The 268972-nt window shown below is 45.3% G+C and overlaps 2 protein-coding genes and 2 pseudogenes across 3 annotated transcripts; 2 read left to right on the top strand and 2 right to left on the bottom strand.

Annotated features, from left to right (window-relative positions):
- The first annotated feature begins 90597 nt into the window (after positions 1–90597).
- On the top strand, positions 90598–90741 carry LOC129710003 (U1 spliceosomal RNA; annotated as a pseudogene).
- Positions 90742–103303: 12562 nt separating this feature from the next.
- Positions 103304–218829, top strand: gnl2 (guanine nucleotide binding protein-like 2 (nucleolar)). Of its 2 annotated transcripts, none has more exons than XM_055656044.1 (16): positions 103304–103443; positions 165988–166069; positions 167858–167952; positions 172308–172447; positions 181667–181851; positions 182358–182424; positions 184677–184835; positions 194558–194671; positions 197058–197186; positions 200780–200884; positions 204276–204434; positions 207184–207291; positions 211203–211651; positions 212785–212867; positions 213899–213975; positions 218660–218829. In XM_055656044.1, the coding sequence occupies exons 2-16, from the start codon at positions 166047–166049 to the stop codon at positions 218792–218794; spliced, it is 2028 nt and encodes a 675-aa protein (XP_055512019.1). In that variant the 5' UTR covers positions 103304–103443; positions 165988–166046; the 3' UTR covers positions 218795–218829. The 2 variants fall into 2 exon arrangements, with proteins under 2 accessions (XP_055512019.1, XP_055512018.1); XM_055656043.1 differs by lacking the exon at positions 103304–103443 and adding an exon at positions 161229–161385.
- Positions 133914–134051, bottom strand: LOC129709996 (U1 spliceosomal RNA; annotated as a pseudogene).
- An 8750-nt stretch (positions 218830–227579) lies between the features above and the next one.
- Positions 227580–251595, bottom strand: dnali1 (dynein, axonemal, light intermediate chain 1). The gene is made up of 6 exons (XM_055656045.1): positions 250492–251595; positions 243268–243401; positions 235689–235858; positions 234568–234746; positions 231279–231443; positions 227580–228963 (listed from the first exon to the last, which is right to left on the bottom strand). The coding sequence occupies exons 1-6, from the start codon at positions 250570–250572 to the stop codon at positions 228928–228930; spliced, it is 765 nt and encodes a 254-aa protein (XP_055512020.1). The 5' UTR covers positions 250573–251595; the 3' UTR covers positions 227580–228927.
- Between the last annotated feature and the right edge of the window lie 17377 nt (positions 251596–268972).

Raw genomic sequence — 268972 nt, forward strand, 5'->3', positions numbered from 1 at the left:
TAGCATCTTGCATATTGCTTTTGAGGTGGTCTATAACCGGGCAGAAGGAACAACACATAGAACCTGACCCTGCTCCCAAACCTCAGATAGATGAATTTAAATTCGAATACATCATTCTTCCGATCATATCTCCTTGCCTTGGTCTTGTTTTTCCATTCAAACCTTGAGTTAGAGAAATATTTAAAGAAAGAAAAGTGATAGGGTTGGTTAGTGTAGGGTGAAGAAAAAAGAACTACATCTACAATTAGTGTAGTTAGTGATAGCCACACTAACGTGGCTAGAATTCTAAAGACTTCCGTAGCCTTTGTAAAATGAAAAAAATCCCAGCTCCGTGCCCGAGGAAGAGGAAAGAAAAAAAAAAAAAAAAAAAAAAGGAAATTATATTTAACATTCAATCAACTTCTTTGGGAGTATCAAACTTATTTACCTAGTCATACTTATACCCACACAATATATATGCACCTACCTACGTACACACATATATATATATATATGTATACATACCCACATGCATACTAGTATCAACACGTAACCCTGCAGAAAGGTTCAAGCCAGCAAAATGATTTTAAATTGAAAGATAGAGCGAAAAAAAGAAAAGGAAACCCGTCAATCTTAATTATGATATAGGTTAATTTACCTCTTACATATCTTTCTATATACTATATTATGTAATTCCTTTCTTCATTTATCAAAGACTATTAATTATTGATCATTGTTATCCATCTTATACCGTATTAACTTTTTATAAGAATTGATAATGTTAATAATTTTAGTGGAAATAAGGATATTTAATAAGTATTAGTTGTTACCTGTATAGTTAGATATGAATTTACATATAATAGTAATGATTAGTAACCTAAAAAGAGCCAAAACAAAAAAGAGAAAAAAGAGGGAAAAACCCTCGAAAAATCGCAGTTTTTATCCAATGTCCTCCATCATTTTCGGTTTCCAAGTGTCTATAAAGTTCTTGAACGAATTTTAAAGGTCCTTTTAGATCTGATGGTCATCTTAGTCCATGGCTCCTAAGGAGTGATGTAGATTCTTCAGTCTGTGGGCACGTTACCGACTTCCTTGGCGTATTCGAGTGCTTTTTCGTGGTCTGTAAAAAAGAACACATTGGAATTGTAGGTGACTCTTAGCCTTGCGGGATAGAGCAGGCTGTATTTCAAATCCGGTACACTCTTCAATATTCTTTTGGTCTCATTGAACAGCATTCTTTTCTTGAAGACCTCTGTCGAGTAATCTCGGTAAATGCTAAATCTCACGCCTTCAAAAAGAAGTTGACCGCTCCGAACACTTTTCTTCATTATCTCATCAAATTCATGATCCTGTAGGACTTTTACAATAATTTGTCTTGGATGGACATCATCTTGTGTACGACGTCGCTGCGCTCTATGGGCTCGGCCGAGTAGAGGTTTGTGATCCAATTTTAGGACTTTATGTAGTAGGTCTGCCACGAAATCCCGAGTGCCCATTTCCCTCTCGCTTCCTTCTTTCACCCCTACAATTCTTAGGTTCTTTCGTCTTTGACGCCCCTCCAGATCAATACATTTATCATTTAATTTGCTCACCATGTTTGTGAGGCGTTGGTTTTCAGTAAGGAGCTGATTTACTGTTTCTGCACTTGTCGTCGCCCATTTCTCAAGCTCGGTTATCGCTATTCTGTGTTGATCAAGTTCGTGGCGAATGGGGTCCACCTCTGTTTGAACCTTTGTTTCCACCGAAACGAGTCTGGCTTCCATCACTTCCATCTGGTCTTTGACCTCTTCCTCCCTCGTCCTCTTCCAGATTTCAAGCATTTGTTGAACTGTGGCGAGCATTTCTGCTCTAAAATCTACCTTGAAGGTGTCTAGTGCCTTTTGAAATTTCTCTCCAAAAGTCTTCATTTCAGCAGCCAGAAAGATTTTAAGATCATCCATTTCCGATTTTTTCCCTTTAATCTTCTTTGGAGGATCTTCCTGGGCCATCGCTGTAACTGAGGCCGAGGCTTCTGTAGGGCCTTCCTCTTCCATCTGGGGTCTTCCTTTACCCGATTTTTTTGTTGCTCCACGGGGGGGGGGGTGTGTTGTAGCGACATACCTTAAGTCGCAGGCCTGATGACGTCACGCAGGCTGCCGTTTCAGATTACGATCGCTGCAGGTAGGTCCCGATTTTCTCCCGTTTTTTGCTTCCTCGGTACGGAGCTGGTTGGCGCTGGACTTAAGTCTCCATAGCGCCACCGGAAGTCTCTGTCTGGATGATATTCTAACGCTGTATTTTTGTTAAAATCACCGGTTCAGCCTCAAACTATATTTGAGAAATTGGGCTCATCCATCCAGCTAACTTTAAGTTGTTACCAAATAGACTAGTTGGTCATTAGGATTTATCTTTAACTATTGATTAGTTATGACTCCGCCTTGTGGCATGAGATGGGAGTTAATAGAAACCCGTTAAAGCTCAATTCTATTCATCTAAATTATTGGCAATATAGTACCTGTGACTCAGCTGTGCAAGTCAGGAAAGTAGCAATCTCTCAGAATGACATGTGGGTGATTGTTACCAGCCTTATGCTGTGAACAGCTGAAGCTACCTAAGTCACAATGATGAACAAACAGTATTCAGCATTACTCCAGCTAAGTGCTCTGAGATGGAAAAAATTGTGAATGTTATCACTAGTTGGAGGTGCAGGAGATTTGCATAAGTTGCTATAGACGCTAGACGCATCCCATGGGTAAAGGGCTATTGAGCGAATACATAATCTACAAGCCCAACTTCAAGTTGATACCCTACAGTGGTGGCAGACGTTAGTCACATGGCAATCAAGTAAAGTATCCAGGAATATTTACCTAACTGTGCCACTGGTGTATCATCAAGTTCAGATTCAGGACAACACAGAATAAGTGTTGAATCACAAAGTATTTATGAAAATATGGTTCATGCTTTTTCAATGATTGCAAAAATATATGGTATAACAAGGGTGAGAGATACATTCTCGCCACAAGAAGGAGGAATGTTCTTTTATGCTTTTCTCCATTTTGCCTCATCAGTCGGGTCTTGAAATAAAGTCAGCAAGATCTCGCTTTAGTTTAGTTTTCGTACTGTCTGACTGGCTGTGCAGACATGCTTCCCGCTTTTATTGGGCATGATAATCCAACCGTATAAGGTTATTCTGAAAAAACGAAAACTTTGCTGGTTCAAACTTTGGTCCAGGAAACCAGCCTCTGCATAATAAAACAATGATTGATTTACATATTCTCAATGGACTGCCACATCGAGCCATTCATGTGCTCACTGCAGATTGCAGCGAGAGCACCAAAAAAGCAGTACTTTCCTATTCAGGAGATGGGAAGGAGGTTTTGTTAAATCTTAATGTTACATTTAATATGGTACAGATTACTGACGTCTTCCAGTCGGGTTTTTTCAACCCCGGATATCGAGTTTGTAAACGATGTCTTTAACACAAGTTCTCCCAGTACACATATACGCAGTATGGGATATTGACGTTGGGTTAACAATACTTCACCAAAGCCAGCTACATCCTTAGTCATGACACTAGGATCAGCACAACGAGGGCAGACATTGCAGAAGCTGCGGCTAGATAGGATGGAAATGGCTGCAGATGCCATTACGTTTTGCACTCTGATCTACACGAGCAGAGCAGACCAAGGGTGGCAGGATTTAAGATCGTATTTCGATATACCCCACAGACACATCTATGTGTGAGGGCAGGTTTGCTATATTATATCGAGCCCACCAGAACCCTATGAGGTGTGGAATCAGCATTGTTCTTTAGCCACAAACAATCACACAAGAAAAAGTCAGTTCAAACTATTTCAAGGTGACTGAAGCAGGTTCTGGTTTATGCAGATATTGACACTGATGATTTTACATTTCATTCCATCAGGGCGGAATGGACGTTCCAATCGACCATATCCTCGCGACTGCAGGATGGTCAAGTGAATGCATTTTCAAAACATTTTTACGATAGGCTGATTGACGACCCGGGCTGTTTTGCGTTCACTTTAGCCTCCCCTGACCTATTGATTGCTTTATTCACATAAGCCATTAATACATTTGAATCAGTGTTATGGTTAATGCATTGTTGATTATTCACTCATTCTGAGTCAATCGATGCAGTGAGACGCCGGGATTTGAATCTGCAGCATGAAATCAAAGAACTTTGAACTCTTCACGGAATCACTCACGCGACTGCGAAGTAAAATAGTAAGATTAAACGAGAATTTACCAGTTTGAAGTTTGATCTTTATTTTATGAGTTACGTTGGTGATTACGTGCCCACCAAGCCCAACCCTCTCTCTCATAAAGGTCATATGGTAGTTCTCATATTGCTGATCTCACTATGCTACTTCGAATATTCTGTTATCTGTGATTGCATACCGCTGCTTTGAAGATTGATGTGCATGCGCACTGGTGGTGCTTCTTCACGTAATCACCTGGCGTCGAACTGTAGAGGAGGAAATTAAAACAATGGACTTGATCTGGGGTAGTGTCCAGAAGCTAGCCCAGATAGGACAGCAGTGGAGGACCTTGTTTGCTGCCCTACAGGCCAGGAGGCATAATAGGCAGTAAGTAAGTAAGTATCACGGTGTGGATATAGAGATAATACATTAAATCTCTGAGGCAAATATTTTGGGGTGCCTCACTGACTTTTAAACAAAATAAAATATATTGAGAATATATATCGCATTTTTCCCTTGTCCCCTTTTTCAATCGCTTACATGTGTCCAGTGAGATTTCTCTTGTTGGGAATACACCTGCCGAATGTGTAGGAAGGAACTGCAGATGCTGGTTTATTCTGAAGATAGTCAAGCAACACATGTAGAGAAAAGGAATAGGTGACATTTTGCGTCAAAATCCTACCACAGACTGAAGAGTCTTGACCTGAAATGTCACCTATTCTTTTTCTCCAGAGATGCTGCGTGCATTACTCCAGCATTTTGTGTCCATCTGTAGAATTTGCTCTGACATGCAATTTAAAGCTGCAAATGTTTGTGAGGTTTGCGTTCACTGGGGAACACTCTTTTAACATTAATATATCGTGTTCAAAATGTTGTAATTTATTGGTTAGACAAGCCCTTAGCTGCAGAGTGGATGATTCTCTGGCCTAAGGGCAATGACCTCTATCATAGTTCAATCCCAATCAAATAACTATTCATTCAGTCTAGACTCAGAGCATATGTCTCTCAGTGTCATTGATTGACATGTTGACTCGAAGCAAAAGTAATCTCAAACAGGCCCACCACATGGGAATGTTGGCAGGGAAAGTTCTACTCTCAGGTTTTGATTAACATTCATTTTTATTCTGAGAGCTCATGCATTGATATCACCACGAGAAACAGAAGTGTTTTAGTTATGTGTTTGAACTTAAAAGACCAAGTCTGTTCACAGTTTTTTTAAGCCATTCAAACAAGCTTGACTAAACCTCACGCAAGACAATACAATACTATACAATAACATATAACCATATAACCATATAACAATTACAGCACGGAAACAGGCCATCTCGACCCTTCTAGTCCGTGCCGAACACATAATCTCCCCTAGTCCCATATACCTGCGCTCAGACCATAACCCTCCATTCCCTTCCCATCCATATAACTATCCAATTTATTTTTAAATGATAAAAACGAACCTGCCTCCACCACCTTCACTGGAAGCTCATTCCACACAGCTACCACTCTCTGAGTAAAGAAGTTCCCCCTCATGTTACCCCTAAACTTCAGTCCCTTAATTCTCATGTCATGTCCCCTTGTTTGAATCTTCCCTACTCTCAGTGGGAAAAGCTTTTCCACGTCAACTCTGTCTATCCCTCTCATCATTTTAAAAACCTCTATCAAGTCCCCCCTTAACCTTCTGCGCTCCAAAGAATAAAGCCTTAACTTGTTCAACCTTTCTCTGTAACTTAGTTGCTGAAACCCAGGCAACATTCTAGTAAACATAGACAATAAACAATTACCCTGTGCAAGTAACTGCAGTTACTGAACAATTGATCTAAGATAACTAATCGGACATGCAAACTGAAGTCACCAAAGAGTGGTATAAAACACTGGCCTGTTTCCTTTATCATCGTTACATTTTGCATATCTTTCATTCATTTGTTCTTTATCTTTCTACATCACCATCTCTATCTCTTGTCTCCCTTTCTCCTGACTCTCAGTCTGAAGAAGGGTCTCGACCTGAAACATCACCGATTCCTTTTCTCCAGAGATGCTGCCTGACCTCAGTTCAGTTCAGTTTTATTTGTCATATGTAGGTTAACACAGGGTCAACGGTACAATGAAATGTGTTTGACAAGACAACAGGTCACCTCAGCAATGATATTACAAGGATAAAAATAAGATAAAAAAAGATAAGATAAAAGTGACATTGGTAGGTAAAAGACAATAATAAATAAAATAATCAACATAGATGTTGTGTTTATGAGTTCAGAAGCCTGATGGCCTGATGGTAAAAACTGTTCTTAAGTCTGGTTGTACGTGCAGCCATGCTCCTGTATCGTCTGCCTGATGGTAACAAGGAAAACAGTCTGTGAGCTGGGTGGCTGTGGTCCTCGATGATGCTGTGTGCCTTCCGCAGGCACTGCCTGTGGAAAATTTCCTGAATGGCCGGGAGACAGTTGCCAGTGATGTGCTGTGCCGCCTTCACCACTCTCTGTAGTGATTTTCGGCTGTGGGCAGAGCAGTTCCCATGCCAGACCGTAAGTAAGTTTTTGTAAGTAAGTAAGTTTATTGGCCAAGTATTCACATACAAGGAATTTGTCTTGGTGCTCAGCCCACAAGTAACAACATGACATACAGTGACAGTTACAAATGACGCAGAAGACACTAAACATTAATAATGATAAAACATTAATGATAAATCACCATTGATCAAGCATGTGAACCAACAAAATACCAGATCAAAGGTAGGCTACAGATTTTTGGCTGTTGAGTAGAGCAACTACTCGTGGATAAAAACTGTTTTTATATCTGGCTGTGGCAGCTTTGACAATCCGGATTCGCCTTCCAGAGGGAAGTGATTCAAAGAGTCTGTGGCCAGGGTGAGAGGGGTCAGAGATGATCTTGCCCACTCGCTTCCTGGCCCTTGCAGTGTACAGTTCATCAATGGAGGGAAGGCTGCAGCCAATAACCTTCTCTGCTGATTGGATGATTCGCTGCAGCCTCCAGTTGTTGTGCTTGGTGGGGTCATCCGCAAACTTGAGAAGCTTGACAGAGGTGTCTGTGGAGGTGCAGTCGATGGTGTAGAGAGAGTAGAGGTGAGGAGAGAGTACGCAGCCTTGTGCTGTTCGACTTCCTCTGATCCTCAACTTCCTCATTCACAGACCAGTCTATTTGTATTGGTAGAAATGTGTCAGCCTCGATAACAATCAGCATGGGGGCACCTCAAGGCTGTGTGCTAAGCCCCCTGCTGTACTCACTCTATACTCATGACTGCGTAGCCGGTCACAGTGCGAACTCCATCATCAAGTTCGCTGACGACACCACTGTTGTGGGACGTATCACTGATGGGGATGAGTCAGAGTACAGAAGAGAGATCGAGCAACTGTCCATATGGTGCCAGCGCAATAACCTGGCCCTCAACACCAGCACAACCAAGGAACTGATTGTGGACTTCGAAAGGAGTAGGATGGGGACCCACAGTCCCGTTTATATCAACGGGTCGATGGTTGAAAGGGTCAAGAGCTTCAAATTCCTGGGCGTGCACATCTCTGAAGATCTTTCCACTAGTGCAATTATCAAGAAAGCTCATCAGCGCCTCTACTTCCTGAGAAGATTACGGAGAGTCGGTTTGTCAAGGCAGACTCCCTCTAACTTCTACAGGTGCACAGTAGAGAGCATGCTGACCGGTTGCATCGTGGCTTGGTTCGGCAAATTGAGCGCCCTGGAGAGGAAAAGACTACAAAAAGTAGTAAACACTGCCCAGTCCATCATCGGCTCTGACCTTCCTTCCATTGAGGGGATTTATCGCAGTCGCTGCCTCAAAAAGGCTGACAGTATCATCAAAGACCCACACCATCCTGGCCACACACTCATCTCCCTGCTACCTTTAGGTACAAGGTACAGGAGCCTGAAGACTTCAACAACCAGGTTCAGGAATAGCTACTTCCCCACAGCCATTAGGCTGTTAAACCTGGCTCAGACAAAACTCTGCTATTGGTGGCCCATTATCTGCTATTTGCACTTTATCAGTTTATTTGTTTATGTGTTTATATATTTATATTGTGGTATATGTACACACTGATCTGTTTTGTAGTAAATGCCTACTATGATCTGTGTGCAAAGCAAAGCAAGAATTTCATTGTCCTATCAGGGACACATGACAATAAACTCACTTGACTCTTGACTTGACTTACTGAGCATTTGCGGGTCCGATATGTGCTTTCCCAGCCTCACATGCTGCTTCATGTCTGTCAGGGAGCTGGTGATGTCACCAACAAGAGAGCAGTCCTGAACTATCATCTACCTCATTGCAGACCCTCGGACTATCATTAATCGGACTTCCCTGGACTATCTTGCACTAAACATTATTCCCTTTAGAATATAGAATAGAATAGAATAGTTTATTTATTGTCATTGTAACATGAACCATGTACAACAAAATTAAAAAATGTCAGCCAGTCAGTGCACCATTCAAACATTTCTAAAAGCTAACGATACATACAAGATAAAATATTAAAAGATAAACAACTAAAATAAATATCATGAAAATACCACGCATAAACACCCAGCCCTACATCCTTCTGTCGATTTCACCGTTACCACAGTCCCTTAGTCTGTATCGCCCCTGCGTTCCTTGGCGGCTACATTTAGTGCTTTTATAGCAGTGGGGTAAAAACTGTTTTTTAGTCTGTTCGTCCTTGTCCTTGTAGATCTGTACCGTCTGCCTGACGGCAACAGTTCAAACAGGGAGTGTCCGGGGTGGGAAATGTCCTTTATAATTCTCTGGGATTTTTTGATGCAGCGGGAACTGTGTAAGTCCTCCAAGGTAAGGAGAGGGCAGCCGACAATCCTCTGGGCATTGTCAATGGCCCTCTGGAGCGCTTTCCTCTGAGCCGCTGTGCAGCTGGTGTTCCATACGCATACACAGTATGTTAGTATGCTCTCAATGGAGCACCGATAAAAGGACAGCAGCAGTCTCTGAGTGATGTTATTCTTCCTGAGCACCCTCAGGAAGTGCAGTCTCTGCTGGACCTTTTTCAGCAACGCAGAGGTGTTCACGCTCCACGTCAGGTCCTCCTCAATATGGATTCCCAGGATCCTGTATCTGTACATTGTGTGTGGTTTGATTGTAATCATGTATTGTCTCTCCACTGACTGGATAGCATGCAACGAAAAAGCTTTTCAATGAACCTCGGTACATGTGACAATAAACTAAACTGAACTGACTGAACTAAACCATAAGGCAGCAACTCTACCGCTGCGCCACTCTGAGACCCAATGTTGGATTTTTATTTATGTATGATTGTGCTTAAGTATAGTCTGATTTTTCTGGACTGTTTGCAAATCAAGAAGTTGGCACCAGTAACGTGGTAACAGTGAATTGCCTCAGAAGAAATCAATTATTTTTTACACTACGCAGTATCTAGTTACATGCGCTAATGAAGTCACTAGTGAACTTTTTGTTGCCATCCCTAATTACCCATTAACTGAGGATGTGAAAGTGGGATAATGTAGAACTTGTGTGAATGGTCGGCTGAAGAGCCTGTTTCCATACTATCCCCCTTCGCCCTGCCACGAGCCTTTGCATGGAAAGATAACACTACAATTGTGTTAAATGGGGCAAATTCAAAGTCAGACACTCAATGGTCATCATAGACCATCAGCAGCAGCTAACCTGAAATGCTAGCCCAAGGCTGACAGACTACTGACGAGTGCTGTAACCTTGCAGACTCTTCAGAAACATGTTATATACAAAGTGATTTGCCCAAACGAAAGCACGAGGCACTAGTTTGAGGTAACGGAGGATATTGGGTGATTTGAGAGGTTTTCCTCTACCTTCTGAAGTCTCCCATCCTTGCACAGCAGTTGTTTAAATGGTGAAAGGAGAGGTTTGCAGAGTACAGTCAATGTGATTTGGCCTAAACCTTCTCCCTCCATTCCATGCAGGGACCTCGACAGTCCTTTCAGGTGAGGCAGAGGTTCACTTGCACCTCCTCCAACCTCATCTACTGTATCCGGTACTCCCGATGTGGGCTCCTATATGTCAGCGAGACTAAACGTAGACTTGGCGATCATTTCGCTGAACACCTCCACTCAGTCCGCCTTGGCCTATGCCATCTCCGGTTGCTAATCATTTTAATTCCCCCTTCCCATTCCCACACTGACCTTTCAGTCCTGAGCCTCCTCCATTGTCAGAGTGAGCCCACATGCAAATTGGAGGAACAGCGCCTCATATTTTGCTTGGGCAGCTTACACCCCAGTGGTATGAACGTTGATTTTTCTAATTTCGTAACTCCTGCATTTCCTACCCTCCTCTCTCCTTCTCCTCCTCCACCCTAGTCACCCTACCAGTTCCACAGTTCATATCCTTGTATCCCTCTCATTGCCACAGCTTCCCCAGCCAACAATGGGCCATTATGGACACTACCCATCCTGAGGTCATCTGTTGCTGGCTCTGAATTGTTCAGGCCTTGTCTCCCTATCTTTCAGCCTAAAGAAGGATTCTGACCCAAAAGGTCACCTGTTCCCTGCACAGTTCCCTGAAATTGGAATCTCATATAGATAGGGTGGTAAAGAAAGCTTTTGGTGTGCTGGCCTTTATACATCAGAGCATTGATTATAGAAGTTGGGATGTAATGTTAAAATTGTACAAGGCATTGGTGAGGCCAATTCTGGAGTATGGTGTACAATTTTGGTCGCCTAATTATAGGAAGGATGTCAACAAAATAGATAGAGTACAGAGGAGATTTACTAGAATGTTGCCTGGGTTTCAGCAACTAAGTTACAGAGAAAGGTTGAACAAGTTAGGGCTTTATTCTTTGGAGCGCAGAAGGTTAAGGGGGGACTTGATAGAGGTTTTTAAAATGATGAGAGGGATAGACAGAGTTGACGTGGAAAAGCTTTTCCCACTGAGAGTAGGGAAGATTCAAACAATGACTTGAGAATTAAGGGACTGAAGTTTAGGGGTAACATGAGGGGGAACTTCTTTACTCAGAGAGTGGTGGCTGTGTGGAATGAGCTTCCAGTGGAAGTGGTGGAGGCAGGTTCATTTTTATCATTTAAAAATAAATTGGATAGTTATATGGATGGGAAGGGAATGGAGGGTTATGGTCTGAGTGCAGGTATATGGGACTAGGGGAGATTATGTGTTCGGCACGGACTAGAAGGGTCGAGATGGCCTGTTTCCGTGCTGTAATTGTTATATGGTTATATATGGTTATACCTATCTCAATGTTGAAAAATTAGCGGCGACCAGCATGAAGCCACCATGGAGAGTAGCGAGAATTCTTGTGCCGTGGGTGGGTTACCAGGAGGTCCTAATGGGTTGCCAGGAGGTTGAAGGTTCTCGTAGGTTGTCGCTGGTGCTGACCGGTAAATTTCATTGGTTCATTGGGGAAAAAATGCGTAAGCAGTAGGTTTCAGAACTAAGGATAACCAACCAGTAATGTTAATGTTCGCCGAGCTTCACTGCCGTGTATCTCTGGCTTCTTAAAATTTGTCTCCACTCCTTCTTCCTCCTTCTCCCACCTCTCCCCCCCCCCCTTTTTAAAGGACTTATCATACACTGTGCTTCAGCCATCTTAATTACAGCGCCAACCTTCCTGTTCATCGCGGTGTGTGTCTGTATCACCTTGGCTTTGCACCGTGTAAATTTCACTCAGACAGCGCTCCCCCCGCTTGTCCTGTCGCCCGCCTGCATAACTGGCTGGTGAAGGAAGCGACGTGTGTGTGTGTGTGTGTGTGTGTGTGTGTGTGTGTGTGTGTGTGTGTGTGTGTGTGTGTGTGTGTGTGTGTGTGTGTGTGTGTGTGTGTGTGTGTGTGTGTGTGTGTGTGTGTGTGTGTGTGTGTGTGTGTGTGTGTGTGTGTGTGTGTGTGCGTGTTTGTGTGCGTGTGTGTGTGTGCGCGTGTGTGTTCCAGTCTGACAGTCACCGACAGTCCCCTGCAAAATCGGCAAAGTGGGACAGGCCCAAGCATCAGGTGGCATCCTACCCTGTTGAATGTGCAGCCACTCCCAGGGCAGCCACTCGATCACCAGTCATTGTGAGAGGCCAATGCGAGGAAGCGTTCAGGGGGCAGGTTGCAGGCAGCAACTTGCCCAATCTCTATGGATAAAATCTTGAAGAGTAAGAGTACAGGAGTGTGAAATCTTAAACACGCAGCATTTATTTCTGAGCATTAAATGACCATAGGAACGTAAGTGGGACAGGGGGGGGCAATGTTGGGTCATGGACAATGGAGGGGTGAATTAGAGTAAGCTTGTAAACGTGTGAGACATCAGTCTGTCCATTCAACGTGTCCAGCGTTGGTAGCAGCAGATTGCTCCCTGCAGACACTGGACATGCACACGCTCCGTGCCCGCATCACACCATTTTCGGAGACATTTTCCTCCCATGCGGGTACACTCGTCTTGCCTCCCTGAAATGAGAAAGGTCAGAGTGTTTAGGTTTAGGCTTATATCCGCATGTGTACTGAGGTACAGGGAAAAGGTTTGTTCAGCATGCTCTTCAAACAGTTCAGATGTACCATACAATCAAGTCAAATTTTAGTACAACAGATGAATGGATGAAGGAATCATATGTTATTGTCACATGTACCGGGGATACAATGTACACACAAAGTAGGCAGTGTCACCATGTTTTTTGGCGCTGACAAAATTACAAAAGTACCAAACAGTCCAATCTACTCGAAGATAGAGCAAAGGGGCCAATACAGAGTGCAGAATATAGTTCTCCGTATTGTAACACGCCAGTGATTGAGTCTGGCCATGTGCAACATTAACAAGGCCAGAGTCACAGGAGAAGTCAGTAGGTACGTGTGGTGTTGCTTGCCGGACAAATCATGACAAGCAAAAGGATTTGAGTATAGGAGCAGGGAGGTTCTACTGCAGTTGTACAGGGTCTTGGTGAGACCACACCTGGAGTATTGCGTACAGCTTTGGTCTCCAAATCTGAGGAAAGACATTCTTGCCATAGAGGGAGTACAGAGAAGGTTCACCAGACTGATTCCTGAGATGTAAGGACTTTCATATGAAGAAAGACTGGATAGACTCGGCTTGTACTCGCTAGAATTTAGAAGATTGAGGAGGGATCTTATAGAAACATAAAATTCTTAAGGGGTTGGACAGACTAGATGCAGGAAGATTGTTCCAGATGTTGGAGAAGTCCAGAACAAGGGGTCACAGTTCAAGGATAAGGGGGAAATCGTTTAGGACCGAGATGAGAAAAAACATTTTTCACACAGAGAGTGGTGAATCTCTGGAATTCTCTGCCACAGTAGGTAGTTGATGCCAGTTCATTGACTATATTTACGAGGGAGTTATTATTATTATTATTAAAGCTTTATTTCAGACACAGGTCCATATACACATCAAACAGTACAAAGAATTACAAAGATACATTAAGAAATTGCATATTAGCCTAAAATATAAATAAGCTATTGCACCAATGCCATCTTAGCCTAGAAGTGAATCTATAGCAGCTTTTCAGAGGGCTGACTAAGGCTTCAATTATGTGGTTCTCTGACTTGTCCAGGCGACACATAAAACTAAACATCAGCTGTCTTAAGAGTGCCTCACAGGTTGGCACTCTAGTGGACACAAACAATTGACTGGCACTATGCCACCTAGGGACACGAAGTAGCAACCTCATTGCATCATTGTATGCTACCTTAAGCCTCTGCATACTCTTTTTCTTATACTTAGACCACAATTGAGCAGTATATAACGGTGTGATGTAGGTTCTGAACAGGGAACACTTCACATGGTCAGAGCACATATAAAACTTCCTTATAAGCATGTTGGCTTGAAGATAAATTTTACAGCGCTGTCAGTAGAGGTCTTTGTCATCCTTCCAGTCATCAGATATGACATGACCTAAGTATTTAATTTCCTCACACACTGCAAGAGGACTGTCTGACAAATAAAAGGTCGGAAAAGTTGATTCCCTGTCCTCAGCGCTTCTAACTACCATTATGCGGCTTTTCTTAGCGTTATACTTTATGTCATAATCAAGGCCATACTGAGAGCACACCTTCAGCATCTGCTGCAGCCCAGCACTATATGGACAGAGCAGGACCAAGTCGTCTGCATACATAAGATGATTAACAATAGTGTTGCCCACAAGACAGCCAGTTTTTAACTTATTTAACTGATTTGACAATTCATCCATATAAACATTAAATAAAATAGGAGACAAAATTCCTCCTTGCCGCACTCCGTTACTAACACAGAATGGAGCAGATACAACATTGTCCCATTTAACCTGAAACGTTTGATGGGCATACCAAAACACTAAAATTCTCACTAAGAATTTAGGGGCACCTCTATTTAGCAATTTTACAAACAATTGTTCATGATTAATTCTATCAAATGCCTTGGACGCATCAATAAAACATAAAAATACAGATGAATTCAGGCTTGAGTACCTGAACACAATCTCTTTAAGAGCATACATACACAGGTCAGTTCCATGCTTTCTTTTGAACCCAAACTGATTGTCATTAGTAAGGACATACATTTCTAGCTTTGTCAACAGTATTCTCTCCAGTACTTTAGATAAGATACTGGCTAATGCAATAGGTAGGTAATTATCAATACTGTTGAGCCTACCAGCCTTATCTTTAATCACAGGCACTAACATTACAGACATAATATCATTTGGCAAGACACCATGAACCAAACAACCATTAAAGCACATGGAAAGCAAAGGGCAGAGCTTATAGCTGGCATATTTTAGATGTTCTGCAGTAATGCAGTCCATACCACAGGCTTTGTTGTTATCCAACATGTTAATGGCATCATAGACATCAACTGCCCTAACTACCATATCTACAGAGAGATCAATATGTTCATGATTGATTCTAACTAAGATACTAGCTAATGCAATAGGTCGGTAATTATCAATACTGTTGAGCCTACCAGCCTTATCTTTAATCACAGTTAGATGTGGCCCTTGTGGCTAAAGGGATCAGGAGGTATGGAGAGAAGGCAGGTACAGGATACTGAGTTCCTCCGCCCGCCACTGCCTCTTGAATGCGGCTCTGCTTTTTGACTCAAATACACCCTGGGGAAGTAATAGGCAACGTTTCGGGCCAAAACCCTTCTTCAGACTGATGGGGTCTGAAGAAGGGTTTCGGCCTGAAACGTCGCCTATTTCCCTCGCTCCATAGATGCTGCTGCACCTGCTGAGATTCTCCAGCATTTTTGTGTACCTTCGATTTTCCAGCATCTGCAGTTCCTTCTTAAACTTTAAATAAATTACTTTGGCAATGTGATTTTGTTACTTCATTATTCTAGATGGGAATGATTATCCAGGTATATTAAAGGACAGGTAGGCTGAAATACAATTCAATGCAGGGTCTTTTACCCAGAGCAGGGAATCAAGAATAGGAACCTGAGGGGGGTGGGTGCATGGAACGAACTACCAGATGAGGTAGTTAAAGCAGGTACTATAACAACATTTAAAATACATTAGGACAGGCACAAGGATAGAGAAGATTCAGAGGGATATGGGCCAAACTCAGGTAAGTGGGATTAGCGTTGATGGGGCAGTTGGGCTGAGGGGCTTGTTATTTGCTATATGACTCCTTAACCATGACTCTAAATGATTTTCTAGAAAATTGGATGTATTTGTACAGACCCTTTGGAAATTATTCTCATACACTCAAACTCCATATGTGATGATTTGTGCCATTTCAGAAGGGCATGTAATTTTGACAATCTATACATCGCCAAATAATCAAACACCCAACTTGAAGGTGGTGTTATGGACAAGATGTACACTTAACTTGTTATATTTTAGAAACATAGAATCATAGAAAAATAGGGGCAGGAGTAGGCCATTCGGCCCTTCGAGCCAGCACCACCATTTAATATAATAATGGCTGATCATCTAAAATCAGTACCCCGTTCCTGCTTTGTCCCCATATTCCTTGATGCCTTTAGCCCTACGTGCTAAATCTAACTCTCTCTTGAAAACATCCAGTGAATTGGCCTCCACTGTCTTCACTGGCAGAGAATTCCACAGATTCACAACTCTCAGGGTGAAAAAATGTTTCCTAATCTCAATCCTAAATGGTCTACTCCTTATTCTTAAACTGTGACTCCTGGTTATAGACTTCCCCTAACATCGGGAACATTTTTCCTGCATCTAGCCTGTCCAATCCCTTAAGAATTTTATATGTTTCTATAAGATCCCCTATCATCCTTCTAAATTCCAGTGAATAAAAGCCCAGTCTACCCATTGTTTAATCATATGTCAGTCCCGCAATCCTGAGAATTAACCTGGTGAACCTACGCTGCACTCCCTCAACAGCAATAATGTCCATCCTCAAATCAGGAGACCAAAATTGCACACAATACTCCAGGTGTGGTCTCCCTAGGGCCCTGTACAAATGCAGTAGGACCTCCTTGCTTCTAAACTCAAATCCATTTACAATGAAGGCCAACATGCCATTAGCTTTCTTCATTGCCTGCTGTACCTGCATGCTTACTTTCAATGATTGGTGTACAAGCACACCCAGGTCTCGTTGCACTTCCCCTTTTCCTAATCTGACACCATTCAGATAATAATCTGCCTTCCAGTTCTTGCCACCAAAGTGGATAACCTCACATTTATCCACATTATACTGCATCTGCCATGCATCTGCCCACTCACCCAACCTATCCAAGTCACCCTGCAACCACATAGCATCCTCATCGCAGCCCACACTGCCACCCAGCTTTGTGTCATCCACAAACATTTAAATCCCTTGTCTAATTCATGAATATATATGGTAAACAACTGGGGTCCAGCACCAAGCCTTGCGGCACCCCACCAGTCTCTGCCTCAAATTATGAAAATAATCCGTAAACTCCTACTCTTTGCTTCCTGTCTGCCAACCAGTTCTCTATCCATGTCAATACCTTACCCCCAATACCATGTGCTCTAATGTTGCACATTAATCTCTTGTGTGGGACCTTGTCAAAGGCTTTTCGAAAGTCCAGATACACCACATCCACTGGCTCTCCCTTGTCCATTCCACTTGTTGCATCTTCAAAAAATTCAAGAAGATTAGTAAAGCATGATTTCCCCTTCATAAATCCATGCTGACTTTGACCGATCCTGTCACTGTTTTCCAAATGCACTGCTATAACATCTTTAACAATCGACTCCAGTATCTTCACCACTACTGATGTAAGGCTAACTGGTCTAGAATTCCCCGGTTTCTCTCTCCCTCCTTTCTTTAAAAGTGGAGTTACATTGGCTACCCTCCAGTCTGCAGGAACTGATCCAGGGTCGAGAGAACATTGGACAGTTTTATACACCCATTGCTACATTTGTTTCTCTGCGTCCAGTGCAACTTAACCATATAACCATATAACAATTACAGCACGGAAACAGGCCATCTCGACCCTTCTAGTCCGTACCGAACACATAGTTCCCTTAGTCCCACCCCTGCGCTCGGCTAACCTCCATTCCCTTCCCTCCATATAACTATCCAATTTATTTTTAAATGATAAAAACGAACCTGGTTGAAGCTCATTCCACACAGCTACCACTCTCTGAGTAAAGAAGTTCCCCCTCATGTTACCCCTAAACTTCAGTCCCTTAATTCTCATGTCATGTCCCCGTGTTTGAATCTTCCCTACTCTCAGTGGGAAAAGCTTTTCCTTGTTGGATCTCACCCGCTCTGACCATTGTGTCGTTTTGTGGGAGAGAACGAGTCTCTGCATTCTTCATGGGCAATGGCATAACCACACAAGTGTGGACAATGACTGTATCTGAGGCCATAGATCAGCCATGATTGAATGGCGGAGTAGACTTGATGGGCCGATTGACCTCAGTCTGCTCCTATAACAAATGAACGTGAAATTCTGGTTAATTATTCAAGCAACATTGTTGCCTCACAAAAACCAAAGGATAGAAATAATCCTTAGACAGTGTCTGAAGAAGGGTCTCGACTGGAAACGTCACCCCTCCCTTCTCTCCCGAGATGCTGCCTGTCCTGCTGAGTTATTCCAGCATTTTGTGTCTATCTGCATGCTTGCACTAATTGAAAGAAGTTGGTTGTTTGTGGTCAAAGGGACATGTGGAAAGTGGGATGCTTATTGAAGTGTGATAGTGAGAGTTCAAGGATTGCGTGGTCATGTTGGAGTGACGAGGACAGGAACGCAGGAGAAAGGATCCCTGGATAATGAGAACACTTGAGGCTCTGGTCAGCAAGAAGGGCTCATGGATCAGGTATATATAAAATAAATTAAAGCACAAAGAGTGGTGGGTGCCTGGAGTTGCGTCGAGTAGCACTAGGTGTGGTGTCGGAAGCAGATATGATAGAGGCACTGAAGAAGCTTTCGGATGGGCACATGAATAGGCAGGAGGTATTGATTTGAATTGAATTGAATTGAATTGAATAAATGTTATTAGCCAAGTATGTATACATACAAGCAATTTCCCTTGTGTAAGAAAGAACTGGAGATGCTGATTAAAAGGTAGACACAAAGTGCTGGAGTAACTCAGCGGGTGAGGCAGCATCTCTGGAGAGGAGGAATAGGCGACGTTTCGGGTCGAGATCCTTCTTCAGACTGATTCATACAAGGAATTTGTCGGTGCTTTGCCCGCAAGTAACAACACGATATACAGTAAACAATTAAGAATAAAACATTATAATTTAAACATGTGAAGAATGAAATAGAATACCAGAGAAAAATGAGGCTACAGACTTTTGGTTGTTGAGTAGAGCTACTACTCGCGTTTTTATGTCTGGCTTTAGTGGCTTTGACAGTCCGGAATCGCCTTCCAGAGGGAAGTGCTGCAAAGAGATTGTGGTCAGGGTGGGAGGGGTCAGAGATGATCTTACCCGCTCGCTTCCTGGCCCTTGCAGTGTACAGTTCGTTGATGGGGGGCAGGTTGCAGCCAATAACCTTCTCAGCTGATTGATTGATGCGCTACAGGCTCCGAATGTCATGCTTGGTGGCTGAGCCAAACCAGACCAAGATGGAGAACATGAGGGCAGACTCTACGATGGCTGTATAAAACTGGACCAGCATTGCCTGTGGCAGATTGTGTTTTCTCAGCTACCACAGGAAGTACATCCTCTGATGAGCCTTTTTGACTGTGGAGTCGATGGTGGCCTCCAATTTAAGGTCCCTGGAGATGATGGTTCCAAGGAACTTAAATGACTCCACAGATGTGACTGTGGTGTTGTTGATGGTGAATGGAGGGAGGGGAGGGGAGGGGGGGGGGGGGCTCTCCTAAAGTCTACAATCAATTCCATTGTCTTAAGAGAATTGAGCTCCAGGTTGTTGCGATGGCACCAGGATGCCAGCTGTGCCACTTCCTGTCTGTAGGCAGATTCCTCCCCATCCTGGATCAGTCCAATCAGGGTTGTGTCATCTGTAAACTTGAGAAGCTTGGCAGAGGTGCCTGTGGAGGTGCAGTCATTGGTGTAGAGATAGTAGAGGAGAGGGGGAGAGTACGCAGCCTTGCGGTGCTCCTATGCTGAGCGTTTGCAGGTCCAAGATGTGCTTTCCCAGCCTCACATGCTGCTTCCTGTCTATCAGGAAGCTGGTGATCCACCAACAGTGGGGTTCAGGCACAGTCAACTGGGAGAGTTTGGAGTGTGGTAGCTCTGGCACAATGGTGTTGAATGCAGAGCTAAAATCAACAAACAGGATCCTCGCTACAGGTCTCCTAGTGGTCTACGTGCTGGAGGATGAAGTGAATTGTATTGAATTGATTAATAGTTATTAGCCAAGTATGTAAACATACAAGGAATTTACCTCGGTGCTTTGCTCGCAACAACATGACAAATAGAGGACAATTAAAATTAAAACATTATAATTAATATTTTAATTATAGTGAGAGGGTTATGCTTCTGTCTATCAAACCTGCAGTAGAACTCATTCAGGTCGTTGGTCAGCTGACGATTGTCCTCTTGTAACGGGTGATTTCTTGCAAGCTCTTCCACACTGAAGAAGAGTCATTAGCTGAGAACTTACTCCTCAACTTGTCAGAGTACCTTTGCTTGGCAGCTCTGATTCCTCTTCTCAGCTTGTACTTGTCCTGCCTGTGCAGGTCTGCATCCCCGCTCCTGTAGGCCTCACCTTTAGACTGTCGGAGCTGTCTGAGTTCTGCTGTAAACCAGGGCTTGCTGGTGTTGAACCAGGTCCGGGTCCTAGTGGGAATGCAACTGTCCTCTCAAAAGCTGACATATGATGTCACAGTGTTTGTATATCCATCGAGGCTTGTGGTTGCTTCCCTGAACACATTCCAATCCGTGCAGTCAAAGCAGGATTGTAGGTTCTCAATGGTCTCCGATGGATCATATGAGGGCAGAGGAGGACAGTTTAACAGCTGGGGTCATGTACCCCTGGAACAGTGAAAGCAATCGAAGAGTATACCTAAAGAAATCAGGTGGGGCAATGAGATCGCTCTGGCATGTGAGATCGAGAATCCACAGAGATTTTATGTATTTTGACAGGGTAACTCCAGAGAGGGAGCTGGGCATCAGTTGTCAAGTGGTCATGTCGTGACTCTTTGCCTACCTTAGGAATGCAAAGCAAAGACTTTCACGGTGGCTTATCAGGTGACAATCATTATTCATTCATTCATCAACGTTTGGAGCCGCCAGGTTCTCAATGAGGATTACATTCAGTTAAAAGCCTTAGCAACCGGGAGATTCAGTCGCCCTTGATGGACTGAAGGCAAGATGTACAGGTGGCCATATCGTGAACACAAACTGCAACAGATGAGGTTAGAGGAGGTGCACGTGAACCTCTGTCTCACCTGGAAGGACCGCTAGGGTCCTTGGACAGAGTCGAGGGAGGAGGCATAGGTGCAGATGTTGCATCTCCTGCAGTTGCACGGGAAAGTTCTTGGGATGGGGTGGTTTGGGTGGGAAGAGATGAGTAAACTAGGGAGTTGCCGAGGGAACGGTCTCTGCGGTAGGTGGAAAGGGATGGGGGTAGGAAGATGTGACCGGTGGTGGGATCCCGTTGGAGGTGCCAGAAATGTTGGAGAATGATGTGTTAATTGCAGAGGCTGGTGGGGTGAAAGATGAGGACCAGGGGAACTCAATCCTAGTTCCATCTGTGGGAGGGGGTGCAAGAGCAACCTATAGGACACAAAGTGGACACAGGTGAGGGATCCATCTATAATAGCAGGGGAGATGCCATTACTAAAGTAAGAAGTCATCTCAGATGATATCTCAGATGTCCTACAATGGAAAGCCTCATTTTGGGAGAAAATGCGGTGAAAACGAAGAAATTGCGATTAGAGCAAAGCAACTTTGCAAGAGACAGGGTGGGAGGAAGTGTAGTGCAGATGACTGTGGAGGTTGGTAGGTTTGTAGTTGACATCAGTTGACAGTCAGTCCCCTGTAACAACAACCCGTTTATGCTTGACTGTTGATGATAGGTAGAGTTGCTGCCCAACAACGCAACAACGCAAGAGACCTGGGTTTGATCCTGACTACCCGTGCTGTCCGTATGGAGTTTGTACGTTCTCCCTGTAACCATGTGGGTTTTCTTCGGATTCTCCGGTTTCCTCCCACATTCCAAAGTCGTGTAGGTTTGTAGGTTAATTGGATTCCATAAATTGTCCCTAGTGTGTGTAGGATAATGTTTGTGTATGGGGTGATTGCTGGTCGACGGGAACTTGGTGGGCCGAATGGTCTGTTTCTGCGCTGTATCTCTAAAGTCTAAAGTAAAGTCAGATAGGCGATTTTGAACAGAGTTCAGCGAAGACCAATCTATTGCTGTGCTTAGTTTAGTTTAGTTTAGAGATGCAGCATGGAAGCAGGCCCTTCAGCCCACCGAGTCCGCACCGACTAGCAATCGCTGCATATTAATATTATTCTACACAATAGCGACAATTCACATTTATATCCCGCCAATTAAGTTACAAACCTGTACGTCGTTGGAGTGTGGGAACAAACCGGAGATCACGGAGAAAAATCCACTCAGATCACGGGGAGAACGTACAAACTCCGTATAGAAAGCACCCATAGTCAAGGTCAAACCCGGGTCTCTGGTGCTGTAAGGCAGCAACGCTGTATTACTTTGCCGTGTTAGGAACCACTTTGCTGCAACCAGAACTGCTTTACAATGAGCCTAGTCCTGACTCCTCAATGACTGACAGGGACTTGCAACTGAGGGCCCACTGACACAAAGGGGGACAGTTTCAGGAGCAAGGAAAGGGTCTTCACTGAAAACTTTATCCACACAGACTTTACAGGCAGTCAGATTTTCCACTTCAATTTCATGGAAGGACCAAGCTTCCATATGGTACATTTCCACATAGTGGTTGCCAGTATGGTTTAGTTTAGAGATACAGGCCCTTCGGCCCACCGAGCCCGCACAGACAAATGATCTGTGCGCATTACACTACCCTACACACACTAGGGATAATTTACAATTATACCAAGCCAATATACAATGCATTCAGAAAGTATTCAGACCCCTTCACTTTATCCACATTTTGTCACGTTACAGCCTTATTTTAAAATGGATTAAATTCTTTTTTTTATCATCAATCTACACACAATACCCCAGAATGAAAAAGCAAAAACATGTGTTTAGAAATGTTTGCAAAGTAATTCAAAAGAAATAACTGAAATATCACATTTACATTAGTATTCACACCCTTTGCTACGACACTCAAAATTCATCCTGTTTCCATTGATTATCCTTGAGATGTTTCTACAACTTGATTGGAGTCCACCACTGGTAAATTAAATTGATTGGACGTGATTTGGAAAGGCACACACCTGTCTATATAAGGTCCCACAGTTGACAGTGCATGTCAGAGCAAAAACCAAGGCATGAAGACAAAGGAATTGTCCGTAGATCTCCAAGACAGGATTGTGTCGAGGCACAGATCTGGGGAAGGGTATAAAACAATTTCTGTAGCATTGCATGTCCCGAAGAGCATAGTGGCCTCCGTCATTCTTAAATGGAAGAACTTTAGAACCACCAGAACTCTTCACAGAGCTGGCCGCCCGGCCAAACTGAACAATCGGGGGAGAAGGGCCTTGATCAGAGAGGTGACCAAGACCTCGATGGTCACTCTGACTGAGCTCCTGAGTTCCTCTGTGGAGATGGGAGAACCTTCCAGAAGGACAACTACATCTGCAGCACTCCACCAATCAGGCCTTTATGGTAGAGTGGCCAGACAGAAGCCACTCCTCAGTAAAAGGCACATAACAGCCTGCTTGGAGTTTGCCAAAAGGCACATAAAGAACTCTCAGACCATGAGAAATAAGACTCTCTGGTCTGATGAATCAAAGATTGAACTCTTTGGCCTGAATGCCAAATGTCACATCTGGAGGAAACCTGGAACTGCTCATCACCTGGCCAATACCATACCTACGGTGAAGCATGATGGTGGCAGCATCATGCTGTGGGGATGTTTTTTCAGCGGCAGGAACTGGGTGACTAGGATCGAGGGAAAGATGAACGGGGCAAAGTACAGAGAGATCCTTGATGAAAACCTGCTCCAGAAGGTTCTGGACCTCAGACTGGGGTGGAGGTTCACCTTCCAACAGGACAACGACCCTAAGCACATAAGCTTTGTGACAAGTCTGTGAATGTCCTTGAGTGACCCAGCCAGAGCCCGGACTTGAACCCGATCGCACATCTCTGGCGGGACCTGGAAATAGCTGTGCATCGACACTCCCCATCCAACCTGACGGAGCTTGAGAGGATCTGCAGAGAAGAATGGGAGAAATTACCCAAATACAGGTGTGCCAAGCTTGTAGCATCATACCCAAGAAGACTTGAAGCTGTAATCGCTGCCAAAGGTGCCTCAACAAAGTACAACAAAGTACTGAGTATAGGGTCTGAATACTTACGTAAATTAGATATTTCAGTTTTTTTTTATTACTTTGCCAAAATTTCTATACACCTGTTTTCACTGTTTTATTATGGGTTATTGTGTGTAGATTGATGATTTAAAAAAACCCAGTGTAATCCATTATAGAATAAGGCTGTAACAACAAAATGTGGAAAAAATGAAGGGGTCTGAATACTTTCTGAATGCACTGTACGCATCCTACATACATGGTACACAAAAATGTTGGAGAAACTCAGCGGGTGCAGCAGCATCTATGGAGCGAAGGAAATAGGTGACGTTTCGGGCCGAAACCCTTCTTCAGACTGATGGGGGGTGGGGAGGAGAAGGAAGGAAAAAGGGAGGAGGAGGAGGAGACCGAGGGCGGGTGGATGGGAGGAGACAGCTCGAGGGTTAAGGAAGGGGAGGAGATGCAGATGCTCTAGATGTCAGCTGATTTACATCGGTGAGACTAAGCGGAGGTTGGGCGATCGTTTCGCCGAACACCTCCGTTCAGTCCGCAATAACCTACCTGAACTCTCGGTGGCTCAGCACTTCAACTCCCCCTCCCATTCCCAATCCAACCTCTCTGTCCTGGGTCTCCTCCATTGCCAGAGTGAGCAACACCGGAAATTGGAGGAACAGCACCTCATATTCAGATTCAGATTCAGATTCAGATTCAATTTTAATTGTCATTGTCAGTGTACAGTACAGAGACAACGAAATGCATTTTGCATCTCCCTGGAAGAGCGACATAGCAAATGATTTCAATAAATAATAATAAGTGGCCGAGGGGAGGTGGTGATTGGCAGTCACTGAGGTGACATTCCACCTGGGTAGCCTGCGTCCGGTTGGCTTGAACATTGAGTTCTCCCAATTTTGCTAGCCCATGCTGTCTCCTCCCCTTCCTTAACCCTTGAGCTGTCTCCTCCCATCCCCCCGCCCTCGGGCTCCTCCCCCTCCCTTTTTCCTTCCTTCTCCCCCCCACCCCCCATCAGTCTGAAGAAGCCCGAAATGTGACCTTTTTCCTTCGCTCCATAGATGCTGCTGCACTCGCTGAGTTTCTCCAGCATTTTTGTGTACCTTCGATCTTCCAGCATCTGCAGTTCCTCTTGAACACTCCTACATACATGTACGTCTTTGGAATGTGAGAGGAAACCGGTGAACCGGGAAATCCAAGTGGACACGGGGAGAACGTACAAAGTCCGTACAGACAGCACCCGTAGTCGGGATCGAAACCCAGAACCAGAATTGTCTGCAGTTAGCTCAAACCTGAAACACTGAGCCTGGACTGTTGTCACCGGCAATGTGAAGGCCGCTTAATGTTACAGTCTCTGTGTCATTCTAAGTTCCAGTTACTGAATCATGCCATGTTTCACAATGGACTACACTGCTGCACCAGTGTGTCTACCTTCGATTTTACCACCATCTGCGGTTCTTTCTTACACAATAATGCCATTCTCTGCTGCAAATGGGGATACAGGTTGAACTCTGATTTTCCAGCACTCTCCGTTCCAGAGCCTTTCTGGATTATCCATTGTTCTGGGCCAACAGAGATCAGGTGATAATGAAAGGACAACACGCCCTCTAATGACATCCCTCCCATGTGTTGAAAGCACCATGGAGTGCCAGAAACTTAATTAAAAAAAATACAAAATGTAAACTGAATATGAATGGAAGGACCTGCCCCTTCTTCCCCCCCCCCCCCCCCCCCCCCCCCCCCCCCCCCACCCCAAGACTCACAATGGTACCTGTGACCGCTCAGGGAATTTCAACTGAGCTCTCGTAATTTTGTCTGTGTTCTAGGTGTGGGCGGACCATCAGTTGCCGGAGGATTGGTATTCAACTTGTACTTCATTTTATTGCCAAGTCCAGAGAGGTTGATAGATGGGACAGAGACAATGGTTATATTATCAGACTTCTCCCATAGTGATACGTTGTACTGATGTGACCAGCATAGCTCCCACTGATACACCATAGACATTTTTTAACAGAAAGTGAGTGCATTTTCTCAATATCCAGCAGTAGCCCTGATTTGTGTTTTGATCAAGACATATACTCAATAGCCTTAGAACATAGAACATAGAACAGTACAGCACAAGAACAGGCCATTTGGCCCACAATGTCTGTGCCAAACATGATGCCAAGACTCATCTCTGAGTTGTGTGTAGATAATCCATATTACCCCATTCTCTCCATATCCGTGTGCCTATCCAAACGTCTCGTAAATGTCATCTGCATTGTGTTCCAGGCACTCGCTACCGTGTAAAAAACTTGCCCTACACATCTCCTTTAAACTTTGCCCCCTCTCACCAAGCTGTCTAGTTTTTGATGTTTCCATCCTGGGATAAAGGCTCTGACATTTCTGTTCAGGTCTCCCCACAAACTCCGTAGTTCGAGAACTCCAAGACCTCCAAGACTTCTAGTCCAAGACCATCCAAACTAACACACTCTAATCCAAGCATCACACTAGTAAATCTTCTCTGCGCCCTTTCCCAAATCCTCCACATCCTTCCTGTAATGCGGTGACCAAAACAGCACACAATATTCCAAATGCAACCCTAACTAAATTCCTATAAAGCTGCTTCTGGACTACCTGACTTTACACTCAATGCCCCAACCTATGAAAGCAAGCATACTGTAGTAAATGCCTTCTTAACCTCTCGATCCGCTTGTGTCATCACTTTCAGGGAAATATGGACCATCAATGATATTATGGGTCATGTCATTAATTGCCTTTTCCCCTTAAATTTGACCTCCCAATGTCCAACAGCTCACACTTGGAGTGTGGGAGGAAACTGGAACACCCAGAGAAAACCCACGCAGGTCACAGGAAGAACGTACATACTCCGTACAGACAGCACCCATAGTCAGCATTGAACCCGGGCCTCTGGCGCTGTAAGGCAGCAACTCTTCCACTGCGCCACCCTGCCATTCAAAGTGCTATCTCCAATACTACTGCCCATTTGGCATATCAATCTTTCCAGATACCAACTGATAATGGAAGTTTGAGACACACATCCTTGCCCTTGTGCTGTGTGACAGAAACGTAACATTTCAACTGTTTAATGGGATGCATTGAACAATTGATCTGCACCTACACTTGCCATTATCCACACAATGATTTTTAATCTTTGTTCTCAAACATGAAGGCACGAGGTGTACTTGACGTTCTACCTTTTGGCATCTCTCCGTGCAGTTGCTGCCTTGTGATCTCCCTCTTATTCCCGCTCACTGACGGACATTAAGCTAATTACCTACTCAAGAGAGATCCCATTCTTCATGGTCTCGCTCTGCACACTTTGTGAGAGGCCTCATTGAAGGAGTAGACTGTCTGTAAGAAAGTATAGACGGATGATAAAGAATTACTCAAACCTCTGAATAAAAAATAAATTCCCCCAAGAACGGTGGTGAGAGCTCAGGACACTTGTGGTTAGAATGCAGGCTCAAAGAGAAACAGCACACCATACGCACACACACACACACACACACACATACATGCACGCATACACGCATCCAGTAGGCGACACGACTCTCGTCAGCAGCAGCCTCTGCAGCCCGTCCGCGTTTTTATTATTTTTTGTCTATGTTTCTATGTAGTTTTTGTTATTTTTTGTTGGGGGGTGTGTGTGTGTGGGGGTGGGGTGGGAGGGAGGGGGTAACTTTTAAATCTCTCCCTGCACGGGAGACCCGACCTTTTCTTGTCGGGTCTCTGTTGTCGTTGGGGCTGCAACGAGGAGCGGCCTCCAACAGGAGAAGACCGGGGACTCTGGTGCCGACGACTCACCTCACCGTCGCGGAGCTGGCCGAGTCCAGAGCGGGTGGAGCGGTGGTGGAGCGCTGCTGCTGCTGCGGCCCGACCTCCGGAGATTCGGAGGCTGCAACTGTGGGTCTGGCGGACGGCGGCACCAGGAGCCCGCGGGTCCCTGGAGGGAGACCGCTTTTCAGGGCTCTCACAACGGCGACTTCTCCTGCCCGAGTTGCGGGGTCGAAGAGCTCCTGGAGCGGGGCCTGACATCACCGCCCCGCGCGGCTTGGAATGGCCGCGGGACTCTGCGAGCGCACGCCGGGGGCTGCAACATCAAGACCCGGTGTGCGACCTTGCATCACCCGGCGTGGCTTTAATGGCCGCGGGACAATCGCCATCGCCAGCCGGGGGCTTTGACTTTGACTCTGACATCGGGGGGGGGGGGGGGGAAGGGGTGCAGTGGAGAGATAAGTTTTTTTGGCCTTCCATCACAGTGATGTGATGGATGTTTATGTAAATTATGTTGTGTCTTGGGTCTATTTGTTTGTAATGTATGGCTGCAGAAACGGCATTTCGTTTGGACCTCAAGGGGTCCAAATGACAATTAAATTGAATCTTGAATCTTGAATCAAGAATCTTGAACACACACACACGCACACACATGCTTGCACACACACACACATACACTCATACGCACACACATGCACGCGCACACACATGCTCGTACACACACACATACACTCATATGCACACACATGCACGCACGCACGCACACACACATACGTGCACACACAGACAGGCACACACATGCACACACACGCATACACAAGCACACTCACGTGTACACATGTACACACACACATGCATTCACAAGCACACACACGCACACACACACACACACACATGCACACACACATACGCAAACACACACACGCACACACACATACACACACGCACACACATGCGTACACACGTGCACACATACGCACACACTTGCACACAAACGCACACACTTGCACACAAACGCACGCATATATACACATGCACATACATGTACACATATGCATGCATACGTACACACACGCACACACATAAATGCACACACATTCACACTCACTTACACATACTCACACACACGCACACACACAAGCAGACACACATGCACACGCACACACACACACACACACACACACACACGTGCGCACACACACATGCACATGCACACATATGCACACAAACATGTACGTAATGCATACATATGCACACATACGCACGCACACACACATGCATGCATCCACACACACACATGCACAAACACACGTAAGCATGCAGGTACAGCAGGCAGTGAAGAAGTTGGCCTTCATAACAAGAGTTGAGTATAGGAGCAAAGGGACCCTAGTGAGACCAGACCTGGACCATTGTGTGCAATTTTGCATACACACACATACATCTCTAAACCAAACTAAAAAAATACACACACAAGCACACACAAGCACACACGTACACACACACGTACACACACACACACATACACGCACACACGCACACACATATACACACACACATACACACGCACACATACGCACACACATGCATACATGTGCACACACACATGCACACATATGCACACACACACACATGCACAGATATGCACACGCACCCATTGCACACATGCACATTCACACATACACTCACACATACACGTACATACGCACACACACATGCACACATGCACGCACACATACACACACACACACATACACATGCGCGCACACACACACACACACCACACACACACACACACACGCAGCACATACACGGACACACACAGACACACTCTTGAGGTCTTGAGGAACCGATTGTGCCTATCAGAAGATAGACTCAAAGTGCTGGAGTAACTCAGTGGGCCAGGCAGCATCTCCAGAGAAAAATGATGTGTGATGTTTCGGGTCGGAACCATTCTTCAGACTGATGGTAGAGGGGATTGGGGGGGGGGGGGTGGCGTGACCGACGTCGCAGCGGCCTCTGCAGTCTGTTTTTGTCCCGTTGAGGGTATAGTTTGTAGTGGGTTTTTAAATGTGTATGTGTGGGGGGCGGGGGGAAACTTTTAGATCTCTTCCCTGTATGGGGACCCGACCTTTTCCCTGTCGGTTCACCGTTGCCGTTGGGGCCTAGCACCGTGGAGCGGCCTCCAACCGGAACGACCTGGGGGCTCAAGTCACGGAGCTGGTGGAGCTGCGGACCTACCATCGTGGTGCTGGCCGGCCGGCTTCGGAGCGTGGAGAGCTGTGATGGCGCGCTGCTGCGACCAGACTCCGGTGGATGGTGACACCGGGAGCTCGCGGGTCCCCGGTGGGAGACCGCTTTATGGAGCACCAGCAACGGCAACACCGCCCGCCCGAATTGCGGGGTTGAAAGTGACCTGGAGCGGGGCCTTACATCGCCCGGTGCGGCTTAAACAGCCGCGGGACTTGCTAGCGCCCGCCGGGGGCTTTGACTTTGACTTTGACATCAGGAGAAGAATGGAGAGCAGGGGAGAGACAAGACTTTGCCTTCCATCACCGTGAGGAGGAGATTCACTGTGATGGATGTTTGTGTAAACTGTGTTGGTGTGTGTATTGGTTCTTTTCTTGTATGACTGCAGAAAACTAATTTTGCTTGAACTTCATGTGAGGTTCAAATGACAAATAAATGGAATTGTAACTGGAGGCAGGAAAAGGCCAGAACAAATCAGAGCCGGCAAAACATGACCAAGGAAGGGTGGAGCTGATAATGGGTCAATGTTGACTGGGCGACGGAGATTAAAAAAGGGATACGGGGATACGAACTGTGAAACTACTAGGTCAACTAGGATGGGAGAGGGGGGAGAGAGTGAATGCAGTGGTTACTTGAAATGAGAGAAATCAACATTCATACCGTAAGCTGTTCCTCCAGCACTTTGTGTCCATCTTCGGTTATAAACCAGCACCTGCAGTTCCTTCCTACACAGATTGTGACTATCACCTTGGTTAAAATACTGGAGCTTTGAACGAAAATAAATTTACTGTTATGTTTTCACCAATAGGTAAAATTGTGCCCATAGTTGTAGTCACAAGCATATTGAATTGAATCTTGGAACGAAAACAAATCATCAGATTTATAGACAATAGATAATAGGTGCAAGTGCAGGAGTAGGCCATTTGGCCCTTCGAGCCAGCACCTCCATTCAATGTGATCATGGTTGATCATCCCCAATCAGTACCCCGTTCCTGCCTTCTCCCCATATCCCCTGACTCTGCTATTTGTAAGAGCCTTCTCTAGCTCTCTCTTGAAAGCATCCAGGGAACCTGCCTCCACTGCCCTCTGAGGCAGAGAATTCCACAGACTCACCACTCTCTGTGAGAAAAAGTGTTTTCTCGTCTCCGTTCTGAATGGCTTACTCCTTATTCTTAAACTGTGGCCCCTGGTTCTGGACTCCCCCAACATCGGGAACATGTTTCCAGCCTCTAGTGTTCCAACCCCTTAACAGTCTTATATGTTTCAATGAGGTACCCTCTCATCCTTCTAAACTCCAGAGTGTACAAGCCCAGCTGGTCCATTCTCTCAGCATATGACAGTCCCGCCATCCCAGGAATTAACCTTGTAAACCTACGCTGCACTCCCTCAATAGCAAGAATGTCCTTCCTCAAATTAGGGGACCAAAGCTGCACACAATATTCCAGGTGTGGTCTCACTAGGGCTCTGTACAACTGCAGAAGGACCTCTTTGTTCCTATATTTGATTCCTCTTGTTATAAAGGCCAACATGCCATTCGCTTTCTTCACTCTAAATCTTACTTGGAAAATAACAAAGTATAAAACACCACGGTCGCTGAGACAGTATCTCACTCCATAAATATTGTGTCCCCCACCAGGATACATATCCATTCTCCCTCCCGCCAACCTCGCGACCGTGAATTTAAGGTGTCATTTATACCCTCTCTGCAGTCCCTGCTCTTTTCCACATAGGCTGCAAGATCAGTACCTGACCAGTCTGAAGAAGGGTCTCGACCCGAAACATCACCCATTCCTTCTATCCAGAGATGCTGCCTGTCCCGCTGAGTTACTCCAGCATTTTGTGTCTATCTTTGGTGTAAACCAGCATCTGCAGTTCCTTCCTTCTCTGTACCTGAGTATTCAACCATTCAACATGGTTGGACACTCTCCTGATCTCCTCACCATGAATCAACTTCCACAAATAACAAAAGCAGAACCAGCCGTCTTTGACCTGAAGCCTTATCCCAATATTTCTTTCTCAGGTGCTGCCGGACCTGCTGTGGATTTTAAGGCTCGCACTTTTGTAAGTTTGCAATTTTCGCTATTAAATAAAACGTTATTTGCATCGTCCAGGTCTATAAAACTGCCAGGACTTGGTTTTCTTACAATTCTGACCTGTAGGTGTGCAGGTTCTGTGTCTCCACCATCAAGTCAAGTCAAGCCAAGTCAAGTCAAGTTTATTTGTCACATACACATACGAGATGTGCAGTGAAATGAAAGTGTCAATGCTCGCGGACATTTGTGCAAAAGACAAACACCAAAACAACCAAACAAATTATAAACACAATCATAACACACATATTCTTTTACATAATCTTTTACATAATTACATAACACATCATATTCAGTTTCATCCAGAGCAAAACTTGGCTAAAGAGGTAAAGCAAAACCAATTGCTCAGATTCGGCTTGATTCCCAGTTGCAGAAAACAAGGCCAAGTTTTTTCAATGAACGTGAGTTAATGGGCAGACGGAAACTATTTCACGTGGAATGGAAAACTAGATGATGATTCCCAACTGGAAGAGGGAGGCAGCCACGGGAATGGGAGGTGATGCAAGGTTGATGTAAAGAATGATAATAGATACAAAAATGCTGGAGTAACTCAGCGGGACAGGCAGCATCTCTGGAGAGAAGGAATGGGTGATGTTTTGAGTCAATACCCTTAATGATAAGATGGGGGACAGATTTTGTAGGAGAAGGATATTAATAGTTGCAGGACTGAAGCCACTGGAAAGTGTTTCTTGCAAGTAAGCTCCCACCTTACTAAATATTTTGTTTAGTTTTGTTTTGAGATGCAGCGTGGAAGCAGGGCTTTCTGCCCACCGAGTCCACACCGACTAACAATCACCCTGTACACTATTGTCGTCTTGTCATATAACCATATAACCATATAACCATATAACCATATAACAATTACAGCACGGAAACAGGCCATCTCGGCCCTACAAGTCCGTGCCGAACAACTTTTTACCTTTAGTCCCACCTGCCTGCCCTCAAACTTCCATTCCCTTCCATATGCCTATCCAATTTATTTTTAAATTATACCAACGAACCTGCCTCCACCACTTCCACTGGAAGCTCATTCCACACCGTTACCACTCTCTGAGTAAAGAAGTTCCCCCTCAAGTTACCCCTAAACTTCTGTCCCTTAATTCTGAAGTCATGTCCTCTTGTTTGAATCTTCCCTATTCTCAAAGGGAAAAGCTTGTCCACATCAACTCTGTCTATCCCTCTCATCATTTTAAAGACCTCTATCAAGTCCCCCCCTTAACCTTCTGCGCTCCAGAGAATAAAGACCTAACTTATTCAACCTTTCTCTGTAACTTAGTTGTTGAAACCCAGGCAACATTCTAGTAAATCTCCTCTGTACTCTCTTTATTTTGTTGACATCCTTCCTATAATTGGGCGACCAAAATTGTACACAATACTCCAGATTTGGTCTCACCAATGCCTTGTACAATTTGAACATTACATCCCAGCTTCTATACTCAATGTTCTGATTTATAAAGGCTAGCATACCAAAAGCTTTCTTTACCACCCTATCTATATGAGATTCCACCTTCAAGGAACTATGCACAGTTATTCCCAGATCCCTCTGTTCAACTGTATTCTTCAATTCCCTACCATTTACCAAGTACGTCCTATTTTGATTTGTCCTGCCAAGGTGTAGCACCTCACATTTATCAGCATTAAACTCCATCTGCCATCTTTCAGCCCATTTTTCCAAATGGCCTAAATCACTCTGTAGACTTTGGAAATCCTCTTCATTATCCACAACACCCCCTATCTTGGTATCATCTGCATACTTACTAATCCAATTTACCACACACCTTCATCCAGATCATTGATGTACATGACAAACAACAGAGGACCCAACACCGATCCCTGAGGCACCCCACTAGTCACCTGCCTCCAACCTGACAAACAACCATCCACCATTACCCTCTGGCTTCTCCCATTCAGCCACTGTTGAATCCATCTTGATACTCCTGCATTTATACCCAACAGTTGAATCTTTTTAACCAACCTTCCATGAGGAACCTTGTCAAAGGCCTTACTAAAGTCCATATAGACAACATCCACTGCTTTACCCTCGTCAATTTCCCTAGTAACCTCTTCAAAAAATTCAAGAAGATTAGTCAAACATGACCTTCCAGGCACAAATCCATGCTGACTGTTCCTAATCATACCCTGTTTATCCAGATGCTTATATATATTATCTCTAAGTATCTTTTCCATTAATTTGCCCACCACTGAAGTCAAACTAACAGGCTAGGTTGTTGCTAGGTTTACTCATAGAACCCTTTTTAAACAATGGAACAACATGCGCAGTACGCCAATCCTCGGGGACTATTCCCGTTTCTAATGACATTTGAAATATTTCTGTCATAGCCCCGGCTATTTCTACACTAACTTCCCTCAATGTCCTAGGGAATATCCTGTCTTTTCAAAAGTGTCAGTATTTCTTTTACTTTGAAACTCATAGTATCCATAGCTACTCTACTAGTTTCCCTTACCTCACATAATTCAATATTCTTCTCCTTGGTGAATACCGAAGAAAAGAAATAGTTCAATATCTCCCCCATCTCTTTTGGCTCTGCAGATAGCTGTCCACTCTTGATTTATATACTCACCGCCCTGACCCTCCTCCACTCTCTCCAACGGTCCCAGGCCTCTGTAAAAGCAAGCCCCGTGTTGGAGAAGCTTGTGTGGCTGTGAGATCCCGAGAGCGATGCCGTCTGGAACTATGCCCCTGGTAGGGCCACCCATGGCGGTAAGGTCGTGGGGGAGGCCCCTGACAAAGAGCAATCCAAATCTGGGGTGGAGGGTATTGCACCGAGGTGTTCCCTGCAAGCATGTTCACAGACTCGCGGTTCACAGACTCGCCAGCCGCCTGCCACTTTTGCGGGCTGGAAGAGTCTGTGTACCACGTGTACATGGAGTGCGTGAGGCTGCAGCCACTGTTTGAATATCTAAAGGGGCTGCTCCTTGCCTTCTGGCTGCATTTTTCACCCACCATCCTCATCTTTGGACACCCTGTGCGTAGGCGAGAGGGTAGGGCTGAAGATGTCCTGGTTGGGTTGCTCCTGGGCCTGGCCAAGCTGGCCATCCGCGAGTCACGGCGCCAGCTGCCTGCCCCTTTTCCGGGGTTACGTATTCCCTTACGGATTAGAAAGGAAATACTGTGGGCACCCTGAGGGAGTTCCGGGACCGCTGGGCTCCGCAGGGTGTTGAATGTATCCTCAATAAGGATTGTATCATAGTTGTATAATAGTTTATTATGGATATATGTTTGTATTGTATTTATAGTGGTGGGTTCTGGCTTGTTTCATTGTAGTGTAAATATTATTTTTAATAATTGAATACATTTTGTTGTAATAAAAACGTTTTTTTAAAAAGAGCAATCCAACCAAGATCTCAACGGTGGAACAGGCGGAGGACGATGGCTGACCTTAGTGGAGCGTCACAACGGCTGGGAAGGCGGATGAAGGCTGCAGCAGGAAAGGGTCCCCGGTCATCTTGAACTCCACGCCACTGGATCCTGACCCAGATCTGTCAAGGACCGTGTGGTGGCTGTCTGTGCACCAGTCTCCACACGTTAAACAAAGTCACGCACTGGCGTCCTCCATTGGAGGACAGTCATACTCGTTTCCAGTAACCGCCGATGAATGACCGTCGGGACAATTTACAGAAGCCAATTAACCTATAAACCTGCACGTTTTTGGAATGTGGGAGAAAACAAGAGCACCAGGAGAAAATCCACACGGTCACAGAGAGAACGTTCAAACTCCGTACAGACAGCACCTGTAGTCAGTATCGCATCCGGGTCTCTGGCGCTCTAAGGAAGGAACACTACCACTGCGCCACCGTGACGCCATGCTGGAATGAGAATCGTCTGGGTAGCTCGACACAACGGGTACCCACCTGAACGGACGAATCTTGTTCTCAGCACCCCTTCAGCACAGGTGGGCCAGGACAATATCAGGCCAAGCACCAAGAACAGGACGTTCATCATGTTTTCACAAGCTCCTCAGATGCAGAATGAGATGGATAATTCACTGGCTCCTTTTATAGATCTATTTGGACAGCTGTACATGAGACTCCTAGCGCTGGCCTGGACAGCTTAGGGAGTAACCAGTGACTGTATCAAAGCTCAGATGCATGTCCAAAGACGTTTTGTATTAATAAATGGAGAGGTCAGATGGAGTAATGATTGAACAGGAACCACAAGGAACTGCAGATTCTGGAACCATGTGCAACGCCCAAAATACTGGAGGAACTTAGCAGTTCAGGCAGCATCTATGTTTCGAGTCGGGATCCTTCTTCAGACTGACTGAACAGGTGAAGGTTAAAAGGAATAAATTGATGTAATCCGCGCATGAGCAACATTCGCCCAATATCCCGCGCAATATCTCCTTGTCTCCCATCTGTTTCTTTCCTCAAATTCCATATTCTGCATCAGTAAAACATAGAAACATAGAAAAATAGGTGCAGGAGTAGGGCATTCGGCCCTTCGAGCCAGCACCGCCATTCAATATGATCATGGCTGATCATTGATAATGGGAAGTTCCACAGTCCAGCTCACCATTAAAAGCTCAAGTCAGATCTCAAAAACTGATCAGAAAGATAACAGCATGAGTAGACCATTCACTCCCTTGAATCCTTTTTCAGCTTTTAGTGAGATGATAGTTTGGTTTTGCTTAGAGATGGTACCAGGGCCTTCCAGCCCAGTCCAATTATTGATCACCCGTTCACACTAGTTCCGTGTTGTTCCACTTACTCATTCTATTCCCTACACACTAGGGGCAATTTGCAGAGGCCAATTAACCTACAACCCTTTGTGTCTTTGGGGCATGAGAGGATATCGGAGCACCCGGAGGAAACCCATCTGTCACGGGAAGAAGGTGCAAACTCCACACGAGCAGCACCCGAGGTCAGGATCGAACCCGGGTCCCAGGCTCATGAGGCAGCTGCTCTACCGCTGTAATCTACTGCCTAGTTTAGTTTAGTTCAGAGATACAGTGCAGAAACAGACCCTTCGGCCCACTGATTCCGTACTGACCAACAGTCACCCTGCTTAAACAGCAACCTAAGTCCATGAACCAATCTGTTTCACATACCCTCTAAATCCTTCTAATATCAAGAATGTTTCAGACGCTGAGACCGTTAAGGGCCTGTCCCACGAGCATGCGATTCCATGCGGCAAGCGCGCCATACGGCCTCGCGGGGCCGGTCCCACTTCGATCGCCGGAGCCGTATGGAGTTGTGCGGAGCTGGTCCCGACATCGCGAGGGGCTCCGAAAAACAGACCGTGTTCAAAAATTCCGCGCGGCAACGGCCTGCCGGCCCGCAGTCGCCTCGTAAAAACTAAAGGAGTTGAAATGTAAACTGTGCATAAATCTGTAACATTGCTAACCACTTTGGCACAACCGTTAACTCCATGTTCTTTGCTAAAATGGCACTTGGACAACTTTTATTTTGGCCATCCTCTTGCTCCAGAATTGTGGATCAGACAGAACGGCAACATAGAAAATGTCTGTTCCTTCTCAGAGGCAAATATTTAACTGACCATTAGTTAAAATGAAGAAGCCGTAATCAAAACGATGAAGATACGGCAATACAGGAGGAATGAAAGATGGGAAGTATAGAGACATACAAACAATGCTTGTGTTGAGACAGTGTAACAGTGCAGCAAACCACACACAGATCCGTCACAGTTGGAGTGACATTAAAGTGGCACTTTAATGCCTCACGATCAACCCTGTGGATTTTAGACAGGTACGTGGATAGGACAGGTTTAGAGGAATATGGCTCAAAAGCAGGCAGGTGGGACTGGTGGAGATGGGGCGTGTTGGTCGGTGTGGATAAGTTGGGCTGAAGGGCCTGTTTCCATGCTGTATCACTCTGATTATGATTGGTGATGGTGTGGGGGGGGGGGGGAAAGGGGGTGGGGGGGGTGGGGGGGGAGGGAGGGGGGGAGTGTGGGGGAGGGGGATGATGGGGAGGGGGGGGGGAGGGGGATGATGGGGGGGGGTTGTGGGGGAGGGGGATGATGGGGAGGGGGGGGTGTGGGGGAGGGGGGAGTAGGGGAAGGGGTGTGTTGGGGAGGGTGTGTATGAGGGAGGGGGGGTGTGCGAGGGAGTGGGGGGTGTGAGGGAGGGGTGTGTGAGGGAAGGGGGAGGAGGGGTGTGGGGATGGGGGGTGTGGGGAGGGAGGGGTGTGGGGGGGAGGGGGGGTGGGGGAGGGGGGTGGGGGCAGTGGGGGGTGGGGAGGGGGGGGTGGGGATTATGTGGAGGGGGGGTGGGGAGGGGGGTTGTGTGGGAGGGGGTGTGTGAGAAGGGGGGGGTAGGGATGGAGGTGGGGAAGGGGGTGGGGAAGGGGGTTGGGGAAGGGGGTTGGGGGTGGGGAGGGGGGTGTGGGGAGGGGGGGGGGTGGGGGGACGGGGGAGGTGGGGGAAGGAGGGGGTGTGGGGAAGGGGGTGTGGAGGAGGGGGGTGTGGGGGAAGGGGATGTGGGGGGGGGGGGGGGTGGAGAAAGTGGTGGTGGAAAGGGGGGAGCTGTGGGGGTGGGGGGTGTTAGGGAAGGGGGGGGGGGAAGGAGGGTGGGGGTGAATGGGGTGGGGGGGGGTGATGGGTGTGTGGGAGGGGGGGGGAGTGATGGGGGGGTGGGTGAGGGAAGGGGGGGTGTGGGGGAATGGGGTGGATGGGTGGGTAGGGGGATGGTCGCGGCAGATGCAGCTTGCACTCTGCTTACTCCGCACCTTCAGCTTTCGGCCTCTCGCAGCAGCTCTTGGTTCCATTCCGATTTCACTCAGGGGCTTCCGGTTCAAGTTAACAGCTCATGCTGCTCACGGACTCAGCCCCGCCTCCGGGGTTTTATTCTCTGTGGGTGCCGGAAAGGAAGTTATCTTCACGGTGACTGACAGGTGAGAAGACAAATCTGCTGATCTCATGATTTGTTAAACCTTCATAACTTTTCTAATTTTTTACCGATCGGAACAAAAGTTGGTGCGCTTGGAGCAGTGGAGAATGGTGTGTAAGGCAGTGAAAATATCCTAGCAATATACATCACCATTTTTGCGCAAATTAAAAAAAACGCAAAACTGAAGTTGTCAAAATGTGTTTTAGAGATAGATAGATAGATAGATAGATAGATAGATAGATAGATAGATAGATAGATAGATAGATAGATAGATAGATAGATAGATAGATAGATAGATAGATAGATAGATAGATAGATAGATAGATAGATAGATAGATAGATAGATAGATAGATAGATAGATAGATGTTAACCTTGAGAATCTCCTTTGGACTGCCTCTAATGCTACTACATCCTTTCACAGGTAAGGAGACCAAAGCTGTGTACTAGTCACTGCCTGCCATTCTGAAAGGGACCCGTTAATCCCTTTACTTTGTTTCCTGTCTGCCAACCAATTTTCCATCCATGTCAGCACTCTACTGCCAATACCATGTGCTCTAATTTTGTCATATAATTTTCTATGTGGGACCTTATCAAAGACTTTCCGAAAGTCCAGGTACACTGCATCCACTGGCTCTCCCTTATCCATTTTCCCAGTTACATCCTCAAAAAATTCCAGAAGATTAGTCAAGCATGATGTCCCCTTCGTAAATCCATGAGTTACTCCAGCTTTTTGTGTCTATCTGTAGGATGTGGACAAGCCCAGTCTAATGGGCGGCACAGTGGTGCAGCTGGTAGACCTGCTGCTTTACAGCCAAGGAGTCTTCCTTGGACTGTAGGAGTTGGGGGGTGGGGGGAGAAAGCTGGTAAAGAGAGGGGAAATGATGGGGCAAGAACTGGCAAGTGAATTGGCCTGCTTTATTCACTCTATACCCATGACTGCGTAGCCGGTCATAGTGCGAACTCCATCATCAAGTTCGCCGATGACACCACTGTGGTTGGACGAATCACAGATAAGGACGAGTCAGAGTATAGAAGTGAGATCGATCAACTGACCAAATGGTGCCAGTACAACAACCTGACCCTCAACATCAGTAAGACCAAGGAACTGATCGTGGACTTTAGTAGGGGAAGGATGAGGACCCACAATCCTGTTGGAGAGCGTCAATAACTTCAAATTCCTGGGCGTGCATATATCTGACGATCTTTCCTGGGCCCAGCACACTGCTGCAATTGTAAAGAAGGCACATTTGCGACTCTACTTCCTGAGAAGATTACGGAGATTCGGCATGTCGAAGAGGATTCTCCTAAAATTCTACAGGTGCACTGTAGAGAGTATTCTGACTGGTTGCATCGTAGCCTGGTTCAGCAACTTGAACGTCCAGGAGCGAAAAAGACTACAAAAAGGTGTGACCATTGCCCAGTCCATCACCGGCTTTGATCTCCCCACCGTCGAAGGGATCTATTGTCGTCGCTGCCTCAAAAAGGCAGCCAAAATCATCAAGGACCCACACCATCCTGGCCACACACTCATCTCACCCCTGCCATCAGGAAGAAGGTACAGGAGCCTGTAAACTGTAACGTCCAGGTTCAGGAACAGCTGTTTCCTCACAGCCATCAGGCTATTAAACACAACAATGAATAAGCTATGAGCTCTGAACTGCAAAAGACTATATTATTATTTGTTATTTGCACTATATTTGTTATTTATTGAACTTTTATCTTTTCTTCCTGTTATATACAATGTTTACATATTCACATATTCTGTTGTGCGGCAGCAAGTAAGAATTTCATTGTCCCGTCCGGGACATATGACAATAAAACACTCTTGACTTGATTCAGGTAAGATGGGGTGATTGGTAGTTGAGTCAGATAGGGGGGAGAAGAGTGGAAATGGTCTTTTATCTGTCCATTTCTCTCCACAGATGCTGCCTGACCTGTTGAAGTTATCTGGACTACGCTTCTTCCCACCCTGCTTCCTGTAAGGACTCCATCCCCTACTCCCAATTCCTCAGCCTACACCGCATCTGCTCCCAGGATGAGGCATTCCACACCAAGGCATCTGAAATATCCTCATACTTCAGGGAACGGGGGTTCCCCTCCTCCACCATAGATGAGGCTCGCACCAGGGTCTCTTCCATGCCCCGCAACACTGCTCTCTATCCCCATCTCCGCACTCGCAACAAGGGCAGAGTCCCCCTAGTCCTCACCTTTCACCCCACCAGCCGTCACATACAACAAATTTTCTCCGTCATTTTCGCCACCTCCAACGTGACCCCACCACTCGCCACATCTTCCCATCTCCCCCCATGTCTGCCTTCCGCAAAGACCACTCCCTCCGCAACTCCCTTGTCAATTCTTCCCTTCCCTCCCATACCACCCCCTCCCCGGGCACTTTCCGTTGCAACCGCAAGAAATGCAACACTTGTCCCTTTCCCTCCCCCCTCGACTCCATTCAAGGACCCAAGCAGTCATTCCAGGTGCGACAGAGGTTCACCTGTATCTCCTCCAACCTCATCTACTGCATCCGCTGCTCTAGATGTCAGCTGATCTACATCGGTGAGACTAAGCGGAGGTTGGGCGATCGTTTCGCCGAACACCTCCGCTCGGTCCGCAAAAACCTACCTGAACTCCCGGTGGCTCAGCACTTCAACTCCCCCTCCCATTCCCAATCCGACCTCTCTGTCCTGGGTCTCCTCCATTGCCAGAGTGAGAACACCGGAAATTGGAGGAACAGCACCTCATATTTCACCTGGGGAGTCTGCATCCTGCAGGCATGAACATCGAATTCTCCCAATTCTGTTAGCCCTTGCTGTCTCCTCCCCTTTCTCAGCCCTCGTGCTCCTCCTCCTCCTTTTTCCTTCCTTCTCCCCACCACCCCCTATCAGTCTGAAGAAGGGTTTCGGCCCGAAACGTTACCTATTTCCTTCGCTCCATAGATGCTGCCGCACCCGCTGAGTTTCTCCAGCATTTGTGAACCTTTGAGTTCTTCTAATAGTTTGTTTTTTGCTTAATACTCCAGCGTCTGCAGTCCCTTGTGTTTCCATTTTCTCTCCCACCGCCCTGGCAAACATTATTTCTCAACTACCATCGGCAACATAAACTGCCAGGTTGTTGGTGTGAGAGCAAGCAATGCATTGCCCGCATTACCAGGGTGCAAAAATACGTCACTGGTGGAGAGGACTTTGGAATGACCTGAGATTGTGAAGAAGGTCTGAAGAAGGGTCTCGACCCGAAACATCACCTATTCCTTCACTCCATAAGTGCTGCCTCACCCGCTGAGTTTCTTCAGCATTTTTGTCTACCTGAGATTGTGAATGGTGCTTTGTGAAGACGTGACTATTCTTTTGAGAAATGGGGAGAAGACGAATTGGCTTCTTTGATTAGCTTTGTTGGATCTATTAGATCCCTTGAAGTGAAGATTTGAATGTGTCCTTCTGGCCAAGAGGAGGAACTCTACCAGAGCACCAAGCAATGACAGTGGCAATTTAAATGGCCTTGCTCCTCTTGACAGGCCCTGATAATATTTTGAAGCATTTAGTTGTTCTCTTGTTTAGGCTTTTTCTAGTATTGTCTGTCATTATAGTGCCTCCCACTGGGGTCTAGGAGTAGTGTTTGTCTACCAGACTCCTTCCATTACCTCCTTTCATTCCCTCATATTTTCTTTCTCTTCTCATCTTCCTTTGTATCAATTTCTTTGGTGACAGGTGGTATCTTCATTTAAAATGTCAACACACGTCGCTCTGATCTCAGTGGTAACTATCTACTCTGCCTAAGCCATTACTGACATAAAACATGTGTGGGAACTGCAGTCCAGACCTCTCACATTACATTGTTTATGCAAGCCCACAAACTAAAGTCAACATCCAATGTTCCTCAGATCACGAGAGTGCATTACTGAAGCCTAACCAGGTTGTTTGATTGGATCCACTGTAAATTATTTTCATCTTTAATAGCAAAGTTAGGATTATTGTTCATTTTGTTTCTTTGATATTATGGTCACTTAATTTCACCACTTCCCCAGTATTACTTCACTCAAAACAGTTGTGGAATTAGCTTTAGTATGAACTTCCTGCTGTTAGTTCCAACATGCTTTACAATTCCTAACATGTACAAAGTTCACGACAGGTCTTTGATTATGAACATTAATCTCTGGAGGGTAAAATCAATGCCATCAATGCAGTTTCAAGTGCTGTCTGTGCGGAGTTTGTACGTTCTCCCCATGACCGCGTGGGTTTTCTCCGAGTACTCCGGTTTCCTAACATACTCCAAAAACGTGCAGGTTTGAAGGCTAATTGGCTTGGTAAAATTGTAAATTGTCCCTAGCGTGTGTAGGATAGTGTTAATGCGTGGGGATGGCTGGTCGACGCAAACTCAGTGGGCTGAAAGGCCTGTTTCTGCGCTGTATTTCTAAATGAAACTAATTTTGTAGAAGATCAAAACAATGAGAGGCATAAAACTGATCAAGGTGCACATTATCAGATGGCATGATCACAATATTATAGGGCCTGTCCCACTTACGCAACTTTTCAGCGGACTGTCTGCGACCTTCAAGCTCGTGGACACTCGCCTGGAAAACCGCGAGCTGGAACGACCGTCAGCACGGAACACATACAAACACATCGCAGAGGTGGGGGCCAGGGAAAGCGGGAGAGCACTGTCTGAAATTCACACGGTGCAAAACCAAGGTGATACCCGCGATGAACATGAAGGTTAAAGACGGCTAGCACAGTTAGTAGTTTAAAAGAGTGGGGTGGGGGGGGGGGCGGGGTAGGGGAGGGGGGAGAAGGGGGAAGGGGGGAGGAGGGGAGGAGAAGAAGTGGAGACACTTTTAAGAAGACAGACAACTTTTAATTCATTCTTGGTTCTGAAAACTCCTGCTTACGGTTTTTTTCCCCCAACCAGCCAATTAAAATGCTCGGTCAGCAAAGGAGATTAACTAAAACTACCTACAGCTACCTCGACTACGTACAACGACAAGGCACTACGATTCAAAAGAGAGAGGGGGGGGAGAGAGAGAGAAAAGAGAGGGGGGAGAGAGAGTGGGGAGAGAGCGAGAGAGGGGGAGAGAGAGGGAGAGTGGGGTGAGAGAGAGTGGGGAGAAAGAAAGAGAGGGGGAGAGAGAGAGGGGGGAGAGGAAGAGGGTGAGGGAGAGAGAGTGGGGAGAGAGTGGGGGAAGGGGGGGAGAAACGAAACCCGAGTCGAGGCGAGACCGTGCGTCGTCCAAAGCCCTCGGGAGTTCTCGGGTACAGGGCACGAGCCGAGCCAAGGCGCGAGCGGGCGAACGTCTTCAGTCGACAGGGCGACTTTTGAACAATGGGGGGTGGAGGGAGGTGTGGGAGGTGACGTCAGTCGCAGCGCGAGCAGACAGCAGGCAGATCCATTGTCGCATCATCTGCGAAAAGAAATAGGCGTTTTGAATTCAAAGTTGGATTGGATTTGTAAACATTTTAATCAATAACTCAAGAAATATAGCACAAAATTTTCAGGTAAGCCGATTTTTGACTCCAGGGGGTAAATCTCTAACGGAATATGTAAACATTTTCCCATTAGCTCGTCGTTTCTTCGATCACACACAAACAAATAAATAAATAAAATAAATAAATATACACACACGCACACACACATACACACGCACACAAGCACACGCACACAAGCACACGCACGCACGCACACACACACACACACACACACACACACACACACACACACATCACAGATCAGAGTTTTATAGTTATACTAGACCAAGTGCAGACCCGTTGGGTCTGTTTCCCCAACGGCATTTGCGAGTGGGGGGGGGGTTGCGGCATCACACTCACATTAACCACCCCCCAAACACACTGGTGGGGGGAGGGGGGGTGAGAAGAGGGGAGGAAGGGGAGAGGGGAGAGGAGGAGAAGGAAACGGGAAGGAAATGGGAGGGAAAGGAGAGCGAGGTAGGGGTGAGAGATGTGGGGGGGGGGATGGGGGATGGGGGAGGGATGGAAGGAGGGAGTGTGGGCGAGGGGGTGGGGGGGGGGAAGAGAGGGGAAAGAGTGGGGAGGGAGAGTGGAGGGGGAAAGAGGTGGAAGAGTGGGGAGGGAGGTGGAGAGGGGTAGGGGGAGTGATGGAAGAGGGACAGAGAGGTAGGAGGAAGGGTGGAGAGAGGGAAGGTGGTGGGGTAGAGAGGGAAAGGGGTGGGGGAGAGAGGGATGGGTGGGAGAGGGAGAGGGATGAGGAGAGTGAAACATAGAAACATAGAAATTAAGTGCGGGAGTATGCCATTTGTCCCTTCGAGCCTGCACCACTATTCAATATGATCATGGCTGATCATCCAACTCAGTATCATGTACCTGCCTTCTCTCCATACCCTCTGATCCCTTTAGCTATAGGGGCCACATCTAACTACCTCTTAAATATAGCCAATGAACAGGCCTCAACTACCTTCTGTGCCAGTGAATTCCAGAGATTCACCACTCTCTGTGTGAAAAATGTTTTTCTCATCTCGGTCCTAAAAGATTTACTCCTTATCCTTAAACTGTGACCCCTTGTTCTGGACTTCCCCAACATCTGGAACAATCTTCCTGCATCTAGCCTGTCCAACCACTTTAAGAATTTTGTAAGTTTCTATAAGATCCCCCCTCAATCTTCTAAATTCTAGCGAGTACAAGCCGAGTCTATCGAGTCTTTCTTCATATGAAAGTCCTGACATCCCAGGAATCAGTCTGGTGAACCTTCTCTGTACTCCCTCTATGGCAAGAATGTCTTTGAGCATTGGGCATTGTGACATCACATGATGGAACGTTCACCAAGTGCTTGTGCTCCTGCAAAGGCATATGTAAATGGATCCATTCCGATTGGACATCTGTGAGCATCGGGCATTGTGAAATCACGCGATGGAACGTTCACAAGGGGCTGGTGCTGCTTCTATGGGTGAGAAGCCAGTTTATTTTTTAAATATTGGGTGGGGGGGGAGAAGGATTTGATTAAAAATGTGTACTTAAACACGACGAAATGTAATGAGGAGCGGATTCTTAGAAAGAAAAGTGAAATCTCTACCGAAATTTTAAAAAAGATGTCGGTGATTCTGCGTCTGGTTTCGGAGTTGCAGGGAATCAACGGAGGAAAGGCGGCCGGCAGCTGTCCATGTAAATGGATCCATTCCGATTGGAAATCTGCGATTATTGGGCATTGTGACATCACACGATGGAAACAAATCAAAAGGAAGAAAGGCAGCCGGCAGCCGGACGGACGGACGGCAGGCGGCAGCCACAGACTTTTATATAATAACTAGACCAAGTGCAGACCGTTGGGTCCGTTTTTCCCAACAGCGTTGCGAGGGGGGGGGGGGGGCCTGCGGCATCACACTCACATTAACCACCCCCCAAACACACAGGTGGGGGGAGGGGGGTGAGAAGAGGGGAGGGAGGAGGAGGAGGATACGGGGCAGATTTGGGAGGGAAAGGAGAGTGGGGTAGGGGGTGAGAGAGGGGGATGGGGGAGAGAGATGTGGGGGAGGGGGGGATGGGGCGTGTGAGGGGAGGAGGGGAAGGAAGGGGAGGGGAGGGGGGGGGGGGAGAGAGGGGAAAGAGTGGGGAGGGAGAGTGGAGGGGGAAGGGGGGAGAGAAGTGGAAGAGTGGAGAGGGGGGAGGGGAGAGGGGTAGGGGGAGTGATGGGAAGAGCGACAGAGGGGTAGGGGGAAGGGGGCGGGGGGAGGGGGGAGAGGGAAGGGGGGGGTGCGGTTTAGAGAGGGAAGGGGGTTTGGGGGAGAGAGAGATGGGTGGTAGAGGGAGAGGGGTGAGGAGAGGGAAACATAGAAACATAGAAATTAAGTGCAGGAGTATGCCATTTGTCCCTTCGAGCATACACCACCATTCAATATGATCATGGCTGATCATCCAACTCAGTATCATGTACCTGCCTTCTCTCCATACCCCCTGATCCCTTTAGCCACAGGGGCCACATCTAACTCCCTCTTAAATACAGCCAATGAACAGGCCTCAACTACCTTCTGTGGCAGAGAATTCCAGAGATTCACCACTCTCTGTGTTAAAAATGTTTTCCTCATCTCGGTCCTAACAGATTTACCCCTTATCCTTAAACTGTGACCCCTTGTCCTGGACTTCCCCAACATCTGGAACAATCTTCCTGCATCTAGCCTGTCCAACCCCTTAAGAATTTTGTAAGTTTCTATAAGATACCCCCGACATCACACGATGGAACGTTCACCAAGTGCGTGTGCTCCAGCAAAGGCATATGTAAATGAATCCATTCCGATTGGACATATGTGAACATTGGGCATTGTGACATCACACGATGGAACGTTCACCATGGGCTGGGGCTCCAGCAAAGGCATATGTAAATGAATCCATTCTGATTGGACATATATGAGCATCAGGCATTGTGACATCACACGATGGAACGTTCACCATGGGCTGGGGTGCTGGTGCTGCTTCTATGGGTGAGATGCCAGTTTATTTTTGAAATATTGGGGGGGGGGGGGAGAAGGATTTGATTAAAAACGTGTACTTAAACACGACGAAATGTAATGAGGAGCAGACACTTAGAAAGAAAAGTGAAATCTCGATTTTCCAGCATCTGTAGTTCCTTCTTAAAGACAGAGACTGTGCACGGTAAGGGTATGAGGAGGGAGAGGGGGAAGAGTGTGGAGAGGGAGGGGGAGAGGGTGGGATGGGAGGGGCGAGAGGGGTGGGGGGGGGAGAGGGGGGAAATAGTGTGTGGGGGGGGAGGGGGGAGAGAAGTGGAAGAGTGGGGAGGGAGGGAGGGAGGGGGAGAGGGGTAGCAGGAGTGGTGGAAGAGGGACAGGGGGAGTGGTGGAAGAAGAGGGACAGAGGAGAAGGGGGCGGGGTGAGAGAGGGAAGGGGGGGGGGAGGGAGGGGTGGGGGAGGGGGAGGAGAGAGATGGGAGAGGAGAGGGGGAGGAGAGGGAGGAGAGGGGGAGAGAAGGGGGAGGGTGAGGAGAGGGAGAGAGGGGAGGAGAGAAGGGAGAGAGAAGTGGAAGAGGGTGGGGGAGGGAGGGGTAGCGGGAGTGGTGGAAGAGGGATGAGGGAGTGGTGGAAGAGGGACAGAGGGGTAGGGGAAGGGGTGTGACAGGGAGGGGAAGAATGAGGGGTGGGGGAGGGAGAGGGGGTGGGGTAAGGGGAGAGAAGTGGAAGAGTGAGGAAGGAGGGGTAGAGGGATGGTGGAAGAGGGACAGAGTGTTAGGGGAAGTGAGGCAGGGGAGAGAGGGAAGGGGGTGTGGTAGTGAGGGAAGGGGGGTGGGGGAGAGAGGGATGGGTGGGAGAGGGAGAGGGGTGAGGAGGGAAACATAGAAAACATAGAAATTAAGTGCAGGAGTAGGCCATTCGGCCCTTCTAGCCTGCACCGCCATTCAATATGATCATGGCTGATCATCCAACTCAGTATCCCGTACCTGCCTTCTCTCCATACCCCCTGATCCCTTTAGCCACAAGGGCCACATCTAACTCCCTCTTAAATATAGCCAATAAACTGACCTCAACTACCTTCTGTGGCAGAGAATTCCAGAGATTCACCACTCTCTGTGTGAAAAATGTTTTTCTCAGCTCTGTCCTAAAGGATTTCCCCCTTATCCTTAAACTGTGACCCCTTGTTCTGGACTTCCCTAACATCCGGAACAATCTTCCTGCATCTAGCCTGTCCAAACCCTTAAGAATTTTATACGTTTCTATAAGATACCCCCCCAATCTTCTAAAATCTAGCGAGTACAAGGCGAGTCTATCCAGTCTTTCTTCATTTGAAAGTCCTGACATTCCAGGAATCAGTCTGGTGAACCTTCTCTGTACTCCCTCTATTGAAACAATGTATTTGAGCATTGGGCATTGTGACATCACACAATGGAATGTTCACCTGGGGCTGGGGCTGATTCTATGGGTGAGATGCCAGTTTTTTTTTTTTATATTGGGGGGGGGGGGGGGGGGGGGGAGAAGGTTTTGATTAAAAATGTGTACATAAACACGACAAAATGTAATCAGGAGTTTCTATAAGATCCCCCCTCAATCTTCTAAATTCTAGCGAGTACAAGCCGAGTCTATCCGACCTTTCTTCATATGAAAGTCCTGACATCCCAGGAATCAGTCTGGTGAACCTTCTCTGTACTCCCTCTATGGCAACAATGCCTTTGAACGTTGGGCATTGTGACATCACACGATGGAACGTTCACCATGTGCTGGGGCTCCTGCAAAGGCATATGTAAATGATCCATTCCGATTGGACATCTGTGAGCATCAGGTATTGTGACATCACACGGAACGTTCACCAGGGGCTGGTGCTGCTTCTGTGGGTGAGAAGCCAGTTTATTTTTGAAATATTGGGAGGGGGGAAGAATTTGATTAGAAACGTGTACTTAAACACGACGAAATGTAATGAGGAGCGGATACTTAGAAAGAAAAGCGAAATCTCTACCGAAATGGAAAAGATGTCGGCGATTCTGCGTCTGGTTTCGGAATTGCAGGGAATCAAAGGAAGAAATGCGGCCGGAAGCCATACATGTAAATGGATCCATTCCGATTGGACGTCTGCGAGCGTCGGGCATCACGATTGGACGTCTGCGAGCATCGGGCATTGTGACATCGCACGGCGGGAACGAATCGAAAGGCAGGAAGGGTGCGCCGGACGGCAGGCGGTCGGATGGGACAAGAGAGATAGATAGATTGATAGATAGATAGATAGATAGATAGATAGATAGATAGATAGATAGATAGATAGATAGATAGATAGATAGATAGATAGATAGATAGATAGATAGATAGGTAGATGGATAAGGATGTGCAGGACAACCTTTTTTTAATTCAGTGTCTGGAATGTGCTGGTGGTTGAGAGAGATTAGTAGTGGCATTTAAGAGGCTTTTGGATATGCAGGGAACAGAGCGAAATGGATTATATACCACCAGGGGGCGCCGTACAATGGCTGCCTCGCCAATGGTCTGTCTTCGTCTTTTCCTTCTTTGTGATTTTAGTTTGTTGTAAAATGTATGTTTTAGTTTATCTTTAATTTTGCATTATGTGGGTGGTGGTGGGGGGTGGGGAGTGGGGTGGAGGAAACTTTTCTTATCTCTTACCTCGCTGGAGATGCGACTTTTTCCATGTCGTGTCTCTGCCTGCACTGCGGCCTAACATCATGGACTTGGCGACCTCTTGTTGGGGACTTCTAGAGCTCCAGAACCGTGAAGCGTGTGGACTTTAACTTCGTGGAGCAAGCTGGTTAACGGCCGCCTTCGGGGACTCCGCAGGTTTTTTCGACTGCCCCGATGCGGGAGCTTGGACCACCCCAACGTGGGAGCTTGATCGCCGGTTGCGGATGGTTCGACTCCCCCAACTGCAGGAGAATAAGGAGGAAAGAAGATAAGACTTTATTGCCTTCCATCACAGTGGGGAATGTGGAGGAGCCGCTGTGGGGGATGTTTATGTCAATTTTCATGTAGTTGTTTGTCTTGGTGCCTTTTTGTAACGACTGTATGGCAAACCAAATTCCTCGTACGTTGCAAAACATCCTTGGCGAATAAATTACGATTATGGTTTTGACGATGATTATGGCTGATCATGGATGTCTCCAGGGTTGGAGGACGCCTGTGCGTGACTTTGTTTAAAGTGAGTAGACTGGTGCACAGACAGCCACCACACAGTCCTTGACAGCTCTGAGTCAGGATCCAGTGGCATGGAGTCCAAATGACCGGAGACCCTTTGCTGCTGCAGCCTTCATCCGCCTTCCCAGCCGTTGTGACGCTCCACTAAGGTCAGCCATCATCCTCCGCCTGTTCCACAATTGAGGTCTTGGATGGATTGATCTTTATCAGAGTCCTCCCCCTCGACCTTACCACCATGGGTGACCCTACCAGGAGCATGGCTCCAGACGGCATTGCTCTCAGAATCTCAGGACCACACAAGCTTCTCCACCACGACAAGGTGACAATCCACGGAGATGATTTACACATACACCATTTTACAATTTACACATACACCAAGCCAATTAACCTACAAACCTGTACGTCTTTGGAGAAGATCTCGGGAAAAAACCCACGCAGGTCACGAGGAGAACGTATAAACTCGGTACAGACAGCACCCGTAGTCCGGATTGAACCCGGGTCTCCGGCGCAGCAAGCGCTATAAGGCAGCAACTCTACAGCTGCTCCACCATGGCCGCCCTGAGTGGACTGTCCATCACCAGAAGGAAAACATCAACTCAAGATGGCAGCTCTCCGCCACATTCTGAGGGCAGCTAAAGATGGGGGGAAATACTGGTCTTGCTCCTGAGTCCTATGTCCTATAAGATGAATCTGAGTGCACTTACCTGAATTCAATCATTTGGAAAAGCACGGGCAGTTTAGTTAAGTTTAGTTTAGAGCTACAACGCGGAAACAGGCCCTTCGGCCCACCGAGTCCATGCTGACCAGCGAACCCCGCACATTAACACCATCCTACACGCACGAGGGATCATTTATATTTATACCAAGACAATTAACCTACAAACCTGTACGTCTTTGGAGTGTGGGAGAAAACCCATGCAGGCCATGGGTAGAACGTACAAACTCCGTACTGACAGCACTCGTAGTCGGGATGGAACCCGGGTTTCGGGCGCTGCAAGCGCTATAAGGCAGCAACTCTACCGCTGCTCCACCGTGCCACCCCAGTGTCCCCACAGTGGTACGCCTCATAGATTGGACAATGAACCGTATTCCTCCTAGTACCACCACCTGCTCTTTCTGTGTCTACTATGCGGCTCATCACTTTTCAAAAATAAATCTTATTCAACCAACGCGCTAATGGAAGCAGAATGGTCTGAATTAGATTCAGAGAATTGCTGGTATGTGTAGACTTACAAGATGCATGTGTGAGTGTGAGTGATTTTCATTCGTAGCAAACCACCCTGCTGAAAAATGTTAGTTGGGTGTTTTGAGAAATGAATAACTCACAGCATGAAGTTAGAAACACATCCAGTTCACTTCTTTACATTATCAGTGTGTTCATGACATGCAATTGCGGTAGCCTGCAGTATTTATTTGATTCTTACAAGATGATGGATGGTGCCAGATTGCATTTCATGCATGTGTGGCTCTGTGGTTTTCAGTAAGAAGTTTTATTTTATCATAGATCAAGGTGTGTTGTTGATGAAGGGACCTCCACTTGAAATCTCTCCACAGACGCTGCCTGATCAGCTAAGTGTTTCCAGCAATTTCTGCTTTTAGTTTAGCAATACAGCACGGAAACTGGCCCTTCGGCTACCTAGTCAACGCTGACCATCGACCTGTTCACACAAGTTCCATGTAATCCCACTTTCTCATCCATTCCCCATCACTAGGGGGCAATTTACATAGACCAATTTCCCTACAAACGCGCATATATTTGGGATGTGGGAGGAAACCGGAGTTCCCGGAGGGTAGCCACGTGGGGAGAGTGTGCAAACTGCACACAGACGGCACCGGAGGTCAGGATCGGGCCCGTGTCTCTGGCGCCGTGAAGACGGGGCTCTACTCGCTGTGCCATGAGACCACCCATTTATTTTGGATTTCCGCCATATAGAGTTTGTTTGTCAGGCTCACCGTTTCAAATGCAATTGTAGTCAATGGGGTGTGTAGGAAGTAATTGCAGATGCTGCTTTAAACCGAAGATAGACACAAAAAGCTGGAGTAACTCATCGGAACAGGCAGCATCTCTGGAGAGAAGGAATGGGTGACATTTCGGGTCGAGACCCTACTTCAGACTAGTTAGGGATAAAGGAAACGAGAGATATAGACGATGATGTAGAGAGATAAAGACCAATGAATGAAAAATGTGCAAAAAAAGTAATGATGATAAAGGAAACAGGCCATTGTTAACTGTTTGTTGGGTGAAAACGAGAAGCTGGTGCAACTTGGATGGGGGAAGGATAGAGAGAGAGGGGGAATGCCGGGATATTTGTCATCAATGGGATGTCCAGTACTAAGATGCTGGGCCAAAAGCACCTTTCACAGTTACCCCAAATACAGCTTTATTTTCCAGCATGTGATTTTATGCACATTTTGTTGATGCCACAGCCTGCACGGTTTGGATATCTATCCATGGACATGGCCAGGCAAGTATGCTATGATTTGGTTGCATGTGTTGCTGCGTTAGACCACAAGCTGGTACTTCATGGCTGGGTTCAGAGCACCCTTGCCTCTTGGTCACGATTATAGGCTTCAGCTGCAGAGTCAGGACTGAGAGAGTCTGAGGCACTGATTCATGTGTTTACCTTCTAGGGCACATTAAACGTAACAACAAAACAACTAAATATATAATAAATGGTCGGTTATTCTAGGGAAACCAAACCATGAGAGTGCAAGTGATAGTACGTTGTGCAGTGTCCATAGTGGTCTGGTGCTGAGGTCAAGTTGTGCGGGGTGGTTCAAGAACCTGAAGTTGTCCTTGAACCTGGAGATAACCTTCTCAAGCTACTGTACCTTGCCGAACATTCAACATCGTTGAAAATCACTGCGAGTCACAGAGTGTGGAAACCTCCCAATGACCAACATGCCCATTCCTCACTAGTCTCACCTACCTGCGTTTGGCCCATATTCCTCTAAACCTACTTTATCCATGAACCTGTCCAAATGTTTTTTAAATGTTCCAAGAGGACATACCTTAACTACCTTCTCTGACAGCTCATTCCATATGCCTACCACTATTTGTGTTGAAAGCTGTCCCTCGGGTTCCTATTAAATCTTTTCCCCCCTCATCTTAAACCCATGACCTCTGGTTCATGGTTCCCGAAATCGGGGTGAAATATTCTGTGCTTTTATCCTATCTGTTCCTCTCATATACATATTCTTCTTCAGAAACACCTCTACAAGATCACCCCCTCAGCGCCCAGATGATCTATCGCTGATAAATTTTCCATTTGTGGTGAAATGAAAATTTAAAAAGAAGAGTAGATGCTGTGAATTGAAATATAAGCAGCTGCTGAAAACACTCAGCAGCTGAAGGTGCCAGCAAAGTGCTTTCAACTGCAACATAAACCAAATCTCTATCCAGCTTGCTGGCCTGATAAGTTATTGCAGCATTTTCTGTTTTGTTTAGTCAAGGTACTGATGAGAAAAGTGGCCGTTACATTTTCTACATTACATTTTTTTAATATTTCAGTGACTGTGGAAACTTTGGGACATCGTGCAGGTGCAAAAAGTGTAAAATTAGTACCCCGTTCCTGTTTTTCCCCCATATCCTTTCTCGATTCCTTTAGCCCCAAGAGCTAAATCTAACTCTTTCTTGAACACATCCAGTGAATTGCCCCCCACTGCATTCTGTTGCAGAGAACTCCAGATTAGTCTGGTGGTTAATGGCATGGGGAGAGAGGAAACGGGCGGAGAAGAGAGCGTGGAACCGGGGGGATAGGTGGGGAAAGATATGGGGTAAAAGATGCACAGGATCAGGCTGGATAGAGAGGCTGCAAGTGAGGGGGGGAGCATGGAAACGGTGCAGACTGCTGACTTAGGTCCTTGTGTGTTGGATGCCGCAGTGCGGGTGAGAGGGTACGGAATGCGACTTTTACTTGGACTAACATCAAGCAGTTCCAGAAATCGCTTGGCACCATCGCAATGTTTTTTGCAGGTACTATCGCAACGTTTAAGGAACACTTAGACAGGCACAAGAATAGGATAGGTTTAGAGAATATGGGCCAAACTCAGGCAGGTGGGACTAGTTTAGATGGGGCACGTTAGTTGATGGAGGCAAGTTGGGCCGAAGGTTCATAAGTTCATAAACTCCAGGAGCAGAATTAGGCCGTTTGGCCCATCAAGTCTACCCCGCCATTCAGTCATGGCCGATCTTTCTCTCCCTCCTAACCCCATTCTCCTGCCTTCTCCCACAAGCCCTTGACATTTGTACTCATCAACAATCTGTCAATCTCTGCCTTAAAGATATCCATTGACCTGGCCTCCACAGCCGCCTGAGGCAATTAATCACTCTGATTCCACGCTCTATGACTCTATGAGTATGGCTACTCCTCCTGCAGTCCGTCCTTTCACCCTTTTTTATTTTTATTTTTAGTCCTGTCCGTACAAAATGTTTCTTGGAGGTCTTCTTTTATGTGGTGGGTGGGGGGAGGGGAAGGGGGAAACTATTTTAACCCCAGTCCTACCTGGTCGGAGATGCGGTTTTTCTCCGAACCGCATCTTCGTCCTCTCTGTGCGGCCTACCATCGAGCTGGAGCAGCGCTGGAGCGGCGTTTCCTGCCGGGACTACAGCTTCGCCGGCGGTGCAGATGCTGGGACACCAACATGGAGCGGGCGATGCCTTACCGGGTCGCCTTGCGGTAAGCTCCGGGGCACTGTGACCGCCGACTGCGACATCGTTGAGCTGCGGCTACAGAGCGTCCAGCCGCAGGCGGGCGGCACTGGATTTACAGCACCGCGGAGCCTGGGATCCGAGATCGCCAGAGTCGGAGGTCCGGCCGGCGCGGCCTGTGAACTTTGGTCATTGCAGTCTTCGGGGAGGAAGCGGCCGCTTCAGTCCAAGCCGCTGAAGGATGTTCACCGACGCCGATGATCCAGCTTCGCGGCAAGAGGGCCTGAAAACACCGGGTTGGCTGAGGACCCCAGATATAGGCCCCGACCTCGGGTGGACTATGAGGGGGAGAACTGGATATTTTTAGTGCCTTCCCTCACAGTGAATTCAATTAATTTAATCAATCTCTGTAAAGCACTTTGGTTCAAATATTGGTTTTGTTGAAAAGTGCTATATAAATAAACATTATTATTATTATTATGACTCAAAACCATGGATTATAATCGCACTCTACCAGTCCAATGCAATTGGAAATACCAAAGCCAACTTTCTTTCTGAAGAAGGGTCTCGACTCGAAACGTCCTTCTCTCCAGAGATGCTGCCTGTCCCGTTGAGTTACTCCAGCTTTTTGTGTCTATCTTCTTTTCTTTAGAATATTCTCCTTTAGTGCAGCATTTTAATAAGATTCCAGTAAAGGTAGAACATTTTGTACCATGTTATTGTTGAATGGTTGTTTGAAAATCATTGGAACAATTTGAAGTCCAAGGTGGATTATCCAGGCAGTTTCCAAGAAGCCAGATCCATTATCAGCAGCTGTGTCTTATATATAAATTGTGGGCAGGCTGCACATCTGGAACCAACTTCTGGACGCAGACCGCACAAAAATCAGACCCTAGGTTTCAGACCGAAGGTTTCAGTTTTCACAGAATGCAACATCTTTCGCGCTGTGCAGGAACATATGGTTTGGGAGAAATATTTTCTTCACCGCTGTGAATTTGGATATTTTCTGTATAAAAAAAATAGCAAAACTTGGCATTGAAAACTTGTTATCAATATAGTACCAGCACATAAGTCCATAAGTTATAGCAGCAGATTTAGGCCATTTGGCCCATCATGTCTACTCCGCCATTCAATCATGGCTGATCAATCTTTCCCTCTCAACCCCATTCTCCTTTTTTCTCCCGAAACCCCTGAAAACCGTACTAATCAAGACTCTCTCAATCTCCACTTTAGAAATATCCATTCACTTGGCTTCCAAAGCCTTCAGCTGAATTTTTGGAGAGTTCAAAATGATGTCAGGAAGGCATGTATATTGAGGTCCTTCAGTGGATAGTACCTGGAATTGGAGGGGTCAGGTTATGCTAGAGTTGTAAATGACACTACTGTGTGCAATTTTACTTCGGAGTCACGTGAGTGACTACGTGAAGAACCTGCTCAGTGAGCAGGCGCGGCATTACGCCAGCAGTGCAACAGCGGCGGCAGCTGGAGTTAGGCTCTCCAGCTGCACTTTAAAAACGGACCGTCAGGTAAGTATACGGTGCGTGCAAAAACTAACGGAGGAGAGTTGGAGTTGTGTTTGCTTACAGAATGTCGACACAACATAGAAGACTCTCAAAGAGAACTGCCCCCGCTCTAACTCCACCAGAGGAGCGTTCCATTCCAGCGGGCAGCAACCGGCGGCAGCGTCGCTCTCAGAGCGTTTCGCTATCCCCGAGACCGAGCCAAGCCCAGCCTCGCCAGAGCCTGCACGGCTGACTGGGAAAGCAACCAGGAAGTCCAACCGGCTGGTCCTGTCCGATTCGTCGGAGGGGGACATGTCTCCACCAAAGCAGAGGAGAGACAGCCACCTGAGCTGCATTTACCAGCTCCTGGAGCAGATGCTCCACCGGGACATGCAGCAAGAGCGCTCCCGGGGAGGAAGGACAGGTACCTCCTCCACAGTGTCTTGTGCACTGCCCTCTGCTCCCTCATTACTGGAGGCTAGCATTGGTGACCAGGGCTGGGCTAGTCTGCAACAGGGGCAGGCGGACGAATTTGGGAGTATGCCAGGGGTGCAGGAGCAGGAAGAGCTGCTGGGTGTGGTGGACCGCTTTGTAGCAACCCCACGGGCTGGAGCACCGCTGGAACCAAGAATGGCGGCCAGCATCAACCATCTTTCGAACAAACCATTACTGGACAAGGTGCTCGCTGAGGTGCTAGAACAACACACAGCACCAGAAAACTGTGAGGCCCTCAAAGTCAAAAGTGTAAACAGCCAAATCTGGGGGCACGTGGGGTCACACATCCGTACCCAAGAATTAAAGCTACAGCGAATCCTAAGGCTCCTGACGTCGGCCATCACAGCCTTTGCTCGTTCTGTGGAGACCACGGAGATGGATACTTGCCAGCAGGATGTGCTGGCATTAATGTGCAACACGCAGTTTGAGATCAATAATCTCTGGAGGGAAATCATAAGACCTGCCCTCAATCCCAAATTTACTGGGTTGTGTAAAGCCCCAGCTGCGGAGACAGACACTCTGCTATTTGGGAAAGACCTCAATAAAAAACTGAAGGAGATGGAGGAAGCATCGAAAACTTTCGGCCTCATGAGGGCAGGCCCCGGGACGAGCAAACCAAGACCTCCGATACCCAAGCGGCAGCACCCCACGGCATCCACCAGTCGACGTCCTCAATATGGGACTGGTGAACGCTTGGGGTCCGCACATTATCCCCAAAGATCTTTTTTAGATCAGGGCCCGGAGCGGACCCCCTGGAAAATGCGGCTCCCCTCAACATCGCCAGCACGTCATCAAAACAGAACCTTCAAGAAAATGAGGAAACAGAATCGCCAATAACCATGGAGGTAGGTGGGTCTGGTTCCTACCACCATATAGAGAATAAGGGTGCTTTACTAACAGGGGGGAGATTACACTTGTTTAAAGAAGCATGGGGTATGGTCACGAGTGACAAGTATATACTCAACAGCATTAGTGGATATAAAATTCAGTTCATATCAGAAAAAACGCCACCAGTTCAACATTGGCCCCAAAGGGTATTTTCTCCCTCCGTCAAAGAGCAAACGGGAGGGACAAGCTGAACTGGTGAGACTTATCACAAAGGGGGTCATAGAAAAGATTTTTTTTTTGTTTTTTTTTTTTTTTGTTTTTTTTTGTTTTTTTCCAAACATGAACCCTTGGAATTTGTATCCAATATGTTTACTAAAACCAAAAAAGATGGTGGATGTCGCATCATCATTGACTTAACATCACTAAACAAGTTTGTTAAGTATATACATTTCAAAATGGAAACATTTGTTACTGCCAGACAACTGATTTCCAAAGGATACTTCATGGCGAGCATTGATCTCAAAGATGCTTACTATCTAATACCCATACAAAAGGATCATAGCAGATACCTAAAATTTATCTGGATGGGGCAGCAGTGGCAGTACAAAGCATTACTAAATGGGCTCACTTCAGCCCCCAGATTATTCACAAAAATACTGAAGCCAGCCATGGCAATACTAAGGAAACTAAAACATATTGTCATGGCATATTTGGATGATATCCTCATAGTGGGGAAAACAATGGAACTGGCTGTGGCAGCAGTCTCAGCTACAAAACAGCTCCTTGAAACTCTGGGGTTCGCCCTACATCCAGATAAATCTAAGTTAAATCCATCCACTATCATGGACTTCCTGGGTTTCACAATTAACTCAGTCCATATGACTGTTACCTTGCCAAGGAAAAAAATGGTTGGATTAGCACAATCATGCATTAATTTACTGGTCAACAAAAGACCAACTATTCGACAAGTAGCAACAGTGATTGGGAAAATGGTAGCAGCATTTCCGGCTACACAATTTGGACCTTTGCACTATCAAAATTTACAAAGAGCAAAGGTACAGGCACTAAAACGATATAGAGGTCACTATGATCGTGTCATGAAATTACCCACTGAAGCAATATCAGAGCTACAGTAGTGGACAAAAAATGTTTGGCATAGTTTCAGCCCTATTATCATCACTAACCCTACTTTAGTTCTTCAGACAGATGCCAGTGCTCAAGGCTGGGGAGCAACTAACTCCATATCCAGCACAGGTGGTAGATGGACTAACCCAGAGTCATCATTACTATCTACACTGGGTATTAACTATTTAGAAATGTTGGGCGCCTTTTATGGTTTAAAAGCATATGCATCCAATATGCAGCACTTGCATGTTTGGTTACAAATTGAAAATACTACGGTGGTGGCTTATATTAACCATATGGGCGGCATAAAATCTTTATCATGAGACAAATTGGTCAATATGATTTGGCAATGGTGTGTCGAAAGACATATTTGGCTTTCAGCTACCTATCTACCAGGTAAGCTAAACACAGTGGCAGACACCAGGTCACGCAAATTCAATGATAACATCGAATGGATGTTAAACCCTAAAGTATTTGCTAAAGTTATCAAGCAATATGGAACGCCAGATATCGATTTATTTGCATCAAGACTAAATCACCAGGTACCTATGTATGTCACTTGGGAACCAGACCCAGAGGCAGCAGCGGTAGGTGCCTTCACGCTGGATTGGGGAAATTTCTTTTTCTATGCCTTTCCCCCCTTCTGCCTCATCAGTCGGGTACTTCGCAAAATACAGATGGACTCTGCTTCTGGTATTTTGATGGTGCCCGACTGGCCTACACAGCCATGGTTCCCAGTACTACATGACATGGTGGTAGAATCACCAATGGTATTTCCCAGTGATCCAGGACTATTAACTCACCCAGTATCAGGCATAAGCCACCCATGCCATGAAGACATTAAACTCCTGGGTTGCAGGTTCTGAACAGACCTTACCTGGACCTGGGATTGTCCGAACAAACCATCACCACCATGTCGGCATCTCTTCGAACATCCACCAAGAGGCAGTACTTAACCAGCATCAAAAAATGGGAAATGTACTGCCAGGAAACAGGGACAACATATGAAACAGCCACAGTAACCAACGTATTGGAGTTCCAGGCCTATCTACACCATCATGAAGGGATCAGCTACAGGGCCATCAACACAGCACATAGTGCCCTTTCCGCTTACCTCAAACCAGCAGGACAACAGGCAATGGGATCCCATCCACTGGTGGTAAAACTGATGAGGGACATTTATAATATCAAGCCCCCCAAGCCCAGGTATACCCATATTTGGGACATCAGTGTGGTCCTGACATACCTCAGGAAATGGCCACCAGCCAGATCCCTCAGCCTCGAGCAATTTACACTGAAGACGCTCATGTTGGAGGTGAAGGGGGCGCTGTTCTGGCGGCAGCCATGGCAGCAGCGCGTCAGCCTTTCAATTTTATTTTTTATTTTTAGTATGTTTTAAAGTGTGTATTTAGTGGGTTTTTTTGTGTTTTGTGTGGGGGGTGGTGTGGGTGGTGTAAGGGGGAAACCGCTTCGGTCGCCTCCTCCATGGAGAGGCGACTTTTTCCAGGTCGCCTCCCCCGTGGCCTACCATCAAGGATCGGCGAGGTCTTTCCCGGAGACGTGCCCGGGGCTTCAGCGGCAGGCGCAGCGTGGACTCGGCGTGGAGCGGGTGAGCCCTCGCTGGGGCTCGCCGGAGGGGAGTGCTCCGTTTCACTGGCCCGGGGCAGCCGGCAGCCTGAAGTCGCGGTCTGCAGAGTTCCAGCTGCTGCGGCATCTACAGCCCGGGATCCCTCGTGGGGGACCCGGGGGAAGAAGAAGCCACCATTGCCGGCCCGCGGATAACTTCTACCGCGGGCCCGGCATGGACTTACCATCACCCCTGGAGGGGAGCTTCGACCGCCGGCCCTGCAGTCTACGGTGCTTCTGGCTGCGGCGGGGACTTTAAATCTCAACCGCCGGCCTGCGGCCTACACAATCTTGAAGCCGCGGTCTCCGGTGAGGAAAGACCGATCCTGGACTGAACTCTGGACTCTGGTCTTGGGGGGGGGGGGGGGGGGGGGGGGGGGGGGGGGGAATGGAGGAGGACGGCCAAAATGTTTTGTGCCTTCCACCACAGTGATGAATGCTGTGGTGGATGTTTATGTTACATGTTGTGTCCTGTTTATGCATTTTATTATTTTGTTAACTCATCTTTATGCTTTGTATGGAACTGATTTTTAAATTATGTAAAGCACTTTGGGGTCAATGAAAATTGACTATAAATGTGCTATATAAATAAACTTATTATTATTATTATTATTATTATTATTATTATTATTATTATTATTATTATTATTATTATGTTGATGGCACTCGTATCCGCTCAGAGGGTCCAGTCACTACACAAATTGAGGCTGGACAACATGGTGACAACCCCAGATCAGATCACATTCATTCTACAAGGTCTGGTGAAACAAAGCAGGCCAGGAACATCTAATCCACTAGTGGTATTCCGGGCCTACCCACCAGAGCCACGATTGTGTGTGGTGACCCATCTACTACAGTATATAGACACAACCCACAACATCAGAGGGAGTGAACAAGCCTTATGGGTCAGCCACAAAAAACCTCATGGCCGGGTAACAAGCCAAACCATCTCAAGATGGCTAAAACAGGTACTGAAAACTGCCGGGATAGATATTAATACCTTTAAATCTCATTCCACTAGGGCAGCATCCACATCAATGGCAGCAAGAATGGATGTACCTATTGACCTCATATAGCAGGATGGTTGAGGGAAACAACATTCAGAACATTTTACAATAAGCCATTGATGAAACCTGATTTATTTGCAGCAAAGATATTAGAAGCTGCAAATATATAATTTAAGCCCGGGGGAGCAATTTATTTTTTGTTATTGTTAATAAATACCTTTTTGTTTCTTGAAAAACAGATTCATTGGTTGATTACGATAACACTTCCTCCCACAAGAACTTCGGCAGTGAGTGAAATACAACTGTTACACGGTTTGAAATCACAGAGCTTTGAAATCTTCACGTAGTCACTCACGTGACTCTGAATTAAAATAGTAAGATTAAACGAGAACTTACCAGTTTGAAGTTTGATCTGTATTTTATGAGGAGTTACGATGAGGGATTACGTGCCCTCCGCTCCCACCCTCATTATATGGATCAAACTGATAAATTGATGTCTCTTTTTCTTTACTATGTTTACTTCAAATACTTGTGTCTATCTGTGATTCCACACCGCTGCTTGGAAGTATGTCGCGCCTGCGCACTGAGCGGGTTCTTCACGTAATCCCTCATCGTAACTCCTCATAAAATACAGATCAAACTTCAAACTGGTAAGTTCTCGTTTAATCTTACTGTTTTATTTTATTTTAGTTTAGTTTAGAGATAGAGCGGGAAACAGGACCGCATACTTACACTATCCCACGATAGGTTCAAGTTCAACCTTGGCGGCGGCGCGACTCACCTGTTGCAGCGCCCCCTACAGCCTGAGGTCAGCCTGTACAGCCCCCTACAGCCTGACCTTTTCCCTGTCGGGTCTCCGTTGTCGTAGGGGCCCAGCACCGTGGAGCGACCTCCAACCTGAACGACCCGGGGGCTCGGGAAACTGCGGAGCTGCGGACTACTCACCATCGTGGGGCTGGCCAACCTCGGAGCGTGGGGAGCGGTGGTGACTCGCTGCTGCGACTCGACTCCTGGGGCTCGGAGGCTCCAGCAACGCAGCGTCAGGTCCGGTGGACTGTCAGGACATCGGGAGCTCGCGGGTCCTGGGGGAGAGACCGCTTCCCGGAGCTCCCGCAACGCGACTTCTCCAGCCCATGTTGCGGGGTTGGAATGACCCGGAGCGGGGACGTACATCACCCGGCACAGCTTCATGGCCATGGGACATTACAGCGCCCGCCGGGGGCTCCAACATTGTGACTTTTAGACCGGGAGCGGGGCCGTAAATAGCCAGGCACGGCCTAAAATGGCTGTGAGACTTAGCATCGCCCGCCTAGAGCTTGGACATTGGGAGAGAAATGGAGAACAGGGGAGAGAAAATACTTTGCCTTCCATCACAGTGGGTTCACTGTGATGGATGTTTGTGTGAATTAAATTGTGTGTATGTCTGTAGGAAATTGTCTTTGTTTGTATGGCTGTGGAAACGGAATTTTGTTTGAGCCTCACTGAGGCTCAAATGACAATAAATGGTATTGTATTGTATTGTATTGTATTGAATACTAAGGACTATTTACAATTTCATCAAGTCAATTAATCTACAAACCTGTACGTCTTTGGAGTGTGGGAGGAAACCGGATCACCTGGAGAAAAACCACACAGGTCACTGCGAGAATGTACAAACTCCGTATAGAGAGCGCCCGTAGTCAGGATCGAAACTGTGTCTCTGGTGCTGTAAGACAGCAGTTCTGTCCGCCCCATTACAGAAGAACATGGAGGCTTTGGAGAGGGTGCAGAAGAGGTTTACCAGAATGTTGCATAGATTAGGGGATATTAGCCATGTTGGACAAACTGGGCTTGTTTTCTCAGAAGCATCAGAGGCTGAGGGGAGGCTTGATTAAAGTATGTAAAGTTAAGAGGCCTAGATAGGGTAGACAGCCCAACCCTTCCTGCCAAGGGGGAAATGTCAACGAGTAAAGGTCATAACTTTATGGTGGGAGGGGTTAAGTTCAAAGGAGACGAGACTAAGTGGGATCCGCTGGGTCCCAGTCACACGGGAGGCCTGGTCCCCCAACGCAACCCATTCCCCAATGTAATATTCCACCACTCACCCATAGCCCCTAACTGTGCAGGTGCGGCTGACGGTTAAATAGAAACTGAAACATAGAAATTTTGTGCAGGAGGAGGCCATTCGGCCCTTCAAGCCAGCACCACCATTCATTGTGATCATGGCTGATCGTCCCCAATTAATAACCCGTGCCTGCTTTCTCCCTGTATCCCTTGATTCCAATAGACCCGAGAGCTCCATCTAACTCTCTCTTAAATCCATCCAGTGATTTGGCCTCCACTGCCCTCTGTGGAAGGGAATTCCACAAATTCACAACTCTCTGGGTGAAAAAGTTTTTTCTCACCTCAGTCTTAAATGGCCTCCCCTTTATTTTAAGACTGTGGCCCCTGGTTCTGGACTCGCCCAACATTGGGAACATTTTTCCTGCATCTAGCTTGTCCAGTCCTTTTATAATTTTATATGTCTCTATAAGATTCCCCCTCATCCTTCTAAACTACAGTGAATACAAGACTAGTCTTTTCCCGTTGTGACGCCCCTACCGCTTCAAGCGGGGACTGATGGGCATCATCCTGCAGCTGGGGACGTGAACGGCTTCACGTGGGGGCCGGCGGGAACATCCTGTAGCCTGGGGAGGGGGACGGCCTGATGCGGGGACTGGTGGGGGGACGGCTTCAGGCGAGGACTGGTGGTACAGGTGGGTGGGGGTATGCGCGTCCTGCAGCCGGGCACGGCTTCAGCTTGGCATCCTGTAGCTGGGGGAGGGGAAGGCTTCAGGTGGTGGCCGGTGGGAGGGGGGCTTTCTGGAGGGCTAGTATGGATGTTATGGTCCAAATGGACTCGTTTCCAGAGGGCTAGTATGGATATTATGGGTCAAAGGGACTTTTCTTGGGCTAATACTGGTGTTGCAAGCCCGAAGGACTGGTTTTCGGTGGGGTAGTAGGATGTTGTGGGCCGAATGGACCTATATTGCGCTAGTACAGGTGTTGTAGGCTGAATGGACTGCAGCTGGGGATGTGGACGGCTTCAGGCGGGGGCTGGCGGGGAGCGTCCTGCAGCCGGGGGAGGGGACGGCTTCAGGCGGGGGGCTGTCAGGGCCAGTGGCTGGGGGCAGAGTCTTGCTGTAGTTGGAGGCGGTTGTTGGGGTCGGTAGTATGGGCGGGAGCATCCTGCAGCTGTGGGAGGGGACGGCTTCAGGCAGGGCCTGTCGGGGCCAGGGGGAACACTGCCGTGGGCTACCGCTGCCTGGTGCTGTCATGGCCTACCATTGCCGCTGCCCCCCAGCTTCAGGCGGGGTCCGATGGGGAGCATCCTGCAGCTGGGGATGGCTTCAGGCAGGGGCCGGTGGGTAGAACGTCCTGCAGCGGGGGAGGGGGACAGCTTCAGGCGGGGGCTGTCTGGTGACGATGGTGGAGGGGGAGGAGCATCCTGCAGCCGGGCGAGGGGGACGGCATCAGGCGGGGGTTGTCATTGGCCTTGGGGGGGGGAGTCTGGCAGCCTGCAGCTGGGGGAGGGGCACGGCTTCAGACGAGGCTGTCTGGGGCTGATGGGGGGAATGGCTTCAGGCAGGGGCTGTCGGGGAGCGGTGGGGGAGTGAGTGGCCTGCAGCCGTGTGAGGGTGCCCTGCCCCACCAGCGCCCACCCCGCCAGTGCCCGGCTCCCTCAACCCCCCCCCACTCACACTCCTCACTTCCCCAGGAACTCGAGGTTGCAGCAGTTGGCCTCGCAGTCGGCCAGGCTCTGGGACGCTCCGCAATCTGGGCCGCCTACAAGCTCACCGACTCGGGACGGCTTCAGGACCCAGCCCGGCCGGGGCTTTAGTCTCCTCATCCCGGTGATTGATAGCGGGTGCCGGAAGGGGCGTTGCCGTACCGGCAACCGACAGGAGAGAAGACCAATCTGCTGATCTTACGATTTTTATACCTTCATAACTTATATTCCACTGATCGGAACAAAACTGTATGCGCTTGTAGCACAGGAGAGCGGTGAGTAAGGTGGTGAAAAATCGTAGCACTATCTGGCATCGTTTTTGCGCAAATGTGAATACAATGCAAACCGGAAGAGGACAAGATGAGTTTTAGTTAGGACAGACAGACAGACAGACAGACAGACAGACAGACAGACAGACAGACAGACAGACAGACAGACAGACAGACAGACAGACAGAAAGACAGACAGACAGACAGAAAGACAGACAGACAGACAGATGTGTGGGACAGATGTTATACATGGAGGATGGTGAATGCCTGGAATACACTGCTGGTTATGGTGGTGGAGATGTTAATGCTGGTCAAATTGGGGAGGCCAGGACCCTAAAATTGAATAAAGGCTCCAGGGTTGCAAGGCCATTTGGTCAATTTAAAAGTGCTTTCTGTAGAAATGGGTCAAGCTGCAGAATGGTGCCAGTTTGTCTAGAGCCTAGATCAGAGCTGCAGGAAGAGAAGGGGAACATCTGCAGACCCTGACAATTAGGTGCAAAATGCATAAAATTGATTGGATGAATGCAAACCAGAAATACACTTTGTAAATAATTGTAAATAATGTTGCAAAGCTTTACTGTGCTGAATGTTGATTGGATTAAGTATTGAGCCTAGTCTGGTTTTCTCGCATATCAGGGCAAATGTTGCGATGTTCGTTTCCTCTGAGAAACACTGTTTGGATACAATATATTAGCCACTTTATTATTGGGTTAAAGAAATGTCTGTCATGTATGAGGTTAATCGATATCTGTAATTGGACTGTAAAGAGACCACCCCCATGTGGTTTGGCCCCTCAAGATCCGGGGACCTATAAAATGCCGCTACCACGAGGTCGTGCGTCGATCTTCTGGGAGAGCGCTTGGGACTGCGTGACCTTCTGGAGTGTTTCTGTTTGAGCGAGGTCTAGAGGGCTTGATCAGGCTGATGCTAGGATCGAACCCGTGGTGGTTGGGTACAGTAGTTGAATTGTAATTGTGTTTTGTCAAAATAAAGTTTAGATGCTCAAGTGCTTGACAGTGATTTTTGACTGAAGCTAGACTAAGCTTAGAACGAGCAATTTACAGAGGTAAGTACGGAAATGTCATTGAAGAGACTGTTAGATGAGTACTAGACCAAGTGGTGGAGAGGGGGGGGGGGGGGGGGGAGGAGGGGGGGGTGGGTTGGGGAGGTGGAGGGAGGAGGGGTGGGGGGAGGTGGAGGGGGGCTGGGGTGAAGGGTGTGGGGGGGTGGGAGGGGAGGAGGGTTGAGCACTGGGTGTTTCACAGAGACATGGCTCACCACCAGCTCCCCAGACTCACTAGGCCAGCCTGGAGATTTCTCCATCCATCGCATGGACCGTACCCTGGCATCTGGGAAAGGGAGAGGAGGGGGCGTCTGCCTCATGGTCAACTCTGCGTGGTGCTCAGACGTGGCAGTCCTGTCCAAATCCTGCTCTCCACACCTGGAACATCTGGCGGTGAAGTGCCGTCCCTTCTCCCTCCCAAGGGAATTCACCTCCATTATCCTGACCGTGGTCTACATCCCACCCCATGGCACTGGAGGAGCTGCACGCCGTGGTCAACAAACAGCAGACGTCTTACCCCGAGGCATTTACCACTATAGGTGGGGACTTCAATAAGGCAAGGCTGGTCAGGGGGGGGGGGGGGGGGGGGGGGGGGGGGTGCAGAGGAACAACTCCAGGACTGTTTGTAGTCTGTAGACTGGGCAATGTTCAAGGACTCGGCAGCGGACTTGAATGAATACGCCACAGTCGTTACAGACTTTTTAAAGAAATGTGTAGAGGACTGCATCCCCACAAAAACCTTCCGCGTGTTTCCCAATCAGAAACCTTGGATGAACTTTGAGATCCACACTCTTCTGAAGTCCAGACACAGGTCATTCACGTCCGATGATACAATGGTCTACAAGAAGTCCAGATACGACCTTGGTAAGGCCATCAAAAAGGCTAAAAGGGACTTCTGCTCCAAACTGGATGAGACAGATGTTCAGCAGCTGTGGCGGGGACTGAATGCAATCACCTCCTACAAGGTGAAACCAGGAAGCAGCTCGAATGTCGGCGAAACATCACTCCCTGATGAGCTCAATGTGTTTTACGCACGCTTTGATAGGGAGAATACTGATGTGCCTTCGCGAGCCCCCATTCGCTGTGATGGCATTTCAGTCTCAGTCACAGAGGCCGACGTCAGGAAATCCTTCAGAGGGGTGAACCCTCGATAAGCACCTGGACCTGATGGTATACCCGGTCGTGTTCTAAAAACCTGTGTGGACCAACTGGCAGGAGTTTTTACGGACATTTTTAACCTCTCACTTCTGAGATCTGAGGTCCCACCTGCTTTAAATGGGCATCAATTATACCAGTGCCCAAGAAAAGCAAGGTGACGTTCCTCAATGACTATCGACCAGTGGCACTAACGCCGGTGGTGATGAAGTGCTTTGAGAGGTTGATCATGGAGCAAATCAACTCCTACCTCGACAAAAACCTGGACCCACTGCAGTTCGCTTACCGCCACAACAGATCAACGGTGGATGTCATCTTGCTGGCCCTCCACTCCACTCTGGATCACTTGGACAACAAAAACTCATATGTCAGGCTGTTATTCATCGATTACAACTCGGCATTTAACACAATCATTTCCTCCAAGCTGGTTACCAAACTCGCAGAACTGGGTCTCTGCGCATCCCTCTGTAATTGGATCCTCGACTTCCTCATTCACAGACCACAGTCTGTTCATATTGGTGGAAATGTGTCAGCCTCGATAACAATCAGCACGGGAGCACCTCAAGGCTGCGTGCTCAGCCCCCTGTTGTACTCACTCTATACTCATGACTGCATACCTGGTCACAGTGCAAACTCCATCATCAAGTTAACTGATGACACCACTGCTGTGGGATGCATCACTGATGGGGATGAGTCAGAGTATAGAAGAGAGATCGAGCAACTATCCATATGGTGCCAGCACAATAACCTGGCCCTCAACACCAGCAAAACCAAGGAACTGATTGTGGACTTTGGAAGGAGTAGGAAGGGGACCCACAGTCCCATTTATATCAACATGGTTGAAAGGGTCAAGAGCTTCAAATTCCTCGGCGTGCACATCTCTGAAGATCTTTCCTGGTCCGAGAACGCTAATGCAATTATCAAGAAAGCTCATCAGCGCCTCTACTTCCTGAGAAGGGTACGGGGAGTCGGTTTGTCAAGGAGGACTCTTTCTAACTTTTACAGGTGCACAGTAGCATGCTGACCGGTTGCATCGTGGCTTGGTTCGGCAACTTGAGCGCCATGGAGAGGAAACGATTACAAAAAGTAGTAAACACTGCCCAGTCCATCATCGGCTCTAACCTTCCTTCCATTGAGGGGATTTATCACAGTCGCTGCCTCAAAAAGGCAGTATCATCAAAGACCCACACCATCCTGGCCACACACTCATCTCCCTGCTACCAGTATCAGTATCAGTATAGTATATCTTTATTGTTATTTCCTGAGTACTCACATACCCAGAGGGAACAAAAAAACGTTGCTCAACCAATGTCCATTCAGTGTGCAGTGCAAATAACAACAAGTAAATAGAAATAAAAATACATATATCATGAACAAATTAAATTAAACACTCTACTCTCTACTAAACATCAACAGGCGTTCCAATCGACAGCTGCTGCAGTGTGTCCAGGTTGGTGGTTGGTGCGCGATACTTTGGCAGGGGGCTAAGTCCGTTTATCAGTCTTATAGCCTGTGGGAAGAAGCTGAGGAGCATCCTGCTGGTTTTGCAGCTAATGCTCCTGTACCTCTTCCCAGATGGCAGGATGGAGAATATGTGATGCAATGGGTGGTAGGGGTCTTTGATGATGGAGATGGCTCTGTTGATACATCTCTTCCTGTATATGTCCAGCAAGAAAGGGAGTGGAGCACCAATAATCCTGCTGGCGGTCTTCACAATCCTGTCAAGTTGGTGCCGTTCGTACGCCTTGCAGCTCCCGAACCAGGAAGTGATGCCGTTGGTTAATGTGCTCTCGACTGTCCCCCTATAAAAAAGTTCGTAGATGTGTAGAGGGGAGACCTGCTTTACGTAGTCTTCGGAGAGGGTGTAGTCGCTGCTGGGCTCTCTTGACCAGTGCTGTGGTGTTGGTTGTGGACATCAGGTCATCTGACAGGTGGAGTCCTAGGAACTTCACGCTGCTGACCCTTTCCACATCAGCTCCATCGATGTGCGGAGGTGTATGGTGTTGTTTTCCCGCCCTCCTGAAGTCAACCACCATCTCCTTAGTTTTTCCCACGTTGAGAATGAGGTTGTGGGATTTGCACCATCCTGTGAGCAGCTCCACCTCCATCCTGTACGCCGATTCATCATTGTCACTGATGAGACCCACCACTGTTGTGTCATCAGCGAACTTGTTGATGAAGTTGTTATTGAGTCTAGCAGTACAGTCGTGTGTAAGCAGACTAAACAACAGGGGGCTTAGGACACAGCCTTGGGGCGAACCAGTGCTCACGGCTATGGTTTTTGATGTCCTACTACCCACCCTGACTGTCTGCTGCCGTTGTGATAGAAAGTTCAGGACCCAGTTACATGTGCCAGCATCAACCCCCAATAGCTCCAACTTCTCCACCAGCTGCTGCGGAATGATTGTGTTAAACGCAGAGCTGAAGTCTATGAAGAGGATCCTGGCATAAGTATTTTTCCGATCGAGGTGTGACAGTACGAGGTTCAGTGTTGTTGAGACTGCGTCCTCTGTGGATCGGTTGGCTCTGTAGGCGAACTGCAGTGGGTCTAGGTCGGCAGGTAGACTATTTTTGATGTGCTGCATAACCAGTTGCTCAAAACACTTCATTACAATGGGTGTTAGAGCCACTGGTCGAAAGTCATTATGGCAGGCTGGGTTTGGTTTCTTCGGGACAGATAGAAGGTACAGGTGCCTGAAGACTGCAACGACCAGGTACGGAAATAGCTACTTCCCCACAGCCATCAGGCTGTTAAACCTGGCTCGGACAAAACTTTGATTATTAATAACCAATTATCTGTTTATTTGCACTTTATCATGTGTGTATATATTTATATTACGGTATATGGACACATTGATTTGTTTTGTAGTAAATGCCTACTATGTTCTGTGTGCTGAAGCAAAGCAAGAATTTCATTGTCCTATCAGGGACACATGACAATAAACTCACTTGATCTTGAACTTTTCCAGTGTTCCACCGATCAGAACAATACTTGGTGCGCTTGGAGCAGAGGAGAACGGTGGGTAAGGTGGCAAATAAATCCCAGCTATATATGGTAGCATTTTTAAGCAAATTTAAAAACAACGCAGACTGGAAGTGGTCAAGATGAGAGTTTTAGTAATATTATAGATATCCTTGACATTAGTTTTACAATAGTTTGCGTACTGCATGTAGTTCTGGGTATCACATTGCAGGAAGACTGTCATTTTCTGGAGTCTGAGTGGGGGACTGGCTGGGACTATATTTTCCAGTGTTGTCAGGATGGAGAATCCTAACAGTAAAGGAGGATATAATATGCTGTTGGCTTCATTAGTGCAGAGGAAACCGAGGTTACAGTTGTTAATGTGTAGGTGTTGAGGCAAACATGGCTGTAGTGGATGGGAAGGATCTCTTCCACTTATCAGAATTGTCAAGGGTTGGGGAGCAGAGATTAAAAGCAACTGGTGGAAGGATGAGAAGGGGATGAATACATTTTCACCCAATGTATGCTTTGGATAGCACTTCATGGAGTATGGGTGGGTCAGAAACCTTTGTCATATTTATACACTACTTGATGCACTGTGGCCTTCAGGGTCAAGTACACACAGTGGTGCAGTGGTAGAGCTATTCTCTCATAGCGCCAGTGACACTGGTTCAATCCTAACCTTGGGTACTGTCTGTGTGCAGTTTACACATTGCTCTTTTTTTCCCCTCCAAGTGCTTTGGTTTCCTCCCACTTCCCAAAGATGTACAGGCAGATTGGTTAATATTGTAAGTGAGTAGTAGCATCTGAAAGGTTGATGAGAATGTGCAAAGAATAAAATATGGGATTAATGTAGAATGAATGGTTGATAAACAATGGACAGAAAGGCCTGTTTCCATGCTGTATAACTTGATGGCTCAAATATTTACAGAGCAAGTGGCAGGAGGTGAGATGAGTCTAGCAGCTCCTTTCTAATCAACACACACACAAATAATCACCTCCAGGCATTTACTTTGATCCTCTTACTGATGGTACATGTTTTAGTTTTGTTTAGATATACAGCGCAGAAACAGGTCCTTCGGCCCATGGCGTCCCCACTGTCCGGCACCGTACACTAACACGGTGCTACAAACTAGGGACGGGTTACAATTATACCAAGTCAACTCACCTACAAACGTGTACGTTTTTGGAATGTGCGTCACGGAGAGAACGTACAAATACCACACAATCAAACACCCGATGTCCCAGGTCTCTGGCGCTTGTAAGGCTGCAACTCTACTGCTGTGCCACCGTGTCACCCCACATGTTCTCGACCTGCTTTTAAAAAAAGACATTTGACTTGTCTCACATATCCTCCTGCCAGTGAGTGCAGGGCCAACAATCCAATCCAATCCATTCCATTTCAAATCAAGTCAAGCACAGTCAGTGCTGGACCAACCACACACACTCACACACACTCACACACACTCACACACGCTCCACGTCACAAACACACACTCACACACACTCACACACACACACACACACACACACACACACACACGCTCACACACACACACACACACACACACACACACACACACACACACACGCACACACACACAAACACACACACATGCACACACACACATACACACACACACACACTCATGCACACACACACACGCACACACACACGCACTCACAAAAACTCACACATGCTCCACGTCACAAACACACACACATGCACACACACACACACACTCACACACTCACACACACTCCATGTCACAAACACACACACATGCACACATACACACCCTACACACACTCTCATGCACACAGTCACACACACCATATTTGTGACAGTGAAACTACCTTGAATCTACTCACATGGCTGAGGGCAGCCTTGCCAGTGAGTGCGACTTCTGCAGTGAGCAGCACTTCCGCAATCAGTAAGACCTCTGCACTTAGCTGAAATTAAACAATCAATCAGCACGACCTCTTCATTAAGCGGAACTTACGCAATCAGTGCGACAACTTCACTAACCGGAACTTACAGAATGACCGGGACCTTTGGACTAAACACAGTGAGTGCTAACAAAGCATTTATTACTTCCAAACACAGTGGGGCTAACAAAGCATTTATTCCTTGCAAACACAGGGGGGACTAACAAAGCATTTCTTCCTCGCAAACACAGTGAAGGCTAACAAAACATTTATTGCAAGCACATTAAGGGCTAACCAATCATCATGTATTGCAACTACATTGCTGGGTAACAGAGCATTTATTGCAAGCACATTAATGGCTAAACAATCATAATTTATTGCAACCACATTGCAGAGTAGCAAATCCTTTATTCCAAGCACATTAAGGGTTAACAAATTATCATTCATTGCAAGCACATTGCGGGGTAACAAATCATTTATTGCAAGCACATTAAGGGTTAACAAATCATCGTATTGCAAGCACATTAAGGGTTAACAAATCATCATTCATTGCTAGCACATTGCTGGCTAACAAATCATTTATTGCAAGCACAATAAGGGTTAACTAATTATCATTCATTGCAAGCACAGCTTGGGCCAACAAATCATTTATTGCGAGCACATTAAGGGTCAACAAATCATCATTCTTTGCAAGCACATTGCGGGGCAACAAAGCATTTATTGCAAGTACATTGTAGACTCTCACTCACGATCTTCCAGAATGATTGACTTACGTCCAACATCCAGAGCTTTATACTCCTGCCCCCCCCCCCCGGAAGGGGCGTTACCTTCATCATGGTGATTGACAGGCGAGAAGGCCAATCAGCTGATCTCAAGACTAACCTACAAACCTGTACGTATTTGGAGTGCGGGAGATCCTGGAGAAAACCCACGTGGGTCACGGGGAGACCGTACAAACCCTGTACAGACAACAGCAAGAGTCAGGATTGAACCCAGATCTCTGGATCCGGTAGGTGGCGCGACTCTCGTCAGCAGCGGCCTCTGCAGCCCGTCTACGTTTTTATTATTTTTTGTCTATGTTTTTATGTAGTTTTTGTTATTTTTTTTTGGGGTGTGAGTGGTGGGGTGGGAGGGAAGGGGGTAACTTTTAATCTCTCCCTGCATGGGAGATCCGACCTTTTCTTTGTCGGGTCTCCGTTGTCATTGGGGCTGCAACGAGGAGCGGCCTCCAACAGGAAGACCGGGGGCTCTGGTGCCAACGACTCACCTCACCGTTGCGGAGCTGGCCGAGTCCGGAGCGGGTGGAGCGGTGGTGGAGCGCTGCTGCTGCTGCGGCCCGACCTCCGGAGATTCGGAGGCTGCAACTGCGGGTCTGGCGGACGGCGGCACCGGGAGCCCGCAGGTCCCTGGAGGGAGACCGCTTTTCAGGGCTCCCGCAACGGCGACTTCTCCCGCCCGAGTTGCGGGGTCGAAGAGCTTCTGGAGCGGGGCCTCACAGCACCGCCCCGCGCGGCTTGGAATGGCTGCGGGACTCTGCGAGCGCCCGCCGGGGGCTCCAACATCAAGAACCCGGTGTGCGACCTTGCACCACCCGGCGTGGCTTTAATGGCCGCGGGACAATCGCCATCACCAGCCGGGGGCTTTGACTTTGACTCTGACATCGGGGGGGGGGGGGGGGGGGGCAGAGAGGAGCGGAGAGATAAGTTTTTTTGGCCTTCCATCACAGCAACGTGATGGATGTTTATGTAAAGTATGTTGTGTCTTGGGTCTATTTGTTTGTAATGTATGGCTGCAGAAACGGCATTTCGTTTGGACCTCAAGGGGTCCAAATGACAATTAAATTGAATCTTGAATCTTGAATCTTGAATCTTGGTGTGTAAGGCATCAACTCTACTGCTGCACCACCGTGTTGACTTCAGGAAGAGAAATCTAAACATTCATCAATCTGTCTTCATCGGCAGGATGCTGGTGGAGAGAGTTAATCATTTTAAGTTCCTGGGCGTGAAGATCTGTCCCGGCCCCAGTACATTGATGCAATTAGAAATTGCAGCCTACCAACACCTCTAGTTCCTCAGGTGTTTGATGACATCTGGTATGTCTCTGAATAATCCAACATTTACACGTTACAGTAGAGAGCATGTTGACTGGTTGACTAGAACATCATGACCTAGTTTGGTAACTCATGCACCCAAGAATGAAGGAGACTGTGGAAGACCTAGATCCCTTTGATGGCAGTGAGGCCAATACTCAGTATGACCAATACCCAGTATTGACCTCACCACCACTGAAAGGTCAACAGGAACTGCTGCATCAAGGCAACTGCTATCGTCAGATACATAACATCCTGACACACCACCCTGACTCCACTCTTATCTTGCTGCTACCATCAGGAAGAAAGTCCAGGAACATTGATAACCCGTGACATCCAGACTCAGGAACAGCTTCTTCCCTCCAACCATCAGGCTCTTGAACCATCCTTAACCACAACCGACTCTATGTTCTTCTCATACTTCACTACCGTTGGAATTAAACACTGATCTACAACTACATATTTCAGCTTGCACTTGTGTGGCCTGGTTATAGACAATAGACAATAGACAATAGGTGCAGGAGCAGGCCATTTGGCCCTTCGAGCCAGCACCACCATTCATTGTGATCATGGCTGATCATCCCCAATCAGTACCCCGTTCCTGCCTTCTCCCCATATCCCCTGACTGCTATTTTTAAGAGCCCTATCTAGCTCTCTCTTGAAAGCATCCAGAGAACCTGCCTCCACCGCCTTCTGAGGCAGAGAATTGCACAGACTCACCACTCTCTGTGAGAAAAAGTGTTTCCTCGTCTCCGTTCTAAATGGCTTACTCCTTATTCTTAAACTCTGGCCCCTGGATCTGGACTCCCCCAACATAGGGAACACGTTTCTTGCCTCTAGCGTGTCCAAACCCTTAATAATCTTACATGTTTCAATGAGATGCCCTCTCATCCTTCTAAACTCCAGAGTACAAGCCCAGCTGCTCCATTCTCTCAGCATATGAAAAATATATGAGGATGTTGCCAGTACTAGCGGGTGTGAGCTATAGGGAGAGGTTGAGTAGGCTGGATCTCTATTCCATGGAGTTCAGGAGGATGAGGGGCGATCTTATATAGAGGTATACAAAATCATGAGAGGAATAGATCAGTTAGATGCGCAGAGTCTCTTGACCAGAGTAGGGAAATCAAGGATCAGAGGACATACAAGTTCAAGGAGAAGGGGAAAAGATTTAGTTTAGTTTAGAGTTAGGTAGTTTAACCCACCAGGTCCACACCGACCAGCGATCCCCGCATATTAACACTATCCTATGCGCACCAGAGCCAATTTTTACATTTACCAAGCCAATTATCCTACAAACCTGTACGTCTTTGGAGTGTGGGAGGAAACCGAAGATCTTGGAGAAAATCCACGCAGGTCACAGGGAGAACGTACAAACTCCGTACAGATAACACCCATAGTTGGGATCGAACCCAAGTCCCCGACACTGCAAGCACTGTAAGGCAGCAACTCTACCGCTGCGCCACCGTGCCGCCCATAAAGGCTCAGGGTTTGCTCAAGGTTTGTGGTCTAGAGTGAATCCAAGTGTAGTAACATGTTTGATTCAGCCCCACTCACCACCATCATAGTGCCCGCAACACCTCACCGCTCATTGCCCTGTTACCCATCACACCATTATGGTTTTGTCTAGTTTAAGCCCTCCCTCCCCAACTTGCCCTTTGTTGGGAACAGTTCATGGAGAGCTGAACACCAGGCCTTACACAATCTAAATGGTCAGTTGTGTTCTATAGCAAACACATTGAGCAAACGATAGATGCAAAACACAGGAGTAACTCAGCGGGTCAGGCAGCATCTCCAGAGAAAAGGAATGGGTGACGTTTTGGGTCGACACCCTTCTTCAGACTGAGAGTTAGGGGAGAGGGAAACGAGAGATATTAAAAGGTACATAGAACAAATCAGCGGAAAGACAATACATGATTACACTCAAGCCATTCATAGTGTGCATATACTTGATAAGGGAATAACGTCTAGTGCATGGTAAAGCCAGTAAAGTCCGATCAAAGGATAGTCTGTGGATCCCCAATGAGGTAGATAGCAGTGTAACACTGCTCTCTGGTTGCGGTAGGATGATTCATTTCATGACTCATGATAACAGCTGGGAAGAAACTGTCCCTGAACCTGAAGGTGCGTTCTCACACTTCTGTACCTTTTGGGAGAGAGGAGAAGAGGGAGTGACCAATGTATGACCTGTCCTTGATTATGCTGCTGGCCTTGCTGGGGCATTGACCATAAACATCATCTATTCCTTCTCTCTAGAGACGCTGCCAGACACACTGAGTTACTCCAGCATGTTGTGTCTATCTCCGATGTAAACCAGAATCTGCAGTTCCTCCTGACATATATGCACATTGGGCAGTACTTTTGCTGAATGGATCATATAGGAAACCATTTATTTCTGCTTTGTATTTTTGTTCAGTAAGCCACAGAACATCTGTATTAAGTCATACTTCATTCATCTAAATAAATCTGTTAAATTAAGCATAAATCAGATTAATCATCATTTTATGGAACAAAGTGACTGAATGTAAGCTTCATCTTTTCCACTCCGAAAAGCTTTCGTTTATGTGGCCTAGTTTACATCAACTGTGTAAACACCTTTGTTTTTAAAGTGGTTTGAGTTGTAGAGTTAAGTACTTTAATCCAAGTAAATTGGAATTTCCACTTAATGGCTGTGGTGTGTTCAAGGACTGATTGAACTGTGACCCTGGTGTCTCCAGATAGCATGCGTGAGTGAGACTGATGTCCTTAATGATACTTCATTTACAAATGGACAGGCCAGAGGGTCAAGTAGGCAAATGTAACAGACTATGAGGTGTGGGGTAAAATTGTGTAATTTGTATAAACAGTATTGAATGTATGTAAAGCCTCCGAGAATGTCGGATGGAGTTTTGTAAGGATCATGTATTATATATATTTATTTCGCGAATAAAGTCTATTTAAAATTTTATTTTTAATGTAAGAGACTACTCAGGGAGAGGCAAAGGCTCACAGCTGATAACTTCAAACAAACAGTGCCGTTCAATTAATAGCCTTTAAATTGGCTGACAATTTACAAGGGATCGGCTTTGCATTTGTTTTGGAAGTTAATCTGCACCCTGCCATTAAAATGGGAACTTGATATTTTACTTAAGCATTCCCTACTTAGACAAAACAAATACAGCCACCATTTCCCATTTTCTGAAAAAACCGAGAAGTGAAATAGCTGCTAATAGAACTGCAGGATCACACAGTCTGAGACGGGGAACTCAATCTCCTTGGCAACACCAAGCAATCCAGACAAGTCAAAAACATTGGCGATAAAAGTCCTTCGACAAAGGTACAAACACAGAAAGGTTGTTGTGTAGAAAGGAACTGCAAATGCTGGTTTAAACCGAAGATAGACACAAAATGCTGGAGTAACTCAACAAGTCGGACAGCATCTCTGGAGAGAAGGAATAGGTGAAAGGCTGTTATGGTGCGTGCATTTCTTTGTCAACCGATTAGATCCAACTGATAACAAACATTATTGTGTTTGAGATAACATGGATTGCTTGGTGTTGGCACAAAGATTAGAGTTCCGGTCTCAGATGTTTCCAAATTGTGGGATCTGTGGTAGAGTTGCTGCCTTGCAGCGCCAGAGACCTGGGTTCGATTCTGACTATGGGTGCTGTCTGTACGGAGTTTGTACGTTCTCCCCGTGACCTGCGTGGGTTTTCTCCAAGATATTCAGTTTCCTGCCACACTCAAGTCGTACATGTTTGTAGGTTAATTGGCATTGGTAAAATCCCTAGTTTGTTGTTTGGTGCTAGAGCAGGGATCGCTGGTCAGTGCGGACTCGGTGGGCTGAAGGGCCTGTTTCCACGCTGTATCTGTGACCTAATGTAAACTAATGTAAAGTTTACATAAAATCCTTAACAATGTGGAGAAGTTGGCATAAAGTTTAGAAATATTCACAGTTTAAAGTAGCAGCAGCATCCGTAGCTTTCTGAAGACAGTGGCTGCTGTGGCCCCACCCGGGAAGGTGGTGAGAGACGGCAGCCGTGGGTGGCAGTTTCGGGGTCCAGGCCTGGGTTCGGCCGGGAAGGCGGCAAGGGTCAGAGAAGCGGTGATGTTGTTGCTGCTCCACGTGGTGGCCATCTCGGCCTCGTGGTGGTCGGGCAGGCGGCGCTGCGGTCTAGCGGTGGAACTCCGGGCAGGCGGTCTAGTCGAGGAGGGTCAGTGGAGGGACCGCTCTGGAGTGTGGGTGGGTGTGTGTGTGTGTGTGTGGGTGGGTGTATGTGTGTGGGTGGGTGTAGGTTGTGGGTGTAGGTGGATGTGGGTGTGTGTGTATGGGTGGGTGTGTGTGGATGGGTGTGTGTGGGTGGGTGTGTGGGTGTAGGCTGTGGGTGTAGGTGGATGTGGGTGTGTGTGTGTGTGTGTGTGTGTGTGGGTGTGCGTGCGTGTGGGTGTGTGTGTGTGTGTGTGGGTGTGTGTGTGTGTGGGTGGTGTGTGGTGTGTGGATGGGTGGGTGTGTGTGGGTGTGTGTGGGTGTGTGTGGGCGTGTGTGGTTGAGTATGTGTGCGGGGGGCGTGGGTGGGGGTGGGGGTGTATGTGTGGGGGTGGGGTGTGTGTGTGAGTGGTTGTGTATGGTGTGTGTGTGTGGGGGGTGGGTGTGTGGGTGTGTATGGGTGTGTGTGGGGGGGTGGGTGTGTGTGGGTGCGTGTGTGGGTGGATCGGTGTGTGGATGAGATGTGTGCGTATATGTGTGGGTGCGGGTGGGTGTGAGTGGGTGTGTGTGGGTGTGTGTGTGTGGGGGTGTGTGGGTGTGTGTGTGTGTGTGGGTGTGGGTGTGGGTGGGTGTGAGTGGGTGTGGGTGGGTGTGTGGGTGTGGGTGTGGGTGTGTGTGTGTGTGTGGGTGTGTGTGTGTGGGGGTGTGTGGGTGTGGGTGGGTGTGGGTGGGTGTGGGTGGGTGTGGGTGGGTGTGTGTGTGTGTGTGTGGGTGGGTGTGTGTGTGTGTGAGGGTGTGTGGGTGGGTGTCTGTAGGTGAGTGAGTGACGGGATTAGTGTGTGGGTGACTGAGTGGGTGTGTGTGTGTGTGTGGGTGGGTGTGAGTGTGAAGGCCCGGAGCTGCGGGACAGTCAGGGTGAGTTGGTGCCGGGCCGGTACCTCTATCAAAATACATGATTACTGTATTTTTCTTTACTTCTTGATAATTATATTTCATGATAATTAGTGAGTGCAACCGTGCAATATTTTGTCATATTATTAAATTAAGTATATGTTTTGTTGGACTAGTTATACACTGGGATGTGGTGCTGGACTATCATCTTGTTTGACGCTCTTGGGAGACTAGCTTGCCCCCCCGCCGTAACAAAACCTGACATGACGCGCCTGTTTGACAGCTCCGGCAACTAAAAACTTAGCACTGCAACCCTGCCCCCACATCCCCCTGGTGAATGGCAGCAAAATTAGCGGCGAATCAATGAGCATTTGCTGGTTGTTGAAGTCTATGTAGACTGTCCACATAGGTGATGTCCATGGCCTTGCTTTTGTCAGCCTTCTTGGTTACTTGTTCAAAGAACACAATACACTATTCTCCCAGGTACAAAACCAGCACTTCTATACAAATACATATTATTCAATAGACAATAGGCAATAGGTGCAGGCGTAGGCCATTTGGCCCTTTGAGCCAGCACCACCAATCAATGTGATCATGGCTGATCATCCCCAAACAGTACCCCGTTTCTGCCTTCTCCCCATATCCCCTGACTGCTATTTTTAAGAGCCCTATCTAGCTCTCTCTTGAAAGCATCCAGAGAACCTGCCTCCACCGCCCTCTGAGGCAGAGAATTCCACACTCACCACTCTATAGTTCCCAGACTTGTCTTTGCAGCCCTTCTTAAATAGAGGCACAACATTAGCCATCCTCCAATCATCCAGTGTTTAAATGCTAAATATGAGTTTGCAACATGTGTGTGTGGTTCATGTTGACAATTTTGAGCATTACATCTGATAACAGTTGTAAAATGACTTACTGCACACACAAGTCTTTTACTGTAACTGATGGCTGAGGGGAAGTAGCTATTCTTGAACCTGGTTGTTGCAGTCTTCAGGCTTCTACCTGAAGGTAGCAGTGAGATGAGTGTGTGGCCAGGATGGTGTGGGTCTTTGATGATACTGCCAGCCTTTTTGAGGCAGCGACTGCGATGAATCCCCTCGATGGAAGGAAGGTCAGAGCCGATGATGGACTGGGCAGCGTTTATTACTTTTTGTAGTCTTTTCCTCTCCAGGGCGCTCAAATTGCCAAACCAAGCCACGATGCAACCGGTCAGCATGCTCTCGACTGTGCACCTGTAGAAGTTAGAGAGAGTCTTCCTTGACAATCCGACTCTCCGTAATCTTCTCAGGAAGTAGAGGCGCTGATGAGCTTTTTTGATAATTGCGTTAGTGTTCTCGGACCAGGAAAGATCTTCAGAGATGTGCACGCCCAGGAATTTGAAGTTCTTGACCCTTTCAACCATCGACCCGTTGATATAAACGGGGCTGTGGGTCCCCCTCCTACTCCTTCCAAAGTCCACAATCAGTTCCTTGGTTTTGCTGGTGTTGAGGGCCAGGTTATGCACCTCCCGCTGGCACCATATGGACAGTTGCTTGATCTCTCTTCTGTAATAGGTTGTTACAGGTGTCAGAGGCAGTAGATGAGGTTAGGGGAGGTGCATGTGAACCTCTGGCTACCTCCAGCCAAACCCTGCTCATTGTAGCTCTGGCCCAGCCCTTCCTTCCTCAGGAGCCAAGCATTCATTCTGGACTCCATCTTCTCCTCTGCTTCCCTGTGAAATAATCAGTACAGATCAGCTCTGCTCAAGACCACAAGAAATTGCAGAGTTATAGATGTAGCCCAGTCTATCACACAGACCAGGTTTCCACCATCGATTACATCTACACCTCACGCTGCTTCAAAAAAGCAGACAACATAATCAAAGGCTTGTCCCACTCTGTTTATTCCCTCTTCACCCTGCTCCTGTCCGGCATAAGGAACAGAAACTTGAAAGCACACACCACCAGACTCAGGAATATGATCCCCCCCTGTTATCAGGCTTTGAATGGGTCTTCCATAAGCTTGGATACTGCCCGATTTATTACTACCCAATTGTGGACATTGGATTTTGTTAATGGAACTGGTGGCAGGTGCCCCCTCCCATTGGTACGGAACATTTGCATTTTTCAGCTTGAAATTGTGCAATATGGTGCATACTGTAGCGAGTCTTATAACTTACACTTGAATGCAATATATATGCTTTAAATTGGATTGGAGCGTTTTTGAAAGGAAGGAGGCTGTGCGATCACTGATCACTGGCCTTGGGGGTACCCGATGAGGGAGTGGAGCAACTGAGTGGGGAGAGGGTGTGGAAGAAGGGTAGGAACATTTTGAAATTTGATGTATTAAAGTCATGTTTTTGTGCACTGTAGAAGTATGATTTCAATGTTTTTTGTATGAAGTATTTTTAAGGTAACTTTTTAAGGGGTAACTTTATCCACACAAAGGGTGATGGGTGTATGGAACAAGCTGCCAGAGGAGGTATTTGAGGCAGGGACCATCCCAACATTTAAGAAAAAGTTAGACTGATACAGGTTTGGAGGTATGGACCAAAAGCAGTTGGCGTAGCTGGGACATGTTGGCGGGTGTGGGCAAGTTGCGCCGAAGGGCCTGTTTTCACACTGTATCACTCTATGACTACATTATACCTCCACCATGCTTGAATGCTTCAAAATCAAGTGATCGATTTTTATTGCCATATACTCAAGCATAGAAACATAGAAAATAGGTGCAGGAATAGGCCATTCGGCCAGCACTGCCATTCAATATGATCATGGCTATTCATCTAAAATCAGTACCTCTTTCCTGTTTTTTCCCCATATCCCTTGATGCCGTTAGCCCCAAGAACTAAATATAACTCTCTCTTGAAAACATCCAGTGAATTGTCCTGCACTGCCTTCTGTGGCAGAGAATTCCACAGATCCACAACTCTCTGTGTGAAGAAAGTTTGGCCTCATCTCAGTCCTAACTGCCCCCCCCCCTTTTATTCTTGAACTGTGACCCATGGTTCTGAACGCCCCCAACATCGGGAACATTTTTCCTGCAGTTACAGTAAGTGAAAATCTAGCAGGCAAGCAGGATGCTTTCTCCAACCACCCCCATTTGAAGTCCACTACCTTCCACCGTTTCTACCCAGTGCTTGGTACTTACTTCCAGCAGCCACTGGTTGTCCTCCAGGAAGCACCAAGCCGCAGCTTGATCCATGCCGGTCACCGGGGCAAATTCGACACAAAGACTCTCTCTCTCTCTCCCCCCTCTCTTCTGCTCTCTCTCCTCTCGACCCCCCCCCCACCAACCTCTCTCTCTTTCCCCCTCTATCTCTCCCCTCCCCTCTCTTTCCCCTCTCTCTCTCTCCTCTCTCCCTCTCTCTCTCTCCTCTCACCCCCTCTCTCTCCCCTGTCTCCCCCTCTCACTCTCTCCCCTTCCCTCTCTTCTCTCTCTCCCCCCCTCTCTCTCTCTGCCCCATTCTCACTCCCCACTCCCTCTGCCCCTTCACTTTCCCCTCCTCTCTCTCTCCCCCCTCTCTCCCCTCATCCTCTCATCTCTCTCCCCCTCTCTCCCCTCTCTTTCCCCCCTCTCCCCTCCCACCTTACTCTCCCCCTCTCTCTTATCTTCTCTCTCCCCCCTCTCCCTCTCTCTCCCCTCTCTTTCCCCTAACTCCCTCTCCCCTTTCTTCTCTCTCTCCCCCTCTCTCTCTTTATCTCTCTCCTCCTCTCCTCTCTCTCCCCCCCTCTCTCCTCTCTCTCTCCCCCTCGCTTCCCCCCAACCTCTTTCTCCCTCCCTCTCTATCTCCCCCCACTCTCCCTCTCCACACGCGCTCCCCTCTCTCTTTCCTCTCTGTCTCTCTCTCCTCTCACCTCTCTGTCTCCCCCCCCCCCCTCCCTCCTCCTCTCTTCCCCATTTCTCCCCTCCTACCTCACTCTTCCCCTTGCCCTCTCTCCCCTCTCTTTCTCCTCTGTCTCTATCTCTTTTTCTTTGCTTCCGATCTCTCTCTTTCCCCGTTTCTCTCTTTCCCCCTCTCCCCCTCTCTCTTTTACCACCCCTCTCTCTTCCCTTCTCTCTCCCATTCTCTCCTACCCTCTCCTCCCTCTCCACCCCCTCTCTCTCTTCCCTCTTTCTTCCCTCTCACCCCTCTCTCACTTCCCCCCTCCTCTCCCACCTCACTCTCTCTCCCCTCTGCCCACTCTCCCTCTTCTCTCTCTCCATTCACTCCCCCTCTGTCTCTCCCCTCTCTCTCCTCTCCTTCCCCTCTCTCTCTCTCCACCTCTGTCTGTCGGCAGAGAGACTCTCGCGGCAGCAGCGCAACGTTTCCGACGCCTCCGACGCCCGGGACACTCACACTGTCCGGAGCGCTCCATGGCCAGAGCTGCAGCGAGCGACACGCCGGCCCCGGCAAACACTCGTCCTTCCCGACTCCCCGCATCTGTTCCAGCCGCTGGTTCCGCTCCCATCCCTCCCGCAGCCCCGGCTCTCCAACACCCGCGGACCAGGCAGTTTATCCGAGTTTTGAAATTTTCGTTGATCACAACATTTCTCACCACTGAGCGTGAGATATTTCTGATGAGCGTGAGGGCGTGAGAGTTTGCTTGAGGGCGTGAGTCTCACGCTCAAAACGTGAGAGTTGGCAGCCCTGTGGTGGGCTACAATGCCGAGGACAATATTTTGCACTCTGCATTTTCCCCTTTGCTCCACCTATTGTGCTTGCTATGGACTTGACTGAATTTATCTATGGTATGATCTGATACATGTAAAACAATGCTTTTCAGTGCACATGTGACAATAATACCCTAAACCATCCAACACTGTATCCTACTGCAGAATGCTCTTTGATGCTTGGGCCTCTGATGCCTGGGGCCTAGTGTGAGTTAGCACTAATCAGTGTTGACAGCTGAGAACTGATATGGGGCTGCACTGGCTAATGAATATCTAACTGCTCTATCACATGAGTTACATGTAAGACCGGGTTTAATAACTTGGTGGTCGGCCACGGTAATATGGTGGCCACAGTGGCGCAGCGGTAGAGTTGCAGCGCTGGAGACCCGGGTTCGATCCCGGCTGCGGGTGCTGTCTGTACGCGCTTTTTGTACGTTCTCCCTGTGACCTCGAGATCTTCAGTCTCCTCCCACACTCCAAAGACGTACTGGTTTGTAGATTAATTGGCTTGGTGTAAGTGTAAATTGTACCTCGTGTGTCTCAGATAGTGTTAATGTGTGGGATCGCTGGTCAGTGTGGACTTGGTGGGCCGGAGGGCCTGTTTCCACGTTGTATCTCTAGACTAAACTAAATAACATGATCAATAGTGGTTGTGTGTCAACTCTGCACTCCTGACTTGGCACTCTAAATCAGAATTGGTGGAATTTCCAGCAAAGGCTTTTTGAGTTAGAATCCTCAGGGTGGATTTTTTTTAACTCAGACAGTTTGTTTATGAGTTCTCCTGCCTGGCATGACATCACATTTATTTTTTACTAATATTTAATAAACACAGAAATGTCAGTTTACAAGTATGAAATTCTTTTTAAGGTTTCTGGAAACTTACCAGTGGCTCAATCCAACGTTTCATTATTTTTAATAAACTTGCTTTTTAAAAACTATTTAAAATAGGTCAACGTGGTATTGCCCAAGTTCCACAAGAAGTAAGATAACAATATAACAACGTACTGGAAAATCTTTAATATTTGGGAGAGATTGGATATCTTACTTTATCCCAGAGCAGGTTTCAAATGGAGGACTGTTTGGCAGTACCATAGTGACCTTAAGTTAGATGTTATAACATGCGGGACTTGGAAAGGATTTCGGCTGCTCCATATAACAAAGAACATGCTGGATAAATTACAAAATTCATGGTTCCATATCAAACAGATTATCCTTTTTTATAAAGTACTTAAACACAATTTCTGTTATAGTCGGAACATATCAAGTTCAATTTCAAGTTACATTTATTGTCACATGCACCAATTGGTACAGTGAGATTTGAATTACCATACAGCCACGAATAAAAAAAGAACACAACACACGATAGAATTTAACATAAACATCCCCACACAGCGGAATCAACGTTTTCCACTGTGAGGGGAAGGCAATAAAGTTCAGTCATGTTCCTCTTGTTCCTTTGAACCCTCCGCAGTCGCCGCTACGACAGCCCGATGTTCAGGCCCTCTCGCCAGGATGATCGGAGCTCCGGCGTTGGAACGGAACAACACACTCAGCGGTTTGAAGTTTCCGAATCAGCCACTTCCTACCGGAGACCGCGGCTCCCAAAGTCCACAGGTCGAGCTGGGCACAGATTCAACACTAGCGACCCTCAGCAAAAGATCCCAGGACTCTGCGATGTTAAAGTTGGTGCTGCCCGTGGCTAGAAGCACTGCATACCACAGCTCCACGGTGTTAATCAGCAGGCCCAACACCCGGAGCTCCAACATGGCAATCCCCGGTAAGGCATTGCCCTGCTCCACGATGGAATTCAATGCTGCACCGCTGCTGCTGAAGCTCTAGCCGAACTTCAGCAGGAAAGGCCGCGCCAATCCAGATGGTAGGCCCCGAGGAGGGGGGGGACGTAGATATGACTCGGAGAAAAGACACATCTCTGACCAGGAAGTGACTGGGAAATGGTTTCCCCCTCCCCCCTGCCTCCCCCACCTCCCCACATAAAAAGACTTTGAAACCTTTAAAAACATACATTTAGACACACTAAAAAATAACAAAAGGGTGAAATGACGGACAAACTGCTGGCGAGGCTTGTGAATGGGGTTTCAATGATGTCTTGTGAATGGGGTTTCAAGTGGGGAAAATTACATGTACATGGTTTAAAAGGCCACAACACCACTTGTAGGAACGAGCAAATAAAATGAAAGAAAGTAATTAAAGGAAGGCACTAAAATTTCCACTTTCCTCGTTTCTCATCACAGAGAAGATACAGAACCTAGAAAACGCACGTCACCAGATTCATGAACTGCTTCTTCCCTTCTGTTATCAGGTTTCTGAATGGTTCTTCCATTAGCTAGGGTACAGTTTAATTCTCCAACCTACCTCATTGTGGACATTGGACTTTGTTTCTGGGACTGTCACAATACACTGCTGAGAATTATATTCTTTTCCCCTTGCATCTTTCCCTTCACTTGATCTCGTCATAGAATCATGCAGCGTGGAAACAGGCCCTTCGGCCCAAAGAAAATGGCCTGAATTGGAGACGCAATCATTTATTTTCAAAAGGGGTGAAGAGGTTTCCAAAGGTGTGTTGATCATGTTAAGGGGCATCCAAAACAAAATTCAGGTTGATCGTTGTAATGTATTCATACAAATTCATGTGTATGTTAATGAGTTGGTGTTCAATATAAACAGGGAATGCTGTGTAATAAATCTCTCTCTCGTGATCCAGGCAACCGGTGTGTAAGTCTAGTTCTTCATTCTGCCGTCCGGAATGTAACAAAATTGGCGACGAGGATGGGATAGAGTTTGTGAACTCACCCTTTAAATACAGTGCAGGACTGTTTTGCAACACGCAGTATTGTTTAACATTTTACTGTGTCGCAGTTGTTTGCGAACTGGACACGATAGGCCGCAGATCCTTCTATAGATGCATGGGACTGTAGTTTAAAACAGCAGCTGTACAAATCGTCAAGAGTTTGTCAGGCTATCTCTATGTTGTGTCTACGTGGCAAGATGGCGTCTTTAGAATTGTATAGGATTTTAAACTGAGGCTTATTTGGTCGAGTTCCTCAAGCTGTATTGCCTCTGTACAGCTAAGTTTTAGGTGAATTGCTACACCAGAGCTAACATGTTTCTCGTGAGAAACAACATAATGGAGATTAGTGGTGAAGGAGAGATAGTGGCTGAAACAAATAAGGCTGTTTGTGACGCATGAAAGCGATTCTGCTCACGGAGATCGGTCCTGAAGTGTACGGCACACTCGTGAATCTCCTTGCACCCATAAAGGCAAAAGACGAGCCAATCAATGACATTATGAAGAAGTTGGAGGAGCACTTCAACCCAAACTGGAAATTGCAGAAAACGATAAATTTGGCACTAGAAACCAGAAGAAATGAGACAACCAATGAGTCAAAGTCAAAGTCAAAGTAAACTTTATTGTCAATTCAAATAAATTGGATTGAAATTGTGTTTCCCCATACTCCAAATGTGCAAGTAATATTTATAACACAGGCAGACAATCTACCAATAAGATGGACAATATACATTATTTAAAATATTCACAGTGTGCCAGAATGTAGTAACATTTTGAGGTATGTTATTAAGGTGCAATAATAAAAGGTGCAATATAGAAAAGTGCAAATAGCATACTGCAGACATTGTGTTAAAATTATTTTGACAGACAGTTGGTCTTTGTATGTTCATGGACTTTTCTTGAGTGTGTTGAGTAGTCTGATGGCCTGAGAGAAAAAGCTGTTTTTGAATCTGGTGGTTTTGCTCCGCATGCTGCGGTAGCGCTTGCCAGATGGTAGGAGAGTGAACAGTTTGTGTGCTGGGTGAGTGGTGTCTTTGATGATATTAGTTGCTCTCTTGCGACAGCGAGATGGGTATAAGTCCTGGATTGCTGGTTGTGGTGATCTGGTGATCTTCTCCGCTGTCCTCACCACTCTCTGTAGTGCCTTCTGGTCAGCAGCAGAGCAACTGCCATACAAGACTGAGAGACTGCTGGTACGAATGCTCTCATTGGCACCCCTGTAAAAAGTGGTGAGGGTAGAAGGGGGGAGGTTGGCTCTCCTCATCCGTCGAAGGAAGTGGAGGCGTTGCTGTGCTTTCTTGACTAGGGAGATGGTGTTGGTGGACCATGTCTGATCATCTGTGATGTGCACTCCCAGGACCTTGGTGCTTTTCACAGACTCCACTGCGCTGCCATTGATGGTGAGTGGGGTGTGTGCTACATTATTGCCTTGAAAAAATTAACTTTGCACTGTAACTTTGGAATGTTGGCCTTCATAACAAAAGGATTTCAGTATAGGAGTAAAAAGGTTCTTCTGCACTGTAACTTTGGAACCTTTCTCGGATTCGCACTAAGCGACAGATTTGTTTATGGTCTAGTGAATGAACGAATTCAGTCCAAACTCATGAACACTCCAAATCTTACATTCAAGAAAGCATGCAAGATTGCTACCACAATGGAGATGGCATCAAAGAATGCTTGCGAGTTTTGTATACCATGGACTGCAGTGGCCGTTTATAGTCACAAGGCAGTGCTATGGCCAAACCAAGAGGCGCTAAACCAAAACCTAAGATTGGCGGGGAGTCGAGTTCAGCCAGTTGTTATCATTGCAACAGTAATCACTCATCCCAATTCTGTCAGTTCAATATGGCCAAGTGCTATAACTGCCAGAAGAAAGGTCATATCTCCTCAGCAAGTCGGGCCAAGCTTCAAGCAGGAAACCAACAAACTGTGGTAAACAAGCGACAACACCAGAAAGGAGTTCACACCTTGGAGGTGAACCCAGATGGAAATGAACTAGGGTTGTACACCATTTATGCAACCAACATCGATAAGCCTACAACCAGCCAAAGCAAGAACTTTGAACTAAACTATTGATTTTACTTCGGAGTCACGTGAGTGATTCCGTGAAGAACCCGCCCAGTGCGCTGTTGCGGCATTATCGCACAGCTGTGCACACGCGGCCAGCGGGAGTCGGCGCTCCCGCAAACCAAGGAACGTGAGGTAAGTACCTACCTTAATCGGGCCTTGTGGTTTTTTGCTCCAGGGGGAGCAAAGCAGCAGAGGAAGCGGCCCCCGTTCGACTCCAGCGAAGGAGCCGACAGTGGAGGGGGATAGGCGCAACGGGACCGCACACGCTGCGGACCGCTGACAGGGAGCTGCGCTAATGCCGGTCCGCTGAACAGCTGTTTGGTTAACAGCAGCGGATCGGAGGGAAATTTAAAAACCCGACCGGCAGCCCTGCAGACTCCTGACAAGGAGAATCGCCGCCCGGGAACCGCTACAATGCCGCCTAAAAAACGGCAGGCAGCCTCTAACTACAGGTAAGACAAAACCTTACCAAAAATATAGGTTCTACAGGAACCAACTTCCTCCAATACTGGAACAGGCTGGAGACAGCAAAAACAAGTATGTCTGTCTCCCCAAGCCAGACGAGGTCATGGAGTTACAAAGCCTCCAGGAAAACAAGGGGTCACTGGCTGAATGCCAAGGGAGCTGACACTCCTACCCCAGTGCTATTGCACTAGCCATCTCCCTTGTCGAGGGATTGATGCGACAACGGAGTTTGAGCTATGCCTCCTCCAATTTATAGCACACCCTTTTGCTCCCTCTTTTGAGGCTAGCTAAGGAGGCCAAGGCTGGGCTGGCTTAAACGCTGAGCAGTCGGACGAGAACAGGAGTATGCCAGGGGAGCAGGATCAGGAAGAGCTGCTGGGTGTCGTGGGCCACTACATGGCTCCTCCACGCGACCATCTTCCCAAACAAAGCTCTGCAGGAGTAGGCCTTTCTAGAGGTAAATCTGCAGGCAGCTGGGTCAGCAGACTCGCAGACAAGAGCTAAAAGCAGCGAATTCTGAAGCTCCTAACAGAAGGGTCAAGATGTCACCGCCTTTGCTCGTTTCCACGGATTATACTCACCTGGCAGGCGAGACGCCATGATCACCAAGGTGGTTCTCCCAGGATGAGGCTATCCCGTTGCACTACGAGTCTGCTGACGCCTAAGATGTTCCCAAATTTGGGATACTCGACTGACATTTGTGCATATAAGACCTGCCCTCAACCCCAAATATACGGGGCTATGCAAACCGCTGCTGCGGGAAGAGAGGCAGCTAAACCTGTGCGCCTCATGAGGGCAGGCCATGGAACGAGCAGGACATCGCATCCAACACCCAGCTGGCAGCACCCTTCGGCATCCACCAGCAAATATCGAACAAGGACTGGTGAAAGCCTGGCGACCGCTTCACATTACCCCCAAAGTTCTTTTTAGACAGGGGCCCAGAGCGGAGCCGTGGGAAAATGCGCCGCCCCACCGACAGCACCAGCATACCAGCAAACTGAGCCTTCATGAAAAAACAATAAACATGGAGGTAGGTAGTCTGGTTCCTCCCAGTTTACACAAAATAAGGGTGCTCTACTAACTGCGGGGGGGCATTTACACTTGTTGATAAAAGCATGGGGTGCTGTCACAAATAACTAATAACTAATATATACTCAACAGTATTAGTGGATAAAACTTGAATTCAAATTGGGCATATTACCGCCAGTTCAGCAATACGCCCAAAGGGCATTTTCTCCCTCTAAGTAAGAGAAGCGAGAAGGTCAAGCTGAACTAGAAAGGCTCATTACTAAACGGATCATGGGAGTAAACATGAACCATTGGAATTTGTTCAAATATATTCACCAAAACTACAAAAGATGGTGAATGTAGCATCATCATTGACCTAATATCACTAAATAAATCTGTTGAGTATATACACTTTAAGATGGAGACGTTTTTTGTCACTGCCAGACATCTGATCTCCTAAGGATACCTTATGGCGAGCATTGATGTGGAAGATGCATACTATCTTATACCCATACACTAGGATCATTGTAGATACCTAAAAATTTACCTGGATAATGGACATCCCGGTTAGGGCAACTATGGGAGTATAGAGCATTCCCAATGGTCTAACCTCAGCCCTAAACTATTACAAAAATATTAAAAATCGCCATGAAAATATTAAGAAAACAAGCATAATCATGGCATATATTGGATGATATCCTCATATTAGGGGAAACAAAGGAATTAGCTGTGGCAGCAGTTCTAGCTACGAAACAGCTCCCTAAAGCACTGAGTTTCATCCCACGCCCAGATAAACCAGAATTGAAGCCGTTAACTACCATGGATTATCTGGGCTTCAATATCAATTCTATCCATATGACTGTTACTTTGCCAAGGTGCTTGGGTCACTATAATCAAATCATGAATGTACCCACTGAAGCTATATCACAACTACAGTGGTGGGCAGACAATGTTTGGCATAGTTTTCAGCCCTATTATTATCACCAATCCTAACTTGGTTATTAAAAACCGATGCCAGTACTTTTAGGCTGGGGAGCAACTAACTCCATATCCAGCACAGGTAACAGATGGACCAATTCAAAATCATCGTTACTACACACACCGGGCATCAACTATTTGGGATTGGTGATCGCCTATTGGGTTAAAAAGCATATGCATTTCAAATGCAGCACGTACATATGCGATTACGGATTGATAATACTATGGTGGTGGCTTATATCAACCATATGGGGAGCATAAAATCATTATTGTGCAACAAATTGGTCAAACAGATCTGGCAATGGTGTGTCAAAAGACATTTTAACTATCAGCTGTCTATTTCCTAGGAAGCTAGAACACAGTGGGAGACACCACGTCACGGGGAAAATTTATGATAACATTGAATAGATGTCAAACCCAAAATATCTGCTAAAGGTATTAAGCAGTTTCAAAGCCAGATATCAATTTGGTTGCACAAGACGGAATCACAAGTAACCTATGTATGTGACTTAGGAACCAGATCAGAGGCAGCAGCGATAGATGCCTACACGCTGGAAGGGGGAATTTCTGCTTTGCTTTCCTCCCTTCTGCCTCATCAGTCGGGCACTTCGCAATACAGATGGAATCTGTCTCCGGGATATTGAACGTGTCCGACCGGCCTACATAGCCATGGTTCCCAGTTCATCACGACATGGTGGGCGAGTCACCTATGGATTTCCCTAGTGGACCATGGTTGCTGACTCAACCCAGTATCAGGCATAAGCCACCCATGCCATAAAAACATCAAACTCCTGGGTGTAGGTTTTGAATAGACCTTACCAGGGACTGGGATTATCCAAATGAACCATTACCACCATGTCGGCATCCCTGCGAACAGTCACCAAGAGCATGGGAAAAATACTGCCACGACGCAGGGACAACATACCAAACTATTCAACCACTGACGTAGTGGAGTTCCTGGACCATCTACACCATGATTAAAAGGTGAGTTACAGTGCCGTAAATACAGCATGAAGCGCCTTGTCTGCTTATCTAAAAAACAGCATGTCAGCAGAGCATGGGATCCCATCCACTGAAGATAAACTTATGAAGGGCAACTATAATAATAAGCCCAAAAACCCAGGTATACCCATGTATGGGATATCGGTGTGATATTGACAAATCTCAGAGAATGGCACCAGCCAGATCCCTCAGTCTTGCTCAAATCGATGTTAAAAACGCTCATGCTTATGGCTCTCGTATACGCTCACAGAGTCCAGTCACTCCATAAAACTAGACTGGATAACATGGTGATTACCCCAGACGCATCACGTTCATCATTCTAGGTCTGGTAAAACCTAACTCGCAGGTATATGGGACTAGGCGAGATTATGTGTTTGGCACGGACTAGAAGGGTCGAGATGGCCTATTTCCGTGCTGTAATTGTTATATGGTTATATGGACCAGGAACGCCCAATTCACTGGTGGGATTCCGGGCCTACCCACCAGAGTCCAGGTTGAGTGTGGTGACCCATCTACAACAATATATAGACACAACCCACAATCTTAGAGGGAGAGGAAAAGCCTATGGGTCAACCACAGAAACCCCAAGACGGGGTAACGAGCCAAACCACTTCAAGGTGGTTCAAACAGGTACTGAAAGCTGCCGGAATAGATAATAATACATTTAAATCCCATTCCACCAGGGCAGCATTGATATCAGCGGCTGAACGAATGGACATCCCGGTTGACCACATTCTCAATACGGCAGGATGGTCAAGGGAAACGACGTTCAGAACATTTTTTATTGTAAACCGTTGATAAGCCTGATTTAATTGCAGGAAGAATATTACAAACTGCAAATATTTAATTTAAGCTCAGGGGAGCTATTTATGTTGTTATTGTTAACAAATACCTTTCTGTTTCTTGAGAAAGCAGATCCATTGGTTGATTACGATAACACTTCCTCCCTCAAAAACTTCGGCAGTGAGTGAAATAAAAACTTACACGGTTTGAAATCACAGACCTTTGAAATCTTCACGGAATCACTCACGTGACTCCGAAGTAAAATAGTAAGATTAAACGAGTACTTACCAGTATGAAGTTTGATCTGTATTTTATGAGGATTACGTGCCCTCCGCTCCCACCCTCAATATATAGATCAAACTAATAAACTGATGTCTCACTGATCTTTACTATGTTACTTCAAATATTGTGTCTATGCTGTGATTCCACACCGCTGCTTCGAAGTATGCCGCAACAGCGCACTGGGCGGGTTCTTCACGTAATCCCTCATCGTAACTCCTCATAAAATACAGATCAAACTTCATACTGGTAAGTACTCGTTTAATCTTACTATTAATGAAAAGTTAATCGATATGTGTATTGGCAGCAGATTGTTCGGTCATGAGCAAAGATCTGTACGAAACAAGTTCCAACAGACTCCATTGTTTGAGAGTAAGGTCAAGTGAAGGTCATGCTCAGAACCTACTTGGGCGAAGTTTTGGAGACATGCGGACAAATGAACTGTAAAGTTCAGCATAATGGTCAGTCAGTAACACTGCCCATCATAGTGGCCAGCTACAGAAATAAACCAATCCTCCTTGGAAAGGATTGGCTGAGTAGCGTAGAATTAAACTGGAAGAACATTTTCAGCATCGAATTGTCCAAATCACGTCTTGAAAACGTCATAAGCAAACATGCAGAAATATTTGCCGACAATTACACGGGAATAACTGGGTACTCTGCACACATTCGATTTAAGCAAGACCTGTGTATTGTTGACCAAGACCTGTACCATATGCACTAAAGCAACAAGTGGAGGAAGAACTCGACAGGTTGGAGCGGAATGGAGTACTCGTGAAGACAGACCAGAGTTACTGGGCAACGGCAATTGTGGCCGCACCCAAGGCTGATAAAACTGTTCGACTACAAAGTCACAATCAACCAAGCCATTGACAATGAACAATATCCTTTATCAACCTCGCAAGATCTGTAAGCAGAACTTTGCGGAGCAAGAGTCTTCACTAAACTGGATTGGTCTCACGCTTATGCCCAACTTAATGGTGACAAGGAAAGTCGGCAGTAGTTGACTATCAACACACATAAGGACTTGTATTCATGTACAAAGCTGCCCTATGGTGTGAAATCCTCCATGAAAATCTTCCAGTCTGTCATGGACAAAATGTTACTAGGCATTCCACACTGTGTGTGCAACCAGGATGACCTACTGATATTCACAGAGGGCAAGAGTCAAGAGTGTTTTATTGTCATATGTCCCGGATGGGACAAAGAAAATCTTACTTGCTGCAGCACAACAGAATATGTGAATATGTAAACGTTGTATATAACGGGAAAAAAAGAAAAAGTTCAATAAATAACAAATGTAGTGCAAATGACTAATAATAATATAGTCTTTTGCAGTTCAGAGCTCAGAGCTTATTCATTATGTTTAATAGCCTGATGGCTGTGGGGAAGTAGCTGTTCCTGAACCTGGATGTTACAGTCTTCAGGCTCCTGTACCTTCTTCCTGATGGCAATGGTGAGATGAGTGTGTGGCCAGGATGGTGTGGGTCCTTGATGCCTTTTGCTGCCTTTTTGAGGCTGCGACTATGATCCTTCGATGGTGGGGAGGTCAAAGCCGGTGATGGACTGGGCAGTGGTCACAACTTTTTGTAGTCTTTTTCGCTCCTGGACATTCAAGTTGCCGAACCAGGCCACGATGCAACCAGTCAGAATACTCTCTACAGTGCACCTGTAGAATTTTAGGAGAATCCTCTTCAATATGCCGAATCTCCGTAATCTTCTCAGGAAGTAGAGTTGGGTCCAGGAAAGATCTTCAGATACATGGACGCCCAGGAATTTGAAGTTATTGACGCTCTCCACCATATAACAGGATATAAACAGGATTATGGGTCCTCATCCTTCCCCTACCAAAATCCACAATCAGTTCCTTGGTCTTACTGATGTTGAGAGCCAGGTTGTTCTGCTGGCACCATTTGGTCAGATGGTCAATCTCACTTCTATACTCTGATTCGTCCCCATCTGTGATTCGTCCAACCACAGTGATGTTGTCGGTGAACTTGATGATGGAGTTTGCACTATGTCCGGCTACGCAGTCATGGGTATAGAGTGAGTAAAGCAGGGGGCTGAATACGCAGCCTTGAGGTGCTTCCGTACTAATTGTTACTGAGGATGAAGTGGTTCCTCCAATTCGAACAGACTATGGTCTGTGGATGAGGACGTCGATGATCCAATTGCAGAGGGATGCGCAGAGGCGCAGTTTCGTGAAGTTGGTAAGCAGCTTGGAAGGGAGGATGGTATTTAACGCCGAGCTGTAGTCTCTAAACAACATCTGACATAGCTGTTTGGTAGAACATCTAGAAATCCTCGAGCAAGTTCTCACTGCAACAGTGTCAAATGACATCAAACTAAATGTGCATTTGCACAGTCGAGGTGGTCTACCTTGGACTCAAAGTAGATGCCAACAGACTTCTCCCTGTGAAGGCTAAAGTGGAAAAATAGGGAATGCTCCAAAACCCAACAATGTCAGAGCTATGATCATTCCTTGGGATAGTGCAGTTCTACACATGATTCCTTCCAGATTTAGCAACTGTGCTAAAGCCACTATATCATCTGCTTCAAAAAGATGTGAAATGGACGTTGGGAGAGGAACAGCAACTTGGAAAACTTGACAAGTGACAAAATCCTTGTTCACTATGATACAACATGCACGATGAAACTTGCTTGTGACGCTTCAAGTTATGGTGTAGGTGCAGTGATCGCCCATGTAATGAATGACGGATAGGAAAAGCCTATTGCGTTTGCATCCCGCACCCTATCGCCGAGTGAGCGCAATTATGCACAGATATAGAAACATAGAAACATAGACATTAAGTGCAGGAGTAGGCCATTCGGCCCTTCGAGCCTGCACCGCCATTCAATATGATCATTGCTGATCATCCAACTCAGTATCCCGTACCTGCCTTCTCTCCATACCCTCTGATCCCCTTAGCCACAAGAGCCACATCTAACTCCCTCTTAAATATAGCCAATGAACGGGCCTCGACTACCCTCTGTGGCAGAGAGTTCTAGAGATTCACCACTCTCTGTGTGAAAAAAGTTCTTCTCATCTCGGTTTTAAAGGATTTCCCCCTTATCCTTAAGCTGTGACCCCTTGTCCTGGACTTCCCCAACATCGGGAGCAATCTTCCTGCATCTAGCCTGTCCAACCCCTTAAGAATTTTGTAAGTTTCTATAAGATCCCCTCTCAATCTCCTAAATTCTAGAGAGTATAAACCAAGTCTATCCAGTCTTTCTTCATAAGACAGTCCTGACATCCCAGGAATCAGTCTGGTGAACCTTCTCTGCACTCCCTCTATGGCAATAATGTCCTTCCTCAGATTTGGAGACCAAAACTGTACGCAATACTCCAGGTGTGGTCTCATCAAGACCCTGTACAACTGCAGTAGAACCTCCCTGCTCCTATACTCAAATCCTTTTGCTATGAAAGCTAACATACCACTCTCTTTCTTCATTGCCTGCTGCACCTGCATGCCTACTTTCAATGACTGGTGTAACATGACACCCAGGTCTCGCTGCATCTCCCCTTTTCTTAGTCGGCCACCATTTAGATAATAGTCTGCTTTCCTGTTTTTGCCACCAAAATGGATAACCTCACATTTATATGGATAACCTCACATATAAAAGGAAGTGTTTTGTGTTTGGAATCGTGTTCTGTGCATTGTGTTTGGAATCAAGAAATTCCATCAGTTTCTTCTCGGCAGACCATTCACCCTAGTGACTGATCACAAGCCACTACTAGTGATACTTGGTCCCAAGTCAGCTTTACCTTCCATGTTGGCATCAAGGATGCTGCGCTGGGCAATTTTGCTCTCCCAGTATGACTACAAGATTGAGTACAGAAGCTCCAAGTGCAACGCAGATGCGTTGTCCCGGTTGCCCCATGAGAATTCTGACATGGGAAGTGAGAACTCAATCTATACACTGCAAGTTGTAGATGAAGACTTTCCAGTGACTGCAACAGAAATTGCAGCAGAAACAGAGAAAGACACTGTGCTGAAGAGGGTCTATGAACAGACATTGAATGGTTGGACTGAAATCGATAGTGGATTGAACTCAGCTCTGAAATCAGAGCTGAAGCCTTTCCATAATCAACGCCATGAATTATCATGTGAGCAGGGGTGCAGTAAGTGGGGTTACAGAGTTGTTTTACCAGGGTCTTTGAGAAACAAAATTATGAATGAACTTCATGCCAAACATCCTGGCATAGTAAGCATGAAGTCAATTGCCAGACGTTTTGTGTATTGGCCTGGTATTGACAGTGACATCAAGCAATACATAGAGGTGCCTACTAGAGAAGGGGCAGTGCTGGACCTCCTGTTAGGAAATGAGACGGGACAGGTGGCGGAGGTATGCGTTGGGGAGCACTTCGGGTCCAGTGATCACAATACCATTAGTTTCAATATAATTATGGAGAGGGTCAGAACAGGACCTAGGGTTGAGATTTTTGATTGGAGAAAGGCTAACTTTGATGAGATGCGAGATGATTTAAAAGGAGTGAACTGGGACATTTTGTTTTATGGGAAAGATGTAGAAGAGAAATGGAGGACATTTAAAGGGGAAATTTTAAGAGTACAGAATCTTTATGTTCCTGTTCGGTTAAAAGGAAACAGTAAAAATTGGAAAGAGCCCTGGTTTTCAAGGGAAATTGGACATCTTGTTCAGAAAAAGAGGGAGATCTACAATAATTATAGGCAGCATGAAGTAAATGAGGTGCTTGAGGAGTATAAGGAATGTAAAAAGAATCTTAAGAAAGAAATTAGAAAAGCTAAAAGAAGATATGAGGTTGCTTTGGCAAGTAAGGTGAAAGTAAATCCAAAGGGTTTCTACAGCTATATTAATAGCAAAAGGATAACGAGGGATAAAATTGGTCCATTGGAGAGACAGAGTGGACAGCTATCTGCAGAGCCAAAAGAGATGGGGGAGATATTGAACAATTATTTTTCTTCGGTATTCACCAAGGAGAAGGATATTGAATTATGTGAGGTAAGGGAAACTAGTAGAGTAGCTATGGATACTATGAGGTTCAAAGTAAAAGAAGTACTGACACTTTTGAAAAATATAAAAGTGGATAAGGCTCCAGGTCCTGACAGGATATTCCCTAGGACATTGAGGGAAGTTAATGTAGAAATAGCCGGGGCTATGACAGAAATATTTCAAATGTCATTAGAAACGGGAATAGTCCCCGAGGATTGGCGTACTGCGCATGTTGTTCCATTGTTTAAAAAGGGTTCTAAGAGTAAACCTAGCAATTGTAGACCTGTTAGTTTGACTTCAGTGGTGGGCAAATTAATGGAAAAGATGCTTAGAGATAAATATATATAAGCATCTGGATAATCAGGGTCTGATTAGGAACAGTCAACATGGATTTGTGCCTGGAAGGTCATGTTTGACTAATCTTCTTGAATTTTTTGAAGAGGTTACTAGGGAAATTGACAAGGTTAAGCAGTGGATGGTGTCTATATGGACTTTAGTGAGGCCTTTGACAAGGTTCCTCATGGAAGGTTGGTTAAGAAGGTTCAACTGTTGGGTATAAATCCAGGAATAGCAAGATGGATTCAACAGTGGCTGAATGGGAGAAGCCAGAGGGTAATGGTGGATAGCTGTTTATTGGGTTGGAGGCAGGTGACTAGTGGGGTGCCTCAGGGATCTGTGTTGGGTCCTTTGTTGTTTGTCATGTACATCAATGATCTGGATGAAGGTGTGGTAAATTGGATTAGTAAGTATGCAGATGATACCAAGATAGGGGGTGTTGTGGAGAATGAAGAGGATTTCCAAAGTCTACAGAGTGATTTAGGCCATTTGGAAAAATGGGCTGAAAGATGGCAGATGGAGTTTAATGCTGATAAATGTGAGGTGCTACATCTTGGCAGGACAAATCAAAATAGGACGTACATGGTAAATGGTAGGGAATTGAAGAATACAGTTGAACAGAGGGATCTGGGAATAACCGTGCATAGTTCTTTGAAGGTGGAATCTCATATAGATAGGGTGGTAAAGAAAGCTTTTGGTATGCTAGCCTTTATAAATCAGAGCATTGAGTATAGAAGATGGGATGTAATGTTAAAATTGTACACGGCATTGGTGAGACCAAATCTGGAGTATGGTGTACAATTTTGGTCGCCCAATTATAGGAAGTATGTCAACAAAATAGAGAGAGTACAGAGGAGATTTACTAGATGTTGCCTGGGTTTCAACAACTAAGTTACAGAGATAGGTTGAATAAGTTAGGTCTTTATTCTCTGGAGCGCAGAAGGTTAAGGGGGGACCTGATAGAGGTATTTAAAATGATGAGAGGGATAGACAGAGTTGATGTGGACAAGCTTTTCCCTTTGAGAATAGGGAAGATTCAAACAAGAGGACATGACTTCTGAATTAAGGGACAGAGGTTTAGGGGTAACATGAGGGGGAACTTCTTTACTCAGAGAGTGGTAGCGGTGTGGAATGAGCTTCCAGTGGAAGTGGTGGCGGCAGGTTTGTTGTTATCATTTAAAAATAAATTGGATAGGCATATGGATGAGAAGGGAATGGAGGGTTATGGTATGAGTGCAGGCAGGTGGGACTAAGGGAAAAAAAGTTGTTCGGCACGGACTTGTAGGGCCGAGATGGCCTGTTTCCGTGCTGTAATTGTTATATGGTGTTATATGTTATATGGAGTCACTGGTGAGCAAATGTAGCGTCTGCCAAAATTGCTGGAGTAAACCACCAAAAACACCACTGCAACCCCGGTCATGGCCAAGTAGACCTTTTCAGAGAGTTCATGTAGATTTTTGTGAAAAGGGTAATGATCACTTTCTGGTGCTAGTAGATAGTCATTCCAAATGGATTGAGGTTAAGCATATGGAGTCAAGCACTACTACTGAGTGTACCATAGATGAGATCCATTTTTGCATGCCATGGTTTACTGGAATAACTTGTTTCCGCTAAAGGGCCTCAGTTTAGTTCAGAACGGTTCAAAGAGTTCATGCAGCGGAATGGTGTAAAACACACATTTGTTCCCCATACCATCCAGCCTCCAACAGGGCGGTGGAAAGGTCTGTTAGAGTTGTCAAAGATGCTCTCACGAAACAGGTTTTGCAGGGTGGTTCAAAGCCTAGCATGAAACATCGTCTGGCTAGTTTCTTGCTGAAGTACAGCACCACACATCACACAATGGGTTACTCACCCTGCAGAACTGCTGATGAAGAGAAGGCTAAGAATACGCCTAATTCTAGTTCAACCCAATTTGGCCTTGAGAGTTGAGCAAAAACAGTTGTCAAAAACGCCATTTTGAGTCCCACAAAAAGGAGAGGAACTTCAAGCCAGATGAGCAGGTTCATGTTCTCAGCCCTCCCAACAAGTCCAGTTGAGACAAATGGGATATTGGGAAAATAGTGGAAGTGTGTGGAACAAAAAGATACTTAGTTGAAGTTGGAGATCGGATCAAACGTGTTTGATCAAATGATTCCAGCCAAAGCTGAAACAAAAACTGAGCGTGTAATCCCTGAGGACAGAATGTGAATGTAAGTTGGAAGAGACCACTGTGATTGAAACACAAAGTTCAGTTTGTACAGACAACGAAACAAATAGCCGGGGGACTGGGACGGCTTCAGTCCGGGGCTGTCAGGGGCTGGTGGGGGAGGGGGAGCATCCTACAGCCGGGGGGAGGGGACGGCTTCAGGAGTGGCCTGTTGTGGTCTGGTGGGGAGGGGGGGGAGGAGGATTGCCAAGGCCTACCGCTGAAGGACGCTCCCCTCCCAGCATCCGACAGCCCCCTCCTGAAGCCATCCCCTCCCCTCTGCAGGATGCTCGCACCCCACCCCCACCGGCACCCGCCTGAAAATGGCCCCATCCCCAACTCAGGGACCTGCAACTGGGGCTGGGGACGGCTTCTGGCGGGGGCTACTGTGCTACTGCCTATCGCTGTTGTGGCCTGTCGCTGTTGTGGCCTGTCGCTGCCTTGGGCTACCACTGCCGCACCCCACCAGCTTCAGGCAGGGGCCGGTGGGGGCAGCATCCTGCAGCTGGGGAGGGGAGTGGCCTCAGGCGGGCGCTGTTGAGGGCCGATGGGGGTGGGAGCGTCCTACAGCCGGGGGAGGGGAACGGGGTCAGGCGAGGGCTGTTGGGGGCCGGTTGGGGTGGGGGGGGGGGGGGGGGAGCGTCCTGCACTCACTCCATCCCCCCACAAACCCCCAATCCACCTTCGCGGTCTCTGCCGACTCCTGCCCATTGGGTTTCCATTGTGACGTAGAACACGCAGGTATTACTGTGCAGGTGCAGCTGACAGCACAGCAAGTGGAAAAGGGATTTATTAAAGCTTAAAATGTTAATAACTCTTAAAATATAACAATAATTAAATGTTAAAGATGTGATTTATTCAGTCCATTCTTTCTTGTTGCGTCTCTTGTTGCGGCTGCAGCTGGGGTTGTTGGACGGCTTCATACGGGGGGTTGTTGGGGGGCGGTGGGGGGGGTTGTGGTGGAAGGTGTGGCTTGCAACCGGGTGGGGTGGGGGGGGGGGTTGTGGGGGTGGGGAGAGTGGGGGAAGGGGTGTGGGGGGGTGGGGAGAGATGGGGGAAGGGGGTTGGGGGTGGGGAGAGATGGGGGAAGGGGGGGTGTGTGTGTGAGGAGAGAGAGGGGGGTGTGCGCGGGGGCTGTGTGGGCGGGGAGGGTTATGGGGGGAGGGGGGCGTGTGGGTGCGTGAGGAGGGGGTTGTGGAGGAGGGGGGTGTGGGGGTGTGGGGGGGTGGGGTGTATGAGCGGGGTGGGGTTGTGGAGGGAGGGGGGGTGTGGGCTGTGGGGGGGGGGTGTTGGGGGGTGAGGGGTTGCAGGGGAGTTGGGTGTGGGTTGTGGGGGGGTGGGGTGTGAGGTGTGTGTGGGGCGGAGAGGGGGGTGTGTGCGGGGGGCGGGGTGCGTGGGCGGTGGGGAGAGAGCTAGGAGAAAAGACGGGGATTGTGGTGGCATCACAGGGGAATGACAGGTGAGGGGGGGGGCCAAGTGATGGGGACCATAGGGGAAGGGGCTGGAGCTGATGGTGTGATGGAGACTCGCAGCAGTCGCTGATCACTCTCCTCCGCTGGGATCAGATTCTCCGCTTTCCGTTTGGCGACATTTCCCATGCTGGGCTGGGCCATTTCCGGTCCCTCCGAAAATTGTGACCGGTTGGAAACCTCCGCCAGCCATCCTCAGCTCCAGTAAAGACGCAATGGCGAAGGAAGAGGCGGACCATCCCGTGGGGTGACAGGAGAAGAGACCAATCCACGTGGTGCTGAACGACAGGAGAGGAGATCGATCTGCATACTCTCGGTTTTATAGATTTTTTTTAAACCTCGCTAACTTTTACATTAGACGACCGATCGGAACAAAACTTGGTGCAATCACAGCACAGGAGAACGGTGAGTAAGCTAGTGAAAAATCGTACCGTTTTGCGCAAATAGAATGACCACGCAAACCGGAAGATAACAAGATCAGACCTTTAGTTATGTACTAGACCAAGTGCAGACCCGTTGGGTCTGTTCCCCCAACGTGCGGTTGTGAGGGGGGAGGCGGCATGCAGCGTCACACACACTAACTATCCACCATCCCCCCCCCCTCCCGCACTCACGGTAATTACCCCCCCTTGATATAATACTAATATTATTAATTTGCTCCTTTTGCCCCATAACCACCGTATCTACTGACGCATAGCCCCCAACTTGCAGTCACATCTAGAGGGGGGGGGGGGGGGGGGGGGGGGGGCGAGGATGAGAGTGAGGGCAGAGAGAGAGAAGGGGCAGAGACATAGAGAGAGACAGAAACACAGAGAGAGGGGCATGAGGGAGAGGAGGGTGGGGAGGAGGAGAAGAGGAAGGGTGGGTGAGTGGAGTGGGGGGGGGGGGGAGAGAGAGGGGGAGAGAGAGAGGGGGAGAGAGATGGGGGGTGCTGGGGAGGTGGGGAGCAGGGAGGGGGAGGGAGGGTGGAGGGAAGAGGGTAGGGGGGGTGGTGGGGGGGGGGGGTTTAGGGGTGGGAGGGTGAGGGAGGGGATGGAGGGGAGGAGGGAGGAGGGGAGAGAGGGGAGGGGGAGAGAGAGGGGGAGGGGGGGAGGGGGGGGAGAGGGGGGGGGGGAGAGAGGGGGGGAGAGAGGGGGGGGGAGAGGGGGGAGGGGAGAGGGGGAGGGGGGAGGGGGAGGGGGAGAGAGGGTGTGCTGGGAGGGGGGTGAGGTGAGAAAGAGGGGGGGGGGAGGGAGGGGCAGGGAGGAGAGGGGGGGGGGAGAGGGTGGGGGGGAGGGAGGGGGGGGGTGTGGAAGGGAGGGGGTTGAGGGGAGGGAGGGGAGGGGGGAGGGGGTTGAGTGGAGGGGGGAGGAGAGAGGGGAGAGGTGGGGGAGGGGAAGAGGAGGGAGGGGGGGAGGGTGGGTGGAGTGGGGGGGGGGTTTAGGGGAGGGACGGTGGGGGAGGGGGTGGAGTGGAGGAGGGGGGGGAGGGGAGGAGGGGAGAGGAGGGGAGGAGGAGAGGGGGGGGAGAGGAGGGGAGAGGGGGGGGGGGGGGGGGGGGGGGGGGGGGGGAGGGGGAGAGAGAGGGGGGGGGAGAGGAGAGGGAGGGGGGGGGAAGGGAGAGGGGAGGGGGGAGGGGGAGAGGGGGGGGGAGGGGAGAGAGAGAGGGGAGGGAGAGGGGGGGAGAGAGAGGGATAGAGAGGGAGAGAGAGAGAGGGAGAGGGGGAGAGAGAGGGAGTGCTGAGAGGGGGGTGAGGTGAGAGGGGAGGAGGGGGAGAGAGGTGGGGAGAGGGAGGGAGGGAGGGGAGGGGGGGAGGGGGTGTGGGGGGGGGGGAGAGGGTTTAGGGGTGGGAGGGGGGGGTGGGGGAGGGGGGGTGGGAGGGGGAGAGGGGGGGGGAGAGGAGAAAGGGGAGAGGAGAGGAGAGAGAGAGAGAGGGGGGGGAGGGGGGAGAGGGGGGAGGAGGAGGGGGGGGGGAGGAGAGGGGGGGAGAGGAGAGGGGAGAGGAGGAGAGAGGAGAGTCGACAATCTCTCACCTAGTCAATATTGCAATTATCTGGTGCTGGATTTGAGGGGGGAGAGAGGGAGAGGGGGGAAGAGGAGGGAGGGAGGAGGGGGGAGGAGGGAGAGAGAGGGGGAGGAGAGGGAGAGGAAGGGGAGGAGAGAGGGGAGTAGAGAGGGGGAGTAGAGAGGGGGGGAGAGGGGGAGAGAGAGGGGAGAGAGAGGGGGGGGGGAGGGGGGGGGAGGGGGAGGGGGGAGAGAGAGAGGGGGAGAGGGGTGGGGGAGAGGGGAGGAGGGAGAGAGGGGGGGAGAGAGAGAAAGAGAGGGTTTTGGGCCTGTTTAAAAAATGGCCGACTTTTGCGTCCTGTTCCCGCGCTGTATATCTAAACTCAGCTAAACACAGGTGAGGGGGAGGAGAGAGAGAGGAGAAAAAGAGGGGAGAGAGAGGGGGAGAGAGAGAGAGAGGGGGGAGGGGGGGGGAGAGGAGAGGGGGGGAGAGGAGAGGGGGGAGAGGAGGAGGGGGGGAGAGAGGAGAAGGGGGAGGAGAGGGGGGAGAGAGGAGAGGGGGGGGGAGAGAGGGCGTGTGCTGAGAGGGGGGGGTGAGGGGTGAGGGGAGAGGGGGAGGGGAGGGAGAGGAGGGGGGGAGGGGGGGGGGAGGAAGGGGGGGAGAGGGAGAGGGAGGAGGGGAGAGAGAGAGTGCCTTTTTATTTCAACCCAAACAACCATTTGCAGGCAGTGCTTTTTTACTTTAACCATATTTTCATTTTCAAACCACATTAAGGGTACTTACTCACAGTTGTGTGAACATGTGTTCAGTGTTATTCACAGCTCAGAGAAACGTGATCCTCTGCCTTCCTCCATCTTGAAGAGACTGAATGAGGCACACCACTTCCTGGTTTTATAGTCCCTCCCCCCTGCTGCCAGTGGGGGCAGCAGAGAGAATGGACAATTTTGTAAAATCATTAATATCTGTCATATTTCATCGACGGGAAAATTCCTCAGCACATATACGGCGGAGGGGGGCTCTGAACGAGGTGGCCAAAAATGACGGCCGTAGGTGACGGCGTTCTCTCGGAAATCGCAGCACAGATCGCCAAAACCGGTCAAGAACAGAGTTTTAGTAATATAGATAGATTGCACCCGTTTTTCTTGTAAATTCCCATGACCCCAATTATAATACTTATGGGCCTGTCCCACTTAGGCGATTATTCAACGGACTGCCGGCGACTGGAACGGCGATGGTCAGAATGGTACACACACAAACACATTGCTTCCTTCACCAGCCTGTTATGCAGGCGGGGGACAGGGCAAGCGGGGGGAGTGCTGTCTAAAAAATTCACACGGTGCAAAGGCAAGGTGAAACAGACACAGGAAGGTTGGCGCTGTAAAAAGAAGGCCAAAGCACGGTGTATGGTAAGTCCTTTAAGGGGGAGAAGGAGTGGAGACAACTTTAAAGTAGCCAGAGATACATGGGTGTGAAGCTCGGCGGACATTAACATTACCGGTCGGTTATCCTTGGTTCTGAAAACTACTGCTTACGTTTTTTTTCCCAATGAGCCAATGAAATTCACCGGTCAGCACCGTCTACAACCTATGAGAATCTACACGAACCTTTAACCCCCTGGCAACCCACTAGGACCTCCTGGCGACCCACATACGGCTCGAGAATTCTCGCTACTCTCCATGGCGACTTCATTCTAGTCGCCGCTAATTTTTCAACATGTTGAAAAATTCACGGCGACCATAATGAGGCTGCAACTAGTTCCCAGAATGCGGGAATTCCTCACGACCATGAAGGCAACTCCCCAGCAACCACCCGCAAACATGTGGTGACCATGTGGCGAATGCAGTCACCTAAAAAGTCGCCTAAGTGGGACAGGCCCATTATGGTCTGCATAAACCCAGGACTTTGTAATGACCTCTCCTGGAGTCACTGTGGGGCAACTGTGGAGTAACCTGACACCCTGCCTCTCAGCTTGGGCCACAGAAAAGCTCCACTACTTTTCATTTTGTGTGATTTTCAACAGTAAACCTGCGAGAAATGGCACACACTAAACAGTCAATTCTGCAAAGTTTCCAAGTGCAAATATGAGACTGAATTCATCTAAATTAATGGCAGTAAATTACCAGCATATTTTGTTTTCTTAAAACTAATGTTGAAGTTGTTCTAGACCCAATGTTAATGTAGACAAACCTTTTGTTTACAAAGTGTATTGCAAGTTTATTCTGCAGTAGTGCTTAGAAAACATTATTTATTATTTTCACTGCAGTCAGATCCCCTCCCTACACTTGTCCTGGACATTGAGACAAGAGACAAAAGACATTTATTGTCACATGTACCAATTGGTACAGTGAAATTTGTGGTCACCATACAGCCATACGAATAAAAAGAGCACAGACCATGATAGTCTTTAACATAAACATCCCCACACAGCGGAATCAAAGTTTCCCACTGTGAGGGAAGGCACCAAAGCTCAGTCATCCTCCTCTATTGTCCTCTGTTGTTCTCCCGTGGTCAAGGGGCTCCCGAACCCCTCACTGTAGCCATTACGGGCGGCCCGATGTTCAGGTAGCTCGCCGGATGATGGAACTCCGACGTCGGAACGGGAGACCATTCTCAGTGGCTTTCCGAATCGGCCACTTCCTACCGGAGACCGCGGCTCCCGAAGTCCACAGGCCAAGCTGCGGGGAGATTCACGTTGGCGGCCCTCGGCAAAGGGATCCCAGAACTCCGCGATGTTAAAGTTAGCGCCGCCCGCGCTGGAAGCTCTACAAACCACAGCTCCGCGATGTTGAAACAGCAGGCCCAACACTCCGGAGCTTCAAACTGCGAACCAGGTAAGGCATCGCCCGCTCTGTGGTGAATCCAGTGCTGCACCGCTGCTGAAGCTTGGTCCGGTCCCTGGCACGAAAGGCCGCACCAATCCAGGTTGGTAGGCCGCGAGCAGGGGGGCGAAGATGCTACTAGAAGAATAGTCACATCCTCGCCAGGAAGTGACTGAGAAACGGTTACCCCCTTACCCTACTCCCAACCCCACAAATACTAAAAAAATCCTCCAAAACGTACTTTTAAACAGACTAAAAATTTACAAAAGATAGACAAACAGACAGCCTAGTGGCCAACAAAATACTAACAAAATACTTTGCAGTTTGCGTGCCAACTTAAGTAGTGCTGGTTGGATCCCTGAGGTTTATAGATTTCAGCCACACTCAAGACACCCAAGTACGTAATTCATCTCCAGTCTGTCCACCCTCTGCCAATCACACCCCTCTCCAAGTATCACTTGGAACACAATCAGCATGTTCGGGGGTTAGGGAGCATCTCTGGATGCAATCTATAAAATAAAGTGCTGGTTAATTAATTGAAGACCAGCTTGTTAATGAATGTCTGGACCCATTGTTAATTGCTCTGTCTTGTACTTTTATATGTTTGGGTGACAGAAATTCTGAGACATTCAAAGTTTTGATGGATTTGACGGTAGTTAAGTGGTAAGTGGTAACCCTTCATGGAATGTGTACAGCAAAGTGACTATTATCAACCCAGTCATCATCAGAAACAGAGCATTTCCATTTGCGATGGAGCTTTCGCAAGGAAGCCCTCTTGACGGATTAATCTTGTCATTAATCCTCTGTTTAATAATTCTTAGCAAAATCAACATGTTTAGTATAGAAGCTGGGATGTAATGTTAAAATTGTACAAGGCATTGGTGAGACCAAATCTGGAGTATGGTGTACAATTTTGGTCGCCCAATTATAGGAAGGATGTCAACAAAATAGAGAGGAGTACAGAGGAGATTTACTAGAATGTTGCCTGGGTTTCAACAACTAAGTTACAGAGATAGGTTGAATAAGTTAGGTCTTTATTCTCTGGAGCGCAGAAGGTTAAGGGGGGACCTGATAGAGGTCTTTAAAATGATGAGAGGGATAGACATAGTTGATGTGGACAAGCTTTTCCCTTTGAGAATAGGGAAGATTCAAACAAGAGGACATGACTTCAGAATTAAGGGACAGAAGTTTAGGGATAATATGAGGGGGAACTTCTTTACGCAGAGAGTGGTAGCGGTGTGGAATGAGCTCCCAGTGGAAGTGGTGGAGGCAGGTTCATTGGTATCATTTAAAAATAAATTGGATAGGCATATGGATGAGAAGGGAATGGAGGGTTATGGTATGAGTGCAGGCAGGGGGGACTAAGGGAAAAAAAATTGTTCGGCATGGACTTGTAGAGCCGAGATGGCCTGTTTCCGTGCTGTAATTGTTATATGGTTATATGGTTATATGGTTTTCAAGCAAAAAATGAAATAATAATAATAAAAATAATAATAAATACTTTATTAATCCCCTTTTCTGGGGAAATTCAGATGTCCTTGCAGCACACTAATAAAAATACAACATAGCATTAAAGAAGAAGTATAACATTAAAACATAAAAACAACCCGCACAATGATTCCCACTGTGGGGGGAGGCACAAATTACTGCCAGGTGGGAGCTTCAGATTAATGGCTCAATCCTGTAAATTAGAGAAGTCAGGGACAAATTCAGCAAGGAATAGTTGGTGGAAATCAACAAATGTACCAACCGTGCTGTGGTCACTGGGAGCTAAGTAGGTTGTTTTATTTTGTAGAAGAGTTGATGGTAATAGCATTAGAAAAAGTTGGAGAGAGTGTAAGCCAGAGTGGCAAGGTGGCACAGCAGTAGAGTTGCTGCCTTACAGCGCCAGAGTTACGGGTTTGATCTTAACAATGGGTGCTGTCTGTACGGAGTTTGTAAGTTCTCCAAGTGACCTGCTTGGGTTTTCTCCGGGAGCTCCAATTTCCTCCCACACTCCAAAGATCGTGTTAGTGTGCAGGGATCGTTGGTCAGCACGGGCTCAGTGGGCCGAAGGGCTTGTTTCCGCACTGTATCTCTAAAGTAAACTAAACCATTTGGTATTTCATGTTTGCAATAATAATTACTGATTATAAATATAACCTTCCTCTCCTGTAGGCTAGTTATGAAGGGGAATGACAGGTTCAGAACATATGTAGCAGGTACGCTGAATCTCAGGAGGGTCCATAGGACTTCTGTAGAGCATCACCATTCACATTAAGATTACTTCCTGACCGCAGCTGTTATTTATTCATTCAATTATTCATTCCGACTGAACAGCAGAACAGCCATCATTCTACTTTTTACAATTTGCAGTAAAAGTCACCATTCACATCTTTGCACGTGATCTAATTTATTATATTTGCTTGCAATTTCCAACTGCCTCAAATATTCTTTCAAAAATTGTATTACATTTATCCTACAATTGCACAAAAAGGTAAAAGTAGACACACACGGAACTGCAGATGCTGGAATTGCTAAAACACAAATTGCTGGAGGAACTCAACGGATCAGGCAGCACCCATGGGGGGGAATGGTTAGGCAACGTTATGGGTCAGGACCCTTCCTCAGACTGGTTGTTGTGGGGGAGGGTGGAGAAAGCTTGAAAACAGGTAGGGGTCGGACAAAGCCTAGCAAGTGATAGGTAGATACACACAGGACAGCAAATGCTGCAAACTTGCATAGAACACAAAGTGCTGGAGTAACTCAGCAGCATCTTTTTGGGTCATCTATGCACGCCCTCCAGGGATGCTCCCTAACCCCCGAACCTGCTGATTTACTCCAGCACTTTGTGTTCTAAGTGATACATGGATACAGGTGGCGGGGGGTTGATTGGCAGATGGGTGGACAAAGGACAAAGGACAAAAGATATTTATTGTCACATACATCAATTGGTGCAGTGGAATTTGAGTTACCATGCAGCACACAAATAAGATAAACACACCACTATAGAATTTAACATTAAACATAAAAAACATCCCCCCATAGCGGGATCAACGTTTCCCACTGTGAGGGAAGGCAGCAAAGTTCAGTCCACTTCCTCCATGTTCACCTGTGGTCGGGGACCTGTTTGAGGCCTCCATAGTCGCCGCTATGGCAGCCCGATGTTTCAGGGCCTCTCACCGGAATGATGGAACTCCGTCGTCGGTAGAACACTCTCAGCGACTTGGAAACACTCGCTTGCTACCAGAGACCGCAGCTCCTGAAGTCCACAGGCCGCGCTGGTCGGAGCTCCAACACTGGCGATCTCGGCGAAAGATCCCAGGCTACGCGGTGTTTAAAGTCAACGCCGCCCGCAGCTGGACCACAGCTCCACGATGTTGAAGTCGGCAGTCCCAGCACTCCGGAGCTCCAACACGGTGACCCAGGTAAGGAATCACCTGCTCCGCGATGGTACCTCAGTACTGCGCCGCTGCTGAAGCTGCGGCTCGTAGCTCTGGTGGGTCTCCAGCAGGAAAGGTCGTGCCAATCCAGGTGGTAGATCGTGAGGAGGGGGCGAAGCCAATCCAGGTGGAAGGGAACATAAGGTGGGGCACAGAAATTTCTAACAGAAATTAAACAAATCCACATTCTTTGACTGAAGCAGTAATTATAATGTTTGAGTTGGATCTTGAGTTTGAGTAGTTTATTGTCACATATACCGAGTGCAAAGCTTTTGTTGCACGCTAGCCAGTCAGTGGAAAGACAATACATAATTACAATCGAGCCATTCATAGTTTACAGATACCCGATGAAGGGAATAATGCGAATACCGTCTAATGCAATATAAAGCCAGTAAAGTCCGATCAAAGATAGACCAAGGGTATCCAATGAGGTAGATGGTAGCTCGGAACTGTTCTCTAGTTGTTACAGTCAATTAAATCCAACACATAATTTATATAGGGTAACTGGTTCCTGATTCCAAGATGATCTTCATAACTTTCTGGAGAAATCAGATTACATTTTTATTTGTTTCATTTCGGAGCTACTGCAAGAATCCTTTAACACGTTAACAATTATTCCAGCCAAACCCAGAGCTAACTTTTGTCCATATTAGTGAAGATCTTTAAAGTTCTAATAGAATTTGCATCAATCAACTTGTTAAGGATCATCCCAACTTGTTTTATTGAGACAGTAAAGTCTAGTTTAATGACACATAATTCTTCAGAAAGATTGCAAAATTTTTAATTTCAACTTCCAGGAGATTTATAGAACACACATTGTTTTAAGACTTAGCTTCTCAAAGTCCAGCAACTGGACTGCATGTAGACCTTTTTTCATTCTGTCGTATTTCCAGTAGAAATACAAATTACGGCTCAGTACAACATTTATCATAACAGTGACAGTGGTCAAAGGCCTGGATATTATCTCATGTGTTATGATGTTGCTCATTCACAGTACATTCCTATACAACATTTAAAGCCAGCAGTCCTTGTGTGGTCTTGCTCATCCTGTTACATACCTATTTGGTCATCTCTGTCAAGTACTAAAAAGTGTTCTGTGAATCAATGCTGAGGTTATATTGACTTGCTTTGTATGTACCACTGAATTATTATTGAATTCATTAAACAAGTTTCTCTGTTAATGCAGTTGGCAGGTACTTATCTATGTAAAATTTTAAACAAGTGGATGTTTGTTAGTGTAATTCAACGGAAATCAGTTTTGAAGATCGTTTGGTGCATTTTAATATGATGTCGCACTCGGTATTTGAAAGCCACGAAGAACTATATTATGAGAGATGAGATTTATGGAAAGTTTACTTTATACAGTTGCAATGTGAGTCGGGTTCTCAGAGGATTATAATGACAGAAGAGTTATTCAAAGGATAACATCCTGCTGGATGAGCTGAATGAAGCAGTAGATTTCAGTACAGATGTGTTGGACTTTTTCTATCAGCGATGTGTGGGGCATTTATTAAACTCCTGCACTGGTAAAGAACAAAGGCCAGCACCAACAGTCAAGAAACAGTTTAAAGATTAGATTATATTACATTAGATTCCTTTATTGTCATTCAGACCTTTCGGTCTGAACGAAACTTCGTTTCCCTGCAGTCATACATATAATAAAAAATGACAAAAACACACAATCAACACAAATTTAACATCCACCACAGTGAGTTCACCAAACACCTCCTCACTGTGGTGGAAGGCAAAATCTTAAAGTCTCTGCCTCTTCCCTCGTTGTTCTCCCAACTCTGCCAGCTGGGAGGTGTAAAATCACAAACATAAATAATTAAAATTAAATAATCTAAAGTTAAATATTGTAAGCAAAGTTATTTACATGGAATTATTGAACTTTTGAGAACAATGTACCTAATTCCAGTATGGGTGTGTGCTATGCATACTCAAGCTGGCTATTATGTTACTTATTATCCACAACAATGTGCCTGGCTATTAAGTTGGCTTACAAAGGGCAGCAAATTGCTCTGGAAGGTTAGATCGCACGGGATCCAAGGAGAGATAGATGAATGGACAGCAAATTGGCACCATGGAAGGAAAACAGAGGGTGATGGTGGAAGGTTGCTTCTCAGACTGGAGGCCTGTGACTAGTGGTGTGCCTCAGGGTTCGGTGCTGGGCCCGTTACTGTTTGTCATCTACACCAATGATTTGGATGAGAACATACAGGGCAAGATTCACAAGTTTGCTGATGATACAAAAGTTAGTGGTTTTGCAGATATTGAAGATGGTTATGAACGATTGCAGCAGGGTCTGGATCGATTGGACAGGTGGGTGGAGGAATGGTTGATGGAATTTAATACAGAGGTGTTGCAATTTGGGACATTGAACAAGGGCAGGACCTACACTGTAAATGGTAGGCCTCTGGGTAGTGTTGTAAAGCAGAGGGATCTAGGAATACAGGTGCATGGTTCCTTGAAGGTTGATTTGCTGGTAGATAAGGTGGTCAAAAAGGCTTTTGGCACTTTGGCCTTTATCAATCAGAGCATTGAGTATCAAAATTGGGAGGTCATGTTGCAGCTGTATAAGCTGTTGGTGAGACCGCATTTAGAATATTGTGTTCAGTTCTGGGCACCGTGTTATAGGAAAGATATTGTCAAGCTTGTAAGGGTTCAGAAAAGATTTACAAGGATGTTTGCTAGGACTAGACGGTGTGAGCAAAGGTTCAGTAGGCTGGATCTCTGTTCCATGGAGCGCAGGAGGATGAGGGGGGTTCTTATAAAGTTATACAAAATCATGAGAGGAATAGATCGGATAGATGCACAGAGTCTTTTGCCAAGAGTAGGGGAATCGAGGACCAGAGGACATTGGTTCAAGGTGGAGAGGAAAAGATTTAATAGGAATTTGAGGGGTAACTGTTTCACACAAAGGGTGGTGGGTGTATGGACAAAGCTGCCAGAGGAGGTAGTTGAGGCTGGGACTATCCCATACTTTCAGAAACAGTTAGGCAGGTACATGGATAGGACATGTTTGGAGGGATGTGAACCAAACACGGGCAGGTGGGACTAGCGTAGCTGGGACATTGTTTGCCAGTGTGGGTGAGCTGGGCCGAAGGGCCTGTTTCCACACTGTATCACTCTATGACAATGACAAACCAATTAGACCTATTAAATTCCAAAAATCAAAATCAAAAAGCTTGATAGACTACTCAGCTTTAATTAAATGATCCTCCTGTTCCAGCACTGAGAGAAACCCTCCAATATTTTTGCACACCATGGATTTAAGAAATGTTTTTTAAAGTTCAAGAAATCCAAGGCCCCAAGAAATTGCTGAGAATTGTGGACGCTGCCCAAACTATCATACAAACCAACCTCCCTTCCATTGACTTCATCTGCAGCTCACGCTGCTTTGGCATGGCCACCAGCATAATCAAGGACCAATCTCACCTCGGTCACACCCTCCTCTCCCCTCTACCATCAGCCAAAGGTAACAGGAGTGTGAAAACACACACTTCCAGGTTAAGGGATAGTTTCTTCCCAGCTGTTATCAGACAACTGAACCATCCTATCAACAACTACAGAGCCTCAGACTATTTTTAATTGGACTTTACTGGACTTGCACTGAACATTATTCCCTTTGTCTTGCACCATAGTCATAGATTTATACAACGTGGAAAAAGCTCCTTCAGCCCAACTTGCCCACACCGATCAACGTCCCGGCTACACTAGTCCCACCTGCCTGCATTTGGTCCATATCCCTCCAAACCTGTCATATCCATGTACCTGTCTAATTGGTTCTTAAAGGTTCGGATAGTCCCTACCTCAACTACATCCTCTGGCAGCTTGTTCCATACACCCATCACCCTTTGTGTGAAAAAGTTCCCCCTCAGATTCCTATTAAATCATTTCCCCTTCACCTTAAGCCCACTGGTCCTTGATTCTCCTACTCTGGGCAAGAGACCTGATCTATTCCTCTCGTGATATTATACACGGTATGAATATTGATTTCTCTAACTTCAAGTAACCTTTATTTTCCCTCGCTCCCCGTCTCTCCGCCACCCTAGTTCTCCGACTAATTTCACTGTCCACCAGGTTGGTTTTACTGATAGTCACAAAATGCTGAAGTTACTCAGCGGGACAAGCAGCATCTCTGGAGAGAAGGAATGAGTGATGTTTCAGGTCGAGACTTCGTCAGACTAGAGTCAGGGGAAAGGGAAACAAGAGATAGAGACAGTGATGTATGAAGATATAGAATAAGATGATGGCGCTGCCTTAACAGCTGCGGCTCGCTTGCAGTCCGTCTGTTCTTTCTCTTTTTTTGTTGTTCTTTTGTCCTGTTTTAGTTAATTTTGTTTTATTAGGTTGTGTATGTGTGTGGGTGTGGGGGGAGAAACATGTTTTTGGTCTCTTCCATCGGGGGGATCCGACCTTTCTTGTCGTATTCCCTGTCTCCGTCTCCGTCTGCGCTGAGGCCTAATGGTGGAGCTGGTGGACTTGGAGCTGTGGCAGCGTTTCGGCGGCAGCGGCGACCCGGCCTCGGAGCTGTGGAGCTGTGGTGGCGTTCCTGCATGGCCCGACCTCGGAGGCTCGGCCGCGGGCCCGGTGGACTCGGCCGCGGGCCCGGTGGACTCGGCTGCGGGCCCAGTGGACGACATCGTCGGGAGCTCGCAGGTCACAGGTTGGTGACCTGTTTTTCCAGAGCTCCTGCAACAATAGCTTCGTCCGTGAGACTCGAGGGCGGCAGCTTAACCACCCCGGGCCGAGTTTGAACCGGCCCGTTCGCGGCGCTTGCAGTCAGCCACGGGACTGACATTACTTACCATCGCCCGGCGGGGTCACAACATCCGAAGCCTAGATCGCCTCGGCGCAGAGGGAGAACAAGGAAGGAAGAGACAAAGACTTTAAGATCTTTGCCTTCCATCACAGTGAGGAGATGCCTGGTGGAATCACTGTGGTGGATGTTAAATTTGTGTTTATTGTGTGTTTCTGTCATTTTTATTATATGTATGACTGCAAGGCAACAAAATCTCATTCAGACCGAAAGATCTGAATGACAAAAATAAAATTCAATTCAATTCAATTCAAATGAAAGAAAGATATGAAAAAAGTAACGATGATAAAGGAACCAGGCCATTGGTAGCTGTTTGCTAGGTAAGGATCTTTGGTAAGGACGAGAAGCTGGTGCGACTTTGGGGTGGGAGGGATGGAGAGAGTGGAGTGCAGAGGTTACTTGAAGTTAGATAAATCAAAATTCATACCACTGGGCTGTAAGCTGCTCAAGCGAAATATGAGATGCTGTTCCTCCAATTTGCATTTAGCCTCACTCTGACACTGGAGGAGACCTAGAACAGAAAGATCAATGTGGGCATGGGAAAGTCAATTACCTGATCTCCCAGTGTTTAGCAACTGGGAGATCAGGTAAGTCCAGGCAGACTGAGCGAAGGTGTTCAGCGAAAAGATCGCCCAGTTTACGTTTGTCTCGCCGATGCGGTTGCAGGGGAAGGTACCTGAGGAGAGGGTGGTTTGGGTGTGAAGAGATGAACCAGGGAGTTATGGAGAGAATGGTCTTTGCGGAACGTGGAAAGGGGTGGAGAAGGGAAAATGTGATTAGTGGTGGGATCCCATTGGAGGTGACAAAGACAACAATAATAATAATAATAATAATAATAATAATAATAATAAATACTTTATTAATCCCCTTATTCAGGGGAAATTCAGATGTTCTTGCAGCACATTAATAAAAATACAACATAGCATTAAAGAAGATGTTTTACATTAAAACATAAAAACATCCCCTCACAATGGTTGCCACTGTGTGGGAAGGCACAAAGTCCAGTCCCCATCCCCATGTCCACCCATAGTCGGGCCTATTGAGGCCTCCGCAGTCGCCGCTACGGAGGCCCGATGTTACAGGCCCTTCTTGCCGGGTGATGGTGCGCCGGCGTCGGGAGACCCTCTCAGCGGCTTGGGGTGCCAGGAACGGCCGCCTCCTTACAGTAGACCGCGGCTTACAAGCCAACAGGCCTGGACGCAGCTCCACACACTGGCGATCTCGGCGAGAGGTCCCAGGCTCCTGATGTAAAGTTCAGCGCTGCCGCCCGCAGTTGGCCGCTCCACAGACTCTCGGCTCCGCAATGTTTTTTATAGGCGGTCCCAGCATACCGGAGTTCCAGCGTGGCAACCCAGACAAGGCATCGCCCGCTCTGCGAAAGCGCTCCAGCGCTGTGCTGCCGCCGAAGCCAAGGTTCTGGCCAGATCCCCTCAGGAAATACCGCTCCAGGCCCCGCTGGTAGGCCGCGAGGAAAGGTCAAAGGTGCTGCTCAGAGGAAAACAGCCTCTCCGATCAGGTAGGGACTTGATAAAGCAGTCCCCCCCCCCCCCCCCCCCCCACACATAAAAAGGTTAGACCCTCCAACTACACACTTTAACATACTAATAATAATTTTTTTTAAAGTGAAAAAAACGAACAGCTGCAGGACTGACAGCCGTACAGGACAGCGCCCCCTCCAACGTATGTTGGATTATGTGTTGTATGCGATGGCTGATGAAAGATAAGGATTAGAGGGACTCTGTCTCTGTTGCGACTAGGGGGAACAAGTGCGGAGCTGCGGGGTACCTCAAGTATGGTGGAAGAGGGGAACCCCCGTTCCCTAAAGAATGAGGACATCTCGGATGTCCTGGTATGGAACAACTCATCTTGGGTTCGGATGCTAGGGGATAGAGCCTTTGCAGGAAGTAGGGTGGGAAGAAGTGTAGTAGAGATAGTTGTGGGAGTCTGTGGGCTTGTAATAGACGTCGGTTGATGGACTATAACCCGTGATGGAGATTTTACTGATTGGATGTTTTGTTGTCACCTTCCCCTCAACCAACAATGAACTATTATATATTTCCTTGATCTGTTGTTTTCACACCTTACCCTTTCATATCTCTAGTCTCCCTCTCCCCTGACTCTCAGTCTGAAGAAAGGTCGACCCGAGACTTCTCATTTCTTCTCTCCAGAGATGCTGCTTGGCTCGCTGAGTTACTCCAGCATTTTGTGCCTATCCTCCATCACTTGCTCTGCCCAGATTGTCCCAGTGATGTTGAGCCTCTTTTAGAAGGAAAAAGTGAGGAGATGCTGGGTGGACTCACTGTGGTGGATGTTAATATGTGTTTATTGTTGGTTTATTGTATTGTATTATATGTATGACTGCTGCAATTTCGTTCAGACTTCGGTCTGAATGACAATAAAAGGCTATCTATCTATAAATGCTTGGAAAGAATCAAGGCCTGGACCAGATGGGCTATACGCCAGGGTTCTGAAAGAGGTAGCTGAAGAGATTGTGGAGGAATATATAGCGATCTTTCAAGAATCACCAGAGTCAGGAATGGTTCCAGAGCACTGGAAAATCACAAGTGTAACTCCACTATTTAAGAAGAGAGCAAGGCAAAATAAATGAAATTATAGGCTGGTCAGCCTGACTTAAGTGTTGTGAGACTTTAGAATCCATTAAGGATGAGGTTTCAAGGCACTTGGAAACCTAACAAGTCTTTTGGAATTTTTGAGGAAGTAACAAGCAGGATCTATAAAGGAGAGTCAGTGGATGTTGTTTACTTGGATTTTCAGAAGGGCTTTGATAAAGTGTTGTATAAACCAGCTAGAACATATAATCTGTGGTATTAGAGGCAATGTACTAGCATAGACAGAAGATTATCTGACTGCCAGAGAGTTGGAATAGTGGGGGCCTTTTCTAGTTGACTGCCAGTGACTCATGATGTTCTGCAGGGGTCGGTGCTGGACCTGCTACTTTTCATCTTATATGTTAATGATCTGGATGATCGAATTGATGGCATCATATGGTTATATGGTTATATGGTTATCATGGCCAAGTTTGTGAATGATATGAAGATAGGTGGAAGGGCAGGGAGTGTTGAGGAAGCAGGGAGAGTGGGCAAAGAGTGTCAAAATGAATACAGCATAGCATTGTATATGGTCATGCACTTTGGTAGTAGGAATAAAGATATAGGATATTTTCCAATTGGAGAGAGGATTCAGAAATCGGAGTTGCAAAGGGTCTTTGGAGTGCAGTGCAGGTGCAGGATTCCCAAAAGGCTAATTTTCTGGTTGAGTTGATGGTAAGGAAGACAAATGCAATGTTAGCATTTATTTTGAGAGGACTAGAGTATAAAAGCAAGGATGTAATGCTGAGGCTTGATACGGTGCTGATCAGACCACATTTGGAATATTGCGTGCAGTTTGGCACCCCATATCTGAGGAACCATGTGCTGGTGTTGGGGAAGATCCAGAGGAGGTTTACCAGAATGATTCCGGGTTTGATTGTGTTAACTTATGAGGTGTGTTTGATGGCTTTGGGCCTGTACTTGCTGAAGTTTAAAAGGATGAGGGTGGCTCTAATTGAAACTACCGAAAGGCCTTGATGGTGTGGATGTGGAGAGGATGCCATGATGCCAAAGATCAGCCATGATCAAGGTGGAGCAGACTCGATGGGCCGAATGGCGTAAATTTGCTCCTCTGTCTTATGAATTTAAACAAAATCAATAAGACTGAGCGAAAGCACAAAATGATGGAGTAATCAGAATTTGCATATATTTTAATCAAAGTACCATATTTAAGTGGGTTTAATTGTATGAACATTAGATTCTCTAATTTCACATAATTCCCTCCTCAATTCCTCACTCTTTCCTATGTTCCCTCACCCCTATCCCGATATGCACACATTTCTCCCACCATCTCACAATCCCCCAGTCACCCTGTTCCTTTTTCCTCCTTCATGTGTTCATCTCCCATGCCAGTTTACCATTTCCCTTTTATCCTGTCCTCTCCCCCTGTCAATATCCCTTCCATCAATATCTCACCCTCCGGCTTTACATTTCACTCCTCTCTCCTCCTCTCCCCCCCCCCCCCCCTCCTTTCTCCTTTACATCTTTACATCTTTAGCCTTTGTCATCATTCTGCCAAACACCCCCACACCTGACACTTGCCAAGCTTTGTACTGCTCCCACCTTTTTCCTACTTTCTTTTCCCTCTACTCCAACCATTGTTAAGATGGGTCATCTGATCAGTTTCTTGACAGATGCTGCCTGATCCACTTTGTCTGAAAAATGACTTTTATTTCTCTTGAATTTCTTTTCTGTAATACTTCTGTTTTCTCTTCCTTCAAATCATGTTTCCAGTTAGGATTGATTTGATTATAATTTGATTGAAATTTGTTTAAGCCACGATCTTCATTAGATTTTGGAAGTCCTCCATTTGACAAACTTCCCTAGTTCATATATATTGCACTGAAAATGTTTGTCAATGAATATGTTGGATGAAGAAGCAAATACAAAACTCTTATATGTTAAATAGAAACTATAATCTTTACTGATGCATTGACTTGATGCTGGTTTAAAATAATTCCCAACACATTATGAACCCTGTCAGTAAGACTACAAGTCTTCTCTTTTTGATAATGACTACGGGTGCTGTCTGCACGGAGTTTGTACGTTCTCCCTGTGACCTGCATGGGTTTTTTCCGAGATCTTCGGTTTCCTCCCACACTCCAAAGATGTACAGGTTTGTAGGTTGATTGGCTTGGAATAAATGTAAATTGCCCCTAGTGTGTGTGGGATAGTGGTAGTGTATGGGGATCACTGGTCGGTGCGGACTTGGTGAGCCAAAGGGCCTGTTTCCGCGCTGTATCTCTAAATGAATCCATATTAAACATCATGTCTTTGAAGCACCCTGGTTCAGTTTGCTATGGTAATGGTACTGCATCAATGCACTTTCCTGGTGTTGATTGTTCTATGAGTTAACACGAATTACTAGATTTACTAGATTTACTAGAATGTTGCCTAGATTTACTAGAATGTTGCCTGGGTTTCAACAACTAAGTTACAGAGAAAGGTTGAATAAGTTAGGTCTTTATTCTCTGGAGCGCAGAAGGTTAAGGGGGGACTTGATAGAGGTCTTTAAAATGATGAGAGGGCTAGACAGAGTTGATGTGGGTCAGCTTTTCCCTTTGAGAATAGGGAAGATTCAAACAAGAGGACGTGACTTCAGAATTAAGGGACAGAAGTTTAGGGGTAACATGAGGGGGAACTTCTTTACTCAGAGAGTGGTAGCGGTGTGGAATGAGCTTCCAGTGGAAGTGGTGGAGGCAGGTTCGTTGGTATCATTTAAAAATAAATTGGATAGGCATATGGATGAGAAGGGAATGGAGGGTTATGGTATGAGTGCAGGCAGGTGGGACTAAGGGAAAAAAGTTGTTTGGCACGGACTTGTAGGGCCGAGATGGCCTGTTTCCGTGCTGTAATTGTTATATGTTATAATTGTTTTAGAACTAGGCTCCAGTGGTATATAAGTCTACAGTGGGAGATCTTCACCTGAAGCCCTCCTGAAAGCAACTTTGTTTTTACTTATGAGTTGTTCAGAAATACTTCATGGAAACAAGCCCTTCGCCCCATCAAGTCCACGCCAACCATTCACACTTGCTTTATATTATCCCACTTTCTCGTCTGCTCCCCACACATTATATAATTTGATATGGTCCAATTAACCTACAAACTCACACCTCTTTGGGATGTGGGAGGAAACCAGAACATCCAGAGTAAACCCATGTGGTCACAGGAAGAATGTGCAAACTCATCACACGCAGGATCAAACCCAGGGCTCTGCCGCTGTGTAGTTCTACCAGCTGCGCCTTTTCTTGTAGCATTCAACAAGAAGTTGTTATGAATTTCAAAATTGGAAGAGGGAGAGAGTGATATGGTGATTAAATTACTGGATAAGGACCCAGAAATCTGGACAAATGCCCAAAGCAGCCAGGCAATGTAGCTTTAAGTAACTGCACAATAGATTTGGGTTTATTATTGACCGTGGATTGTCATTACAAACTCATCCAACTCACCATTGTATTTTAGGGGAAGAAAACCTGCTTTCCTTGTTCCAACGCCCCATTATGCAATTCCAAGCTCACGAGTTTTGTTGACTTTTAGTTCCCATTTAAAATAGGCATCTAAACTATTCTGTTCAGAAACAACTGGAGGTAGATATAATATACTGATAGATTGCACATTCTACATTATTATGGAGCCTTGCTGCTTGCCTCCCATAAGTCTAGGGATACTGGTTTGTGGGGTCATTGGCTACTTTATATTTCCCCCTTGTTCAGGTGGGTGATTGCAGAATCAGAGGGGAGTTAAGAACACAAAGGTTACAGAGAAATAAAAGGGGCAATGGGATATATGGGTTTGTTCTGAGAACTGGCATATACTCGATGGACGAGCATGTAGCCATGCAAGAATAGATTTAAAGAATATACTATTAGGACAAAATCATAGCATTTCCCAAAATATTTATAGTGGAGTATTTGCAGCACATTTGATAGAACTGTTACTTCATAGGCTAGAGACCTGGGTACAATCCTGGCCTTGGATGCTGTCTGTGTGTTGTTTGCAAGTTCTGGAGGACACGGAGAGATATGGTTCATGTGCAGACAGATGAGATTGGTTTATCTTGGCATCATGTTCAGCACAGATATTGTGGGCCGATCGGCCTGTTCTTGTGCTGCACTGTTCTATATTTTATGTGCTACCCGTGTTGCATGAGTTTCCTGTGGTGCTTCAGCTTCCCACCACCTACCTGGTCAAAGTGTCTACCACTGCCATAATGTACTGCAAGAGGTAGCATTGGGAGAATGGCACCAAAGGAAGTGTCAAATCCATGCAGGTTGGTAGATTCATTGGCCACTGTATGTTGACCATAGTGTGTGCATGAACGGTACAATCTGTGGAGAGATGATAACAATATGGGGAGAATAAAAATGATAAAGTCTAACATGCAGAGAACAATATACCCATCACCTCCATAATCATTGAGTTTCTGTGGCTGGTAGATTACATAAGCATTTGCTTTGTGCTATCTTTTCTGCACATTTCTCATCTGTTTAATAGCAAATAAATTGTTGGATGATTGCCAAGAATGCTGGAGGTCAATTCTGCCTGCATTACTTTTAAAGATTTCTCCACTTGTAAAAGAGAAAGAATAAGCCAAAACATTTATCAGACCAATTATAGGAAAGCTTTAACTATTTAAGCAAAATAACATACAACGTGTTTCCATTCTAGATATAATTGCTCACAAGCCTCTGCGCCCAATTATTCTGTGCCTTTCTCTGTGGTTGGTTTGTCAGGCTACAAACTCGGAAGTTTATCAAATTCACAGCTTCCACTAGCTTCATTATCAGTAACTTGCTCTAACTGCCATTTAGGTGAACCCACAGTCTCCAATATATTTTCAGTTGAGGTACCTATATTATGCATTAAAAGCTGGGATTTCATTCCCCACTCTAGAGAGACATTTGGCAATTTTAAGGCTATTGCAGACTTTTGCATTTAAGCCAATCTGCAAAGAACCAAGTTACCATTTTTGATGTGGAAAGGTAGTTCTCATTTTAACTGGAGCTGTCCAAATGCCAATATGGATTATATTAGTTAACTAGACCAAGTGCAGACCCGTTGGGTCTGTTCCCCCAACGTGCGGTTGTGGGGGGGGAGGCGGCATGCAGCGTCACACACTAACAAACCCCCCCCCCCCCCCGCACTCACGCTAATTACCCCCCTTGATATTATATTAATATTATTAATTTGCTCCTTTTACCCCATAAACACCCTATCCACTGACACATAGCCCCCAACTTGCAGTCACATCTAGAGAGGGGGGGGGGGGTAGAGAGTGAGGGCAGAGAGAGAAGGGGAAGAGACAGAGAGAGAGACAGAAACACAGAGAGAGGGGCAAGAGGGAGATGAGTGAAGAGGAGAAGAGGTAGGGTGGGTTTTAGAACCAAAAAATACACATTCTGCAAGCATTGTAGAACCAAAAGAGACACTTTTTGCAAACATTTTAGAACCAATAAACACTTTTTGCAAACATTTTAGAACCAATAGACACATTCTGCAAGCGTTTTAGAGAGGGGGAGAGAGGGGAAAGAGGGGGAGGGGGGGAGAGGTGTGCGAGGAGGGGGAGAGGTGGGGAGAGGGAGGGGGAGGGAGAGAGAGAGAGAGAGAGGGAGAGAGAGAATGAGAGAGAGAGAGAGAGAGAGAGAGAGAGAGGAGAGAGAGAGAGAGAGAGATGGAGAAAGAGAGAGAGAGAGAGGGAGAGGAGGAGAGAGAGACAGGGGAGAGAGGAGAGGAGAGGAGAGGGATTGAGAGGAGAGGGGAGGGAGAGAGGGGGAGAGAGGAGGGGGAAGAGAGGGGAGGGTGGGGGTGTGAGGAGAGGGGAGGAGAGGGGGGGGGAGGGGAGGAGAGGGAGGAGAGGAGAGGGGGAGAGGAGAGGAGGGGGGAGGGGGGGGAGAGGGGGGGGGGAGGGGAGAGGGGGGGGGAGAGGAGAGGGGGGAGGAACCAAAAGAGACACATTCTGCAAGCATTGTAGAAGGGTGGAGGGAAGGGGGTATGGGTGTGTGGAGAGGAGGGGGTTTAGGGGAGGAATGGTGGGGGAGGGGAGGGAGGGGAGGGGATGGAGGGAGAAAAAGAGGGGAGAGAGAGAGGGGGGAGGGGGGGGGGAGAGGAGAGGGGGGGAGAGGGGGGAGGAGGGGGGAGAGGAGAGGGGGGGGGAGGAAGGAGGGGGAGGAGGGGGGAGAGGAGAGGGGGGGAGAGGAGGGGTGAGGGGGGGAGAGGGGGAGAGGAGGGGTGAGAGGGGGGAGAGGAGGGGTGAGAGGGGAGAGAGGAGGGGGGGAGGAGGGGGGGGGGGAGAGGAAAGGGGGGGAGAGAGAGGGGGGGGGGGAGAGGGGGGGGAGGAGAGGGGGGGAGGAGAGGGGGAGAGGAGAGGAGAGGGGAGGAGAGGGGTGGGGAGGAGGGGGGGGGGGAGAAGGCGAGGGGGGGAGAGAACCTAAAAAACATTTTAGAACCAAAAAGAGACACATTCTGCAAGCATTGTAGAACCAAAAGAGACACTTTTTGCAAACATTTTAGAACCAATAGACACATTCTGCAAGCGTTTTAGAACCACTAAGGGCACTTACATTTGAGTAAACATGTGTTCAGTGTTATTCACAGCTCAGAGAAACATGACCCTCTGCCTTCCGCCAGCTTGCAGACACTGATTGGGGCACATCACTTCCTGGTTTTATAGTCCCTCCCCCCTGCCGCCAGCGGGGGCAGCAGAGAGAATGGGGAATTTTGTAAAAGCATTAATATCTCTGTCAGTTTTCACGATGGGAAAAATCCTCAGCACACATACGGTGGAGGGGGGGCTCTGAGCAAGGTGGCCAAAAATGACGGCCGTAGGTGACGGCGTTCTCTCGGAAATCGCAGCACAAATGGTCAAAACCAGTCAAGAACAGACTTTTAGTAACATAGATAACTCATTGTGGTAACATCTTCCTTTGAGTTCAGTAAAAAATACATATATCGCATCTTAGAGCTATCAAATTTCCCCTCTGGTGCCTGTTTGGACTCATTTACATGCCTTTGGCTTATGTACATAGTATTGAGGGAAATGCAAAGAGACAAGATTGAAGGAAATACTTTCATAATCCTTGGGTATAAATAGGAATTCTTTGAAGTTGTTGCCTCTTCTGCAGGAGAGCCCACAGTAGAACATAAAGTCCAATACCTAAACATTGCAACACTACAAGCTTGGTAACCTTGGCACCAATTCCAGCTATTCTGGAAACAGATTCTGTCAGTTCATTATATAACCGTAATAGACACTGTAATATTTTGGTTTGATTAATAAATTTGTAATTGGATAAAACGCTCAAACCTCAACCATGAGGAATCATAAGTTTAAATAGAGCTTCTTCTAACCACTAATACATCCAAAGGGGAATAAGAAACATCTTCACGCAGAGAAGAGAGATCAATGTCACATGAAGTAGTTGGTGCACATACAATAGATGTATTTACCAGAAAGCCAGTTCAGTGCAAAATGGAAGAAGGACCACAAGAAAACCTTTTAGGGTGTGGATGAAGGAAGGTGTGAAGAGCTTCACATGTAAAATATCATTGACAAAGGCCAAATGAGCAAGTGGCCTGTTGCTCTACTGAGAAGCTGTGCAAAACATCATCTCACCAACCTTTAGAGTAATAAAGTCATAGAGTCTTACAGTGTGGAAACAGGCACTTTGGCCCAACTTGTGCACACCGGCCAACATGTCCCATCTCCGGATACTTTCAAGAGAGAGATAGATAGGACTCTTAAAGATAGCGGAGTCAGGGGATATGGGGAGGAGGCAGGAACGGGGTACTGATTGTGGATGATCAGCCATGATCACATTGAATGGCGGTGCTAGCTCGAAGGGCCGAATAGCCTACTCCTGCACCTATTGTCTACACTAGTCCCCCCCTGCGTGCGTTTGGCCCATATCCCTCTAAACCTATCCTATCTATGTACCTGTCTAACTGTTTCTAAAACACTGCAATTGTACCTGCTTCAACTACCTCCTCCGGCAGCACCTTCCATACAATTATCCCGCTTTGCATGAAAAAGTTACCCCTCAGATTCCCATTAAATCTTTCCGCCCTCACCTTAAACCTATGACCCCTGGTCCTCGATTCCCCATACTCTGGGCAAAAGACTCTGCACGTCTACCCGATCTATTCCTCTCATGATTTTTCTTCTTTATCATGCAACCATATGCTCTGCATGAAGCAGTGTTGAGTGTGTGTTGGTTATAATTACACCCCTAACCCCAATTCTAAGTAAAATATAGATAGTGCAGCCAAGGTTTAAGGGTTTAAATCTGGAAAATAATCAAATGCACTTCCTAGCAACTTACTTAATAGTGCATTAGTCATTGGGCAGTAATGCATCACAGCTGTAAATAATTGCAAGCAGGCAGGCAGGCTTTGGTAATTACCAGATATTGTACATGACCACTGTCAGTAATGTACTGCAAGAGGTAGAATTGGTAGAATGGCACCACCATCAATGGGTAGATGCCAGAGAAAGCAACTTCAACCACCATCATATTTAATTCTTCCATATTGCTTTGTTTTTCTTCGTAATGGTAGTACAGTCTGCAAACATTTTTTAGGCTATATCACAACATGCAACATTACTGTCATATGTTACTGGTTTGTCAAGGATATAAGTTAATTAATGGTTTTGAGAAGTTATTTATATTTCGGCCCAATTTGATTAAGGAAGGCTAAGGGAGAATTAGCTGTTGGATGGTTGATCGACTTGATCTGCCTTCGGCATCATGAACTTGTTCTCGGGTTGCTAGAAGGAATCCCTCATTAAGGTGAAGTTTGTTGCAACAGAATATTTTGAAATTGGATTTAGAAGAAAACAACTCCCTTCATGAATAATTAACTTGCCAGAGCATTCTCGGGATTATCTGGTGCTGCCCTCAATATTGTAATATTACCCTTGTAAATATTTCCTGTTTTCAACAAGAAGGTATGCTACAAAATGTTTAAAAAAAACAATGTAATATATCTGCAGGTTAAAAAGAAGCGAACACATTGTATAAAGTTAATATTCCATCCCTATATATTTTGCACATATTCTGCTTATAATACCCATATCAGTGTACCAGTCTAAAGGTAAGAAAAATGTATAATACAGCATTAAATACAGAGATTTTATGTATTTTTATGATGCAGAGATAGTGGAAGTTGCAACTCTTTTTGTTACTAGATCTTTGTAAAGAACATAGAAAAGTAAAGCACAGGAACAGGCACTTTGTCCCACAATGTCTGTGCCGAACATGATGCAAAGACCAATTCTTATCTGCCTGCACATAATCCATATGCATCCATTTCCTGCATATCCAAAGGTTTCTTAAATGCCACTTTTGTATCTACCTCCACCATCATATGGTAAACCTCCCCAATGCTAGCACATCCTTCCTCAGATAAGGGGCCAAAACTGCTCGCAATACTCAAAATGTGATCTGACCCGTGCCTTATCAAGCCTCAGCATTACATCCCTGTTTTTATATTCTAGTCCTCTCAAAATAAATGCTTTCATTGCATTTGCATTCCTTACACCTTTACCCTTACATTCGGCCTCCGAAAATACAACACATACCTGCTCGGATTATATCCATCTGCTATGTCTCCGCCCATTTGTGTAGTGATCTATATTCTGCTTATTTGACAGCCTTCCTCACAATTTGTGTTCCCAGCAATTTTGGTGTAATCTGCAAACTTACTACCCAACCTATCTGCAGGATAACAATGGCCCATTTGCCCCTTCTGCCAGGTAATGGCCGATTTATTACCTCAGCACCACTAACTCTATATCCCTTGATTTCATTAACATCCAAAGTCTGACTGAAAAATGTATTAAAAATCTGACTTCAATTGATCATCCACAAGTTGGCATTGTAAAGGTTCCAATAAACTGTCTGTCAGCAACCTGAATTGAAAAAATGGAGATCACCAAATAATTCCAGTGTTTTAACCTTCAAAAGCGCTGCTAAAAATATCAATATCTGGTTAGGGTGAAGTTGAACAGAAACATATTTGTGGTGAGTGACCCCCAAAGGTATATAATTGGCATTCAGGCCTTTCACCTAGAAACATTATGGATCAGCAGCTACAAGGATCTGCAGTTAGTTTAGCCTGGTCTCTTTGGTATGGATATAATTGACAACAAAAGGAGCCATGTGTGTCATTGTAAGCTAACTTTTGGGAGTAATGGAATTAATTTCAAAATATTCAAGTATGAACAAAAATGAAAATTGTACTTGGCAGCATAGTGCAAAGGATCTGAAAAGCAGAGTTCTTAGGCTTCAACAAAAGCAGAGGAAAACGGGATTATCAGTCAAAATGTTCTTTGTACCCATGTATATGTTAGTAATATAGATAAATACAAGCAAATGCAGACCACTCCATCCTTTGAGCCCTGCCATACAAACCAATCATGTCTTAATCATATTTCTTCCCCTACTCCGTATCCTTTGATGCCCCAGGTATCTGGAAATCTATCTACCTCCTTATTTTGGTGTAATCTCATTGCTCACAACGGGACCTTCCACACCTTCAACAACCTGAGTGATCAAAAAATCTTCATCTCAGCCCTAAACATCTTTCCTCTTGTCGTGAAACAGTTAGCCTCTTGTTCTAGTCTCCCCAGACAGGAGAAACATCCTCACTGCATCCAGCCTAAAGCAGTCCTGCCAGAAAAGTTTACATTTCAATGAGATCGCCTCTCATTCCTGAACTCTGGCAAATAAAGGCATAGTTGGATCAACTTAATCTCTTAAGATTATTCCACCCTCCCAGAAATCAGTCTGGCGAGTCTTTACTGCACTCAATTTCTTCAGAAAGAATACCGACATTGCAGACAATAGGCTTAAGAAAGAACTGCTGATGCTGGAAAAATCGAAGGTAAACAAAAATGCTGGAGAAACTCAGCAGGTAAGGCAGCATCTATGGAGCGAAGGAATAGGTGACGTTTCGGGTCGAGACCCTTCTTCAGACTGATATGGGGGTGGGTGGGGACGGGAAGAAGAAAGGAAGATGCAGAGACAGTGAGCTGTGGGAGAGCTGGGAAGGGGAGGGAAGGAAAAGCAAGGACATCCTGAAATTGGGGGGTCAATGTTCATACAGCTGGGGTGTAAACTACCCAAGTGAAATATAAAGTGCTGCTCCTCCAATTTGTGGTGGGACTCACTCTGGCCATGGAGGAGGCCCAGGACAGAAAGGTAAGATATGCAATGGGAGGGGTAGTTGAAGTGCTGAGCCACCGGGAGATCGGGTTGGTTAATGTGGAATTTGTGGAGATGTTGGGCGAAGCAATCACCAAGCTTGCATTTAGTTTCATGGATGTAGAGCAGTTGACATCTAGAGCAGCGGATCCAATAGATGAGGTTGGTGGAGGTGCAGGTGAACTTCTGCCTCACCTGGAAAGACTGTTTGAGTCCTTGGATGGAGTTGAGGGAGGAGGTAAAGCGCCAAGTGTAGCTTTCCTGTGGTTGCAAGGGAAAGTACCAGGTGGTTTGGGTGGGAAGGGACAAATTGACCAGCGTGTTATGGGGGAGCGGTCTCTGCGGAAAGCCGAAAGGGGAGGAGATGGGAAGATGTGGCCAGTGGTGCGATCCCATTGGAGGTGGCAAAATGTCGGAGGATTATCTGTTGTATGTGACAGCTGGTAGGGTGGAAGGTGAGGACAAGGGGGACTCTGCCTTTGTTGCGAGTGGGGGGATGGGGAGTGAGAGCGGAGCTACGAGATATAGAAGAGACCCTGGTGAGAGCTTCATCTATAGTAGAAGAGAGGATCCCCCGTTCCCTAAAGAATGAGGACATCTCCGATGCCCTGGTTTGCACCACCTCATCTTGGGTGCAGATGCAGCGCAGACGGAGGAATTGGGAGTAGGGGATAGAGTCCTTATAGGAAGCATGGTGGGAAGAAGTGTAATCCAGATAGCCATGGGAGTCAGTGGGTTTGTAGTAGTTGTCAGTCAGTAGTCTGTTACCTATGACCATACTTGTAGACTATAGGTGTGATTTTCTATAATTGTAGCATCCATTTTCCCAAAACTCGAAACCTCTCACATTAAAGAACATACCATGTGCTTTCTTAACTGGTTGCTGCACTTCTATGTTTGTTTTCAATATCTGATGTACTAGAATACCTAAATTCCATTATGCATCAAGGTTTTCCAATCTATCGCCATACTTCACCTTTCTACTTTGTTTTATTGTAGTGGATAACTTCAATCTGGGATATATTGCATCAATTTTATATTTACCCAATCACTCAACTGATCTAAATCATTCACCTCAACATTCACAATCCCACCCAGTTTTATGTACCAGTACACTTAATAAATGTCCGTGCTTCACTCCCCGACAACCAATTCCTAGTCTATGTCAGTATCCTATTGCTACTGCCACATACTTTAATTCTCCACACTAAATTGGTAGCATGGGACTTTATCAAAGGCCCTCTGAAAATCCAAATACCTCAAGTCCATTGGGTCTGCTATTTTTTCTGACAACTATATATGACTTCATTCTCATCTCACACTCCTTTATGAACAGGGGTCGGCAACCTTGTTCTGCATAGGGGCCAGAACGCATGTCAGTGAGCGGATGGCGGGCCACATCTATCACATGTACACATGGATCCCACCCCGGATGACAGGCATCAAATCACGTGTTCACATAGATCCCGCCCCTTCGAGGGCCCCACCTGGACCACTGGCCCCTAGTTACGCACTGGTCCCCGGCCTATTGACAACCCAGATCCCGGCAGTGAAGCCAAACACAGAAGGTGCGCGGCAATGGCGGTAGCTTTGCGTAGGATGCGATACGGCCAGAGCTTAGCGCTCATCACCGATGCTCTGCTTTCGGCACTGCTTGGTGCTGCTCGGAATTCGCTGCTGCTCAACGTTCATCAATGCTCGCCGCTACTCAGCGCTGCTCCTTCATTCGCCGCTACTCAGCATTCGCCGCTGCTCGGCACTCAGCGCTGCTCGGCACTCGGCGCTGCTCAGCGGCTGCCAGTGCAGACCTCCCTTCGTCACTGCGCCTGGGCGCCGCAGCCTCAATCCGGAAGGTACCGGAGATGACGGAAGTCTGCGGGCTGGATGATTGCGGGGAAAACTACGCCTGCGGGCTGGATCCCCGGGCGCGTCCTCAGGGCCTGTGCTGCGCAGCTGACAGACGTCTGGACTGACATCTTCAACCTGTCACTTGCCCAAGCAGTTGTCCCCACTTGCCTTAAAACCACCTCCATCGTGCCAGTGCCAAAACACTCCACTGCGGCAAGCTTGAACGACTTCCGCCCAGTTGCACTTACCCCCATCATCAGCAAGTGCTTCGAGAGGCTGGTCCTGGCACACCTCAAAAGCTGCCTACCCCCCACACTGGATCCCTATCAGTTTGCCTACCGCAAGAACAGGAGTACGGAGGATGCCATCTCAACGGCACTTCACTCCGCCCTCTCCCACCTCGACAACAGAGACACTTACGTAAGAATGCTGTTCATCGATTACAGCTCAGCATTCAACACCATTATACCATCAAAACTGATCACCAAACTCGGTAACCTGGGCATCGACCCCTCCCTCTGCAACTGGATACTGGACTTTCTAACCAACAGACCCCAGTCTGTGAGGTTAGACAAGCACACCTCTTCAACCCTCACCCTGAACACCGGCATTCCACAGGGCTGTGTGCTGAGCCCCCTCCTCTACTCCCTCTTCACCTATGACTGCACACCTGTACATGGTACTAACACCATCATCAAGTATGCAGATGATACAACGGTGATTGGCCTCATCAGCAACAACGATGAGCTGGCCTACAGGGAGGAGGTCCAGCACTTAGCAGCATGGTGCGCTGACAACAACCTGGCCCTTAACTCCAAGAAGACCAAGGAGCTCATTGTAGACTTCAGGAAGTCCAGAGGCGGCACGCACACCCCCATCCACATTAACGGGACGAAGGTGGAACGTGTTTCTAGCTTCAGGTTCCTGGGAGTCAACATCTCCGATGACCTCTCTTGGACCCACAATACCTCTACTCTGATCAAGAAGGCTCATCAGCGTCACTTCTTCCTGAGGAGACTGAAGAAGGTCCATCTGTCTCCTCAGATCCTGGTGAACTTCTACCGCTGCACCATCGAGAGCATCCTTACCAACTGCATCACAGAATGGTATGGCAACTGCTCTGTCTCCGACCGGAAGGCATTGCAGAGGGTGGTGAAAATTGCCCAACGCATCACCGGTTCCTCGCTCCCCTCCATTGAGTCTGTCCAAAGCAAGCGCTGTCTGCGGAGGGTGCTCAGCATCGCCAAGGACTGCTCTCACCCCAACCATGGACTGTTTACCCTCCTACCATCCGGGAGGCGCTACAGGTCTCTCCGTTGCCGAACCAGCAGGTTGAGGAACAGCTTCTTTCCGGCGGCTGTCACTCTACTCAACAACGTACCTCGGTGACTGCCAATCACCCCCCCCCCCCCGGACTCTTATTATTATTTATTCAAATCGTTTGCTATGTCGCTCTTCCAGGGAGATGCTAAATGCATTTCGTTGTCTCTGTACTGTACACTGACAATGACAATTAAAATCGAATCTGAATCTGAATCTGAATCTGAATCGGATGATTTTGTGTTACGGGCCGCATTCGGCCCAGGGCCGTAGGTTGCTGACCCCTGATTTAGAACATAGAACAGTAAAAGAACAGGCCTGTATCATCGTGAGTATTCGCCAAAAGAGTCATACCTTTTTCTGGTTGCTGCTGGATTTTCAACGTTGAAAATTTTTGGCGACCTACTGCGACTATGATGGGTGCCGGCAGTCACTGAAAAAATCGCGTAAGTGGGACAGGCAAGGCCTTAACATTGTTGATGTGCAGAGTGATCTTAGAGTTCAAGGCCATTGCTTTCCGAAAGTAGCAACACTTGTAGATACATTTGTAAACAAAGTATGTTTGTCAGTCGGGGCATTGGGTTTCAGTTGCCCGATAACTTTCTTCTTTTTTTTTTCAAAATAGACTTTATTCAAGTAATAAATATATACAATACGTGAACCGTGCAAAAAATCCATCCGACATTTTCGGAGGCTATACAAATTGTTCAATACAGTTTATACATTTACCAAATTCCACAAAACTGTCCCCCACCCGTGACACTTGGTGACGTTTCGGGTGGATACACTACTTCACACCTTGGAGATTTGTTTGCATAAAAGCATATTATTTTGTTTTTAGTTTTTAAACCAGGGGAGAGCGCGAACGCAGTCCCCCACTACCACAAATTTTGCAGTCGAGTATCCCGTATTTGGGGACATCGCAGGCGTCAGCGCACCCGAAGTGCAATGGGATAGCCTCGTCCTTGGAGAACTTTTTTTTAAATTTCAAAATAGACTTTATTCAATTGATAAATGTATCCAATTCATGAACCATTCGAACAAAAAATTCATCCGACATTTCCGGAGATTATAAAAAAAACTTTCAGTACAATATTTTTACATTTGTCAAATTCCACCAAAACTGTCCCCCACCCGTGCCACTCTGTGGCCCCTGTCCAAGTAATAAATATATACAAAGTGTGCACAGTGCAAAAATTCCATCCGACATTTTTGTAACAGCTGGGAAGGAACTGTCCCTGAATCTGGAGGTGGTGTGCATTTCCACACATCTATACCTCTTGCCTGGTGGGAGAGTACTCATGTTTGAGTAAGGGTGGGGGAGACAGCCTACCTGGGGGCAGCGACAGCGGACGGGCCTCTGGCACAAAGATCGGCCCTGTTGCTCAGAAGGGTAAGGAAAAGAAGAGGATGGCAATTGTAATAGGGGACTCTATAGTCAGGTGGTCGGATAGGCGATTTTGTGGACGCAGACAGGAGACCCGGTTGGTAGTTTGCGTCCCTGGTGCCAGGGTCAGGGATGTGTCTGAACGGGTCCAAGAAATCCTGAAATGGGAGGGAGAGGAGCCTGAGGTTTTGGTACATATAGGTACCAACGACATAGGTAAAAAAAAGAGAAGATGTCCTGAAAGAAGAATTTAGGGAGTTAGGTAGAGAGTTAAGGAGAAGGACTGCAAAGGTAGCAATCTCAGGATTACTGCCTGTATCACGCGACAGTGAGAGTAGGAATGGAGTGAGGTGGAGGATAAATGCGTGGATGAGGGACTGGTGCAGTGGGTATGGATTCAAGTTTCTGGATCATTGGGACCTCTTTTGGGGAAGGTGCGACCTGTACAGAAAGGATGGGTTGCACTTGAACTCGAGGGGGACCAATATCCTGGCGGGGAGATTTGCAAAGGCTACTGGGGAGACTTTAAACTAGTATGCTTGGGGGGGAGGGACTCAAATTGGGAAATCTAGCAGTCAGTGTGTGAGACAGGAGGCAGAGAATGGTAGCACTCTGACCCAAAATGTAGGGGTGAGAGAAGAAAAAGTCAATAAACAGAGAATAAGAGAGGGTGGGTTTCTTAAATGTGTATATTTTAATGCTAGGAGCATTGTAAGAAAGGTGGATGAACTTAGAGCCTGGATTGACACCTGGAAGTTTGATGTTGTGGCGATCAGTGAAACATGGTTGCAGGAGGGCTGTGATTGGAAACTAAATATTCCAGGATTTCGTTGCTTCAGGTGTGATAGAATTGGAGGGGCAAGAGGTGGAGGTGTTGCATTGCTTATCAGGGGAGATATTACAGCAGTGCTTTGGCAGGATAGATTAGAGGGCTCGTGTAGGGAGGCTATTTGGGTGGAACTGAGAAATGGGAAAGGGGTAGCAACACTTATAGGGGTGTATTATAGACTGCCAAATGGGGAGCGAGAATTGGATGAGCAAATATGTAAGGAGATTGCAGATATTAGTAGTGATTGTGGGAAATTTCAATTTTCCACACATAGACTGGGAAACACATTCTGTAAATGGGCTGGATGGGTTGGAGTTTGTAAAATGTGTGCAGGATAGTTTTTTGCAACAATACATAGAAGTACCTACTAGAGAAGGGGCGGTGCTGGACCTCCTGTTAGGAAATGAGACGGGACAGGTGGCGGAGGTATGCGTTGGGGAATAGTTCGGGACGAGTGATCACAATACCATTAGTTTCAATATAATTATGGAGAGGGTCAGAACTGGACCTAGGGTTGCGATTTTTGATTGGAGAAAGGCTAACTTTGAGGAGATGCGAAAGGATTAAAAGGAGTAAATTGAGACAGTTTGTTTTATGGGAAAGATGTGGAAGAGAAATGGAGCTCATTTAAAGGTGACATTTTAAGAGTACAGAACCTTTATGTCCCTGTTCGGCTGAAAGGAAATAGTAAAAATTGGAAAGAGCCCTGGTTTTCAAGGGAAATTGGACACTTGGTTCAGAAAAAGAGAGAGATCTACAATAATTATAGGCAGCATGGAGTAAATGAGGTGCTTGAGGAGTATAAAGAATGTAAAAAGAATCTTAAGAAAGAAATTAGAAAAGCTAAAAGAAGATATGAGGTTGCTTTGGCAAGTAAGGTGAAAGTAAATCCAAAGGGTTTCTACAGCTATATTAATAGCAAAAGGATAACAAGGGATAAAATTGGTCCATTAGAGAGTCAGAGTGGACAGCTATCTGCAGAGCCAAAAGAGATGGGGGAGATATTGAACAATTTCTTTTCTTCGGTATTCACCAAGGAGAAGGATATTGAATTATGTGAGGTAAGGGAAACAAGTAGAGTAGCTATGGAAACTATGAGGTTCAAAGAAGAGAAAGTACTGACACTTTTGAGAAATATAAAAGTGGATACGTCTCCAAGTCCGGACAGGATATTCCCTAGGACATTGAGGGAAGTTTGTGTAGAAATAGCAGAGGCTATGACAGAAATATTTCAAATGTCATTAGAAACGGGAATAGTGCCGGAGGATTGGCATACTGCGGATGTTGTTCCAATGTTTAAAAAGGGGTCTAAGAGTAAACCTAGCAATTATAGACCTGTTAGTTTGACGTCAGTGGTGGGCAAATTAATGGAAAGGATACTTAGAGATAATATATATAAGCATCTGGATAAACAGGGTCTGATTAGGAACAGTCAACATGGATTTGTTCAAGTTCAAGTTCAAGTGAGTTTATTGTCATGTGCCCCTGTATAGGACAATGAAATTCTTGCTTTGCTTAAGCACACAGAAAATAGTAGGCATTTACTACAAAACAGATAAATGTGTCCATATACCATGATATAAATATATAGACACATGAATAAATAAATTGGTAAAGTGCAAATAACAGAAAGTGGTTATTAATAATCAGAGTTTTGTCCGAGCCAGGTTTAATAGCCTGATGGCTGTGGGGAAGTAGCTATTCCTGAACCTGGTTGGTGCAGTCTTCAGACTCCTGTACCTTCTGCCTGAAGGTAGCAGGGAGATGAGTGTCTGGCCAGGATGGTGTGGGTCTTTGATGATACTGCCAGCCTTTTTGAGACAGCGACTGCGATAAATCCCCTCGATGGAAGGAAGGTCAGAGCCGATGATGGACTGGGCAGTGTTTACTACTTTTTGTAGTCTTTTCCTCTCCAAGGCATTCAAATTGCCGAACCAAGCCACGATGTAACCGGTCAGTATGCTCTCGACTGTGCACCTGTAGAAGTTAGAGAGAGTCTTCCTTGACAAACCGACTCTCCGTAATCTTCTCAGGAAGTAGAGGCACTGATGAGCTTTTTTGATAATTGCGTTAGTGTTCTCGGACCAGGAGAGATCTTCAGAGATGTGCACGCCCAGGAATGTGAAGTTCTTGACCCTTTCAACCATCGACCCGTTGATATAAATGGGGCTGTGGGTCCCCCTCCTACTCCTTCCAAAGTCCACAATCAGTTCCTTGGTTTTGCTGGTGTTGAGGGCCAGGTTATTGCACTGGCACCATATGGACAGTTGCTCGATCTCTCTTCTATATTCTGACTCATCCCCATCAGTGATACGCCCCACAATAGTGGTGTCGTCAGCGAACTTGATGATGGAATTCCCCCTGTGGTTCGCTATGCAGTCATGGGTATAGAGTGAGTACAGCAGGGGGCTGAGCACGCAGCCTTGAGGTGCTCCCGTGCTGATTGTTATTGAGGCTGACACATTTCCACCAATACGAACAGACTGTAGTCTGTGGATGAGGAAGTCGAGGATCCAGTTGTAAAGGGATGCGCAGAGACCCCGTTCTGCGAGTTAGCTAACCAGTTTGGAGGGGATAATTGTGTTAAATGCCGAGCTATAATCAATGAATAACAGCCTGACATATGAGTTTTTGTTGTCCAAGTGATCCAGTGCGGAGTGGAGGGCCAGCGAGATCGTATCCACCGTTGATCTGTTGTGGCGGTAAGCGAACTGCAGTGGGTCCAGGCTTTTGTCGAGGTAGGAGTTGATTTGCTCCATGATCAACCTCTCAAAGCACTTCATCACCACCGGCGTTAGTGCCACTGGTCGATAGTCATTGAGGCACGTCATCTTGCTCTTCTTGGGCACTGGTATAATTGATGCCCTTTTAAAGCAGGTGGGACCTCAGACCTCAGAAAGGAGAGGTTGAAAATGTCCTTAAAAACTCCCACCAGTTGGTCCGAACAGGTTTTTAGAACACGACCGCCTGTGCCTGGAAGGTCATGTTTGACTAATCTTCTTGAATTTTTTGAAGAGGTTACTCGGGAAATTGATGAGGGTAAAGCAGTGGATGTTGTATATATGGACTTCAGTAAGGCCTTTGACAAGTTTGGTTAAGAAGGTTCAATTGTTGGGTATTAATGGTGGAGTAGCAAGATGGATACAACAGTGGCTGAATGGGAGATGCCAGAATAATGTTGGATGGTTGGTTGTCAGGTTGGAGACCAGTGACTAGTGGGGTGCCACAGGGATCTGTGTTGGGTCCACTGTTGTTTGTCATGTACATCAATGATCTGGATGATGGTGTGGTAAATTGGATTAGTAAGTATGCAGATGATACTAAAATTTTACTTCGGAGTCACGTGAGTGATTCCGTGAAGACCCCAGCTCCAGTGCGCATGCGGCATTATCGCACAGCGTGCAGAACGCGGCAGCCAGCGGGAGTCGGGCTAGCTCCCGCATCCAGGGACGAGAGGTAAGTACTTACCTTAATCGGGCCTTGTGATTTTTGCTCCAGGGGGAGCAAAGTGAGGCATGGTGAGCGGGCCCCGTTTCGACTCCAGCGTGGGGCCGACAGTGACGGGGAAAAGGTGCCACCCGGACCGCTAACGCTGCGGACCGCTGCTAGGAGCTGCGCCAATGCCGGTCCGCTGAACAGCTGTTCCGTACAGCCGCGGACCGGCGGGAAAATTTTAAAAAACCCGACCGGCAGCCCTGCAGACTCCTGACCAGGAGAATCACCGCCCGGGAACCGCCACAACGCCGCCTGGAAAACGGCAGGCAGCCTCTACTTACAGGTAAGGGGAAATCTTACCAATTTACAGGTTCTACAGGAGCCATCTTCCTCCAAGCTGGAACAGGTTGGAGAAGGCAAAATAAGTATGTCTGTCTCCCCAAGCCAGAGGAGGTCATGAAGTTCACCTCCAGGAGAAGGACTGCCTGCCCAACTCCACACGAGGGTCCTTATCTGGGAGGCAGCCACCGGTAGCGGTGGAGCTATTTCAATGCTCCCGCTCACTCGACACCGAGCCGCTCCCTGTGCCGCCGGTGTAAAGGGGCACTGGCTGAATGCCAAGGGAGCTGACTCCTACCCCAGTGCTATTGCACTAGCCATCTCCCTTGTCGAGGGATTGATGCAACAGCGGAGTGGAGTGCTTTGCCTCCTCCCATTTAGCGCATCCTTTATGCTCCTTTTTTAAGGGCTAAGGAGGCCAGGGCTGGGCTGGCTTAAGCGCTGGGCAGGCGGACGAGAACAGCAGTATGCCAGGGGAGCAGGATCAGGAAGAGCCACTGGGTGTCGTGGGCCACTACATGGCTCCTCCACGCGACCATCTTCCCAACAAAAGCCCTGCAGGAGCAGGCCTTTCCAGAGGCAAATCCGCAGGCAGCTGGGTCTCGTAGACTCACAGATAAGCAGCGAATTCTACAGAAGGTCAAGATGTTACCACCTTTGCTCGCCTTTGGTGCTGACGCCTAAGATGTTCCCATATTTGGGATACTCGACTGAACGATGGTGCATATAGACCTGCCCGCAACCCCGAATATATGGGGCTATGCATACCGCTGCTGCGGGGAAGAGGGAGCAGGCTATGGGACGAGCAGGACATCACATCCAACACCCAGCTGGCAGCACCCCTCGGCATCCACCAGCAATATCAAACAAGGACTGGTGAAAGCCTGGTGACCGCGGCAGATCCCCCATAGTTCTTTTTAGACGGGGCCCAGAGCGGAGCCGTGGGAAGATGCGCCGCCCCACCGACAGCACCAGCATACCAGCAAACTACGCCTTCATGAAAAACAACAAGCATGGAGGTAGGTAGTCTGGTTCCTCCCAGTTTACACTAAAACAAGGGTGTTCTACTAAACTGCATGGGGAGTGGGCTAAGCATGGGATGCTGTCACAAATAACCAAAATATACTCAACAGCATTAGAGGATAAAAACGAATTCAAATTGGGCATTTTACTGCCAGTTCAGCAATGCGCCCAAAGGGCTGTTTCTCCCTCTAAGAAAAGAGAAGTGAGAAGGCAAGCTGAACTAAACAGGCACATTACTAAACGGATTGGAATTTGTATCGAATATATTCACCAAAACTATAAAAGATGATGAATGTAGCATCATCATTGATCTAATATCACTAAATAAATCTGTTGAGTATATCCACTTTAAGATGGAGGTGGAGTTTTGTCACTGCCAGACATCTGATCTCCCTAGGATACCTATGGGGAGCATTGATATGGGAGATGCTAACTATCTTATACCATACACTAGGATCATTATAGATACCTAAATATATTTACCTGGATCATGGATATCCCGGTTAGGGCAACCATGGGAGCATATAGCATTTCATATGGTCTAAACCTCAGCCCTAAACTATTATAAATGGCCATGAAAATATTAAGAAAACAAGCATAATCATGGCACATATTGGATGATATCCTCATATTAGGGGAAACAAAGGAATTCGCTGTGGAGCAGTTCTAGCTACGAAACAGCTCCCTAAAGCTGAGGTTCATCCCACGCCCAGATAAACCAGAATTGAAGCGTTACTACCAAGGATTATCTGGGCTTCAATAATAATTCCGTCCATATGACTGTTACTTTGCCAAGATACTTGGGTCACTATAATCAAATCATGAATGTACCCACTGAAGCTATATCACAATTAAGGTGGTGGGCAGACATATATTTGGCATAGTTTTCAGCCCTATTATCATCACCAATCCCAACTTGGTTATTTTAAAAACCAATGCCAGTACTTTAGGCTGGGGAGCAACTAAACTCCATATCCAGCACAGGTAACAGATGGACCAAGTCACAAACATCGTTACTACACATACCGGGCATCAACTTCTTGGGATTGGTGATCGCCTATTGGGCTAAAAAGCATATGCATTTCAAATGCAGCACGTACATATGTGGTTACGGATTGATAACACTATGGTGGTGGCTTATATCAACCATATGGGGAGCATAATAATCATTATTGTGCAACAAATTGGTCAAACAAATCTGGCAATGGTGTGTCAAAAGACATTTTAACTATCAGCTGCCTATGTCCTAGGAAGCTAGAACACAGTGGGAGACACCATGTCACGGGGTAAAATTTATGATTACATTGAATAGATGTCATAACCCAAAATATCTGCTAAATTTATTAAGCAGTTTGAAAGCCAGATATCAATTTGGTTGCACAAGACGGAATCACCAGTAACCCATGTATGTGACTTAGGAACCAGATTAGAGGCAGCAGCGATAGATGCCTATACGCTAAAAGGGGGAATTTCTGCTTTGCCTTCCTCCCTTCTGCCTCATCAGTCGGGCACTTCGCAATACAGATGGGATCTGTCTCCGAGATATTGAACGTGCCCGACCGGCCTACAGCCATGGTTCCCAGTTCATCACGACACGGTGGGCGAGTCACCTATGGATTTCCCTAGTGGACCATGGTTGCTGACTCAACCCAGTATCAGGCATAAGCCACCCATGCCAGGGAAACATCAAACTCCTGGGTGCAGGTTTTGAATAGACCTTACCAGGGACTGGGATTATCCAAAGGAACCATTACCACCATGTCGGCATCCCTGCGAACAGTCACTAAAAGCTAACATGGGTAAAATACTGCCACGACGCAGGGACAACGGACTATTCAACCACTGACGTATTGGAGTTCCTGGAACATCTACACCATGACTAAAAGGTGAGTTACAGTGCCGTAAATACAGCATGGAGCGCCTTATCTGCTTATCTAAAACCGCATGTCAGCAGAGCATGGGATCCCATCCACTGAAGGTAAACTTATGAAGGGCAACTATAATATAAGCCCCAAACACCCAGGTATATACCCATGTATGGGATATTGGTGTGATATTGACATACCTCAGAGAATGGCACCAGCCAGATCCCTCAGCTTGCTTAATCTATGTTTTAAAAAAGGCTCATGCTTATGGCTCTCGTACACGCTCAAAGAGTCCGGTCACTCCATAAACTAGACTGGATACATGGTGATTACCCCAGACGCATCAAGTTCATATTTAGGTCTGGTAAAATCTAACTCGCAGGTATATGGATTCGGCACGAACTAGCAGGGTCGAGATCGCCTGTGTTTTCCGTGCTGTAGTCGTTATATGGCTCTATAGACCAGGAACGCCCGATTCACTGGTGGGATTCCGGGCCTACCCTCCAGAGTCCAGGTTGAGTGTGGTGACCCATCTACTACTATATATAGACACAACCCACTATCTTAGAGGGAGAGGAAAGCCTATGGGTCAACCACAGTAACCCAAAACGGGGTACGAGCCAAACCACTCCAAGGTGGCTCAAACAGGTACTGAAAGCTGCCGGAATAGATAATAATACATTTAATCCCATTCCACTAGGGCAGCATTGGTATCAGCGGCTGAACGAATGGACATCCCGATTGACCACATTTTCAATACAGCAGAATGGTCAAGGGAACCGCGTTCAGAACATTTTTTATTATAAACCGTTGATAAACCTGATTTAATTGCAGGAGAATATTACAAACTGCAATATTAATTTAAGCTCAGAGGAGCTCTGTTATGTTGTTATTGTTAACAAATACCTTTCTGTTTCTTTTGAAAGCAGATCCACTGGGTGATTACGATAACACTTCCTCCCTCATAAACTTCGGCAGTGAGTGAAATAAAAACTGTTACACGGTTTGAAATCACAGACCTTTGAAGTCTTCACGGAATCACTCACGTGACTCCGAAGTAAAATAGTAAGATTAAACGAGTACTTACCAGTACGAAGTTTGATCTGTATTTTATGAGGAGTTACGGTGAGGGATTAAGTGCCCGCCGCTCCCACCCTCATTATACAGATCGAACTAGTAAACTGATGTCTCGTGATCTTTACTATCTTACTTCAAATATTGTGTCTATTCTGTGATTTCACACCGCTGCTTCGAAGTATGCCGCATGCGCACTGGAGCTGGGGTCTTCACTTAATCCCTCACCGTAACTCCTCATAAAATACAGATCAAACTTCGTACTGGTAAGTACTCGTTTAATCTTACTATAGTTGTGGATAATGAAGTAGATGTTTAAAGTCTACAGAGAGATTTATGCCAATTGGAAGAGTGGGCTGAAAGATGGCAGATGGAGTTTAATGCTGATAAGTGTGAGGTCCTATATCTTGGCAGGACAAATCAAAATAGGACGTACATGGTAAATGGTAGGGAATTGAAGAATGCAGGTGAACAGAGGGATCTGGGAATAACTGTGCACAGTTCCCTGAAAGTGGAATCTCATGTAGATAGGATGGTAAATAAAGCGTTTGGTGTGCTGGCCTTTATAAATCAGAGCATTGAATATAGAAGTTGGGACGTAATGTTAAAATTGTACAAGGCATTGGTGAGGCCAATTCTGGAGTATGGTATACAATTTTGGTCGCCTAATTATAGGAAGGATGTCAACAAAATAGAGAGAGTACAGAGGAGATTTACTAGAATGTTGCCTGGGTTTCAGCAACTAAGTTACAGAGAAAGGTTGAACAAGTTAGGGCTTTATTCTTTGGAGCGCAGAAGGTTAAGGAGGGACTTGATAGAGGTCTTTAAAATGATGAGAGGGTAGACAGAGTTGACGTGGATAAGCTTTTCCCACTGAGAGTAGGGAAGATTCAATCAAGGGGACATGACTTGAGAATTAAGGGACAGAAGTTTAGGGGTAACATGAGGGGGAACTTCTTTACTCAGAGAGCAGTGGCTGTGTGGAATGAGCTTCCAGTTAAGGTAGTGGAGGCAGGTTCGTTTTTATCATTTAAAAATAAATTGGATAGTTATATGGACGGGAAGGGAATGGAGGGTTATGGTCTGGGTGCAGGTATATGGGACTAGGGGAGAATACGTGTTCGGCACGGACTAGAAGGGTCGAGATGGCCTGTTTCCGTGCTGTAATTGTTATATGGTTATATATATGGAGAGGGATGAAGTGGGAGCTACCAGTGTGAGACTCGGCCTTGATTGGATGTGGAGGCGATGGAATGTGTGCAGAAGAAGTGTAACAGGATTCTGCCTGGATTAAAGGGTATTAGCAATGACAGGAAGTTGATCAAACCAGTGTTGTTTTTTTCTGGAGCATCAGAGATTGAGGGTAATCTGATAAAAGTTTACAAAATTATCAGAGGCATAGATTTGGTAACCAATCTTTACAAAGTTGGACATGTCAAATACCAGAGGGCATAACTTTAAGGTGGGGGAGAGGTTAAAGGAGAGGAGCTTGGCACATTTTTTACACAGTTTGTTGGGTGCCTGGCATGTGTGGCCAAGCATGGTGGTGGAGGCAGATACAATGATACAGAAGTCTAGTTGAAATAGAACTGCTTCAGTCTGCATCCCAGTTGGATTAATGTTTGGTTTGGCAGCGGTATAACTCTCTCAGTTGCAATGCTAAGCATGTCATGGAAAGGCTGAGAGGTTATCAATAAAAACACTAAACACTAAAAAATAACTCAAAGTAAAACAATAATTTCCATTCACCTCCATCTTACTATTTTCCCTTTTCTGAATAAAAATGTTTTCTTCATTTTAACCCTGAAGAAACAGCTCTTTCGTGTTTGGAGGCGGAAAATAAGGGCTTTGGTTAGATCAGAGAGTCAGAATAGACAGTCCGATAGACAACCGACAAGAAAAAATGTAATGAAGATGATCAACATCAATCAGAGCTGAGTGACGGCCTTTACAAAATGTCAAAAGACAGGCTCTAGCGCCCTCTCTTGGGCTGCAAGCCTTTACTACTGCTCTGACGATACAATGGTAAAAATACCATTTAAATTTAAACCAGGAAAAACTAGCACCCTACAGTGGGTTCATTAACATCTTAACATTGAAAACGCGTGTATATTTAGGTTGGAAACCCATTGTGTATTTTGGTAACGTTTCTGAACTGGAGACATGACTCAAGAAAGCAGAGGAACTCGATGGGTCAAGCAGCATCTGTGATGAGAAAGGAAAGGTCTATGTTTTGGGTTGAACCCACTTTCCATTTGTAACTATTGTCCATGAACACACTGGTTGGGCAGTATGACATTCAGCTAGGTAATTTATCATTCCAATGTAATGTGGGAACAGAGAATGGATAATATTTTAACGGCCTATTTCTATATGAAGAGTGTGGCAGGCGAGTTCAGTTGCATGGCTTGCATCTTGTGGCAATTCTGAATGCAGGGTGTGAATCGGGTGCAGTTCAATGAGATTAGTGTAGCTTGGCATTATGTTCAGTGCTGACGCAGTGGGCAGAAGGTGTGCTGCACTGTACTATGTTCCATGCTCCTTGTGGTTCGGGTGACCACAGCTCCAATTGCACATTTACCAGCCTGTGCTGTACATGGGTAGTCACCCAGGAGTTAAAGGAAAGTTGGTTAGAGACAACCAGGCAGAGGAAAGGCAGCAGGCAGGTAGCCAGGAAAAGTTCAGAGTACATCTCATTTTCAAACTATTTATTAATATTGGAAAATATTTGGACTATGTCTGGAGAGACATACATGGTAAATGGTAGGGCATTGAAGAATGTAGGTGAACAGAGGGATCTGGGAATAACTGTGCACAGTTCCCTGAAAGTGGAATCTCATGTAGATAGGGTGGTAAAGAAAGCTTTTGGTGTGCTGGCCTTTATAAATCAGAGCATTGAGTATAGAAGTTGGGATGTAATGTTAAAATTGTACAAGGCATTGGTGAGGCCAATTCTGGAGTATGGTGTACAATTTTGGTCGCCTAATTATAGGAAGGATGTCAACAAAATAGAGAGAGTACAGAGGAGATTTACTAGAATGTTGCCTGGGTTTCAGCAACTAAGTTACAGAGAAAGGTTGAACAAGTTAGGGCTTTATTCTTTGGAGCGCAGAAGGTTAAGGGGGGACTTGATAGAGGTTTTTAAAATGATGAGAGGGATAGACAGAGTTGACGTGGAAAAGCTTTTCCCACTGAGAGTAGGGAAGATTCAAACAAGGGGACATGACATGAGAATTAAGGGACTGAAGTTTAGGGGTAACATGAGGGGGAACTTCTTTACTCAGAGAGTGGTAGCTGTGTGGAATGAGCTTCCAGTGAAGGTGGTGGAGGCAGGTTCGTTTTTATCATTTAAAAATAAATTGGATAGTTATATGGATGGGAAGGGAATGGAGGGTTATGGTCTGAGCGCAGGTATATGGGACTAGGGGAGATTATGTGTTCGGCATGGACTAGAAGGGTCGAGATGGCCTGTTTCCGTGCTGTAATTGTTATATGGTTATATGGTTATATGGTTATATGAGAGCTCAGCTAGAGCCTAGTTCGCAGCATGGTGGTGGCTCAACTGGTCAAGAGGAGGAACTAGAATCCAAGGGCAATAAGGACACTCCTCCGTGAAGAGAACAGACAGATGTTTCTGCAGCCATAGCTATCTATCTAGGATCATTTGTTGGCGAACAAACGTTTGTTATGTCGAACAGTCCTTGCTCCAGGCGTACACTGGCCCTATCCGTCAAATCTTTCTCCGCTACATTGCTGATTGCATCGGGGCTACCTCCTGTACCCATGCATAACTTGTGGACTTCATTAATTTCACCATTGACTTCCACCCTGCCCTCAAATTCACCTGGACTATCTCTGACATCTCTCTTCCCTTTCGTGATCTCGCTGTCTCCACCACAGGGGACAGATTATCAACTGACATCTACTACAAACTTATCAACTCCCATAGCTATCTGGACTATACATCCTCCCACCCTGCCTCTTGCAAAGATGCTATTCCCTACTCTCAATTCCTCCGTCAATGCCGCATCTGCTCCCAAGATAGGTCTTTCCATTCGAGGACATCGAAATGTCATTATTCTTTAGTGAAGAAAGATTGCCCCTGGCTGTCATGGATGCATCTCTCACCCATGTCTGTGTTCCATAGTTCTGCTTCTACTCCATCTCCCCCCCAAATGCAATAGGGATGGAGTTCCCATGGTCCCCACCTTTCACCCCACCAGCCTCCATATCCAACACGTCATCCTCCGACATTTCTGTCACCTCCAGCGTGATCCCACCACTCGTCACATCTTCCCATCCCCACCTCTTCCTGCCTTCTGCAGAGACTGCTCTCTCTAAAACTTCCAATCACAGTCACAATAATGCAACTTCTTGGTTGTTCTGGAGATAGTGTCAGAGTTCAGGTTCTTCTCTACATACAAAGATGAATTACTAACATAATTCATAACAAATGTATGCCTCTGGGGAATTTTAATCGTTTTACACGTCAAATAATAATAAGGGAAGAGAATGATACATTAGGAAGAATGTCTCATGAAGTGATATTAATTCTTCAGTGTGAAATTCAATTAGTGTATTGTAGTGTGAAGGATCTGGGGCAAGTGAAAGAAAACACAGTTGAAGGGAGAATGTGAAAATTAGGAGTTTTGATAGATCCCTGCCTCTATATATTCAATCTCAATCAGTCGGTAGTACAGCATTGTGGTGTTAATCTTATGGGCCTGTCCCCTTACATGACTTTTTAGGTGACTACAAGAGATTATGAGGTTGCCACAAGGTCGCCACATGTTCGCTGGAGGTTGCCAGGGTGTCGCGTGCATGGTGGTGAGTAGTTCCAGCATTCTCGTAACTAGTCGAAGCTTCATTCTGGTCGCCACTAATTTTTCAACATGTTGAAAAATTAATGGCGGCCAGAATTTTGACGCCATGGAGAGTAGCGAGAATTCTCGTGATGTAGGTGCAGTGGGTTGCCAGGAGGTCGTAGGTTGTCGCCGGTGCTGACCGGTGAATTTCATTGGCTCATTGGGGAAAAAAAAGCGTAAACAGTAGTTTTCAGAACCAAAGATAACCGACCGGTAATGTTAATGTCCGCCGAGCTTCACAACTGTGTATCTCTGGCTTCTTACCACTCCTTCTCCCCCCTTCTCCCCCCCCCCCACCCCCCCACTCTCTTTTAAAGGACTTACGTGACCCTTCCCATATACTGTGCTTTCACCACCTTAATTACAGCACCAACCTTCCTGCTCATCGTGGTGTGTGTCTGTATCACATTGGCTTTGCACCGTGTGAATTTCACTCAGTCAGCGCTACCCCCGCTTGCCCTGTCCCCCGCCTGCATAACGGGCTGGTGAAGGAAGCTATGTGTGTGTGTTTGTGTGTGTGTGTGTTCCACTCTGACAGTCGCCGTTCCAGTCGCCATTCTAGTCGCCGGTTATTCAGCGACCTGCTACGACTTGACAGTCGCCGGCAGTCACCTGAAAAATCGCCTGTGTGGGACAGGCCCGTTACTGAGCTCATTGCTCAATGGCAATGAGTTCCACTCCCGCGGTATCAATTTGCTTTCCCCTGCAACCGCAGGAGATACAACACCTGTCCCAATACCTCCTCCCTAGACTCTGTCCAGGAACCCCAACAGTCCATTCATGTGAAGCAGAGATTCACTTGCCCCTCCTCCAACCTCATCTACTGTATCCGCGGTTCCTGGTGTGGATTCCTATACATATACTGTATATATATCTGAAAAAGGGTCTCGACCCAAAACCTCACCTATTCCTTCGCTCCATAGATGCTGCCTCACTCGCTGAGTTTCTCCAGCATTTTTGTCTACCTTTGGTTTCCTATATATTGGCCAGACAAAGCGCTCGATTCGCTGGACATCTTCATTCAGTCCACCTTGACCTACACAATCTCCCGTCCACTTCAAACACTTTAACCCCCCTCTCTCCCTTCATACTAACCTTTCGGTCCTGGGCCTTCTCCATTGTCAGTGTGAGGTCAAAAGTAAATTGGAGGAACAGTACCTTATATTTCCTTGAAAGAACTGTCATCGTCCCTGGACAGATTTGAGGGAGGGGCAGGTGTTGCATCTCCTGTGGTTGCAGGGGAAGGTACCTGGGAAGGGGATGGTTTGATATGAGTTAATCCGGGAGTTGCGGAGGGAACGGTCCCTGCGGAAAGCGGAAAAGGGTGGAGAGGAGAATGTGACTACTGGTGGGATCCTGTTGTAGGTGGCGAAAATGTTGGAGGATTATGTGCTGTATGCGTCTGCCTATGAGGTGAAAGGTGAGGACTGGAGCGACTCTGTCCCTGCTGCGACTGGGTGGTGGGAGAGCAAGAGCGGAGCTGTGGGGTAACATGGAGACACGTGTGAGGGTCTCATCTATGGAACCTCCATTCCCTAAAGAATGAGGACATCTTGGATGTCATGGTATGGAACAATAGACAATAGGTGCAGAAGTAGGCCATTCGACCCTTGGAGCCAGCACCGCCATTCAATGTGATCATGGCTGATCATCCACAATCAGTAACCCGTTCCTGCCTTCTCCCCATATGCCCTGATTCCACTTTCTTTAAGAACCCTATCTATCTCTCTCTTGAAGGTATCCAGAGAACCCGCCTCCAACGCCCTCTGATGCAGAGAATTCCACAGACTCACAACTCTCTGTGAGAAAAAGTGTTTCCTTGTCTCCGTTCTAAATGGCTTACCCCTTATTCTTAAACTGTGGCCCCTGGTTCTGGGCTCCCCCAACATCGGGAACATGTTTCTTGCCTCTAGCGTGTCTAGAACACCTTAACTTTGGTGCAGATCCATCTGCTCTCTCTTCATTCCTCCCCCACCCTGCCTGACCCACCTAGCACTTTGTGTCTTTTTTGTAAATCAACATCTGCAGTACCTTGTTTCTACAATCTAAAAATGATGTTGGTGGTCACAAGAGCCTATTTGCTGCTGAGAAGGAGGCTGAAGAAACTTGTTGAACACAACGTGTTGTGGTAACTCAGCGGGTCATGGATGGTCAATGTTCTGGATGATCAACCATGATCACATTGAATTGCAGTGCTGGCTCGAAGGGCCGAATGGCCTACTCCTGCACCTATTGTCTATCGTAGAACAAAAGAATGGCTCGGTGCCAAGTCTGAATGACTTTGTAAATTATATGAAACACAATATGGAGGACAGGTTGGCTTTTCAATAAAGATATTAAGATGGCAGCCTGCAGTAATAACATGTGCTTCTTCAAGGCCATAAAGAAGCCAAGATTGAAAAATATTGCTGACGCTCCAGAGATAAGTAATAACTTGTCATTGGATGAGCTCGATTTGGACCCAGCTTTCCTATATTGTGAAAGGCTACAGAATCTTTCAGTCATGCCATATTCAGACTTGGGAGGAGTGTTTTACTGATAATAAAAATGTATAATTGTGCTCATTGTAATCTCGCCACTTCCGTCTGACGAATCAATTAAAGATTGCCATGGTCTACCTTCAACATTAGTTGCTATCTGCTTTTTAAGAAACAAACTTTCACAGGGTGGGCGGCGGGGGGTAAAGCTGGAGGGAGGTGGGGTAGGGAAGGACAGTGCCTGTCAGGGGTCGGGGGTAGATAGATACAGGTTTATTAAGGGGTTTTTGATTGTCCCAACCTAACCTCTACTCCAGCTTTTTCTCACCCACTACAATCAGCCAGGAGAAGGGTCTTATATTTGAAAGTGAGTGACTTGTAGAGGTCAAATACACAAATTAATGGGTGCATTTAAAAAGGCTGTAGAATGCTGGCTGTGTGACCTGATGAACTGAAAGTTTCACCGAGCAGAAGGTCAACAGGGCGATGACACCTGGCCCTTCAGACTCAAGGTTTGCCTCTTCCCAGGGTCACTGTTGCAAAGGTTAGATCAGCCTTCCTGAGGATGAACCCATGCAAACCAACTGGCCCAGACTGACTTCCTGGCCATGTCCTTAGTATCTGTGCGGACAGCTAGCAGGAGTATTCGCGGACATGTTTAATCTCACCCTGCTCCATTCTGAGGTACTTACCTGCTTCAAGAAGACCACCATCATCCTGGTGCCAAAGAAAAGCAAGATCTAAACGACTACCATCCAGTGGCCTTGTCATCCATCATCATGAAATGTTTTAAGAGGCTAGTTATAGAACATATTAAATCCAGTCTAACAAGCAGCCTTGATCCACTGCAGTTCACCTATCGCCACAACAGGTCCACGAACGATGCCATTACCTTGGCCCTACATTCATCCCTGGAACACCTGGATTTTTTTGATTTTTTTAAAAATATTTTTATTAGGAGTACAGTAAATTACAATAATACACATCAGATATATCTTATTACATTTGTTGTACCACTTCGTTTTTCGAGCTTTAAAAAAGATAGAAATAAAAGAAGTAAGGAAAGTGAGCAAGAATCGTGAAGGTGCAGGAAAGTGTTGGGAAAAGAAAGCCCCTTAGGGAAGAAGTTAGAGAAGGAAGTAAAGAAAGGAAATAAGACCCTAGAAAGAAAAGAAAAAAAAGGAAAAACAATCGCTCTATTGTAACACAAAACTCGCAAAAAAGGATATACCAACCGTGTTTTTTTTTTTAATTTATTTTATACCCCCCGTTACCAGATCATGGTATCATTTATATTTTAAATTACTATTGCACCTTATTCTTGTAATAGTTCCATAAATGCAGACCACGTCTTTTGGAAGTGGTCTGCTTTGCCTGCTAGGAGGAGTCTCATCTCTTCCAAGTGTAGTGTTTCTAACATGTTTGAAATCCACATTTTTATTGTTGGTATTGGAGCATTTTTCCAAAATTTGAGTATAAGCTTTTTTCCCATTATTAGCCCGTAATTAAGTAAGTTCTTTTGAAACACGTTTAATTCGGGGTTACCTTCCGATATTCCAAAAATAATCCATTCTGCTTTTGGTACAAGTTTTATTTTAAATAATTTTGTAAAGATTTCAAATATTTCGTTCCAAAATGTTTGGATTTTCATACAAAAAACAAAAGAGTGCGCTATGGTAGCTTCTTGTGACTGACATTTATCACAAATGGGTGAGACATTGCGGAAAAGTTTATTTATTTTCGTTTTTGAATAATATAGTCTATGTAATGTTTTATATTGAATTAGAGTATGTCGTACGTTGATCGAGCATTTATGCACATATAGTAAGTGTTTATCCCAGCTCTCTTTTGAAATTTTTATAGCTAGTTCTTGTTCCCAGTCTCTTCTAATACCATCGGTTGTAGGTATTTCTATATTTAAAATAATGTTGTATAAGTATGATATTAGATTTGCTGATGCAGCCTTTATCTTCATGGCTTCATCCAATAAGTCTGGGGACATGTTATGATAGTCTTTTGTGTATTTTTTCAGATAGTCACGGATCTGAAGATATTTAAAATATTGATTATTCTTCAAATTATATTTCAGTTGTAATTGTAGAAATGATAATAATTTTCCTAATTCATACAAGTCTCCGAGCGTTTTAATTCCCATTCTTTCCCATTGTGTAAATGATTTATCTATAATTGAAGGTTTAAACAACGGGTTATTGACTATTGGCATTAAAAGAGATAGATTTCTTTTTTTTTTTCTTCTTTTTTTTTTGTTTATTTTATTAGAAGTTAATACAGCACAAAACAGTACAGTGGAACCTAATTTTAGGTGCCAACTATGTAATACCGTAATCCATTCTATGTACAACCTCTAGTTTTATGTTATAAGAAGGAAGTAAGCAGGACAAGAAAAAGAAAACAATAGAAAGAGGAAAAAGTGGAAAAATAGATGGTAGAGAGTAAAAGAGATAGATTTCTTAATTTTAGATTCTGTTTTATTTGTTTCCAAGTTCCAATTGTGCTATGTATCATTGGATTTTTATTATAATTTTTGTTATTCAGATTCATTGGTGAGAGGAGAGTCGCTCCTGTATTACACGGAGAGCAGTCCTCTCTCTCCATTACAATCCAGTGCACCTGCTGGGCAGAATTGTCCAGCAGGTGAATCATATTTTTAATATTTACTGCCCAATTATAGCACATAAAATTAGGGAGCGCTAGACCACCCATCTCTTTTGATTTACTAAGGTGTGCTCTTTGTATTCTGTGGGATTTATAATCCCATATAAAATTTGTAATGCCTGAGTCTAGTTTTGTGAAGAACTTTTTTGGAAGATATATTAGAATTGATTGAAATAAATATAGGATTTGTGGTAAAAAGATCATTTTTATAGTATTTATTCGACCTATTAAAGACATCGGGAGCGTTTTCCAGAATTTGATTAGATTATTTAGTTTCTTAAGTAAGGGGCTATAATTGGCATTAAACATAGCGTAATAGTTTCTAGAGATTTAAATTCCTAAATATTTAACTTTTTCTGTGGCTATTTTAAAGGGAAATTTCAAAAGATGTGTTGAGTCTTTCGGTTTTATCGACATAATTTCACTTTTTGGAACACCTGGATAAGAGAGACACCTACATCAGTCTCCTATTCATTGACTACAACTCTGCCATTAACACCATTATATCATTCAAGCTCATCACCTAATTGGCGGGACCCTGTAACTGAATCCAAGACTTCCTGACCAACAGACCCCAATTAGAGAGGAAAGAGGACAAATTATCCCCTACAATAATCCTCAACACTGATGCTCCACAAGGATGCATTCTCAGCCCCCTTCTTTACTCCTTGTACACCCACCACTGTGCAGACGTGTACAGATCCAACACAATTTATAAATTCACAGGCAACACCACCATTGTAGGACGGATATCAAATAATGATGAGTCGGAGTACTTGAAGGAGATTGAGAACCTCCTGGTGTCGAGACACCAACCTTGCTCTCAATGTCAGTAAGATAAAGGAGATAGTGATTGCTGTAGAAAGCATTTTATCGGGGATGCATTACAGCTTGGTTTGGGAACAGCTCCATTCAAGACCACAAGAAATTGCAGCAAATTTTGGACAGCCCTGACCATCATACAAACCTTCTTCATCACACAACTTCCCTTCTATTGACTCCATTTATACCTGAAGCTGCCTTGGCAAGGCCAGCAGCATAATCAAGGATGAGTCGCACCCTGGCCACTCCCTCTTCGCCCCTCTCCCATCAGGCAAAAGGTATAGAAATGTGAAAAAGCACACCTCCAGATTCAGGGACAGTTTCTTCCCAGCTGTTATCAGGCAACTGAATGATCCAACCACTACCAGAGAGCAGTGCTGGACTACTATCTACCTCTTTGGTGACCCTTGGACCCTTCATTGAATTTTACTGGCTTTATCTTGCATTAAACGTATTCTCTTATCATGTATCCATAAAACTGTAAATGGCTTGATTGTAATCATGTGTTGTCTTTCCGCTGGCTGGTTAACATGCAACAAAGGCTTTTCACTGTACCTCAGTACATTTGACAATAAACTAAACTGATCTGATCTGTAGTGAACTAAGCTCGTTGCTGTCTGTGTGTAGTTTGCACATTCTCCCTGTAACCGCGTGGGTTTTTCTCGAGGTGCACCAGTTTTCCCCCACGTCTCGAAGACGTGTGGGTTTGAAGATTAATTGGCCTCTGTAAATTATCCTTAGTGTGTAGGGAACGGATGTGAAAGTAGGATAACTTAGAAGTAAAATACAGGTGATCAATGGACGGCGTGGAATCGATGGGCCAAAGGACTTGTTTCCATGCTCTATCTCCACTAAACTAATTGGGAAGTAAGAGTTAATGGGAATGTAAAAAATAATAGATAACGGGGAAATAAATCAGCCAATGGGATTGAGTGAGAGACTTAGAGATACAGCGTGGAAACATGCCATTCGGCCCCTTCAGCGGTGCAAGTCTGCGCTGATCAGCGATTACGCTGCAGTAGTAGGCCCCCCTCGGTCATGACTGACCATGATGCATCCTAGTTGTTGGCTGCTTGCTCCAAACCTCAGCTAGAGCACCACCGCTTGTGGCTGAAGAGACCAATGCGGGAGTGACAGTCTCTGTGTCAAAGGTCACATTTGTGTGTGGTCTCTGGGCTGTTGAATTTGCTGCGCTCCTTTCTGCGTGCCCTCTTGCCTGACGCTGCATTCATCAGTTTCTCTTCCCACGTTTTGAGATGTTGGTTCAGGGTACCTCTCTACCTCGTGCGGTCAGCTGCAAGGCTCTCCCAGGACTCCACATCCATGTCGAGCGCCTTCATATCTTCTTGCAGACATCCTTGTAACGTAGCTGGGGGCAGCTGATGGTTCTCATCCCAGAAGTCAGCTCTCCATAGAGGATGTCTTTTGGAATACGGCCCAGCCATCGCAGTTTGTGCTGCCTGAGTAGAGTGTACATACTGGTAAGGCCAGCGCGAGACAGGATCGCGGCGTTGGACATTCTGTCTTGCCAGGATATGCCCAGGATACGACAGATGCTTCTAAGGTGGAAGGTGTTGAGTCTTCTCTCAAGTCTGGCATATGTAATTCATGTCCCACTGCCGTACAGCAGCGTGCTGTTGACAAAGGGGTTGTAGACTGCTATCTTTGTCTTCACTGTCAGCTTTGGGTTGGTCCACACTCGAGTTGTGAGGCGAACGAAAGTTGTAGCTGCCTTGCCGATCCTCTTGTCAATCTCTGTGTCCAAGGAGAGGTTGGCGGTGATGGTGAAGCCGAGGTACGTGAACTGATAGACGGCATCGAGTTCATAGTCGTCGATGGTGATGACAGGCGGCGCTCTGTATCCTGCCCCAGGACGTTCGTCTACTTCAGGCTGATGGTCAGTCCGAAGTCCTTGCAAGCCCGATAGAAGCGGTCCATCGGTGACTGTAGTTCCTGCTGGGTGGGGAACACAACTGCCATGTCATCGGCAAACAACATGTCTCTGATGAGAGCTTCGTGTACTTTTGTCTTTGCTCTGAGGCAGGCGAGGTTGAAGAGCCTGCCATCTGATCTAGTACGCAGGTAGATCCCCTCTGTTGCAGTGCCAAAGGCATGTTTCAGGAGCAGAGCGAAGAAAATTCCAAAGAGTGTGGGAGCGAGGACGCAGCCTTGTTTGATGCCACTGCAGATGTCGAAGGGCTCCGAGAAGCTGCCATTGAACTGCCCTTCATGTTGATGTGGAAGGATTCTATCATGCTCTGCAATTTTGGTGGGCAACCGATCTTTGGCAGAGCCTTAAATAGGCCATCTCTGCTGACGAGGTCGAGCGCCTTGGTGAGGTCAATGAAAGCAATATACAGGGACATCCGCTGTTCTCTGCACTTTTCCTGGAGCTGGCGAATGGAGAATACCATGTCCACTGTTTACCTTATAGTACACTAGCACTATCCTCACACATACCAGGACAATTTACAGCAATTTAACTTACAAACCTATATGTATTTTGAGTGTGTGAGGAAATCAGAGCACCTGGAAAAAACCCACTGTGACAGTGGTCACAGGGAGAACGTACAAACTCCATAGAGACAGCCCCCGTAGTCAGGATTTGTGTTGTTTATCGCGGGTTTTATAGAGTACGATTTTACATATCTGGCCTATAGCCATCAAGCTATTAAACACTATAACCTCCAAATAAGTTTTGAATTCCTTCTTTCCAGAGATGCTGCCTGACCTGCCGAGTTTCTCCACCATTTTGTGTCTATCTTGGGGTAAACCAACATCTGCAGTTCTTTCTTACACAATACTTTACATATCCATTTCAGAACATTTGACAACAAATCACTCTTGAATTGGGTGGGAGATGGGGTTAAATGTGGTATGTAAAGTACAATATAATAATACTTTGAGTGCAGGACATCTGTATAAAGCAGATGAAGGTAGTCTAACCTTGTGAGGCAGAGTGCGGAGGTCTCCTCAGCTGAGCAGCTCACACCCCAGCGGTATGAATATTGACTTTTCTAACTTCAAGTAACCCTTGCTTTCCCTCTCTCTCCATCTCTCCCCCTTCCAAGTTCTCAGGCCAGTCTGAATATCCTTCTGATTAAATTTTAGTTTGGATGCCTCATTGTCGCTCTCCCCAGCTAACAATGATCTATTCTACACGTCCTTGACCATCCCCTTTGATCTGTCGTTTTCACACCTTATCCTTTTGTTTCCCTCTCCCCTGACCCTCAGTCTGAAGAAGGGTCTCACCGGAAACATCACCTATTCCTTTTCTCCAAAGATGCTGCCTGACCCGCTGAGTTACTCCACCATTTTGTGTCTATCTTCGGTGTAAACCAGCATCTGCAGTTCCTTCCTACACTATGTACAAGTTCAAGTGAGCTTATTGTCATGTGTCCCTGATAGGACAATGAAATTCTTGCTTTGCTTCAGCATGCAAAACATAGCAGGCATTTACTATATGTTTACATATCTGGGCTATAGCCATCAGGCTATTAAACACTACAACCTCCAAATAAGCTCTGAACTGTATAGCCTTGGGGATTGGTATTGTACTTTTGCACAAATATTGTGTTTGTTTTTATATCTGTACATATATTGAAGTGGGCGCATGTGCACATGTGCGGAGCTCTTCTAGAGTGTGCGCATGTGCAGGACATTACCGGAGTGTGCGCATGTGCGAAGTATTTCGGGCGGGAAAGCCTGCGGAATCAACCATGTTTGCCAGACGTTTCTGAGTTTATGTATTAAAGAAATAAGTTGCTTAAAGCTTAAATAAAGTTAAGTTAATTACGAGTAGTGAAAGTTTCATTTATCTCACAACAATTTAAGCAACTTATTTCTTTAATACGTAAACTCAGAAACGTCCTGCAAACATGGCTGATTCCGCAGGCTTTTCCCGCCCGAAATAATTCGCACATGCGCACACTACGGAAATGTCCTGCACATGTGCACACTCTAGAAGAGCACGGCACATGCGCACATGCGCCCACTTCATTCTCCCCTCCTATTTATAAGTTGAGACGGTCAGAAAGTTTAATACGTCTTGATGGCCGTTGCAGCAGGAGATAACAATGTTTCAATAGCTGGGGGCAGATTGGTCATTAACTTCATTCATATTGTTACTTAGATTTTCAATTTTAGAATTTCTTGTAGAAGTTTCCATTGAGGATGCTGGAAGTGTTGGAGGAAGTTCCCGATTAATGTTATCAAGAAGTGACGGAGCTGACAGAGGAAGTTCTCGATTAGTGTTATCAAGAAGTGACGGAGCTGATGGAGAAGACGGACATGGTGCAAGGTCATGAAGTGAGACAGTTGACTGACGTAAGCAAATTCTTCCTTAAGACACCCAACGTGACATTCGCTCGACACCTCCTTGCTACTCGGAAACAAAAACCTGATGAGTCACTTGATGAATCTTTTACAAGAAGGGATTATAGAACCCAGTTCTTCCCCTTGGAGGGCACAAGTTGTCGTGGTTAAGGACCCCTTGGAGAGACATAGAAAGAGACTCTGCATTGATTACTCTCAAACTATAAACCAGTTCACGGAACTTGATGCATATCCATTACCTCGAATAGAAGAGATTATCAATACATTAGCTAAGTATAAGATATTCTCTACTTTTGACTTAAAAAGTGCTTACTATCAAATTCCTCTGAAGGAATCAAGGAAGAAATACACTGCGTTTGAAGCAAATGGGAAATTATATCGCAACTGCAGAGTTCCTTTTGGGGTAACTAATGGCGTGGCTGTTTTTCAGAGAGAGATGGACAAACTTGTTGAACAGGAAAACTTTAAAGATACTTTCCCTTATCTTGATAATATTACTATTGCAGGAAAAGACCAAACTGAACATGATGAAAATGTACAACGGTTTTTAGATGTTGTACATTCTAAAAATCTAACATTAAATGAGGACTGTCAATAACATCAGTATCATCAATTAATATTCTTGGTTATTGGGTTGGAAATGATATAATCAAGCCTAATCCAGAAAGACTCCGCCCACTCCAAGAGATACCTGTTCCAGCAACATTAAACTCTCTACGAAGGGTTCTTGGGATGTTTGCATATTATGCTAAATGATACCAAATTTTTCTGACAAAATTCAACCTTTGATTAGAGCAAAATCTTTCCCCCTTGACTCTGCAGCAATTGGTGCCTTTACTTCTTTAAAGAAACAATTGGAATCTGTGACATTACACGCCATCGATGAGGATCTCCTCTTTGTTGTTGAATGTGATGCCTCTGATTTAGCAGTATCAGCAACATTAAATCAAGGAGGACGACCAGTGGCTTTCATGTCTCGTACTCTCCAAGGTAGTGAATTGCACTACCCATCCGTCGAAAAGGAAGCTACAGCAATTATTAAAGCAGTGAGGAAATTGAGTCATTTCCTTGCTCGCCAGCACTTCACTTTGATAACAGATCAGCGTTCAGTAGCTTTTATGCTGGATAATCGGAAACGAACGAAGATTGAAAATAGTAAAATTCATGAATGGAGGATTGAATTATCCGCATATAGTTATTCAATTGAGTACCGCCCTGGTAAGGATAATGTTGCTCCGGACACATTAACTCGAGCATTTTGTGCCTCTGTTCATTCTTCTGCACTCACTGATCTTCACAATGGGCTGTGTCATCCTGGAGTCACTCGTTTGTTACACTATGTTCGTTCCAAAAACTTACCTTTCTCTACAGAAGATGTGAAGATGACGTGTGCTTCATGTAGAATCTGTGCTGAATTAAAACCAAGGTTCTTCCGTCCTGAAGAAGGAAGATTGATCAAAGCTACTCAACCTATGGAACGTTTGTGTTGACTTCAAAGGGCCTTTACCATCCTCCTCTCGAAATTTTTGTATACTTACCTTAGTTGACGAATATTCGAGGTTTCCATTTGCCTTTCCTTGTCCAAATATTTCAGCTGCTATGGTTATCAAATGTTTAGATCAACTTTTTTCATTCTGTGGATTTCCAAGTTACATACATTCCGATAGGGGCACCTCATTCATGTCAAAAGATTTAAAGGACTACCTTTCTAAGAGAGGAATTGCAACAAGTAAAACAACACCATATCATCCTATTGGAAATGGTCATTTGGAAAGCAGTGAAACTGGCTTTAAAGTCAAATGATATACCAGATCAGCAGTGGGAATGCGTTCTACCAGATGCATTACACTCCATCCGATCTCTACTGTCAACTGCTACCAATACTACTCCACACGAGCGGTTCTTTAACTTCAAACGGCGTTCTTCTAGTGGTACTTCTCTGCCATCATGGTTGACGAGCACTGGCCCTGTGTTGCTTCGTCGTTATGTCCGATTAAATAAGAATGAACCTTTTGTTGATGAAGTTGAACTGACTGATGTCAACCCTTCTTATGCAACTAACAAGTATTGGGATGAACGTCAGTCAATTGTCTCACTTTGTGACCTTGCACCATGTCCGTCTTCTCCATCAGCTCCGTCACTTCTTGATAACACTAATTGAGAACTTCCTCCATCACTTCCAGCATCCTCTATGGAAACTTCTACAAGAAATTCTTAAATTGAAAATCTAAGTAACAATATGATTGAAGTTGATGACCAAGCAATATATCTACCCCCAGCTATTGAAACACCGTTATCTCCTGAGGCTCCAGTGCTGCGACGGTCATCAAGACGTATTAAACCTCCTGACCGTCTCAACTTATAAATAGGAGAGGAGAATGAAGTGGGCGCATGTGCGCATGTGCGGAGCTCTTCTAGAGTGTACGTATGTGCAGGACATTACCAGAGTGTGCGCATGTGCGAAGTATTTCGTGCAGGAAAAGCCTGCGGAATCAACCATGTTTGCCAGACGTTTCTGAGTTTATGTATTAAAGAAATAAGTTGCTTAAAGCTTAAATAAAGTTAAGTTATTTACGAGTAGTGAAAGTTTCATTTAACTCACAACATATATATATATATATATATATATATATACACACACACACACATATATATATATATGTGTGTGTGTGTGTGTTTGTTGTGTGTGTGTGTGTGTATAAATATATATGCACTGAACATTTTGTTCGTTTATTATACTGTTTACAGTGTATAATGTTTACTTATTCTGTTGTGCTGCTGCAAGAATTTCATTGTTCTACCTGGGACAACATATGACAATAAAAAACGCTTGTCTAGGGTGGGAGATGAGGTTATCTGTGGTATGGAAAGTACAGTATAATATAAATGCACACTATTTGCATAACCACTGATGAGGTATTTGCGCAGCTATCAACCAGAAGGCAGATGAAGGCACTCTAACCTGGACCAAAGATCTTTGACCTGGACTAGGCCGCAGCCCCGTCTCCATGGCAACGTGACCCCGCCCCCGTGTCGCGGCCCGATGACGCAGATGGGTGGGTGACGCGCCAGGCACGCGCGGGGTGAGTGACGCGGAAGGCACACGCGGCAGGCCTGTCGGTGGGGACAAGATGGTGAAGGCTCAGTACAAGGGCCGGCAAACGGTCAACCCGTCCACGTCCAGCACCAACCCAGGTCAGCGGCCGCCACACACACACTCGCGGCGGGGCGGGGGCGCGGGAGATTAAGGGGCATGGGGAGGGGGAGCAGCGTCGGTCCATGGACCAGGAGGTCCATCAGGGTGAGGGATGGGTCGGTTCACAGACCAGGCAGAGGGAGGGAGGCACAAGGAACTGCAGATGCTGAAACCTTCAGCTAAACACAAATGTCTGGAGTAACTCAGTGAGTTAGGCAACATCTGTGGAGGGAATGGACGGGTGACACTGTTCCAGGCTTCTTGTAGTGAAGGAAGAAAGCTGGAAAAGAATTGGGGATGGAGCAAAACGTGACAAGCGATAGGTGGATGCAGCTGATACATGGTAAATGGTAGGGAATTGAAGAATGTAGGTGAACAGAGGGATCTGGGAATAACTGTGCACTGTTCCCTGAAAGTGGAATCTCATGTAGATAGGGTGGTAAAGAAAGCTTTTGGTGTGCTGGCCTTTATAAATCAGAGCATTGAGTATAGAAGTTGGGATGTAATGTTAAAATTGTACAAGGCATTGGTGAGGCCAATTCTGGAGTATGGTGTACAACTTTGGTCGCCTAATTATAGGAAGGATGTCAACAAAATAGAGAGAGTACAGAGGAGATTTACTAGAATGTTGCCTGGGTTTCAGCAACTAAGTTACAGAGAAAGGTTGAACAAGTTAGGGCTTTATTCTTTGGAGCGCAGAAGGTTAAGGGGGGACTTGATAGAGGTTTTTAAAATGATGAGAGGGATAGACAGAGTTGACGTGGAAAAGCTTTTCCCACTGAGAGTAGGGAAGATTCAAACAAGGGGACATGACATGAGAATTAAGGGACTGAAGTTTAGGGGGTAACATGAGGGGGAACTTCTTTACTCAGAGAGTGGTAGCTGTGTGGAATGAGCTTCCAGTGAAGGTGGTGGAGGCAGGTTCGTTTTTATCATTTAAAAATAAATTGGATAGTTATATGGATGGGAAGGGAATGGAGGGTTATGGTCTGAGCGCAGGTATATGGGACTAGGGGAGATTATGTGTTCGGCACGGACTAGAAGGGTCGAGATGGCCTGTTTCCGTGCTGTAATTGTTATATGGTTATATGGGTTTAAATGGCAGACGGGTGGAGTATGTGACAACGGCTAGAGTTGACAAGGAGACGAATGTCAAATAAGGAGAGGAGGAGTAAACTGAAGCTGGAGGGAGGGGTCGGTGGAAAGGGACAGGGAAGTGGACAAGGGGATAAAGGGCTTGGGGTTGGGAGATGAGGGAAAGGAGCAAGGTCACTGGAGGGTGTGAGATGGTGGGAGAAATAGGTGGGGAGGCTAAGGGTTTAGTTGAAATTGAAGAATCCAATGTTCATTCTGCATGCTATAAGGCAGACTATGACAAGCCATTCTGTTGTGTTTGCTTATGGCAGAAGGGGCAGTGGCTGGAACAAGGAGGAAATGAGAGAGTCAGTGGACATATGGACCTGCTGTCAAAGGGCAGGAGGAATTGGCACTCCATTTGAGAGAAGGTGACATTTAGTTCAGAGGGCAGGGTAGAAGAGGGGTCAGGTGGCATTGGGTTCTGGGGAGGGGTGAGTGGTTCTAAAGTTTGGCCGAGGATTCTGTTGGTACTCGGGCCATGGGAGCAGACGATCCGTGCTGGGATTTTATAGGGGATAGGTGGCGTTAGAGGAAGGGACAGTCGATATCAGATTTGTAGAAGGTGACTGTCTAAACAGTCCGCACCTGGGTCGGGGCTTGACGTTGGAAGCTTGCTCCATGGATGGCCTAGAACAGTTCAGTGCAGAGAAACAGGCCCTTAGGCCCGCAATGTCCACGCCAAACACAATGCCATGTTAAACCATTTCCCTGCACCAGTACGTGATCATATCTCTCCATTCCCTGCATATCATAGAACAGCCCAGGAATGTGCCTTTTGACATACAATATTTGTGCCGACATGGTGCGTAGTTAAACTGATCTCATCTCCCTCTCCGTGATCATGTCTTATTTTTAACATGCTCATAAAAAGCCTTAAAGCCTCAATGTGTGTTTTTTTTTTGGCAACTTACCGGCACCCATCATAGTCGCAGCAGGTCACCAAAAATTTTCAATATGTTGAAAATCGAACGGCGACCAGAAGTAGGTCCAACTCTTTGGGCCACTACTCATGACATGTCGCGGGGTGATGCCTGTATGCTCGTGAGTAGTGGCCCAAAAATTCATACCTTTTTCTGGTCGCCGCTCGATTTTTAACATTTTGGACATTTTCAGTGACCTGCTGCGACTATGACGGGTGCTGGAAAGTCGCCGAAAAATCGTTTGTGGGACAGGCCCTTTAGGATTTTCCTTAATAAATCTCACCAGTGAAACTTTTCGGCTCTTTTGATCGACTGCTTATTTTCTACTTGCTTTATATTCCTCATAAACTCTAATGCCACCACCTCACTTACACTTCCTTTATCTTTCTGATCAAGTTTACAATCATCTTGGTCATTTACTGTTCCCTTACCATGCCACCCTTATCCCTCCTCCTTACTGGAACATGCTGCTCCTGCACTTTGATCAGCTGATCTTGAAACCACTGCATGTGTTGTCTGTGGACTTGCCCAATAACAATTGCTTCCTATCTACTCTCCCTAGCTCATTTCCACCTGCCTAAGTACCTTCCTGCAACATCCAGTCATGTCCCTACTCAAAACAATCTTATATCTCAAGGATAGACACAAAACGCTGGTGTAACTCAGCAGGCAGGACAGGCAGCATCTCTAGAGAGAAGGAGTGGTTGATGTTTCGGATCAAGACCTTTTAGACCCTCAGCTTAGAGACAGTAGGTTAGACGAACTAGGTACCAATGTCTGACTATGGGAGTGTGTTGGGGGTCACCTGAAATGAACGGAATTGGGAGTCTGCCGGGTACCGCCCGCTGCGTGTAGATCTGGGGGACCTCCCAAGGGGCCAAAAAATGGGTCCTAAATAGATGAGTGAGGTACCACTTCAATCCACTACCATGGTGTGCTCACTGCCATGCCCATATCAACAACACAAATGGGAGACATTTCTCCCGCTGCAAAAGGACTGCTAGACCCCCAACAAAGGGCCCCAAAAATGGTCTAGCATATAGACGAGCATGGTACCACTCAAAAATAATGCCAAGTTGAGTTCATAGAGTACAAAATGAGTTACGCCAGACAAATAGTCCGCTGCACTACAGGTACCAGACACCCCCAAACTGGACACCCTAGATCCTGCAGTTGGTCGTACCCGGCAGACTCCCAGTTCCGTTCATTTTGGGTGACCCCCGAATGTCTAACCTAATGTCTATGGGCTGAAGGTTCAGACATCTAAAGAAGGGCCTCTCCCTCTCCCCCTCTCCCTCCCCCTCCCCCTGGGGTGTCTTCTTAGAGAAGAGAAAAAAAAAAGAGAATTAATGATTAGTGTCCAGTTATCTTTTGTTGGGGTAAATAATAAACCATTTGTAATGGTCGAGGGACACCAGAGGGGAGATATTTAAGGTGAGAGACTCAAGACATGGGGATGACATGACGATGGGTAGTCATAATCACAGAGCACGGAAACAGGCCTCTTGGCCCAACTCATCCATGACAACCAAAATGCCCCTGCTAAGCTATTCCAATTTGGCCGCAAACCCAACTTGTCCTTTCTATAATGGGACTAAATTGACTGATATTTTAGAGAAATAACAAAGGTATGTGGGCCTCCTCTCATATCTTTCCTTGGTTGGTTTATGGAAAAAGTGTTGGCTTTGTTGAAGAGATGGAAGAGGAGTATTGATCATCAGGGTTTGTTGTGGCCAAGTATACTGTGTGATAGCACTGTATATGGTCATCAACCGAGCATCCACAGCACTCTGGACAGAAAAGTTTCATAATGAGTGAAGAAATGGCTGAAGGTTTTTGCTCCCCCACCAGTTTTAACAAATGGATAAAGACGCCAATTTAGGAACCATGGGCAGTTTCCACAGGTGGTGCAGAAGTTGTCTGGTGGGACACGTGCATGTGTAATTTATTTTATTGTCACATGTACCAAGGTACAGTGAAAAGTTTTTGTTGCGTGCTATCCAGTCAGTGCATGATTACAATTGACCCACTAACAGTGTATAGATACGTGATAAGGGAATGACGTTTAGTCAGCAAAGTCTGATGTAAGATACTCCAAGGGTCGCCAAAAAGGTAGATAGTAATTCAGCACTGCTTGCTGGTTGTGGTAGGATGATCCCGATAATAATTGGGAAGAAACTGTCCCTGAATCTGGAGGTGTGCGTTTTCACACTTCTATACCTTTTGCCTGATGGGAGAGGGGCGAAGAGGGAGTGGCCAGGGTGCGACTCATCCTTGATTACGCTGCTGGCCCCTGTGTTGAGGATTATCTTAGAGGATGATTTGTCCCCTATCCTCACTGATTGGGGCCTGTTGATCAGGAAGTTGAGGATCCAATTGCAGAGATGAGTGCTGACTAAAACCATATGTCACTCAATTTCTACATAACAACCCGTAATTCAGATGTTTGGGTAGTACCGGTTTTTGCAATGGTGACGGTAGGTATTCCATTTGAAGGGAAGTCTAGAATCTTGTTTTTATCTTGGTACTTTTCTTTATGTACAGATCGGCCCAAAGATGCAGGAGGCCACAGGAGGGACAGGGCGACTATTAAGCGCCTGAATATGTACAGGCAGAAAGAAAGAAGGTTTGTGAACCTTTATTTTTTAACACAAATATCGTGATAACTGAATGATATGTTTAACCATGATTTAATAACCCTTGTTGAGTAAATCCCCCATTCAAAATCATGACTTTATTGCAGAGTCATGTTTCAGAACAACTTTATTTCAACATGCGGTTTAATAATGTAAATATTTTAAACAGACATTTAGTACAACTGCTCCATGGATCCCAAATATCATAGACCTTTGGTGGTGCCAAGGCTTGGATTGTTGTTGTTAGTTTGATGTCAGGTGGATTCGCAGGCAATTGTACTACTGGGTTAGGTTCCAATTTTAGTTTTAAAGCCACAGCCTGGAAACCACATAGTCCAGGCTGACCCATTCACACTAGTTCCATGTTATCCCACTTTCTCATGGGGAGAAGGCAGGAGAATGGGGATAGGAGGGAGAGATAGATCAGCCATGATTGAATGGCAGAGTAGACTTGATGGGCTGAATGGCCTAATTCTGCTCCTATCACGTATGATCTTTATTAATCAACTGTACCCTGTACTCCCTGCCACTGGACCCTGACCCAGATCTGTCAAGGACCGTAGGGTTGCTGTCTGTGCACCAGTCTCCCCACATTAAACAAAGTCATGCACAGGCGTCCTCCATATAGGGAATAGCACCCTGGAGACACCCATGGTCAGCCATGACCGAAAAGGGCCTAAGAAGAACCCTTAAATAGTTAAAAGGAACAGCGGAGAGAGCAATGTCCATGTATTACTTCTAACATTGACTGAATACTTCTCCACTGGGCAGATATCATGGAATTTTGAGAAACAAGGAATTGCAGTTGCTGGTTTACAAAAAAAGACATAGTGCTTGAGTAACGCAGCCAGTCAAGCAGCAGCATCATCAACATAGATGATTCAGTCTGAAGAAGGGTCCCAAACCGAAATGTCACCTTTCTATCTTCACCAGGGATGTTGCCTGATCTGCTGAGTTACTCCAACAATAGATAATAGGTGCAGGAGTATGCCATTCGGCCCATCGAGCCAACACCGCCATTCAATGTGATCATGGCTGATCATACCAAATTAGTACCCCGTTCCTGCCTTCCCCCCATATCCCCGCACTCCGCTATTTTTAAGAGCCCTATCTAGCTCTCTCTTGAAAGCATCCAGAGAACCTGCCTCTGAGGCAGAGAATTCCACAGACTCACCACTCTCTGTGAGAAAAAGTGCTTCCTCGTCTCCGTTCTAAATGGCTTACTCCTTATTCTTAAACTGTGGCCCCTAGTTCTGGATTCCCCCAACATCGGGAACATGTTTCCTGCCTGTTGTGTGTCCAAGCCCTTAACAATCTTATACGTTTCAATTAGATCTCCTCTCATCCTTAAACAGAGTGTACAAGCCCAGCTACTCCATTCTCTCAGCATATGACAGTCCCGCCATCCCGGGAATTAACCTTGTAAACCTACGCTGCACTCCCTCAATAGCAAGAATGTCCTTGCTCAAATACTCAAGGAACACTTTGTCTCCTTTTTACCATGGACAACTGTGGGATTGTTTGACTGGGATTGAAATGGAGTTTCACTATTGATTCCAAAAACTCCAGTAATAACATACTTTTGGCTCATCTATTTTATTAATTGCCACTTTTTGATGAAGATATGAAAGCATATTTCCTGATTTTTGCGAGTCCACCCTCAAGTACATCTTGAAGTAATTTGCACCCAATTTGATCTCTATATATGCATACTGAGTCCATTTCAATCAGTGGGAAGCCAATTATGGGCTATTAATTGTGTATTATTTATTTTGAAGGAACAAGATTGGAAAGGTTATCAAGCCGCTGCAGTTCCAGTCAACAGTTACATCTGGGACGACAGCTCGAGTGGAACCAAACATCAAGTGGTTTGGTGAGTCGATATCGTCCAGGATGAATGTTGAGTAAATCACACATACTCACAGATCTGGTATAACAGTATTTATTGAGTAACGTATACAACACACTACAGCATGTTACTCCTACCATGCAGCAATACTAACTAACAGCACATGTCGAGTTGCGATATTATGAATGGTGTGGTAGAAGGCGGAGTTTATAATAATAATAAAGCATTACATTGGTAAGTAAAGTAACCAATCTACATCTTTCTTTGTAAGAATAAAAAGTGAAACGCATCTACAATAAAGTGATATAGAAGCATAGAAAATAGGTGCAGGAGGAGGCCATTCGGCCCTTCGAGCCTGCACCGCCATTCATTGTGATCATGGCTGATCGTCCCCAATAAATAACCCGTGGCTGCCTTCTCCCCATATCCCTTGATTCCACTAGCCTCTAGAGTTCTATCTAACTCTTAAATCCATCCAGTGATTTGGCCTCCACTGCCCTCTGTAGGCGTAGCAGGCGGAGCTTAAAATAATAAAGCACTACATTGGTTAGTAAGTCAAGTAACCAATCTACAATGAAGGAATATCCATATTTTGAATGTGGCACAAAAACTAAATGTTTCAATTTTAAATATTCACGCTAATCTCATGAATTCAGTAGTTGTGGGGGGGGGGGGGGGAGAGTTGTGATTAAAAAAATGGATTTCACTCTTTTCTTGTGTGAAGTGCTAATGCCCATTGGTTTCACACAAAAGGTCATGAAATTAGCCAAAACAGACATTTGAAATGTTCTTGGTTGGTTTACACCAAGAAGCAGCAAAGTGGCACCTATACAGTCTCCAATATAACCCAGGCTCAGTTGAACATAGCTTCTGACAGTTTTTTTTTTAATATTTTTATTAGAAGCATGTATACAAATAATAGTAAGCAACAATTTAATTACAGGTTTCTTACTTAGCTTCAGTTTTTAATTGTTTTTTTAAAGAATAAAGATAAAGAGAGAAAAAGATGAGAGAAACTATAATCTAATGGAGAGAAAAAGAAGACAAAAAAATAAATTACCAATAACAAGATTAGCTTCTAACCATTTTCTGCCTGGCAATCCTAACAGTGTGTCAGCAGAAACACAAGAGACTGCAGATGCAGAAATCCTGAGCAAAATTAAAGTGCTGAAGATACTCAGTGGAGTGATTGGCAGATGGACTGATACGTGATGACTCCCATTTACATTCCCATGCTGACCTTTCAGTTTTTAAGAAGGAACTGCAGATGCTGAAAAATCGAAGGTACACAAAAATGCTGGAGAAACTCAGCGGGCGCAGCTGCATCTATGGAGCGAAGGAAATAGGCAACGTTTCGGTCCAGCATTTTTGTGTACCCCTGACCTTTCATGGGAATGTAAATGGGAGTCATCATTCAGTTCTTTGCCTCCATTGCCAAAGTGAGGTCTCATGCAAACATAGAACATAGTGCAATACAGCACAGGAACAAGTCCTTCGACCCACTAAAACTGTGCCGAACACGACTCTTATCTGCCTGCACATAATCCATATCCCTCCATTCCCGCATAATTAAGTGACTTCAAAAAACATTTAAACGGCACTATTATATCTGCCTCCACCGCTACCCTTGGCAGTGTGTTTCATGCACCACTACCCTCTGTGTAATATTAAAAACAACTTGGCCTGCACATCTCTTTCAAACTTTACCTCACCCACATTAAACATATGCCCCACACTATTTGATATTTCCATCACAGGAAAAGGGTTTTGACCCTATCTAGGCCTCATAATTTTACATACTTCTATCAGGTCTCCCCTCAACCTTTGGAGTTCGAAAGGAAACGATCCATGTCTGTTCAACCTCTCCTTGTAGCCAATACCGTATAATCCATCTGCATCCTTTCTCCAGCTTCCAAATCCAGCTTGTATTGGGTGACCAGAATTGCGAGCAATTTTCCAGATGTGGCCCAACCAAAGTCCTATCAAGCTGCATCATGACTTCCTTCTTCTTTATATTCAATGCCTCGACCAATGCAGGTAACCATACCGGGCTTCATTACCACTGGAAGCACAGCACCTTGTTCCACTCATGTGGCATGCAACTCAAAGATTTGAACATTGAATTTTCCAATTTCAGATAATACTCTCCTCAGAGGAAAGAGACCACCAATCTAAGGGGAGACTTATCTTCACCTCTGTCCTTTGTCACATACTCCAGCCACCTGCCAATCACTCATTTCTCCCACCACCCCGTCCCCCTCCTCACGTGCAGCCACCTTTCACTAGCCCCACCCCTACCTCTCCATTCCGACTTTCTCCCCTCCCTCCCCCGCTCCATCTGAAGAAGGGTCCTGACCCAAAACATCGCCTGTCCATCTTTCCACAGATGAGTTCCTCTAGCCCTTTTTTTCCTTAGTAGGGTACCATTCTTTAAAGGCATATCTTCATGGCAACCAAGTACTCGGTTGCCAGTGAGGAGGTAAAGATGAAGGGGAGAAGGAGACAATCTCCACATTAAGCGAAGGATGCTTCTAATTCTTCTCGGTGAGATCAATAGTCAGGGTGAGAGTAAGGCCTTGTTTGCAAGGGGTTTGGGGAGCGTGAACCTGCGCCAGCCACCTCTCACAGGTGTGAATCTCCCTGCTCGTTCGACCAAAATAAAGTTTGTGTCTGCACAAGACATGACGGATATTCATTTATTAATCTTAGCAATGCAGGCAGTTCTATAAAAGAACGTTAGCAGAGGCTCCCTTGACTTATTGCTGATGAACAGAGTTTTTGTTAAGAATTTGGATTGTGGTGAGGATTACTTTGCATTGGGGACTTTGCAGGTCCCTTATGAAATGGATCTGCCTAATACAGACTCTCTTGTCGCTGTGCTGTCGCCATTCTCCCTCGTGTAGGAGCTGAGTCTGATGGTTTTCTGCTGGGCCTTCCACTCCTCATCCTGCTGCTCCTCTTGTGCTGCTGCTCATTGGCCTGCACCACATGTTCCCCGGACGCCGGGTCTACTTGCTGCCCTTGCAGCAGAACCCAAAGCATTCCTTTGGATTGCCATGTTGTGCATGAGGTCTCTGCTCCTGCTAACGTCCCTGGGCTGGTATAGGCATATGAATCTCGTTTTCAGATGACCATTGGCATTTTCCACAAAGAGTTTGGTACTTGTGTACCTCCCCCTGCAAAGTCATTCAGCAGGTGTGTTAAGAGTCAGGGTCAGCATCCATCCATGGGCTGTGAAAAATGTCTGGAAATTTGAAATGTTTTTGGTTGGTTTATACCAAGAAACAGTAAAGTGACACCTACACAGTGTCCAAGATGACCAGACTCGGTTGCACACAGCTCAATTTCTCCGAGAATGGATGCAGCATGTGGGTTTCTTGAAAACACCAAATTACTTTTTTTTTAATCTAAAATTATCTGGCATTTTATAAGTGGAAATTGCTCTGAGGAAAAGGTCTTGGTTATTGGGAAGCCTTTCTAGACATGCGAGTGTAGTCTAACTGCCACTATCTGTGGGAACCTGCGGCTTCTTATACTGGCTTTCCAGCAAGTACAGTCAATAATACTGGACAATCCCAGAGTCTGAGGTGCCACTTTCATCTCGCTGAAGCAAGTCAATCTCCCAATAGAGGCCCTGGCTGATCTCTCAAATGCTGGAGTAACTCAGCGGGTCAGGCAGCATCTCTGGAAAGAAGGAATGGGTGATGTTTTGGGTTGAGACCCTTCCTCAGACTAAGAATCAGCAAGGGGAACACTGAAAGTATGGGAACATCCAGAACCAAGCAGAACCTGCATCGATGCAAATATATTGTTCATCAGAGGTATCCTGGCAGGATGTGTTGACTCTGGTAGTAGGTTCTGTGCAGATGGGTATGTCTTGGTCCTGCACTAAGATCCCCCACCCATCTCATGTAGCCTGCCATTGCCATAATGGCCACTTCATTAATGAATTGTTGCTAGTGATCTATAGTTTAGTTTAGTTTAGTTTAGAGATAGAGGTTAGAAATAAGCCTTTAGCAACAGAACCCACACTGACCAGCGATCACCCATGCACTAGCTCTCTCCTACACACTAGGGACAATTTACAGAATCAATTAACCTACAGACGTGTACATCTTAGGAGGGTGGGAGGAAACCAGAGCAACTGGAGAAAACCCACACAGTCACAGGGAGAATGTACAAACTCCGTAGAACCCGTAGTCAGGATCAAACCTGGGTCTTGGACATTGTACAGCAGCAACTCTACCATTACGCCACTGTGTCTTTTAAAATAATAATGACAATAAAGTAGCAGGAATACTCTTGATTTTTCCATCCAATGTTGACACATTGAGCAGGACTTATTTTCTCAAAATAACCTTTTTATAATTTGTGCACAGCTAACACTCGAGTGATAAAGCAGTCATCTCTGCAAAAATTCCAGGATGAGATGGGCAATGTTATGAAAGACCCTTACAGACTAATTTTGAAACAGACCAAGCTTCCAATGTCCCTTCTGAATGACCGAGTCACACCTCACGTAAGTTATTACCTTTTGTTTGGTACACATTTGGATATTAAGCTGTAGAATGTGCTATTTCTAATGACAAAATACCACAGTGGTCAAATGTAGATTTGCCTTTGGCCTATTCTTATCCAAAATCTTGAAGTCGTTGGTGTAAAAGATGCTCTTGTTCTTACATTTCTGTCATTCAAGTTTTGTGTTGGGTTTATTGAAGTTTCTGGTTGTGTGATCAGTTGTTATGGCTGGCACCCATGGTTGACCATTCTTAATTAGGTGTGTAGTTTTAAGGTTTGTCTTATGGACTTAAATTGCAAACTACAATTAGATTACAAATTCATTATGTGGGGAAAGCAATACATAGAAATCAACTTCTAAAAATGTGAACTGTGCAGGATTTAGACTCATTTGATAGGGGTTTACATTGTTATTATAATGGGCTTTTTGGAATACTGTATTTTTGAATGTGTTTTGACAATATCATAAGCTTTATACTTATCAGTTATATCCTGTTTGAAATGAATTTTAACTTTGTATGGAATTTAAGTATAATCTTATAGGGTGGGCCTTTTCTCCTGACACTGGCTGTTTTGGAACGATTCACAATGCTCCTGCACTGGAGAAACGCGTGACTAATTCCCTAAAACGGCTTTCTTTCACAGGAATTTATCGGAGTCTTTCGAATTTTTTTTCCTCTGCCCTTCAGCATTTCTACAATTTAATCAAAACATAGATGAGACATTTTGATACTTTCTGGCAAATCTTTCTCATCGGTCATGGGTTTCGTGACTGTTGATGGTCCAAAGTTACTGAGCTAACTATTCTCAGAATAACAGAACACAAAATATGTAGTAACTTGATGCTGTGATCTAGTGCTTTTAGTCAAATATTTTTATCCAGATGTTGCTGGATTTAACAATGTTGTTAAAATATTTTTGCCACATATGCATACCATATTAATAGCAGGGCTATGGAGTCGTCGAGTCAGAATCGGAGCCATTTTGGCGTTGCTAGAGTCGGAGTTGGTAAAAAAGCTTCGCCTCCGACCTCAACATAAATCTGGCTCTGATAAAAATGCTCCAACAAGAGCTTCAAATTTGAAAAGACATTTGCAGCGTTACCACCCTAAAATATTAGAATTTGTAAATGAGAAAGATACAAGAACCAATAAAAATCTTACAACTGCATTAAAGTCAGCAAAAAACAAATCTCCTGTGGGACATACATCACGTACAAGGTTCATCACTGCAGACAAAGTCACTGTAACAATGACCTCAGAAATGTTTAAGAAACACCTTATTGAACTGGCTAAATGGAGAAATGGCTAAGAAACTCGGAGTTTCTCTGGCAAGGGAGAGCATCAGAAAACCTATACTTGAAGAAACCAAGAATTAAAAGGAAAAGCTTCGAAAAATGATGAAGTTTTGTTCATTAAAATGGATGCCACCACTCGTCTCAGAGTTAACTATTTTGCCATCAATGCTAGATTTGTTGATGAAAACAATAAAATAGTAACTCGGACATTAGGAGTAAAGGACACCAAACGACATCATGAGAGCATTTATCTCCAGAACTTAGTGGAAGACATTTTGAAAGATTTTGAAATTAAGGAGGACCAGATTCTATGCATCGTCACTAATAATGCTTCAAATATGCTAAGCACGATAGAAAAGATGAAGTTGAAGAAGAAAAAGTCACTACTGAAAGGGAGATCTCTGATGCAGATTCTGAAACTGAAACAGTGGAAATAGAACAGAATGATGAAACTAGATGATATTTTTGAGGAGGCATCTCAGCTCTGTCTAATCCAACATATGCGCTGTGCTGTACATACATTGCAACAAGCAATACGAGATGGATTGAAAGAAATCTATGCAGCTCCTCTGATAGGTAAGATGAGGCAAGTAGCCACAGCAGCCAGGAACTCTAAAATTGATGCTATCCTCCAGAGACGTACCAGAAAGGGAGCTATTTTGGACCAAGCAACTCACTGGGGCAGCACATGATGGTTAAGCGTTTGCTTGACCTAAAACCCTTTCTAGAAGACATTGATAATCCCAGTGTCTTACTGACTAAAAGTCAATGGAGATTGGTATCACAATTAGAAGCTCTGCTACGCAGTCACCAAAAAGCTGCAAGCAGAGTATTTAACTCCTGGTACATTTCTATGGGAGAAGAAATAAATAATATTTCACCTATCCAAAGCTGGAGGATTAATTGCTGAAGGAATTGTATCATCAATGAAGAAAAGAGAGGGTCTGCTACTTGAAAATCAGATCTTGTTAGCTGCTGTCTACGTAGATCCAATGAACCAAATCTTGTCAAGCAAAGATTAAATTGCTGAAGCAAAACAGGCCCTCTGTGATGTTGCAGTTTGGATAAAAGGGCTACTCGTTGAAAAGTCAGAACCACAACATGAAGATGAGAGTATCAAAATCCTTCTCATCCTCTTCAAACGATGAAGAGTCCGATTTTGCAAAATATTTGGATAAAATTGAACAGTCGAGAACAAACGTGTTCTCGTGCTAAGGCAACCTTTTGATGTTAAACGAATGGAATTTAGGCAAGATTTTCTTGGTGGTTTAAAAGAAGTAGAGAAACATGATCGCTCGTCTAAACTTACAGTACAATGTCATTCCTGCTTATCCAGAAATAGTAAAATTTGCAGCTATGATAGTAACAGCCATACCACCCACTCAGGTCAGTGTGGAGAGACTGTTCGCAACGAAAATAATTAAATCAGATTTAAGGGCTTCGATGAAAGAGGATCTGCAGAAGCAATTTTGTTCCCAAGGACGTTATTAATAAAATTTTAGATATGTATTTTTACATAGAAAATAGGTGCAGGAGGAGGCCATTCGGCCCTTCGAGCCAGCACCGTCATTCATGGTGATCATGGCTGATCATCCCCTATCAATAACCCGTGCCTGCCTTCTCCCCATATCCTTTGACTCCACTAGCCCCCAGAGCTTTATCTAACTCTCTTAAATCCATCCAGTGATTTGGCCTCCACTGCCCTCTGTGGCAGGGAATTCCACAAATTCACAACTCTTAGGGTAAAAAAGTTTTTCTCACCTCAGTCTTAAATGGCTTCCCCTTTATTCTAAGACTGGCCCCTGGTTCTGGACTCTCTCAACATTGGGAACATTTTTCCTGCATCTAGTTTGTCCAGTCCTTTTACAATCTTATATGTTTCTATAAGATCCACCCCTCATCCTTCTAAATTCCAGTGAATACAAGCCTAATCTTTTCAATCTTTCCTCATATGACAGTCCCGCCATCCCAGGGATCAATCTCGTGAACCTACGCTGCACTGCCTCAATCACAAGGATGTCCTTTCTCAAATTAGGAGACCAAAACTGTATGCAATACTCCAGATGTGGTCTCACCAGAGCTCTATACAACTGCAGAAGAACCTCTTTACTCCTATACTGAAATCCTCTTGTTATGAAGGCCAACATTCCATTAGCTTTCTTCACTGCCTGCTGTACCTGCACACCAACTTTCAAGGACACCCAGGTCTTGCTGTACCTCCCCCTTACCTAACCCCATTGAGATAATAATCACTGCCTGCCATTCTGAAAAGGACCCGTTCACTCCTACTCTTTGCTTCCTGTCTGCCAACCAATTTTCTATCCACGTCAACACCCTACCCCCAATACCATGTGCTCTAATTTTAGTCACCAGTCTCACGTGCGTGACCTTATCAAAGGCTTTCTGAAAGTCTAGATACACTACATCCACTGGCTCCCCTTCATCCATTTTACTTGTCACATCCTCAAAAAATTCCAGAAGATTAGTCAAGCATGATTTCCCTTTCATAAATACCATGCTGACTTGGACTAATCCTTTTACTGCTATCCAAATGGCCCATTATTACCTCTTTAATGATTGACTCCAGCATCTTTCCCACCACCAAAGTCAGGCTAATTGGTCTGTAATTCCCCGTTTTCTCTCTCGCTCCTTTCTTGAAAAGTGGGATAACATTAGCTATCCGCCAACCACAGGAACTGATCCTGAATCTATTGAACATTGGAAAATGATCACTAATGCGTCCACTATTTCTAGAGCCACCTCCCTGAGGACCCTGGGATGCAGACCATCAGGCCCAGGGGATTTATCATCCTTCAGTCCCATTAGCCTACCCAATACTATTTCTCGTCTAATGAAAATTTCTTTCAGTTCCTCGATCCCCTTAGATCCTCTGTCCTCCAGTACATCTGGGAGATTGTTTGTGTCTTCCTTAGTGAAGACAGATCCAAAGTACCTGTTCAACTCTTCTGTGATTTCCTTGTTCCCAATAATAATAATACCCCTGTCTGCCTTCAAAGGACCCACATTTGACTTTGCTATTCTTTTTCCCTTAACATATCTGAAGAAGCTTTTACTGTCCTTCTTTACTTTACTGGCCAGCTTCCCCTCATACTTCATCTTTTCAGCCCGTATTGCTTGTTTTGTTTCATTCTGTTGTCCTATGAAAGTTTATCAATCCTCTGGCTTCCGGCTATGCTTAGCTATGTTATACATCTTTTCTTTTAGTTTTATTCTATCCCTAACTTCTCTTGTTAGCCACGGTTGCCTCCTACTCCCCTTGGGATTTTTCTTCCTTTTTGGAATGAAATTATCCTGCGTCTTCTGAATTATGCCCAGCTACTGACCCTTTCCAGTTTACCTTGGCCTGCTCCTCTCTCGTGCCTTCATAATCCCCTTTGTTCAACTGCATCACTGCCACTTCCGATTTAACCTTCTCCTTCTCATATTGCAGATTAAAGCATCATATTATCATCACTACCTCCTTTACCTCGAGTTCTCTTATCAAATGTGGTTCATTGGACAACACTAAATCCAGAATTGCCTTTTCTCTGGTCGGCTCCATTACAAGCTGCTCTAAGAATCCATCTTGGAGGCATTCTACAAACTCTCTTTTTTGGGGTCCTGAACCAACCTGATTTTCCCAGTCTACCTGCATATTGAAATCCCCCATCACCACACTTTGTTACATGCCAGTTTTAACTCCTGCTGCAACTTACACCGTACATCCAGGCTACTATTTGGGGGTCTGTAGATAACACCAATTAGTGTCTTCTTGCATTTACAATTCCTCAACTCAATCCACAGTGAGTACCTTGTCAGACCCTATGTCTTCCCTCGCAAGGGATTGAATTCCATTCCTCACCAGAAGAGCTACCCCCCTCCTCTGACAATGGAAGAAACCTAGGACCGAAAGGTTTGTGTGTGGGAATGGGAAGGAGAATTAAAGTGTCCAGCAACCGGGAAATCAGGTAGGTTGAGACGGGCTGAACGAAGGTGTTCAGCAAAACGATCGCCCAGTCTACGTTTGGTCTCGCCGATGTATAAGAGTCCACATCTTAAACAACAGATACAGTAGATGAGGTTAGAGGAGGTGCAAGTGAACCTCTGCCTAACCTGAAAGGACTGTTGGGGTCCCTGGACAGAGTCAAGGGAGGAGGTATAGGGGCAGGTGATGCATCTTCTGCAGTTTGCTGGGGTAGGTACCTGGGTGGGGATGGTTTGGGTGGGAAGGGATGAATTAACCAGGGAGTTGCAGAGGGAACGGTCTCTGTGGAAGGCGGAAAGGGGTGGAGATGGGAAAATGTGATGAGTGGTAGGATCCTGTTGGAGGTGGCGGAATTTCCGGAGAATTCTGTGTTGTATGCGAAGGCTAATGGGGTGGAAGGCGAGGAGTTCTGTCTCTGTTGCGACTGGGGGGAGGGGGAGCAAGAGCGGAGCTGTGGGATACAGAGGAGACACGTGTCAGGGCCTCATCAATGATGGAAGAGGGGAATTCCTGGTCCCTAAAGAATGAGGATATCTCGGATGTCCTGGTATGGAACACCTCATCATGGGCGCAGATGTATTTTTGTAATGGGTTAAAATGTGGTGGTAGAGTCGGAGAGCAGGAGGCATCACAGAGGGGGGGGGGGGGGGGCAGCGAGAGAGGACATCTGCGCCCAAGATGCGGTGTTCAATACTAGGAATTTGCTGAGTGCTTCCAGACTTTTCAGTTTTGTTTTTACTATTTGTTATTTTTACCACAAATGCATATGTATTTTATGCAGAAGGATTTTATTCAGTAATTATTATTTATTCAACTAATTGAGTTTCTTTATGCTTGGATTTTTACTACTCTTAGTTTAATTCTCTCGCTCTGAGTGTGGCGGTGGGGGTGAGGGAAACATTTCCTATACAACTGCATACCTGCCTCCATTGTTTATCCTCACTTCCTGCTCATTCGGCACCAGCAACACTTGTTGATTGTTTTTCCAAAACAATGCAGGATTATACCAGAGTTGGCATTTACTTTTTAGTTTTATTTATCAAAATCAGCATTGCATTAGTCTATTCCAATCTCAGTAGGTTCTGCCATTTCTTGAGACATGTTGGGTAGGTAGCAAAAATAATGAGAGTTGGTGAAGGAATTTGAAAGGTTGGACAACATCTGTGGAGTGAAATGGATGGTCAATGTTTCGGGACAAGACCATTCATCTGAACTGTACTGTGAAAATACGAAGCTGTTGTCGATGTTGAAGAAATCCATTGTCTTTTTCTAATTTGTAGACGTGCATTAAAGATGGGGAAATGTTCAACATCAACTTTCCTGCAGCAATTCCAATATTTGCCCAACAATGGTTTTAATTATTGTTTCCTGACAGAGGAGTTATTGTTTGCTGTTTTCTGTTACTCCTCAAACTGAATGAACCTACAATACCTACTATGTTCTGTTGTGCTGAAGCAAAGCAAGAATTTCATTGTCAGGGACACATGACAATAAACTTGAACTTGAGTAACTGACAAATCATCCTTCAATTGCAGCTGGTTCATTGTCGCAGTTTGGAGTGTGTAATTTATTTAATAATAATAATAATAAATACTTTATTGATCCCCTCAGGGAAATTCAGATGTCCAGAAGCCCCCAACCAACAAACCCACAGATTCAAAACGAACGCAGACAGAAAATACATAGAATACACTGTGGACACTACCTGAGAGCAATAAATACTTAAAAAGACCAGTAATTAACAATTAAAAATTAGAAATTGCAAGAATGCATCCCCCTACAGCCTAAATATAAAATCTAATGGCTGCAGGGGTGAAGGATCTCCTGAACCGCTCCGTTCTACAGGGCAGGGAGAGGAGCCGGTTGTTGTTCCGATTTATTTCTTTCCTTGATTAATATCTTTCTAATATTTCCATTTTTGATAATCACTGCTGCCTTTGGAAATCACATCCACTGTAATTCTTCAGCTTAAAAAAAATCCCATTAAAAGCATAAAAACGTAACATTATACTGAAAATATTATGGGCTGAACTCACGAACCTTGATAATAGCTGCGTCAGGAGCAAAGGAATTTGCAGACTTCTCCATCTGTTTTAACTCATCTAACTGGAAATTCCTTTACTGATCACCTTTGTTTTGACTAGAAACCTTTCAATAAACCATAGTTAAATTCATTTAAAAAAAATACCTTGCTTAGATGTACTTGTCACGTGTCTGTAGGTATGTTCTCATCACCGTGTCTGCAGTCACATCCGCCTCCCTGTACAATACATCTTTTCCATCACTGATTCAGAGACATTACAAGAAATTGGTTTGGCATAAAATTACCAACTTGGTAGCTGAGTGTCTCCCTGCTTCAGTGACCTGGATTTGATTCAAACCTCTGGTGCTCATTGATCTCCCCTGGGGGCTCCAGTTTTCCCTTACATCCCTAATATGCAGATCCCTATAATAATATCCCTAGCATCTCTAATATAAAGACATGCAGTTTTTATGTTAGCTACTATAAACCCCGCTGGGTGTAGGTGGGTGTTTGGAGAATGATGGTACTGGCAATGGGATTGTCTGAGAGAATGGACTACATGGAATTGTGGGGAAATATGATTGCTCTGAGAGCCAGCATAGACTAGGTGGGCTAAATGTCTTCCTGTTTTGTTATGATATGAAACCATCCCTTGGCGAATTGAAATGAGGAATTGAAAATTATTTTTAGATAATCGGTTTAGTTTTCTTTGAATCTCAGATATCATTTGAATATATATATTTTTTAAAGAATGGCAAGTTCTATCGCAGGAAACAGTCCCTGAAATATGGATTGTTTTTGCTCCAAGACAAACTCGACATGGAGGACACAAAGTGCTGGAATAGTGCAGCAAGTCAGGCAGCATCCCTGGAGAACATGGATCGGTGAACTTTCAGGTGGAGGGATGTTGTAAAACATTCTTCACTTTTTTTGACCATGGTTCAATGAAAATTTCATAGTCAAAACAAAAGATGATTGTTAAATGAGTTCCTCATGGGTTGAGCGCAAACTGGTGAAGTCTTGAAATTCCTTTGCAAGTGTAGTTATTTCACTGGTAATGATTAGGTAGTTCAACCAGTGATTTCCTTAACATCTTGGGTCTTAAGTTCTTGTGCTTTTTATTTCATTTTGTTTTTGCAAGGTCTATCATCCATATGAATGATAATAAATTGATTTTTTTTTCATTCTCATTCGCTAGTTCTTTAAAGTAGCAACATCTGACAGACAAAGATAGATACAAAATGCTGGAGTAACTCAGCGGGTCAGGCAGCATCTCTGGAGAGAACAAGGTTTTGGGTCGAGATCCTTCTTCAGCAGTCTGATGAAGGGTCTCGACCCGAAACGTCACCCATCCCTTCTCCAGAAATGCTGCCTGACCCGTTGAGTTACTCCAGCATTTTGTGTCTCTCTGCAATTCCTTCTTACACAACCTCTGACAGGCAATTGTTTTACAGACTCTTCATGGTACTTCCAAATGAGCCCTCTTCCAATCTGAGCTTAGGTGATAGACGTTGCAGGGCTCTCTCCACTACTTTGTAGTCACGTTTGTCAAGTAATAATCAGTGGGAATCACTGTATACATGGGTTCACAAGTGTACATGTTCAGAAATCACTAACCCTGGTAGAAGGATAGATAATAGTGCATAGTCTGGTAGTGTTTTCTCCTTTCTTACAAAACCTGCCTGAATTTCATAATGTTTTGGGATGAATGATCCAGGACAGTCGTTTGTTTTTATCATCAACTCAGCATTATTGTGGCTAATTTTAACGTGAGCATCTGATACACGAGGTTCAGCATGGGGCTATGTCAAACATTATCTACTGAACCTGCCCTTATTTGTCTATATGTATCTGCTCTACGTGTTGAAGAATTTGTATCTGCACAAGTGCTAAAAGCAGAATTGTTTGATTGCAGAATTCAAAAGTACATATTCTGGATACAGAAACATTTGAAACAACGTTTGGTCCCAAAGCGCAGCGAAAAAGACCAAATCTTAGTGTATGTGATGTACATAGTCTGGTGGAAAAAGCTGAAACATCAGCGAAAGAATATGATCTGGAAAAAGACCGAGATTTGGTGGTGGAAGATACTGGAGTACGGTGAGCAAATCATAAACAATTGACTTTCTCAAATCCAGAATAATGTTTGCTTCAGGTTTATTGTTAGTTCTTTTGGATGACATAAATATTTTAGTAACCAAGTCCAAGTATGACATACAATTTCAGAGATATTGTCTATTAAAAGTTTTTCTCATTAGACTTTATGGAAAGACTAGAATCCTCTGGTACTTATGTTTTGAATTGTTTCTTATTCCATATTTACATAAACAGACATCAATACTGGTTGCATGCTTTATTTCACTTAAGTTTTCATAATGTTGTTGCCTTTCTGGCTCTGGTAAAGCAAATCTTGGCTGCAGAGTCCATATGAGTAATGTCAGCAGTTTGAATGTTGAAGGTATGCCCACTATTCTACAGTCAACAGAGCCTGCCAACAATTAGAGAATGTCACTTTATGGCTCAGTCAAAATGATGTTTACATGGATGGGAATTTGAAAGTTTTTATTCAATACTGTTTGTGATGATGGCAATTTCATTTTGTCTAGGGATGAAGTTAGAGAAGAAATTTTCAAAAAAGGACAGTCTAAGAGAATTTGGGGTGAACTATACAAGGTGAGTATTTTGAAGAATATTACCTTTAGATATCACCTATTGAATTTATACAAACTTAATTTTGAATGACACTACAATATTTTTCATAGTTGATAAAGTAGTGTATATTGATAAAAATAGAAGGTATTTTGTTTTTCATTCATATCCCCGTTTATAATTCTCAATGCTGCTTCTGGCATCTCATTAAGAGCATAGTTTAGTGAGCGTGTTCTGTTCTGTTTGTCCGATGAAAGAACAAACAACTCATTGAATCATCAGGTGGTAACATTTAAGAGGCATCTGGACAGATACTTGAATGAGAAAGGCACAGAGGAATGTGGAATCGATGGAGGCAAGTGTAATTGGTATACATTGGTATACATGTAATTGGTTGTCTCTTCATATTTCCATCAACTTTATGCGCCCCCATCCAACCCCTAATTTGTCCCTTCACCTAATCAGTGATATAGCATGGAAGCAGACCCTTCAAACCACCGAGTCTGCGCTGACCAGCAATCCCTTGAGCAATTTTCAGTCGCCAGATAATCCTAATCCTCACATCATCAGTATTCATTGTATGTTTTTACATACTTGGCTAATAAATTACAAAGTTGGAGGAAACTGGAGCACTACACAACACCAGAGGTGAGGATTGAACGCGTGTCACTGGAGCTGTGAGGCAGCAGCTCTACGACATGTGTCACTATGCCTCCCCTGTTGGTTTGTTATAACTGTAGATAGGAGTTCCTTTGCTTAACCACTTGTAGACCATTTAACAGAGGGGTACTCAATCAACTTTTGCTCTCGTGTGGCCAATTTCAACTTGCATCAAAAAATTATGGGTTAGATTTTATACTGGCCCTTTATGTGTATCATTTGCTAGGACACAAAGATTGAAGGGTAAAGAGCATGGAGCACTTTCTTGCCTTCACAACAACATACATGGCCTGTGAGAGAGCTAACACAGAACAGAGTATTGAAGCCTATTTTGTTCATTGGTTACATTTTTTCCATTGTTGAGATCATCACTCTGTCCCTATATTGGCAATGTCCATGGCCCTTGCACCGTTTCGGGTTGAGGCCCTTCTTCAGTCTGATTCTTGAGTGAAGAAGGGTCTTGACCCAAAACCTCACCCATTGCTTCTCTTCAGAGATGCTGAGTTTCTCCAGCATTTTGAGACAATCTTCAGCAGTTTTGACATTCTGATTCTCCAGCATTTTGAGACAATCTTCAGCAGTTTTGACATTCTGGATTAGTTCGGCAACTTGAGCGCCCTGGAGAGGAAAAAACTACAAAAAGTAGTAAACACTGCCCAGTCCATCGTCGGCTCTGACCTCCCTTCCATCGAGGGGATCTATCGCAGTCGCTGCCTCAAAAAGGCTGGCAGCATCATCAAGGACCCACACCATCCTGGCCACACACTCATCTCCCTGCTACCTTCAGGTAGAAGGTACAGGAGCCTGAACGCTGCCACGACCAGGTTCAGGAATAGCTACTTCCCCACAGACATCAGGCTGTTAAACTTGGCTCGGACAAAACTCTGAACATAAATAGCCCAGTATCTGTTATTTGCACTTGATCAGTTTATTTATTCATGTGTGTATATATTTACATAATGGTATACGGACACACTGATCCGTTTTGTAGTCCATGCCTACTATGTGGTTTGCTAGCTGTACTGTGGCTGAGAGGAGGACGCTGCAGGGAATTATAAAAACTGCGCAGAGCATTACAAACGCCTAACTGCCCTCCTTGGATGACATATATAGGGCCCGATGCTTGCGCTAGGCCACAAATATCAAGCAGGACACATCCCACCCTGCCAACCACCTTTTTACTCTGCTACCCTCTGGGAGGCGATTCAGGACTATGTAGACTAAAAAATAGTTTCTACCCATGTGCGATAAAAGAGCTAAATTCCAACAGAGAACACTGGGGAAGCAAAATGTAATTCCAAGAAATGCCGCCAAATTCTTTTAAATTCTTTTAAAATGCCTATTTATTATTTTATTAATAAGTGTACATGTGTGTTAATGGTTGTCGTGTTTGTATTTTTTTTAACCGGAGGAGATGTAATGGAATTTCGTTGGACAGTATTGTGCAATGATCATAAACGTATTCATCATTCATTCATTCATGTTCTGTTGTGCTGAAGCAAAGCAAGAATTTCATTGCCCTCTCAGGGACACATGACAATAAACTCTCTTGAATCATGAATTAAGCTTTTGAAAGTATTGTTTTCCTTGTACATTAATGTTTTTTTTCTTTTCAGGTTATTGATTCATCAGATGTTGTCATCCAAGTGTTAGATGCCAGAGATCCAATGGGAACACGCTCGCCCCATATAGAAGCTTATATAAAGAAGGAAAAACCATGGAAACATTTAGTGTTTGTGTTCAACAAATGTGACCTTGTACCTACCTGGGCAACTGTAAGTTAATTGCTTTTTATTTACAAGTTTAGCATTAGAGTCTGATCTTCAAATTTCAACATTTCTGTTTGTTATTAGTAATGGATCAACCATATGTGCAAGCTTACGTAATGGGAATTGTGATTTTTAAAGTCTTATTCCATCTGTTTCTTTAGTAACACCCTGCTAGAACAAGACATAATAAAATAAGTTCATTATCTAGATTCAGTGTACAAAATGTTCATGTTTATTAAGCAGTAAAACTCAGATCGGACTTGAATGGATCTGGACTGGCAAACTCAAATCGCTTTAGACAATAGACAATAAACAATAGGTGCAGGAGTAGGCCATTCGGCCCTTCGAGCCAGCACCGCCATTCAATGGGATCATGGCTGATCATCCCCAATCAGTACCCCGTTCCTGCCTTCCCCCCATATCCCCTGACTCCGCTATCTTTAAGAGCACCATCTAGCTCTATCCAGAGAACCGGCCTCCACTGCCCTCTGAGGCAGAGAATTCCACAGACTCACAACTCTCTGTGAGAAAAAGTGTTTCCTCGTCTCCGTTCTAAATGGCTTACCCCTTATTCTTAAACTGATTTAAGAATTAAGTCCTGGTTCTGGACTTCCCCAACATCGATAGCATGTTTCCTGCCTCTAGCGTGTCCAAACCCTAATAGGCCTTTTTCACGGGGCGACTTGACGCAAGATGTAGCCAGAGTGAAGTGGTCGTGGTCTAGCACGATATCACATGATATAACGGGGGGGTAGACAAAGAGTTCCCACGGTACTCGGCATTTCTGTTATTTGTGCGAGTGACTTGTCCGTCTCCCGAGCTTTCCCGTTAAATCTTGAATGACATTGTAGCCTGTCAAGTGTAATTAAATCATCACGTGGCACAAATGATGTCACTTTTTTTTTCACACACTATAAATATCCTCCCTTGGTTGAATTGGTATATACACACACAAAGCAGAGTTTTACTGTGTATGTGGGAGACACAGATGGAGTGAGCACAGTTACTCGGTCTTTACTGTGTGTGGGAGAGGGGGAGAAATAGACGTACACTCACAGAGGCAGAGTCTCTCAGCCTGTGTGAGAGGGAGGGAGGGAGAGAGAGAGAGGCACACACAAGGTGGATGTGAAATCTCACCTGCCTGTTTCAGTGACAGACACCCGCCGCCAGTAAATGAAGACCCACCCATCTGTCTCTCCCCCTCCTCTCCCTCGACTCCCCCACCTTCCTGCTGAGTTAAATTAACTGCTGCCTTCCTGCTGAGTTAAAGAGTTCCCACGGTAGTAAGACGATGTTAGTTGCGCCCAAGTTTAAATTTCCAACGTGTGTTTCAGAGTAAATCAAAAACTGTCTGAATCAGCAAGTTAGACACAAAATGCTGGGATAGATTCCATTTTTGGTCAGGACCCTTCTTCGGGATGATTGTAGGGGGGAACTGGAAGCAAGAAAAGACCGGGACAAATCAGGGCCAACAACAGATGACCTCAGCAGGGTATTTTGAAGAGGGGTCCCGACCCGAAATGTCGCCTAACCCTTTCCTCCAGAGATGCTGCCTGACCCACTGAGTCACTCCAGCACTTTATGTCTATATTTGGTTCCCTGATATGCCAATTGTTGGCTAGGGATAATGTGATCCCTAGAGGGAACCAGCGTTGCAAACCTTGGACTGGTTAACCAACATTTACTGCATGGGGGGGGGGGGGGGGGGGGGAGAGAGAGAGAGAGTGTAAGTTACTTAAAATTAAATAATTCAATGTTCATAGTGAACACGGTCACAAAATGTTGGTGTAACTCAGCAGGTAAGTCAGATTTGGGAAGAAAAACGTAAAAAGCTGGAGTAAGTCAGCGTGTCAGGCAGCATCTCTGGAGAAAAAGTATAGGTGGCGATTCGAATCGGAACCCATCTTCAGACATCCTAATAGGAATTGAGTCTGAAGATGTGTGTGTCTCGTCCCAAAACATCACCTATTTTTCTCTAGATATGCTGCTTGACTCGCTGAGTTACTCCAGCTTCCCTGCTTCGGAAAGGCATCGATCGCTGGTCAGCGAGGACTCCGAGCTGTATCTCTCAAAGAAGTGCATGTGAAAAATTTCTCACGGACCATAAAAATGCGGGACCTTTCAGTAAAGTCCCTTTTAAAGATTATAGTTATTTTCTTGAATCTCATTAACATGACTCATGAATAAGTTGATGTCCATATGCGGATGCAAATCTTTATTTTTTAAATTCAATCCCACAGAAGACAATTTTTACTCACCTTCTGTCCCCTCTGTCCAGCTTCCGGGTTCACTGTTTGCAGGAGTTCCCACGGTACACGCAAGAGTCAGTACGGATATCGCACTGGCCACTACGTGCATATAATGTTGCAATATTCAACCACAAGTGTACAAGTCACTCTTGAAGAAATTCAAGCTTGTTTGAATTTTCTCCCGAGTCACCAAGTTACACGAGTACCTGCCGTTAGCGCCACGGTGGTCCACGGTGGTCCACGAATGCTGTACGGTTATCGCAAGAGGTTCCCACGATGTTCAACTTTGGTTAACTCTTGCGTCAAGTCGCCCCGTGAAAAAGGGGTTTAAACAATATTATATGTTTCAAAAAGATACCCTCTCATCTTTCTAAACTCCAGAGTGTACAAGCCCTGTCGCTCCTTTCTTTCAGCATATTAACGTCTCGCCATCCCGGGAATTAACCTTGTAAATCTACGCTGCACTCCCTCAATAGCAAGAATGTCCTTCCTCAAATTAGGGGACCAAAACTGCACACAATACTCCAGGTGTGGTCTCACTGGGGCCCTGTACAAATGCAGAAGGACCTCTTTGCTCCTATACTCGACTCCTCGTGTTATAAAGGCCAACATGCCATTTGCTTTCTTCACTTTGTACCTGCATGCTTACTTTCATAGACTGATGAACAAGGACCCCAGATTCCGCTGCACTTCCCCTTTTCCCAACTTGACGTCATTTAGATAGTAATCTGCCTTCCTGTTTTTTATACCAAAGTGGATAACCTCACATTTATCCACATTAAACATCATCTGCCATGCATCTGCCCACTACCCCAACCTGTCCAAGTCACCCTGCATTTTCATAGCATCGTCCTCACAGTTCACACAGCCACCCAGCTTTGTGTCATCTGCAAATTTGCTAATGTTACTTTGAATCCCTTCATCCAAATCATTGATGTATATTGTAAATATCCCAGCACCGAGCCTTGCGGTACCCCACTAGTCACTGTCTGCCAACCAATTTTCTATCCATGTCAGCACTCTACCCCCAATATCATGTGCCCTAATTTTGCCCACTAATCTTCTATGTGGGACCTTATCAAATGCCTTCTGAAAGTCCAGGTACACTACATCCACTGGCTCTCCCTTGTCCATTTTCGTAGTTACATCTTCAAAAAAATCCAGAAGATTAGTCAGGCATGATTTCCTCTTCGTAAATCCATGCTGACTGACCGATCCTGTTACTGCTATTCAAATGTGCGGCTATTTTATGTTTTATAATTGATTCCAGCATCTTCCCCACCACCGATGTCAGGCTAACTGATCTATAATTCCTTGTTTTCTCTCTCCCGCCTTTCTTAAAAAGTGGGATTACATTAGTTAATCTCCAATCCACAGGAACTGATCCTGAGTCTATAGAACATTAGAAAATTATCACCAATGCATCCAGGATTTCTAGAGTACCTTACGTACGCTGGGATGCAGACCATCAGGCCCTGGAGATTTATCAGCCTTCAGTCCCATCAGTCTACCCAAAACCATTTCCTGCCTAATGTGGATTTCCTTCAGTTCCTCCGTCACCCCAGATCCTCTGGCCACTACTATATCAGGATGATTTTGTGTGTCCTCCTTAATGAAGACGGATCCAAAGTACCTGGTCAACTCATCAACCATTTTCTTGTTCCCCATAATCAATTCACCTTTTTCGCTCTTCAAGGGTCCAACTTTGGTATTAACTAATTTTTTCCTCTTCACATACCTAAAGAAGCTTTTACTATCCTCCTTTATATTCTTGGCTAGCTTACCTTCGTACCTCATCTTTTCTCCCCGTATTGTATTTTTAGTTATCTTCTGCTGCTCTTTAAACATTACCCAATCCTCTTGCTTTCCGCTCATCTTTGCTACGTTGGAGCTTCTTCTCTTCTATTTTTATTCTGTCCCTGACGTCCCTTGTCTGCCACGGTCACCCGTTACTCCCCTTGGAATCTTTCTTCCTCCTAGGAATGAACTGATCCTGCACATTCTGTATTATTCCTAGAATAATACCTGCCATTGTTGTTCCACTGTCATCCCTGCTAGTGTATCTTTCCTGTCAACTTTGGCCAGCTCCTCCCTCATGGCCCTATAGTCCCCTTTATTCAACTGTAAAACTGATACCTCCGATCTACCCTTCTCCCTCTCCAATTGTAGATTAAACCTGAACATATTATGGTCACTACTTCTTAATGGCTCATTAACTTCAAGTTCCTTTATCAAATCCGGTTCATTACATAACACTAAATCCAGAATTGCCTTCTCCCTTGATGGCTCCAATACTAGCTGCTCTAAGAATCCATCACAAAGGCACTCTAGAAAGTCCCTTTCTTGGGGTCCAGTACCAACCTGATTTTCCCAGTCTACCTGCATGTTGAAATCTCCCATAACAACCACAGCATTACCTTTGCTACATGCCAATTTTAACTCCTGATTCAACTTGCTCCCTATGTCCAGACTACTGTTTGGGGGCCTGTAGATATGTCCCATTAGGGTATTTTTACCCTTACAATTCCTTAATTCTATCCATACTGACTCCACATCTCCTGTTTCAATGTCATCCCTTGCAAGAGACTGAATTTCATTCCTCACCAACAGAGCTACCCCACCCCCTATTGTGTAACAAAGCTTTATATTTAGCTTGCAATGTTACACAATAGTGATACCTTTTTCAGCGAACCACATTAGTTTAAAGGGAGCACAGGAAGTGGGCTTGAGTGGGTTTCAGGGAAATCCGGAAAGCTTCCCATTTACCAGGTCTTGAGGACCTAAGGTATAGAAACATAGAAAATAGATGCAGGAGTGGGCCATTCGGCCCTTCGAGCCTGCACCGCCATTCAATATGATCATGGCTGATCATCCAACTCAGTATCCTGTACCTGCCTTCTCTCCATACCCCCTGATACCTTTAGCCATAAGGGTCGCATCTAACTCCCTCTTAAATATAGCCAATGAACTGGCCTCAACTACCTTCTGTGGAAGAGAATTCCAGAGATTCACCACTCTCGGTGTGAAAAATGTTTTTCTCAACTCGGTCCTAAATGATTTCCCCCTTATCCTTAAACTGTGATTCCTTGTGTTGGACTTCTGGACTTCCGGACTTCCCCAACCCCTGTCCAACCCCTTAAGAATTTTGTAAGTTTCTATAAGATCCCCCCTCAATCTTCTAAATTCTAGCAAGTACAAGCCTAGTCTATCCAGTCTTTCTTCATATGAAAGTCCTGACATCCCAGGAATCAGTCTGGTGAATCTTCTCTGTACTCCCTCTATGGCAAGAATGTCATTCCTCAGATTAGGAGACCAAAACTGTACGCAATACTCCAGGTGTCGGCTCACCAAGACCCTGTACAACTGCAGTAGAACCTCCCTGCTCCTATACTCAAATCCTTTTGCTATGAATGCTAACATACCATTCGCTTTCTTCACTGCCTGCTGCACCTGCATGCCTACTTTCAATGACTGGTGTACCATGACACCCAGGTCTCGTTGCATCTCCCCTTTTCCTAATCGGCCACCATTCAGATAATAGTCTACTTTCCTGTTTTTTTTCACCAAAGTGGATAACCTCACATTTATCCACATTATACTGCATCTGCCATGCATTTGCCCACTCACCCAGCCTATCCAAGGCACCTTGCAGCCTCCTAGCATCCTCCTCACAGCTAACACTGCCCCCCAGCTTCGTGTCATCTGCAAACTTGGAGATATTGCATTCAATTCCCTCGTCCAAATCATTAATATATATTGTAAATAGCTGGGGTCCCAGCACTGAGCCTTGCGGTATCCCACTAGTCACTGCCTGCCATTCTGAAAAGGACTCCTACTCTTTGCTTCCTCTCTGCCAGCCAGTTCTCTATCCACATCAATACTGAATCTCCAATACTGTGTGCTTTAAGTTTGTATACTAATCTCTTATGTGAGACCTTGTCGATAACCCTTCTGAAAGTCCAGATATAGCACATCCACTGGTTCTCCCTTATCCACTTTACTAGTTACATCCTCAAAAATTCTATAAGATTCGTCAGACATGATTTACCTTTCATAAATCCATGCTGAGTTTGTCTAATGATTTGACCACTTTCCAAATGTGCTGCTATCCCATCTTTAATAACTGACTAGCAGTTTCCCCACCACCAATGTTCCCCGTTTTCTCTCTTCTTCCCTTTTTAAAAAGTGGGGTTACATTAGCTACCTTTAAATCCTCAGGAACTACTCCAGAATTTGAAGAGTTTTGAAAAATTATCACTAATGCATCCACTATTTCTGGGGCTACTTCCTTAAGTACTAAGGGATGCAGCCTATCTGGCCCTGGGGATTTATCGGCCTTTAATCCATTCAATTTACCTAACACCACTTCCCGCCTAACCTGGATTTCACTCAGTTCCTCCATCTCATTTGACCCCCGGTTCCCTGCTATTTCCGGCATATTATTTATGTCTTCCTTAGTGAAGACGGAACCAAAGTAGTTATTCAATTGGTCTGCCATGTCCTTGTTCCCCACCTGTTTCTGACTGAAAGGGACCTACATTTGTTTTAACTAATCTTTTTCTCTTCACATATCTATAAAAACTTTTGCAGTCAGTTTTTATGTACCCTGACAGTTTTCTTTCATAATCTATTTTCCCTTTCCTAATTAAGCCCTTTGTCCTCCTCTGCTGGTCTCTGAATTTCTCCCACGGGTAGGCTGCTTTTTCTGGCTAATTTGTATGCTTCGTCATTTGTTTTGATACTATACCTGATTTCCCTTGTTATCCACGGGTGTACTACCTTCCCTGATTTATTATTTTGCCAAACTGGGATGAACAATTGGTGTAGTTCATCCATGCAGGCTTTAAATGTCTTCCATTGCATATCCACCGTCAACCCTTTAAGAATCAATTGCCAGTCTATCTTGGCCAATTCACGTCTCATACCCACAAAGTTACCTTTCTTTAAGTTCCGAACCCTTGTTTCTGAATTAATTATGTCACTCTCCATCCTAATGAAGAACTCAACCATATTATGGTCACACTTGCCCAAGGGGCCACGCACAACAAAGACTGCTAACTAACCCTTCCTCATTACTCAATACCCAGTCTAGAATAGCCTGCTCTCTTGTTGGTTCCTCTACATGTTGGGAAAACTATCCCGCATACATTCCAAGAAATCCTCTTCCTCAGCACCCCTGCCAATTTGATTCACCCAATCTATATGTAGATTGATAATTCTACCCATTATAACTGTTTTACCTTTGTTGCACACATTTCTAATTTCCTGTTTGATGCCATCCCCAACTCCACTACTACTGTTAGATGGCCTGTACACAATCCCCACAGCGCTTTCTGCCCCTTAGTGTTTCGCAGCTCTACCCATATCAATTCCACATCCTCCAAGCTAATGTCCTTCCTTTCTATTGCGTTAATCTCCTCTCTAACCTGCAACGCTACCACACCTCCTTTTCCTTTCTGTATATCCCTCCTGAATATTGAATATCCCTGGATGTTCAGCTCCCAGCCTTGGTTACCCTGGAGCCATGTCTCCGTGATCCCAACTATATCATAGTCATTAATAGCTATCTGCACATTCAACTCATCCACCTTATTACGAATGCTCCTTGCATTGAGACACAAAGCCTTCAGGCTTGGTTTTACAACACTCTTACCCCTTATACAATTATGTTGAAAAGTGGCCCTTTTTGATTTTTGCCCTGGATTTGTCTGCCTGCCACTTTTACTTTTCACCTTGCTACCTATTGCTTCTACCCTCATTTTACACCCCTCTGTCTCTACGCTCACACATTTAAGAAACCCTTTCCCTTTAACTCCATCCTCGACTATCCCATTTGACATCCCACCCCCTTATTCAGTTTAAAACCACCCGTGTAGCAGTGGCAAACCTGCCTGCCGGAATGCTGGTCCCCCACCTGTTAAGATACAATCCGTCCCTTTTGTACAGTTCCCCCTTACTCCAAAACAGATCCCAGTGATCTCAGAATCTAAATCCCTGCCCCATGTACCAGTTCCTCAGCCACACATTCAGGTCCCCTATCTCCCTGTTCCTGCTCTCGCCTGGAAGCAACCCGGAGATAACAACCCTGGAGGTCCTGCTTTTCAGCATTTTTCCGAGCTCTCTAAAGTCACGTTGCAGAATATTCATCGCCTTCTTTCCAACATTGTTTGTTCCGATATGCACTACCACTTCTGGCTGCCCACCTTCGCCCTTTGAGGATTTTCTGCACTCTGTCCGTGACATCCTGGATCCTAGCATCAGGAAGGCAGCACACCATCCTCGAATCCCGTCTGTTGCCGCAGAAACCCCTGTCCCTACCTCTTACAATGGAGTCTCCACCTACAATGGCATTGCCTGACGTTGGCCTCTTTGGTTTTGGCTCAACAGCCCTTTTTGCTTCGCAAGCCAGTCCGCCGCTCGGTGTAATAACGTCTTCTGTCCCGACAGCTTCTAAGTGGGTTCACAAGAGGCACAACACCCGGGGACGTTTGCATTCCATGCTTCCCTCCCTTTCTCACCGTCACCCACCTTCTCTCTTCCAGTACCTTAGGGAGAGGTTGAGCAGTAGAGGAGTGATCTTATAGAGATGCATAATATCATTCAGAGGAATAGATAGGGTAGATGTACAGAGTGTTTTACCCAGACTAGGGGAATCAAGAACCAGAAGACATTGGTTTAAGGTGAGAGGAGAAAGATTTAATAGGAACGTGAGGGGCAACCTTCTGTCACAGAGGATGGTGGGTATATGGAACAAGCTGCCAGAGGAGCAAGGCGAGGCAGGTACTATAACAGTATTTAAAATCCATTTGGACAAGTACATGGTTAGGAAAGGATTAGAGGGATGTGGGCTGAACGCAGGCAGGTGGGATTAGTGTAGATGGGGCATCTTGATCAGCATTGGCAAGTTGGGACAAACGGCCTGTTTCTACCTAAGCTGCTAAACCATTAGGATTTCTGAATAGCCCGATAGTGGATTATCAAAGTTTTATTGTACAAAGTTTTGGTGTATTTAGTGACATTATGCTCATCTGGACTATTTACGTGCACTAGCCCAAAATCCCCAAGTAAATCCATACGGTTGGATTGGTGTGCAATATTAACACTATTATTACTATATTTAGTAATTTGGCAACCTTTCAAACCTGTTGGTTTCAATGCAACCTGGAGTCAGATCCCTAAGCATATTGGCAGCATAGAAATGACTGCAGTTGACGTTGATGGATAATTATCCTTGTGGCAGTACGATCAGTTCCTTGACTGGGGTTGGTTTCCAATGCCCCATTAGTCAATCTGGGTTCTAAATGATTCTCTGCTGGTCTATTGGTGCTTTTTGATGTGATTGAACCATTGAGATAACATAGTTAATGATTCATTTAGAATTAAACTTCTACAATATTTATTGATAAAGTATATGAAAGGAAAGTGTAATTCTACATGTCATTTTTTAACAAGATTTTAAAGTATTTTATTCTCTCCTAGAAACGATGGGTTGCCGTGCTATCCCACGATTATCCAACTCTTGCCTTTCACGCGAGCCTCACCAATCCTTTTGGAAAAGGAGCTTTGATCCAACTGTTGCGACAGTTTGGGAAGGTAAGAGAAGAGATGTTGGAACTCTGAAATAAAAACACAAATAGTCAGCAGGTTAAGCAGCATCTATGGAAAGAAAGAGAGTTTGATATTTAACCTGGAAGACTCCTCGTCTGAACTGGAGGTGAGAAAACAAGTTGCAGGGAGTGTGGAGGGGGATGGATACGTGCAAAGGGAAGGTCTGACCAGATGAGCCAGGGATTACGTGGGGGACAAGCTGCCCATGGTTATCTGGTTACTAGGTTAATGAAGACTGTCAGTGAGAGAATAAAAGAACAAAGTAACGTAACTGCAGAGCTCTGGGAAATGCAGAGCAGGTCAGGCTGCTAGTGGAGATAAAGAATCTAAAGCAATATTACTTGACTTGAAGCTGAAATGGCCACTTCTAGTTCTGGCATTTGATGTGAGTTGCTTGAATCTGTAGAATTTATTACAATATCCAATGACCTGGTCTGCAATGCTGTCTGTGGCTATGGATTGCATGGGTTTACCACCTTCTAGCTAAAGACATGCCTCCTCATCACTCATCTCCTCATCATAAACATACATCCATTTATTCTGAGCCTGTGCCATGTGGTCCAGGACTCTCCCACAACTGGAAATATCCTCTCCACATCGTCTCTATCTAGGCTTTTCATTAGGTAGGTTTCAATGAGATCCCCCAGATTTGTCTAAACTCTCGCGTCATCAAACGCTTGTCAAACATTAACCCTATCATTCCTGGAATCATTCTATAAATCTCCACTGAACCCTCCAATGCCAGCACATCCTTCATCAGATTTGCGGCCCAAAACCGCTCACATTATTCCAAATGTGGTCTGACCATTGTCTTATAAAGCCTCAGCAGTACATCCTTGTTTTTATATTCTGCACCTCTCAAAATATATGCTAACATTGCCTTTGCCTTTTTACTACGGACTCAACATGCAAATTAACGTTTTGGGAATCCTGCGAACCCTTTGCACCTCCAAAATCAGAATCATCTCCCCATTTTGAAAATAGTTTATACCTTTATTCCTTCTACCAAAGTGTGTGACCAAACACTTTGCTACGCTGTATTCCATTTACAAACTTCTTTGCCCACTCGCCCAACTTGTCCAAGTCCTTCGCAGACTCGCTACTTCCTCAACACTACTTGCTCCTCCATCTAGCTTTGTATTATCTACAAACCTGGCCACAAAGTCAACTCTTCCATCATCCAGATCATTAACATATAATGTGAAAGGTAGCGACCTAACACGGACCCCTGCGGAATATCACTAGTAACCTCTTTCTGCACATTTGTACCTGTTTTAACAATACGTAACTATGAAATGATGAATGGTTTTCAGCTACCTAAACATTGTTTCTCAATTATTTTTTTCAAACGTTGTGAAGTAGGTTCTGTCTAGGGAAAATTGGTTGGTATTTCTTGTTGCCAAATCTCTGGTGTACTCACAAAATATCAGTTTATAATGGTTGCTCAAGTACAGGCATGAGACTAATTTTTTTGTAATTCATTCTTTCTGTTTATTAGGTTGTAGCATTGTGGGCTGAAGAGCCAGTTCATGTGGTGTATTCTAATTTACAAAGAACAGTAACATTTGTGATTTTTCTGTCAAATATAGTAAAATTCCACAAAAACGGACACATTTGGGATTTTGGTGTTGTTAGACTAATGCATTTTTCTGAGTACAATTTTAAGATGGTACACAGTGATGTATATTTTTCATTGATGCGGGCAAGTGAAGAAAGCCAGTGCAATAGGGACACAGCGGTTCATGCAGGTTCATGGAAACAGTCGTGGTAAATGTAAAACAGGCGAGGCAAATGGGAACCTTGGTTAATGTGTGGGGGATGCCACATGGGCCACATGCCTAACAATTGGATAGTGGATTAGTGGAGAAAAATTATAGTTCATCGTAAGTGGCAGAAAAAAATCAATTGTTCCCTGGCACAGTAATGATCCAAGGCTGTCATGCTGTGTTTAAGTCTCACCACCACCCCACCCCCCCCACCCCACCCACGCCCTTGTCGTGAGGTATTTCCACATCACTCTGGGGTTGAGATCAGCATATCTTTAGATACCAAGGCAATCAGAGAATTTGGAAACCCGGCTGTAAAGGTGCAGGGTTTTAGTGAGCTTGAAGCATTCTGTTGTGTAGTAATATTTCTTCCCTTTATTACTCCAATCTCTTCTCTTGCCTCTTTTTCTCTCTGCCTCTTTCCTCAACAGAGTCACTTTTTTTCCAATGTATGTCTTGCAATGTATAACATCCCCAGTAATAGCGACAAATTATTTTTAAAAAATCATTGATTAAATTTTGAGATCACCTCTTCAGTTTTTGGCAGGAATAAACTAAATATACAAAGGCATTAATTGTGTGTTATCATTTTTATTTTTAAATAGCTGCATAGTGACAAAAAACAGATCAGTGTGGGTTTCATTGGTTATCCAAACGTTGGCAAGAGTTCTATCATAAATGCACTTCGATCCAAGAAAGTCTGCAAAGTTGCACCAATTGCCGGCGAAACAAAGGTACGTAACTTGGGACTACTGAAAGTAATTCTCTGAAAATCAACCCAGTTTAAAAAGTGACTAAATCAGAAGTTTTGTTAGCGCATTTTTCTTGGTCTTTGGCGCTGCAGATCGCTACCCGCTGCTTTATTTTTGTTAAACCTTTTTGAATCCTAACAAAGACGTGTCTTTGAAAACCTTCGAAGGAATTGTCATCAGATATCAAATATCTTTTATTTTTCTCTCTATTCACCAGTCTTTTCATTCTGTACAATAATTAGGTATTCTGAATGTACATTGCTGTCCAATTTAGTCACTGGCTCATTGGTCTTACAGCGTTAGTTGCTATTTGATAACCTGGCTCAATATGATCGATGCATGTACTTTTGCAAGAAAATGATTTTAAAGGCTTGTCATTGAACTTTCAGGAAGGTCTCTTGTTGACGTAAACTCGCAACATCTTCCCACACCCTCACACATCTTCACACAAAGGTGATTGTTTTGACCAGTCAAGCAGATTTAATTTGATGTAACCAGGAAATATGTTGTGGAATTTAGTTTCCATGTTGGATGTTGACTCATTCTGTGTGTTGTTTGCATCTGGTGATAAGATAATTTGAACAAACAGTCTGATGGTATGGTAATGCTGTCATAGAAACAGAAACATATCAGGTCAAAACAATTGAAGATAGAACAGTGCAGCACAGCCCACAGTGTTCAAAGTCAAAGTCAAAGTAGCCTTTATTGTCATTCAGACCTTGCGGTCTGAACTAAATTTTTTTGCCTTGCAGTCCTACATATAGTAAAAATGACAAAAACTCACAATAAACACAAATTAACTTCCACCACAGTGAGTTCACCAGGCACCTCCTCACTGTGATGGAAGGCAAAAGTCTTAAGTCTTTGTCTCATCTTTTCTTATTCTCCCTCTGCGCCGAAGCGATCCAGGCTTCAGATGTTGTGACCCTGCCGGGTGATGGTAAGTAATGTCAGTCCCGCGGCTGAGTCTGAGCTCCGCGAACGGGCCGGTTCAACTCCGCAGCCCGGGGTGGTTGAAGCTGCCGAAGCTGCGGCCCTCCAGTCCAGCGGGCACAGCTGTTGTTGTGGAGGCTCCGGAGAACAGGTCACCAACCTGTGACCTGCGAGCTCCCGACGATGTCGTCCACTGGGCCCGCGGTCGGATCAGGTGGCCGCTCCTGCCGGAACACTGCCCCACTGTTTGTGCCCAACACAATGCCGAGTTAAACTGATCTCATCTCTATATAAATGATCTATATTCCTCTATTCCCTGCACTTCCATGTGCCTATCTAAACCCCTCTTAAACATCACTATAGTATCTGCCTTCACTACCACCACTAGCAATGTGTTCAAGCCCCCACCGCTCTTTGTGTAAAAAAACAACTTGCCCTGCACATATCCATCAAACTTTCCCCACTCACCTTATACTTGTGAAGTTAATCTCTAAACCAAACTAAACGATACTATCTAGTGTTAGACATTTCCACCCTGGGAAAAAGATTCAAACCATCTACCTCATGTGCCTCTCATAATTTTATATACTTTTTATCAAGTCTCCCCTCAACCTCTTACGTTCCAGGGAAAGCAATACTTGATTCAACCTCTCCCTGTAGCTGAATCCCTCTATATCTTGTATAGAGCTGTATCTTCAAACAGCATTCATCAATGTCTTCAGCCAGAATACCTACCGTCCACCACAACCCTGTGTCTTCCATGACTAATCCATACAATCAAATCATCATGAATCTCGTACATCTTCATCTTCTGGATCAGCCAAACTTAGGGACCCTATCAATAGTCTTATTATAGAAGTACGTCTGATTTTGAAGAATTCTCTCCAATAGTTTCCCTACCACTGACGAGAATGATCTAGAAATTTGGATCTCTTTCCAAACAACATGTTCACAGACTCATTTAATTTGGGGTAGATCGTGCCAACAATCATTTCAGGATGAATTTGTACCAATATACACTTCCAGTTGTAAACTATGTTAGAGTGCTTTACCTTTCTCTGCTGATGGTTTTGAACCTAGTGGTGCAACCTGATGTTGCAATTTGCTCAACATCTACTTCCGCTGCTTTGCTTGGTCATAGCATCATAGAACTGTAGACAGAAAAACGACATTTCTGTTGACCCAGTTGTGGGCTGATCCCATTAGCCTGCATTTGGCCCATTGTCCTCTAAACCATTCCTATCCATAAATATACTCATTCCAGGTACAGACTACCCATTAGGTGAAAAGGTTACCCCAGAAACCATTTCAAGTCTATCTAGTATTAGAATCATCTATCCTGTCAAAGTGTACGTCAAAAAACTTATTCTGCAGTCAGTGGCCCTACTTCCACTACAGGTGCACAACCTTTTATCCGAAAGCCTTGGGACCAGACACTTGTCGGATTTCGGACATTTTCGGATTTCCGAATGGAAGATTTTTAGCGTAGATTAGGTAGGTAGCGCGGGCGGCTTGAAAAGTCTGGAGCGACTGCCTCCTCCCCGGGGAATCATTGTAAATCATTGCATAAATGTTAGTCAGTTAGTTTGGAGGGATTTTATGTGGTGGTGGTGGGGTGGGTGGGTGAAGGGGTAAACTTTAATTCTTAGTCCCCTACCTGGTCGGCGACTCCCAACATCGCGGAGCTGGGGGCTCCGTCCGGCCACAGGCGGCGCCGGTTGTAGCTCCGACCCCGGCAACTCGACCCCTGGCTGCGAGGCGCTCCAAATCCAGCGCCGCCCGCAGCCCCCAGCTCCGCGAACGTTGGGAGAAGGCGGCCTCAGCGCCCTGGAGCTTACCGCACAGCGACCCGGTAAGGCATTGCCCGCTTCCCGCTGGTATCCCAGCGCTGCAACGCCGCCGACTCCCAACATTTGCGGAGCCTCGCAGCCAGGGGTAGAGTTGCCGGGGTCGGAGCTACAACCGGCGCCGCCCGCAGCCCCACCGGCCACAGCGCTGCGGAGCTTACTGCACGGCGACCCGGTAAGGCATTGACCGCTCCCCGCCTCTCCGACCAGGTAGGGGACTAAGAGTTAAAGTTTACCCCTTCAACCCCCCCCCCCCCCCCCCCCCTTCACATAAAAGTTCTCCAAACTAACTGACTAACATTTAAGCAATGATTTACAAATGTTTAAGTGTCTCCCCGGTCTCCGGGGAGGAGGCAGCCGCTACAGTAGTACAGACCTGGGTTGACCGTGGGTCGTTTCGGGTCAGGTTTGGCGCCAAACGCGAGCTTTGGTGTGCAGACAACATCCTGGAAAAAATGGCCGGTTTTCGGAGTTTTCCGGTTTCCGGAACACCGGATAAAAGGTTGTGCACCTGTACTAAATATATAGTGCATTACATATTTGTATATGTATGTACATATCTGTGTTATATATTTCCTCTGTATCCTGGTAAAATATAAACATTTTTTTATTGAAGCATTGGGCCCTAAAATGGAACAAATGCCTTTAACATTGGTCTTTCTGTCTTTTGTTGAGCTATTGAATTTCTAATTGTTTGCATGGAATGTCCAGCTGGTAGTATTTTTCATTTTAATTTAGCCTTATGATTTCATGACACTAGATGCTGCAATAATCTTGGTCTTCCCCGTATTGCAGGTTTGGCAATATATTACGCTGATGCGACGCATTTTCCTCATTGATTGTCCTGGGGTTGTGTACCCATCTGGTGACACAGAAACTGAAATTGTGCTGAAAGGAGTGGTGAGTGTAACTTCCACATAACCTAGATCAACAAAGAACTGCAGATGCTGGTTTCCAAACTGTCCTAATTTTTTTTTAATCTGTAGGATTATTGATGTGGTTTTGTTTATATGTATAATGAATGCTAAAATCACACACATTGTTGGTTGTTGGCTTCTGAACATCTGAATTTCCCTGAGGAAGTATTTATTATTATTATTATTATTACATGGCTATAAATACAGGTCCACCACCAGTTTTCCAGCACCCTTGGTTCCAGAATCTGTCTGGATTATCCGTTTTGCTGGACCAACAGAGATCACGATCTCCAAGAGGAGCCGGATGGTACCGGAATGATCCGCCTTGGCTGCTGAGGAGCTGAGATATCGACCCACAATGTCAGCTGCAGAAGTTGGCTATGGGAACGGATTTGCCGGTTCTGGCTGGGTCAGAGTTCCAGAGCCTCGACCGCAGGGGGAAATTCTACCCGCCGACCGGCTGTGGAGGTCCTGATGAGGTTCCTACCTATATTTCCGAAGTTCTATGTTATCCCACATAGTTATCCCACATAATTATCCCTATGTTATCCCACTTCCTCTATGAAATCTATCATTAATTTCTCCTTTTTTGCATTTCATTTTTCGGATTGGTCTTGCAAATCCCCAAAGTGTTCTAGTTGAACTTAAATCAGCTGGTAAGGTTTATGTAAGCTATTCAAACATTTTTTGCATTGTTCTGCTAATAGTTCTTGAAGCCTGTGTCATTGTAGCTAGCAAATATATGCAGATAAAAGGATTTGATTTTTGTGAAAACTTGGAACTAGAAGATCCATTTTCCCTTGAGTTACAGTACCAACACTGATCTAGTCCTGCCTGCAGCAAACTTGAAAGTGTGCACCACCAGACTCAGGAACTGTCTGAAGAAGGGTCTCAGCCCAAAACGTTGCCTATTTCCTTTGCTCCATAGATGCTGTCTCACCCGCTAAGTTTCTCCAGCATTTTTGTCTACTTTCTTCTCCGCCCTTATCAGCTTCTGAATAGTCCTTCCATAATCTAGGGTACTGTCCGATTCATTTCAACCCTATTGTGGACATTCGACTTTGTTTATGGAAGTATTACGCTGCAATGCTGAGATCTATATTCTGCACTTTGTATTTTCCCCTTTTGCTCTACCTATTGTACGTCCTTTTGGCTTAATTGTATTTATGTATAGTCTTAGCTATCTGATTGCATCCCATGCAAAATGAAGCTTTTCCCTGTTCCTTGGTACACACGATAGCAATAAACCTAAACCTACAAAGCCCTTTTAGATCAACCAACTGTGTGCACACTTACAGAAACATTTCACATTGAGGTTGTATTTACTTCTTACAGAATGGCTTTAAAAAACTCCATTAGCTGCTCTTGCATGCCACATACAGAAACTGTTCTCTTGTCTCAAGTGACATACACAATATGTTTTAAGCATCAAGTTTACATTTATTGTAACTGCACCAATTGGTACAGTGAAATGTGGGTTGCCATACGAATAACATGTGCTTAGTGTTTACAAACATAGGCGTGAGACAGTGGCGCAGCTAATGGAGCTGCTGCCTCTTAGCGCCAGGGACCCAGGTTGATTCTGGCCTTGGGTGCTGCCTTGAGTGTGGAGTTTGCACATTCTCCCTGTGACCGCATGGGTTCCTCCAGGTGCTCCACTTTCTTCCCCTCAAAGACATGCGGATTTGTAGATTAATTGACTGCTGTAAATTTCCCCAGGTGTGTAGGGAGTAGACATGAAAGTGGGATAACATAGAACTAGTGTGAACGGGTGATCGATAGTGTGGACTTGGTGGACCGATTGGCCTGTTTCCATGCTGTATCTCTAAATACTAAAAACAGCACATATTATGTTAATTACAGTTAGTTAGTCTTGTCTTTATTTTTCCCCTGCATTTTGTCCCAGACTGATTGAATTTCAGACTCCTTTCTCAAGTTGCCTGGAATTAAGAATGGAGTATGGCATGAATTGATATATTTATTTCGGGACATTGTAGATGAACACCCAGAATGATATCTAGATTTGAGTAAATTAGGTTAAAATTAATTGCCGTCTTTCCCGGCAATGAAGACGCACCTGCGTCGAAGACGCACCCCACCACCTCCACCGGTTGCGCCTTTGCCGAAGGACATGTGGCCGGCTGGCAGGCAGGCAGGTGGGCCGGCAGAAGACATTAAGGTTACGCTGTCCGGTCCCGGCTGCTGCTTGCAGTCACCCGGGCTACTTCCCACCTGGCGGCGCTGCCCAGCCAAGTTTACTACTTTGTGCAGCCCAGGCCGTGCTGACCTGGGCCAGACTTCCCACACGCTATGGAAAGGAACTCTTTCCCCCCCCCCCCCCCGAGACGCTGTCCTTTTACAGCCGCTTCCCACTGCACACAGTTCCAGGATCGAAGGTTCCGCGGAGCAGTCGCTACGAGAGTGGCATTGCTCTACCTAACCTTCAGCCTCCAAGACGCAGGTAAATCTTCGGGCCTTATTTTAGAGTAAAAAAATAACGTCTTGTGTCTTAAATAAATTGACTGGGTAATTAAATGCAATTATTTCTCATCTAATCATTAGTGATAGGAGTAGAATTGGGCCTTTCGTGCCATCAAGTCTACTCCGCCATTCAATCATGACTGATCTATCTCTCCCTCTTAACCCCATTCTCCTACCTTGTCCCCATAACCCCTGACACCTGTCCATGTCCATATAATCCATGTTGATATATTGTTATATGCCAGCTTTGTCCTACATCTTGTGTTTTGGAATGAAAGCTGCCATAAATGATTTATACTGGTGTCATATTGCTCTAGATCACTGGCGCTGTACAATCACTAACAATGATGGTTTGATTAGTACGGGTGTCAGGTTATGGGGAGAATGTGGTTGAGAGGAAAAGATAGATCAGCCATGATTGAATGGCAGAGTAGACTTAATAGGACGAATGGACTACTCCTATCACTTATGAACTAATAATGTCAATATGAATTTGTAGATTTAAATTATTTTCTCGTGATTTCCATGAGTTTCCCTTTCTGGGCCAATTGTAGCTGAGAAGCCCAGGATGGCTGCGTGTAAGAGACCTTGCCACCTTCCCAGCTGTTATCAGGGAACTGAAACATCCTGTTGCCAACTGGAGTGCGGTCATGAGCCCCCATCCACTTCATTGGAGACTCTTGAACGACCTTTGCTTGACTTTTATCTTGCCCTAAACGTTGTACCCTTGTTCCTGTATCTACACTGTCTATCTTCTGCTTGATTGTAATCGCGTATCGTCCTTTTGCTGACTGGATAGCACGCAACACAAAAGCTTTGCACTGTACCCCACATAACAATAATAAATAAAATTAAACTTCAATTGAACTTTATCCTTCTGTTTCCTTTCACAGGTTCAAGTGGAGAAAATCAAATGTCCTGAAGATCACATTGCTGCTGTATTGGAAAGAGCTAAGGAGGAATATATCAGCAAGACCTACAAAATAGATTGCTGGACCGATCCAGTTGATTTCTTAGAAAAGCTTGCATTCAGGATGGGAAAGCTATTGAAGGTGACGTTCATTATGCCATCATTTCTGTTTTGCCATGTACCTAATATAAACAGTGTATTCTCCGTTTATTGTGCAGTGGAATCTTAAAATGCTATTAATCTAGTATTATATGATAGAATCCTTCCACATCAACACAAAGAGAAAACTCAACACCTTCCACCTTAGAAGCATCCGCTGTATCCTGGGCATATCCTGGCAAGACAGTGTCCAACGCCGAGATCCTGTCTCGCGCTGGCCTTCCCAATATGTACAGTCTACTCAGACAGCGCAGACTGCGGTGGCCAGGCCATGTCCACCGCATGAATGATGGCCGTATTCCAAAAGACATCCTCTATGGAGAGCTGACATCTGGGAGGAGAACCATCGGCCGCCCTCAGCTACGATGTCTGCAAGAGAGATTGTTTACCACTCTCTACTTGCGTTGCTAATTTCAGGGAGTTATAGACGTACCCCAAGATCCCTCTGTACATCAATGCTGTCAAGTAATAATAATAATAATAATAATACATTTTATTTATGGGCGCCTTTCAAGAGACTCAAGGACACCTTACAAAAATTGAGCAGGTAGAGGAAAAACATGTAAGGGGAATGAAATAAATAGTAGAGACATGACTAGTACACAAAGTAAATACAGAATTCAATACAAAACACAGTATGAGGCAATTAATGCACAGATGAAAAGGGACAGCACGTGGGGCTAAGGATAGGCAGAGGTGAAGAGATGGGTCTTGAGGCGGGACTGGAAGATGGTGAGGGACACGGAATTGCGGATCAGTTGGGGGAGGGAGTTCCAGAGCCTGGGAGCTGCCCTGGAGAAGGCTCTGTCCCCAAAACTGCGGAGGTTGGACTTGTGGATGGAGAGGAGACCAGCTGATGTGGATCTGAGGGACCGTGAGGGTTGGTAGGGGGAAAGGAGGTCAGTGAGATATGGGGGGGGCCAGATGGTGGAGGGCTTTGTAGGTGAGGATCAGGATTTTGTAGGTGATCCGGTGGGAGATGGGAAGCCAGTGAAGTTGTTTGAGGACTGGAGTGATGTGATGCCAGGATTTGGTATGGGTGATGATTGGGGCGGCTGCGTTCTGGACCAGTTGGAGTCGGTTGATGTAGGTGGAGCTGATGCCAAGGAGAAGTGAGTTGCAATAGTCCAGTCGGGAGGAGATGAAGGCATGGATGAGTCTTTCAGCAGCGGGCGGTGTGAGAGAGGGTCTGAGTTTGGCTATGTTGAGATGAAAAGGAGGTTTGAATGACACGGCGGATGTGAGGCTCAAGGGAGAGGGTGGAATCAAAGATCACGCCAAGGTTGCGGGCCTGGGGAGATGGGGAGACAGTGGTGCCGTCGATGGTGAGAGTGGGGTTATTGATTTTGCTGAGTGTGGCTTTGGAGCCTATGAGGAGGAATTCTGTCTTATCGCTGTTGAGTTTGGGGAAATTATGTTGCATCCAGGTTTTTATAGCTGACAAAACAGGAGTTGATATGGGAGAGGGGGGGGGGGGGGTTGTGGGGGGATTTGGTGCCAAGGTAGATCTGGGTGTCATCAGCGTAACAGTGGAAGTCCAGATTGAAGTGGCGGAGTATCTGACCAAGGGGGAGGATGTAGATGATGAAGAGGAGGGGGCCGAGTACGGAGCCTTGGGGAACGCCTTGAGTGACTGTGGCTGTAGCAGAGGTGTGGTTGTGGAGAGAGATGAAGTGGGATCTGTTGGAAAGGTAGGAACGGAGCCAGCTGAGTGCAGAGCCTTCAATGCCGAGGTCTTTGAGTCTGGTGAGCAGGATGTTATGGTTCACTGTATCGAAGGCTGTGCTCAGGTCGAGGAGGATGAGGATGTTGAGGGAACCAGTGTCAGCAGAGGTGAGGAGGTCGTTGAGGACTTTGAGGAGAGCAGTTTCTGTGCTATGGAGGGGGCGAAAGCCAGATTGGAGGGGTTCAAGTAGGTTATACGCAAGGAGGTGGGAATGAAGTTGCGACGCAACGATACGCTCCAGGGTTTTTGAAAGAAAGGGGAGGTTTGAGATTGGGCGGTAGTTAATGAGAGAGGAGGGATCAAGACCAGGTTTCTTTAAGATTGGTGTAACAGCAGCAGTTTTGAAAGCGGAGGGGACAATTCCTTGGGACAATGAGGAGTTGAAGAGATTAGTGAGGTAGGGGCAGAGAACGGGGAGGCGGGACTTCAGCAGGGGAGTGGGGAGAGGGTCGAGGGAGCAGGTAGTGGGTTTGGAAGAGCTCATGAGTTTGGAGATTTCAATAGGGGTGACCAGGTCAAACTGGGAGAGGAAGCAGTGTGGAGGAGGGGTAAGGAGGTCAGTGGAGATGTTGAAAGGATGGGCCTTGGTAGGTGGTGGAGTAGATGCTGGGGAGTCGGGTACAGGGGATAAAGATTGATAGATGGTGCTGATTTTATCAGCGAAAAAGTGGAGGAATGAGTTGCAGAGATCCGGAGTAGAGGTATGGAGAGTGTTGGCTCGAGGCTTGAGGAGGTTGCCCACTGTGGAGAAGAGGGTTCTGTGGTTTAGGCAGGGATCGGTGAATATGGAGGCGAGGTAGGTAGATTTTGCAGCAATGAGAGCATCTTTGTAGTATACAAGTGACTTGCCATTCATTGTATAATTTCCCCTTGCATTCAAATCTTTCAAAGTGCAACACCTCACACTTGCTCACGGGATTAGTCACAAATTTGAGAAATCGTTAAATTAGTGTGGATTCTGCCAGTTCTTATATCAACAGTTTTATCTCTTAATTTCATTTTCCAGGGTGGAGAACCTGACGTACAAACTGTATCCAAAATGGTGTTGAACGACTGGCAAAGAGGACGAATCCCTTTCTTTGTGAAACCACCAAATGCTGAAGACAACTCCAAGGTGATATGTCTTTTGGTTTATAAGCAGATATGTTTACTAATAAATCACTAATAATCATAGGCATGAATTAGTGATGTAATGTTCTTTAAAGCTGAAACACTTTGATCATGAGCTGATGTCAACATAATATAAAGCCACAAAACCTTAAAATGCACCAACTGTGAAAACACCCATTCTATTCTGCTTTGACAATACCACAATCTATGACATTCAAAACCATTGTAAGGAACTTCTGATGATTCTGTGATTGACATGCATAACCCGTTAATGTAGATATTGTTGCTCATTTTTGGAGTCTTACGACTGTCTTAAAATATTTAGCATGGAATCCAAGTGTCTACCACTGTATCATGTAAGTCGGGTGGGGCGGGAGATTGCAACCTTCATGTGGTCCACCCTGTTTCAACGAATGCAACCAACCTGGCGTGCACAAACAGAAGATCAAACAGAACAAGTTGTCTTACAACTTTAGGCTGTGCATGCCATACGCAAGAAGAAGAAGATGTAAGTCGGGTTATAGAATGCGTAGTGCAGCCTTCCAGCTTGCAGGTTGTAATGTTGAAACTCGCAGGGCATCAATCCATTGCCTTTGGTGCCAGCGCGTAGCATTTGTGTAAGTACTGGACAGGTCTTGATTGATAAAATTATATTGCAGTCATTGTCACTACCAAAAAAAAATGTGTTCCATCACTGCTCATGCCTCATTTGTGCTGTGGCTCAATGCATTAGGGCTAGTGGTCTACAGGAATGCAGAATATCTAGTAATAATAAAGTCAGGGCGCTCTGAGTTACCTACTTAAGGAAGCTATTGTAAGAAGCTGAAAAAGTAGTCTTTTAACCGTCCGCAGTGCGACCATGCCTGATATTTTACCTCTCTGCTACGTCTCTGGACTGATCCATGTCCCTTGATTTCAAAATGTTCAGTACTGTGTTGAGCTCTGTGTTCAGTGCATTTGCTGAGTAGCCACTTCCTTGTGTGTACAGTTCCAAAGGTTCACTGCTCTTTTGGTGAAGAAAAGTCTCTTACAGTATTAATTGACCAGTTCTTTATTTTGAGATGTTTGTCCTGGTTCTAGACACAGCAGTCAGCGAAACGTAATTCTTTCATTTACTTGAACGACAAACCATAGAGGACCCAGCATCGATCCCTGCAGCACACCACTGGTTACTACCCTCTGTGGCCAATCAAGCCAATCTTGTGTCCAATTGACTAGCATTCCCAGGATCCATGTGATAAAACCTTCCAGACCAGCATACCATGCGGGACCTTATCAAAGTCCACATAGACATTGATTTCTGCTCTGCCCTCATCAATGCTCTTGGTCACTTCTTCAAAAAAACACATCCAATTCATGAGACTTGATTTACAACCCACAAAGGAAAGTGACTATCCCAAATAAAACTTGCCCTTCTGGATGTAAATTAATCCTGTCCCTCAGAATCCCTTCTAACAACTTTCCTGCCACTGATGAGCAGCTCAGCAGTTTGTAGTTCCCTAGATATAGCTGGACAAAGGATCCAACTGAGCCAGGAAAGTGATTGAGGAATATGGGAGAGGACGTTAATGGTGGAGAGATGATTAAGGAATGGTGAGAAAATTGGTGTGAGAGGAGATTATTGGAAGGGAGGCTGAGAATCCCCGAGTAATCAATGTATATAGATGATCAGGAATATCAAGACAAAGTTAGTGATGGTATGGGTGAGGATGTGTGAGGATAGACCCAATAGTTCATGGAGAATATTGGCAAGAAATGGAGATCGGTCATCAGAAGAAGAGGAACGCTAACTCTGGATATGAAGATTAAACAGAAACGTCCCTTAAGAAGAGGGCCAAATCATTGATGAGCCTTCACTGAGACTCCTTGCAACAACTTGGATCGAACAAGACTTTTAATTGAGGGGGTAGAGACCTTAATTGGTATTTCAGCATTTAAAACCCATGCTGTTGTGGCAACATATTGGCAAGAACAAAAATGGAGCCTGGGTTGTGTATTGTCTGTTGCTTGGCTTTGCAAATCGCACCCTTGTGGAACTTGGATGTTGTGTACAGAAACCCACACCAGTCACCCTTTTGGTTTCGGCTAAAATTCTTGTGGATGATGTAAAAATATTGATCTCTGCAATAGAAATGCAAACTGGCAATTTTTAATTGGACTGCATATGACATTGAATATGGGTTTCATTAATGATTACAGCTTTCAGTGGCATATACAGTGCCCTCCATAATGTTCGGGACAAAGACCCATCATTTATTAATTTCCCTCTGTACACAATTTGAGATTTGTAATAGAAAAAGTCACATGTGGTTAAGGTACAGATTTTAAAGTACACATTGTCTGATTTTAATAAAGGCCATTTTTATACATTTTGGTTTCACCATGTAGAAATTGCAGCAGTGTTTATACATAGTCCCCCATTTCAGGGCACCATAATGTTTGGGACACAGCAATGTCATGTAAATGAAAGTAGTCATGTTTAGTATTCGGTTGCATATCCTCTGCATGCAATGACTGTTTGAAGTCTGCAATTCATGGACATCACCAGTTGCTGGGTGTCTTCTCTGGTGATGCTCTGCCAGGCCTGTATTGCAGCCATCTTTAGCTTATGCTTGTTTTGGGGGCTAGTCCCCTTCAGTTTTCTCTTCAGCATATAAAAGGCATGCTCAATTGGGTTCAGATGGGTGATTGACTTGGCCACTCAAGAATTGCCCATTTTTTAGCTTTGAAAAACTCCTTTGTTACTTTAGCAGTATGTTTGGGATCATTGTCTTGCTTTAGAATGAACCGCCGGCCAATGAGTTTTGAGGCATTTGTTTGAACTTGAGCAGATGGGATGTGTCTATACGCTTCAGAATTCATTATGCTACTACCATCAGCAGTTGTATCATCAATGACGATAAGTGAGCCAGCATACCACCACAGATGAGGTGGTATGCTTTGGATCTTGGTAGTTCCTTCTCACCTCCAAACTTTGCTCTTGCCATCACTCTGATATGTTAATCTTCATCTAATTTGTCCACAAGATCTTTTTCCAGAACTGTGGTTGCTCTTTTAAATACGGTAACCTGGCCATCCTATTTATGCGGCTAACCAATGGTTGGCATCTTGCAGCCTCTGTATTTCTCTTCATGAAATCTTCTGCAGACAGTAGTCATTGACAAATCCACACCTGTCTCCTGAATTGTGTTTCTGATCTATTGGACAGGTGTTTGGGGATTTTTCTTTACTGTAGAGAAAATTATTCTGCCATCAACTGTGGAGATCTTCCTTGGCCTGCCAGTCCCTTTATAATTAGTAAGCTCACCAGTGTTCTCTTTCTTCTTAACGATTCCAAACAGTTGATTTTGGTAAGCCTAAGGTTAGGCTGATGTCTCTAATAGAGTTATTCTTGTTTCTCAGTCTCATAATGGCTTATTTGCCTTTGATTGGCACAAATTTGGTCCTCATGTTGATAAACAGCAATAAAAGTTTCCAAACGTGATGGAAAGACTGGAGGGAAGATTAGATGCTGAGAGCTCTCTTATACCTGTATTAAGGAGGCAATTAAACACACCACAGCAATTACAAACACCTGTGAAGCCATGTGTCCTGAAATGGGGAAACTGTTTAAACACAGTTATAATTTCTATATGGTGAAATCAAAATGTGTCAAAAATACCCTTTAATAAGATCTGACAATGTGCACATTGAACGTGTGATTTTAAAAAAAATTTATATTACAAATCTCAAATTGTGGATACTGAGGCAAAAAAATAAATGATGGTTCTTTGTCCCAAACATTGTATCTTGAGGTTTTACATGGAATAATCACGAGTATTAAATATTTTTGGAGGGCATTTTGTCATTATTTATTTGATCTCACGAACTGCTTGACTGGTTTCTCCAATAATTATTGCTCTTGTGTTTTTGCAGCCATTAACTACGTTAGAAGTGGAAAAAGAATCTAACAATTCCGATCCCGTGAAAGAGTCGCCAGAAGTGATTGTAGAAAACGAGGCTGAAAAAGTTGAGAAAGAAATTGTGCCGCAAATAGTTGCACAAGTCAGGCAAAACTTTGGGAAAATCAACGTGGCACCCGAATTTTCTGAGGCAGATCTTCTCCCTGTAAACGTCTCTGACAATGAAGAACACAGTTCAGAGGAAGATGATGAGGGTGAAGAGGAGGAGGAGGAGGAGGAGGAACAGGGAAAGGAGGTTAATGACGGGAAGGAACCAACTGATGCTGATCTAAGTAAACTCCAAGAGAATAATCTTCAGTGTGCGGGCAAGCCAAAACGGGTGCTGCGAGATTTGGATGAAAAGATCGCCAAATGCAAAAAATTCTTGGATAAAGCCAAAGCAAAGAGATTTTCAGCTATTAGGTAAGCATATCTCCTACTTCCCCCATCACTTACCCTCAACAACAAACCAGTGCAAGAAAGTGTTTCCTAAGAGTTTCCTGCTGAAACCCAACAGGTGCTAGAGACTCTATCAAAAAGATCTAGCCTGACACCGGTGATGGGAAAGATGCTGGAGTCAATCAAAAAAAATGAAATAGGAGCACATTTGGGCAGCAGTAACAGGATCAGTCCAAGTCAGCATGGATTTACGAAGGGGAAATCATGCTTGACTAATCTTCTGGCATTTTTTAAGGATGTAACTAGGAAAATGGACAAGGGAGTGGATGTAGTGTACCTGGACTTTCAGAAAACATTTGATATGGTCCCACATAGGAGATTAGTAGGCAAAGTTAGGGCAATGGTATTGGGGGTAGAGTGCTGACATGGTTTGAGAAGTGGTTGGCAGACAGGAAACAAAGAGTAGGGATTAACGGATCCCGTTTAGAATGGCAGGCAGTGACTAGTGGGGTACCACAATGCTCGGTGTTGGGACCGCAGCTACTTACAATATATATTAATGATTTAGAATAACGTTTAGTGCAAGATAAATTCAGTAAAGTCCGATCAAAGATTGTCCAAGGGTCTCCAATGAGGTAGATAGTGGCTCTGGACTGCTCTCTAGTTGATGAAATGTGTAGTTTATTGTCACGTCTATCAAGGTACAGTGAAAAGCTTTTTGTTGCTGGCGATCCAGTCAGCGGAAAGACTATACATGACCATAATTAAGCCGTCCACCGTGTATGGATACAGAAGGGGAACAATGGGAGGAGGTTTGAATTCTATGTAGACACCAAATGGCCTGTGTGTGTCCTGCGAATACATGCCAGAGAAGCGTAGAAATTGGGTATGTAAGCTGCTTGAGAAGCAATTGGTTAGAGATTAGAATGGGACAATATTGGTTTATATTTGAGTCGATGCAAAATCCCCTGCCATCATCGATCAGAAAGAGCCTGGGTAATTATCAAGGTGGAGTGGATGCATTGAGCAGCATATATAGGCAGCTGGATTCAAAATTGCTGCTTCACTCTATTGTTTTTGATATTGGTGGCAGGGGTATTTTGGAAGTATTAATGTGTTTTGGAAGTATATTAATGTTATTAATTTTAATGTTCCAGGATTCCCAAAGAGCTTACCTTAAAATTACTTGCCCAGCCCAGTCGAAAGGTAGCTGATCAAACTGAGGAATCGGCAGAAAATTGTAAGTCAAGACTGTCTCATGTAAAATAAAGCATTGGCACAAATCTTTATTGAAAATAATCAGAAAAGATTAGTCTGGACTCTGAATTTTGACATTTTCAAACAATCTAGGTTACATTTTGTGAGATTATTTTGAAGTTATATTCTTCAGTTCATTTTCAATTATTAAATCAAGAACTATGAAGTTCAGAAATGCAGATTGCCTAGAAAGGTGCTTTAAAACAGCCCTGATGCCAAGGTTCCTGTGCCAGGATGGAGCAAGTGGGCACCACGTGGCAGAGACGGACAGGGCGAAGGATGGGGGTGTTGTGTTGGATCATGGGCAAGGGCATAATCGACGATAGTTGTGGCGTGCTGGGGAAGGTTGTTGTCAGACATGATGGGGGTCAGGCAAAGAGGTGTTGCAGCTTGAGAGACAAGTGAAATGGTGGGAATTAACCCAACGAAAATCACTTGGGGAAGTTGAAGCGTGAAAGGTCATGGGTACCTCGGACTGTGTGGCAGCACCTCGGGTAAGATCAGGGCTCCTTTAATTATTGCCAAAGCAGGCCTTTGCTCCTCAGCCTGGGTGTTTTGCAGGTGTTACACAAGATATCTTTTTTTTAATTAATTTTGCACAGATGAATTTAAGACGTGTACTATGCATCATTTAAGATCAGCATTTGTATACAGTGGCGTGTGGTTACTGCTCAGAATTTCTAGGCCATATTGTGTACAGTACAGAGTGTTATAGATGATGAAGGTGAAGCTGTTTTAAATCCTTGACTCCTTAAATGTATCACCATCTAAGGACTCATTAAAATGTTTTGAATCGTTTCCTGTTACATTTTGCATTAATTTATTGTTTCATAAACTTGTGAAATTGGGATTGGGCAGTTTTGTGAAAAGAGTGGATCTGCCTTCTTTTCCCTCCAATATTTCAAATATCTCTTAATTAATGCAAAAGAGTCCACCTCCTTTTCCGAAGACTTTTGTTTACTTGTTGTCAAAAGGTTGCTCTTACTTTAAAGCTTCTATTGCACTTGTTTTCAGGTTGTAGAGGAGGGAAAAGAAAAGTTCAGAATGAATCAGAGGATGAACAACCTCCTGTCAAACTCTCATCCAAAGAGGCAAGTTTTCTCTTCAATCACAAAACTATTTGAACATGGTAATGGAAGGCAGCAGCTAGTGAGAATCCTCTTTCCCAACTTGTGGGAAGTAATTTAATCTGAAGCAGGGTTTTGACCTGAAACGTCATCTCCCCATTCCCTCCATAGACGCTGCTGAGTTTCTCCAGTACTTTGTTTTGGCTCATCCAAGCAAAAGTACTTCTCTATTTATGTTATGAAATATCACAAACATTTTTACAAAAAATATAATGTGCTGAGGATCCAGTAAATTACAATGAATTCTGATTAATTTGAAAATGTTTGTATTGTACAAGACTGTTTAAAATTGTGATCAAAATGACCCTGAGAATTGTGTGGGTTTTCATGTTTTGCTGAGTACAGAGAGAGATAATTAAGGGAGTGCAACAAAATACCAGGAGGCAGTGATAAATATTTAGAGTTTTTTTGTAGTTTAGAGATACAATGTGTTAAGAGGCCCTTCGGCTCACCAAGTCCTCACCAACCAGCTATCCTACACACACCGTTCGCTTACTGTCACAATAGATCCACGGAAGATGCTATCTCACTGGCTCTCCTCTCCGCACTGGACCACTTGGACAATAACAACATTACGTCAGGCTGTTGTTTATAGACAACAGCTCGGCGTTCAATACCATCATCCCCTCCAAGCTGGTTACGAAACTCACGAAACTGGGTCTCTGCGCGTCCCTCTGCAATTGACCTCCCTCAACTTCCTCATCCACAGACCACAGTGTGTTCGAATTGGCAGAAACACTTCATCCTCAGTGATAATCAGTACGGGAGCACCTCAAGGCTGCGTGCTCAGCCCCTTCCCTCCCGCCCCACGCCACCGGACCCCGACAGCCCCCTCCCGAAGCCGTCCCCATCCACCAGCTGCAGGACGCTCGCCCCCTGCCCCACCCCCCCCCCCCCCCCCAATGGCTCCTGACAGCCCCTGCCTGATGCTGTCCTCCTACGCCTGCAGGACGTTTCCCCCCCCCCCCATGGCCCCCGACAGCCCCTGTCTGAAGCCATCCCCCCCGGCTGCAGGACACACCCCCCCACCAGCTCCCGCCGGTCCCCGCCTGAAGCCATCCCCAACTGCAGGATGCTTCCCCCCACACTGGCTCACCTGAAACTGTCCCCGTCCCCAGCTGCAGGATGCTCCCCGCCTGAAGCTGGTGGGGAGCATCAACGGTGGGCCACAGCCACGGCAGCAGTAGACCACGACAGCGGTAGACAGCGGCAGTGGTAGGCCATGACAGCTATAGGCAGCGGTAGGCCACCGCAGCGGTCCCGTCCACCCAGCCCCCGACAGGTCCCGCCTGAAACCGTCTCCCTTCCGTAGCTGCAAGATGTCCCCGCCAGAAGCCGTCGTCGTCCCCGCCTACAGAACGTTCCCACTGGCCCCCGCCTCAAGCCGTTCCCCTCCCCAAGTTGCAGGACGCTCCTCGCCGGAAGCCGTTCCCATCCCCAGCTGCAATCCATTCGGCCCACAATACCCATACTGGCCCAATCAAAGTCCATTCGGCCCAAAGTGTCCTACTAGCCCTCCGGAAACCAGTCCCTCCGGTCCACCACACCTGTACGAGCCCAAGTCCCTACGGCCTATAATATCCCTACTAGCCCTCTGGAAACCAGTCCCATCGGACCACAACACCCTTACTGGCCCTCCAGAAAAAGCCTGCTGCAGGATGCTTTCCCCCCCCCCCACCGACAGCCCTCGCCTGAAGTTGTCCCCTCCCCCGGCTGTTGGACAGCACCCTCCTGAGGCCGTCCCCCTCCACCACTGCAGGACACTCCCACCGCCCCACTGCCTGAAGCAATCCCGTCCCCAGCTGCAGGATGCTCCACACTGGTCCCGGCCTGAAGCCGGTGGGGAGCATCAACGGTAGGCCGCGGCAGTGCAAGTGCAGGACACCGATAGGCAACGGTAGGCCGCGGCAGGGGTAGGCAATGGCAGCGCTCCTTCCCCACCGGCCCCTGACAGCCCCCGCCTGAAACCATCCCTCTCCCCCGCCAGCAGAACGCAACAAGAGACGCTTAAAGAAAGAATGGACTGAATGAATCTCATCTTTAACGTTGTTATATTTTGAGTTATTCTTATTTTAAGCTTTAATAAATCCCTTTTCCACTTGCCGTACCCGTCAGTAATACCTGCGTGTTCTACGTCACAATGGGAGTCAATGGGCGGGAATGATTGCGCCGCCCGAGAGCTGCTAAGAGTGGATGGAGGCAGTTGAGGGGGGATGGAGTGAGTGCTTGACACACTCCCCCTCTCCCGGCTACAGGACACTCTACCCCCCACCCCCAACATCCCCCGCCTGAAGCCATTCCCCCTCCCCAGGCTGCGGGACGATCTTCCCTCCCCAGCGGCCCCCGACAGTCCCCGCCTGAAGCCGGCCCCCTCCCCAGCTGCAGGATGCTCCTGCTCAAATGGCCCCCGCCTGAAGCCGTGCCATCCCCAGCTGCAGGATGCTCCCCACCGATCCCTGCCTGAAGCCCGTGCGGATCAGTGGGGAGCATCCTGTGGATGGTTAAGGGGGCAGTTAGGGGCTATGGGTGAATGGTGGAATATTACATTGGGGGAACGGGTGAGTGGTGGAATATTGTGTTGGGGAATGGGTTGCATTGGGGGACCAAGCCTCCCGTGTGTCTGGAACCCAACGGGTCCCACTTAGTCTAGTAGACTATTATTATTATTGTTATTGTTTGTTCTTTTTTTCTGAGTTTTTGTTATATCATTTATTATGATTACATATTTTGTTGTGCTGCAGCAAGTAAGAATGTCATTGTTCTATCCGGGACACATGACAATAACTCTTAACTCTTAAATTAAAACCAAGCGCGACAATTCTTCTGAAGAGATGGACAGCATAATTCTGGAATTTACAATAGATGTGGAGAATCTAGGTTGCAACAACCTAAACTTTATACCTTTCTCTGGTATCTGTACTCTGTGGACGGCTTGATTGTAATGATATATAGTGTTTTCTTTAGCACGCAACAATAGACATTAGGTGCAGGAGTAGGCCATTCACTGTGTTCATGGCTGATCATCCACAATCAGTACCCTGTTCCTGCCTTCTCCCCATATCTAATTCTCTCTTGAAAGCATCCAGAGAATTGACCTCCACTGCCTTCTGAGGCAGAGAATTCCACAGATTCACAACTCTTTGGGTGAAAACGTTTTTCCTCATCTCCGTTCTAAATGGCCTACACCTTATTCTTAAACTGTGGCCCCTGGTTGTGGACTCTTCCAACATCGGGAACATGTTTCCCGCCTCTCGCGTGTCCAATCCCTTAATAATCTTATATGTTTAAATAAGATCCCTTCTTATCCTTCTAAATTCCAGTAAATACAAGCCCAGCCGCTCCAATCTATCAACATATGACAGTCCCGCCATCCCGGGAATTAACCTCGTGAACCTACGTTGCACTCCCTCAATAGCAAGAATATCCTTCCTCAAATTTGAAAGCCAACATGCCATTCGCTTTCTTCACTGCCTGCTGTACCTGCATGCTTACTTTCATAGACTGATGAACAAGGATACACTTGACACCATTCAGTTAATAATCTGCCTTCCTGTTCTTGCCACTAATGTGGATAACCTCACATTTATCCACATTAAAATGCATCTGCCATGCATCTGCCCACTCGCCCAACCTGTCCAAGTCACCCTGCATCCTCATAGCATCCTCCTCACAGTTCACACTGCCACCCAGCTTTGTGTCATCTGCTAATTTGCTAATGTTACTTTTAATCCCTTCATCTAAATCATTAATGTATATTGTAAATAGCTGCGGTCCCAGCACCGAGCCTTGCGGTACCTCACTAGCCGCTGCCTGACATTCTGAAAGGGATCCGTGAATCCCTACTCTTTGTTTCCTGTCTGCCAACCAATTTTCTATCCATGTCAGTACCCTACCCCCAATACCATGTGCTCTAATTTTGCCTACTAATCTCCTATGTGGGACCTTATCAAATGCTTTCTGAAAGTCCAGGTACACTACATCCACTGGCTCTCCCTTGTCCATTTTCCTAGTTACATCCTCAAAAAATTCCAGAAGATTAGCATTCGTAATTGCTACAAAAAGCATTTCACTGTATCATAGTGCACGTGACAATACCAAACTCAGCTTATTCACAGTGCACAATTCTCTTTTCCGTTATTATTAAATGGAAGTAGTGTGCAGAAATTGTAACTATGCAAGGAAAGAATAGGAAAGGTTGGATTTGTGAGATTTTTTGTTCGAGGAAAGAGAAGGGTGAGTGGTATCACAAGGACAAATGATGGAAGCTTACCACTTGTAAGAAATATCCAAACCTAAGCAGCCTAAATATAAAATTGCTCATCTAATTGAGAACTTGAGAGAAATTTGTTTCCCAAAGGATGGTGAGAATATGGAATATTGAAAGAAGCTGCGGTGAGTAGCAAAGGAGCATTTAGAAGTTAGATCTGTGCATGAAGAAGGAGGGATGGAATGATGTGCTGTTAATGTAGATGCAGAGGTCGGCTCCTCATGAAGTAAATGAACGCCTTTGCCTGAGACCTTTGGACCGCACTACACTGTAAGCTGTGCCCAGTCTAAATAGGCCACTAAACCAATGCTTGTGACTCTACTGTTGCTGATAAATCCACTGGGATGTTTTCAGCTCTGACCTGTGTTTTTAAACCTGCAGAAGCGAAGGCTGGAACGTCAGCAGCACTCGAAGAAGGTTGGCGTCCGGTACTACGATACGCACAACGTCAAGAACAAGAACAAAAACAAAAAGAACACCGCGCCCAAATCACAGAAATGTAATTGGAAACGATAACTTTGAAATAAAGAGGCGGGCTCTTTTAACAATTACTTTTGCAAGTCCTGAGGTCTATATAATTATCATTCAATGTAGATGGGTGGGACTATTGTTATAGTGGCTCTTTTAATTTAATGACCTTTCTGCCTTTGGTGCTTGGCTTAGAATTTGGGAATAATGGATGCCTGAATTGAAGAAATTGGTGTAATCGACAGAGATACAAAGGTTGAAGGCCGGATAGATAAAGTGGTGAAACACGCAGAAGATGCTTTTCATTAATGACGAATCGAGTTGAAGAGCCATAATGAGGTTCAAAAATGATTATGGCCCTAATACAATAGGTATAATGTATAACTTTCTGGCCGTCACACCACAAAGAGTGAGTGCAGAGATGATTTACAAAGATAGACAAAAACGCTGGAGTAACTCAGCATCTCTGGAGAGAAGGAATGGGTGACGAAGGGTCTCGACCCAAAATACCACCCTTCCTTCTCTTCAGAGATGCGGCCTGTCCTGCTGAGTTACTGCAGCATTTTGTGTCTATGGTTTAAACTAGAATCTGCAGTTCCTTCCTACACATTTGATTTTCAAAGATGTTGCCTGGGCAATGAACGGTTTTAGTATTGAGGAGAGATTGGTTAGGCTTTGGTTGTTTTCTTTGATAAAAAGGATGCCCTGGGAAGATTGAGGGGCCTTGACAAAGCATGTCATAAGGACCAATCATTCTTGGCAGACGTATTTGCAAACAGCTGATGTGGTGCGTACGTTGGTGGATAATTCCTGCTGCACAACGTTAAAGGAGTAAAGATCAAATTGTAAGTGAACTGTAGGACAGAGGCTAATCCAGTTACTTGGTGCCCACTTTATGTTAGCACCAGGTGATTGAATATGTACTTCGGACAGTAAAAACTGGTCTGTTGTTTTCTGTCACACTGAAGAGAGACATGAAATGCTGGAGTAACTCAGCAGGTTAGGCAGCATCTCTGGAGAAAAGGAATAGGTCACGTTTCAGGTTGACACTATCAAAACCAGGATCAGAGAGGGGGAAACTTGAGTATGAACAAGTGCAGAACCAGAATCTGTATCAATGACTCACAGAGTGGAGCCCACAATGGTCCATGAGTGGCTGGGGACCATGTGATAACAGGGATACAAAGTGAAATTAGCAAGAGGACTAGGCTGGGGGAGGGACAGGGAGGGGATGCAAGGGTTACTTGAAATCAATATTTATGCTGCTGGGTTGTACGCTGCCCAAGCAAAATATGAGATGCTGTTCCACGAATTTGCGTTTGGCCACAGTCTGACAGTGGTGGAGGCCCAGGACAGAAAGAGAAGTTAACCGTGCATCACATTAGCTGTTTCCTGTCACTGTGGAATGTGACTGGACACATCCAGACCTGAGGTGCTTATTCTGCCATAGCATTACAGATGATGAATGTCTACAAGGAATAATGGTCGCCATTTTCAAGCCAACTGTTTCGAGTGCTGAACTGAAACCCCACAAAAAAGTATTCAACACTTGCCTTCTGTTCTTGGGGAATTAGATCACCCCTGATGAGGACGTCCCAGTTGTCCTGAACCCCAGCCCTTCACCAACTTTTGAATCCCACACATTAATCCACTGTGGCAACACTTCCCGCTCCATTGGGCATCCAATCACTTGCCCTCTGCTCCCAACCTGACTTCAGTCACAGGCTTTGTAAGAGACCACAATTAAAACATATCTCCAGTTTCCCTCTCCCGACTGATTGAAGAACGGTCTCGACCCGAAACGTCACCTATTCCTTTTCTCCAGATGCTACCTGACCCGCTGAATTACTCCAGCATTTTGTGTCTACAATTAAAATAATTATTGATTCGCCTCACATGGCCACGTAATGTGCTGAGAATGATCGCTGATCATTTCTGTGTATGAACATATGTATATAGGAACAGGACCCCATCATTCAAACCTTCCTGTACACTCTGCATGTCAAAGAGATCATGTCTGACCTGATTGTAACCTCGATTCCGTGTTTCCCTCTTATTCTGATAACTCCCTTAATCAAGAATGTAACTTCCTTAAAAATGTTCCACGGCTCTGCTTCTGCTACCCTTTGAGCAAGAGTTGCAAGTACTCTCATCCTTCAGAGAACAAATTCGCCTCATCTTGGATTTAATTTAATGGTTCTATGTTTTTCAACCGTTTCTCTACATTCAAGATTTTCCCAAAAGGTTATCAACTTTTGACTAAAAAAACAAATAAAATGTCTGTCATAACTAGATTTGATTGCAGCTGAAAAAACTGATTATGAGTGTGCTTTCTGTCTGGGCATAGAGATTAAAGAATAAATGTGAATGTATTGGTTTTAAAAGGATACTAGACCAAGTGCAGACCCCAATGGTGTGATTCCCCCAACCCAATATTCCACCATGCACCTGTCTCCTCCAACGGAACTGAACCCGTTCCCAAATGTAAGATTCCAGCACTCCCCTGCCTCCCTCAGCAGTGGATTTAAATAAAATTCCAATTTCACCTCCCCTGCCTGCTGCAGCAGTTCCAATTGCAATATCAATTGGCCCTCCCCCTCCTGTTGAAGTACTTGCTGTGATATCCCATTGTAAATCATTAATCATCATATCTGAATGAGCCATGTGAGCACAGGCGCTTGCGGTACCCACATGGACAACGTTCTTTCACAGTATTTTTTTTTAACCAAATTACAGTGAAAAGTTGAAAAGTTCAGAGTGTTCCTGTCTTGCAACTTTGTTTTGAAGTGTGTTGGAAGCTGATAGGAAGGAGCAGCGAATCAAAAGGAAGAAAGGCAGCCGTCATCCGGACGGCAGGCGGCAGCCACAGACTTTTATATAATAGATATGGTCGTTGGATTCACTTTTGCTCCCATTGTGATGTTCACTTCAAATTTTTGTTTCTGAAATGAAAATATTCCTCCCAGGGTTTGACCATTATTATGAAGATCCTTGTTCTGTCTGGGGGAGGAGGAAATGGTTAAGAACTTCAAGTACCTTGGCATTACCAACGATGTCTCATGGACCAAATGCATTGATGCAAAACCCAAGAAGATACACCATTGCCTCTACTTCTTGAGGAAATATGGCATGTCTCCAATGGCTTACAAACATCTACAGATGTGCTGTAGAAAGTATACTATCAGGTTACATCACAGCCTGGTTTGGAACCAGCTCTGCCCAATAGGCAAGACATTGCAAAGTATTGTCAATGTAGTCCAGTCCATGACACAGGCTGGACTCTCCACCATTCTAAACTTCACACTGCATCAGAAAAGCAGACATCATCATCAAATACTTGTCCCAATCAGATCAATCCTTCTTCCCCATACTCCTGTCCAGCAAGAAGGTACAGCTTGAAAGCATGCATCACCAGACTTAGGAACAGCTTCTTCCCCTCTGTTATCATGTTTATGAACAGTCCTTCCATAAGCTAGGGTACTGTCTGATTCACCTCTATCCCATTGCAGGCATTGTGTCTATTGAACTGATACATTCCAATACTGAGAACTATATTCTGCACTCTATCATTCATTTTGCTCTATCTATTGTACTTCAGGTCGACTTGATTGCATTTATATATGGTATATCTGATCTGTTTGGGTAGCATGCAAAACAAAGTGTTTCACTGTACCTCGGTACACGTGACTATGATAAACCTAAAGTGAATTTGGGAGCAGGGTGGACATTAGCGGTAAAGTCGATGATGAATGATTTCTGCATTCGGGTGTAGGAGGCTGTCTCAATGCAGTTGTTGATGGAACAGAGTTGGGGAATGGTGCCAGGATACGTTTGGAACAAGACTGGGTGAGGGAAAAGTGGAAGAAGAAAGAAGAAAGTCTAAGATAGACACAAAAGGCTGGAGTAACTCAGCGGAACAGGCAGCATCTCTGGAGAGAAGGAATGGGTGATGTTTCGGGTCGAGACCCTTCCTCAGACCCAAAACGTCACCCATTCCATCTCTTCAGAGCTGCTGCCTGTCCCGCTGAGTTACACCAGCCTTTCGTGTCTATCTTCGGTTCAAACCAGCATCTGCAGTTCCTTCCTACACAAGGACACAAAGCACTGGAGTAACTCAGCGGGTCAGACAGCATCTCTGGAAAACATGGATAGGTGATGTTTCAGGTTGGGAGCCTTCTTCTGACTTTGTTCCAACTACCTGCCTTTCAAAACAAACCCTCGACTGTGTCCACTTCTTAGTAGCCATGCTTTGTCCTGCCTGTCCTCTCTTCCAGCTTTCTTCCCCAACCCCTCTCCCTACAATCAGTCTGAAGAAGTCACAACCCAAAATTACACCATCCGTGTTCTCCAGATGTGCTGCGTGACCCATTGAGTTAATCCAGCACATTGTGTCCTATTGTGTAAACCAGTTTATACATTGGTCCTTAACGATTTATTTTTGTTGGTCAACTAAAACCTGCAGGCCTTTGCTTTACACTCAGTTGTGCAATGTTTAGCTTATTTATGGTTGAAACTATTGAAATTGCAGAATTGTATCTACAAATTCTTCCTCACCTTCCTACAAACAGGAGTAGTGCAGTGATGCAGCTGGTGGAGCTGCTGCCCTATATCTCCATCCACCTGTGATGAATCCCGGCCTTGAGTGCTGTCTGTGTGGAGTTTGCCCCCACTCTTCCAGTTTTCTTCCTCCAGGTGCTTTGGCTTCCTTTCACATTGCAAAGGTAGACAAACGTGCTGGAGAAACTCAGCGGGTGAGGCAGCATCTATGGAGCGAAGGAAAGAGGCCACGTTTCGAGCCGAAACCCTTCTTCAAACTGATGCGGGGGGAGGTGGGGGGGCGAGAAGAAGAAAGGAAGAGGAGGAGCGAGAGGGCTGAGGGAGAGCTGAGAATGGGAGGAGACAGCAAGGTCTACCGGAAATTGGAGGTCAATGTTCAGGCCACTGGACTGCAGACTGCCCAAGCGGAATATGAGATGCTGCTCCTCCAATTTCCGGTGGTGCTCACTCTTGGCCATGGAGGAGGCCCAGAACAGAAAGGTCGGATTCGGAATGGGAGGGGGATTTGAAGTGGTGAGCCACAGGGAGATCAGGTTGGTTAATGCGGACCGAGCGGATGTGTTCGGTGAAACGATCGCCAAGCCTACGTTTGGTCTCACCTTGCAAACTTTCACATTACAAACATGGTTGGTAGGTTAATTGGCTCCTATAAATTGCGCCAGTGTGTAGCTGAGTAACAGAACCTGGGGGAGTTGATGGGAAAGTGGGGAAAATAGTGGGGACTCTTATATATTGACGAGACCAAGCGCATGCTCTGTGATCGTTCAGCTGAACACCTCTGCTCAGTCTGCCTAAACCTACATGATCCGCCAGTTGCTAAATCTTAAACTCCCCCTCCCATTCCCACGCTGACCTTTCTGTCCTGGGCCTCCTCCACTGTCAGAGTGAGGCCCAACGCAAATTGCCGGAACACCATCTCACATTTTGCTTGGGCACCAGTGGTATGAATAACTTCGTAACCCTTGCTTTCCCTCTCCCTCCATCCCTCCCCATCCTAGTTCTCCAATGTCTGATTGTCTTCTTTATCTTTGTATGCTTCTTTGTCACCTTCCCCTAGATATATTCTACATTTTCTTTGATCTACATCCCCTTTGATGTCTCGTTTTCAAACCTTACTCTGTGTCTCCCTCTCCCCTAACTGTCAGTCTGAAGAAGGGTCTCAACCTAAAACCTTCTATCCAGAAATGCTGCCTGTCCCGCTGAATTACTCCAGCATTTTGTGCCCATCTTGAGGTGAATAACATGTGGTTTGAGATGACTTGGTGGGCCAAAGCATGACACTGACTTTGTGACCATTTACACTACCTCTGTACGGAGATCGCTGGTCGGCACGGGCTCGGTGGGCCGAAGAGCCTGTTTCCGCGCTGTATCTCGAAACTAAACTAAACTCTGGTGATTAATATCTGTGCATTGCCTCAGTTTGGGAGCATTGAGGAGATTCTTATTTTAGGTGCAAGGGAATAAATAAGACAACTTTCTGCAATCTTTAAATCTAAGAAATTATGGTAAACCAATTATTAAATAGTTCCAGAAAGCATTATTACGGTAATTTTACATTATTTGGAATCCAGTTACCGAGGTAGTGAACTTTTAACTCCTGATTTTTTTTTTGTGTGTAATTTAACTCCATTTTCTTTAATAATAAAGTTAAGTGGGGTTACCGCCCTTGAATATACAACGGTATTCATCCAAATATTTAAAGGAAGTTCTAAAGTGAGGGACCTTTGTGCTCTCACTGATTGACTCATTGCTTGATGATGGCTGTTGAACAGAAAATAGAGGAAAAAAATTACCTCAGTGCAATTGTTGTGCCCAGGCCTTCAATTATGCTCAATCTGAACACTCTTGGATGCGACACTTCATTGCTCTCTAAAAGGCTGTCATTTTTCAAATTCAAATAAATCATTTTTCCATATCTCACATTAATACAGCGATTGTAAATGTTGAGAGGCTTTACATTTCAAAGCTGCATTTTGCAACGGTGAAGATATATTTAACCTCTAACACATGTTCTAGACAGGTATGATAGAAAGGGACAATAAACTGGAATCCACTGTAGGCTGATCATTTCCTGCTGTGGTCAGTGTTCATTTCACAGCCTTTGTACATATCACAGTAATACTACCACAGAGCATTATTGCCACCTACTGGTAGCAGTGGTTTAGGTTAGATTAACACCAAAGAAAGACACAACATGCTGAAGTAACTCAGCGGGACAGGCAGAATCTCTGGAGAGAAGGAATAGGTAATGTTTCGGGTCAAGACCCTTCTTCAGACATGTCATCCATTCCTTCTCTCCAGAGATGCTGCCTGTCCCGCTGAGTTACTGCAGCATTTTGTGTCTATCTTCGGTATAAACCACCATCTTCAGTTTCGAAGAAGTGCAGAAACAGGCTCTTTGGCCCACCAACCCCTACACACTAGGGGCAATTTACAATTTTTACCGAAGCCAATTAACCTACAAACCTGTGTGTCTTTGGAATGTGGGAGGAAACCGGAGCACATGGGGAAAACCCACGCAGTCATGGGGAGAAGGTACAAACTCAGTACAGACAGCACCCATTGTCAGGATCGAACTCGTGTCTCTGGCGCTGTAAGGTTGCAGCTCTACTGCAGCTCCCTGTGCCATCAGTGTTATTAATCTCTAATCTATGGAAATGGTAAACATAGAAAAATAGGTACAGGAGTAGGCCATTCGGCCCTTTGAGTCAGCACAGCCATTCAAAGTATGTGTATTTCCATTTGTGGGGTGGTTTTGTGGAATGGTCTCGACGAAACGATTAAACAAAGTATGAATATAATGCAATTTTAAAAAAATGTACAAAAGATATATCTTTGAAAAGTACAGTAATGAGGAGGGAGAATGTAAATCTCACAAATGTTAATGGTGCTTGTTCTTTTTGTTCTTTTCTTTTTTTTTGTTCTTTTTTTCTTAATAGCTTGATTGGAGTAGTTTAATTTGAATTGTTCGTTTAGTTCATTTTATTGAATTTTGCATTTGTTAATGGTGAAGAATGGGGGTAGGACTTGACAAGCATAGGCTTCTTCCATATAACATATAACAATTACAGCACGGAAACAGGCCATCTCGACCCTACAAGTCCGTGCCGAACAACTTTTTTTCCCTTAGTCCCACCTGCCTGCACTCATACCATAACCCTTCATTCCCTTTTCATCCATATGCCTATCCAATTTATTTTTAAATGATACCAATGAACCTGCCTCCACCACTTCCACTGGAAGCTCATTCCACACTGCTACCACTCTCTGAGTAAAGAAGTTGCCCCTCATGTTACCCCTAAACTTCTGTCCCTTAATTCTGAAGTCATGTCCTCTTGTTTGAATCTTCCCTATTCTCAAAGGGAAAAGCTTGTCCACATCAACTCTGTCTATCCTTCTCATCATTTTAAAGACCTCTATCAAGTCCCCCCTTAACCTTCTGCGCTCCAGAGAATAAAGGCCTAACTTATTCAACCTATCTCTGTAACTTAATTGTTGAAACCCAGGCAACATTCTAGTAAATCTCCTCTGTACTCTCTCTATTTTGTTGACATCCTTCCTATAATTGGGCGACCAAAATTGTACACCATACTCCAGATTTGGTCTCACCAATGCCTTGTACAATTTTAACATTACATCCCAGCTTCTATGCTTAATGCTCTGATTTATAAAGGCTAGCATACCAAAGCTTTCTTTACCACCCTATCTATATGAGATTCCACCTTCAAGGAACTATGCATGGTTATACCCAGATCCCTCTGTTCAACTGTATTCTTCAATTCCCTACCATTTACCATGTACGTCCTATTTTGATTTGTCCTGCCAAGGTGTAGCACCTCACATTTATCAGCATTATAACTCCTATGCTTCCTCTCCCTTTTCGAACAAGTCTAATGTGTATTATGTTGAAATTGGCTTTTGAATTTTTAATTTATGTATGTACATATATGTTATGTATATGTGTGTGTATATATGTGTATATATATATATATAAATGTGTATGTATGAATATATATATATATAAGGAGAATTTTATATATTTATATAAATATATAAAATTCTCCTTTTATTTATTCATTTTCATCTGTTTTCTTTTTTTTTTTTTTTTTTTTTAAATCGCTTGAAATAAAATATATCATTCATTCAATATGATAATGGCTGACAACCTAAAATCAATATCCCGTTCCTGCTTTTTCCTCCATGTCCCTTGATTCCTTTAGCCCTAAGAGCTAAATCTCTCTTGAAAACATCCACTGAATTGGCCTCCACTGCCTTCTGTAACAGAGAATTCCACAGATTCGCAACTTTCTGGGTGAAGAAGTTTTTCCTCATCTCAGTTCTAAATGGCCTACCCCTTAGTCTTGAACTGTGACTCCTGGTTCTGGACTCCCCCAACATCAGGAACATTTTTCCTACATCTAGCCTGTCCAATCCTTTAAGAATTTTATATGTTTCTATAAGAATGGACAGGTATTAAGCTCTGTCCATGTTGTCTCATTGGCATGACATGACTTAAGATACATTTCAATTGAGAACAAGACAATACTGAATGTGTGTTGATGACTGTAATTGTATAACCCAATGAATGAATTAATGAACCAAGCATACTTCAAATACAAGTTTAAGAAATTTATTTAAAGAAACAAGAATAGGTACATTATTCTAAAATTTATAGCAGTTGGTACAATGACAAAAAATGATCCTGTTATGAAAATAGTGTGATTTTGTTATAAGAAAAGATAAGATATAGAACAGAATCTCAATGCCTAAAGGAGTCAAAAGGAATGAGTGGTTTGCTATTTTTACTCGCTTGAAAATGCCAAAGAAATTCTATTCTAATCAGTATCCCGTTCAATACAATGGTTGTGTATTTTAGGTTTTTCTTTGTTAACCTGTTTTATACAAATTGCTAAGGTGAGTTGAGATCAATAGTTACAGTTGACTGGTATTTCTGTGAGATTACTTGTAGATAAATATCCCCAAGAATATATTAGATATCATAAAATCTTACAAAACATTAAGGATCAAATAAATGAAATACTGCTGAAATGAAATCAGTATTCTCACATTTTGAAAAAAAAGTGTACTACTTTGCAACTTTTTGAGCGAATTTTAATTACGCTAATCACATTTGCGTGTTTTAAAGATTTACTGAGAATGACAATTGAAACAAACTTGAAATCTACTTAATAATTTTGAAAAGAATACCTTTTGAGTGGATTTGTTTTAATTAACACTTGTGGAATTATTGCTGTGTAATTACATTCCTGGTGTATTGTATTGAGTAATCCGATATTAGTGCTGTTTCGGGTACTGTGGTAAATATGGTGACATTTAAACATTGCCAGGACTATGGTCAAGAGATTTCCATGGATCTGCCAGCAGAGTGAGATTAATGGAGGTCATAATTAATGTTGAAACAAGTGATATATTGTAGCTACTTGAAACAATGCATTTACAGATGCAGTGTATCTTGGCCCAATTCTGACAAAAAGCCTTCATATCATTGAGATTCTTTCCCATAAACACCAACCTTTGCGTGTGAGGAGATTGTACACTGTTGATATCACAGTAGTATTGTGTATGAAAAGTCTGCTCGAAAGATTGTTTTTGCAGAGATGATTTCATTTCCTTGGAGAAATTATGCCGTCCAGTTGTGCCTAGAAGATGAAAAGATGTTTAAAAACGGACTTTGCTTTTTCATCAACATTGAGGCACACAATGTACTAATTCGAATAATAACTATTAGGCACCCAAGCATTACTTGGACACAGAACCAAAATGGCATTTTAATAATCCCCAAACGCAGGGTATTTTCAAGTGTACAAATGCATTGAATTAATTCAATTGAGGCATTATATGAATTGAATTGATATTGATTTAAAGGGACAGACCAATTCCAATTTATCCCAGTTGTAATCCTGACACTGACCCATTCATGTGACAGGTCACAATCAGTGTTACAATTGATACACTAAGTGCCATATTGTAACAACAAGCAGCCAACCGAATCAGTGAGTGAGTTGAATAACATGTAGCATGCTAAGTACTTCATGAAGGGGTGGAAAATAGGAACTTCATACTGCTGTTTTGTCCACTAACAGCAGAATGTGATTTCCCTAACGTCTACTTGTCTGTAACTTTGTACCTTGGATTGTGCTCCATACGTGGTGACTCTTTGCAAAGCCAATCATTTCACTGTGACATGTATTGTGTTTTGATAAATTAATAATGAATCATTATGATGTGGATTAATCAAATCAATTGATGAAAAGTTGGTAAATTGATTGGACTTTGGAGTTTAATCACACAGGGCCTGATTAGGAACAGTCAACATGGATTTGTGCCTGAAAGGTCATGTTTGACTAATCTTCTTGAATTTTTTGAAGAGGTTACTAGGGAAATTGATGAAGGTAAAGCGGTGGATGTTGTCTATATGGACTTCAGTAAGGCCTTTGACAAGGTTCCACATGGAAGGTTGGTTAAGAAGGTTCAATTGTTGGGTATTAATAGTGGAGTAGCAAGATGGATTCAACAGTGGCTGAATGGGAGATACCAGAGAGTAATGGTGGATAACTGTTTGTCAGGTTGGAGGCTGGTGACTAGTGGGGTGCCTCGGGGATCTGTGTTGGGTCCACTGTTGTTTGTCATTTACATCAATGATCTGGATGATTGTGTGGTAAATTGGATTAGTAAGTATGCAGATGATACTAAGATAGGTGGTGTTGTGGATAATGAAGTAGATTTTCAAAGTCTACAGAGAGACTTACGCTATTTGGAAGAGGGGGCTGAAAGATCGCAGATGGAGTTTAATGCTGATAAGTGTGAGGTGCTACATCTTGGCAGGACAAATCAAAATAGGACGTACATGGTAAACGGTAGTGAATTGAGGAATGCAGTTGAACAGAGGGATCTAGGAATAACTGTGCATAGTTCCCTGAAGGTGGAATCTCATGTAGATAGGGTGGTAAAGAACACTTTTGTGTGCTGGCCTTTATATATCAGAGCATTGAGTATAGAAGGTACACAAAAATGCTGGAGAAACTCAGCGGGTGCAGCAGCATCTATGGAGCGAAGGAAATAGGTAACGTTTCGGGCCGAAACCCTTCTTCTACTCCACATTGAGTATAGAAGTTGGGATGTAATGTTAAAATTGTACAAGGCATTGGTGAGGCCAATTCTGGAATATGATGTACAATTCTGGTTACCAAATTATAGGAAAGATAGAGAGAGTACAGAGGAGATTTACTAGAATGTTGCCTGGGTTTCAGCACCTAAGTTACAGAGAAAGGTTGAACAAGACAGGTCTTTATTCTTTGGAGCACAGAAGGTTAAGGGGGGACTTGATAGAGGTCTTTAAAATTATGAGAGGGATAGACAGAGTTGACGTGGATAAGCTTTTTCCATTGAGAGTAGGGAAGATTCAAACAATAGGACATGATTTGAGAATTAAGGGACAAAGGTTTAGGGGCAACATGAGGGGGAACTTCTTTACTCAGAGAATGGTAGCTGTGTGGAATGAGCTTCCAGTGGAAGTGGTGAAGGCAGGTTCGTTTTTATCATTTAAAAATAAATTGGATAGGCATATGGATGGGAAAGGAATGGAGGGTTATGGTCTGAGTGCAGGTAGATGTGACTAGGAGAATAAGTGTTCGGCATGGACTAGAAGGGCCGAGATGGCCTGTTTCTGTGCTGTAATTGTTATATTAGAATCAAATATTAAGGCAACACACAGGAAATGCAAGTTTGCAAAAGTACATTGATATACAAACTAAAAATGAAAATAAAAATCAATTTCACTGTATCTTAATATGAGAATTAATCAAGGACACTAATTCTGATTAGAAGATTGAGTGAGCATTTCCCCATAGGCAAATAAGCAGTGAATAAAATGGCAATGGGTCCAAGCTACCTGTGCAGCTATCTCCACTCTAAGCTGTCAGAGACGAGCTCCAGTTTAAATTGTTCGGCTCACCTTAAGTTGTTGATTGGTTCGTTTGAGGAACTGAATTTCCTCTGCATGCTTCTTCTCCTCCACTTGGCGTCTTTCATTCTCTCTTTTCTCTATTGCTTCACACTTGGCTTTCTGTTCATTCAGCTGTCTCTCCAGGTCTTTCTTTTCTGTTTCCAAATCCACGATCTAACAAGGAAAAGTTGCTAATCAGAAACCGTAACAATGTCCATTTTAATCTCAAGTAGAGTTTAGCTTATTGTCACATGTACTGTGGTACAGTGAAAATCTTTTGTTGCGTGCCAACTAGTCAGCGGAAAGACAACATATGATTACAATCGAGCCATTTACAGTGTACAGATACATGATAAGGGAATAATATTTAGTGCAAGGTAAAGCCAGTAAAGCCCGATCAAAGACAGTAGATAGTAGTTCAGGACTGCTCTTGAGTTGTGGTAGGATGGTTCAGTTGCCTGATAACAGCTGGAAAGAAACTGTTCAGGATTTAAAAACTGTCCCTGAATCTCAAGGTGTGCGTTTTCACACTTCTACATCTTTTGCCTGATGGGAGAGTGGAGAAGAGGGAGGGGCCAAGATGCGACTGATCCTTGATTATGCTGCTGGCCTTGTTGAGGCAGCATGAGGAATAAATGGAGTCAATGGAAGGGAGGTTGGAGGAATAGAGAGAGAAAGGGCAGTCATTTATAATGTAATAACGTCTTTGCAGGTACTAGCTCTTTAAATTTCCTACCGATAACAAAAACATATTTAAAATATATGATATTTCAAATATAAGAGTAGTGCAATTTGTTATTCTATTTATTTTAAGAGGTATTTTGAGGGGTTTTATCCACTATTAGCTATTCTATCATGATCATGCTGTTCCCTTAAGAGCAATGAACAACTTTCCAACAAGCAGTGTATGCAACACAGGATCAAGCCCTTCAGCTCACAATGCCTGTGTTGAACATGATGCTGAGTTAATTCCTCTGCCACACATGATCCACATCCCTCCGTATCCATGTGCCTATCGAAAAGATGTATAGAGTCATAAAGTGATGCAGCGTGGAAACAGGCCCTTCGGCCCAACTTGCCCACACCGGCCAACATGTCCCAGCTACAATAGTCCCACCTGCCTGCGTTTGGTCCATATCCCTCCAAACCTGTCCTATCCATGTACCCGTCTAACTGTTTCTTAAATTTTGGGATAGTCCCTGCCTGAACTACAGTGTATTCAGAAAGAATTCAGACCCCTTCACATTTTCCACATTTTGTTACATTACAGCCTTATTCTAGAATGGATTAAATTATTTTTTTTATCATCAATCTAATACCCCATAATAAAGCTAAAACAGGGGTTTAGAAATATTTGCAAAGTAATTAAAAAGAAATAACTGAAATATCACATTTACATAAGTATTCAGACCGTTCATGCAGTACTTTGTTGAGGTACCTTTGGCAGCGATTAAAGCCTCAAGTCTTCTTGGGTATGATGCTACAAGCTTTGCACACCTGTATTTGGGTAATTTCTCCCATTCTTCTCTGCAGATCCTCTCAAGCTCCGTCAGGTTGGATGGGGAGTGTCGATGCATAGCTATTTTCAGGTCCCTTCAGAGATGTTCAATCGGGTTCAAATCCAGGCACTGGCTGGGCCACTCAAGGACATTCACAGACTTGTCACAAAGCCACTCCTGCGTTGTCTTGGCTGTGAATCAATGCATTTCGTTGTCTCTGTACTGTACACTGACAATGACAATTAAATTGAATCTGAATCTGAATCTGTGTACCTAGGGTTGTTGTCCTGTTGGAAGGTGAACCTCCGCCCCAGTCTGAGGTCCAGAACGCTCAGAAGCAGGTTTTCATCAAGGATCTCTCTGTACTTTGCTCTGTTCATCTTTCCCTCGATTCTGACTAGTCTCCCAGTTCCTGTCGCTGAAAAAACATCCTCACAGCATGATGCTGCCACCACCACGCTTCACCATAGGTATGGTATTGGCCAGGTGATGAGCCTGGTTTCCTCCAGACGTGACGCTTGGCATTCAGGCCAAAGAGTTCAATCTTGGTTTTAACAGACCAGAGAATCTTGTTTCTCATGGTCTGAGAGTTCTTTAGGTGCCTTTTGGCAAACTCCAAGCGGGCTTCCATGTGCCTTTTACTAAAGAGTGGCTTCCGTCTGACCACTCTACCATAAAGGCCTGATTGGTAGAGTGCTGTAGATGTAGTTGTCCTTCTGGAAGGTTCTCCCATCTCCACAGAGGAACTCTGGAGCTCTGTCAGAGTGACCATCAGGTTCTTGGTCACCTCCCTGACCAAGGCCCTTCTCCCCCGATTGTCCAGTTTGGCAGGCAGCCAGCTCTATGAAGAGTCCTGGTGGTTCCAAAGTTCTTCCATTTAAGAATGACGGAGGTCACTGTGCTCTTCGGGACCTGCAATGCTGCAGAAATTGTTTTATACCCTTTCCCAGATCTGTGTCTCGACACAATCCTGTCTCGGAGGACTACGGACAATTCCTTCATCTTCATGGCTTGGTTTTTGCTCTAACATGCACTGTCAACTGTGGGACATTATATAGACAGGTGTGTGCCTTTCCAAATCATGTCCAATCAATTTAATTTACCACTGGTGGTCTCCAATCAAGTTGTAGAAACATCTCAAGGATAATCAATGGAAACAGGATGAACCTAAGCTCAATTATGAGTGTCATAGCAAAGGGTCTGAATATTTAAGTAAATGTGATATTTCAGTTATTTCTTTATAATAATTTTAAAACTTTTCTAAACACCTGTTTTCGCTTCTTCATTCTGGAGTATTGTGTGTAGATTGATGATAAAATAAAAAGAATTTAATCCATTTTAAAATAAGGCTGTAACGTAACAAAATGTGGGAAAAGTGAAGGGATCTGAATTCTTTCTGAATGCACTGTATCTACTCTGGCAGCTTGTTCCATACACCCACCACAAAAGTGTGTGAAAAGATTACCTCAGATTCCTATTAAATCTTTTCCCCTTCATCTTAAACCTATGTCCTCTGGAACAATTCCCCTTCTCTGAGCAAGAGATTCTGTGCATCTACCTGATCTATTCCACTCATGATTTTGTACACCTCTATAAGATCACCCCTCATCCTCCTGCGCTCCAAGGAATAGAGACCCAGCCTGCTCAACCTCACCCTATGGCTTCGACCCTCTAGTCCTGGCAACATGCTCCTAATGTTTGCTAATAGTGCCAGACATCTGGGAAAAATAAAAGTGATATTACTAATCCATTCATGTGGGTCATGTGGTTATAATTTGTAACCAACAGTAAATGTTTACTCTTTTCTCCATGTCAGTTTTGCCCTCTTCTGCTTGCAGAGCTTTCCTCATCCCAAAGGCAACGCTGCTTTCATACAGGGTCTGGTAGGCAGCAATGGTCATACGGATCTCATCACGGACCCGCAGCAGCAACAGACCACGCTCAGCACAGTTGATGGTCACCTGTCTGATCAGTTCATCTGCGGAAACACAAAGACAGCAGAGTACAACTCAAGAACGCCAGCTCAGACTCCCATCATCCATGCTCCCCACCCACGTCAAAGAAATTGAAATCATTCTTTTTTGGTGGTTTAGTTTTGTTTACCTTAGAGATACATCGCAGAAACAGGCCCTTCGGCCCACCGAGTCCAGGGAGACCAGCGATCCCTGCACACCAACACTATACTACACACTGGGGACAATTTACAAATTTTAACCTAAGCCAATTAACCTCTTTGGAGTGTGGGACAAAATCCACGCAGGTCATGGGGAGAACATAGAAAATCCATACAAACACCATCTGGAGACAGGATTGGACCCAGGTCTTTGGCGCTGTAAGGTAGCAACTTTACCGCTATGTACCCACAACTGTCTAAAAATATTAACAAGGAATTACAGTTCATGATTTTAATGTACCTTCTGCTATGTTAAAGCTAACTGGACCTTTAAACCATTCTCTTCGGCTTCAAGAAAATAGTCCTGCAGTTGTATAGCTTGCCTTTATCACACCTGACACTATATCTGAATGGCATCATTGTACAGTGGCATGTGTAAGTGTTCCATGGGAGTGTTGATAGCAGCAAATCAGGTTCTGTTAACATCTTTTATTAATTTATGCTAATTGGTTACAGTGGGAATATGCCAAGTATATACAAACACCATATCAATGGCAAGTCTCAAACGAGTGCCAGTTCATGTTCATAAAAACATACTGGCAGTAGTGCTGATGTCATTTGGCTTCTTTTCGTGTTTATAGCCAACCCCTGCCAACTGAAAATGTGTGTTTTCATTGTCCATTAATTAGAACATAACATTTTTATGTTACATTTTTTGCACAATAGCACCACATTTATTGAATTGTTGCTGACCTCAGCGATGTTATTCATGTACTGAGTTTGTTAAGGAGGTGGCCAGTGACTTACCAAAGCACTGTGAGTACAGCTCCCTGCGGACTGGGCATATCCCCGTCTCTCGGGCTTGCCGCTGCTGCAGCTTGATGTCCAGTTGCTCCTGCAGATGGACCACATCGATGCGAGTACAGGGAGTGCTCGACACCTGCTGAATCCACATCTGCGAGTTCTCTGTCCATTCTCTGAAACACAAAGCAAATTGATCTGGGCTTGTTGGACTCCTTAACTGCTTGTAGATTGGCTGTGGATTCATTTAGAGTCACAGAGAGTCATAGAGAGATACAGCGCAGAAAGAAGCCCTTCAACTTACCCACACCCACCAACATGTCCCATCTACACGAGTTCCACCTGCCTGTATTTGGCCCATATCCCTCTAAACCTGTACTATCCATGCAGCTGCCTAAATGTTTCTTCAACGTTGTGATAGTCCCTGCCTCAACTACCTCCTTGTTCCATACACCCACCACCCTTTGTGTAAAAATGTTACCCCTCAGGTTCCGATTAATTCTTTTCCCCCCTCACCTTAAACCTATGTCTTCTGGTACTCAATTTGCCTACTCTGGGCAGAAGACTGTGTGCTTACCTGATCTATTCCTCTCATTATTTTGTACACCATCCCTCATTCTCCATTACTCCAATTAGTCCTAGCCTGCTCAACCTGGCAACATCCTCGAAAATCGGCTCTGCACCCTTTCCAGCTTGACGGCATTTTTCCCATAACATGGTGACCAAAACTGAACACAATACTGTAAATATGTCCTCACCAATCTATCTGTAAATAACTAAAGTTCTAATCTTGTTATCTTCCAGTTTGCGCGGTCATTCTATTTGTGCAAAAACGGTACATGAAAGCACTACCATTTTTCGCCAGCTTACTCACTGTTCTCCAGTGCTGTGATTGCACCATGTTTTGTTCCGATCGATGGGCTAATGTAAAAGTTAGCGAGGTTTTAAAAAAATATATTTAAAAATGCGCGTGCGCAGATCGATCTCGCTCCTGCCGTTCAGCGACGCGTGGATTGGTCTTTTTCTCCTGTCACTCCGCAGGACGGTCCGCCTCTTCCTGCGCCATCGCATCTTTACTGGAGCTGAGGAAGGCTGGCGGTGGTTTCCAACCTGATACAATTTTCGGAGGAACCTGAAGCCCGGCGCGGAAAGCGGAGAATCTGCTTCCGGCGGAGGAGAACGACCAGCGACCACGACCAGCGCCCATGAGTTCGTATCGCACCGTCAGTTCCAGCCCCTTCCCCTCTGGTCCCCCCTCGCTAGGTCTTGCCCCCCGTGATGCCCTCCTCTCCCCCACAACCCTCGTCTCCCCCACAACACCCCCCCCCCGCCCCCACATCCCCATCCCCCCCCACAACCCACCCCCCCGCCCACACCTTCCCACCCTCACATCCACCTCCCCCACAACAACCCCCGTCCCCTCCCTCGGCTGCAGGACACTCCCCCCCCACCCCACCAGCACCCAACAGCCCCCGCCTGAAGCCGTCCACATCCCCCGCTGAAGGATGCCCCCCCCCCCCCCCACCAGACCTCCCCTGATGCTGACACGTCCCCAGCTGCAGGATGCTCCCCACCAGTTCCCGCCTGAAGTCGGTGGGGAACGGCAGCAGTAGGCCGCGACGTTAGGCAGTGGCAGGCAGCGATTGGCCACGATAGCGATAGGGAAAGGCAGGGGTAGACAGCGGCAGCAGGAGGCCATGGCAGTGGCAGTGGAATATTGCATTGGGGGGACGGGTTGTGCTGGGGAAACGGGTGAGTGGTGGAATATTGCGTAGAGGAATGGGTTGCGTTGGGGTCCAGGCCTCCCGTGTGACTGGGACCCAAATGCAGCATGACACCCAAACTTCTATATTCAATACTATACAATATTTCTTCTGGCTAGTTTGCTTTGATTGAGCTGGTATTTGGTGCAGTTATACCACGCCAATTAACCTGCAAACCTGGATGTCTTTGGAGTGTGGGAATAAACTGGAGATCCGGGAGAAATCCCACGCCGACACGGGGAGAACGTACAAATTCCATACAGACAGCACCTGTAGTCAGGATCGAACCTGGGTCTCTGGCACTGTAAGGCAGCAACTCTACCGCTGCGCCACCGTGCCGCCCAAAATTCAGAGGAATGTGAGGTGTTCTATTTTGGTCGGACAAACCAGGGCAGGACCTGCACCGTAAGTGATGGGCCCTCTGGATTATTGTATAATAGAGAGACCTAGGGGTCAGGTACATAGTTCGATGAACATAGTTCTAAGACTTGCTTTCATCGGTTGGGGTATTCAGTACAGGATTTGTTTACAGCTATACAAGGCCACCTTTGGAGAACTGTGCACAGTTCTGGTCACTCTTCCATTGGAAGGGTGGCATTAAAATAAATCCTCAAGGATTTTGCTGGGTCTGGAGAGTTTGAGAAGAGAGGCTGGAAAGGCTTTCTTCTCTGGAGCGCAGGAGGCTGACGGATGACTTTGTAGGTACATACAATCATGGGGAGTATAGATAAGGTGAAAAATCACAGTCTTTTCCTTTGGATAGAGTAATGAAAATTAGGGGCCATGAGTTTATGGTGAGAGGGGAAAGATTTAAAACAAACCTGAGGGGAAACATTTTTACACAGAGGGTGGTGTGTACATGGAATGTGCGATCATATACATTCAAGTCAATTTTATTTCTATAGCACATTTAAAAACAACTATCGTTGACCAAATATACATGGTGGAGGCGAGTGTAATTAGGACGTTTAAAAGGCACTTGGACAGGTACATGGATAGGAAATATTTGGAGAGAAACGGGTCAGTCATGTGAGATTAGCTCGGTTGATTAATTTGGTCAGCATGGTCGAGGTGGGCTGAAGGGTCTGTTTCGGTGCTGTCGAGCTAATGACTCCATGACTATTGGTCTATAGCACCTCTTCTACCTCCCCCTCCATGATTTGGAATTCCAGTCCTGTACATCTCAGCCAGTGGTCCTGGTACTAATTCCTGGGAAACGCCACTGCACATTCCCCTCCAGTCTGGAAGATAACCTCTTGCTTCATTCTCAGGGAAGGTTACTTAACAGCTATAATCCCTTTTATTTTACTGCCTTCAAGTGTGGCACAATGGCGCAGCGCTAGAGATTCGGGTTCAATCCTGATTATTGGTGCTGTCTGTACGGAGTTTGTACGTTCTCCCTGTGACCTGCGTGGGGTTTTTTCCAGGAGCTGTAGTTTCCTCCCACACTCCCAAGGTGTACAGTTTTGTAGGTTAATTGGCTTGGTATAATTATAAATTGTCACTAGGATCCTTGTGTAGGATAGTGTTAGTGTGCAGGGATTGCTGATAGGCGCATCCTTGGTGGGCCGCAGGGCCTGTTTCCGTACTGTATTTCTAAACTAAACTAATCTTGATGACAAGAAACAGAGTTAACACTTAGTGTGGATATTGTTTGTTAACTCTGGATCGTGTTTCTATCTCCACAATGCTACCTGACTTGCTGAGTATTTTCAGAATGAGCAAGCCTCTGTCAGAAATTGATCTACTTAAACTACTTATGACTGCATACTTCAAAGATGTTAAAGCCAACGCAGTGAATAATCAGAATCAAAATCAGAATCAGAATCAGAATCGTACTTGATTTGCCAAGTATGTTTTGCAACACACAAGGAATAATTCAGTGACTGATGACACCACAAAATCATGACAATTCAGTTGCCTTTACAAATGTGCATTATTTTAAAATTTTCCAACTGTATATCACAAATGCAAACAATTGTTTGTATTACTTTATATTTTTAGAAGGAAAAGAGTGCTGTCATTTGTTGTGTGTATGTTTAATTTAGTATACAAACAATTGTTTGCATTTGTGATATACAGTTGGAAAAACATTTAAAATAATGCACAGTGAAAAGCTTTTTGTTGTGTGCTATCCAGTCAACGAAAGGGTACATGATTTCAATCAAGCGGCCTGTTGTGTACAGATACAGGATAAAACAAATGATGTTTAGTGCAAGATAAAGTCCTGTAAAATATGATTGAAGATAGTCCGGGGGTCTCCAATGAGGGAGGTAGGTAGAGTGCGAGTGCGTGTGCATGTGTGAAGGATACCACGAGGAAATCTTGCACACTGCTAATCTGACCTCATTCAGCATCTGAGAGGTGGATAAAGGTGGGGTATGCAGTGAAACTGGGCTTTGCTGCAGGACCTCAGCAACAGAACCGAACAGCAGATTTGACATTTTGACATGGGGTGTCTGTCCTGAACCATGGCTTTATTTTCCAAGTTATGGCCAGGGCATAGCGGAAATATAGTGCTTCATTTAAATGATTTATGGACTGCTAAATGCCCACAGTTCGGATTGTTCTACTTCAGGAATGAAGGTTACGTGGGCTGAACGATTTCCCACGTCCTGTCAATTTGCAGCTCTTCAGCAGGGAGTTTATTGGAGGAAAGGAGAGATGTCATAAACCAGTTGGAAAGACTGAAAAGGGATTGGAAAAATGACACCGCCTTGCTTTACATCAGTCCACGTTATCATGTGTCTGTTGTAGACTTATTGTACACTTCATGTAGCAGAGGTACAATGGAGATTCATTTCTGATGGAGCCTAAATTGTGGCTCTCCATTAACAGAACATGGAGCAGGTCTTTTGGCCAAATTGTTTGTTCCAAACATGATGCCAAGTTTAAAATAATGTGATATGCATGTGATCCATAGCCTTCCATTCCATTATTTCCATGTACCTATCCTAGAGCCTCTTAAATGCCATGATCATATCTGCCTCCACCACCACCCAGTGCAAAAAACTTGTCCACACACCTCTATAATACTAAAACTTTTTGTCTTGTTTGTGGCTGTGTGTGTGTCAATCTGGTTAATTTTCCTATTTTCTTGTAGGACAGCCTTCCCATTTTCACACATTCTACTCACATTTTTCCCATTGAGGTGATAAACATCTTCCCGTCGCATTCCCACCTACATTTCCAAACTTTTTAATCGTTTAAAGGTTTAAAAACATCCCGAAAACTAATCCATTTCGGAAAAAAACAACCGCGAGTGACGTCACAATGCAGTCGCAAGGCAGTACGGCACAATCTGGGGCGGGTGGTGCCGAGGCTGGAGTGAGAGACAAGCCTGGGGCTTGGCATGGGGCCGTGATAGGGGTCGGAAAAGAAGCCGATCTACAGCTGGAGTCTACAGCCAGAACTAGGCCGAGTACGAGAACCAGGGTCTGGCTCTGCTCTACGACCAGGGTAGGTCCTGGGGCAGGGAATGGGAGTGAGGGGAGGAGGATGAGGGAAAGGAGGAGGAGGAGGGAGATGGGGTGGTGGAGGAGGGAGATGTCCCCTCCCTATCTACCTTCACTCCCTCTCTCTCTACCCCCTCCCTCTCTCCCCTCCCTCCCCCTACTCTACTCCCTCCCACTCCCCCGCCCCTCTCACTCTCTATTGCCCTCCCTCTCTGCCACTCTCCCTCTCTACCCCCCCCTGTCCCTCCTCCCCCCCACCTCTATCCCCTCCATCTCCATCCCCCTCCCTCTCGACCACCCCTCCATCTCTACCCCCCTCCCTCTTGAGGGAGGATGAAAAGGAGGAGGAGGGAGTGCTGGGGATGAGGAGAAATGAGCCGCTATGCGTGAGTGGTGCAATATTGCGTTGGGGGAACGGGTGAATGGTGGAATCTTGCCGACCCAATGGGTCTGCACTTGGTCTCATCTCGTTTAAATTTTGCCACTCTCACCTTAAAGCTATGCCCTCTAGACTTTGACATTTCCACCCTGGGAATATTGTTCTATCTACTGTATGCCTCTATAATTTTATATACCTACTAGAGCAAGCAGGACCCGTTGGGTCCCTGTCACACGGGAGGGCTGGCCCCGAACGCAATAGTCCACCACTCACCCATAGACCCCAGGCTCAGGCACGGCTGACAGGTTCCTGTTGTGACGCCAGAGATGCCCGTTGTGATGCGAGTCACAGCAACCCTCCCCAAGTGCAGCTCGCCATCCCTCTTCATACCCCTATCCTCCTCCATTCCCCCTCATTTCCAACATTTCCTCCCCCCCCCTTTTCACCCTCCCTCTTCTTTCCCCTCTCCTTCTCCCCTTCACCACTCCCTCCCACACCTCTCCCTCTGTCCCGTTTCCTCAGTCACTCCATCCCTCCATAACCCCTCTCCCCACCCTAACCCCCTCCTCTCCCTCTATCTGTTTAAATAACATTAAACAACAGCCCTCTCCTCGTCCCCTCCCCCACTTCCTCCCTCTCTTTACAACAATATTACAAATCTCTCATTGGACTGGGAGTCCTGTCTTTGTTAACATTGTCCATAACCCCTCTCCCTTCTCTACCCAGTGGGAGCCGCTGGGCCCCCAACTGTGCAGGTCTGCTCATTTTTTCATCCTCCCTCATTTTAATATTTTAAAAAAATTCTATTCAACGCACATTGTTTTATTCTCTAATGTGATGTAAGTGCCACCAACAAGGCCATCTTTTGTTATCCAAATCTAATCATTAAACTTTCAATTTAGAGAGTAATTAAAAGGCTTTGCAATCACATATGTGCTGCCAGATTCTTCCCCTGAAGGGCATTTGCTGCCAAGGACTCATTGTCCTGGGATAGCAACATTATAGCCGGTAGGGCTACAATCCCTTTGTGACATCATAGCTGCTCGCTGCCAGTGCAGATTTGAAGAAATCCTTCTCAAAGTGGGATTTTGTAAAACTAAAAATGTTAATAACTTGTAAAATATAACTTCAATCTGAACGAAAGTTGACACAACCCACCTCAGGACAATTGTGAATAAGATGGTGCAAAGATTTTAGCGCTATCATGTACCGTTTTTGCGTAGTTCCGGGATCACATACGCAGACAGACACACATGCAGGCACAGAAACATATAAGATGAGAGTTTTAATAATATACTAGACCAAGTGGCACCCAATGGGTCCCTGTCACACGGGACGCCTGGCCCCCCAATGCAACCTGTTCCCCCAACGCAATATTCGACCACTCACCCATAACCCCCACAGGAGACCTGGTTGATCATCCCACGCAACCCGTTCCCCAACGCAATATTCCACCATTCGCCCGTTCCCCCATATTCCAGCACTCAACCATAGCCCCCAATTGTGCAGGGGCGTATCCCCCAGCACTGCCTCCCCCTCCACTTGCTTCGAGGACTTCAAAAAAGAATTGCGCTTCCCCTCCTGTTCAGCTAAAAACTTGCTGGAAGGACTGAGTGTTCCTGGATTGCAACTTTGTTGCAAGCTGGGCCAGCAAGGATTTGGATCCCAAGAGCTGCTCTTTTTTTTTGTCTGATATTATTCTTCATCGAGTTTCAGTCATCGGAGCTGCAATACACATACAATACTTGTGTGGGTGCACATTCAGAGACCAAGTTCCACATCACTGCCAGTGTGCTCAGTGAAATGAATGAGAGATTGGGCCTTATACTGAACATCCACACAGGCTGAAACAAAATTAATCTGAAATACGTTATCAAGCAAACAATAAAATGGATTGTATAACGTAATAACTATTTTCTGTGGGCTAGAATCCTCATATTTATCTGCCAAAGGCCAAGTGACTTGCCAGATAATTCCAATTGTCTTACCTGGGTGGTAAAATTGCATTTAAAATCTCCTCAGTCTGCTTGGTGACATCCACTGCAATCGCTTTGGGCTTTGGAGGACTTGGAATAGGTGATGTAGATATGGGTTGCTGGGGACTCACCTTCAATGCACGTGCCTGGAATTACAAAAAAAAAGTAAATTATGCAGCTTAGACATTTAGAGGTGTGTAATCCCTGCAACCGCTAATCACGCCGGATGAGTTGAAGGAGAAATACTCTGAAAACAGATTAAAAGTCAGGAGATAGACACAAAATGCTGGAGTATCTCAGCCGATCAGACAGCATCACCGGAAAAAAAAAAATTATAATGTTTTGGGTTCTTCAGACTCTGAAACATCACCTATTCTTTTTCTCCAGAGATGCTGAGTTACCCCAGCATTGTGTGTCCATCTTCGGTATAAACCAGCATCTGCAGTTTCTTCCGACATATAAGAACCCAAAAACCCTTTTTGAAATGTGTGTGGTGGCTCCCAAGGGTCGTGCCATCATACTGTCGAATCCCTCGGCCCGGGAGTGGTTCAGTCCGGAGGTGGTCCTTAACCAGAGGGTTTAAAGGCAGGCCTTTGGGTGCCATCTTTCTCTCGTTTGGACCTCCCTACAACCGGGAGGATCATAATTAAAGGTGCCTCTCAAAACACTGGACTTCGTGCTTCCTTTTGAGACCCACGCACCACAAGGAATCTCTGACCTGAGTTGCTTAACCACTGATCAAAGTGGTGATTCCATGAAGGATGATTCCATTCATTGATTATTGGTATTTTGTAGTGCATCACGACAATCTGCTTTCACATTCTACACACTTTAATTAGCCTCTTGCTGCAGTAGTTTAGGTTACAAATGACACAATACAGATAGTTAATACGTGCAATTCCAAAGTAAATTCTTTCTTATTCTTTAACAAACAAAAATTATGGCCACAAATGAATCAAGACAATGACAACTTGTCTATTATGGAATTTGGTCAGTGATACTCTTGAATCTAAGTTAGAAGGTAGTTGATTCAAGGCACGACTAAAGATTTGAGCACAACATATATACTGGTACTAGGGCCAAGTTGCAAATTTAGATCCTTGGCATATCTGCTGCAACCAGACGTGTAACACTGGTTTCAATACCACCTCCCTCACCACCAACCAGAGGGGTCAAGGAGAGAGCCTTCACGTCGCGGCCCTGTTTCCACCAATCTTTCCACCACCAAGCACAAGAAGCGCAAGACAGACACCATTGTATGCAGATGTCGAGAAGTGTGTTCGGCTTTGGCTGACCAACTTCTAATCTTGTGTGTGGACTCGACATGAAGACCACCAACCAGAGACCTAATCATCTAGTCCAGTTGAGACAAAGATTCACAAATACATCCACCAACCTCACCGACTGCATTTGGTCCCCTCAATGCGGTGTCTTTCACAATGGCAAGACCAAGCACAGATCAGGTTAGCAGATTTGCGGAGCACCTGGGCTCTCTCCAAGGTGGCTGTGCTGAGCACCAGTTGCATGCCATTTTAATTCCCCTTCCCCTTCCCAACCAACCTTAGCTTTCACCAAGAGTCAAAAATGTTTAGCTGTGCAGGAAGGAATTGCAGATGCTGGTTTAAACTGAAGATAGACATAAAAAGCTGGAGTAATTCAGTGGGTCAGACAGCATCTCTGGAGAAAAGGAATAGGTGATGTTTCGGGTCGAGACCCCTCTTCAGATGGGTACAATTGGCATATGTACCAAAATGGAACAATGCAATTCATACTTGCAGCAGCATAACAGATACTCAATACATTACTCAGTACTAACATAGTACTCAATACATAGCATAATAAAATAAAAACAGTTCAGTAAAAAAAGAAAAGAAAAGAAACCCAATATTAGAGCAAAACAAAACAAAAACTTGAAGTCCCCAATGCAACCAAGGCAGTTTGGAGTATTGTTGGTATTTCTAGCCTGATGTTTGTATGGAAGAAGCCGTTCCTGAACCTGGAGGTCACCGTTTTCAGACTACTGTACCTTCTTCCCGATGGCAGGAGTGAATGAGAGGGTGACCAGGGTCGTGTGGGTCCTTGATGATGTTGGCTGCCTATAGATACCTTTAATGGTGAGGAGGTCAGTACCTGTGATGGACTGGACAGTGTCTACACTTTTTGTTATCTCCTTCATACCAGGGTGTTTACAGGCCTTGATGCAACCAGTCTATATGCTCTCCACCTTACAACTGTAGAGTACTCCACTGCCAGAGTGAGGCCCAACACAAACTAGAGGAGCATCACCTCATTATGGGGAGAAGGCAGGAACGGGATACTGATTGGGAATGATCAGCCATGATCGTAATGAATGGCGGTGCTGGCTCGAAGGGCCGAATACTCCTGCACCTATTGTCTATTGTATTATGTCTGATAGTCTTCAACCCAATACTATGAATGGTGAATTTTCCTCTTTCATGTAATCTTTTCCTCCCCTCTGTCTCTCCTTCTGACCCACGTTTGTTCTTCTCGTTATTTTGCTCTTTCCCTCTCCACCCCACCTGTACATTGTCACCCATTGTCATCCCCCTTCCCCGCTTGGTTCCATCCATCCACTACTACCCACATATCTCACCTACCCATGTCCCTCCATTTTCTGGTTCCATCTGCCCTTCATCTTATCCTTAGCAATTCCTGTTATCACCTTCCTTATTTAATAGATTTATGTCCTTGCTTATCATCCTCCGGCAGCTATCTCCACCTTCACCCCACCTTCCTCTCACCTGGTTCCATTTGACTATCATTTCCTGCTCTGCTTCCACCTATCACCCATCTACCCACCTCCTAATTCCACCGCTAGCCCTCCCCATCACCACTGGCTCAATCTGCTCATCTTTCACCCCTTCCTCAGTCCATCATCTAAGCTCTAAGTCTGAGGAAGGGTCTCGACCCGAAATGTCACCTATTCCTTTTCTACAGAGATGCTGTCTGTCCTGCTGAGTTACTCCAGCATTTTGTGTCTATCTTAAGTGTAAACCAGCATCTGCAGGTCCTTCCTACACATATCATCTTACCTTTCCTGCACTCATATTTATACTGGCTATCTTCCCTCACCACTCTCCCCATCTGATGCGGAGCCACCTGAAAAGTCGACAATTCGTTTGTGCTGCTTGTCCTGCTGAGTTGCTCCAATGGTTTGTCCTTTGCACCAGATTCCATTATCTGAAGTCTCTGGAGTATCTGATGGCTATAAAGCCATCCTTTATATATATGTGAATTACTAGAAGGCAATTTCAGCATAGGTCTTACAAATATTGTCATTTGATCCCCCCGCCAGAAATGCTCACTAAACCTACTTCGTGACATCTTGGTAATGACTGACTAAGGATTATCAAATCAACTCTGGTATTAAAATAGAGATCCTGCCCTTGAACGAATAACCTTGGAGATTAAAGCCTGGGAGTCTTTCATTCAGACTCTGCCCCCGCGAAAAAAAAACCTTATACCAAGTCATGGAAAGGGGAATCTTTGATTAGGCAGATGGTTGGACAGAGATTAAAAGACAACATTTGTGAGATAAGGATAGAATATGTGCGAAGTCAGAGAAAGCAATATAGGTGGAGTGACCGTCAAGGCTTGCTGGACTGCCCTGTTTCTAACTCCCCTTCCTATTCCCATACTGGGGAATTCCGCAGAGGTCGATACTGGGGCCACTACTCTTCACGTTGTATTTAAATGATTTGGACGAATGGATTGAAGGCTTTGTGACCAAGTTTGCGGATGACACGAAAAAAGGTGGCAGGATGGGCAGTGTAGAGAAAGCAATGTTGGGAAAGACTGGAAGAAATAGACCCTGCAGAAGGACTTGGACAGGTTGGCAGAGTGAGTAGAGAAGTGGCAGATGGAATATAGTGTCGCAAAGTGCAGAGTCATGCATTTTGGTAGTAGGAATAAAGACATAGACTCATTTCTAAATGGGGAGAGAATCCAGAAATCGGAGGTGCAAAGGGAATTGGGAGCAAAGATCCTAGAGGAGCAAGATAGATCATTCCTCCGAAATCCAATGGGCTGACGTGTAGTACGTGATGGAACGTCACGGCCGCCATTTGTTTATGCCAATCGCTGTGCACTCCGCTCTATTGTCTGGTGTCATCAGTGTTGTAGGGAACAGTGTTTGATTTTGCGCATCTATCACATCACATATTTTAGTTAATTTTATTGTCAATGTTTTCCTCCTGTTCCCCCATTTCCCTCCCATCTATCCTCCCCAGCTGCCACCTTTGCGTAGTTTCCCTTGCATTGTATTGTGCAGTTTCCCTTCTATTGCTTTAACACACACTGTGCACAAAATTAAATTTAACATATATATATTTATATGAATGTGTGTGCCTGTGTGTGAGAGGAGAGTTAAGGGTCTGTCCCACCAGCATGCGATTGCATGCGTCTAGCGCGACCAAACGTGGCGACCGCCGCCGCTGCCGCCGAACCCCCCGGCCCACCATTGCACCCAAAGATGATAGAGCAGAGTTGTATAATCTTTGATTGCACCCTTCTTCACGGCGGGCTTGTGATCTTTGCTTATGATGTCTCGACAATTCGAGGGACATAACGGGTAACAGCCATCGCCTTCCTTCCCGAACACGAATCTGAGCTCGAAAAATCTCCTGGTGGTGGGCCTAATGTGTCCCGCGGGCCATATTTTGGAGACCAATCCCTTACAAGATCAAAACCAAAAACGTACAGAAGTGTTAAAATTATTGTCTTTATTATTGTGGTGAGTAAAGATCTATTAAAAATAAGTCTAATAACTTTCTAATGTACCGACAAGCCTAGTTTCCCAATGGCCGTTGAGGGGAGAACAGAAAATAACATTTTCACGACAGAATATCGACTGAAAATAATAATAATAATTTCTCACCTTTCGTTTTTATTGGGGAACCTAAAGAATGACAGGTCGGGTTGTCTACATTTACGATTAGAACAATTGATAGCAGAGCAGTGAGATGAAGATTTAGATAAGGACGCCATGACAGTGTGGGGGAAGCCCAATAAAATGCCCAATAAAATGGCGTCGACAATGCCCAATCTTGCTCCTCTATAATCTTTGATTGGGAGTGCCAGTGCAGGATTCACAAAATGTTAATCTGCAAGCCAAATCGGTAGTAAAGAAAGCAAACTCAATGCTAGCATTTATTTCAAGAGGGCTTGTATACAAAAACAGGGATGTAATGTTGAGGCTCTATAATGCGTAGGTACGGCCACATTTGGAATATTGTGAGCAATTTTGGGCACCATTTCTGAGAAAGGATGTGCTGGCTCTGGTGAGGGTCCAGAGGAGATTTACAAGAAATGATCCCAGGAATGAGTAGGTTAACCTATGATGAGCGTTTGTCGGCATTGGGCCTGTACTCACTGAAGTTTAGAAGAATGAGGGGGGACATCATTGAAACATACAGAATAGTGACAGGCTTGGAAAGGGTGGATTTGGAGAAGATGTTTCCACTAGTGGGAGAGTCTAGGACCAGAGGTCAAAGCCTCAGAATGTTTTCCTCTTTATTTAAAGGACATTCTTTTAGGAAGGATATGAGTAGAAATTAGTCAGAGGGTAGTAAATCTGTGGAATTCTTTGCCACAGAAGGCTGTGGAGGACAAGTCAGTGGATATTTTTAAGGCAGAGATACCTGTAGATAGATTTTTGATTAGTACAGGTGTCAGAGTTAATGGGGAGAAGGCATGAGAATGGGGTTAGGAGGGAGAGGTAGATCAGCCTTGATTGGCCAAATGGCCTAATTCTATTACTTATGACCTTACATTTCCCGGGTCCCCTCCATTGCCAGAGTGTGGCCATGTGAAAACTGGAGGAACAGCACTTCATGTTCCGCTGGGGTACTTACAATTCAACGGTATGAACACTGAATTCTCCAATTTTAGGTACCATTCCTTCCTTCCACTCTTCCCTGTTCCACCTGTAGCTGCACTATTTCTTCTTTTTCCTCTCCTCTTCCACCTATTAACAACTCGTTTCACCTATCGTTCTCCAGGCTTTGTTCTCACCTCCTTTCTTCCAGCTTTCTCCCATCCCCCATCATAATCAGACTGACAAAAGGTCAAAACCAAAATGTTACCCCATCCATGTTCTCCAGAGATGCATCCAGACCCACTGAGTTACTCCAGCACTTTGTGTCTTTTTTTGTAAACCAGCATCTACAGTTCCTTATATCTACCAATTTACAGGAACCTGGCTCAGACTTTTCTATTCACGTGGCTTCCCCATCTCTATATCAATGAGTTGCCTTTCTTGGGTAGAATAAATTTTCAGAAGCATTTGGCAGTTGTTCAAAGAACCGGTCAGTTAAACCAATGGTTATGGCTGCATCTGCACTGCAGCCTGAGAAAAGATGTCAATGGGAATGTGGCTTACATAACCATCAAGGATTCCAGAACAACAAATGGCATAACTTCAAAAGCCAACGCACGTCTAAGAAGACGACATGCGAGTTAAAGACCATGTGAGATTGAATTGTGAAAGACCATGTGAGACTCCAACGGGACTCTACTATCTGCTGTTTCAGCTTTCAACTATTACGCCGTATATGCTAAAATTGAAATAATAGCCCATGATGAAAAGAAATACTGTACAGGGAGAAAATGGTGTGATGGACTGGTTAGGCAAGTCAAAGACTGAGTGCAGTACCTGTACTACTAAAGGGATACACTGAAGAAGGTCAAAAAAAGCTCCCCAAATGGCACGTGGAAAATCATTAAAGGCTTTGGCTAGGATGTTCTCAAGGACCTGGACATATTGAAGTTGGATTTAAAAAGTGAATGGAATTAGCTGAAGGATATATAAAAAATTTAGAATTTTAGAAATTAATAATTTGAGAAACAAAACCACAGTTTGAGAAGATGATGACACTAGTTTGCAGGGAGAACAATTAGGAAAGGCAATAATTGACAATGTTAGAGGGCACTCCATTGAAGGTTTCTAAACAGACATACATCTTTATCAATGTGATAAAGAGCAGTAGGGGCTCCCAACATGTCTGCCATATAAGTCATGCACTTCCCGTAAGTCATTGGATACCGCTAAATGTATTCTTGCTTTCCCCAGGAATGCAATTATTAAGTGTAGTTGTTAGGTTTGCTGAGTGAATTAGGTGCAAATAACTCCCAAGGGTTATTCCCTGGAACCAGTATGACCAGCCAAAAATGGAGGCTCGGTGGAGGATTACAAGGATTACAGACAGACCCGCTCACCTTGGCTGACTTTTTCTCCGTGTTCCTGCTGACAAGTAGTGGATGATCGTATTTCAACAGAGAGTCGATTGGGGGAATCATATTTGCAGCTCAGACCTGCTTTGACCTCGCCTAGTTTATCTGTCTCTGGCCTGCCTCTCTATTTCCTCCAGTCTTTCTCTCTATCCCAGTTTATTCTGGACTTCCCCAATATCCCTATTTGTTTCAATTTATGTGCATCTCCTTTACTCCCTCTCCTGATTTATTTCTCTCCTCCGAGTGTGTTCCAATTTCTCCTGCTATCTCACTCACACACACAGTTTTACCCTTCCTTATCCCACACAGCTCCCACAGCCTATCCTCTATCTCCCCCTTTCTCTTTCTATGTCCCTCTCTCTTGCCCACCCTCTCTTTATCTGTTAATCTATCCGAATCTATATTAGTCGAGCTCTTTGTCGCCACTCTCTGCCCCACGCTCTCTTCCTCCTTCTGTCCCACTCTTTCCTCTCAGTCCGGCTCTCACTTTCTTTATCCTCTCCCTTTCTCTAGTCTATCACCCTTTCTCTCTCTATACTAATATATCCACTATACCTCTCTCCCAATACCCCACTCTCTCCCTATACCCCACTCTTTATCTTCCCTTATTTTCCACTCACCCTAAACCCTATTTCTGTGTACCCTTCTCTTTCCCTATACGGATGTCTTCTGATACCTCACTCTCTCCCCTCTATCAAGACCCCTCTCTATCTCCCCATATCTCTCTCCCTCTATCTCTACTTTTCTCTCTCTCGCCTCTACACCCCACACTATATATACCCTCTACCCTCTCACTATATATGTATATCTATAAACCCCACTCTCTCCCAAGACCCCACACTATGTTCCCATACACCACTCTATGCCCTGCTCTCCTCTCCCACTCCCTCACTTTCCCCCTATGCCCCTCTCTATCTCCATGTACCCCACAATTTATCTCTATACCCCACTCTCTCACCTTATTCTCCACCTCTTAATCCCTAATTTATCCGTACCCTATTCTTTCCTTATACCCACTCTCTCCCCATCTATCAATACCCCACTCTATCTCTCCCTATTCCCTTATTTCCTCTCTACTTTCCCCCCTTTACCACGCTCTCCCTCTCCCTCTACCACGCTCTCCCTCTCCCTCTACCACGCTCTCCCCCCACTCTATCTCTCCCTATTCCCTTATTTCCTCTCTACTTTCCCCCCTTTACCACGCTTTCCCTCTCCCTCTACCACACTCTCCCTCTACCACTCACTCTCTCCCTCGCTTTCTTTCTCTCACCCTTTCCCTACCACACTCTCCCTCTCCCTCTACCACACTCTCCCTCTCCCCCGGCCGCCGTTGTCCGGCTGCAGACAGCGCGTTGTTGCCATGGAAACACAACTTGGAAACGGCGCCGGTCAACAACTGGCGCTCCCGGGAGAGTGGTCCGGAGGGAAACTGCGGCCCGGGAGAACGGGCCCGTGGGGAGGGGGAGCCGCCAGTATCTCCCCCACTCATTCCCCTCATGCCCAGACCGTTCCACGGCTCCTCTGTAACACGTGCTCTGTGCATCTCCCTCCACACACGCTGCCTGGCCCGGCCCGGCCCGCTGAGTTGTTTACTGCAGCCCCACAGACACTTTTCTGGGCATCATCAGGCCTGAAGCATGAGGGGCATGGTGCATGTGTGATAATGTACATGTTTAGTTTAGTTTAGTTTATAGCCACGTATAGGTACAGTGAAAAGATTGTGTTGCGTGTTATCCAGTCAGCCGAAAGACAATACATGATTACAATCCAGCAATTAGCCAGTAAAGTCCAATCAAAGATAGTCTGAGGGTGTCTAATGAGGTAGATTGTAATTCCGGACTGCTCGCCAGTTGTGGTAGGATGGTTCAGTTGCCTGATAACAATGTGATGGCACAGGGTCGCAGTGGAGCAGCTGTCGTCGTGGCTATCCCTCGAGGTCGAGGATGATGGTCTACGTTCTGTTGTTTTTATGGACTCTCAGGTGGCTTACGAGTCCAATCCTGGCTTTGAAAGTTCTTCGACATTCAGGACAGGTAATTCCAGATGGCAGATCGGGCATTGGTTGTTGCTGCTACTCCTTCCGTTTTCTTATCTTTTCTTCTAATTCTGCACATCTCTTGGCTTCGAAGGTCGCTGTTCCTTCTTGGATGATGGTTTGCCAGAGTTTCCTGTCCTTGGCATTGGTTTCCCAATTGTGGATGTCGATTGCACATTTCTTCATGCTGGCTTTTAAGGTGTCTTTTAATCTCTTCTTTTGTCTGTCTTGTTTACGTTTGCCTTCTTTAAGCTGGGAGTAGAAGGTTTGCTTTGGCAGACGCTTGTCTTCCACCTGAACAACATGACCGACCCGTCTTAGTTGGTTCTTGATGACGAAGGCTTCAATGCTAGATGTTTTCGCTTCATTCAGCATGCTGACGTTGGTTCTTCTGTCTTCCCAAATAACATTTAAGCAGCTTCGAATCGTTGATGGAACTTTTCAAGTGTTTTCAGATGGCGTCGGTATGGTGTCCAGGTTTCTGATGCATCCAGGAGCGTTGGAATCACCACTGCCTTGTACACTAACATTTTGGTGTCTGTTCGCATGTCACGATTTTGAAAGACTCTCGTTCGAAGACGTCCAAAAGCTGTTCCAGCACACGTAAGACGATGTTGGATCTCGTCATCTAGTTTGACATTGGAGGAGAGGTGACTTCCAAGGTATGGAAAGTGATCCACATTTTCCAGGGTTGTTTCACCAAGTTGAATTGACGGCTCTTTCCGATTTGTCTCAGTTGGTGACGATTGGTAGATAACCTGAGTCTTCTTGGAGTTGATGGTAAATCCAAGTTTCGTGTAGGCACTGTTGAAGGCAGTCAGGATCTGTTGCAGATGATTTTCTGAGAGCTGCAACACAGTTGTCGTCTGCGTATTGAAACTCGATGAGGGAGCTCATAGCCTTAGTTTTGGACATGAGACGAGCAAGATTGAAAAGTCTGCCATCTGTTCTGTAGACGATTTCCATTCCTGGGGCTAGGTCATCCGGGATGATGTGGATGGTTGTCGCAATGAAGATGGTGAACAGTGTTGGGGCAATAACGCATCCCTATTTCACTCCAGATCTGACTTGAAACGGCTCACAGTTGCTGTTGCTGGCCATGACTGTGGCAAGCATGTCATCATGAAGGAGTCTCAGGATTCGAATGTATTTCTCAGGACATCCAAAGGTGGATAGGACGTCCCATAAGAGTTCCCTTGATACCGAGTCAAAGGCCTTAGTGAGGTCGATGAATGCCATGTACAAAGGTTGAGGTTGTTCACAACATTTTTCTTGTGGATGACGCATTGTGAAGATCATGTCGGCTGTTCCACGTGATGGTCTAAACCCGGCTTGTGTCTCTGGAAGGATCTTCTCGGGTAAAGGCTTGAGCCAGTTGTTCATGATGCGGGCGAGGACTTTGCCTGTTGTTGCTAATAGGGAAATTCCACGATAGTTTCCGCTGTCAGTTCGATCGCCTTTACTTTTGTAGATGGTAACGATTGCTGAGTCTCTAGTCTCTTGGTACGTCTTCATTTATCAAAACCTTGATGAGAAGTTGATGCAGTTAGTAATGGAGCTGGTAACCTCCAATTTTGTAGACCTCGGCTGGTATTCCATCGAGTCATAGAAACATAGAAACATAGAAATTAGGTGCAGGAGTAGGCCATTCGGCCCTTCGGCCCTTCGAGCCTGCACCGCCATTTAATATGATCATGGCTGATCATCCAACTCAGTATCCCGTACCTGCCTTCTCTCCATACCCTCTGATCCCCTTGGCCACAAGGGCCACATCTAACTCCCTCTTAAATATAGCCAATGAACTGGCCTCAACTACCCTCTGTGGCAGAGAGTTCCAGAGATTCACCACTCTCTGTGTGAAAAAAGTTCTCCTCATGTCGGTTTTAAAGGATTTCCCCCTTATCCTTAAGCTGTGACCCCTTGTCCTGGACTTCCCCAACATCGGGAACAATCTTCCTGCATCTAGCCTGTCCAACCCCTTAAGAATTTTGTAAGTTTCTATAAGATCCCCTCTCAATCTCCTAAATTCTAGAGGGTATAAACCAAGTCTATCCAGTCTTTCTTCATAAGACAGTCCTGACATCCCAAGAATCAGTCTGAGTCCAGCTATCTTGTTGTTTTTCAAGGTATTGATGGCTTCCTTGACTTCTTCAAGTGATGGTAATCTGCTTAGGGAGTCGTCAACTGGCTGCTTTGGAATGTTGTTGATCACATTCCTGTCAAATGAGGCGGTTGATTTAGAAGATCTTCAAAGTGCCCCCTCCATCTAGAATTGATGTCAGCATTGCCCTTCAGGATGGTTGACCCATCTTTGCTTTTGATTGGGGCTTGACTGAATGGATGGACCAAAAATGGCTTTGGTGGCATTGAAAAAGCCTTGAGTGTCGTTGGTGTATGCTAGTTGTTGGATTTCCTGAGCTTTCTCCCTCCACCATTGGTTTTTCAGGTTTCGGGTGCTCTTCAGGGCTGCAGCTTTGCATTCCTGATAGTCATTCTTTTGGTCATTTTGTAAGGTGATGAAAGCTTTTCTCTTTTCATCAATGAGTTGTTGGAGTTGTTTGTCATTATCGTCGAACCAATCCTGATGGTTTTTTTTACTTGAACCCAATTATTTCCTTGCAGGAGGTGATGATAGCGCTCTTCAATAGATTCCAGTGTTCTTCGACAGATGGTGGGATTTGTTGAGGCAGTTGTTCTTGAAGTTTTTGTTGAAACTTCTGTACATGGTTGATGTCTTGAAGGATGTCAACATTGAATTTCTTGATGGTGTTCTGGTTTTGATGTCTCCTTTTGGGCCGAATCTTCATTCTCATGGTGGACGAGATGAGACGATGGTCTGTCCAGCACTCGTCGGCACCAGTAACGGCCCTTGTTTTCAGTACATCTTGTTGGTCACGGGATCGTATGATGATGTAGTCGATGAGGTGCCAGTGTTTGATCGTGCAGCTGCCAGGAGAATTTGTGCCTGTTTTTCTGGCAAAATAAGGTGTTTGTAATCACCAGGTTGTGTTCAGCACATTTGGTGAGGAGGAATGTTCCATTGGCGTTGACCTTGCCAAATCTTTCCTTGCCCATTGTTCCAGTCCAGAGCCTATGATCTTTCCCGACTCTGGCATTGAAGTCTCCTAAGAGAATGTTCTTATCGTCGTTGGGAACAGAGGAAAGGACATCGTCAAGTTGGGCGTAGAAGTTCTCTTTTACTTCATCTTCAGTGTCCAGAGTTGGAGCATAGGCGCTGATGATGGTGGTGTATTGGTTCTTGACGAGCTGGATTCGTAGAGTCATAAGACGTTCATTGATTCCCAGTGGTTGCTCTGTCAGCTTCTGAAGGAGGCTGTTTCGGATGGCTAAACCTTCTCCGTGGATCCTCGGTTGTTCAGGATCAAGACCTTTCCAGAAAAAAGGTGTATTGACCTTGTTTCTCCTTTAGTTCCCCTTCTACAACTCTGCGGGTCTCACTCAGAGCAACGATGTCAAAGCTGAATTTTCGGAGTTCCCGAGCAACAAAAGCAGTTCTTCTCACTGGTCGGTCTGAGTTTGGGTTGTCCATCAGAGTTCATATATTACAAGTTCCGAGTTTCATAGTTTCACTTCTTGATGGATTTCAACCGCATGATGGTGATCTCTCTGGATGCGACTTTCCAGACTGGACAAGGCGAAGCTGACTATTTTTAGGGCACCTTTTCTAGCCCCTTCCCAGTTCAGGGTGAGTAGAGTGGATCCTAAAGATGCTCAGACATGAATACTGCTACTGAACAACTTTCCTGCTTCTGCCCAAAGTTAAGCGGTTGAATCAAGTATTCACCACGGTTCTTGACTTGGAACATCCAGCCGTCACGTGGCCTGCTCCCGTCGCCCTTACCCGATCGCCGAAAGGCTTGAGAAGTTTTGTGCTGCTCACAGAACGAAGACACCTGTGCGTGTGTTTGTTTGTAGAGTTTGTTTGTTGTGTTTATAGAGTTGCTGCCTTACAGCGAATGCAGCGCCGGAGACCCGGGTGGATTCCGACTACGGGTGCTGTCTGTATGGAGTTTGTACATTCTTTCCGTGACCTGCGTGGGTTTTCTCCGAAATCTTCAGTTTCCCCCACACTCCAAAAGCGTAGGTTAATTGGCATGTTAAATGTAAAATTGTCCCTAGTGGGTGTAGGATAGTGTTAATGTGCGGGGGTCGCTGGCTGGCGCGGACCCGATGGGCCGAAGGGCCTGTTTCCGCGCTGCATCTCTAAACTAAACTAAACTAAAAAAGGTTGTCTTTCCTGTACATATGTTTTTATTAATAAAACAAAAGGAATGCAGCAGGGCCATGCCTAAAGGTGGATCAGCTTGTGAGGTGAAGGGTGAAGGTGGGCATTTAGCCAGTCTGCCCAACGAACCATCAATGCTCAGAAACAACACACCTGTCATCAGGAAATACTTTCTCAACAGTTATCTCAACAGAAAGAGAAACCGTTAATATTTCAGACCCAGGACCAATTTTCAGAAATGTGAGAGGTTGTGCTGAGATAGCAAGGTCCTCAATAATTATTTCTGAAGAAGGGTCTTGACCCAAAACATCACCCATTCCTTCTATCTATTGATGCTGCCTGTCCTCCTGAGTTATTCCAGCATTTTGTATCTATCTACAGTGTAAAGCAGCATCTGCAGTTCCTTCCCACACAAGGTTTCTCTGTTTTTATCGTGGAGCTAGAAATGAAGACCGGGGAAATTAATGGAGACGTCTCTAGGATGGTCCTTACTACAGTTGAGGAGGTGCTGAATGTTCTATGGTGTATGAAAGTAAATAAATCTCCTGCACCTGATCAGATATTTTTAAGGACACTAGGAAGCTAGAGAAGAAATTTCAGGCTCCCTGGCTGGGATCTATGAATCACCATTAGACGTGAGGTGCTAGAAGCTAATGTGCCTTGCTTTAAGAAGGAGTGCAAGGAAAAGCCTAGGAACCATAGACCAGTTAGCCTAACGTCTGCGGCAGGCAAGTCACTGGAGAGTATCATGAGGGATAAGATATTTATGCATTTAGATGGACAGGGCTGATTAGGGATAGTCAGCATGGTTTTGTACCAGGGGGATTGTGTTTACCTGAGGGTAAAACATTTTCAGCCTTTCAATCCAGCAGTCCTTCCTCACTCCACACCATGTGTCTCCCCATTTTATCCACTGAAATTCCTTTCATCACCTTCCATACCAACATCCAGCATCTCGACTGCCACAGTCTTGCAGTGGATCCCGCCCCCACTCCCCCCACCACTCTAGTTTAAACCCACCCGTGTAGCACTTGCTAACCTGCCTGCCAAGATATTGGTTCCCCTCCAGTTCAGTGCAACCCATCCCTCTTGTATAGCTCACCTCTGCCGGAAGCCTTTTTGACATCCTATCTACCTGTGATGCCACCTTCAAGGAACAATACGATGGTACAATAAATGTAGAGAAAAGCAAATACCCATTGTATTTACTATATATATTATGAAAAAGTATATCTTGAAATAAGAAAAACTACCGTCTTTTCCATATGTGGATAAACTGAGATTTGGCCCGATCAAAACATTTTCCTTGTTTAAAGGTCAAGCATTTGTATCACATGGTTCATGGTTTTGTAGCAGGCAAACAAGATGTAGATGATACAGCTGTATAGATGTCCAGCTTGTGGATAAACTCTTGAAGATTCATCTGGTAATTTCTCATTCCCGGATTTCCCAATGGATACCCTTCATGCACGTACTGTGTTTGGACAATCTCAGTTACACCTGGTGAACAGGTAATATATAATAACCATATAACCATATAACAATTACAGCACGGAAACAGGCCATCTCGACCCTTCTAGTCCGTGCCGAACACATAATATAGTTGAATAGCCTTTGGTTGTGCCTTTCCTCCAGCTTATCCATTGATGTTGCCTTCATTATTTTAAAGGTCCCATTTGATAATAAATCAGTCTATGTAATTGGAAGACATGCATATTGGAGGATATGCAACTTGATGTTTTCAAGAGAGAGCTGCATACAGCTATTAGAGCTAATGGAATCAAGGAATTTGGGGAGAAAGAAGGAACGGGTAACTGATTTTGGATGATCAGCCATGATCATATTGAATGGTGGTGCTGGCTCGAAGGACCGAATTGGTCTACTGCACCTACAGTATTTTCTATGTTTCTATATAATGTTGTTTGTATGGTCCTGATCTCAAATAGCACACAATGTTTTGGTCTCCTAATCTGAGGAAAGACATTCTTGCCATAGAGGAAGGTTCACCAGACTGATTCCAGGGATGGCAGAACTTTCATATGAAGAAAGACTGGATAGACTCGGCTTGTACATGCTAGAATTTAGAAGATTGAGGGGGGATCTTGTAGAAACTTACAAAATTCTTAAGGGGTTGGACAGGCTAGATGCATGAAGATTATTCCCGATGTTGGGGAAGTCCAGAACTAGGGGTCACAGTTTAAGGATAAGAGGGAAGTCTTTTAGGACCGAGATGAGAAAATGGCCTACTCCTGCACCTATTTTCTATGTTTCTATGTTTGTAGGGCATTGCAGTGAAATCCATGAATTCATTTTCACGAAGCAATGTTATATCAAATTGAAAAAAGAATGAGAATTTACTAAACCAATAAGTTGCATTTATCTGCTGTAGTTTTCACAACAAAGCTTTATGGTGCTACAATAAACATGTCAGTATTATCTGTTAGTGGAAAGATGTTGTGTTGCAGGATCTGAGTACTTGCATTCTTTTTGTCTTTTCTCTTCAGACGGATTCTGGACATGAATTAACAGTAGAAGATAATTAGTTATTTGTTTCAGAAAAATGTTAGAAACAAAATACTCAAGACTATTTCAAAAAATAATTGTGCACTATCATGTTTTTTTGCAACGATAAATAATTTAGACAGGTTTATTCTTTTTAAGCTGGTGTACTGGCAGTCGTAGAGTTGCCGCCTTACAGCGCCAGAAACCTGGGTTCGATCCTGACTGCAGGTGCTGTCGGTACAGAGTTTGTACGTTCTCCCCGTAACGTGCGTGGGTTTCTCAGGGATCTCTGGTTTCCTCCCACACTCCAAAGATGTACAGGTTTGTAAGTTAATTGGCTTGGTATAAATGTAAATTGTCCCTAGTGTGTGTAGGATAGTGTTAGTGTGCGGGGAATCACTGGTCGACGTGGAAACTGGTGGGCTAAAGGGCCTGTTTCCACGCTGTATCTCTAAACTAAACTAAACTATCAATATAACAGTCGCATCATTCAAATCGTCATGAGTATTATTTTTGTAAGATAAAATAATAGAGGTGCAGAGAAAACATTTTGAGGGGTTTCATTGTTACAAATGTGAATTGCTCCCCTTAGTCATAACAGATCAGTGAATGATTGATTGAAAGATAGAGCATGGAAACAACCCTTTTGGCCCATCAAGTCCACACGGACCATCGATCACCCATTCAGTCTCGTTCTATGTTATCCCATTTTCTAATCCACTCCCTACACACTAGGGGTAATTCAAAAAAGCCAATTAATCTACAAACCTCACGTCTTTGGGATGTCAGAGCACCTGGAGGAAACCCACGCAGTGACAGAGAGAATGGGCAAACTCCACACAGACAGCACCCGAGGTCAGGATCAGATCTGTATCTCTGGTGTTGTGAGGCAACAGCTTAACCAGCTGTACCTACATTCAAAATCATCTGAAGTACAAGAGTGAATAACATTTAAAGTTGAAGGCAGCTTGCAAGGTAACTGGACAGACGTGCTCACCGAGACAAATTGACTCCTTTGTGTGATCGCTGGCTTGAGTTATGTTCAGAGTTTGAGAAAGGTCAGACACACGGAGGTCAGAATTGTAGTTAAGATTTAAATCTGTGCAAAGTGCAGAGAACAGAAGTATTTAATATATAATAGTTTATTTTACATCGTGTCAATAGTTTCATACAACATGTCATTTGCAGTGTTTGTACGTATTATTTTCTTGGCTTTGGTTAGTCTTAATTTTTTTTGAAGTATTCTTAGCTAGGTCATGTAATAGGATCAGAATTAGGCCATTCGGCCCATCAAGTCGACTCTGCCATTCAATCATGGCTGATCTATCTCTCCCCCTAACCCCATTCTCCTTCTCCCCATACTCCCTGACACCCATACTAATCAATAATCTATCGATCTCTGCTTTAAAAATATCCAATGACTTGCCCTCCACAGCCTTCTGTGGCAAATTTCACAGATTCCGACTAAGGAAATTCTCATCTCCTTCTTAAAGGAATGTCCTTTAACTCCCAGACTGTGCCCTCTAGTCCTAGACTCTCCAACTAGTAGAAACATCTTCTCCACATCCACTATCCAAGCCTTTCACTATTCGGTACATTTAAATGAAGTCCCCCCTCATTCTTCTAAACTCCAGCGAGTACAGGCCTAGTTCCGTCAAATGCTCATCATACGTTAACCCACTCATTCCTGCGATCATTCTTGTCAACCAGCTCTGGACCCCTTCTAGAGCCAGCACATCCTTCCTCAGATACGGTGCCCAAATTTGCTCACAATACTCCAAATGCAGCCTGACCAGCGCCTTATAGAGCCTCAGCATTACATCCCTGTTTTTTTGGTATTCTCGCCCACTTGATATAAATGCTAGCATTGCGTTTACCTTCTTTACTACCGATTCAACTTGCAGATTAACCTTTTGGGAATCCTGCACCAGAACTCCCAAGTCCCTTTGCTCCTCCGATTTCGGGATTCTCTCCCCATTTAGAAAATAGTCTTCGTCTTTATTCCTCCAACCAAAATGCATGACTCCACACTTTGGTACACTAAATTCCATCTGCCACTTCTGTGCCCACTCTCCCAACCTGTCCAAGTTCTTCTGCAGAGTCCCTGCTTTCTCTACACTACATGCCCCTCCACCTATTTTCGTATCGTACACAAACCTGGCCACAAAGCCTTCAATCCCCTCATCCAGATATACAACGTGAAGAGTAGCGGCCCCAGCATCGACCCCTGCAGACCTCCGCAAGTCACCGGCAGCCAACCAGAAAAAGCCCCCTATTTTTGCTGGTCTTTGAGCCTTGGCATGTGACAGTATGGTTCAGACCAATCCCAGAGGGTCAATGCAAGAGACAGTTTCCAGAAGTAAACCAATACTTTTTTTTGGTAGCCAATTCTAGTAATTCAAAACAATGTGAAAGACTCTGTCAGATACTGCCAAGGGGGAGATGAGAAATAGGGAGGACATCTTGCAGCTCCAGCAACCAAGGCTCAATCCTGACCTTGGAGTCAAGAGTGTTTTATTGTCATGTCCCAAAACAATGAAATTCTTACTTGCAGCAGCCCAACAGATATGTAAACACATTACTCTGTAAAACTCATAATAAACAACAAAAAAGTTCAGTATATATAAAATAAGCAAGCCTATGTAGTTCAGAGCCGATTTGAAGGTTGTAGTATGTAATAGTCTGATGGTTGTGGGGAAGGAACTGTTCCTGAACCAGAACATTCAGTTTTCAGGCTCCTGATGGCAAGAGTGAAATGAGAGTGTGGTTGGGTGGTGTGGATCTCCGATGATGCTGGCTACCTTTTTGAGCCAGTGACTTATAGATCCCTTCGATGGTGGGGAGATCAGTAACCGTGACGGACTGGGTAGCGTTCACCACTTTTTGTAATCTTCTTCCTTCCTGGGCGTTCAAGTTGCCATGATGCAACCAGTCAATATGCTCTCTAGTATACACCTGCAGAAGTTCAAGAGAGTACCCGTTAACATACCAAATCTTCTTAGAGTCATTGATGGGCTTTTATTATGATTGCATCATCGTGCTGGGTCTTGGACAGATCTTCAGATATATGCACGACCATGAATTTGAAGCTTTTGACTCTCCACCACCATCCCTTCGTCAGATTTGTGGATCCTCGTTCTTTCTTTTCCAATGTCCACACTCAGTTCCTTGATCTTACTGACAATGAGAGTAAGGTTGTTGTTTTGGCACCAATTTGTCATTTGATCGAACTCCTTCCTACACTCTAACTCATCATCATTTATAATTTGTCCAACAACAGTGGTGACTTCGGCAAACTTGAAAAATGGCGTTTGAACTATATAGAGCTAGCACATTCTCCCCGTGACCATATGGGTGTCCTCCAGGTGCTCTGGTTTCCTCCCATGTCCCAAAAACATGTAGATTAATTAGCCTCTGCAAATTGTTCTTAATAAGCAATGAAAATCTTGCTTGTAGCAGCATCACAGGCACAAAAATATAAATTGTAAATTGCACAAGACAGCGGAAAAAAAGACTACATGACGTTAATATAAACAATTAAAAACAAATCATGAAATGGAGACGAGAACTTGAGAAAGTGAATGGAAATGGCTTGAGGACAGTCCACGTTACAGTAAAGGAGGTGCTGAGCCTTTGACGGCACTGGGCCTGTACACACTGGAGTTTAGGAGGATAAGGTGGGGCCTCATTGAAATGTACAGAATAATGAGAGGTGTGGATACAGTGGATTGAAAAGGGTGCAGAGAAGATTTACAAAGATGCTGCCAGGACTCGATGGTCTGAGTTATGGGGGAAGGTTGAGCAGGCTTGGAATCTTTTCGCTGGAGTGCAGTAGAATGAGGGGTGATCTTATAGAGGTGTATAAAATCATGAGAGGAATAGGTTGGGTAGACACACAGTCTCTTGCCCAGAGTAGGGGAATCGAGAACCACAGGACATAGGTTTAAAATGAAGGGGGGAAGATTGTATAGTCTATATGGACTTCAGCAAGGCCTTTGATAAGGGATAACTTTTTAATACAAAGGGTGGTGGGACTAGTGCAACGTTTAAGAGGTAATTAGACCGTTACATGGAAGAGACAGGTGTAGTGGGATATCAGCCAAACGCAGGAAAGTGGGACTAGTGTAGATGGGACATGAAAGACTCTGTCAGACACTGCCAAGAAAATGTACGAGAATGTTGCCAGGAGTTGAGGGCCTGAGAAGCTGGGCAAGCGATTAGTTTATTTCTTGGAGCTTTGAGACTGAGGGGTAAATTATAGAGATGTATAACATCAAGAAGGGAATAGATAGGGTGAATGCACAGTCTTTTTTTTTCCCCTGGTAGAAAAATTGAGAACCAGTGGACATAGGTTTAAGGTGAGAGGGGATAGATTAATAGGAAGGCAAGGGGCAACTTTTTCACACAGAGGGTAGTGGGCATATGGAATGAGCTGCCAGAGCAGGTAGTTGAGGAAGGCACATTAACAACATTTAAGACATTTGGAACATGGATAGGGAAGGTTAAGAGGGATATGGGCCAAATGTGTGAAATTAGATGATATATTGATCGGCATGGATGAGTTGGGCCGAAGAGCCTGTTTTTTATGCTGTATAATTCTAAGTTTGTAATAGTGTAAAAATGTCCAATGTGAGGTATGATCAGGGATTTGCAGGTTGGTTCACTGGCAATAGTTGTATATTTGCAAATCTCGTGGTCAATAGCAAATGTGGTGTGGCGGCGCCTAACGGCAGCGGCTCGACTGCAGTTCGTCTGCCTTTAAAAAAAAATATTTTTTATTTTTGTCTCTTTAAATGTATGTCTTGACTCTAGTTTTTTTTTTAGCTGTGTATATGTGGGGGGTGAGGGACCATTAATCTCTTCCCTGTTTGGGAAAATGTTAATCTCTTCCCTGACATCGCGGAGCTGGTCATCTTCAGAACGGGAAGAGCTGTGATGGCGCATGGTTGCGACCCGACCGGAGCTTCGGAGGCTCCGGCCGCAGGCCCGGTGGACGGTAACATCAGAAGCTAGCAGGTCCCTGGTGGGAGACCGCTTTTCGGAGCTTCCGCAACGGCACCTTCTCCCGCTGGAATCGCGGGGTTTAAAGGACACAGAGCGGGGCCTAACATCGCCCGGTGTGGCTTAACGGCCGCGGGACTTACCATCGCCTGCCGGGGGCTTTAACATCGTGAACCCCAGTCGCCTCGACGCTGGAGTTGGACTGCTGGACCGCAGGAGAAGAACAAAGAGAAGAGATAAGACTTTTGCCTTCCATCACAGTGAGGAGGCGTTGGAGATTCACTGTGATGGATGTTTGTGTAAACTGTTAAGTGTGGGTCTTGGGTTTTTTGTAATGTTAAGACTGTAGAAATGCAATTTCATTCAAACTTAGCTGTTTGAATGACTATAAAAAGCATTCTATTCTATTCTATTGTAAATATTTGGGGGAAATCCTGCTCATTGCTCTTCTCCCTGCTCCTGTCAAGCAGAAGATACTGAAGCTTGAAAGCGGCATCATCAGCTTTTTTCTTTTGTCATCAGGCTTCTGAAACATCCTTCCATAAGCTGGGGAACTGTGCGATTTCATCACTACCCCATTGCGAACAGTGGACTTTTTCTGTGGAACTGGTGCGCTACAATGCTGAGAATGATATTTTGCACTCTGTATCTAATTTTCCTATGATTGCCTACCAACCAATTGTAAATTTCCATCATCTATTTTAATGCCTTCCAGAGGGGCGGCACAGTGGCCCAGCAGGTTCGATCCTGGCCCTGGGTGCAGGCTGGCTGGAGTATGGACATTCTCCCTGTGATCTTGTGGGTTTCCTCCAGGTGTTCCAGTCCCCTCCTGCATCCCAAAGACACACTGGTTTGTGGATGAACTGTTCTCTGTAAAAATGTGCATGGAGTGGATGGGAAAGTGGGTTAACATGGAACTAGTGTGAATAACCATATAACCATATAACCATATAACAATTACAGCACGGAAACAGGCCATCTCGGCCCTACAAGTCCATGCCGAACAAATTTTGTTCCCCTTAGTCCCACCTGCCTGCACTCGTACCATAGCCCTCCATTCCCTTCTCATCCATATGCCTATCCAATTTATTTTTAAATGATACCAATGAACCTGCCTCCACCACTTCCACTGGGAGCTCATTCCACACCGCCACCACTCTCTGCGTAAAGAAGTTCCCCCTCATATTACCCCTAAACTTCTGTCCCTTAATTCTGAAGTCATGTCCTCTTGTTTGAATCTTCCCTATTCTCAAAGGGAAAAGCTTGTCCACATCAACTCTGTCTATCCCTCTCATCATTTTAAAGACCTCTATCAGGTCCCCCCTTAACCTTCTGCGCTCCAGAGAATAAAGACCTAACTTATTCAACCTATCTCTGTAACTTAGTTGTTGAAACCCAGGCAACATTCTAGTAAATCTCCTCTGTACTCTCTATTTTGTTGACATCCTTCCTATAATTTGGCGACCAAAATTGTACACCATACTTCAGATTTGGTCTCACCAATGCCTTGTACAATTTTAACATTACATCCCAGCTTCTATACTCAATGCTCTGATTTATAAAGGCTAGTATACCAAAAGCTTTCTTTACCACCCTATCTATATGAGATTCCACCTTCAAGGAACTATGCACGGTTATACCCAGATCCCTCTGTTCAACTGTATTCTTCAATTCCCTACCATTTACCATGTACGTCCTATTTTGATTTGTCCTGCCAAGGTGTAGCACCTCACATTTATCAGCATTAAACTCCATCTGCCATCTTTCAGCCCATTCTTCCAAATGGCCTAAATCACTCTGTAGACTTTGGAAATCCTCTTCATTATCCACAACACCCCCTATCTTGGTATCATCTGCATACTTACTAATCCAATTTACCACACCTTCATCCAGATCATTGATGTACATGACAAACAACAAAGGACCCAACACAGATCCCTGAGGCACCCCACTAGTCACCTGCCTCCAACCCGATAAACAGCCATCCACCATTACCCTCTGGCTTCTCCCATTCAGCCACTGTTGGATCCATCTTGCTATTCCTGCATTTATACCCAACAGTTGAACCTTCTTAACCAACCTTCCATGAGGAACCTTGTCAAAGGCCTTACTAAAGTCCATATAGACAACATCCACTGCTTTACCCTCGTCAATTTCCCTAGTAACCTCTTCAAAAAATTCAAGAAGATTAGTCAAACATGACCTTCCAGGCACAAATCCATGTTGACTGTTCCTAATCAGACCCTGTTTATCTAGATGCTTATATATATTGTCTCTAAGTATCTTTTCCATTAATTTGCCCACCACTGAAGTCAAACTAACAGGTCTATAATTGCTAGGTTTACTCTTAGAACCCTTTTTAAACAATGGAACAACATGCGCAGTACGCCAATTCTCGGGGACTATTCCCGTTTCTAATGACATTTGCAATATTTCTGTCATAGCCCCGGCTATTTCTACACTAACTTCCCTCAATGTCCTAGGGAATATCCTGTCAGGACCTGGAGACTTATCCACTTTTATATTTTTCAAAAGTGTCAGTACTTCTTTTACTTTGAACCTCATAGTATCCATAGCTACTCTACTAGTTTCCCTTACCTCACATAATTCAATATCCTTCTCCTTGGTGAATACCGAAGAAAAAAAATTGTTCAATATCTCCCCCATCTCTTTTGGCTCTGCAGATAGCTGTCCACTCTGTCTCTCCAATGGACCAATTTTATCCCTCCTTATCCTTTTGCTATTAATATAGCTGTAGAAACCCTTTGGATTGACTTTCACCTTACTTGCCAAAGCAACCTCATATCTTCTTTAGCTTTTCTAATTTCTTTGAATGAGTGATCGATGGTTGGTGCGGACAGTGGGATCCTGCCTCCACGCTATATCTCTAATAGATTATAATCTCTAGACAGAGATTCAGGAATAAAATTCTAACTTTACTTAAATGCATGCGGAAGTCTCAGGATTTATGATCTTTCATTAAAAAATGATCAAGATATTATAGCCTGATGCATTCTTAAATGGAATTTTAACTAAAGTTTACAACTAGTCTGGAACTGATGCGCTACAATGTTGAGAACTATATTCTGCACTCTGTATCTTCCCCTTTGCGCTACCTTGTATTTAAGTTTTCCTTGATTGTATTTCTAGGACCTCTGAACTGATTGGATAGCATGCAAAATAAAGCTTTCTACTGAATCTACATGTGACATGTCCATGATGTAAGGTATATGTGACAATAATAAACCTCAACAAGCTTTTGGAATCAGAGCATGAGGAAGTGCAGGCCAGTGACTGGCAGGCAGGGTGTGGGCCAGTGCAGTGGTTGATCCAGTGCGAGAAGGATGGGTGATCCAGTGCGAGAAGGATGGGTGATCCAGTGCGAGAAGGATGGGTGATCCAGTGCGAGAAGGATGGGTGATCCAGTGAAAGGAGGATGGGTGATCCAGTGAGAGGAGGATGGGTGATCCAGTGAGAGGAGGATGGGTGATCCAGAGAGGGGGTGATCCAGTGCAGGGGTGATTCAGTCCAAGATGTCTCAGACTGACTTAAGAACATCCTCATGCGGGAAGGCAGTAGTTGTGCATTAACTCAAAAATTACGTGGGTAAGAAGAGGAACGGAGATGGGGGATCTGAATGTGTGGCTGAGGAGTTGGTTCAGGGGGCAGGGATTTAGATTTAGATTTCTAGATCACTGGGATCTCTTCTGGGGCAGGGTGACCTGTACAAAGGAGACCAGTTGCACCTTGATTGAAGGGGGACCGCCATTCTGGCAAGCAGGTTGCTAGTGCTACACATGCAGGGATATCCAATATTCAGGACGGATAGACAGAAAGGAAGAGGAGGTGGGGTAGCATAGCTGATTAAAGAGGAGATTAATGCAATAGCAAGGGGAGACATTAGTTTGGATGCTGTAGAATCATTATGGGTAGAACTACGAAATAGCCAAGGGCAGAAAACACTTATTGGAGTTGTAAACAGACCTCCAAGCAGCAGTAGGGAGGTTGGGGATAGCAACAAGCAGGAAATTAGGTACAGCGGTTGTCATGGTGACTTTAATCTGCATATAGATTAGGACAACGAAATTGGTAGCAGCGCTGAGGAGCAAAATTTCCTGGAATGTATACGGGATGGTTTTTTAAACCACTATGTAGAAGATCCGACTAGAGGACAGGCCATCCCAGACTGGGCATTGTGTAATGAGGAAGGATTAGTTAGCGATCTTGTTGTGCAAAGCCCCTTGGGTAACAGTGAGCATAATATGGTGGATTTCTGCATTAGAATGGTGAGTGTCACTGTGAATTCAGAGACTAGGGTCCTGAACTTAAAATTAAAGGAGAATTTGAAGGTATGAGATGGGAATTGGCTAGGATAGACTGACAAATTATACCTATGGTTGATGGTGGAGATGCAATGGCAAGAACGACCGCATAGATGAACTCCAAAAATTGTTCATCCCTGTCTGGCGAAAAAATAAAACGGGGAATGCGGCTCAATCGTGGTTAACGAGGGAAATCAAGGATAGTGTTAAATCCAGGGGAAAGGCATAGAAATTGGCCAGAGGAAGCAGCAAACCAGAGGACTGGGAGAAATTTAGAATTCAACAGAGGAGGACAAAGGGGTTAATTAAGAGGGAGATAAAAGAGCCTGAAAGAAAGCTTGCGAGGAATATTATAACTGA

Source organism: Leucoraja erinacea, chromosome 26 (assembly GCF_028641065.1).
Source record: "Leucoraja erinacea ecotype New England chromosome 26, Leri_hhj_1, whole genome shotgun sequence".
NCBI lineage: Eukaryota > Metazoa > Chordata > Chondrichthyes > Rajiformes > Rajidae > Leucoraja > Leucoraja erinaceus.

Bases quoted from the DNA above. Each gene is read 5' to 3' on its own strand.
- gnl2 (XM_055656043.1), top strand. From the start codon at position 161,322: ATGGTGAAGGCTCAGTACAAGGGCCGGCAAACGGTCAACCCGTCCACG. The intron at 184,836-194,557 runs GTAAGTTAATTG...ATTCTCTCCTAG, and splicing joins TTGTACCTACCTGGGCAACT to AAACGATGGGTTGCCGTGCT. The intron at 207,292-211,202 runs GTGATATGTCTT...GTGTTTTTGCAG, and splicing joins ATGCTGAAGACAACTCCAAG to CCATTAACTACGTTAGAAGT.
- dnali1 (XM_055656045.1), bottom strand. From the start codon at position 250,572: ATGATTCCCCCAATCGACTCTCTGTTGAAATACGATCATCCACTACTT. The intron at 234,747-235,688 runs GTAAGTCACTGG...GTGTTTCCGCAG, and splicing joins GCTGTACTCACAGTGCTTTG to ATGAACTGATCAGACAGGTG. The intron at 228,964-231,278 runs GTGAGCCGAACA...TTCATCTTCTAG, and splicing joins GAACCAATCAACAACTTAAG to GCACAACTGGACGGCATAAT.